Genomic DNA, 288,358 nt, shown 5'->3' on the forward strand with positions numbered 1-288,358 from the left:
GACCGCACGCTCTTTTAACTTGAACAAATATAAACTATCACTTTTCATTCAAAGTCTCAACCCTTTCTTGTCATTGTCAAGGGATGGAAAATCAACAGTTACAGAATGTAAGGCTCCCCTAGCCACCCTTGTCTTTAATTGCCTCAAACAAACACTCAAATAAGCATTTAATGGAAAGGCGGACTTTCCCATAGACAAACAACTCGATCGAATGAATGATAATGTTTGCTGATATGTTAAATCAACAAATTAATGCAATCAAATAAAGAATAATCGAGATTTATTAATGAATGAATGAATCTCAGTTAAGATAAGCAACACTAGTATACAATAGGGCAACATTTCCAATTTTCCAACACTGGTCTACAAGAGGGGAATATAAAATTTTCAACTTTAATATGGGAAGAAGTGGTTTTTTGGTATTATGAAATATATTTTATAACAAAATAATGATGATAGAATTTATTAAAAAAAAAAAAAAAAAATAATTACTTTTCCTTTACAAACTTTCCAACAACACAATAAAAAAATTTTTGGAAAATTTACAAGAATTTTATAAAAAATTTCCTTTATTAGAAATTTTTCTAAAAAAATTACTGCACAAGAAAATGTTGCGGAAAAGTACATTTGCGAAAATTGTTTAGAGAAAATAAATTAATTAAAATTATATTATAAAACAAGTACGTACGGCCGTAAGTACGGCCAGACCGAATCTTATGTACCCTCCTCCATGGATTGCGTAGAAATATCTACTACAGACTGACATCCACAATGGAATTACTTGGGTTGCGGTAACACTTGCCGATGGCAAGGTATCTTAAAATTTCTTAACACCGTCTTCTAAATTGTAAGTTAGTCCATACGGGGTATATATTAAACAAAAAAAGGCCGAATAGGTACATAATCCAGTTAGAGAAAATTTTCTGTAGAAATAAAATGTTGACAAAATTTTCTATAAAAATAAAATTTTGACAAAATTTTCTTTAGAAATAAAATTTTGACAAAATTTTCTATAGAAATAAAATTTTGACAAAATTTTCTATAGAAATAAAATTTTGACAAAATTTTCTACAGAAATAAAATTTTGACAAAATTTTCTACAGTAATAAAATTTTGACAAAATTTTCTATAGAACTAAAATTTTTACAAAATTTTCTATAGATATAACATTTTGATAAAATTTTCTATAGAATTAAAATTTTGACAAAATTTTCTATAGAAATAAAATTTTGACAAAAATTTCTATAGAAATAACATTTTGATAAAATTTTCTATAGAACTAAAATTTTGATAAAATTTTCTGTAGAAATAAAATTTTGACAAAATTTTCTATAGAAATAAAATTTTGACAAAATTTTCTATAGAACTAAAATTTTGACAAAATTTTCTATAGAAATAAATTTGACACAATTTTCTATAGAAATAAAATTTTGACAAAATTTTCTATGGAAATAAAAATTTTGACAAAATTTTCTATAGAAATAAAATTTTGATAAAATTTTATAAAATAATAAAATTATGACAAAATTTTATATAATAATAAAATTATGACATAATTTGCAATAGAAATAAATTGTTGGTAGGTTATTTTTGGCGATATGGACCAATTTGATTGGGGATTGGCTATAATAACCGGATCGGATGAAGTTTTCTTCTCTAAGAGACTCCGCAAGTCAAACCTGGGGATCGGTTTATATGGGGGCTATATATAATTATGGACCGATATGGACCAATTTTTGCATGTTCTCAAAACAAATTCTCATTGAGAATTTCAGGCAAAGTACGTTTTATAAGAAATTTTCTTATAAAGCCAACTTTTATAGACATTTTTTTGTAAAGCAAATTTTTATATAACATTTTGTTCTATTATTTATATATATTTTTCAGAAATTTTCTTGTGTGTGGGAATGGTCCAAACTACAATTCGATATGTGTTCTTTCCTTAAATGACAATTTTGGTTAAATTTTAGGTTAGAAGAAATTTTCTTAAAATATTTACTTCGAAATTTTCTAAAAAAAAAAAATGGCCAGTAAGGACCACAGCTAGTCAGTAGGGACCCCAAAGTTTAGATGTTGGAGATGTTGGTCAGTAAATAATTGATTGCCACCATTAAAAAATTAATCGAGTTTTTCAACTAAAATCAATTAAATTTTTTAATTGTACCAATTAAACAATTAATTGAAAGTTCCTAATAAATCAATTGATCTTTTAATCGTGTATATTTTTTATTTCTAAATAATTCTGTGATTGATACCGTAATTTTCGCAATTGAAGAAATTTCAACTAAAACATTACGAGTAATTGTATCAATTAATTTCGTGATTGAATCAAACAAACAATTTTTTTGTATATATGTACAGTAAGGCTTGTAGAGATTTGTATATGGCTTTTTTCTTTTATCTTAATAATATCAAATCTTTAATGTTCATGAAATTGTAATAATATATAGAAAATTTGTTTTAGAAGAAGTTAAAAAAAAAGGTTTCAAAGAAATTTTAAATGTATGTGACTTTACATGGATCTCTCTAGGAAAATTAGATTTGTATAAAATTTTCCAAAAAATTTTGATTTAAAAAATAGTTAATTTTTTCTATAAAAAACTGCTTTACAAGGAATTGTTTAAGGAAATTTCGGTTCCAACAATTTATTTAAGGAATTTACTATGACCCTTTATTTTGCAAGAAATTTTATATGAAAATTAATTTGGTAAGAAATTTTTTATTAAAAATCAACTTTGCCTACAATTTTCTAAGAGAATATGGTTTAAATAAATATCTTAAAATACTTTTTCAAAAAATTGTCTCAATAGAAAATGTCTGTAAAAAATTGCTTTACAAGACATTGTTTTCCAAAAATATTTAAGAAAATTTGCCTTAACAGAAAAATCTCAGAAACTTTAGTTTCATTAAATTGTAATAATATATAGAAAATTTGTTTTAGAAGAAGTTAAAAAAAAAGGTTTCAAAGAAATTTTAAATGTATGTGACTTTACATGGATCTCTCTAGGAAAATGGATTTGTATAAAATTTTCCAAAAAATTTTGATTTAAAAAATAGTTAATTTTTTCTATAAAAAACTGCTTTACAAGGAATTGTTTAAGAAAATTTCGGTTCCAACAATTTATTTAAGGAATTTACTATGACCCTTTATTTTGCAAGAAATTTTATATGAAAATTAATTTGGTAAGAAATTTTTTATTAAAAATTACTTTGCCTAAAATTTTCTAAGAGATATATGGTTTAAATAAATATCTTAAAATACTTTTTTCAAAAAAATGTCTCAATAGAAAATGTCTGTAAAAAATTGCTTTACAAGAAATTGTTTTCCAAAAATATTTAAGAAAATTGGCCTTAACAGAAAAGTCTAAGAAACTTTAGTTTTTCTAGTAAATATTATTTTTTAAAAAGATTGTGGTTTACAAGAAAGCCCTCCCATTTAACCACCATATAAAATATGAGAATTTTCTTTCTATTCAAAGCTTTTACAAACACTCATATTGTCTGGATATATATGTATGTGTGTGTGTTCTTCTTATTACTTGGTTGATCCGTTATTTAATATTGAACAAAGTGTCAGTTAATTTGACAACTTGAAATGTTGTCTAGTATATGGGTATTGGTTAAGACACTGAGAGACTCATATACGGCCAAGCTATGCTGTAATCATCACGGCCTTAGTAGCAGCATTTATCTGGTCTGGTAAAAGAATAATCGTTAGTGTTTGTAACATTGACCTTACCACAAAGCCTTCAGTTTAACATTATTGACACATTCCAGCCGAAAAAACAATACAACAACAAAAAAGAACAATGTTGTGTTTCCGCATTTCTAAAAGAAAACACTATTTTACTGGGCAAATGCTCACACCAGCACACACACACATCAATAGATTTTTCACACTACTCCCACAGAGTTTTGTTGATATATTGACCTTCTCTATCAATGAGCAAAACTACAAGGGAAGATGAGAGCATAGACAAAATGCCAACAACTTGCCACATTTTTTTTTCGAATGTGGCATATTCTCAGACCCTCTTCAAACTTTACTAACAGGGCAAGAGAAATGAATTGAGTGGGCAACTTATTGTGAATACAGCGGGCCTTTTAAAGGCATACAAAGAAATTGAGGTTTTTTACAAACATTGTACAATTGCAGAGAATGTATATTAAAATTATGTTTCGCCAGAAAAACTATGCATTGAAATTAACCTTTAATTACTGAGGTGAAATACATACAGTGGTGGTGGAAAATTTTAACCCTTTATGTTTTGGCAATTTTTTGTTTATACCCTCCACCATAGGATGGGAGGTATATTCAAAGACAATAAACTCTAGGAAGATAGGAAATTGGCTTGCGTCATACCAAATGTTGCATTTACCACGTTAGTTCCATACATGTTCGTAATTTTTTATTTGTTTTTCGTTTCCTTTTTTTTAAATGAAAAACTTAATTTTCTTAATGAAACAATGTTACATTTTAGGCAACAACAAAAAAATTACATTTTCCCCGTTATGGAAATTTATTTCGTGCACTTAATTTCTTTTTATTTGCATTTTAATGCTATGTCAATACTTGTCGTATACGCGTTTGGTTCGAGTATGAAACTAACACGGTAAATGGTTTGATCTCCTCAGTAGCCAATCTCCTATCTTCCTAGAGTTTATTGTCTTTGGGTATATTAACCTTGTCATTCCGTTTGTAACACATTGAAATATTTGCTGTAAGACCTCATAAAGTATATGTATATATTCTGGGTCGTGTTGAAATTCTGAGCCGATCTGAGTATGTCCGTCCGTCCGTCTGTTGAAATCACCCTAACTTCCTAACGAAACAAGCTATCGACTTGAAACTTGGCACAAGTAGTTGTTATTGATGAATGTCGGATGGTATTACAAATGGTCCATATCGGACCACTTTTACGTATAGCCCCCATATAAAGCGACGCTCAGATTCGGCATGCGGAGCCGCTTGGAGGAGCAAAATTCATCCGATCCGGTTGAAATTTGGTATATGGTGTTAGTACATGGTCTTTTTATTACCATGCACAAATTGGTCCACATCGGCCCATAATTATATATAGCCCCCATATAAACCGATCCCCAGATTTGGCTTGCGGAGCCTCTAAGAGAAGCAAATTTTATCCCTTTCGGCTGAAATTTGGTACATGGTGTTAGTATATGGTCTCTACTAAAAAAATTGGTCCACATCGGTACATAATTATATATCGCCGCCATATAAACGATCCGCAGATTTGGTTTGCGGACCCTCAAAGAGAAGCAATTTTATCCTGTTCGGCTGAAATTTGATACATGGTGTTAGTATATGGTATCTAATAACCATGCAAAAATTGGTGCACATCGGTCCATTTTTATATGTAGCCCCATATAAACCGATCCCCCGATTTGGTTTGCGGAGCCTCGTGGATGTGCAAAATTCATCCGATTCCGTTGAAATTTTGTACGTGGTGTTAGTAACTATATGGTCTCCTTCAACCATGTAGGAATTGGTCCATATCTGTCCATATTTATATGTAGCCCCCATATAAATCGATCCCCACATTTGCACTCCGGAGCCCCTTGGGAGATCAAAATTCATCCAATCCGGTCGAAATTTGGTACGTTGTATTAGTATATGATTTCTAATAACCATGCAAAAATTGGTCCATACCAGTCTTAATTATATATAACCCCCATTTAAACCGATCCCCCCAAAAATGATCTACCAAAACTTTATTTCTATAGAAAATTTTATTACTATAGAAAATTTTGTAAAAATTTTATTTCTATAGAAAATTTTGTGAAAATTTTATTTCTACATAAAATTTTGTCAAAATTTTATTGATATAAAAAATTTTGTCAAGATTTTATTTCTATAGAAAATTTTGTCAAAATTTTATTGCTATAGAAAATTTTGTCAAAATTTTATTAATATAAAAAATTTTGTCAAGATTTTATTTCTTTAGAAAATGTTGTCAAAATTTTATTACTATAGAAAATTTTGTCAAAATGTTACTAATATAAAAAATTTTGTCAAGATTTTATTGCTAAAGAAAATTTTGTGAAAATTTTATTTCTATAGAAAATTTTGTCAAAATTTTATTTCTACATAAAATTTTGTTAAAATTTTATTTCTATATAAAATTTTGTCAAAATTTTATTGATATAAAAAATTTTGTCAAGATTTTATTTCTATAGAAAATTTTGGCAAAATTTTATTGCTATAGAAAATTTTGTCAAACTTTTATTAATATAAAAAATTTTGTCAAGATTTTATTTCTATAGAAAATTTTGTCAAAATTTTATTACTATAGAAAATTTTGACAAAATTTTATTAATATAAAAAATTTTGTCAAGATTTTATTTCTATAGAAAATTTTGTCAAAATTTTATTGCTATAGAAAATTTTGTGAAAAGTTTATTTCTATAGAAAATATTGTGAAAATTTTATTTCTATAGAAATTGTGTCAAAATTTTATTTCTATAGAAAATTTTGGAAAAATTTTATTGCTATAGAAAATTTTGTCAACATTTTATTGATATAAAAATTTTTGTCAAGATTTTATTTCTATAGAAAATTTTGTCAAAATTTTATTAATATAAAAAATTTTGTCAAGATTTTATTTCTTTAGAAAATTTTGTCAAAATTTTATTACTATAGAAAATTTTGTCAAAATGTTATTAATATAAAAAATTTTGTCAAGATTTTATTTCTATAGAAAATTTTGTCAAAATTTGATTGCTATAGAAAATTTTGTCAAAATTTTATTTCTACATAAAATTTTGTTAAAATTTTATTTTTATATAAAATTTTGTCAAAATTTTATTGCTATAGAAAATTTTGTCAAACTTTTATTAATATAAAAAATTTTGTCAAGATTTTATTTCTATAGAAAATTTTGTCAAAATTTTACTAATATAAAAAATTTTGTCAAGATTTTATTTCTTTAGAAAATGTTGTCAAAATTTTATTTCTATAGAAAATTTTGTCAAAATTTTATTACTATAGAAAATTTTGTGAAAAGTTTATTTCTATAGAAAATATTGTGAAAATTTTATTTCTATAGAAATTTTGTCAAAATTTTATTTCTATAGAAAATTTTGGCAAAATTTTATTGCTATAGAAAATTTTGTCAACATTTTATTGATATAAAAATTTTTGTCAAGATTTTATTTCTATAGAAAATTTTGTCAAAATTTTATTGTTATAGAAAATTTTGTCAAAACTTTATTAATATAATAATTTTGTCAAAATTTTATTACTATAGAAAATTTTGTCAAAATTTTATTAATATAAAAAATTTTGTCAAGATTTTATTTCTATAGAAAATTTTGTCAAAATTTTATTGCTATAGAAAATTTTGTGAAAATTTTATTGATATAAAAAATTTTGTCAAGATTTTATTTCTATAGAAAATTTTGTCAAAATTTTATTACTATAAAAAATTTTGTCAAGATTTTATTTCTGTAGAAAATGTTGTCAAAATTTTATTGCTATAGAAAATTTTGCCAAAATTTTATTTCTATAGAAAACTTTGTCAAAATTTTATTTCTATAGAAAAATTTCTCAAAATTTTATTTCTATAGAAAATTTTGACAAAATTTTATTTCTATAGCAAACTTTGTCAAAATTTTATTGCTATAGAAAATTTTGTCAAAATTTTATTTCTATAGAAAATTTTGTCAAAATTTTATTTCTATAGAAAATTTTGTCAAAATTTTATTTCTATAGAAATATTTTGTCAAACTGAATTATATACGTATTTAATCGGTTTTTTGTTTGTTTAATATATAACAAGTATGGACTAACTTACAATTGAGAAGACGGTGTTAAGAAGTTTTAAAATTACTTGCCATCGGCAAGTGTTATCGACACCCAAGTAATTCGATTGTGGATGACAGTCTTTAGTACAAGTTTCTATGCAATCCATGGTGGAGGGTACATAATATTCGGCCTGGCCGAACTTACGGCCGTATATACTTGTTTTATTTATTTGCTTTTAATATGAGTTAAATAACGTTTTTTTTTTTAAATGCCTAAAGAAAAAAACTGCCTAAAGAAATTAAAAATATTTAACAAAAGAAGGTTTAATAAAAGTCAGTTGATTAAAAAACCAAAAGAGATTTACCTCCACGACAGTAGTTAAAGCTTAATGTCGCTATTTGTATGGTCATGGGCCAAATATTGGACCTAGCTGCAATATTGTCTAAGAAAAAAATTCAACTTTTGTGGCCGTTGGTTGCTTTAACTTGCTTTATCCACCATGGTATATATTGAAAAGGGTGTTTTTCCAGATAACTCCCCCTCTATGTGGGAATCCCTTTGCTATTGCCTTTGTTTTTTTGGCTGTTTTTTTTTGTTGATGTTTTTCATTTGCTGATATGTTTATGCCATTCACAAATTGGCCTAATTTGACTTTTGTAACGTCGTCAATGTCCTTTAATGTGCCGAATTTTATACGGAAGTATATCTCCATAGTCAGTATTGCCCCATTTTATATCAACCCCTCTCTCTCTCTCTTTCTCACACACTCACTGAATCTGAACGATTATGGTCGCTTGTTTTCTGTTAGAAGCAGTGATTGTTGATGCTATTGCTACCTTTAGTGGTGGTGTTAGTGATGGGGTTGTTGTTGTTGCTGTTGTCAGTCGATAAGTACGTTATTATTTCAAACTGTCATTGTGCGGATATAAACGTTTATCTGGTCTTTTGAAGTTGAATATGTAACCGACAGAGACATTGTTTCTGATTAGAGTGGGTGAAATAAAGAAACCGGGCAGAAGACGAATGAGAGAATGGGAATACAAAACTCTCTTCGGAAAATGAAAGAAATCCTCAAATAATTTGTATACGTAATTTATGCCGGCGCCTTATGTGACAACTACTTGACAGTTGTACTTGTCAAAATAAGACTGACAGGCAGGCAGGCGGGGTGAAGAAGCCTCTTAAAAGTAGCAAAAGGGAAGTTGGAGAAGTAATCCTGGATTTTTTTAATAAATATTTTTTTTCTTGCTTGCTGTTTTGATTGAAGCATATTTCTTGTTAGAAAACATTTAGCATATCAAATGTTTTGGAATAGATGAAGGAAGTTCGATTGACAGCAGAAATGTCTTTTTGGAGTAAGGTTAGATTATGCATTAAGGATTTTTACTTTAATGAGAAACAGAAAATATATTCGGTATGGAAATTTGGAGATTATACAGGGAAGGGGGGTCGTAAACTATATATAAACAATTTTTTAGTTCAATCACGAAATTATTTGAAATGTCTTCAATCACAGGAATGATAGTATCAATCACCGAAGTCAATTAATTGATCCAAATAAAAATTTATTGAACCAATTAAAAAAATTAATTGATATTATTAATTCTTGTGATTGATTTTTGTTTTAATTAACAAATTTGTTGAATCTATTAAAATTTTAATTAATATTCAATTAAAATTTTTATTGGAAATATTTTGGTGAACATTTGTCTGTGTATATAAGGACTAATATTTCAGGATACCAAAAAAATTTTTTGACCCAATATAAAAGATTAAGCAACTGAAATTTTTGGATATGCCACGTATCTTTGAAATTTAAGCCCCTCTGTTAAAGCCGTTTATCTTTAAAGTAAATCAATTCTCCCTTAAAATGAAGAAATACATTTTTTAATTAAAGAAATATGCCCATATGCAAAACAATTTATTGACAGTTTATCGAATGATTTTAACTTTACTTTTTTGTATATTATCCCACACCTTTAAATTAAGTGAAATATTGAATTCTTGGATTAAAAATAAAACATTTTCACAAATAGGCTATTACCTATTCTGAGCATTTGTGCAGGAATGGTTTAATGTTTCTTTGAAATTGTTTTTCATCGGAGAACTTTCTGTAACTGGTGCCTTTCGTACAAACGAATCAATTCCTGGGCTCCTTCCAGTCAAACTTTCTTTTGTGCATCAGCGAGTTCTTGCCCTTTTTGGAACTTCAATGACTTTAGCCAAGAAATCATATTTGTTTGTCTATACTCTCTTTAGTTCCTGAGGACATTTGCGATTTATTTTAACCCCACGGTCGATGAATACGAGTGGGATGCAACCAGAGGCCTATACGGCACACCCATACCATTACCATAAACAAAATTTTGTTATTGGTTATTTTGTGCAAGCGAACCAATTCCGGATCTCTTTCCAGTTTAATTTTTATTGGTATATTGGTGAGCTCTAAAGAAATAATATGTGGACAAAATTTTCTATAGAAATAAAATTTTGAAAAAATTTTCTATAGAAATAAAATTTTGACAAAAATTTCTATAGAAATAAAATTTTGACAAAATTGTCTATAGAAGTAAAATTTTGACAAAATTTTCTATAAAAATAAAATTTTCTATAGAAATAAAAGTATCACCAATTTTTCTACATAAATAAAATTTTGACAAAATTTTCTATACAAATAAAATTTTGACAATATTTTCTATAGAAATAAAATTTTTACAAAATTTTAACAAAATTTTCTATAGAAATAAAATTTTTACAAGCTTCTCTAAGTGGTTTCACTGCAACGTGGAACACCGTTCGGACTCGGCTATAACAAGGATGTCCCTTGGCATTGATCTTAACATGGAATCGGGCAGCACTCAGCGATAAAAGAGAAGTTCACAAATGTGGTATCACAACGGACTGAATAGTCTAAGTGAGCCTGATACGTCGGGCTGCCACCTAACCTAACCTAACCTTCTATAGAAAAAAAAATTTACAAAATTAACTATATAAATAAAATTTTTACAACATTTTCTATATAAATAAAATTTTGACAAAATTTTCTATAGAAATAAAATTTTGACAAAATTTTCTATAGAAACAACATTTTCTATAGAAATAAAATTCCCACCAAATTTTTTACAGAAAAAAAAAAATTTACAAAATTTTCCATACAAATAAAATTTTGAAAAAATTTTCTATAGTATTAAAATTTTGGCAAAACTTTTTATAGAAGTAAAATTTTGACAAAATTTTCTATAGAAGTAAAATTTTGACAAAATAAAATATTGAAACAAGTTTCAATAGAAATAAATTTTGGACAAAATTTTCTATAGGAAAAACATTTTGTCAAAATTTTCTATAGAAACAAAAATTTTACAAAATTTTCTATAGAAAAAAGTTTTGACAGTTTTTTCTATAGAAATAAAATTTTGACAAAACTTTCTATAGAAATAAAATTTTGACAAAATATTTTATAGGAATAAAATTTTATCAAAACTTTCTATAGAAATAAAATGTTGACAAAATATTTTAGAGAAAAAAATTTTATCAATATTTTCTATAGAAATACAATTTTGACAAAATTTTCTATGGAAATAAATTTGGAAAAAATTTTCTATAGGGAAAATATTTTGACAAAATTTTCCATAGAAACAAAATTTTGTCAAAATGTTCTATAGAAAAAAAGTTTTAACAATTTTTTTATAGAACTAAAATGTTGACAAAACATTTTATTTTTATTTATTTATTTACAAAATTAGACTTATAGTATAATATAAGAATAATATTACAATAGTAGCATTGGCTACAGAGGCCATCAGATAACAAAACATTTTATAGGAATAAAATTTTATCAAAATTTTCTATAGAAATAAGATTTTAACAACATTTTCTATAGAAACAAAATATTGACAAAATTTTCTGTACACATAAAATGTTTACAAAATTTTCTAAAATATAAAATTTTTACAAAATTTTCTATAGAAATAAAATTTTGACAACATTTGCTACAGAAATATAATTTTGACATAATTGTCTATAGAAACAAAATTTTGACAAATTTTGACTATGGAAATAAAATTTTGACAAAAATTTCTAGAGAAATAAAATTTTGACAAAATTTTCTATAGAAACAAAATGTTGACAAAATTTCTACAGAAATACAATTTTGACAAAATTTTCTATAGAAATAAAATTTACACAATATTTTTAATAGAAATAAAATTTTGACAAAATTTTCTCTAGAAATAAAATTTGAAAAAAAAAATTGTATATGGAAATAAAATTTTGTATAATAAGATTTTTGCTTTGGTAGTTTTGTTGTAAAATTTTCTCTTGATTTTGATAGATTATTTTTGGCTCGATTAAATACTAGACGACTCTAACGATAACCACTTGTAAGGCAATCACATTAACACGCTTGAATTCCATCGCGAATAACTTAATTTCTGAATACAATATCGCAAAACGCTTTTGTAATACTTGTAAACAATAAAATTAACTGTCACTGGAATAAATTTGTCAGCTGCCAGGCCAGCGTTTTAGGAATGATAGTAACCTAAAATTGGTAACACTACATATTAGCTACACTGTAGCCGATAATATCATAGTTCATTCACATTTTAATTTGCCTATTATTTCAACTTCAAATGATAAGAATTTAATATTTCTCCCTCTCCAGAATTCATTACAACACTCCCTCTGTCATTTAAATACCACAGATTTATCACACGCATATTCCATATAGAAAATTTAGGCATACTTTTTGTCATTTTAATACCAGCTGTTATCCATGAATCCTCTACAGGATGATGAAAAAAAACCAGCTCCAATGTAGTTAGCGTATTTTCCAAGGATAATGAAACAAATACAAAAGGTTAGGGGTTGTCTATCTATTAAGTTGATTTTTTCTCAAATTCACACCACATGTGGCAGAGAAAAAGTTTCATTCGTTAGATGAGGAAAAAATCACACACACACACACTTCTTGGAGTAAATAGGAAGAAGTCATCATCACTGCTGTCTGTGATAATGATGCATAATAATGATGGCTTAAGGCAGGAGTTTTGTTTTTTGTTTCCTCTTTGGTAAATTTTAAGCTCAAATACTTTCGACAGGGATTTAGTGAATGTGAAAACAAAAAACAAAAAGGTATTAACATATTTTGGTTTGGGAAGAAGGAAAAATATCAGATAAAAGGAAATAAATAAATCCGAAAAAGAAAACTAGGTCGGATTTATTAAAAATTTACGAAAAAATTTTAAAGAAAGTTAAGAGCAGACTTTTAAGGAAAAGGAAAATAGAAATATAATTTTAATATTGAAAGGGGATATTAAACAGTCTCAGAAACTAAGATAAGAGTAAAATTTATTTTATTATTTATTTATTTTTTAAACCCCCAATAACGTTTCATACATCCCCATTTATCATTTCTGTTGCTAAACTTCAAACTTGATAAGTAGCAAATATCCCATTTTTTTAGAGAAGCCAACAAATATTGTAAGAATAATATTTCCCTTCAAATACCAAGATAAACCCATCTTTGAATTTTATAGCACTTCAACTTTTCAACACTTTTTCTCCTATTATCCTTTTTTTGGCAACAGATAATCCTCTTATGCCAACTGCACTTGAGTAAATACAAGAGAGTATGAACCAAACACACATACACACACCCACACTCTATTACACCCTTTCGTGGAATGTATAAAGCCTTTGAGTGGTATGAGAACTCTCTAACTCCTTCTACTCTCCACACCAAATGCAGAGGTGCTGATTATTTGGATTTATTTATTTTTTTTTGCTTCTTTATAAATTCGTTTTATATTAAGGATAAATGATGATGTTAACTGAGGATGAGCTTGAAAATGACATTGTCGTCACATGTGATGTTGGTTGGTTTTTGAAGATGATGCCACTGATGATGTTTTTGTTGACATCGAAAAATGACTGCGAGAGTTTTGTTTACAACTCCTCCATAAATGTTTACATAGCAAAGAATTTTTCTCAATATGGATAGACATTCCTCCCACACACACACACACATCTACTCAAGCTCTCTAAAATTCATAATGTACACATGTTTTGGTAAAGTTATCCTTTTAGCACGACATAAGGAGAAATGCAAAAAAAACAGATGCAATATGCTTAAAATGATTGTCAATGGAAACGGAACAATTGGCTTCCATACACACACACACACTCATGAGCACTAAGTGGCAACATTGCATTTGACAGCATTTCCTTTTTGAAGTGATCTAACGCCAACAAATTTGTTGCACAAATATTTATCCACTTACATAATTTTCGTAAACCTAAGACTGTATAAAATATACCCAGCAAAAAAGTATAACCAAAGGAGCAATGAAAATGCAATATTTTGATAAGGAAGTGGTGCGAATTCGGCTCAGGAGCAATGAATTTTACATGGGCTTATCATAGGATACAGGTCAAATAATATGATTTTTTTTTTTTCAATTTTGTAGTTTAAGGTAAAAAAATGTCGGAAATAACATCAAATTTTAGAACAAGTTTAAATTTGTTCGAATTGGCTACCTTTGGCATGAATTATGGCAGCAAGAAAGTTGCTCTGCGGTATTTTGGCCCATTCGCGGTTTTTGACTGCGTTGAGAAGTTCGAATCTTTGATATTTTTAGTGCCAAGTATAGTCTCAAAATGCCTCAGGGATAAGGGCAAAGTATTGAAATCACTGCTGCCACTCGTGCCAAAAATAACATAACAATTTTGAAGAAAATTTTTACCAAAAATCTACCAAATTTAAAATGACTTGTACAAACATTCATTTGATTGGAAATGTGCAATATTTTAAACGATTTTAGCTTCCGCCAAAATGGTAAAGTTAGCATTTCTACAAAAAAGAAGAACTTTGCGGCTTTTTTAGTATGACCCTACACCAAAATTTAAAATTTTAAAGATATTGAATTTTTATTTTTTATTTTATTCGATTTTGTCAAAAAAAAAAAAATTCTATAGAAAATTCTGTCAGAATTTTATTTCCATAGAAAATGTTGTCAAAATTTTATTTCTATAGACAATTTAATTTCTATAGAAATTCTAATTTCTATAAAAAAAAATTGTCAAAATTTTATTTCTACAAAAAAATTTGTCAAAAATTTATTTCTATAAAAAATTTTGTCAACATTTTATTTCTATAGAAAATTTTGTAAAATTTTATTTCAATAGAATTCTTTGTAAAATTTTATTTCTATAGAAAATTTTGACAAAATTTTATTTCTATAGAAAATTGTGTAAAAAAATGTGGTTTTATAAAACATTTTGTTAATATTTTATTTATATAGAAAATTTTGTCAAAACTTCATTTCTATAGAAAATTTTGTAAAATTTTAGTTCAATAGAAATGTTTGTAAAATTTTATTTCTATAGAAAATTTTGTCAAAATTTTATTGCTATAGAAAATTTTGTCAACATTTTATTTCTATAAAATTTTTGGTAAAAATATTTTTTGGTAGAAAATTTTGTCACAATTTTATTTATATAGAAAAATTTTTAACAATTTTATTTTTAAAGAAAATTTTGTAACAATCAAAATTTTATTTCTATAAAAACGTCAAAATTTTATTTCTATAAAAACGTTTTACACAATTTTTATACCCTCCACCATAGGATGGGGGGTATATTAACTTTGCCATTCCGTTTGTAACACATCGAAATATTGCTCTACGACCCCATATATATTCTGGGTCGTGGTGAAATTCTGAGTCGATCTGAGCTGTCCCTCCGTCCGTCTGTTGAAATCATGCTAACTTCCGAACGAAACAAGCTATCGACATGAAACTTGGCACAAGTAGTTGTTATTGATGTAGGTCGGACGGAATTGCAAATGGGCTATATCGGTCCACTTTTACGTATAGCCCCCATATAAACGGACCCCCAAATTTGGTTTGCGGAGCCTCAAAGAGAAGCATATTTCATTCGATATGGCTAAAATTTTGTACATGATGTTGGTATATGGTCTCTAACACCCATGCAAAAATTGGTCCATATCGGTCAATAATTTTATATAGCCCCCATATAAACCGATCCCCAGATTTGGCTTGCGGAGCCTCAAAGAGAAGCAAATTTCATCCGATCCGGCTGAAATTTGGTACATGGTGTTAGTATATGGCCTCTAACAACCATGCAAAAATTGGTCCATATCGGTCCATAATTATATATAGCCCCCATATAAACCGATCCCCAGATTTGAACTCCGGAGCCTCTAAGAGAAGCAAATTTCATCCGATCCGGCTGAAATTTGGTACATGGTATTAGTATATAGTATCTAAGAACCATTCAAAAAATTGTACATGTCAGTCCATAGTTATATATAGCCCCCATATAAACCGATCCCCAGATTTGAACTCCGGAGCCTCTTTGACGAGCAAAATTCATCCGATCTGGTTGAAATTTGCAATGTGGTGTTAGTATATGGCCGCTAATGACCATGCCAAAATTGGTCCATATCGGTCTATAGTTATATATAACCGATCCCCAATCACACAAAAATTGGTCCATATCGGTTCATGGTTGCCACTCGAGCCAAAAATAATCTAGCAAAATTTTATTTCTATAGAAAATTTTGTCAAAATGTTATTCCTATAGAAAATTTTGTCAAATTTTGTTTCAATAGAAAATTTTGGCAAAATCTTATTTCTATAGAAAATGTGGTCAAAATTTTAATTCTATGGAGAATGTTGTCAACCTTTTAAATCTTTTGAAAATTCTGTAAACATTTTATTTCTATAGAATTTTTATTTTGTCAAAATTTTTTTCAAACTTAAATATATACGTATTTAATCGGCCATTTTAAGTTTAATATATACCACGTATGGACTACGTGGTATATATTACTGTATTAAGAAGTATTAAGATACCATGCCATCGGCAAGTGTTACCGCAACCCAAGTAATTCGATTGTGGATGGCAGTCTTCAGTAGAAGTTTCTACGCAATCCATGGTGGAGGGTACATAAGCATCGGTCTGGCCGAACTTGCGGCCGTATATACTTGTTATACATAGAAAATTTTGTAAAAATTGTATTCCTATAAAAATGCTTTTCACAATCCAAAAAAAAAAAAATTGTATAATTGTTCTTCTATAGAAAATTTTTTAAAATTGTTGTTTCTATGTTATTTCTATAGAAAATTTTGTCAAAATTTTATTGCTATAGAAAATTTTGTCAAAATTTTAGTAGAAAAATAAAAAAATTGTTCAAAATTTTATTTCTATAGAAAATTTTCTCAAAATTTTATTTCTATAGAAAATTTTCTCAATTTTTTTTTTCTATAGAAATATTTTTATTTCTATAGAAAATTTTCCCAAAATTTTAGTTGAATGGAAATTTTTTTAAAAATGTACTTCTATAGATAATTTTGTCAAAATTATAGTTCTACTGAATATTTTGTCAACATTTGATTTTTATAGAAAATTTTATTTCTATAGAAAATTTTATTAAAATTTTATTTCTATCGAAAATTTTCTCAAAATTTTATTTCTATCGAAAATTTTGTCAAAATTTTATTTCTATAGAAAATTTTGTAACAATTTAGAAAATTTTCTCAAAATTTTATTTCTATAGAAACATTTTTATTTCTATAAAAAATTTTCCCAAAATTTTAGTTGAATGGAAAATGATGTCAAAAATGTATTTCTATAGATAATTTTGTCAAAATTATAGTTGTACTGAATATTTTGTCAACATTTTGTTTTTTAGAAAATTTTGTTAAAATTTTATTTCTATAGAAAATGTTATTAAAATTTTATTTCTATTGAAAATTTTCTCAAAATTTTACTTCTATCTAAAATTTTGTCAACATTTTATTTCTATAGAAAATTCTGTCAAAATTTTACTTCTATGGAAAATTTTATCAAAATTTCTATAGACAAAATTTCTATAGAAAATTTTGTTAAATTTTCTGGCCAGTATTTCAGCAATCAAATCACTTAAGGTTTTTATACCCTGCTCCACACTGTGGAACAGGGTATTATAAGTTAGTGCATATGTTTGCAACACCCAGAAGGAGACGAGATAGACACATGGTGTCTTTGGCAAAAATGCTCAGGGTGGGTTCCTGAGTCGATATAGCGATGTCCGTCTGTCCGTGAACAAATTTTTGTAATCAAAGTCTAGGTCGCAGTTTTAGTCCAATCGACGTCAAATTTGGCACAAGTATGTGTTTTGGCTCAGAATAGATCCTTATTGAAATCGGTTCAGATTTAGATATAGCTCCCATATATATATTTCGCCCGATATGGACTTATATGGCCCCAGAAGCCAGAGTTTTACCCTAATTTGCTTAAAATTTTGCACAAGAAGAACAATTAGTACTATAGTCAAGTGTGCCAAATTTTATTGAAATCGGTTCAGATTTAGATATAGCTCCCATATATATCTTTCGCCCGATATGGACTAATATGGTCCTAAAAGCTAAACTTTTTACCCAATTTGGTTGAAATTTTGCACAGGGAGTAGATTTAGCATTCTAGCTATGCGTGCCAAATTTCATTGAAATCGGTTCAGATTTATATATAGCTCCCATATATAGCTTTCGCCCGATTTACACTCATATGACCACAGAGGCCAATTTTTTGCTCCGATTTAGTTGAAATTTTGCACAAGGAGTAGATTTAGCATTGTAGCTATGTATGCCAAATTTGGTTGAAATCGGTTCAGATTTAGATATAGCTCCCATATATATCTTTCGCCCGATATGCACTTATATGGACCCAGAAGACAGAGTTTTATCCCGATTAGCTTGAAATTTTGCACAAGGAGCACAATTGGTAGTATAGTCATGTGTGCCAAATTTGATTGAAATCGGTTCAGATTTAGATATAGCTTCCATATATATTTTTCGCCCGATATGGACTTATATGGCCCAGAAGCCTGAGTTTTGGCCCAGTTTGGTTGAAATTTTGCACAGGGAGTAGATTTAGCATTCTAGCTATGCGTGCCAAATTTGGTTGAAATCGGTTAAGATTTAGATATAGCTCCCATATATATGTTTTTCTGATTTCGACAAAAATGGTCAAAATACCAACATTTTCCTTGTAAAATAGCCACTGCTTAGTCGAAAAGTTGTAAAACTCACTCTAATTTTCCTAAACTTGTAATACATATATATCGAGCGATAAATCATAAATAAACTTTTGCGAAGTTTCCTTAAAATTGCTTCAGATTTAAATGTTTCCCATATTTTTTTTACTAAAATTGTGTTCCACCCTAGTGCATTAGCGAACTTAAATTTTGAGTCTATAGATTTTGTAGAAGTCTATCAAATTCTGTCCAAATCAAGTGATATTTGAATGTATGTATTTGGGGCGAACCTTTATATAGCACCCAACACATTTGACGGATGTGATATGGTATCGAAAATTTAGAACTACAAAGTGGTGCAGGGTATAATATAGTCGGTCCCGCCCGACTTTAGACTTTCCTTACTTGTTTGAGTTATATATTTCATTGGAAATGTTCCTTGAGAAATTAGCATAACTTTTTTTCAAACACTTGATTTTGTTTTTACATAAAAAAAAGTTGATTTCAAAATATACCTGAATACCTACCTATTCACTTGATGAAAACTGTAATCAACATAATTTTAAAAATTCCATCAAAATATTCTATTGCGTGTCAGATTGACATATGTTCGCAGCTGTCATCACTCTGACATATCAAAAATATATGCTTCACTTTTACCTATCCTTTCACCACTCACACGCTCAAATGAAGAAATGCATGTTTTTCGTTTTTAGAATGGTTATGTATTTACCCTAGACTAAATATTCTCGTGTCATAAATAATCATTTCGACATTTGATTTTTACAAAAGACTTATCAACAAAGACAACAACGCTGTGTTTATACACTAAAATGATTTGTATATATGTAGGTGGTGAAGGGGGGTGGGTAGAAATCAATGACACGGAAGATGCAATGGCCATGAAATGTTACAGAAACAAGAGCAAAATGGAATCTTAAAAGGAGCTCTTCGAAGTGATGTGATTGAAAGGAATCCTTTGGTATTAACTGACAGCTGTCAATAATCAATTTTTGAAGTGATACATACACAGGCATTTGGGAATGTGAATTTCGTCTGGATTGTATAATGATTGGTAATGTTAAAAAAAAAAACTACCAACGCTATATGTACATGAATATAAGTTTAAATTTAAATATATCACATCTAGATAATAGTATTTTCTAAAAATGATATTAAGATATTTCGAAAGTGCTCGTGGAAATATGTTTGACAATTAATTTGAGCAAATATTTGCCTAGCATGACTATACCCTTAGAAAATTTGATATATTTAAGCTAAAAATGATGTGTTTAAAAGTTGCTTTAAATTTTTTTAAATTTCAATTTGTAAGTTTCTCTTAAAGGAAATGTATTTTTCCTGTATTCTTTCAACCAAAACCCCCTAAGCCTCCGTACGCCAACATACTTCATATTACACCCAATCCTATTATATTCATGATCACCACATAACTATTGGCCATTAAGAACATACTTTGTTGTATATTTCATTTCGCTAAACATTGGACACATTCGCACACACACACATTCAAATACTAGCAAAAACATACGCATACAAATAGAAGACCAGTAGCATATCCTTTGCTAGGACAAACAAAAAAAAAAAAAAAAGAACACAAACTTAGACTAGAACAAGTCAAGCGAACAGGGAACTTACACTCATACTATTTATGATACAACAAAGGTGAAAATAATATGAACGTAATAAAAACATTGTGAAAATAAAATAAATGGAACAATGAAAACTGGAGACGGGGAAGAGATGAGAAAGAGGATGTATAAAAAGCACCAGTCAGCAAACAAATAAGCAATACGGGAAAGGCAAACATTCATTTAGGGATGGCAATGGGGGAAATTTCACGAGGAACAAGGAAATATCCAAAATATCCTAATTTTTTGGTATTTATTTATGTGAGACATAAAACGAACATTAAAATTTTTAATGATATTATCAAAATTTGATTTCTACAGAAAATTTGGTCAACATTTTACTTGTATAGAAAATTTTGTCAACATTTTACTTGTATAGAAAATTTTGTCAAAATTTTATTTCTATAGAAATTTTTGTCAGATTTTTATTTCTACAGAAAATTTTGTTAAAAGTTTATTTCTACAGAAAATTTTGTCAAAATTTTATATCTACAGAAAATTTTATCAAAATTTTATTTCCATAGGAAATTTTGTCACAATTTTATTTCTATAGAAAATTTTGTCAGAATTTTATCTTTATAGAATAATTTGTCAAAATTTTAGTTCTATAGAAAATTTTGGCACAAATTTATTTCTAGAGAAAATTTTGGCACAATTTTATTTATACAGAAAATTTTGTCAAAATTATATACCTATAGAAAATTTTGTCAGAGTTTTATTTCTATAGGAAATTGTGTCAGAATTGCTATAGAAAATTTTGTCACATTTTTATTTCAATGGAAAATTTTGTCCCAATTCTAATTCCATAAATATTTTTGTCAAAATTTTATTTCTATAGAAAATTTTGTTAAAATTTTATTTTTATAGAACAATTTTATTTGTATAGAACAATTTTATTTTTATAGAACAATTTGTCAAAATTTTAGTTCTATAGAAAATTATGTCCCAATTTTCTACAGAAAATTTTGCCACAATTTTATTTTTATAGAAAATTTTATCACAATTTTATTTATACCGAAAATTTTGCAAAATTTTATATCTATAGAAAATTTTGTCAGTTTTTTATTTTTATAGAAAATTGTGCCAGAATTGCTATAGAATTTTATTTCTATAAAAAATTTTGTCAGAATTTTATTTCGAAATTTTGATTTTATTCGATCTTTCTTTTATCCAATAGAAAATAATTAATCAAGCTTGAGATCGTATGTCAAGCTTGATTAATTATTTTCTATTAGAATTTTATTTCTATAGAACGTTTTGTCAAAATTTTAGTTCTATATAAAGTTATGTCACAATTTTATTTCTATAGAAAATTTTGTCATAATTCTATTTCCGTAAAAAATTTTGTCATAATTTTATTTCTATAGAAAATTTGTCAGAGTTTTATTTCTATAGAAAATATGTCAGAGTTTTATTTCTATAGAAAATTTTGTCAGAATTTCATTTCTATAAAAAATGTTGTCACATTTTTATTTCTGTAGAAAATTTTGTACGAATTCTATTTCCATAAAAAATTTTTTCAAAATTTTATTTCTATAGAAAAATTTTGTCAAAATTTTATTTTTATAGAACAATTTGTCAAAATTTTAGTTCTATAGAAAATTATGTCACAATTTTATTTCTATAGAAAATTTTGACACAATTTTATTGATACAGAAAATTTTGTCAAAATTTTATATCTAGAGAAAATTTTGTCAGAGTTTTATTTTTATAGAAAATTGTGTCCGAATTACTATAGAACATTTTGTCAGAATTTTATTTCTATAAAAAATGTTGTCACATTTTTATTTCTATAGGAAACTTTGTCCGAATTCTATCTCGATAAAAAATTTTGTCAAAATTTTATTTCTATAGAAACATTTTGACAAAAATTTATTTTTATACAACAATTTGTCAAAATTTTGGTTCTATAGAAAATTATGTCACAATTTTATTTCTATAGAAATTTTTGTCAGAATTTTATTTCTATAGAAAATTTGTCACAATTTTAATTATACAGAAAATTTTGTCAAAATTTTATATCTATAAAAAATGTTGTCAAAATTTTTTGTCAGAATTTTATTTCTATAAAAAATTTTGTCACATTTTTATTTCTATAGAAAATTTTGTCCGAATTATATTTCCATAAAAATTTTTGTCAAAATTTTATTTCTATAAAAAAATCAGAATTGCTATAGAAAATTTTGTCAAAATTTTATTTCTACAAAAAATTTTGTCAGAATTTTATTTCTGTACACAATTTTATTCCTTCAGAACACTTTGTCACAATTTTATTTCTATAGAAAATTTTGTTAAAATTTTATTCTTATAGAAAATTTTGCCTGAATTATATTTCTATAGAACACTTTGTCAGGATTTTATTTCTACAGAAATTTTTATTTCTACAGAAAATTGTGTCAGAATTTTATTTCTATAGAAAATCTTGTCAAAATTTTATATCTATAAAAAATTTAGTCAAAATTTTATTTCTATAGAAAATATTGTCAAAATTGTATTTCTATAGAAATATTTGTAAAAATTTTATTTCTATGGAAAATTTTGTTAAAATTTTATTTCTATAGAAAATTTTGTTAAATTTTTATTTCCATAGAAAATTTTGTCAAATTTTATTTCTATAGAAAATTTTGTCAGAATTTTATTTCTACTGAAAATTTTGTCAGAATTTTATTTCTATAGAAAATCTTGTCAAAATTTTTTTTCTATAGAAATATTTGTTAAAATTTTATTTCTATAGAAAATTTTGTCAAAATTTTATTTCTATAGAAATATTTGTTAAAATTTTATTTCTATAGAAAATTTTGTCAAAATTTTATTTCTACAGAAAATTTTGTCAAAATTTTATTTCTATAGAAAATTGTGTCAAAAATTTTGGGAGATTTCTACCAACTGCTAGTAATGCGAAGTCTATAAAACGAAGACATTTTTTATAACGTCACCCAGCCTTATATCTAGGGTCTAAAATATTAAAATAGGATAAAGATTTCATTTATCCAATTTTCATTCTCTTTTTGAGATGTCATAAGAAAGAATCTCATAAGAAACATACTCGTTCTGTAAAGGGAGTGTTGGAATTTCTCTTAATTATGGAAGATATATTGATCTCAGAGGAGTTCCGCTATATTTAAGAGACCATGGCAAATTTTAAATTTTCACAGAATCAACAGACATGAACCACATGAATTTTTAAAATTTTTATGTTTTTCTCCTTTCGTATAATTTTTATAAAAGACGACTATAGATCTCTACTAATGTCAACTTTTCAATACTTAGAAAATTTTGGATAAAACGACTTTTCCCTATATTTACTACGATTAAGTTTTAGTTTCTTTGCGGTTTTTATCCTCTAATTTATTATGTGATAAAAACCAATAATAAATGCTATCTTTGTAAGAAATTAGCTTACCCTCATAAATCAGATCATATGACTATTTTGTTCAAGCTTTCGGTCCGTCCGTCGGTTTATGTTATGAACATACTAACCAATGTCATTCAAATTAAGCATGAGGTCTCACCTGCAATTTAAGAAATGCTTTGTGGAAAACTGGGTGGCTTCTTTCTGCCTTTTTAGGGTTTTTTTATGCCTTTATAAAATTTCCATATACCACATCCCTAGGAGAGTATTTGAAAAAGCCTCCGTACGAACTTAGTTCCCTTTGTATCCTAGCTAGAAGTTGAAAAACCAAAACTCCTGCAGAACACATCATTTTCTGCAAACAAAAGCAATAAAATGGTGTAACAAACAAAAAACAAACACATACAAAAAAAAACTGGTCAAATAAAACAACAACCAAAAACCAAGAAAACAGCAGTTATTCCAGCCATAGTCCTAGACCTAAAGTCCATCCCATTATTGACCTTAGACAATGGAGTTGTGAAAGGTGGTCGGCAAATGTTGAACTATAGTGCCATCATGTGGACATGGGCTTATGTCTTGGTTATGTAACCAGACATGGTGATAGACAACAACAACGCCAACAACACTAGTTCCACAATTTGTGGACACCAAGGAAGACCAAACGAGAGCAATGCCCACCAGAGAAAATCGTCTCTTATTTATGCTATCATACACGCAAAGAAAAAAAACGTTTGGAAAACGTGTACCGAAAACGTTTTTCTTTTGTTAGAGTTTTTTGAATTGCTTCGAAAATTTTAAACTTTTATCACCAAAAAAATTCGTTTGTTACAAAATTTTTATTTTTTCAATAAAAAAAGTTATTTTTGAAATAACAACACAGTCCATTTCGTTTATATCAAACACTGTTCTTTTCTGACTTTAGGTCTTTAATAAGACACATTTTACAGTTCAAAATTTAATATAGTACAATGTAATGTTGAACATTTTTTCGGAATCTTCCGAATATATCTGGAATATATGTAAAAAAAAAACAAAAGCAAAAAAAAAAAACTTTGGCCGAAGCAGGGATCGAACCCACGACCCTTGGCATGAGAGTCGGACGTAGCTACCACTGCTCCACGGTGCCAAACTAAATGTTTGTTTCTGTTAAATAAACTTTGTTTATTCGGTTCGTGGGCGCCGCAAGCTATGCTATATAAATATAACTTATATGGATATTTATCTATTGATGACCATAACAGGTACATAGCTCAGTGGTTAGTGTGTTGGCTTACAATGTGCATGGTCCGCGGTTCGATTCTCCGTCCAGGCGAAAGGTAAAAAAAATTTTAAAAATTTATAAAATCGTATAATTTCTTCTACATTGTTGGTATTACAGGAAAAGGTGTTAAGAACTAAAAATCCTCGTGGATGTGAGAAAGATGTGAGGGACAATGCAATTAGCAAGAAAATAATGTTTTTGAGCTAGTCTTTATGAAATTGTTTTTACATCCTGGAAAAGAATAAACGTTTATCACAAAAAGTATATACTTTTCTTCCAAATACACTTCCTTACAGCGAAAAGCAAATGAGAAACGAACTTTGTTTGTCTAAAATTTCGTTTGGGAGGAAAGAATTATTTTTTTGCGTGTAGGCAATATTTTTTTTTAGTTCAAATGCTGTAGGAATAAGGCAAGGAACTGAAGTTAAATGAAGTCTGAAACACGGAGAAATGAAAGATGTGTTGGGAGGCAGAGACAAAGGTGTTACTGCTGGTTAGGCGGAAAGAAGGCCCACTATGATATGGCCGATTTTGAGAATGCAGAATAATTGATAACTAGCTTTATCAAGGTATGAAATGAATGAAAAAGTGCAAAATATATATTTGTGCAAATATCAGTCGAATGAGGAGCAAACCTTCTCTACGGTTTCCCATATAACTGAAAGTTATAAATAAAATGTCTCCAATTAAAACGTTTATCCAATTCGAACACTAGCACCTATTTAAAGAACATCCGGGAAACACAAATGCTTCCACCCATCTATACCAATAAATTTGATATTAGAATACTCTATATAGTAAATAATTAAATTTTTATTACAAATGTATCGCAAATAGTATTTCTGTTGGTAAATTTACGCAATATTAGTCAATTTATAAAAACGTCTATATTGAGTTTTTATAGAAAATTATATTAATCCAGTTTTTATTGAATTAAAGTCAATCGAAACTCCAACAAAAAAAAAAGAAATTCGCAATATTTTTCAGGACAAGAAGCGAAAACAATTTCGGCCAATTGTCGAAAATGTAAATGAAATCAAAGATATTTCATTTACATGAGGGTTAATTATAACCCTCATGGGCAAGGTTGCCATTCGAGCCAAAAGCAATCTACCAAACTTTGGAGAAAATAGTACCAAAATAGTACCTAGCAAAAAAATTGTTTAGTCAAAATGTAATTTTTATAGAAACTGTTGTCAAAATTTTATTTCTATAGAAAATTTTGATAAAAATTTATTTCTATAGAAAATTTTGCCAAAATTTTATTTCCATAGAAACTATTGTCAAAATTTTATTTCTATAGAAAATTTTCTCAAAATTTTATTTCTATAGAAAATTTTCTCAAAATTTTATTTCTATAGAAAATTTTGTCATATGTTATTTCAATAGAAAATTTTGTCAATATATTATTTCTATAGAAAATTTTGTAAAAATTTTATTTCTATAGAAAATTTTGCCAAATATTTATTTCCATAGAAACTTTTGCCAAATATTTATTTCCTTAGAAAATTGTGCCAACATTTTATTTGAATAGAAAATTTTGTTAAAATTTTATTTTAATATAAAAATTTGGCAAAATTTTATTTCTATAGAAAATTTTGTCAATATTATATTTCAATAAAGAATTTTGTCAATTTATTATTTCTATAGAAAATTTTGTCAAAATTTTATTTCTATAGAAAATTTTGTCAAAATTTTATTTCTGTAGAAAATTTTTTCAATAGTTTATTCCTATAGAAAATTTTTTCAATATTTTATATCTATAGAAAATTATGTCAAAATTTTATTTGCATAGAAAATTTTCTAAAAATGTTATGCCAATATAAAATTTTGTCAAAATATTATTTCTATAGAAAATTTCGTCAATATATTAATTCTACAAAAAATTTTGTCAAAATGTTCTTTTTTTTTCTTTTATATTTCTTATTTTATTTTGACATTGCGAGTACTACAAGGAATTTTATTTCTATAGAAAATTTTCTCAAAATTTTATTTCTATATAAAATTATGTCAAAATTTTATTTCTATAGAAAATTGTGTGAACAATTCATTTCTACAAAAAATTTTGTCAAAATTTTATTGCTATAGAAAATTTTGTGAAAATTTTATTTCTATAGAAAATTATGTCAAAATTTTATTTCTATAAAAAATTTTATCAATATTTTATTTCCATAGAAAATTTTGTCAAAATTTTGTTTCTGTACAACATTTTCTCAAAATTTTATGTCAATAAAATATGTCAAAAATGTGTCAAAATTTGATTTCTATAGAATATTTTATCAATATATTATTTCTATAGAAAATTTTCTCCAAATTTTATTTCTATAGAAACTGTTTTCAATAGTTTATTTCGAAAGAAATTCTTTTCAATATTTTATTTCTATAGAAAATCTTGTCAAAATTTTATTTCCATAGAAAATTTTGTTGAAATTTTATTTCTATAGAAAATTTTGTTAAAATTTTATTTCTATAGAAAATTTTCTCAAAATTTTCTTTCTATAGAAATTTTTCTCAAAATGTTATTGCTATAGAAAATTTTCTCAAAATTTTATTTTTATAGAAAATTTTGTCAAAATTTTATTTTTATAGAAAATTTTGTTAAAATTTTATTTCCATAGAAAATGTGGTTAAAATTTTATTTCATTAAAAATTTTTATCAAAATTTTATTCCTATATAAAATTTTGTCATTATTTTAGTTCTATATAAAATTTTGTCACAATTTTATTTCTATAGAAAATTTTCGCAAAATTTTATTTCTATAGAAAATTTTGTCAAAATTTTATTTCTATAGAAAAGTTTGCGAAACTTTTATTTCCATAGAAAATTTTGTCAAAATTTTATATCTATAGACAATTTTGTAAAAATTTTATTTCTATAGAAAATTTTATCGCTATGGAAAATTTTCTCAAAATTTTATTTTTATTGAAATTTTTTCAAAAATTGTATTTCTATAGAATTTTTTTTTTTTATATAGAAAAATTTGTCAAAATTTTATTTAAATAGAATATTTCTCAAATTTTTATTTCCATAGAAAATTTTGTTAAAATTTTATTTTTATAGAAATTATTGTTAAAATTTTATTTCAATAAAAAATGTTGTCAAAATTTTATTTCTGTAGAAAATGTTGTCAAAATTTTATTTCTATATTAAATATTGTCATTTTAGTTCTAAATAAAATGTTGTCAAAATCTTATTTCTATAGAAAATTTTCGCAAAATTTTATTTCTATAGAAAATTATGTCAAAATTTTTTCGCAAAATATATATATATATATATATATATATAGAAAATTTTGTCAAAATTTTATTTCTATAGAAAAGTTTGCGAAACTTTTATTTCCATAGAAAATTTTGTTAAAATTTTATTTCCATAGAAAATGTTCTCAAAATTTTATTTCTATAGAAAATTTACTCAAAATTTTATTTCTATAGAAAATTATGTCAAAATTTTTTGTCAATAGAAAATTTTCTCAAAATTTTATTCTATAAAAAATTATGTGAGCAATTCATTTATACTGAAAATTTTGTCAAAATTTTATTTCTATAGAAAATTTTGGCAAAGTTTTATTTCTATAGAAAAGTATATCAACATTTTATTTCTATAGAAAACTTTATCAAAATTTTATTTCTATAGAAAATTTTGTCTAAATTTTAATTCTATACAAATTTGTCAAAATTTATTCTACAGAATATTTTGTCAAAATTTGGCAATCTTGCCCATGGGAAAACTTTGTCAAAAGTTTATTTATATACAATATTCAAGGCATATTTAGGAATGTACTTTCAAGCTATCAGACGATTAAAATTTTTCATTTTTAAATCAATTTGGCTGACAATGAAAGTGACGTTTTTGTTTTTGTAACACTACACTCAAAAAAAAGTGAACTCTCTATTTAACTAAAGCCAATTTAACTTTATTTTAGTTCATGGAATTATTATGTTTAGAGAAAGTTTTCTTTACTCTAATAGTTTTTTGTGTACGTTAGTTAAATTAACTAAACCCGATGAAAAAAATACACTCCAATGAAGCATAAAGATGAACTAAATTCGTGTCTTCCACAAAATAGTTCAGAATATCTTTAAATTTGTAAATTTTACCAAAAATGCGTCCATCATGAACTTCGTATGTCACTAAAGACATTCTTGCAATTTTGAACTCCAAGTTTTTCCTTGAAACTACAAAATTTTCTTTAACAAGTGAAAAAACTTAGTTATGTCAAATAATTTTTCTTGAATTTGTAGAAAAATATATACTTATTTTTATCACATCGGCGTGATGCCAACGTTTGTAATACTGTTTAGTTAAAATTTTCTACAAATATTCAAAATTTTCTAAAATTAACAGAAAGTTTTCTTCCTGGTGGGTTCACTGTTTTTTCAGTGTAACACTAACTTACTAAATATGTCCTGACAATATTCAATTTCTATAGAAAATTTGTTAAGTACCTCTTAGTTGGAGAGGAATGGTTGGCAAAATCTACCAAGACATTGGGAGCCACCGTGGTGCAATGGTTAGCATGCCCGTCTTGCATTCACAAGGTGGTGGGTTCGATTCCTGCTTTGACCGAACATCAAAAAGTTTTTCAGCGGTGGATTATCCCACCTCAGTAATGCTGGTGACATTTCTGAGGGTTTCAAAGCTTCTCTAAGTGGTTTCACTGCAATGTGGAACGCCGTTCGGACCCGGCTATAAAAAGGAGGTCCCTTGTCATTGAGCTTAACATGGAATCGGGCAGCACTCAGTGATAAGAGAGAAGTTCACCAATGTGGTATTACAATGAACTGAATAGTCTAAGTAAGCTGCCACCTAACCTAAACTAACCTAACCTAACCTACCAAGACATCAAGAATTCTACCAATCTACCAAACAGTAAAACATCTACCTTTTTTGTAGACTTCTACCAACTGTGGCAACCGTGCTCATGCACCCAAATTCCATTAGCATCTAGGCTATATTCAGATTAGATTTTTCATGATCATATTGATCCAATTGAATTACAAAATACTGCTTCACTCAAGAAAATAATGACTAGATATTTTCTCAATTAAATCGCTTGCCTAATTGGAATACTAGCACCTATTTAATGCTACACTGCTATACTAAATGTATTACCTTGGTACTTAGTGGATGCTCCATTTGGCCAATAAACCTAGAATATATTCCCATAACTTTTCATTTCTAATAACCTGATTTTCTAAACAGTTTTCTTTTTCGAAATAAAGTCATCATTTTAAATTTAAAATATTTCCTCTTAAATTAAATTAGTCCCTCCCTTTAGCTTTCTCTTTTCAATGATTTGCTCTTTGTTTTGGCTTTTAACCAAAAGATGCATATCTTGGCAAAGACTTCTTTCTCTGTTGGTTCATTCATCTCTTTTTTTTATTGTTTGAGAATATTTGTGGTTGCGACAAATTTACGACTTCCGTTTTTCATTAAAGCATCAGGAAAGGAAAGATAGACAAGAAGGCTATAGGTGGCTATGAAATTCTCAAGTAACTTTGCCTTACTCCTGTATATTGGCAAGCAAAGGCTTTTTGGTGTATGTATATTAGTGAGGTGTAGGTGAATGGTGAGAGAAATTTCTCTTCTGATAGTTTTAAATATCAGCATATTACAAAGGGAGATGATATTACTCTCACAATTGTGAGACTCTTACTCTCCGCTTATTTCATTGTGAGAAACTCTAATTTCTCTTCTGATTTTTAAATATCAGCAATCACATACAAGTAAACAAAAGGAGATGAAATTACACACACAGTTGTGAAACTCTTACTGTCTGCTTATTTCATTGTGAGAAACTCAAATTTCTCTTCTGATTTTAAAAGGCAGCAATTACACCTTGTGCTTATTTCTTTGTGAGAAACTCCAATTTCTCTTCTGGTAGTAAATATCAGCTACGTGTATGTAATAAGTAAACAAAGGGAGATGGCAGATGCAAACACAGTTGCGAGTTTACTCTCCGCTAATTTCATTGCGAGAAACTCTAATTTCTCTTCTGATTTTTAAATATCAACAATCACACACAAGTAAACAAAGGGAGACGAGATTACTCTCACAATTGTGAGACTCTTACTCTCCGCTTTTTTCTTGTGAAAAACTCTAATTTCTCCTCTGATATTTAAATATCAGCAATTACATACAAGTACACAAAGAGAGATGAGCCTATTTCTTTGTGAAGAACTCTATCTCTGATTATTACTTGTGTGTCCTTAATCTCTGGTCTCTTAAAGATATAAAGAGGTAAGAAAAAAAATTCTCTTGTGATATTTCAGTATCAGAAATTATACACAAGTAAACAAAGAGAGATAATGAAATTTAAAAACCATACCCTAGAAATTGTTATTTTTTTGAATTCGATATAAATCGCAAGGATCGAATGGACGTGATTCACCCGTACCTATAGAATGCAAAGTCACTTTATCACCTCTACTTTACTGACTTAACACATCCAAGCGTATACGAAAACCGGCCATGGAAGGCACACACACACAAAGCGTAATAGATACACTTGCATTAGAATCCATATTCCTTGGCTGGATGATGACTATAGCATGCTCCTCCTGTATATGTGCGCTTTATTGCCTTCCTAGGCGCAGTGTCTCATAAAGTATACTTAGCATAGATCACATTACAAAAGTTCTGAGATATGAACGGAAAGAATATGTTGTGGCATAGCTGTGAATCCCGTCCCGAAAAATGAATGCCTTCAAGCATTTCGTGTGTGTCATAAGACCACCACCAGTCGTCTGTGTGACAGGAGTCTAAGCAGGGAAGTTAGACTTCCTGCTGGTGTTTCTATTGGTCTGACTTCCTAGCTTTGTTCGTTAAATTCGGATGACTTTGGATGGCTGTCTGCTAAATGTAATAATTGCCTTAAAACTGTAACGATTTGTCACGTGCTGTTGTTCCAAACGTTGCTCATGCTGCTGTTGCTGCTGCTGCAGCGAATGATGTTTCTTGTGAAACAATAGCAAAGCGGTCGACCATGGTAAAGACTCTAAGAGTTTCAGTGTCAAAATTGGTAGCAGCGTCAACGGTCTCTGATGTTATCATATTACTCTGAATAGCTGCTGGTGTTTGTTTTTTCTTTTCTTCTTCTTCTATGGTGGTAATGGAGGTGTCATTGTTCCAAAAACATTGGTCTATTGGTTGAATTTGTTGGTCTTCCCTTACGGTGAGGTGTCTATTCAAGGGAGTTTGTTGTTATATGCTGGAGATGCAGCTTATTTTTGTGTAACAAAATTTCTTCTTTCCACAAACTGTCGCTACGAATTTTACGTTTTATAGACGTGTATTTTCAAATAGAATTATTTTTTGATTGGTATATTGAGATGGGTCGACCACAAAAAGAAGGAAGGGAAAAAATTCTCCGATGTGAAATTTATATGAGTACAAAATCGAATTTCGATTTTGTTTGTAATTACATCGTTCGCGAGCCACCGTGGTGCAATGGTTAGCATGCCCGCCTTGCATACACAAGGTCGTGGGTTCGATTTCTGCTACGACCGAACACCAAAAAGTTTTTCAGCGGTGGATTATCCCGCCTCACTAATGCTGGTGACATTTCTGAGGGTTTCAAAGCTTCTCTAAGTAGATTCACTGGAATGTGGAACGCCGTTCGGACTAGGCTATAAAAAGGAGGTCCCTTGTCATTGAGCTTAACATGGAATCGTGATAAGAGAGAAGTTCACCACTGTTCAATTTTGTCAAAATTTTTTGCTATAGAAAATTTTGTCAAATTTTATATTTATAGGAAATTGTGTAAAAATTTTATTTCTGCAGAAAGTTTAATCAATTTTTTTTCTATAGACAATTTTGTTATAATTTGAATTCAAAAATTTGTTATAGAAAATGTTATTACTGTAGAAAATTTTGACAAAATTTTATTTCTATAAAAAATTTTGTCAAAATTTTATTTCTATAGACAATTTTGTCAAAATTAGACTTCAAAATTTTTTTCTCTAGAAAATTTGTATAATAAATTTTGTAAAAATTTTACTTCTGTAGAAAATTTTGTCAAAATTTTATTTCTATAGAAAATGTTGTCAAATTTTTGTTTCTATAGAACATTTTATCAAAATTTTATTTCTATAGAAACTTTTCTCATTTTTTTTATAAATATAAAATTTTGTTAAAACTTCATTTCTATAGAAGATTTTGTGAAAATTTTATTTCTATAGAAAAGTTTGTCAAAATTTTATATCTATATTAAATTTTGTCAAAATTTTATTTCTGTAGAAAATGTTGTCAAATTGTATTTCTTTAGAACATTTTGTCAAAATTTTTTCGACCATGGGTGGTGTTCACTTTTAAGAGGTTTTACAGTAGTTATGCCTTCCTTTTTCACGTTAAATCCGTTTAATTTGTAAAATGAAAATGTATCACTACTAAAAGGTTTTACTTGGTTGTGAAAAGGTTTCATTTGATAATAAAATGTTTGAAAAATTATTCATTTGATTTCTAAAAGTTTTCACTGACTTTGATGTAGTTTCACGAAAAAAGGTTTTATTCGTTTTATAAAAGGTTGCTTTTATAAAACAAATTGATAAAGGATCCATTTGATTTCTGAAAGGTTTATTTCTATAGAAAATTTTGGCAAAATTTTATTTCTATAGAAAATTTTGTGAAAATTTTATTTCTATAGAAAATTTTGTGAAAACTTTATTTCTATAGAAGATTTTGGGAATATTGTATTTCTATATAAAATTTTATCGAAATTTTATGTCCATAGAAAATTTTGTCAAAATTTTATCTCTATACAAAATTTTGTCAAAATTTTATTTCTATACAAAATTTTGTCAAAGTTTTAGTTCTTTACAAAATGTTGTCAAAATTTTATTTCTTTAGAAATTTTGATCAAAATGTTATTTCTATAGAAAATTTTGTCAAAATTTTATTTCTATAGAAAATTTTGTGAAAAATTTTTTCTATAGACAAATTTTGTCAAAATTTTATTACTATAGAATATTTTCTAAAAAAATTGTTTAAATAGAAAATTTTCTCAAAATTTTTTTTATAGAAAATTTTGTTAAAATTTTATTTCTATAGAATATTTTATCAAAATTTTATTTCCAAAAAAAATTTTGTCAAAGTTTTATTTGTACAGAAAATTTTGTCAAAATTTTATTTCTTTTGCAAATGTTGTCAATTTTTATTTCTTTAGCAAATGTTGTCAAATTTTTATTTCTATAGAAAATTTTGTCAAAGTTTTATTTCTTTAGAAATTTTTGTCAAAATTTTATTTCTATAGAAAATTTTGTCAAAATTTAATTTCTATAGAAAATTTTGTCAAAATTTAATTTCTATAGAAAATTTTGTCAAAATTTAATTTCTACAGAAAATTTTGCCAAATTTATTTCTATAGAAAATTGTTTTCAAAATTTTATTTCTATTGAAAATTTAGTCCAATTTTTATTTCTATAGAAAATTTTGTGAACATTTTTTTCTATAGACAAATTTGGTCAAAATTTTATTTCTATTGAAGATTTTGTTAAAATTTTATTTCTATTGAAGATTTTGTTAAAATTTTATTTCTATAGAAGATTTTGTCAAAATTTTATTCCTATAAAAAATTTTGTCAAAATTTTCTTCTATAGAAAAATTTTGTCAAACTTTTATTTTTATAGATAATATTGTCAAAATTTTATTTCTCCCGAAAATTTTGTAAAAATTATTTCTATATAAAATATTGTCAATTTTGTCAAAATTTTATTTCTTTAGCAAATGTTGTCAATTTTTATTTCTTTGGCAAATTTTGTCAAAATTCTATTTCTATAGAAAATTTTGTCAACATTTATTTCTATAAAAAAATTTGTGAAAAATTTTACTTCTATAGAAGATTTTGTCAAAATTTTATTTCCATAGAAAATTTTGTCAAAATTTTATTTCTTTACAAAATATAAATAATATAATATACTTATATATATTATTTTGTCAAAATTTTATTTCTATAGAAAATTTAGTCCAATTTTTATTTCTATAGAAAATTTTGTGAACATTTTTTTCTATAGACAAATTTGATCAAAATTTTATTTCTATTGAAGATTTTGTTAAAATTTTATTTCTATAGAAGATTTTGTCAAAATTTTATTACTATAAAAAATTTTGTCAAAATTTTCTTCTATAGAAAAATTTTGTGAAAAATTTTACTTCTATAGAAGATTTTGTCAAAATTTTATTTCTATAGAAAATTTTGTCAAAATTTTATTTCTTTACAAAATATAAATAATATAATATAATTATATATATATAATTTTGTTAAAATTTTATTTCTATAGAAAATTTTGTCAAAATTTAATTTCTATAGAAAATTTTGTCAAAATGTGATTTCTATAGAAAATTTTGTCAAAAATTTATTTCTATAGAAAATTTTGTCAAAATTTTATTTCTTTACAAAATGTTGTCAAATTTTTATTTCTTTAGAAATTTTTGTCAAAATTTTATTTCTATAGAAAATTTTGTCAAATTTTTATTTCTATAGAAAATTTTGTCAAAATTTAATTTCTATAGAAAATTTTGTCAAAATGTGATTTCTATAGAAAATTTTGTCAAAATTTTATTTCTATAGAAAATTTTGTCAAAATTGTATTTCTATAGAAAATTTTGCCAAATTTTTATTTCTTTAGAACATTTTTTCAAAATTTTATTTCTATAGAAAATTTTGTCAAGATTTTATTTCTTTAGAAAATTTTCCCAAAATTTTATTTGTATAGAAAATTTTGTCAACATGTTGTTTATAGAAAATTTTGTTAAAATTTTATTTCTATAGAATATTTTGTCAAAATTTTATTTCTATAGATAACTTTGTCAAAGTTTTATTTCTATAGGAAATTGTGTCAACATTTTATTTCTTTAGAAATGTTGTCAAGTTTTTATTTCTATAGAAAATTTTGTCAAAATTTTATTTCTATTAAAAAATTTGTGTGAACAATTTTACTTCTATAGAAGATTTTGTCAAAATTTTATTTCTATAGAAGATTTTGTCAAAATTTTATTTCTTTAGAAAATTTTATCAAAATTTTATTTCTTTAGAAATTTTTCAAAATTTTATTTCGTTAGAAATTTTTTTCAAAATTTTATTTCTTCGGAAAATTTTGTAAAAATATTATTTCTATATAAAGTATTGTCAACATTGTGTTTCTATAGAAAATTTTGTCAACATTTTATTTCTATAGAACATTTTGTTAAAGTTTTATTTCTTTAGAAAATTTTATCAAAATTTTAGTTCTATAGAAAATGTTGTCAAAATTTTTGCTATAGAAAATTTTGTAAACATTTTACTTCGATGGAAAATTTTATTTCTATAGAAAATTCTCTTCCCAATATATCGTCCCTCTCTGTGATACATTCTCTTATACCCAAGTACCTTCTTTTCATGTATCAAACTAGGTTTTACTTTCTTCAAGGCTTCAAAGGAATAACTTCAAAGACCTATTCACTCCTCCATCCATTGTTTCGCCAGCACTACAGGATGGGATGGCAACAAATTTCATTATATTCCCTCTGCATGGTAATACGGGTTTGGCCATGGCCAAAAGCTTTTGTCATTCTCTTTCATTTTGTGATAAGAATCTGGGTGTTTTGTGTTCTTTAAACGATTTTCCGTTTATTTTACCTACTATTCCCTGCTGTCACATATGTATATGCGTGGAAAAGAGTGGGATGTGGGAAAGGGGGAGTCATGATTCCAATAGAACGTATTGTCAAATAATTTCGGAAAGGCTAAACTGAAGAATTCTGGTTGCGTATCACTTGACATTGGTACTTATGCGAATTTGGCAAAATCAATGTCGAATATTACAACAACAGCAGCAACACGAAGAACATTGAAAAAATCCCTGCCTTCCCCTTTTGTTCCGTTTTGGCTTTTATTTCGGTATTGTGCGAGTACAAAGTGTTTCCAAGATTTATGGGCTTTTATTTTCACACATACGCCAAATGTTGAAGACATGCTCGCACACATTTTCCCAAGGACCATATGGATTTGGCGCTATCCTCATCGTCGAACTCATATACGTGTCTCATAATACACCGGCGGTGATATCCCAGTATCAAACGTCTTGAGTTTCACATATATGGGAAAACCTCTAGACCACGTAGTAATGTCGCAATAGTATTTCCTTCATCTTTTGCTTGACAAAAAAAATTCACAGTACTGGCATAAGCTTCAAAAGCATATGTTCGATATTTTTGTTGGTGATAAGTATCTTTGAATGTCTTTGGTTCCTTCTGTTCCCAATTATTTGTAACGTTCCTCTTTATATATTCCCGTGTTTTCGTTGTTGTTTTTTTTTTTTTTTTTTTGAATTCGTGTATGTCATTCATTTCTGTTTTTAGATGATGATGGTATTGTCCTTATGCACCATATTGTTCCGTGTAATTTCTTCTTATTAAGCTGTCACATGGTTTTGGTTTCCTTTCCCGAAATGCGTAGTCCCTGTTCCAGAAGACATGAAATTATCATGGCATTTCCTTGAGCACAGATGTGATGATGGCCCCATATTCTTCTTTATATATTTTCCTATGATATGGGTGGGGGGATATGTCTTGACATTTAACATGAATGGGCCATGATCTGTTTATCAAAGTTAATTGGTGGCAATGAATGGATATTATTGGAAAATTAAATGGGTCATGATATTGCGAAATTAATGGAATATATTTGGGCACTTAAGAATTGAAAGAAAAAAGGGGAAATGGGATGGATATGTGAGCTGCAACATTTTGTTTCCATTTGGGGATAATTTAAAACCATATTCAGCTATGCTGAATTAGCAATTTCCCTTATGAAACCTTATTCAGCCATGCTGAATTAGACTTTTTCTACCGCAAACCGTATTCAGCCATGCTGAATAAGAGTTTTTATATGGAAAACCGTATCCAGCCTTGCTGAATAAGAGTTTTCCTATGGAAAACCGTATTCAGCCATGCTGAATAAGAGTTTTCCTATGGAAAACCATATTCAGCCATGCTAACATAAAGTTTTCATATAGAATATACATAAATTAGAGTTTTCCTATAGAAAACCTTATTCAGCCATGCTGAATTAGAGTTTTCCGGTAGAAAACCTTAACAAGCCATGCTGAATTAGATTTTTTCTAAAGAAAAACATATTCAGCCGTGCTGAATTATAGTCTTCCTTGTTCAGCAATGCTGTATTAGAGTCTCCCTATAGAAATCTATATTCAGCCATGCTGAATTAGAGTTTTCTCATAGAAAACCCTATTCAGCCATACTAAAGTAGAGCTTTCCTATAGAAAACCTTATTCAGCCTTGCTGAATTAAAGTTTGGGCATTCCAAGAGAACTCAGCACCATTGCACTCAACTCGCGTCAACCACAAATGGCTTCAAAAGGAAGTCCTTGGCTTCATCTCAAAACGGTGCTTCACCGCGAATGAACCAAATATGGCAGAGCCACTATCATGCAGCGTGTTATGGTTTTGACGGCCGTTTGAACGCTAAATTCCAGAGAAGGAATATGATCACCTCCTAGAGCAATTTTTTGGACGGTAAACATGAGACTATACACTAACAAGGATGATTAAATTTATAAATTCAGCGTAACAAAATAGGGGTTTCTTTAGGAAAACTTTAATTTCGCATGGCTGAATAAGGGTTTCTTTAGAAAAACTGTAATTCAACCAGGCTGTATAAGGTTTTCTTTAGAAAAACTGTAATTTATCCAGGTTTTCTATAGGAAAGCTTCAATTCAGCTTGGCTGAATAGGATTTTCTATAGCAAAACTTTCTTTCTGCATGGCTGAATAAGGTTTTCTATAGGAAATCTTTAATTAAGCTTGGCTGAATGAATGTTTTCTATAGCAAACTTTAATTCCGCATGGTTGAATAAGGTTTGTTACAGGAAAACTTTAATTCCGCATGGCTGAATAAGGTTTTCTATAGGAAAACTTTCATTCAACATGGATAAATAAGATCAGCTTAGCTGAATAGGGTTTTCCATAGCAAAACATGAATTCGACACTGCTGAATAATGTTTTCTAGTGGGAAACTTTAATTTCGCATAGATACATAAGTTTTTGATATGAAAAATTTAACTCAGCTTGGCTGCATAGGGTTTTCTATAGCAAAACTTGAATTCTGCATGGCTGAATAAGGGAAATTTTAATTTCGCGTTGCTGAATAAGGGGTTCTTTAGAAAAACTGTTATTCAACCAGTCTCTACAAGGTTTTCTTTAGAAAAACTGTACTTTAGACAGGCTGTATAAGGTTTTCTACAGGAAATCTTCAATTCAGCTTGGCTGAATAGGATTTTCTATACCAAAACTTTCATTCTGCATGGCTGAATAAGGTTTTCTATAGGAAATCTTTAATTAAGCTTGGCTGAATTAATGTTTTCTATAGCAACCTTTAATTCCGCATGGTTGAATAAGGTTTGTTACAGGAAAACTTTAATTCCGCATGGCTGAATTAGGTTTTCTATAGAAAAACTTTAATTCGAATAAGGTCAGCTTGGCTGAATAGGGGTTTCCATGGCAAAACATGAATTCGGCACGGCTGAATAATGTTTTCTAGTGGAAAACTTTACTTTCGCATGGATACATAAGTTTTTTATATGAAAACTTTAGCTCAGCTTGACTGAATAGGGTTTTCTATAGCAAAACTTGAATTCTGCTTGGCTGAATAAGGTTTTCTATAGAAACACTCTAATTCAGCAAGGCTGAATAGAATTTTCTATAGCAAAATTATAATTCAGCCTGACTGAATAAGGTTTTATTTAGGAAAATTTTAATTCAGCATGGCTCCACATCTCCGATAACTGGCATTTGTTTTTAACACCCCCCAAAAAACGAATCCGCTTCAATTATTGAACAATCGTTTATTGTTTTCCATGTCTGTGATGATCGCAATACTGCCACACCAACGTAAGTTTAGACCATACAAATGGATTTGTATGGTTTGGGTCGTTTGATTTCAATGGATGGCCTTTTCATTTTTGGCATTTAATGCATCCCTGGAGGAAAACTTCAAACGATGGGGTTGCCAATTTGCCCATAAGTGGTGTCGCTCATTGTGTAAACATTGAGGGTACTTTTGGTGTGATTGTTACCATTTCCAATAAATAGCTGGGTATGGACTTCAGTTTTGCAGCTCTAACGCTAGATGATGTCATGACTTTGAACGTGATGCTGGAGAAGAGCTGCGTGAAGGGAGAGAGAGCTGAAGGTGGATTTTTGGGGAGTTTGGGGTGAACACACACACACACACACGCACCATAGCCCATAAATGTTTGTTTGATATTAATTTCATTTGGCAAAAATTGGTGCCGATTGTTTTCGATGAGACACTTACCAATCCTCGTTTGATGATGCTTTAGGTTATTTGGAAAATTACCATTCCGAAAATGTCTAACATAGCAACCAACAAGTGTTCCAATCAATGTTGGGACCAACGAAATCGCTTTAATGTCTTCGAATGTTCCTTTCAATGAGTTTGAATGGCAAACGATGGTCATTTTACCAAAAATATAACATTAAAAATTAATTTTAATGATTATAACTGTTAAAAGAAGTTGCATTGGGATTTTTCCGTTTGCAAGTAGAAGCCAATCAAGTTAGTAAAATGGCAACTAAATTAATATAATTTGCTAAGGGAAAGTCAAAAGAAATTTGTTATGGGATTTTTAAATGTAATATGATGATTAAGTCAATTTGTTGATTTGCCAAAATATGATTTATTTATAACCCAGCAAAAAACGCGTCGTCAAAAAAGTAGTGAAAATGTTCTTTTTGGATCCGGAAGTGGTACAAAATTGATGCAGAAGCGATGAATTTAACATGGACTTTTCATAGGGCGGATGTCAACCATTTCAGCAGCCGTTGCACTGCATTTGCATCACTTATTAAGGTGTGATCCGAATTCAGAGTTTTAAATGGGAATTAAGAAATTTTGTAATATTTTGACAAATAAATATTTTTTAAATTTTTTTTATGATTTTTATTGCATTCTAACGCTTGTCTGGAATGTTCGACATCAAATATGCTCAAAAATTCGCAATTTCTCCAGAATAGATTTAGCATTTTTTTTCGACAAAATTTAATTTAAATTGTGCCATTTTATTAATTCTTAATCTTCTTTTAACCTATTTGAAACAGAAAAAAAACAAATTCCCATTAAAATTATGAAAAACGTGAAATATAAACAAGTATATACGGCCGTACGTTCGGCCAGGCCGAATCTTATGTATCCTCCACCATGGATTGCATAGAAACTTCTTCGAAAGACTGTCATCCACAATCGAATTACTTGGGTTGTGGTATCTTAAAACTTCTTAACATCGTTTTCTAAATTGTGAGTTAGTCCATACGTGGTAGAGAGTCAGAATTTAAATATGCGGGTCGCTTATATGGGTGCTATATATACTGAAAAAAGCATGGTATTGATTCCGAGCCAAATAAGTGGATAATACAAGTAAGGATAAGACTTTCAAGACACAATTCTCTTTTAAATATGGGTTTTGTGTACTTGCTTCTAGGAAGCAAATTTTAATTTTTCGCTTTTTCAGATTTTTTTCTTCATATGCTATCAAAATCCTTTAAAAACGAATTAACGACAACTTTATTTTCAAAATTAGGAATCGACTTCTAGTAGAAATTATACTATGTTTCAAGTAAAAAACGTCTTTAAAATAAAGCGTTGAAAAACGTGTCCTATATTTGAACGATTTTTTGCTTTGTAGTCAAGATGCTAAACGACAACAAATTTGAAGACAATTTCATTAATTAAAGAATTTTTCTAAATTATTTAAGTTAAGTTGACCTTAGCCCAAACATTTTTTCTTTCATGTTATGATACCCATTTTCAAGTCAAATCACTTAATTATAAGGACAATACGACTTCATTGAAAAGTTGATCGACTTTTGGACAAGGAAAAAAACTTTATATTAGAGAAATGCGTCGTCTATGATAAGCAAAATTTGCATTCGTATTTTAAAGACATGAAATCTTTGACCTCAGGACAATATTTTTTTCAGTATAAAATTATGAACTTGATATAGACCAATTTTTGTGTGATTGAGGATCGATTTATCTGAGGGCTATATACAACTATAGACCGATATGGACCTAGTTAGGGATGGTTGTTAACGGCCACATACTAGCACAATGTACCAAATTTCAACTGACTCGGATGAAATTTGCTCCTCCAAGAAGCTCCAAAACCAAATCTCGGGATCGGTTTATATGGGGGCTCTATATGATTATGGACTGATATGGACCACTTTTGACATGGCTGTTAAATATCATATACTACCATCACGTACCAAATTTCAACCAGATCGGTTGAATTTTACTTCTCCAAAAGGCACCGGAGCTCAAATCTGGGGATCGGTTTATATGGGGACTATATATAATTATGGACTGATATGCATCAATTCCCGCATGGTTGTTGGATACCACATACTAACATCACGGATACCACATACTAACATCACGCATCAAATTTCAACCGAATCGGATGAATTTTGCTCTTCCAAGGGGCTCCGGAGGTCAAATCTGGGGTTCGGTTTTTATGGGGCCTATTAAAATTATTGACCGATTTCGACCAATTTTTGCATGGATGTTTGAGGCCACATAGTAATACCACGTAGCAAATTTCAACTGAATCAGATGAATTTTGGTCTTCCAAGAGGCTCCGGAGGTCAAATCTGGTGATCGGTTTATATGGGGGCTATATATAATTATGGACCGATGTAGACCAATTTTTGCATGGCCATTAGATACCATATACTAACACCATGTACCAAATTTCAGCCGGATCGGATGAAATTTGCTTCTCTTAGAGGCTCCGCAAGCCAAATCTGGGGATGGGTTTATATGGGGACTATATATAATTATGGACCGATGTGGACCAATTTTTGCATGGTTGTTAGAGACCATATACCAACACCATGTATGGGTTTATATGGGGGCTATATATAATTATGGACCGATGTGGATCAATTTTTGCATGGTTGTTAGAGACCATATACCAACACCATGTACCAAATTTCAGCCGGATCGGATGAAATTTGCTTCTCTTAGAGGCTCCGAAAGCCAAATCGGGGGATCGGTTTATATGGGGGCTATATATTATTATGGACCGATGTAGACCAATTTTTGCATGGTTGTTAGAGACCATATACTAACACCATGTACCAAATTTCAGCCGGATCGGATGAAATTTACTTTTCTTAGAAGGTCTGCAAGCCAAATTTGGAGGTCCGTTTATATGGGGGCTATACGTAAAAGTGGATTGATATGGCCCACTTGCAATACCATCCGGCCTACATCAATAACAACTACTTGTGCCAAGTTTCACGTCGATAGCTTGTTTTGTTCGGAAGTTAGCGTGATTTCAACAGACAGACGGACGGACATGTTCAGATCGACTCAGAATTTCACCACGACCCAGAATACGTATACTTTATGGGGTCTTAGATCAATATTTCGATGTGTTACAAACGGAATGACAAAGTTAATATACCCCCCATCCTATGGTGGACGGTATAAAAAATTTATTTCCTATTAAAATTATGAAAAAAGCGAGTTATAAAAAAATTGAATCAAATAAGCTCATTTTGGGAAGTACATTTAAAGTTGTGCCTTTAGAAGAACTTCCAAATTTGTTTGCTGGGAAATATGTTAGAAAAAACATTGATATAAGTTTTAATATGGAAAACATTATTCGGCGGGGATGAATCAAAGATTTCCTATAGAAAACCTTACTCAGACAGGTTGAATTAAATATCTCATGCAGAATAACTTATTCGCCCAGGTTGAATAAAAGTTTTCCTGCCGAAACCCTCATTAAGTCAGACTGAATTAAAGTTTTCCTATAGAAAGCCTTATTCAGCCAGGCTGAATAAAAGTTTTCGTAAAGAAAGCCTTATTCAGGCAGGCTGTCTCAAAGTTTTCCTACAGAAAACCTTATTCAGCTAGATAAAATTTCCGTTTTCTTATAGAAATCCCTATTCAGCTAGGCTGAATTAACGTTTTCCGTAGAAACCCTGAATTAAAGTTTTTCAATAGATATTTTTATGCAGCCGGGCTAAATTAAATTTTTATAAAAAAAATGTATGCAGCCTGGCTGAATTAAAGTTTTCTTATAGAAAACCTTATTCAGCTACGTTGAATTAGCGTTTTCCTGCAGAAGACCTTATTCAGCTACGCCTGATTAACGATTTCCTGTAGAAACCCTTATTCAGCCAGGCTGAATTAAGGTTTTCTTATAGAAACCCTTATTCATTCAAGCTATATGAAAGTTGTCCTATAATAAGCCTTATTCAACCACGCTGAATTAAAGTTTTTCTATAGAAAACCTGTTAAAGTTAGGCTGAATTAAAGTTTTCCTACAGAAAACCTGAAAACCTTATTCAGCTATTTTGAATTAAAGTTTTCTTATAGAAAACCTTATTCAGCTAGATTGAATTAAAGTTTTCTTATAGAAAACAATGTTTATTCAGCCTGAATTAAAGTTTTTCTATTGAAATCCTTATGCAGCCACGCTAAATTAAAGTTTTTCTATAGAAAACTTTACGCAGCCTGGCTGATTAATATGTTTCTATAGAAAATCTTTTAAAGTTAGGCTGAATTATAGTTCCCCTATAGAAAAATTTATTCAGGCAGGCTGAATTAAAATTTTCCTATAGAAAACCTTATTCAGCTAGGTTAAGCAAGCGTTTTCCTGTAGAATACCTTATTCAGCTAGGCTGAATTAACGTTTTCCTATAGAAAACCTTTGTCAGCCAGGTTGAATTAAAGTTTTCCTATTCAAGACCTTATTCAGCTCAGCTGAATTAAAGTTTTCCCACACAAAACCCTTATTTGGCTCAGCTGAATTAAATTTTTCCTATAGAAAACCTTAGTCGGGCAGTCTGAATTAAAGTTTTCCTATAGAAAACATTATTATGGCAGACCGAAATAAAGTATTCCTATAGAACTAATACAATACCTTATTCAGCTAAGCTATATGAACATTTTTCTATAGAAAACCTTATTCAGCCAGGCTGTATCATAGTTTTCCTACAGAATTTACCCTGCTGAATTAAAGTTTTCCTCTAGGAAACCTTATTCAGCTGGTTTTAAAAGTTTTCATATGGAAAATTATATTCAGCAGGGCTGAATCGAAGTTTTCTTATAGAACATCTGGCTGAATAAAGTTTTTATATATAAATTAATTTTTTTTTACTTATCTTTAATTCTGGAAAGAATTTTAACAAGACCCCACTTAAATGATTCCCCACTTTTGGTTGATTTATTGTTCTGGGCATATGAATTATTGCATTTTGTAGAGCAGTATATTTATTTTTATGCGCTTTCAATCATTGTGTATGCATCCCCAGCAGACGCATGCTTGTATCAAGTAATGGAATCCAAGGGTAATTTAACCAATACCATAGGGGTTATTATCTTAAGGCGGTGCCAAACTAAGTATTGAAATTGAATTCTCAGAAATCATAAAACGAAGGCTATTTAATAGAGTTACTCTAAAACATAAATCACTTTACAATGTAATTTTATTTTATTGTGAATTTTATAGCCAAAGTATTTAAGTTAATGTGGCAAAGGAGTTTTACTCCAAAATGCAATCCGCCTAGCAAACGAAAGATTTTCCATGTGTGCTTGCAAGTGCATTTAAGGGAGTGTAACTTAAACATCCCCATCCATGCCTTTAATCAACAGGAAATAGGCGTAGTTTTTGCAAACCCAAGCAGATATTCCAAGAGGAGGACGTTTAATTCATTTATTATCCTTGTTTTTTGACAAAAGTGTTTACAGGCAACTTTCATTAATGGTCCTCATCTCATCTCAGAAAAACTTTAAATAATAAAATCCTTATGGTTTCTAGGCCATTAACAGCCATCAATGACAAACTTCTCAATGACAAAGACTAGATGGAGTGGGGGGGGGGATGGTGTTAGTCTAAAGGCCCTAATAGACCTAACAGCCAGCTAACCAACCATACCACATCACTTTGCCCTATCTAAAACCAAGGCAATTCACTTTAACTATGACGGTAATCGAAATCATTGTCAAAGGGAAAGTTAAAGTGTCCTTCCTGCGTGAATATGGTTAGTGGCTGTGTTTTGCAGGCTTCGTGTGGAGACAGTAATAAAACTTTTCTAATGCGACACTCTTAAGTACTTTTAAAACATGGCAGAAAACATTTATTATCGCAATTCGTGCGGTTTGGAGATGTAGAGGAAGAACAGTGGAGTAAGGAAACAAAAACTTAAATTAAGCTTAAGCTGAATAAGGTTTTCTATAGCATAACTTTAATTCAGACGGCTGAATAAAGTTTTCTATAAAAAACTTTAATTTAGCTTTGCTGAATACTGCAAAACTTTAATTCAGACTGGTTGACGATACTTCAGCCTGGCTGAAGAAGGTTTTCTCTTGAATGACTTTAATTCAGCCTGGCTGAATACGGATTTCTATAGCAAACCGTGAATTCAGCCTGGTTGAATAGAGTTTTCTTTAGGAAAACTTTAGCTCAGCCTGGCTGAATAGGGTTTTCTATAGGAAAAGTTTAATTCAGCCAGACTGAATAGAGTTTTCTATAAGAAAACTTTAATTCAGCTTCGCTGAATGCTGAAAACTTTAATTCGGCCTTGTTGAATACTGAAAAACTTTACTTCAGGTCGGTTTTCTATAGGAAAAAAAAATTTTCTATAGAAAAACTTTAATACAGTCTGGCTGAATACGGGTTTCTATTGGAAAACGTGAATTCAGCCTGGCTGAATAGAGTTTTCTTTAGGAAAACTTTAGTTTAGCCTCGTTTAATTAGATTTTCTGTAGGAAAGCCTTAGTTCAGCCTGGCTGAATAAAGGTTTTTAAAGAAATCCTTTACTTCAGCGTGGCTGAATAATGTTTTCTATAGGAAAACTTTATTTCAGCCTGGCTGAATAAAGTTTTTTAAAGGAAGACTATATTTCAGACTGCATGAATAAGGTTTGCTATAGCCAAACTTTAATTCAGCCACAATGAATAGAGTTTTCTATAAGAAAACTTTAATTCAGCTTTGCTGAATACTGAAAACTTTAGTACGGCCATGCTTAATTCTGACAAAATTTCATTCAGACAGGTTTTCTATAGGAAAAAAAGTTTTTCTATAGAAAAAACTTTAATACAGTATGGCTGAATACGGGTTTCTATAGGAAAACTTGAATTCAGCCTGGCTGAATCGAGGTTTCTTTAGGAAAACTTTAGTTTAGCCTCGTTTAATTAGATTTTCTATAGGAAAGCCTTAGTTCAGCCTGGCTGAATAAGGGTTTTTAAAGAAATCCTTTACTTCAGCGTGGCTGAATAATGTTTTCAATAGGAAAACTTTATTTCAGCTTGGCTGAATAGGATTTTCTATAGGAAAAGTTTAATTTAGACAGACTGAATAGAGTTTTCTATAAGAAAACTTTAATTCAGCTTTGCTGAATACTGAAAACTTTAATTCGGCTTTGTTGAATACTGAAAAACTTTACTTCAGGCCGGAAAAAAAAGTTTTTCTATAGAAAAACTTTAATACAGTATGGCTGAATACGGATTTCTATAGCAAACCGTGAATTCAGCCTGGCTGAATAAGGTTTTATAAAGGAAAACTGTATTTCTGCCAGGCTAAATAGGGTTTTCTATAGGAAAACTTTAGCTCAGCCTGGCTGAATAAGGTTTTCTATAAGAAAACTTTAATTCAGCTTTGCTGAATACTGAAAACTTTAATTCGGCCTTGTTGAATACTGAAAAACTTTACTACAGGCCGGTTTTCTATAGGAAAAAAAAGTTTTTCTATAGAAAAACTTTAATACAGTCTGGCTGAATACGGGTTTCTATTGGAAAACGTGAATTCAGCCTGGCTGAATAGAGTTTTCTTTAGGAAAACTTTAGTTTAGCCTCGTTTAATTAGATTTTCTATAGGAAAGCCTTAGTTCAGCCTGGCTGAATAAGGGTTTTTAAAGAAATCCTTTACTTCAGCGTGGCTGAATAATGTTTTCTATAGGAAAACTTTATTTCAGCTTGGCTGAATAGGATTTTCTATAAAAAAACTTTAGTTCAACCTGGCTGAATAAGGTTTGCTATAGGTAAACTTCAATTCATACTAGCAGAATAGGGTTTTCTAGAGAACTTTAACTCAGCATGGCTGAATAGAATTTTCTATGGTTAAACTTTTAATTAGCCTGGACGAATAAAGATTTCTTTACTTCTGCCTTGCTGAATACTGTTTCCTATAGGAAAACTTTAAATCAGCCTGGCTGAATACGGGTTTCGATAGGAGAACATTAGTTCAGCCTGTCTAAATAAAATTTTCCAAGCGAAAATTTTAATTCAATATTGCTGAATACTATTTTCTATACGAAAACTTTACGTGAGTCTGGCTGAATAAAGTTTTCTATGGGAACACTTTATTTAACCATGAATGAATAAGGATTTCTAGAGGAAAACTTTATTTCAGCCTTGCTGTATAAGACTGTATGAGGTTTGCTTTAGGAAAACTTTAATTCATACTAGCTGAATAGGGTTTTCTAGAGTTTAACTTTATCCCAGCCTGGCTGAATAGAGGTTTCTTTACGAAAATAATTTAGACTGGCTGAATAAGGGTTTCTACAGAAAAACTTTAAAACAACAGAACTGAAATATAGGCAAATATTAGTTCGGCCCGCCTGAATAAAATGTTCTATGCAAAAACTTTAATTCATACTGGCTGAATAGGATTTTCTGAAGGAAAAATAATAAAGTTTTCTAAAGGAAAATTTTACCTAATGTAGTTTTTTTATGTGAACACTTTAACTCAGCCTTGCTAAGAAATGTTTTGTCTAAGAAATATTTAACTCAGCCTTTGTTGAATACTGTTTTCTATACGAAACCTTTAAGTGAATAAGGTTTTCTATAAGAAAATTTTAATACAGACTGGCTGAATAGGATTTTCTGAAGGAAATTTTTAAGTAATAAAGTTTTCTGAAGGAAATTTTAAAGTAATAAAGTTTTCTGAAGGGAAACTTTAACTCATGTAGTTTTTTTATGTGAACACTTTAACTCAGCCTTTCTAAAAAATGTTTTGTCTAAGAAATATTTAACTCCACCTGGATGAATAATGTTTTCCGTGAGAAAACTTTAATTTAGCGTTGTTGAATACCGGTTTCTATAGCTAAACTTTAATTCAGCCTTTTAGGAAAACTTTAGTTCAGTCTGGCTGAATAAGGTTTTCTATAGGAAAACTTTAGTTCAGTCTGGCTGAATAAGGTTTTCTACAGGAAAACATGAATTCATACTAGCTGAATAGGGTTTTCTAAAGGAGAACTTTAATTCAGCCTGGTTGAATAAGGTTTTTTCTACGAAAACTTTAATTCAGCTTGGCTGAAAAAAAGTTGTCTTTAGGAATATTTTGATTAATTAGATTTTCAAAAGAAAAATTTTTAGGAAAACTTTAGTTCAGCCTGCCTGAATAAGGTTTTCTATAGGAAAACATGAATTCATACTAGCTGAATAGGGTTTTCTAAAGGAGAACTTTAATTCAGCCTGGTTGAATAAGGTTTTTTCAACGAAAACTTTAATTCAGCTTGGCTGAAAAAAAGTTGTCTTTAGGAATATTTTGAATAATTAGATTTTCAAAAGAAAAAAGTTTTAATTCATGAATTTTTTCCAAAGGAAAACTTTTGGCAGAAAATTTTTTTCTATAACAAAATGTTAATTCATATTAGCTGAATAGGATATTCTACTGGATAACTTTAATTCAGCATTGCTGAATAGGATTTTATTTAGATACTGAATGAGGTTTTCTTTAAGACATATTTAATTCAGTTTTATCTTTTCTGAATAGGATTTACAAAACCTTCATCCTTTTTTTACCTTTACCTTAACTTACATAAAATGCTTCCCACTGTACATTACTGCTTTGAAGAAACTTTGCTAAAAATCACATTTACAGCGACCAGAAGTTAGAGAAAGGAAAAATCGAAGTTTTAAACTAAAAAATTAAAAGCAAATGCCGCTTGAGTCATTGCAGGCGGAATGGTCTATGAGGGGTTAACTCACTCAATAGCTGGGGATGAAATTAAGCCGCAGTTTCTAAGAGTACATGTGGCGACGTAGGTGGTGAATTGACGCACGACTAAAGAAGAGGCGTGTTTACCACATAAAATCCAAAGCGGAAATTAAACTTTGTTTTCCTGAGATTTTATGGCATCCTTTTACAATTTGTTAACACTATCATCACAAAAAGTGCAACATCAAGTTTTTATTACCACTTCGTTTGAATTGAGAGAGAGGTTGAAAGTAAAGTGCTTGAGCCCAAACAAAGTGAATCGTAAATAATTGATGGGCTCAACGAAAACCCCTTAATAAGAATACAGATGTTGGACTTCTCAAGGGATGAGAGGGGGAGTATTGTGAAGTAATCTTATTTTTATTGTAGATTCAATTTGAAAATGTGAATTACAAGCGAGTGTCATGGAACGAGAGTAAGGAATTATCTAAAAAAAATCTCAGTTAGTTTTTATTGTGAAAATTGAGAATTCTTGGCTCATAAACCCTACAGAGGGAGTCTCTCATATTAACTTATGGCTATGCACTCATATTCATATATACTCTCTTGGTATTTTTGATATTTCTGAGAGAACTAAAATAAAGAGTGATCAATTTTTTTTCTTTGTATTGGATAGATTTACTCTCCATGTACCTTAGGCTAATAACAGCACTCTCCTTTCACAACCTTCTCTACATACTTTTCCTATGAATTTCCGCTTAAAAATAACTTTTTTCAATTTATACCGGTTTTCATTAAAATTTACTACCCCATACGCGCGCACACACACAACCATTTAAATGGGGTTTCCAACTGTAAAAAAAAAACACTCTCTTGCATTTAGAATAATGTCTTTCCTCTGCTCTCAACATACACGTGTTGCATATTAGCTTCTTTGTTACCAATGACACTTTAGCACTTCGTTAGTCTGGGCCAAAGGAAATAAATCCTCTGCCCAAGGATATGGCATCAAGGATAATTGATACTTTTAGACCAAAGGAAAGTAAATAACCTTTTTTGTTGTTTCGAATGATTTCCGCTGCTTATATTATTTATTGGAATTTTATAATGTTGTTGTATTTTTAAGTGGTCACAATGTGCAAACATTTGAATTTGACTCTCAGTGAAGAACAAGTCATAGACGTGCGTGGAATTTTTTTCATATGAGCTATTATCCAAAGTCAAATTCACTATATCTTTGGGCTGCAAAACTAATTTTACATTAAGGGCGACATAAATCTGAGCTATATATTCCCTTCCCAAACAACGACCCTGGGCAAAATGTCTGGCATTGGTATTTGCGTGATTGAGTATAAAGTACAGGGTTTGTGGTATAGCGATATTTGCAACTAATACCAAAGATTAAAAACATCCCTTGGATTTTGGAATTGGAATCAAAGTTTAAAAGTTGGTCTGGGGTATTTTTTCACAGCTAAAGACAATAGTGAATTGGATGATATATTGATATCCATTTCCCCATGATTCATTTCGCTAAAAGCATTTAGAAGATTTCAATTCAATTTTAATCTCAATGGTAAGATATCCCCCTTTTATGGTTTTCAATAGGAAAACTTTAATTCAGCCTTGCTGAATAGAGTTTGCTATAGAAAATCTTTAATTCAACCTGGCTGAATAGAGTTTTCTAAAGGAAAACTTCAATTCAGCCTAGCTAAATAGAGTTTTCTATAGAAAAACTTTAATTCAACCTAGCTGAATAGAGTTTTCTAAAGGAAAACTTTAATTCAGCGAGACTAAATAGCCTGGCTGTATTAGATTTTACGATAAGAAACTTTAATTCAGCCAGGCTGAATACAGTTTTCTATAAGAAAACTTCAATTCAACCTAGCTGAATAGAGTTTCTAGAAGAAAACTTAAATTCAGCCTGGCTGAATACAGTTTTCTATTGGAAAACTTTAACTCAGACTGGCTGAATAGAGTTTCCCACAGAAAAAAACTTCAATTCAGCCTAGCTGAATAGAGTTTTCTATAGACAAACTTTAATTCATCCTTACTGAATGGAGTTTTCTGTAGGAAATCTTTAACTCAACCTGGCTGAATAGGGTTTTTTAAAGGAAAACTTTAATTCAGCGAGACTAAATAGAGAATTCAGCCTGGCTGTGTTAGATTTTTCTGTAGGAAAGCTTTACTTAAGTCTGATTGAATAGGTTTTTCCATAAGAAAACTTTAATTCCGCCAAGCTGAATGGAGTTTTCTACAAGAAAACTTCAATTCAACCTAGCTGATTAGAGTTTTCTAGAAGAAAACTTAAATCCATCCTGGCTGAATACAGTTTTCTATTTTAAAACTTTAATTCAGACTAGTTGAATAGAGTTTCCTACAGAAAAACTTTAATTCAGCATAGCTGAATAGAGTTTTCTATAGACATACTTTAATTCATCCTGGATGAACTGAGTTTTCTATAGGAAAACTTTAACTCAGCGAGACTAAATAGAGAATTCAGCCTTACTGTGTTAGAATTTTTATAGGAAAGCTTTACTTCAGTCTGACTGAATAGATTTTTCGATAAGAAAACTTTAATTCAGCTAGGCTGAATGGAGTTTTCTACAATAAAACTTCAATTCAACCTAGCTGAATAGAGTTTCTATAAGAAAACTTTAATTCAGCCTGGCTGAATACAGTTTTCTATTGGAAAACTTTAACTCAGACTGGCTGAATAAAGTTTCCTACAGAAAAAACTTCAATTCAGCCTAGCTGAATAGGGTTTTCTATAGACAAACTTTAATTCATCCTGACTGAATGGAGTTTTCTATAGGAAAACTTTAATTCAGCCTGGCTGAATGGAGTTTTCTGTAGGAAATCTTTAATTCAACCTGGCTGAATAGAGTTTTCTAAAGGAAAACTTTAATTCAGCGAGACTAATTATAGAATTCAACCTGGATGTGTTAGATTTTTTTATAGGAAATCTGTACTTCAGTCTGACTGAATAGATTTTTCCATAAGAAAACTTTAATTCAGCAAGGCTGAATGGAGTTTTCTATAAGAAAACTTCAATTCAACCTAGCTGAATAGTTTTCTAGAAGAAAACTTAAATTCAGCCTGGCTGAATACAGTTTTCTATTGGAAAACTTTAACTCAGACTGGCTGAATAGAGTTTCCTACAGAAAAACTTCAATTCAGCCTAGCTGAATAGAGTTTTCTATAGACAAACTTTAATTCATCCTGACTGAATGGAGTTTTCTATAGGAAAACTTTAATTCAGCCTGGCTGAATGGAGTTTTCTGTAGGAAATCTTTAATTCAACCTGGCTGAATAGAGCTTTCTACAGGCAAACTTTAATTCAGTGAGACTAAATATAGAATTCAGCCTGGCTGTGTTAGATTTTTTATAGGAAAGCTTTACTTCAGTCTGACTGAATAGATTTTTCGATAAGAAACTTTAATTCAGACAGGCTGAATGGAGTTTTCTACAAGAAAACTTCAATTCAACCTAGCTGAATATAGTTTTCTAGAAGAAAACTCAAATTCAGCCTGGCTGAATACAGTTTTCTATTGGAAAACTTTAGTTCAGACTAGTTGAATAGAGTTTCATACAGAAAAACTTTAATTCAGCATAGCTGAATAGAGTTTTCTATAGACAAACTTTAATTCATCCTGGCTGAAAAGAGTTTTCTATAGGTAAACTTTAGTTCAGCCTGGCTGAATAGGGTTTTCTATAAGAAAACTTCAATTCAACCAGGCTGAATGGAGTTTTTTACAAGAAAACTTCAATTCAACCTAGCTGAATAGAGTTTTCTAGAAGAAAACTTAAATTCAACCTAGCTGAATAGAGTTTTCTAGAAGAAAACTTAAATTCAGCCTGGCTGAATACAGTTTTCTATTGGAAAACTTTAATTCAGACTGGCTGAATAGAGTTTCATACAGAAAAACTTTAATTCAGCCTAGCTGAATAGAGTTTTCTATAGACAAACTATAATTCATACTGGCTGAATGGAGTATTCTATAGGAAATCTTCAATTCAGCCAGGCTGAATAGAGTTCTTTATAGGAAAACTTTAATTCAGCCTGGCTGAATATGGTTTTCTATAGGAAAACTTTAATTCACCCTTGATGAATAGAGTTTTCTATAGGAAAACTTTAATTCAGCCTTGCTGAATAGTTTTCTATAGGGAAACTTTAATTCAGCCAGGCTGAATAGTGTTTTCTACAAAGAAAACTTCAATTCAGCCTGGCTAAATAGTGTCGTTAAAAGTCAGCCAATGAAACGAATTCGTTAATACAACGATTTTTTTCGTTAATATAACGAATTTTCTGCAAATCAACGTAACGTTTCGTACTATTTACGAATATTTTCATTGTATTAATGAAAATGTTTCGTTATATCAATGAAAATTTTTCGTTGGCTGACTTTTAATGAAATTTTCTTTGTGTGTAGGAAAACTATAGTTCAGCCTGACTGAATAGAGTTCTCTACAGGAAAAAAAATCAGCCTTGCTGAAAAGAGTTTTCTATTGGAAAACGTTACTAATACCCGGATTAATAACTTTTACTTAGGGGATTATCAGCCTTGCTGAATAAGGCTTTCGTAAGGTAGCCTGTAGTTCAATATGGCTAATTATGGTTTCCTTCGGAAAATAATTTTTTCGGTGTGGAAAGTAATATTTTTTATATGGAAACTTTAATTATGTCTAGCTGAATATCTGTTTCTTAAGGGAAACTTTAATTCAACCTGGCTGCATAAGGGTTTCTACAAGAAAACGGACTGGAAAATAAGGGTTTCTATAGGAAAATGTTACTTATGCCTGGCTGAATAACTTTTTCTTAATAGAAACCTTAATTAAACCCGTAAGGAAATCGCTAATTCAAGATGGCTGAATAGGTTTTATCTACAGGAAAACATTAATCCAGCCTGGCTAAATAAAACCAAGGAGCAACTTGAGTCGGGATTGCCATCGTATTCAAAATGTAGACGTTTTCAAAGTTTGAACAATTTGACTAGTGATTAATCCCACCATGAGGCTTTTTTAAAAATTTAGAAAGAACCTATTCAATTAATGAAAAGTCGACTAGTCGACTAACTATAAAAAATCTGCACCACTTGATTGAAGGTCGAATTTTCGATATTATTTTTAAATATGGATTAGTCGATTGGTCAATATCAAACATCGATTAAAGCCAACCTCAAAATATAATTGATGGATTTGATTACATGGAACGTCGTTTCGTCGAATTTGTAGATTTTAATCGACTTTAATTTTGAACTTTACCTCGAACAGCCAGACGATTGTATCCATATAGTGAATCACACAGAGACAATTTATCTTAAAGAAGCCAAGTCCTATACCATCAGTTGAGAAAATGACGACAGTCAGGACAAGGAAAAATTTATATTCTTCACCACACTTCCCAACTCGCCACAGTCTAACTGGACGAAGGGAGCTAGTGGCTGCATGAACTTCGTTTGATCGAGCAAACAAAAATTATTCGAATTTTAGAGGAAAATATTCCGATAACATTGTAGTTATTTTCCAGTTATATGCATTTTATTGCTCAACTTAGATGAAATTTAAAAATTTAAAAATTGAGGAATTTTTCATACAAACTTTAGTAAATAATGAAATCAATCACATTTATTAGCAAATACTGAAAAAGTATCAATACCCTCCATTTTATTCATAAAATGATTCTCTTAATTGTGGTTGAACATAAATTCGTACATTTTAGTGATATCAGTCCCTTATTAAAAATGATTTGTTACATGTGACAAAAAGACGCAACAACTTACTTTAATCCACAAAATGAACCAGACTCATATTACAAACCCTTTTCAAAGACAATGGAATACACCATAGACTCCTATCGCCCCAACTCTCATTACAAGAAAACATTTTGAAATACGCATTAATGTCAGGGTTGCTTGAAGTATGTCTGACTCCCTCCCTCGCCCTATCTTTTCTCTCTGACAAAGTGTAATCCCTTCGAAAACAAACATCAACAAATCGATGTGATGTCACATAATTTCCGATTTCGATGTTATGTTCGACAAATGTTCTATGATGACATTTTATGTTTATTCACTGAAAGGTCATGTGTTTACACAGAAATAATGTCCTCCATCCCAAAATTAAGAGCAAGAAAGACAGATCATTCACCAAAAATATTCATTTGAAATCAACAATAAATTCAATTGCCAAAATACTCAAGGCAAATGAATCAAAGATAGGGATGGCATAGGAAAAGTTAAATTAGATTTTTTCAGTCAGTTAATTCAGTCTGAATTGACGATTTCCTCTAGCAAACTCCATTCAGCTAGGCTGAATTAAAGTTTTCCTGTAGAAAACTCTCCTCAGCCAACCTGAATTAGAGGTTTTCTGTAGAAAATGAAAGTTTTCCTATAAAAAAATATATTCAGCCAGTTTTCCTATGGAAAACCTTATTCAGCCATGCTGAATTAAAATTTTCCTATGGAAAACCTTATTCAGCCATGCTGAATTAAAGTTTGATATAGAAAACTCTGACTAAGCCTGGCTTTATTAAAGTTTTTCTATGAAAACCCTTATCCAGCCATGCTGAATTAAAGTTTTCCTATAGAAAACTCGGACTTAGCCTGGCGTAATTAAAGTTTGACTATGGAAAACCTTATTCAGCCATGCTGAATTAAAGTTTTCCTATAGAAAACTCTGACATAGCCTGGCTTTATTAAAGTTTCCTATGGAAAACCTTATTCAGCCATGCTGAATTAAAGTTTTCCTATAGAAAACCTTATTCAGCTATGCTGAATTAAAGTTTCCCTATAGAAAACCATATTCAGCCACGCTGAATTAAAGTTTTCCTATGGAAAACCTTATTCAACCATGGTGAATTAAAGTTTTCCTATAGAAAACTCGGACTTAGCCTGGCGTAATTAAAGTTTGCTATAGAAAACTCTGACATAGCCTGGCTTTATTAAAGTTTCTAATGGAAAACCTTATTCAGCCATGCTGAATTAAAGTTTTGTTAAGGAAAACCTTATTCAGGCATGCTGAATTAAAGTTTTCCTGTAGAAAACTCGGACTTAGCCTGGCATAATTAAAGTTTTGCTATGGAAAACCTTATTCAGCCATGCTGAATTAAAGTTTTCCTATAGAAAACTCTGACATAGCCTGGCTTTATTAAAGTTTCCTATGGAAAACCTTATGTAGCCATGCTGAATTAAAGTTTTCCTATAGAAACCCTTATTCAGCCATGCTGAATTAAAGTTTTCCTATAGAAAACCTTATTCGGCCATGCTGAATTAAAGCTTTACTATGGAAAACCTTATTCAGCCTTAAAGTTTTCCTATGGAAAACATTACTCAATCATGCTAAATTAAAGTTTTCGTATGGAAAAGATTATTCTGACATGCTGAATTAAAGTTTTTCTATGGAAAACCTTATTCAGCCATGCTGAATTAAAGATTTCCTATAGAAAACTCTGACATAGCCTGGCCTTATTAAAGTTTTCCTATGGAAAACCTTATTCAGCCATGCTGAATTACAGTTTTTCTATGGAAAACTTTATTCAGCCAAGCGGAATTAAAGTTTTCCTAAGGAAAACCTTATTCAGCCATGCTGAATTAAAGTTTTCCTATAGAAAACTCTGACATAGTCTGGCTTTATTAAAGTTTCCTATGGAAAACCTTATTCAGCCATGTTGAATTAAAGTTTTCCTATGGAAACCCTTATTCAGCCATGCTGAATTAAAGTTTTCCTTAGAGAAAACCTTATTCAACCATCAGGAAAGTTTTCTTATGGAAAAATTTAATTCATACCACCCTGAATTAAAATTTTCGTCTAGAAAACTCTATTCAGTCAGACCGATGTAAAGTTTTTCTATAGAAAGCTCTATTCAGCCAGGCTGATTTAAAGTTGTGTTATAGAAAACTCTGACTTAGCCTGGCTTAATTGAAGTTTTCCTAAGGAAGAATCTATTCAGCTATGATGATTTGAAAGTTTCCAATAGAAAACTCTGTTCAACAAGGCTGACTTAAAATTTTCCTATAGAAAACCTTATTGAAGTTTTCCTATAGAAACCCTTATTCAGCCATGCTGAATTAAAGATTTCCTATGGAAAACCTTATTCAGCCATGCTGAATTACAGTTTTTCTATGGAAAATTTTAGTCACTCATGCTGAAATAAAATTTTCCTATGAGAAAACCTTATTCAACCATCTATTCAACCAGGCTGATTTAAAGTTGTGGTATAGAAAACTCTGACTTGGCCTGGCTTAATTAAAGTTTTCTGTGATTATTTGAAGGTTTGCAATAGAAAACTCTGTTCAACAAGGCTGACTTAAATTTTTCCTATAGAAAATTCAATTTAGCCAGGCTGGATTAATTTTTTTCTATAGAAAATTCAATTTAGCCAGGCTGGATTAAAGTTTTCCTAATGAAAACTATATTCAGCTAGGCTTAATTTAAGTTTTTCTATAGAAAACTTTATTCAGCCAAGCTGAATTGAAATTTTTCTACAAAAAACTTTAAGTCAGCCAGCCTAAATGAAAGTTTTCTTGCCCCGAATGACAGCCCTGTCTGCTGTTATACCAACCACCCAATCAATTCGATTTTGAAATGACTTCAAAATAGACATACATTCGACGCCATAGTATTTAAGTTATGACATAAAACATCTGTCCTCTCATAAATTCCATGCAAATAGAACAAATCACAAATGCCTCCAAATATCTCTGGATGGGCAAACAAAGCAGTCTCCTCAATTCATGGCATTCAAAGATTATGAAGATTCCCCTTCATCACAAATGCATGTGGGGACCTAAAGAGGACTTGCGTGGAATTACTCTGCTGGAGCATTTGAAGATGCATTTTTGTTGGGAGAGGGAACTAATAATTTTTCAGATGCTTTTGAGTACCTTATTTACCTCATAACTTCATGTGTCTCATTGTATTAGCCTTGGAAATATTTTCGAATTCATATTTTTGGAAATTATTTACAAAAAATATAAATTGCAGAGGAAGGGGAGGGAAACTGAAGAGCAGGTTTTACTTGATATCCCCATATTTTGGTTTGTTTTTATTTTCGAATGGATTAAATTGTTATAATTTTTAATGCATCTTCCCCCCATCTCATATGTGAGGCACTTATGTTATCTGACATTTCTCTTCAGGTTTGTAAATAGACAGCGAATTGCTGTGGTGGTTGATTTTTTGGACTAAGTGGTATCTTTGGTGATGGGTATTGGGAGCCTTAATTCCTTTCTTCTGATTTGAGATATTCCAGCAATTCAAGCATTCTTCTGGGAAACACAAACATCTGTCTTGTACATGAGGCTTCTCTGTGGTTTCGACAACAAGGCGCACTGGATTAAGATTGTCAGTGATAGTAGGTGGTATTAAGGGAGCTTAAGGTAGAAAACTTCCACAGAAATTAGACTCCATAGATAATACAATGATTTCATTGATATCGAAATGTAATTGAAATTATCTCTGATTTTTTTTTTGTCATTTAAATTTGTATGATAAAAAATTCTCATATTTGTTTGGATATGCATTGGAAAAGTTTGTGACTATAGCACAACATTTCACGCACGAACGATATTGAAAAACAAAACACACATAAAATTCCCAAGGATTAAAATTGGAAAATAAATCAAATAAAGTTAAGAACATCTTAAGTCCAGAATATTTAAGGGTGAATATAATTTAATTCACCCTGAAATAGAGTTTTCTGTAGGAAAATTTTAATCCAGTCTGGCTGAGTTACAGTTTTCTATTGGAAAACTTAAAATCAGCCTGGCTCAATAGAGTTTTCTATAGGAAAACTTTAACTCAGCCCAGTTGAATATAGCTTTATATAGAAAAATTACAATTCAGCCTGCTTGAATAGAGTTTTCTATAAGAAAATTGGCTGAATAGAGTTTTCCATAATAAAAACTTAATTCAGCGTGGCTGAATATAGTTTCTATAAGAAAACTTTAATTCAGCCTGGCTGAATAGAGTTTTTTATAGGACAACTCCAATTTAGCCTGGCTGAATAGAGTTTTCTATAGGAAAACTTTTATTCAGCCTCGCTGAATAGTAAATAAATAAATAAATAAAACTTTAATTCAGCATGGCTGAATAGAGTTTTCTATAGGAAAACTTTTATTCAGCCTGGCTGAATAGTGTTTTCTATAGGAAAACTTTAATTCGGCACGGCTGAATAGAGTTTTCTATAGGAAAACTTTAATTCAGCACGGCTGAATAGAGTTTTCTATAGGAAAACTTTAATTCAGCCTGGCTGAATAGAGTTTTCTATAGGAAAACTTTAATTCAGCCTGGCTGAATAGAGTTTTCTATGGGAAAACTTTAATTCAGCCTGGCTGAATAGAGTTTTCTATAGGAAAACTTTAACTCAGCCTGGCTGAATAGAGTTTTCTATAGGAAAACTTTAATTCAGCCTGGCTGAATAGAGTTTTCTATAGGAAAACTTTAATTCAGCCTGGCTGAATAAAGTTTTCTATAGGAAACTCTATTCAGCCAGGAAAACTTTAATACAGCCTGGCTGAATAGAGTTTCCTATAATAAAACTTTAATTCAACCAGGCTGAATAGAGTTTTCTATAGGAAAATTTTAATACTGCATGGCTGAATATAATTTTCTATAGGAAAAAAAAAATTACAATTCAGCCTGCTTGAATAGAGTTTTCTATAAGAAAATTGGCTGAATAGAGTTTTCCATAATAAAAACTTAATCCAGCGTGGCTGAATATAGTTTCTATAAGAAAACTTTAATTCAGCCTGGCTGAATAGAGCTTTCTATAGGACAACTCCAATTTAGCCTGGCTGAATAGAGTTTTCTATAGGAAAGCTTTTATTCAGCATGGCTGAATAGAGTTTTCTATAAGAAAACTTTAATACAGCCTGGCTGAATAGAGTTTCCTATAATAAAACTTTAATTCAGCCTGGCTGAATAGATTTTTCGTTAGGAAAACTTTAGTTAAGCCTGGCTGAATAGAGTTTTCTATAGGAAAACTTTAAGCCAGCCTGGCTGAATAAAGTTTTCTATAGGAAACTCTATTCAGCCAGGCTGAATTTTCTATAGGAAAACTTTAATACAGCCTGGCTGAATAGAGTTTCCTATAATAAAACTTTAATTCAACCAGGCTGAATAGAGTTTTCTATAGGAAAATTTTAATACAGCATGGCGAATATAATTTTCTATAGGAAAACTTTAATTCAGCCTAGCTGAATAGAGTTTTCTATAGGAAAACTTTAATTCAGCCTGGCTGAATAGAGTTTTCTATAGGAAAACTTTAATTCAGCCTGGCTGAATAAAGTTTTCTATAGGAAACTCTATTCAGCCAGGAAAACTTTAATACAGCCTGGCTGAATAGAGTTTCCTATAATAAAACTTTAATTCAACCAGGCTGAATAGAGTTTTCTATAGGAAAATTTTAATACTGCATGGCTGAATATAATTTTCTATAGGAAAAAAAAATTACAATTCAGCCTGCTTGAATAGAGTTTTCTATAAGAAAATTGGCTGAATAGAGTTTTCCATAATAAAAACTTAATCCAGCGTGGCTGAATATAGTTTCTATAAGAAAACTTTAATTCAGCCTGGCTGAATAGAGTTTTCTATAGGACAACTCCAATTTAGCCTGGCTGAATAGAGTTTTCTATAGGAAAGCTTTTATTCAGCCTGGCTGAATAGAGTTTTCTATAGGAAAACTTTAATACAGCCTGGCTGAATTGAGTTTCCTATAATAAAACTTTAATTCAGCCTGGCTGAATAGATTTTTCGTTAGGAAAACTTTAGTTAAGCCTGGCTGAATAGAGTTTTCTATAGGAAAACTTTAAGTCAGCCTGGCTGAATAAAGTTTTCTATAGGAAACTCTATTCAGCCAGGCTGAATTTTCTATAGGAAAACTTTAATACAGCCTGGCTGAATAGAGTTTCCTATAATAAAACTTTAATTCAACCAGGCTGAATAGAGTTTTCTATATGAAAATTTTAATACAGCATGGCTGAATATAATTTTCTATAGGAAAACTTTAATTCAGCCTGGCTGAATAGATTTAGTTAAGCCTGGCTGAATAGAATTTTCTATAACAAACTTTAATTCAGCCAAGCTAAATAAAGTGTTCCATAATAAAATCTAATTCAACATTTTGGCAAAATTTTATTTCTATAGAAAATTTTGTCATTATTTGATTTCTATAGAAAATTTTGGCAAAATTTGATTTCTATAAAAAATTTTGTCACAATTTGATTTCTACAGAAAATTTTCTCAAAATTTTATTTCTATAGAAAATTTTGTCAAGATTTTATTTCTATGGAAAATTTAGTCAAAATTTTTTTCTATAGAAAATTTTGTCAAAATTTTATTTTTATAGAAAATTTTGTCAAAATTTCATTTTTATAGAAAATTTAGTCAAAATTTTATTTCTATAGAAAATTTTGTAATAATTTTTTTTACAGAAAATTTTGTCAAAATTTTATTTCTGTAAAAAATTTAGTCAACATTTTATTTCTGAAAAAAGAAAACTTTGTTAAAATTTTAGTTCATTAGAAAATTTTGTCCAAATTTTAGTTCTAAAGAAAATTTTGTCATAATTTTATTTCTATAGAAAATTTAGTCAAAATTTTATTTCTGCAGAAAACTTTGTTAAAATTTTAGTTCATTAGAAAATGTTGTCCAAATTTTCGTTCTATAGAAAAGTTTTGCAAAATTTTATTTTTTTAGAAAATTTTGTAATATTTTTTTTCTATAGAAAATTTTGTCAAAATTTTATTTCTATAGAAAACTTTGTGAAAATTTTAGTTCATTAGAAATGAACTTAATTCAACAAGGCTGAATAGAGTTTTCTATAACAACATATTAATTATACCAGGCTGAATATAGTTCTCTATAGAAAAGCTGCAATTCAGCCTGGCTGAGTAGAGTTTTCCATAAGAAAACTTTAATTCAGCCTGGCTGAATAAAGTTTTCCATAATAAAAACTTAACTCAGCAAGGGTGAATAGAGTTTTTTATAACAAAATATCAATTATACCAGGTTGAATATAGTTCTCTATAGAAAAGCTGCAATTCAGCCTGGCTGTATAGAGTCTTCCATAAGAAAACTTTAATTCAGCCTGGCTGAATAGAGTTTTTTATAAGAAAACTTTAATTCAGCCTGGCTGAATCGAGTCTTTTAGAAGAAAACTTTAATTAAGACTGGCTGAATAGAGTTTTCTATGGGGAAACTTTCATTCAGCTTGGCTGAATAGAATTTTCCATAGGAAAACTTTAATTCAGCCTGGCGGAATACAATTTCCTGTCGGAATAGTTTAATTCAGCCTTGATGAATATAGGTTTCTTACGTTTTAGTTTGTTAGAGATTTCTATAGGAAAACTTTAATTCAGCATGGCTGAATTAGAGTATCCTATAAGAAAACTTTAATGTTTTAGATTTTTGTATAGAGAAATTTTAATTCAGCCTGGCTGTATAGAGGTTTCTTGAATTTTGCCTGGTCAATTCGACATTAAAATTGTATTTCTATTTATTATTTCCAAACTCTTTGATCTCATCACCCAATAATTTTTGCCAATTAACACATAATGGTCTCTACATTATTGTGAACATAAAATGGTTAAAAAAAAAAAGAATTTTTTGTTGCAAGGGTCATTAAACATAATTATAATTTTCATAAAAATTGATGATATTTCTATGATTGAACAATGACAAATCCCCTGACTAATTGCTACAGATACACAAAGATTCCATAGAATTTCACCCATCGAGGGAGTGTAAAGGCAACGATGTTTTTCTATCGATGTATTGAAATGTGGCACGCAACAAAAATTTCAAGCAACATTGACAAAATAAGCCATTAACCAACGAAAAAAAAGGGGGCGAAAGATGAAAAAACGTCGAAAAGATATTCATTGAGGCCAACAACGAAATACAAGTACCTATCGCCCATAGGCTCATATTTTCTTTGACATCATTAACTTGTCCATAAGTTGACTGGTTTATGAAGGCGGTATTTGAAAGTCGCCCCCCGCCCCAATTCGATGATGGAATTGGATAAAAATCAAATCAACTAAACGAACTAAACCCTCCCAAATAATTGCATCGAAGGGTGAAAATTATGAAAAATCATTTGCAGCCGTTTTCTTTTTCGGGCTATGGAGACTTCCGTGTATTATGAAGAAGACTGGTGCCACATCAAATACCACCAACATGGATAGATGGTCTATGTCGATCTATGGCCCATTTATGAGCCCTGTTTTTCGTTTGGTAAATCATGTTGTCAACATACACTTTTCACACTTCATAGCTGAGAGGTTTTCTTGTTGGCTGGAGTCATTTTGGAGCAAAATGAATTTGCCGATGATGATGGCAGTGTTGACGATGATAAGGATGAGTAAATTCTTTTTGAGGGCAAAGAAAATCAAAAAATTTGAAAATCTTCAAGGAAAAAAATCCCTCTCCGAATAAATATGAAAATTGAAAAATTTTAATTAATAATTTTGACAGTTGCGAGAGAGATGACATGTAGCGGTAAGGGCGATGAGCAGTAATAATCTTGCGAAGGGAAAGAGATTTCAGAGAGATGTTATACGAGGAAAATCCATATGTCTATGAACATTAGGGTAGGTCTCTACCTATGTCAATTTCACTAAAATTTAATAGAAAATTTTGTCAAAATTTTATTTCTATAGAATATTTTGTCAAAATTTTATTTATATAGAAAATTTTGTCAAAATTGTATTTCTATAGAAATTTTGGTGAAAACTTTATTTCTATACAAAATTTTGTCAATATATTATTTCTATAGAGAATTTTGTAAAAAACTTTATTACTATAGAAAATTTTCTAAAAATTTTAATTCTATAGAAAATTTTGTCAAAATTTTATTTATATAGAAAATTTTGTCAACATTTTATTTGTATAGAAAATTTTTTCAAAATTGTATTTCTATATAAATTTTAGTGAAAACTTTATTTCTACAGAAAATTTTGTTGAAATTTTATTTATATAGAAAATTTTGTCAAAATTTTATTTCTATAGAAAATTTTGTCAAAATTTTATTTCTATAGAAAATTTTGTCTAAATTGTATTTCTATAGAAATTTTGGTGAAAACTTTATTTCTACAGAAAATACAGAAAATTTTCTCCAAATTTTTTCCTATAGAAAATTTTGTCATAATTTGTTTGCTATATAAAATGTTCTCAAAATTTAATTTTTATAGAAAATTTTATCAAAATTTTAGTGCTGTAGAAAATTTTCTCCATTTTCTCAATCTATAGAAAATTTTTTCAAAATTTTATTTCTATGAAAATTTTCTCAAAATTTTATTTCTATGAAAATTTTCTCAAAATTTTATTTCTATAGCAAATTTTGTTAACAATTTGTTTTGATAGAAAATTTTGTTAAAATTTTATTTCTATATAAAATTTTGTTAAAATTTTATTTGTATAGAAAATTTTGTCAAAATTTTATTTCTATAGAAATTTTGGTGAAAACTTTATTTCTGCAGAAAATTTTGTTAAAATTTTATTTATATAGAAATTTGTCTAAATATTTTATTTCTATAGAAAATTTTCTCAACATTTTTTTCCTATAAAAAATTTTGTCATAATTTGTTTGCTATATAAAATGTTCTCAAAATTTAATTTCTATAGAAAATTTTATTAAAATGTTATTTCTGTAGAAAATTTTCTCAATATTTAATTCAATAGAAAATTTTGTCAAAATTTTATTTCTAAGAAAATTTTCTCTAAATTTTATTTCTATAGCAAATTTTGCTAACAATTTATTTTGACAGAAAATTTTGTTAAAATTTTATTTGTATAGAAAATTTTGTCAAAATTGTATTTCTATAGAAATTTTGGTGAAAACTTTATTTCTACAAAAAATTTTGTTAAAATTTTATTTATACAGAAATTTTTCTAAATATTTTATTTCCATAGAAAAATTTCTCAAATTGTTTTCCTACAGAAAATTTTTTCATAATTTGTTTGCTATATAAAATGTTCTCAAAATTTAATTTCTATAGAAAATTTTATTTCTGTAGAAAATTTTCTCAATTTTCTCAATCTATAGAAAATTTTGTCAAAATTTTATTTCTATGAAAATTTTCTCAAAACTTTATTTCTATAGCAAATTTTGTTAACAATTAATTTTGATAGAAGATTTTGTTAAAATTTTATTTCTATCGATAATTTTGTTAAAATTTAATTTGTATAGAAAATTTTGTCAGAAGTGTATTTCTATAGAAATTTTGGTGAAAACTTTATTTCTACAGAAAATTTTGTTAAAATTTTATTTATATAGAAATTTTTCTAAATATTTTATTTCTCAACATTTTTTTCCTATAGAAAATTTTGTCATAATTTGGTTGCTATATAAAATGTTCTCAAAATTTAATTTCTATAGAAAATTTTATCAAAATTTTATTTCTGTAGAAAATTTTGTCAATATTTAATTCTATAGAAAATTTTGTCAAAATTGTATTTCTATGAAAATTTTCTCAAAATTTTATTTCTATAGCAAATTTTGTTAACAATTTATTTTGATAGAAAATTTTGTTAAAATTTTATTTCTATCGAAAATTTTGTTAACATTTTATTTGTATAGAAAATTTTGTCAAAATTGTATTTCTATAGAAATTTTGGTAAAAACTTTATTTCTACAGAAAATGTTGTTAAAATTTTATTTATAAAGAAATTTTTCTAAATATTTTATTCCAATAGAAAATTTTCTCAACATTTTTTCCCATAGAAAATTTTGTCATAATTTGTTTGCTATATAACATGTTCTCAAAATTTAATTTCTATAGAAAATTTTATCAAAATTTTATTTCTGTAGAAAATGTTCTCAATATTTAATTCTATAGAAAATTTTATTTCTATGAAAATTTTATTTCTATAGCAAATTTTGTTAACAATTTATTTTGATAGAAAATTTTGTTAAAATTTTATTTCTATAGAAAATTTTGTTAAAATTTTATTTCTTTAGAAAATTTTGTCTAATTTTTATTTATATTTTATTTATATTTTGTCAAAATTTTATTTCTACATAAAATTTTGTCGAAGTTTTATTTCTATAGAAATTTTCTCAAAATTTTATTTCTATAGGAATTTTTCTCAAAATTTTATTTCTATAGAAATTTTTCTCAAAATTTTATTTCTATTGAAAATTTTCTCAAAATTTTATTTCTATAGAATTTTGTCTCTAAATTTTATTTCTTGAGAAAATTTTTTCAAAATTTTATTTCTATGGAAAACTCTGTCAAAGTTTTATTTCTATTGAAACTTTTCTCAAAATTTTCTTTATATAAAAAACTTTGTCAAATTTTATTTCTATAGACATTTATTTCAAAATGTTATTTCTATTTATTTTGTCAAATTTTATTTCTATAGAAAATTTTGCTAATATTTTATTTCTATAGCAAATTTCATCAAAATTTTATTTCTAAAGAAAATTTTGTTAAAATTTTATTTTTATAGAAAATTTTGTCAAAATTTTATTTCTGTAAAACTTTTTATCAAAATTTTATTTCTATAGAAAATTTTGTCAATATTGAAGTATCTCTTAGTGGGTGAGAAATAATTAATTTCCATAGCCATTAACATTCCCATACATCCCAATGTACCTTCAATTGCTAGTAATTCCTCAAACACAAAGTACAAAGTACAAAAATCGCCTGACTTATGGTTCAAATGAAGTCTTTGAGAGTTATTTCTCATTCATTGTGGCGGTGAAGATGATGATGATGATGCTGTTGATGATGGTAGCACAAATAATACCATGCCAAATGGAAATGTAATATTTTGATGAATGTTCTTGGGTGGTGGTGATGATACTGCTCCTCCTGCTGGAATGGAAGAGCTCTAAAACTAAATGAAGCGCAGTGCCTTTTTTAACACTCATCGTAAAGATTTTTTTGTTTAAGTGGCAACTAGAGCCACGTAAATGAAGGCACTTCACTTACTGACTCATTCACTCGTCTGCAACTTCATCATTTTTGAGCACATATTCACTTAGAGTTGTATGCCCTCTTTTTGCTAGTTCCATGGGATTTTTACAAATCGTGTAATGATGACACTTCAATTCATTGAGTTTTCACGGTGTACAGGCATTTTTGAATATTCTACTGCATACAAAGGAGGGTATACAAGGTTTGGCATTTCATTTGTAACACATCGATATATTTTTTTGATCAACATGAAATTCTATGACGATCTAACTAACACATTTTCCTGCATTAGCTATGAGCGCCTGAAAATAGGCAACTATTTTATGTGGGATTAGCTAGAAGCAGCGTTGCCACAATGCATTTTTATTTTGGACCAACATTTTTCCAACATTAGACCAAAATTCGTACCAGTGGAACATTTTTCCAAATTAAATTAATATCATACAAAAATTTTTACTTTGATGTGAAATTTTTATTTCTATTCAACATTTTTATACCCTTCACCACTACTGTGGTACAGGGTATAATAAGTTTGTGCATTTGTATGTAACGCCAAGAAGGAAAAGTCTGAGACCCATCGTTTAGTATACCGATCGTCTTAGAATTAAATTCTGAGTCGATTTAGCGATGTCCGTCTGTCTGTCCGTCTGTCTGTATGTCTGTTGATGTATTTTTGTGTGCAAAGTACAGCTCGCAGTTTTAGTCCGATTGTCCTAAAATTTGGTACAGGGTCCTGTTTCGGCTCAAAGACGATCCCTATTGATTTTGGAAAAAATCGGTTCAGATTTAGATATAGCTGCCATATATATTTTTCACCGATCTGGTCATAATTGGCGTGTATATCAACCGATCTTCCACAAATTCCGTACATCCGAATATTTTATGACTCTCGAAAAACTTGCAAAATATCAGCCAAATCGGTTCAGATTTAGATATAGCTCCCATATATAGCTTTCGCCCGATTTACACTCATTTGCCCACAGAGGCCAATTTTTTGCTCCGATTTAGTTGAAATTTTGCACAGGGAGTAGAATTAGCATTGTAGCTATGCGTGTCAAATTTGGTTGAAATCGGTTCAGATTTAGATATAGCTCCCATATATAGCTTTCGCCCGATTTACACTCATATGACCACAGAGGCCAATTTTTTGCTCCGATTTAGTTGAAATTTTGCACAGGGAGTAGAATTAGCATTGAAGCTATGCGTGCCAAATTTGGTTGAAATCGGTTCACATTTAGATATATCTCCCATATATAGCTTTCGCCCGATTTACACTCATATGACCGTAGAGGCCAATTTTTAACTCCGATTTAGTTGAAATTTTACACAGGGAGTAGAATTAGCATTGTAGCTATGCGTGCCAAATTTGTTTGAAATCGGTTCAGATTTAGATATAGCTCCCATATATATGTTTTTCTGATTTCGACAAAAATGGTCAAAATACCAACATTTTCCTTGTAAAATCGCCACTGCTTAGTCGAAAAGTTGTAAAAATGACTCTAATTTTCCTGAACATCTAATGCATATATATCAAGCGATAAATCATAAATAAACTTTTGCGAAGTTTTCTTAAAATTGCTCCAGATTTAAATGTTTCCCATATTTTTTTACTAACATTGTGTTCCACCCTAGTGCATTAGCCGACTTAAATTTTGAGTCTATAGATTTTGTAGAAGTCTATCAAATTCTGTCCAGATCGAGTGATATTTAAATGTATGTATTTGGGACAAACCTTTATATATAGCCCCAACACATTTGACGGATGTGATATGGTATCGAAAATTTAGATCTACAAAGTGGTGCAGGGTATAATATAGTCGGCCCCGCCCGACTTTAGACTTTCCTTACTTGTTATTTCTCTGTATTTCCACAGAAAATGTTGCCAAAACTTGATTCCTATAGAAAATTTTTTCAATATTTTATTTCTATAGAAAATTTTCTCAAAGTGTTATTTCTATAGAAAAGTCAGTCAAAATTTTATGTCTATAGAAAATTTTGTAAAAATTTTATTTCTATAGAAAATTTTGTATAAATTTTATTTCTATACAAATAAAATTTTGTTAAAATTTTATTTGTATAGAAAATTTTGTCGAAATTGTATTTCTATAGAAATTTTGGTGAAAACTTTATTTCTACTGAAAATTTTGTTAACATTTTATTTATAGAGAAAATTTTCTAAATATTTTATTTCCATAGAAAAATTTCTCAAAATTTTTTCCTATAGAAAATTTTGTCATAATTTGTTTTCTATATAAAATGTTCTCAAAATTTAATTTCTATAGAAAATGTTATCAAAATTTTATTTCTGAACAAAATTGTCTCAATATTTAATTCTATAGAAAATTTTGTCAAAATATTATTTCTATGAAAATTTTCTCAAAATTTTATTTCTATAGAAAATATTATTTCTATAGCAAATTTAGTTAACAATTTATTTTGATAGAAAATTTTGTTAAAATTTTATTTCTATGGAAAATTTTGTTAAAATTTTATTTCTATAGAAAATTTTGTTAACATTTTATTTCTTTAGAAAATGTTGTCTAATTTTTATTTATATTTTGTCAAAAATTTATTTCTACATAAAATTTTGTCGAAGTTTTATTTCTATAGAAATTTTCCCAAAATTTTATTTCTATAGTAATTTTTCTCAAAATTTTATTTCTATAAATCATTTGATTTCTATGGAAAATGTTGTCAAAATTTTATTTCTATAGAAAATATTGTAATAATTTCATTTCAATAGAAAATTTTGTAATAATTTTATTTCTGTAGAAAATTTTCTCAAAAATTCATTTCTATAGCAATAGTTCTCAACAAAACTTTATTTCTATAGAAAATTCAGTCAAAATTTTATTTCTATAAAAAATTTTGTAATAATTTTATTTATTAAGAAAATTTTATCAAAATTTTATTTCAATAGAAATTTTGTCAAAATTGTATTTCTATAGAAATTTTGTCAAAATTTTATTTCTATAGAAAATTTTGTCCAAATTTTAGTTCTATAGAAAATTTTTTAACAATTTTATTTCTATAGAAATTTTTGTAATAATTTTATTTCTATAAAAAAATTTTCTCAAAATTTTATTTCTATAGCAAATGTTCTCAAAACTTTATTTCTATGGAAAATTCAGCCAAATTTTATTTCTATAAAAAATTTGTAATAATTTTATTTATTTAGAAAATTTTATCAAAGTTTTATCAAAATTTTATTTCTACAGAAAATTTTGTCCAAATTTTAGTTCTATAGAAATTTTAAAAATTTCCTAAAATAAATTTCATTTCTTTAGAAATTTTTGCCAAAATTTCATTTCTATTGAAAATTTAGCCAAACTTTTATTTCTATAGAAAATTTATTTCTATACAACATTTTGGGAAAATTTTATATCTATGGAAAATTTAGTCAACATTTTTTTCTATAGAAAATTTAGTCGAAATTTTATTTCTATAGAAAATTTAGTCAACATTTTATTTCTGTCGAAAACTTTGTTAAAATTTTTGTTCATTAGAAAATTTGTCCAAATTTTATTTCTGTAGAAAATTTTATCAAAATTTTATTTCTACAGAAAATTTTGTCAAGATTTTATTTCTATGGAAAATTTATCCAAAATTTTCTATGTTATAGAAATAAAATTTTGACAAAATTTTCTATAAAAATTACATTTTGACAAAATTTCATTTCTATAGAAAATTTAGTCGAAATTTTATTTCTATAGAAAATTTGGTCAAAATTTTATTTCTGTAGAAAACGTTGTTAAAATTTTAGTTTATTAGAAAATTTTGTCCAAATTTAAGTTCTATAGAAAATTTAGTCAAAATTTTATTTCTATAGAAAATTTAGTAAAAATTTTACTTCTGTAGAAAACTTTGTTAAAATTTTATTTCTGTAGAAAATTTTGTCAAAATTTTATTTTTATAGAAAATTTTGTCAAGATTTTATTTCTATGGAAAATTTAATCAAAATTTTCTATGTTATAGAAATAAAATTTTGACAAAATTTTATTTCTATAGAAAATTTAGTCGAAATTTTATTTCTATAGAAAATTTAGTCAAAATTTTATTTCTGTAGAAAGCGTTGTTAAAATTTTAGTTCATTAGAAAATTTTGTCCAAATTTAAGTTCTATAGAACATTTAGTCAAAATTTTATTTCTATAGAAAATTAAGTAAAAATTTTACTTCTGTAGAAAACTTTGTTAAAATTTTATTTCTGTAGAAAATTTTGTCAAAATTTTATTTCTATAGAAAATTTTGATAAAATTTTCTACAGAAATAAAATTTGGACAAATTTCCTAATGAACTAAAATTTTAACAACGTTTTCCACAGAAATAAAATTTTGACAAAATTTTCCATAGAAATAAAATTTTCACAAAATTTTCTATAGAAATAAAATTTTGATAAAATTTTCCACAGAAATACAATTTTGATAAAATTTTTCACAGAAATTGAATTTTGACAAAATTTTCTATAAAACTAAAATTTTAACAACGTTTTCTAAAGAAATAAAATTTTAACAAAATTTACTATAGAAAAAAATTTATTACAAAATTTTGACAAAATTTTCTATAAAAATAAAATTTTGTCAAGATTTTATTTCTATGGAAAATTTAGTCAAAATTTTCTATGTTATATTAATAAAATTTTGACAAAATTTTCTATAAAAATTAAATTTTGACAAAATTTTCTTTAGAATAAAATTTTGACTAATTTTTCCATAGAAATAAAATCTTGACAAAATTTTATTTTTATAGAAAATTTTGTCAAAATTTTATTTCCATAACATAGAAAATTTTGTAATAAATTTTTTTCTATAGTAAATTTTGTCAAAATTTTATTTCTTTAGAAAACGTTGTTAAAGTTTTAGTTTTATAGAAAATTTAGTCAAAACTCAAAATTTTAGTTGTGTAGAAAATTTTGTTAAAGTTTTAGTTCTTTAGAAAATGTTGTCCAAAATTTTATTTTTATAGAAAATTTTGTCAAAATTTTATTTATTTTTAAAAATGAATAATGTTTTGGACCAAAATGACAATCCTGGTTAGAAGTGAGCAAAGAGGAACTTCTTATCAATGAGAAATTCTTAAAAGTGGCAGAAAAAGTGCAATTTGCATAAAAAAGCTTAATAATATTTCAAATTCCAGGTCGTGGTGTAGGTGTATATAAGCTTCGTGGCTGCCCGACTAAAGGCTGGATTTACCTGTTTGCAAGTAATTTGAAATTCCTTTGCCATGATTCTCTTTGGCACTCAACTACTTTTGACTTGAACTCTATGAATGAAGGCAATTCAAGTTTAAAGTTGAAAACGCATCTGACTGCCCTGTTATACTTCAACGATAAGAAATTTGAATAAAACTCTAGCAAAAGAAAGTTCAACATTCATCGTATCGCTAAGAAGACAAATAAACTTTTTCCAGATTTTTCTTTTTGTTTTTTGTTAAAATATCTATGGTTGTATAGGCAAAACAAAATAAATACGTATGTGTGTGTGTGTGTGTGTGTTTGTGTATGGGTGGTATCTAATTAAGAAGAAATAAAAGTCCTTTAGGCGATGTTTAACTTTCGTTTCAAATGCCATTAAATTGTAATTGTACCCTGGAGTATTGGACATGTGCGTGGGCCTGTAAAGGTACTAAGGAGGAGTTGTAAGCAATGGAGTGTTATGTGGGGCCATGTCTCTCTCTCTCTCTCTCTCTCTTATGCTTTATCTGTTTTGTGGTAACACTAAATGATGATGTCAATCGTATGGGATGGAGGGGAATTTTTTTTTGTCCACCTGCTTTCTTCTTCATCGTTTTTAAATAAACAATTAGACACGTACCAAAAATAGATTTACCCAAATGTCAAATGTATAAGATTTGAAGTTTGTAGGAGTTGAAGAGAAATGAACAAGAATTTCAAGATTTGTTTTTCTCTTAAACCGTTGTAATTTGAGTACTTTTAACATCATAGAATGGTCAAAGGTCAAACATGAAATGGTGAAGAGAAAGTGGGAGAGAGAGATGGTACCACAAGAAATTATTATTTGTTACAATGTTTTGAGTACACTTGAGGGAATTTCGAGTTTTCCAATTAAAAGCATAGGAATATGAGCCATTTGTCGTTTAGTATGTGATCGGGAATGTGAGGTTTAGAGGCTGTCAGACGTGACTAGCAGGTGTATTTTTAGTTGAATCATTTGAAAAAGTTTATATTTGCTTCTTTACTGAATGGTACTTTATATGATACGATGTGATACTAAAAGAAAAGATCGGAGGTACTAAGTATGTAAGTCGAAATTAGTTGTATGGCTTTATGAAGCCAATGGAAAATGTCTCCCCGTAGGTATGGCCATAGGTTAGGACTGGAGGCTCCCCTTTCTTTTAGGCTCACTTAGACTATTCAGTCAATTGTGAATGCCCACAGGCCAAGGAATGTATAGACGTCACAAATCAATTCCATTCCATGAGAAGCAAAGTCTTGAGATGATCGTAAAATTGGTATTTTTTAGTACCAACCTTAGTCTCCAAAACAGCCAGGCGCAAAACTCCAATGGATTGACATCCAGAAATTTGGTGGCAATTTTGCGGTACAAATGGAGCAATGAACCTCCTTCTTAAGCATGCTGTTGCGATGGTCGAGGTAGTTGTCTGCCCAGGACATTTATTTTGACCCCACGGTCGATAAATACGAGCAGACAGCGACCATCGATCATTACGACGGTCTACACCATTATAATCGGCTGCACTTGAGTTCACTCTCTCTCAGCTAAGATCTCTCACTTTTAAACTGGGCAATTCAAGATGTCTATCCAAATTGTGGATATTCGCCTCACTTTTCAAGGCATCTCTTTGAGTATTCTACGGTTCAGAAGGTAAAACCTTCCTACCAGTTCAACGTTCTGCTGGTTGGAAGACCACCACATGTCAGCACTGACGAGTACGGCTGCCTAGAGAGAACAGGACGGTTCTATCTTATCTAAAATCCCGCATCTTCACTTCTGAACCCAACAAAATGTCTGCCCAAATTTTGCAATTTCGCCTCACTTCTCGAGACACCACTTTGCATATTCTGCGGTTTAGAAGGCAGTGGTTAGGTTAGGTTGTATGGCAGCCCGATATATCAGGCTCACTTGGACATCGATCATTACGACGACCCATTATAATCGGCTGCGTTCTGGTGACCACTCGAAGATGTAAATTTTAAGATTACCTTTTTGGCAAATAAAACCGGGTAATCATATATACTTGCATTCCCTTGAGGTTGTTGCAGTCCTTGGACAAGGTTAGGTTAGCTATAATGGTAGCCCGATATTTGTGATACCACGATGGTAAACATCTCTGCTGCCCGATTGTATGTTAAGCTTAAGGACAAGCGACTTCCTTTTTATAGCCGAGTCCGAACGGTATTCCACATTGCAGTGAAACCACTTAGAGAAGCTTTGAAACACTCAGAAATGTCACAAGCGATAATTCAACGCCGAAAAGCTTTTTGGTTTTGGTTGAACCCACGACCCTGTGTATGCAAGGCGGGCATACTAGTATTACACCACTGTGGCTCCCAGTCCTTGGACAAGGAGAAATTCTTTTTTTCGACGACGGTGTGTAGGACCAACTGCATGGGGGTCGTGGCCAGAGCATTCCCACATGAAACAACCCCAAGGTTCTTTGTGTGACGTGCCTAAAAACTTTACGAGTAGAAACAAAATCCAAAACCTATTGGCTGATAGCACTTGGGGGAAAGGTACGGAGAAGATTCAATGAAGCTTTGAGTCTCTTGATCACCCCCAATATCGCTTATGCGACTCCCATTTGGGCTTCCAGTACTAACAAAACCAAATGACTAATTCCACAAACGGTGCAAAATGCTTTACTGTGGACTGCCACTGGATGTCACTCTAGACATAAGGACAGCATAAGTCCAAAATGCATTAGATGAGGCATAGCTGCGACACCCTCACCCACAAGCACCTGATAAAAACCAGAGAGTTAAACCACCCAAACAATCCCACATCCAAACCCAAACGAGCCACGGTTCGTTTGGGTCTGGAAACGGTTCGATTTCAAAAAAGAACGGCATTCAGTTAATCATCCACCGTGGTGCAATGGTTAGCATGTCCGCCTTGCATACACAAGGTCGTGGGTTTGATTCCTGCTTCGACCGAACACCGAAAAGTTTTTCAGCGGTGGATTATCCCACCTCAGTAATGCTGGTGACATTTCTGAGGGTTTCAAAGCTTCTCTAAGTGGTTTCACTGCATTGAGGAACGCCGTTCGGACTCGGTTATAAAAAGGAGGTCCCTTGTCATTGAGCTTAACATGGAATCGGGCAGCACTCAGTGATAAGAGAGAAGTTCACCAATGTGGTATCACAAAGGACTGAATAGTCTAAGTGAGCCTGATACATCGGGCTGCCACCTATCCTAACCTAACCTAACCTAATCATCTGATCGGCGGTGACAGTGATGAAGGAACAAAGGCGGCATTGGAGGTCGCGTTCCAAATCCAGGTATTTGAACAGCAACCTCTCACTTTTGAACCCATCTCCAGGTAGTTACCTCTCACTTTTGAATCCATCTCCAGGTAGTTACCTCTCACTTCTGATGGCCGGCAGTTCAAGACGCTTGTCCAAATTGTGGACATTGGCCTCATTTCCCGAGGTATATCTTTGCATATTCTGCGGTTAAAAAGGCAATAACTTCGATTAGAGCAGCTGGGTGGAAGACAACCACCAGTCAGCGATCTTTGTCATCGCTACTTAGAGAGACGACGTCGATAAAATCTCTACTAAGATCTCACTCTCTCTCAGCTAAGATCTCTCACTTTTAAACCGGGCAATTCAAGATGTCTACCCAAATTATGGACATTCGCCTCACTTTTCAAGGCATCTCTTTGAGTATTCTACGGTTCAGAAGGTAAAAACTTCCTACTAGTTCTCCGTTCTGCTAGGTGGAAGACCATCACCTGTCAGCGATGACGAGTGACGGCTGCCTAGAGAGACCAGGAGGGTTCTATCTCATCTAAAATCCTGCATCTTCAGGTATTTGAGTTGAGTTACCGCTCACTTCTGAACCCAACAAAATGTCTGCCCAAATTTTGTAATTTTGCCTCACTTCTCAAAACACATCTTTGCATATTCTGCGATTCAGAAGGCAATACCTGCCTAGAGAGACCAGGTCACTTCTGAACCCGGCAAGATAACTACCCAAATTGTGGATATTCGCCTCACATTACGAGGCATCTCTTTGTCTATTCTGTGGTTCAGAAGGCACCGTCCATTCTATGGTGCTGGAAGGAAGACCACCACCTGCCAGCGATGACGGCTATCCAGAGGTATCAGGTTGGTGCTATCTCAGTTTAGATCCCGAATATCCGGGTATTTGAACAGTTACCTCTCACTTCTGAACTCGGCAAGATGTCTGACCATATTGTGAGAATTCACCTCACTTCTCAAGGCATCTCTTTGCGTATTCTACTATTCAGACGGTTAGGTTAGGTTAGGTGGCAGACCGATGTATCCGGCTCACTTAGACTATTCAGTCCATTGTGATACCATATTGGTGAACTTCTCTCTTATCACTGAGTGCTGCTCGATTCCATGTTAAGATCCATGACAAGGGACCTCCTTTTTATAGCCGAGTCCGAACGGCGTTCCAAATTGCACTGAAATCACTTAGAGAAGCTTTGAAACCCTCAGAAATGTCACCAGCATTACTGAGGTGGGATAATCCACCGTTGAAAAACTTTTTGGTGTTCGGTCGAAGCAGAAATCGAACCTACGACCTTGTGTATGCAAGGCGGGCATGCTAACCATTGCACCACGGTGGCTCCTAGACGGTTAAAACTTCTCACTAGTGCTGAACTGAAAGCAATGACGAGGGACGCCTACCTAGAGAGGTCAGGTCGGTATTATCTCAGCGAAGATTCGGCATTTCCACATATTTGAACAGTTACCTCTCCCTTCTGAATCCGGCAAGATGTCAGCCCAAATTGGAGACTTTCTCCTCACATTACTAGACATCTCTTTGCGTACTCTGCGGCTCAGAAGACAGAAACTTTCTACCATTACAACCTGTCAATGGTGACGAGAGATGGCTGCCTAGAGAAACCAGGGCGGTGCTATCTCAGCATAGGTGCGTCATCTCCAGGCATCCCACTTCTGAACTCGACAAATCAAGATGTCTGCCCGAAATGTGGACATCTCGTTACATATTCTACGGTTCAGAAGACAATATCTTCCTACCAGTGCAGCCAGGAGCCACCGTGGTGCAATGGTTAGCATGCCCGCCTTGCATACACAAGGTCGTGGGTTCGATTCCGACCGAACACCAAAAAGTTTTTCAGCGGTGGATTATCCCACCTCAGTAATGCTGTTGACATTTCTGAGTGTTTCAAAGCTTCTCTAAGTGGTTTCACTGCAATGTGGAACGCCGTTCGGACTCGGCGATAAAAAGGGAGGTCCGTTGTCATTGAGCTTAACATGGAATCGGGCAGCACTCAGTGTTAAGAGAGAAATTCACCAATGTGGTATCACAATGGACTGAATAGTCTAAGTGAGCCTGATACATCGGGCTGCCACCTAACCTAACCTACCAGTGCAGAGTGGTGCTAGGTGGAAGACCAACACCTGTCAGTCATGTGGACAAGCAGCTGCCTAGGGAGATGTGGTCACTTCTGAACCCGGCAAGATGTCTACCCAAATTGTGGATATTCGCTTCACATTACGAGTCATCTCTTTGTCTATTCTGTGGTTTAGAAGGCAATATCTTCCTACCCGTGCAGAGTGGTGCTGGTTGGAAGACCACCTCCTGTCAACGATGACGAGAGACGGCTGACTACAGAGATCATATCGATGCTATATCAGCTTAGATCCGGCATTTTCAGGTATTTGAACAGTTACCTCTCACTTTTGATCCCATATCTCCATGGACATTCGCCTCACTTCACGAGGCATCTTTTTGCGTATCCTGTGAGACTCTGGACTTATCCAGTTGAGGCAGCTCGCTTCCTCGAACTGAGTGTAGAAGTTTTAATATCTAATCCTTGTAATTTGTTTTATATTCTTTATCTTCCTTTCATACATCAATTCCCAAGGACTAAACAGCCAGAGATTTGTTTGCATTTTTGCCATAATTTTATACATGGACATAACCTTGCCCTTTATCGATGAAAGGTCAAACTCCTGATCCTTTATGTCCCACTTCTCCTGGCCTGAGCCTAAATGCAATTCTTGTCGTCAACATATGTGGTAATTTTATCATTTAATTGCCATAATAAAAATTCTTAAGGCCTCTTAGTCTCTTTGGCCAACAAAACTTCCTTAGAGAAAAGAAAATCCTCAAACTTTTTCTTCCACAAATTTTGGTTAATTACAATTTGGATCCTACTTTGATGGGTTTTCCCAATGACATTTTGCACAATGTAATATGCATTGATGAGCCTTACAAAACAACAAAATATGTGCCCGGAATATAGTCAGCACCCTCCAATTCATAATCTATTTGGTAATACACTCATGTCTTTGGTAAACTGGAAAAATATTTGTAATGACTTTTTGTTTTTCTTTTTGGAAATTCCCCATATCCCAAGAAAAGAATTTCGTTTCGATTTTGCCATATAACAAACGAACGATAGCTCAACATAAAATTTCATTTGCTTTGTGAGGCAGGCAGTCAGTAGCATAGGCTTTTGGATATTCATGGAGCAACGACGACGACGCTCTTTATTACATTTCTAATGCCAAAACACGTAATGGCCTTATATTAAATCAAATGTATTAACCTAATGAACCAAAAATGTTTCTTCATCTGTCTTGCTTTAGAGGTTTGATGACATATTTCCCAGGTTCTTTTGTATTATTACGAATATTCCATTGAATTGGCTTGACTTTGTAGGATTTGTTTGTAGGCGACGAAAAAAAAACTGTATTTTAGTAAAGCTCTAAGTTTGGAGGGGGTATCCCTAAAACACATAAGAGAAAATGTGTTATTCTCAATGGATGGGGTCCATAGTACACCTCTATCCATCCTGCTTGGAATCATTCATCCAGGCATTTGTACAATTGTGACAACAAAACAAATTATTTAATCCACTTAGGAAACTTTACAAATTGCACAGAAAAACACGACAAAAAGCCCAATGAGGAGCACCCAACAAAAAAAGCAAACTTTTTTGTCCCTCCAAAAAATGGAGCTGGAGTTCAAAGAAATTACATAAAACAAGAAATTCTAAGCACATTTTCATCAACTAAATGACTTTGCTCAATATCAGAGCTATACAGGAGATGAAATGAAAAAAAAAAAAAAATTAAATAAAAGAAAGAAAGAAAGAAACTGGCAACAGCAACGAAACGTAAATACCCTCCATAATTGATCTAGAGATTTTCATTAAAATAAAGAAAGGGCCACGATTGCCAATCGAGCTCACAATAATTTACCAAAATTTGGAGAAAAATTTACCAAAAAGCTACGAAACTATAGAATATTTTGTCAATTTTTATTTCCAGAGAAAATTTTGCCAAATTTTTATTTCTATAGAAAATATTGTAAAAATTTTGTTTCTTTAGAAAACTTTGTCAAAATTTTATTTCTATAGAAAATTTTGTCAAAATTTTATTTCTATAGAAAATTATTTCAAAAAGTTATTTCTTGAGAAAATTTTATTTCCATAGAAAATTTTGTCAAAAAATTTATTTCTATGAAATATTTTGTAAAAATTTTATTTCTATAGAAAATTTTGCCAAAAGTTTTTTTTATAAACATAAAATTTGGACAACATTTTCTATAGAAATAAAATGTTGACAAAATTTTTTATAGAAATTTTGGAAAGTTTTTCTTTAAAAACAAAATTTTAACAACTATAACTATATATATGGGAAAAATTTTGACATCATTTTCTAATAAAATAAAATTTTAACCAAATTTTTTTTATAGAAATAAAATTTTGATAAGAAATTACTATAAAAACAAATTTTTTACAAAATTATCTTTAAAAATAAAATTTTGATAAAACTAAAAAAATTTTGACATCATTTTCTAATAAAATAAAATTTTAACCAAATTTTTTTTATAGAAATAAAATTTTGATAAGAAATTACTATAAAAACAAATTTTTTACAAAATTATCTTTAAAAATAAAATTTTGACAACATTTTATTTCTTTAATAAACTCTGTCAAAATCTTATTTCTATAAAAATTTTTGTCAAAATTCTATTTCTGTAGAATATTAGTCAAAAAGTTATTTCTTGACAAAATTTTATTTCTATAGAAAATTTTGTCAAAATTTTATTTATATAGAAAATTACGTCAAAAGGTTTTTCTTGAGAAAATTTTATTTCTATAGAAAATTTTGTCGAAGTTTTATTCTAAAGATTTTTTTTCAACATTTTATTTCTATAGAAAATCTTGTCAAAATTTTAATTCTATAGAAAATTTTGTCAAAATTTTATTTCCATAGAAAATTTTGTCAAAATTTTATTTCCATAGAAAATTTTGTCAAAATTTTATTTCGTTAGCAAATTTTGTCAAAATTTTTATTTCTATAGAAAATTTTGTCAAAAATTTATTTTTATGAAAAATTTTGTAAAAATTTTATTTCCATAGCAAATTTTGTCAAGATTTTCTTTTTATAGAAAATTTTGTCAAAAGTTTTTTTTTAACACAAAATTTGGACAACATTTTCTATAGAAATACAATTTTTTTATAGAAAATATAGAATATAGAAATTTTGGAAAGTTTTTCTTTAAAAACAAAATTTTAACAACATTTTCAATAGAAACAAGATTTTGGGATTATTTTCTAATAAAATTAAATTTAAAAAAAAAATTTATAGAAAAAAATTTTTATCAGAAATGTTTATAACAACAAATTTTTGACAAAATTTTCTTTAAAAATAAAATTTTGATAAAATTAAATATAGAAATAAAATTTTGACAAAATGTTATTTCTTTAGAAAACTCTGTCAAAATTTCTATAAAAATTTTTGTCAAAATTCTATTTCTGTAGAAAATTGTGTCAAATTATTATGTCAACAAAAAAATTTATTTCTATAGAAAATTTTGTCAAAGTTTTATTCTATAGATTTTTTTTTTTAATTTTATTTCTATAGAAAATTTTGTTGAAATTTTATTTCTATAGAAAATTTTGTCAAAAGTTTATTTCAAAAGAAAATTTTGTCAAAATTGTATTTCTATAGAAAATTTTGTGATAATTATATTTTTATAGAAAAAATTGTTACAATTTTATTTCTATAGAAAATGCTGTCAAAATTTTATTTCCATAGAAAATTTTGTCAAACTTTTATTTTTTTAGCAAATTTTGTCAAAATTTTATTTCTATAGAAATGTTTATCAAAATTTTATTTCTATAGAAAATTTTGTCAAAAGTTTATTTCCATAGAAAATTTTGTCAAAATTTTTATTTCTATAGAAAATTTTGTCAAACATTTATATCTATGCAAAATTTTGTAAAAATAGAAATACTATAGAAAATTTTGTCAAAAATTTATTTCTATGAAAAATTTTGTAAAAATTTTATTTCTATAGAAAATTTTGTAAAGATTTTATTTTTATAGAATATTTTGTCAAAAGTTTTTTTATAAACATAATATTTGGACAACATTTTCTATAGAAATAAAATTTTGACAAAATCGTTTATAAAAAATATAGAAATTTTTTCTTTTAAAAAAAATTTTAACAACATTCTCTATAGAAACAAGATTTTGACATAATTTTCTAATAAAATGAAATTTTAACAAAATTTTTTATAGAAATAAAATTTTGATAAGAAATGTCTATAAAAACAAATTTTTGACAAAATTTTCTTTAAAAATAAAACTTTGATGAAATTAAATATAGAAATAAAATTTTGACAAAATTTTATTTCTTTAGAAAACTCTGTCAAAATTTCTAAAAAATTTGTTGTCAAAATTCTATCTCTGTAGAAAATTATGTCAAAAAGTTATTTCTTGAGAAAATTTTATTTCTATAGAAAATTTTGTCAAAATTTTATTTCTATAGAAAATTTTGTCAAAATTTTATTTATATAGAAAATTATGTCAAAAAGTTTTTTCTTGAGAAAATTTTAGTTCTATAGAAAATTTTGTCGAAGATTTATTCTAAAGATTTTTTTTCAAAATTTTATTTCTATAGAAAATTTTGTCAAAATTTTATTTCTATAAAAATGTTTATCAAATTTTTATTTCTATAGAAAAGTTTGTCAAAATTTTACTTCTATAGAAAATTTTGTCAAAAGTTTATTTCCATAGAAAATTTTGTAAAAATTTTTATTTCTATCGAAAATGTTGTCAAAAATTTATTTCTATGAAAAATATTGTAAAAATTTTATTTCTATAGAAGTTTTTGTCAAGATTTTATTTTTATAGAAAATTTTGTCAAATGTTTTTTTTTAAAAACATAAAATTTGGACAACATTTTATATAAAAATAAAATTTTGACAAAATCTTTTATAGAAAATATAGAAATTTTGGAAAGTTTTTCTTTAAAAACAAAAATTTAACAACATTCTCTATAGAAACAAGATTTTGACATAATTTTCTAAAAAAATAAAATTTTAACCAAATTTTTTATAGGAATAAAATTTTGATGAGAAATGTCTATAAAAACAAATTTTTGACAAAATTTTCTTTAAAAATAAAATTTTGATCAAATTAAATATAGAAATAAAATTTTGACAAAATTTTATTTCTTTAGAAAACTCTGTCAAAATTTTATTTCTATAAAAAATGTTTGTCAAAATTCTATTTCTGTAGAAAATTATGTCAAATAGTTATTTCTTGAGAAAATTTTATTTCTATAGAAAATTTTGTCAAAAGTTTATTTATATAGAAAATTATGTCAAAAAGTTTTTTCTTGAGAAAATTTTATTTCTATAGAAGTTTGTCGAAGTTTTATTCTAAAGATATTTTTCAAAATTTTATTTCTATAGAAAATTTTGTCAAAATTTTATTTCTATAGAAAATTTTGTCAAAATTTTATTTCTATAGAAATGTTTATCAAAATTTTATTTCTATAGAAAAGTTTGTCAATTTTTTTGTCTGCAGAAAATTTTGTGAACATTTTATTTCTATAGAAAAATTTGTCAAAATTTAAATTTTCTATAGAAAATTTTGTCAAAAATTTTATTTCTATAGAAAATTTTGTTACAATTTTATTTCTATAGAAAATTTTGTCAAAAGTTTTATTTTTTTATAAACATAAAATTTGGACAACATTTTCTATAGAAATAAAATTTTGACCAAACCTTTTATAAAAAATATAGAAATTTTGGAAAGTTTTTCTTTAAAAACAAAATTTTAACAACATTGATCTCAGCTTTAAAACACTAAACTACAAGAGTAGCTAAACCAATAGAGGAAAATAATGTTTGTCAAATTTATTTGGGCAAAGCCCTATAGACTGTGATGGTTGGATGGACGCCGTTTCAGAATTACCACAAATTGTATTTCTATAGAAAATGTTGTCCAAAGTTTATATATATAGAAATGTTGTTAAAATTTTATTTCTATAGAAAATTTGGTTAAAATTTTAATCTAAAGAAAATTTTATCAAAATTTCAGTACTATAGAAAATTGTGTTAAAATTTTGCTTCTATAGAAAATTTTGTCAAAATTTTATTTCTATAGAAAATTGTGTTAAAATTTTACTTCTATGTTGTCAATTTTTTTTCTATGTACTCTTCGGGTTTATTCTAGACATCCCATACCCGCTATATTTTGCCATCCCCACACATATATCTAATTCTCTTAAATTTTCTTTATTTGATGTAGGGTACTCTAAAACTACCATCCGTCCAGAACATCAGGTCAAATCCCTATGTCCATCAAAAACAACAAAAACTCTTGTTTGTTCGCTGTGAAAACAAAACAAAAAACATTGAATATGGTTACAATGATTCGCGTCTCATCAAAAAAATTGTTGAGGTAACCCATGTCAGATGCTACAGGATTTGGGCTAATAGGAAACAAAAAAAAGCGAACTACAGGAAGGGCAACCATGACAGTTATAACAAATCCAATATTGTCAAAGACAACGTATCCTGTGACGACATCATGTGAGTGGAGTATTTCAAAAAGCTATGTGTGTGTGCGAGTGTTTTGTATTCTGGGAGTCCAGGCAACAAATGCGATTTGTTTTTGTTATTAGGTTACAAAGTTTTTGGGGGATTAAAAGAACCTTACAGGAGGGCAACTACAAAAAAAGAATCTACCTGCAAAATCATTTGAAGCTACATTAGGTTAGGGGAGCCATTGTGGTTAGCATTCCCGCTTAGCATATCTTAGCATAACTGGAAAATCAACACCAGGAGCCCATAAGGAAGAATCGGATAGGGCATCCACGGTTTAAAAAGCGGGGCAACCACTTTCATCCTACTGACAACGTTGGGTATAAGGGATGCTTTTATTATCCTAAAGTGGGCAGATGTAGTTAAATATCGAAAAACTTAAGCAGAATATTGAAAGACTATCTTAAAGACCGAGTTTTGATGTACGACATTATGCAGGATCCAAGAAGAAGACTGAAGTAACTGCAGGTGTCACACAAGGCTCAACTCTGGGACCTGATCTCAAGAATGCAACATATCACTAAATACGGAAGATATCCATGCCTGACGATACATCCTTTGTTGACTACGCTACGGCAAGCCATGATACGTTTGCAATTAACCATTGTCAAGGACCGAACTGCTACTAACAAGACAGTAACTGCCTCTAGAGATGGAGATGCAGCACTAATAGAAAAAATGTCGTTTCAAAATCGTGAACGAACGGTAACAAAATGAAACGGAAACGTTCACAAAAATTAAAATGGAATGTTCACGGTTTCATCCACGGGTGTTCACGATTTCATGAACGACTTTCGTTTTTCTTTGGACATGAAAAGTCTTCAAATATTCGTTAGATGTTCTTCTGGTAACTCCGTCGGTAGTGCAATGTGCTTAGGCAAAAATCGAGTCACGGTAGCGGATTTGCTTTTAGAAATTCGTAACCATTACGTTTTCAGATCACGCTGGATGTGGTTTAGACAACGCATAGTGTCATTTTATCGTTGCTAGATTGACACCGTCTTTTCTCCTGTTTGACACCACGTGTGTGTTGATTCACTTTCATGTTCGTTTGGAAATGTGTACGCCGTTTATGACATTTTCTATGGGTTCAGTAATCCCATCAAATACATGGGACTAAGGTTGGACTCAAAACTAAAGAATTCTAACCAGAAAGAGTATGTAACGAAAAGAGCTTCTATGATGACGACGCGACCGAACAGGCAAGCATTGAAAGCCCACTTCCAAGCAGAAGAAGGATACTCATGGATATGAGCAAAACCATAATGTGAGACCTGGACGGCGACTCTACAGAAACGACCAAGAGCGTATAGGTTGATTTCAGTTCAGAGAACAGCAGCTCTGAAAATCACTTCATCATGTCGCACAGAATCAGAGCAACTCGCATTAGTAATAGCAGGAACGATTTCAATAGACCTTCAGGCAATTAAGCAAAAATTCGAGGAAATACAACAGGGCGCGAAAAATTTGATATCGGATATACAACAAGAGACTAGGGATAAATGGCTGGAACGAGACAAACATTCGCTCAGCATGGCTCTATCACCATAATTAGACGTTGGCAAATGACTTCCTATATAACTAAGATGATTTCAGACCACCGTGGCATCAGAAAGCATCCCTACCGCATCGGGAAATGCAGATCTGTTAACTGCAGTTATGGAGAGCATGAGGCCACATATGATGCCGAGCATACATTCTACAGATGGGCAAAAAGGCGAAGAGAAATTGAAGATGAAATTGATCATGTTTCTCCGGGGAATATAATCCACGAGGTTGTACAAAGTGAGAGAAACTCGGAGGCTGTAAACCGATTTGCCGAATGCGTTTTCCGTAAGAAAAAGTTTGAATAAGACGCGATGACATGAGAAATTGTACCTTCAGTCTAGACGCAGACTAAAAGGTAACGGTCGCGGACCATGTGGATGTCCACCTCGAAGTAATGCAAAACTGGATCCAAGGCGAAATTATACTCCCAAATGAAAAGGTCGCGAACCAAAGGGGTTCTACCTCCAAGTAATTCGAAATCGGTTCTTCATAGCAGTTCAGAGAAAAGCAGTTCTGAGAGTCACTTCGGCATTCTACGCAGTATCAGGCTAAGCCGCAATTGAAAGAGTAGGAACGGTTCCAATAGACCAGATCCAGATAATTGAGCAGGAAAATATATTCGGTAAACAACAACAAGGCGCCACAAACTTGATACTGGTCTCCAACCAGAGACCAGGAATAAATGACAAGAACGGTGTAGGAACTAGACAAAGAACTGATGAACTCACCTACTTCTAACCCACATACAATTACGACGAGAGAGAGAAGACATGGTGAAGTGACATACTTTAAAGGATGATAGGTCAAAATTTGGTCAATTTTGCATTTAAAAAACCTGAACACCCCTCATTTTGAAGGTGTGTGTGTGTAGAATGTTGCTCTTATTTTGATTTTGGAATTCACTCTTCAGTTGTCAAAATGCCGTCCAAGCAAGAAGAGCAGCGTATCAAAATTTTGCTCGCGCATCGCGAAAATCCGAGCTACTCGCACGCAAAGCTGGCAAAATCGCTAAAAGTTGCCAAATCAACCGTTACAAATGTAATTAAAGTGTTTGTCGACAGCCAGGAAGTCTGGATCGGGGGGAAATCGAAAACCGGCAGCCGCTGAGACGACAAAGAGAGTTGCCGGTAGTTTCAAGCGAAACCCTAACCTCTCTCTCCGAGATGCCGCAAATAAGCTGGGTGTATCGTCTACAATCGTGCATCGAGCCAAAAAACGAGCCGGACTATCGACTTACAAGAAGGTAGTGACTCCAAATCGGGATGATAAACAAAATACGACGGCCAAAGCGCGATCCCGGAGGCTGTACACGACGATGCTGACGAAGTTTGACTGCGTGGTAATGGACGACGAAACCCGGGACAGGAGTTTTATACGGCAAAAGGAAGGGGAAAGGTAGCAGATATTTTCAAGCACATAAAACTGTCAAAGTTCGCAAAGAAATATCTGGTTTGGCAAGCCATCTGTACCTGTGGCTTGAAAAGCAGCATTTTCATAGCTTCCGGGACTGTCAACCAAGAAATTTACGTGAAAGAGGGTTTGAATAAACGTCTGCTGCCTTTCCTGAAGAAACACGGTTGTTCCGTACTGTTTTGGCCGGATTTGGCATCTTGCCATTACGGTAAAAAGGCCATGGAGTGGTACGCCGCCAACAACGTGCAGGTGGTTCCCAAGGACAAGAACCCTGCCAACACGCCAGAGCTCCGCCCAATTGAGAAATACTGGGCTATTGTCAAGCGGAACCTAAAAAAGACCAAAAAAACTGCTAAGGACGAGCAGCAGTTCAAGGCAAACTGGCTTTCTGCGGCGAAGAAGGTGGACAAGGTGGCTGTACAAAATCTGATGGCAGGTGTCAAGCGTGAGGCCCGGCAATTCGGATTTGGAAAAGCGAAAGCCTAACTGAATATTTTTCCTGAATTTTATACTAATTGAACTTGAAAAAGAAATTTAATTTGATTTTTTAAATAAACGATTTCACCGATTTACACGCGTTTTCCCTTGAACAAATTTTGACCGTATCACCCTTTATAACTCAAATGCCCTCTGGTTACGAATACTTTCGAAAGTATCTGTACCGCAAGGGGAAATGCAGCTATGATAACTGCAGTTATGTAGAAGATGAGGCCACAGATGATGCCGAGCTTACATTCTGCAGACGGTGGGAAGAAAAGCGGAGAGAAGTTGAAAATAAAATTGGTCATGTCTCCCCGAGGAATATAATCTATGAGGTGGTAGGTACTGTAAGCGATTTTCCATGGATGGAAAAACTTCAACATGGATGCGACGATATGAGAAATTTAAGCTTCAGTCTGGACGCAGACTAAAAGGCGAATGTCGCGGACCATGTGGACGTTCACTTCGAGAGGAAATCGTAACCCAAGGGAAGAGGTCACGGAGAAAAGAGGTGGACCTCGAAGTAATGCGAAATCGGTTCTTCAGAGCACTTCAGCATTCCACAGTTTTAGGGAAAGCCGTATTTGTAACCGATTTCTTTAGATAAAGGCGGTGGGGAGAACGGCGGATATGGCTTATCGATGAAATTGGTCATGTCTTCCCAAGGAATACAATTCACGAGATGATCTAAAGTGAGTGGAACTGGGAGGCTGTAGGTGATTTGCCAAACACGCTCTATGCAAGAAAATGATTAACGTGGGTGCGACGACATGAGACGTTTAAGCTTCAATAAGGGCGCAGACTAAAAGGCGATGGTCACGGGCCCTGTGAAAGTCCACGAAATCGGTTCCGAGTTGGAATCATACCCTACGGGAAGAGTGTCTCTATCCTGTATCGTCAACTGTGATGGAGTCCGGCACACGTATGGACGACGCATTGTCAGGTACATTATAGCATTTTCCTAACCCTGTCCATCAAAAAAAAAAAATTACAATATGCCTGGGTGCAGCCAGACGGGCGGAATGTTTTCATACAACTTACTTGGTTTCGTGGCATGGGGACTTAACTACTGCTGAGTGACAATTTTCCTCTAGTGATTGGACGTTGAAATGTTCCGAGTAGTTTGTCTATAATCTGCCTTGGAACTTGGAGTGGATTCGAATATACTTTTTCGAATCCACTGTCCTTCCAAATATGTCAATCTCCTTATAGCCATTCAATCGAGTTGCCATCGGTTGTCACATTGGAAAAATTAATTTACTCCAATACCCCAGAGTAGTGATGTGATTAAAAAAAACAAAAACAGAATAAAAACTATGAAAGTTATATTTGTATCTTCATTGCCAAAGAAGGTCATCCTCCTCCCAGACAGATGGGAGGATGGGTAGTCGCATCTACCCAAATGACCACTAAAGTGCTGACATTGATTGTTATTATTCTTTGGGGAGCATTAGAAGCCACAATCAAAATGGGCAAATTGTATGTCATCGTTTCAAATCATTTGCATGAATCAGATGGTGGTCTATTCGACTCAAGCTGATTTCATCTGCGGCGGACAAATGAAAAATCAATCAAAGAAAAGATGATGATGATACCAAAATAAAATAGCCTCCTACCAATACAATGAAAACCTTGATTCGCCTTGGAAAAACAATAACAAATATTAGGGCATTGTGAAATGTTGTGTCTGTAACAATGTCTCCATTTGCCATAGACAAAACAAAAACTGATGACATTGAATGTCTGTCTGATTTTTGTTATTTCAAAATTTTTTTTCCAAGAGGTTTTTCTTTCCTTCCATGAAATGGATGTTGTTTTTCTGTTCAATTCAATTCATTGGTTATCTTTAGTTCTTGTGGTGGTGTGGTGTTTCAAAATGTCTGCAATAAATGATGGAAGACAGGACAAAAATTGGCCACATTTCTGCTGCATCATTCTCAATCAGGATATACCAATGTTGTATCAGTGGAGCCTTGCTTGTTTTTTGGTCTTCTTACTTCCGAATGAGGGACTTTCAAGTTGAATCATCGATTCATTCACTTATCCTTAGTCAGATCCGTGGTTTGATTTTTTATCTCCAGCCACTTTTCACATCCTTCATTCAATCATCCGGAAGACAATAAATTTTTTACGACTGTATTTCGTAGGTGGATTTTTTTTAAGTTTTATTTCCGTGTCACCTTTAAGTCAGAAATTGTTTGTGTTTACATTTGAGATGAAGTTGTAAATCAATGAATTGCATTTCTTGGTGAAAATTGATCCAACGAGGTGCTGTTAACTTGCAAGAAAGTTTTTTTTTTGCCCTCGAGAAGTAATTTATGTGTTTGGAGAGTCTAAATATGTCTTTCGAAAATAAAAAAAAAATAAAAACTGATATAATAGAAAAAGGAAAGAGAGAGAAAGTAGCAGCCCTTTAATTTAGAGTCTCCCCATGGAGATAGTCCATTTTATAATACTACACAAGCGAGAAAGATGGAAGTCCCGGGAGTACCGTTATCGCAGATCGAGCCGGCTGTTGGCGACATTTCAGAATCTCTCAATCTCTGGTTTGACCCCAGGGACCAAGAACAGTACAGCATATGACTTCATATACCCTTAGATTTCTTATCGTGAAAGAGAAGTCAACAGCAAGCCTTCGATTTCCTCAGATCGGAAAGCCTCGCCAAAAGCTAAAGTGTAACTGTACCACTTGGTCTGGCTACGAGAACGATGAAGTGCATTGGAGAGGATGGAGTCAATATCCTGGCCCACATATTCAGGACTCTTGAAACAGGCAACGCTAGGAAACTCTCATCGGTCAATTCCTTCGCCCTCTCGTTTGGATTGCAAACTCCCAGTCCACGCCCGTATAGCGAGTTTGTCGATGACCCACAGATTGCTAATCTTGCAAGAAAAGTCAATAGCCAGCCTGAACATTTTGTCAGATCGGAAAACTCCACCAACATCTAAAGTGTAACTGTGTCACATTATCTCGCTACGAGATTGCTGAAGCAAATCTGAGACTATCGAGTCAATTTCTAGGGCTCTAGAAATCCATCTGAAATTATTGTTCCAATGGAGACATTCAGAAAATAGGCAGACCTATAAAACTCTCATCGGTCAAGTAGTTTTCCGTGCTCTGCTGGGACTGTAAACTCCCAAGAACGAGAACCGTACAGCGAGTTTGTTGTTAATCACACCAGAGAAGTCAACAGCCAACCTTCCATTTCCTCAGATCGGAAAGACCCCCCCAAAAGCTGAATAGTACCGAAACCATATAGGCTCGCTACGACAGTGCTGAATAACATTTGAGTCAGATTCCGGGCCCACATCTTCTGGACTCTTGAAATCCATCTGAAATGGTTATTCCGATACTGACATTCTGAAAATAGGCACACCTATGGAACATCAGTAGTCTTCCTTTGGACTGAAAACTCCCAAAAAAATTAAATCTGTACATCGAGTTTGTCGATAACCTTCAGATTGCAAATCGTGCAAGAATAGTCAACACCCAGCCTTCCATTTCCTCAGATCGGAGGCCCCGCCAAGAGCTGAATGGTAACTGAACCATATGGTCTCGCTACGAGATTGCTCACGTACATTGGAGACATTTGAGTCAATATCCAGGTCCACATATCCCGGACTCTTGAAATACATCTTAAATTTGTGTTCCGATGCTGACAATGAGAACTGTTATCGTAGAAAAGTGATATCGTTCAATGAGCGCCTTCCGTGCTTTGTTGAAAACTCCCACAAAACGAGAACCGTACAGCGAATTTGTCTATCATCCTCAAATTGCTATTTATGCAAGAAAAGTCAACAGCCAGACTTCCAGCTGGTCCCGCCAAGAGCTGAATAGTAAATGAACCATATGGTCTCGCTACGAAGATTTGAGTCAAATTCCGGGCTCACATCTTCTGGATACTTCAAATACATCTGAAATGGTTATTTCCTGGCCCATATCTTCGGTACCTGAACTCATGGAATAGATCAGACATGGTTGTTCCAATACTGGACACTCAGAAAATAAACACACTTGGGAAACTCTTATGGGATAGTTACTCTTCTGTCCCAGGAACGAGGACTACAAGAAAAATTAGCAATAAAAGAGAGAGAGAGAGCACATCAAATGCAACTCACCAAGGAGATCGTCCATTTTGTTACACTAAAGAAGCGAGCAAGTACCTGTAGTAGTCTGATCTCTGATCCAGGAGAGATTCTGAAATGTCGCACATCATTTCAGAATCTCACCTGTTATTATTCTATGTGCAAGGACAGAACACTTGAATCATAAGTTCAAAGTGTACTTTACGAAGAAGCAATGCACCCTCATCGTCCGTCAACCTGACTAAACCCAATGGGGTATCGTGGGGGTTACCCTCAAAGAGAACTAAAGCCTGGAACTTTGAATATGGATGGAACAGTGAACCAATAATTCTGGCGGATTTGAAGAAGGCATATAAAGAGACAGGTCAGAAAGGCATGCCTTCCAGAGATGAACCAACATGTCCTGAGACATTACATTCTGGTGGTCGTCAGCTAGCACTCCATTCTGACGACAAAAATCAAGATTAATGGACGAAGCGTGGCCACTAACTTTACGTCAGCTGTCTTCCAAACCCAAAAGGTCTGACCTCTACCATTCTCTAGACAGAACCAAAAGACACATTCCGCTTCCTAGAACTAGATGTAGATACTTAGAACGAATTGGAACCAGAGTACTTAACCTGGTACCACGGGAGCTAGGAGCCCCTATTGGGTAAAACGTGGTTTATGTGGTTCAGCATCTATATCGTCTGGAGTTGCAAGTAATTAAACGATTCTCATTAACCATAAAACTGAAGGTGTATTGGATAGTCTCCGCACCTCATTATGCCATCAGTGCCAGCTATTAATTTGAATCAGAGTTCTTAATCTGGTACCACGGAAGTCAGAAGCACCTGGAAATGTTATGGTTAAACCTAGATCGCCAGGTGTGGAGTTGCAAGTAAACAACCGGTTTCCGATAATCACAAAACGGGAGGAGTATTTGGTGAGGTTAGGTATAATGGTGGCCCGATATTTCCATTGTGATACCTAAGCGGTGAACTTCTCTCTTATCACTGAGTTCCGTTTCTATGTTTGGGTCAAAGGAAAGGGACCTCGTTATTATAGCCGAGTTCGAACGCCTTCCACATTGCGGTGAAACCACTAAGAGAAGCTTTGGAACACTTAGAAATGTCACTAGCATTACTGAGAGAGGATAGTCCACCGCTAAAATTTTGTTTGGTGTTCGAAACTGGATTTGAACCCACGACCCTGTGTATGAAAGGCGAGCATGCTAACCATTGCACCACTGTGGCTCCCGGGAGGAGTATGTTCCTCATAAAGGGTGATAAATACGCCCAAAATGAGTGCAATCCAATTAGTATTGACGCACGCTTGTCCCTTTCCAAGGTGTCGACAGGTCCAGGAAAGTGAAATCCGTATTCCGTAGCGTATTCTCACATTGCCCTACCCACCCATGTGGAATCCAACTGATATAGGTGCACGCTGGCCTACGTACTGGTGAATTAACACGTCCCGAGATCTGATGTCCCGTTGGTGATGCGGGTGCGGTGTGTTGGGAACCTGGTAGACGCATTGACCGGACCCATCAGTCTCGGTCGCAGGGTTTACCCATTGCTGGCACTTATCTGCGTTATCAAAAATGAATATTATCAGCAAGAATATGGAGAATATGAGCAAGAATTAGAACAAATCTGGGGTAGTCGTATTTCAGTGCTTCTGCTCTCCAAGACCTTGTGCAAATTTGTTTTACCCTCTCACTTAATATTAAGCTTCAATTCGTTTTTTGTTCCATAGAGGATAGCAAATAGAAATTTGGAATTTAACCACGTTTCCTTTGTAGAAAATACAATTTTCCTGCAATTTCCACAAAAGGAGCAATCGAATTACACGAATCGCCCCTGCATTTTAATTCTTTTTAAGCATCAATTAAATGCAGCATTTTGTCATCCCTTTTGCATTGCACTCATATCATTGTGTATTCTCATAAAAAAAACAGCATTCAATTTAAAATTCACTTAACACATCTTTCGTTCCCGAAGAATTTAGGATGCTGTACATTTCCCATACATCTCCTCTAATTCTATTCATCAATTTTAGCGAAACGTTTTCTTCATTTTCTCCATGTCCAAGTCGTTGATGTGTCCATTGTCTTTAGTTCCTAGGAAGTCTATTCAAGAAGACAATAGAATCTCTCAAATGGAAATTTCCCTCCGCTTATTTTCATTGCTTACTAGGGCCATGAGTGGCATCTAATCTGTATGCATCAGCGAAGCTTAGAAACAAAATGCGGAGAACCTACTTCAAAGTCAAAAAAGGTAACAAAATGCTACCGCGGCTAACGAAATGTAGACAAAAGCAGCAGTGTAGGACCCCTAAATGGGTGAATGTGGCGAAAAAAAACAGGAAAAGGATTGGGCCACTGGTGTGTTCGTGATGTACAGCACTTAATTAACACTGCAAATTGGAGAAGGTCTTATCATCTGCTGCACTGTGTTCTGTGGCACATAGGGAGGAACTCTTTAGGATTTACTTTCACTAAACGAACGGAAGGATGTAACAAGCAGGGATGTCAAATCGTATAGAGGTTTAAAGCAATTATTCCAATATTTAGGCAGATTGAGTTAGCAGCAGAAAATATATAGTACTAGTGATACCTATTACGATGATTATCGAATAAGTTCGTAATAGGTATCAACGACTATGGTATTCATATTATTATTGATTTAAAGGGTGATACGGTCAAAATTTGGTCAAGGGAAAACGCGTGTAAATCGGTGAAATCGTTTATTTAAAAAATCAAATTAAATTTCTTTTTCAAGTTCAATTAGTATAAAATTCAGGAAAAATATTCAGTTAGGCTTTCGCTTTTCCAAATCCGAATTGCCGGGCCTCACGCTTGACACCTGCCATCAGATTTTGTACAGCCACCTTGTCCACCTTCTTCGCCGCAGAAAGCCAGTTTGCCTTGTACTGCTGCTCGTTCTTAGCAGTTTTTTTGGTCTTCTTTAGGTTCCGCTTGACAATAGCCCAGTATTTCTCAATTGGGTGGAGCTCTGGCGTGTTGGGAGGATTCTTGTCCTTGGAAAGCACCTGCACGTTGTTGGCGGCGTACCACTCCATGGCCTTTTTACCGTAATGGCAAGATGCCAAATCAGGCCAAAACAGTACGGAACAACCGTGTTTCTTCAGGAAAGGCAGCAGACGTTTATTCAAACACTCTTTCACGTAAATTTCTTGGTTGACAGTCCCGGAAGCTATGAAAATGCTGCTTTTCAAGCCACAGGTACAGATGGCTTGCCAAACCAGATATTTCTTTGCGAACTTTGACAGTTTTATGTGCTTGAAAATATCTACTACCTTTCCACTTCCTTTTGCCGTATAAAACTCCTGTCCCGGAAGCTGCTTGTAGTCGGCTTTGACGTAGGTTTCGTCGTCCATTACCACGCAGTCAAACTTCGTCAGCATCGTCGTGTACAGCCTCCGGGATCGCGCTTTGGCCGTCGTATTTTGTTTATCATCGCGATTTGGAGTCACTACCTTCTTGTAAGTCGATAGTCCGGCTCGTTTTTGGCTCGATACACGGTTGTAGACGATACACCCAGCTTATTTGCGGCATCTCGGAGAGAGAGTTTAGGGTTTCGCTTGAAACTACCGGCAACTCTCTTTGTCGTCTCAGCGGCTTCCGGTTTTCGATTTCCCCCCGATCCAGACTTCCTGGCTGTTGACAAACGTTCCCCAAACACTTTAATTACATTTGTAACGGTTGATTTGGCAACTTTTAGCGATTTTGCCAGCTATGCGTGCGAATAGCTCGATTTTCGCGATGCGCGAGCAAAATTTTGATACGCTGCTCTTCTTGCGTGGACGGCATTTTGACAACTGAAGAGTGAAAATCAAAATAGGAGCAACATTCTACACACACACACCTTCAAAATGAGTGGTGTTCAGGTTTTTAAATGCAAAATTGAAAGAAATACGTCAAGTTTATATTGACCAAATTTTGATCGTATCACCCTTTATTCCGATGATTATCGAATAAGTTCCTAATAGGTATCGACGACTATGGTATTAATATTATTATTGATTTATATGGAACGAAAGGAGGAAACGTATAGCTATAAAGTTTCTTAACCAATATGACGCCACACTCTTCTATTAAGATATCAATAACTTCGTCGTAATAGGTACGATGTGAATAGTTATCGCTTTATATTTATATAACGAAGGAAACACAAAACCACGATTTTCAATAATAGTCCCATATCTTCGGTTACAGCGATTATAGGTACCTATTACATTGATAATCGAAGAAGACCATAATAGGTATCTACGACGATGGTATTCATCTTATTGATGTAACTGGAAATGAAAGGAAGAAGCTGTAAAGTTTCTTAACCAGTATTACGCCGTACTGTTCCCTTAAGATGTCTTAACATTTCAAGCCCCCCACACTTGTATATTGAGAATGCTCCCATCATCAGATTCTCTCACTTTCTTTGAAGATGGAGCTCTACGGGGTTTGTTCTAAAAATAAAATCCCTGATTTTTATGTAAAAAATCTCCCTATACATTTTTTTAAATATTTTCAATGCTCATCCCTGTACCAGCAATAGCAGTTTTTGGAAAATGGATTTTGTTGCATGTAAGCGAAAAAAAATCTAATTAAACACCAATCTTCCCATCCACCAACTAAAAAGCCTCTCCCATCACTCTATTATTTCCTCGCAATGAGTCTACCATTTGCTATTTCTATTAACTTTACTCACCTGGCATAATAGGCTGCTGCTGCCATTGCTTGGGCAGTTTCAAGACGGACTTCAATCTTTTTGCCATGCCGATAGGGCAATTTGGCTGTGCCATCCTGTTCAAGTACGAGGACATCCTGAAATTCACCGGTATCCTCTTCAAAAACTATGGGTAGAGCTGAGGGTCTATTGTTGCGTCCATTATTATTTTGTACAGCTGAAGGGGGGACGGCAGGGGTGTTGCTTGTCCCAGAATTGGTGGGTAAAAGGCCAGCCTGTTGTAAGGTCTGCTCTACGGAAAGTTGTTGCATCAGTTCTTGGTCATGGTCCTCCAATGTTACAATATCTTCGGAAGTCGTAGTGTTATTGTTGCAATTGGATGAAACATTATGATTCGTGGTGGTGGCGGTGTTGGTATGCGGTGCCATGGGGGTATTTTCATCGTGAGCTCCCAAGGGATGTTCGCGCATTGCATTTCCTCCCATTTTGCAGAATTGTGATGGCGTTGATGATGCTGATGAGGAGCCTTGTTTTGGCAGGTTATTATTTAAATGTTGCACATTGCCTGCACCATTGACTGACGCTCCATTTTCCGCCAGAGGCTGCATCAGCTTATGTTGCTGCTGTTGCTGCTGCTGATGATGTTGGATTTTTTGTTCCCTTAACTGCTGATACAGCATGGATTTATGTTCTCCATCGGCTTTTGTCCTCTGCTGAGGATTGTAGCCGGCTGGTGTTGCTGTCATTTTTGCATTCGGTCCGTTGGGCGCCAGTAGCGGTGGAGGTGCAACATATGCCGGCGGCTGATTGTGCGTTAATTTGCTGGCATGTGCTGCGGCTTTCTTATCCAGTTCCTTGTCATGGCTAGACTTTTTGTGAGATTTATGCGTTCGGCCCGAGGTGCCACAGCCACCGTTGGTGGCCGATGCAACACCTCCTTGGCCAACACCATGACTGGCCATTAATTTCTTTTTGAGCAGACGTGAAGGTGGCAATGGAGGTGGTGCTGCTTGATTCCTTTCCGGAGGTGGTGGAGGCATAGGAGGCCGTTCTCTTATTGTCTCATAAACATGATTTAAGGGTGCTGGTGGTGGAGGTGGTTGGGATTCGATGAGAAAATGTTTTTTAGTGTCCACTGGCTCCACATAGGAATCGGAAAATTGAAAATGTTGCTGATAACTGGCGCCCGACGTGGGGGGTGCTATAATTTTATTGAAACTCTTTAGGGTAGACTTTTGAGACCAATTGGGAGCATTATTCGTTTGAGGCAAAGGGATTTGAGGTCTTCCCGAATTTCTTTGGTGTAGCAAAAATTGTTGTTGTTGTAGAAGCAATTGTTGTTGTTGCTGCTGCTGCTGGTCACTTTCTACAAATGTCGTATGGCTCAACAAGTTACGCTCGTAAATATCGTTCAATAGATTTGTGGCATTTTTCGAAATGTGATTGAATGTCGATACAGGTTGATGGTGTTGTTGTTGCTGTTGTTGTTGTTGCTGTAAATGTTGCATCTTTTGATGCTGGATTGGTATGCGACTCATTGCTTGGCTATTGAGGGAAGATTTCGTTTGTTGTGCATGTATATGTGGTTGCTGTTGCAATTGACCAGAATTTAGACCATGGTTTGGAGCCTGCATGAAATGCTGGTTGGTCTGATTTACAGCTGGCATTTGCTGATGTTGAATGTCATAGCTTAATACTCCTGATCCAACGCCAACACCGCCACCACCACCACCACCCACTACATGAAGCCCATTTGTCGTTGAACATCCTGCATTTGTGGCTTTGGACTTTGGCAAGTTGGCAATGTTTACAGTGTAGTAGGGTTGTTGCAATTGCATTGGTTGTTGTTGTTGTTTTTGCTGCTGTTGTTGTTGAAATTGCATTCTTCGTTGCTGTTGATATTGCTGATATGTCGGTCTCATGTTTCCTCCAACCCCATTCAGAGCGGTTGAATTCCCCTGTGTATGAACAATGGCTGCTGTAGTTCCGTTGTTTGTAGTTCCGGCATCATTACGTTTTAAGCCCGCATGTCGTGTTCGATGGACAGAGGCCTATAGAAAATTGAAGAGAATAACCAGACGAAACAAATATGTTAAATATTTTGTTAATTACAGCACATTTTTCAATCATCCATATTAGTGGTAGGGACGGGGGGATAAGGGTTGCAAAAAATCGATTTGTGTTTAAATTAAACTTTAACCTGAATCGAAAGTGGGTGAAAAGAGGAAACTACTATAAAAGATGGAAAATAGCTATGCAATGAAGATCATTGGATGTAGTGAAAGTTTTTATTTTTGCTTTAAATCCCAGAAAATGACGAACAGGATTCCTACTGTACCTATCTACCATGTAAGAGTTCCTACTGTTTCTATCTACTACATATTGGAATAAAAAGAAATTTATTTATTACAAGATTTACAATCATAATAAATTATGAAAATAAATATATAAAAAATTAGGTGCTAACAACAAAGGTTTTTGACATTTAAAAAGAAATTAATTTCTTAAAATTTTTGGAAAATTAAAAAAACAAAAACTAGAAACTAGATTCATACTGATCCTATCTATGTAAAAATTGCTACTCTACCCATCTACCATATATTGGGATTTATAAAAAATTTAATTTTTTTGGAACATTTTTGGAAAATTAAAAATACACGAAACTAGTTTCCTACTATACCTATCTGCTATGTAAGAATTCCTACTAAATCGATTATTTTCACATGTTGGGAAAAATAAAAAATAACTAGAAACTAGATTCCTACTGTACCTATCTACTATGTAAGAGTTGCCATTGTGCACATCTACCATATATTGGGACTTATAAAAAATTTAATTTTTTTGGAACATTTTTGGAAAATTAAAAATACACGAAACTAGTTTCCTACTATACCTATCTTCTATGTAAGAATCCCTACTGTTCCTGTCTACTACATATTAAATCTTATAAAAATAAATCAATTATTTTTACATTTTTGGAAAATTAAAAAAAGTATTAGAAACTAGATTCCTACTGTACCTATCTACTATATAAGAATACCTACTATATATTTGGACTTATAAAAATAAATCCATTATTTTTACATTTGTGGAAAATTATTTGTTTACAAATCCATAATGAAATCAATTATCCAATTAAATATGATTACCATACTAAAAAAACGAACTATGTCTCTTTCCCCCTCCCACAATAAAACATCACTAAAAATATGGCTGCATTCCAAACAAAAATCTAAAAACGTAACATTCATATGTTTCCAAAGTTTTTCACCTAATTTCCCCTGCCTCTAATTGCCAATGTCACGAGCATGGCAATATTTCCTTTTTCATTTCCATTTCAATTAGCATTAATCACTCAAAAATTTGAAAAATGCTTCCAGGCCCCAATTTGAAGAGACCGAAAAACTCTTGAAAATTCTACGAAATCCACTTAAACGACATTCACCAGGTTCTGTTTTCTGTTTTATTTGTGTCTACATTAATTGCCGATGACGAACGATGCTCTGGAAAATCACCAAAAGCCTTTCCCTTCAATGTCTTTATTTTAAATTGGTAACAAAGCGTAAATCTATAAATACACGAAGGAGGAAGAGTTTTTTTCAGTGGCTTCTTTTTAGATTTTCATTCATTTTATGATGAAGTGGATTGTGTGTCATAGTCATTGCTGTGACCAGTAAGGCATATGGAAATAAGCAGCGGGTTTCAAAAACACAAAAAAAAGTTTTATGACTTCCCATCTGTCTGTCACATGACATTTTCATGTTGCACTTGTCATAAAATTAGGCATTTACATACATGAAACAACGTTCTCCCTGGTGTTTATTGTGGCTACGTGTGTTCTTGTCTCAGTTACAAAATCAATAGAAAACCACGTTTTGTGTAAATTATTTTTGAAGGAAAAATTTTGGGAATATTTTATAGATTGAAACAATTTTCGACCATAGGAAAATTTTCGATCCGTGAGAGTGAGAGCTAATGAAATGCAACCATGTTTTCCACAGTTGTTAGAATTTTACCAAAAATAGTAGATTTTGCAAAACATTTCTCTCCAATATGGAAGTACTTCAATTATCTATATAAATAAAATTTTGACAAAATTTTTTATAAAAGTACAATTTTTGAGAAAATTTTATATGAAGTAAAATTTTGCTAAAATTTTCTGTAGAAATAAAATTTTAAGAAAATTTCCTATCGAAATAAATTTTTCTGAAAATTGTTTATAGAAATACAATTTTGGTAAAATTTTCTAGAGAAATAAAATTTTAAAAAATTTTGATAAAATTTTCTATAGAAATAAAATATAGAGAAAATTTACTATATAAATAAAAATTTGAGAAAATTTTCTATGAAGATAAATTCTTGAGAAATTTTCTATATAAATACAATTTTGAAAAAAATTTTCTATGGAAATAAAATTTTGACAGAAGAAATAAAATTTAAAAAAAATTTCTATAGAAATAAAAATTAAGGAAAACTATCTATAGAAATAAAAAATTTAGAAAATTTCCATAGAAATAAAATTTTGAGAAAATTTTCAAAGAAATAACACATTCAGAAGATTTTATATGAATTAAAAAAATTAAAAAAAAAATAAAAAATCTATAGAGATTAAAAGTTAAGAAATTTTCTATAGAAATAAAAATTTGAGAAAATTTTCTCTAGAAATACAATTTTGAGAAAATATTTCACAGAAATAACATTTTTAGAAGATTTTATACGAAGTAAACTTTTGAGAAAAATTTAAAAAATAACATTTTTCAAAGGTATAAAATTTTAAGATTTTTTTTTTTTTATATGTAGATGTAAAATTTTGAAAAAATTTCTCATAGAAATAATATCTTGAGAAATTTTGTAGAAATAAAACATTAAGAAAATTTACTGTCGAAATAAAATATTCTGAAAATTGTTTATAGAAATACAATTTTGTATCTAATTATACAATTATTTTTCGAGGTTTATGGACAGATATAGATTAAGGAACATGGTTAATAGAGCCATTGAAAAGAAAACGCCAGATACAAATCTATACACGCCTGGACTGTACATGTTTCGGTTCGGGCGAGTGAACCTTTCCACAGCCTTTAGTATAGATCTGGCTGGGAGATATAACTCAATTTTGGGCCCTTTATGCTAACTCCTTATGGAGAAAACATTTCGGAATTTTCCTCTTACATATTGAATCATCTTTTCTCCCACTGTACATCATCTTTTCATATAACTTACAATTTTGGTAAAATTTGTTAGAGAAATAAAAATGTGAGAAAATTTTATATAGAAATAAAATTTTGATCAAATTTTCTACAGAATTAAAATGTTGATAAAAATTTCCATAGAAATAACATTTGGACCAAATTTTCTATAAAAATATAATTTTGAGAAATATTTCTATAGAAATAAAATTTTGATAAAATTTTCTATAGAAATATAATATTGAGAAAATTTACTATATAAATAAAAATTTGAGAAAATTTTCTATGAAGATAAATTCCTGAGAAATTTTTTATATAAATAAAATTTTGAGAAAAATTTCTATAAAAATAAAATTTTGAAAAAAATTTCTATAGACAATTAAAGAAAACTATCTATAGAAATAAAAATTTGAGAAAATTTCCATGGAAATACAATTTTGAGAAAATTTTCGAAGAAATAAAATTTTCAGAAGATTTTATATGAATTAATAAAATTTAAAAAAATCTATAGAAATTAAAATTTAAGAAAAGTTTCTATAGAAATAAAAATTTGAGAAAATTTTCTCTAGAAATACAATTTTGAAAAAATTTTTCACAGAAATAAAATTTTTAGAAGATTTTATACAAAGTAAACTTTTGAGAAAAATTTTAAAAGAAATAAAAATTTTCGAAGGAAGCAAAATTTTGAGAAAAATTTTTATATGTAGATGTACAATTTTGAGAAAATTTTTCATAGAAATAATATTTTGAGAAATTTTGTTTATAGAAGTAAATTTTTTTATATTTTTATATGAAGTATTTTTTGAGAAAATTTTCTATAGAAATACAATTTTTTTGAAAAATTTTTTATAGAAATAAAATATTGAGAAAATGTTCTAAGAAATAAAATATTGAGAAAATATTGTAAAAAAATAAAATGTTGGGAAAATTTCAATAGAAATAAAATTTTATAGTAATTTCCTATAGAAATAAAATTTTGAGAACATTTGTTATAAATATAAAATTTTGAGAAAAACTGTTTAAAGATATAAAATTTTGAGAAATTTTTAATAGAAATAAAATATAAAGAATTTTTTTTTTATAAAAGTAAAATTTTGAGACAATTTTATATGAGTAAAATTTTGAGTTTAACTTATATAAAATAAAACTTTAAAAATATTTCCTATCGAAATTAAATTTTGAGAAAATTTTCTGTAGAAATAACATTTTGAAAAACATTTTTATAGATATAAAATATTGAGAAAAAAATTATAGAACTAACATTTTGAGAAATTTTTTATTGAAATAAAATTATGAGAAAATTTTATGCGAAGTGAAATTTTTACAAAAATTTCAATAGAAATAGAATTTTAAGAAATTGAAATATAGTTTTTTGAAAATTTTCTATAGAATTTTTTACCAACCAAATTTTCTAATAAAATAAAATTTTAACAAAATTTTCTATAAAAATATAATTTTGAGAACATAAACAAGAAATAAAATTTTGACAAAATTTCCTATAGAAATAACATTAAAAAAAATTCTATAGAAATACAATTGTGGAAAAAACTGTCTATAGAAATAAAATTTTTAGAAGATTTTCTATAGAAATAAAATTAAAAAAATCTATAGAAATACTATTGTGAAAAAAATTTTCTATAGAAATACAATTTTGACAAAATTTCTTATAGACATATAATTATGAGAAAATTTTCTATAGAAATAAAAAATTTACAAATACAATTGTGAAAAGTCTATTGAAATAAAATTTTTAGAAAATTTCCTATAGAATTAAAATTAAAAAAAAATCGTATCGAAATAAAATTTTGAGAACATTTGTTATAGATATAAAATTTTGAGAAAGTTTTAAATAGAAAAAAAACTTTTAAGAATTTTTTTATAAAAGTAAAATTTTGAGAATTACTTATATAAAATAAAACTTTAAAAACATTTTCTATCGAAATAAAATTTTGAGAAAAATTTCTGTAGAAATAACATATTGAAATTTTTATAGATATAAAATTTTGAGAAAAAATTTTATAGAAATAATATTTTGAGAAATTTTTTATTGAAGTAAAATTATGAGAAAATTTTATGCGAAGTAAAATTTTAACAAAACTTTCGATAGAAATAGAATTTAGTAAATTGAAATATAGTTTTTTGAAAATTGTCTATAGAATTTTTTTTATTTTCTATAAAAATATAAAAATATAATTTTGAGAACATAAACAAGAAATAAAATTTTGAGAAAATTTCATATAGAAATAAAATTAAATAAAAAAAATCTATAGAAATACAACTGTGAAAAAATTTTCTATAGAAATAAAATTTAAAAAAAAACCCTATCGAAGTAAAATCTTGAGAAATTTTTATATAGAAATAAAACTTTAAGAATATTTTGTATAGAAATAAAATTTTGAGAAAATTTTATATAGAAATAAAATTTTAAGAAAAGTTTCTATGGAAATAGAATTTAGACAAAATTTTCTACAAACAAAATTTTGAGAACATTTTCCCAAGAAATAAAATTAAAAAAAAAATTATAGAAATACAATTGTCAAAAAGTTTTCTATAGAAATACAATTTTTAAAAAATTTTCTATAGAAATAAAGTTTGAAAAAAAATCCTTTCGAAATAAAATTTTGAGAAATTTTTATATAGAAATAAAATTTTGAGAATATTTTGTATAGAAATAAAATTTTGAGAAAATTTTATATAGAAATAAAATTTTGAGAAAATTTTATATAGAAATAAAATTTTGAGAAAAGTTTCTATGGAAATAGAATTTAGAAAAAATTTACTACAAATAAATTAAATTATTTTACTACAAATAAATAATAATTTTGAGAAAATTTCCTATAGAAATAAAATTGAACAAAAACCAATTCTATAGAAAATACAAAAAAATATACAAACACAATTGTGAAAAATTTTTCTATAGAAATAAAATTTTTAGAAAATTTTCTATAGAAATAAAATTAAAAAAAAAAAAATCCTATCGAAATAAAATGTTGAGAAAATTTTATATAGAAATAAAATTTTGAGAAAAGTTTCTATGGAAATAGAATTTAGACACAATTTTCTATAGAAATAAAATTTTGAGGAAATTTCCTATAGAAATAAAATTTTGAGAAAATTTTCTATAGAGATAAAATATTGAAAAAAAATCTATAGAAAATGTTATAGAAATGCGATTTTGGGAAAATTTTCTATAGAAATAACCTTTTGATAATTTTATTTATAGAAGTAAAATATTGAGAAAATTTTCTATAGAAATAAAATTTTGACCAACCTTAGCTACAAAAATTATTCAAAACTTATGTTTAAGTTGAAAAATTATGATATGTAACTGAACTCTTAGAATGTTGTTATTAAATTATGGTGTAAAATGAATTTAGTCAAACAATACAAATAATAAAAAAACAAATTTCCTATAGAAATAAAATTTTGAGAACATTTTCAATAGAAATAACATTGAGAATATTTTCTATAGATATACAATTTTGAAGAAATGTTGGTAAAAAAGTGGCACTAAAGTATCAGTACTAAAAAATTGGCCACTGTAGTGGCAACTCCTAAAGTCCTTAGATCAAAAGTTTTGTCCACAGCCAAGAAAATAAATTCCCAGTTTGGAGAAAAAAAACCCCACTAATGGCAACAATTAATCTGCATCTTAATGCTAGCTCCTTGTAAGATGGTTCAAGTCTTTGCTAATGACTGGTGCAATACAAATAACAGGAGGGCTCATGTTAAATTTATAAAAATTTGGAAAAGTAGTAGTTGTCATTATAAGGCAAGTTTTTTATTCGAATAGGAACAGTTTTGTGAGTCAGTCTCACAACCATTTTTATAAAAATTTTCTAACTAACAACCTAAGAATATGTAGCACCCTGTCAGCTTTTGTAATGGCTTGGTGGATGTGTATTTCAGGAAATATTAATAGCATACTACGATAGTTGACTCGAAAACGTATTTAAATTAGATTTTCGTAAAATCTAAATCGTATTTGTAAACAAAAGAGACATTGTAAAATAAACTAATATGGGTTCCATATTATACGATATCTATTTGATATACTTACAAATACCGCTGGCGTCGTTATTGATGATTGTGATGAATCGCCATCACTGTGCCTGTAGAAAAAAATAAAAAAAAATTGAGAACAGTTTGTAAAAGGAAATTCGAAGTATTTTCGAATATACAATAAAGTAGTCTCTAATTTAGCATTTAGTAACACTTATAGCACCCTGTGTTTGTCATGTTCCACAGATACTGTATAGATGGCAGTCGCGTGTAGCATTGTCATAAACCGTTTTGTAAATAAATGACATAGCAAAGACTTGTACCAAAGCGTGTTGCCACTTTGGTACAAATGGGAAAAATTGGGATTACAGTTTGCTAAGGTTAGGATTACAGTTTGTTAAGGTTTCGCCTATCAGGCAGCGACCCGTTATAGCAGATATCAGGAGTGATATCTGGCGCCTCGAGAACACTAGCATATCTAGTGTGCGGTTTAAGTTTAAATGGGGCCATATTTGCTTGGTGTCGTTACAACCCTTGCAATTCTCCCATCGAACATTTGCCATCATAACAGACTTCTCACGCAGTAAGAGCTTGCAGGTAGCCAGAGGCATACCAACAGATTCTAGTTCCCCTGGAATATGTAAGGTAGTTCCTAGCCTTGCTAGCTCATCTGCTTCGCAGTTCCCCGCTATGTTCCTATGGCCAGGCACCCATATTAGGTGAATATTGTGCTGCTCAGCCATCTCATTGAGAGACTTGTGGCAGTCGATGGCCGTTTTCGAGTTGAGGAACACAGAGTCCAAGGATTTTATTGCAGGTTAACTGTCTGAGTATATATTAATGCCAATATTGCTTGGAGCATTACTTCTCAGCCAATTCACCATTATTGCTAATATTTCAGCATGAAAAACACTACAGTGATCAGGTAATCTTTTCGCTATTCGAAGTTTCAGATCTATAGAATATACTCCGAAACCCACTTGGTCATCCAATTTGGAGCCATCAGTGTAGAAATCTATATATCTTTTATTCCCCGGGGTCCGTGTACACCACGCCTCACTGTTGGGAATTAGAGTCTCAAACTTTTTGTCGAAAAGTGGTCTCGCCAAAGTGTAATCCACTTTTCCATCTGGCATTATTTTGAGGGCCGAACTGTGACCGTAACTCCGACCACAGCGACCTACAGTTCAACCGTTGACAAATTGGCCTGAACTACAAACACTTATATATCGGTCTATGGTCCATTAATAAGACTTTTTCCTGCTGCTCAACTACTTTAACTTTCGTCCACAGCTCAATTACTAAGACAGAAATTTCCCACTGATAATTAATCCTACCGTTCACCTGAAATATTTGCTTAAAGTTGAACTACTGAGAAATCTGTTGACACTTTAAGCACGTCAGTCTGAAGTGTAATAACTGATACTTAGATCTTCAGATGGTTCTACCTAATCCTCAGTGGCTTAGAGTTCAACTGTTAAAAATTCTATTGAAGTTCAAACACTGGGAAATCGGCCTAAAATTCAATAACTTAAAATCTGGTCTGCTGTTCATCCATTGAGGCCTCGATCTGAGCTTCAATTATTCGAACATAGGTTCTCCATTAGTTCAACCATGTGAAATTTGTCGTCAGTTGTAGCTTTGAAACTTCGGTCTGTTTTTCTGTGGACCACCATCGCAATGAGTACGGCTCGATTTCAAATCCAAACATGTTTCTCGATCTGTTTTTCTCCTATTGATATTTCGGTCTCCACTTAAAACAATGTGACTTTGATCTTAATTAGTCTAGTTACCGAAAATGAAACCTGCAGTTCATATGTTGAGAAATAGACATGAAATTCAATCACCGAGAAATCAGCCTAGCTACCAGCATTGAGACATTGGTCTGCTGTTCAACCACTACGACTTCCGTCTACAGTTCAATCACTAAGACATAGATCTTCCGTTGGTTCAACTGCTGGGAATCAGATCTTCCCTTCACCTGTTGAAATATTTGCTATAAGTTCAACTACTGAGGAATCTGTTGACCCTTCAAGCACTGAAACTTCAGTCTGCAGTTTAACAACTGATATGTTAGGTTAGGTTAGGTGGCAACCCGTTGTATCAGGCTCACTTAGACTATTCAGTCCATTGTGATACCACATTGGTGAACTTCTCTCTTATCACTGAGTGCTGCCCGATTCCATGTTAAGCTCAATGACAAGGGACCTCCTTTTTATAGCCGAGTCCGAACGGCGTTCCACATTGCAGTGAAACCACTTAGAGAAGCTTTGAAACCCTCAGAAATGTCACCAGCATTACTGAGGTGGGATAATCCACCGCTGAAAAATTTTTTGGTGTTCGGTCGAAGCAGGAATCGAACCCACGACCTTGTGTATGCAAGGCGGGCATGCTAACCATTGCACCACGGTGGCTCCCAACTGATACTTAGATCTTCCGATGATTCAATCCAATATTGAGTGGCCTACAGTTCAACCGTTGACAAATTGGCTTGAAGCACAAACGCTGAGCGATCGGTCTAGGGTTCAACATTAAGACTTTGGTCTGTTCAACCACTTTAACTTCCGTCTACAGTTCAGTTACTCCTATTGCTTCATACACTGAGAATTAGTCCTACCTATCTGTTGCAATATTTATTAAAGTTAAACTACTGAGAAATCTGTGACACTTTAATCACTGAAACTTCTACAGCAGGCCACTGAGCATTAGGTAGAACCATCGGAAGATCTAAATATCAGTGGTTATACTTAGATCTTCCTGATTCCCAGTGGCCTACAGTTCATCTGTTAAAAAATTGACTTGATGTCCAAATAAATCGAACCCTGAGAAATTGGTCGTCAGTTGAAGCAATTAAGCTTCGGTTTGGTTTTCCGTGGACCCTCATCCTAGTGAGTATTATCCGATTCTTCATTTAGCTCAATAAGGGGTTTGTCAGAAAACTCTAAATCTGTTAAAGCCGTATAACAGTTAGGAAGATATTGCGGTTCTAAGGTTCAGAAGGTCCGAAGCGTGAGTATGAAGTTCTTGGAATTTGTATTTAAATCTAAGAGTTTGTCTCAAGATTCAAGAGAGTCTTAATTGAGTGCTAAGTCCAGAAGTCTTTAAGGGATGAATAACATTTCACTGGTCTGGTATTTAAGTAGGAACAATTACTTACCTGTTATTATCCTCCAAGGATTCCAATTTTTGTTGCTGTAGAGATGATTTTCCAGCTCCACTTCTACGATTTGCTCTTTGAGAGCGATTCGATTTTGAACGTTTTAACATATTTCGTTGTCTTCGGGTTCCTTATTAGTTCAAGGTTTGTTGAAAAAAATTTCGCAATTTTTTCGAAAGAAAAAAAATCAGTGATTTTGTATTTACACCACCAATGTTATCTCTCGTTTCGGTGTCTTTAGTTGCGACACAATCGTTGTTTGCTTTGGTTACTTGGCAGTTACATATTCATCAACCTTTGTCCGGGAATGTTGTACTCCTCCATTGCATCGAAATAGTGATGAGTGACATCGATAATGATGGAAGAATGTTGTAATAATGTTTTTGTTACTGCTGCTGCTCTTGCTTCTTCTTTCGATGATAATGATGAGGACAATGTTCTTTTGATTTCGAGGTAACATTTGAACATGAAACTAGCAGTTATCTGCAAAGATATGTTGTGTAGGGTGGGGGGAGAAGAACATAAAACAAACATGAAAATTTTCATTAAAAATTGAAAGCTAGAATACACAAAAAAAATCAAATGTTCATTATTCTCTCCTTAGATTGAAGTCGGAGATATGTTAATGAAAAAAAAACAATTAGGCTAGACGAGAAATGTTGAAGTTGTCTGTTACTTTGGTGATTTATTCTTTCTTCAAATGTGACCTTTGGGGTTAATGAATAAAATTCATATACGGCTGATTAGTAGGGTCAGGTTTGCGGAGTTCTCTAGCTCTGCTTACTTTGAATTTAAAATTAAATTTTTTTGGGAAGAAAAAAAAAGAATTATTGTACTCAACAAAAAGTCGAACTTGCGACTTCTGTTTACTTTAGGGATCATACGCGTAAATCCCCGTTTTGTCAGCTATCACGATGTCATAGCACCACAATCGTATTTTTGGAGAATTTCTTTCGAACCTTTTTTCGAGCTATTGACCAAAAAGCGAGGATTCAACGCGAACAAATGATCATCCAATATTGAATGCATGCTGGACCCTCTAATGCCTAGGGTTGTCTCAATCTCACGATAGGTCACATGACGATCTTGCAATCTCAGTTGGCGCACAGCATCAAGGGTTTTCTGAACCTTTACGAACTTCATCTGGGAGTGAATTACGAAGTCGGTTGAATTCACCATACCATCGATAAACATGAAGCTTCATCACCAAAACTTGAATTCATTTAATCGATGCACTGTTGTTCAGTTAGTTCACGTCGAAAATTTGAAAAAATAATCTCTCGTATGTCAAAAAGGTTCTGAGTACATATAACCTCAAAAATGTCAAGCTTTATGATAGAGCTGTCATTTGGCAGATTCAGTCAGTACGAATCTTAAATACCAATCATTATGGATGGAACTGTAATAATTTCCTTTGAAAACCCCACATCGTAACGGGTATCTTGTTTGATTTCTAGAGGAGTTTTAAACTTTTCGTCTAAGCGTGCAAGCGAAACGGATGAAATAACGCACTTTATACGATTTGAGATCTAACTACTGTAGAGTTTTACCCCCATTACTTGAAAAAGCACTAGAAGTAAAACCGGAAAATTTTGCTTCCAGTTTCGGGCAATTTTGCGGTATTTTGGGTCAATTCCTTGACGATTTTTCAATATTTTATTTCAAAAGAAAATTTTGTCAACATTTTATTTCTATAGAAAATTTAAATTTAAGGAAAGTCTAAAGTCGAGCGGGCCGACTATATTATACCCTGCACCACTTTGTAGATCTAAATTTTCGATACTACATCACATCCGTCAAATGTGTTGGGTGCTATATATAAAGGTTTGTCCCCAATGCATACATTTAAATATCACTCGATTTGGACAGAATTTGATAGACTCTTACAAAATCTATAGACTCCAAATTTAAGTTGGCTAATGCACTAGGGTGGAACACAATTTTAGTAAAAAAATATGAGAAACATTTAAATCTGAAGCAATTTTAAGGAAACTTCGCAAAAGTTTATTTATGATTTATCGCTCGATATATATGTATTAGAAGTTTACGAAAATTAGAGTCATTTTTACAACTTTTCGACTAAGCAGTGGCGATTTAACAAGGAAAATGTTGGTATTTTGACCATTTTTGTCGAAATCAGAAAAACATATATATGGGAGATATATCTAAATCTGAACCGATTTCAATCAAATTTGACACACATGACTATATTACTAATTGTACTCCTAGTGCAAATTTTCAACCAAATTGGGCCAAAACTCTGGCTTCTGGGTCCATATAAGTGCATATCGGGCGAAAGATATATACGGGAGCTATATCTAAATCTGAACCGATTTCAATCAAATTTTGCGCACTTGACTATACTACTAATTGTACTCCTTGTGCAAAATTTCAACCAAATTCGGGCAAAAATCTGGCTTCTGGGGCCATATAGGTCCATATCGGGCGAAAGATATATATGGGAGCTATATCTAAATCTGAACCGATTTCAATCAAAATTAACACACTTGACTATACGACTAAGTGTTATGTTTGTACAAAATTTCAAGCAAATCGGTATAAAACTCTGGCTGCTGGGTCCATATTAGTGCATATCGGGCGAAAGATATATATGGGAGCTATATCTAAATCTGAACCGATTTCTTCCAAAATCAATAGGGTTCTATTCTGACCCAAATTAGGAATATGTGCCAAATTTGAAGGCGATTGGACTTAAATTGCGACCTAGACTTTGACCACAAAAATGTGTTCACAGACAGACGGACATGGTTGTATCGACTCAGGGACCCACCCTGAGCATTATTGCCAAAGACACCATGTGTCTATCTCGTCTCCTTCTGGGTGTTACAAACATATGCACTAACTTATAATACCCTGTTCCACAGTGTGGCGCAGGGTATAAATATGGGAAACATTTAAATCTGAAGCAATTTTAAGGAAACTTCGCAAAAGTTTATTTATGATTTATCGCTTTTCGACTAAGCAGTGGCGATTTTACAAGGAAAATGTTGGTATTTTGACCATTTTTGTCGAAATCAGAAAAACATATATGTGGGAACTATATCTAACTCTAAACCGATTTCAGCCAAATTTGGCACGCATAGCTACAATGCTAATTCTACTCCCTGTGCAAAATTTCAACTAAATCGGAGTATAAACTTGAACTCTGTGGTCATATGAGTGTAAATCGGGCGAAAGCTATATATGGGAGCTATATATAAATCTCAAACGATTTCAATCAAATTTGGCACGCATAGCTACAATGCTAAATCTACTCCCAGTGCAAAATTTCAACCAAATTGGGCCAAAACTCTGGCTATTAGAACCATATTAGTCCATATCGGGCGAAAGATATATATGGAAGCTATCTAAATCTGAACCGATTTCAATCAAATTTTGCAAACTTAACTTTACTACTAATTGTACTCCTAGTGCAAAATTTCAAACAAATTGGGCCAAAACTTTGGCTATTAGAACCATATTAGTCCATATCGGGCGAAAGATATATATGGGAGCTATATCTAAATCTGAACCGATTTCAATCAAATTTTGCACACTTAACTGCACTACTAATTGTACTCCTAGTGCAAAATTTTCAACAAATTGGGTCAAAACTCTGGCTTCTAGGACCATATTAGTCCATATCGGGCGAAAGATATATATTAGAGCTATATGTAAATCTGAATCGATTTCAACCAAATTTGGCACGCATAGCTATAATACTAAATCTACTCCCTGTGCAAAATTTCAACCAATTTGGGCCAAAACTCTGGCTTTTAGGACCATATTAGTCCATATCGGACGAAAGATAGATATGGGAGCTATATCTAAATCTGAACCGATTTCAATCAAATTTTGCACACATGACTATACGACTAAGTGTTATGTTTGTACAAAATTTCAAGCAAATCGGTATAAAACTCTGGCTGCTTCCAAAATCAATAGAGTTCCATTCTGACCCAAATTAGGAACATGTGCCAAATTTGAAGGCGATTGGTCTTAAATTGCGACCTAGACTTTGATCACAAAAATGTGTTCACAGACAGACGGACGGACGGACATGGTTATATCGACTCAGGGACCCACCCTGAGCATTATTGCCAAAGACACCCTGTGTCTATCTCGTCTCCTTCTGGGTGTTGCAAACATATGCACTAACTTATAATACCCTGTTCCACAGTGTGGCGCAGGGTATAAAAAATTTATTTCTGTTGAAAGTTTTGTAAAAATTTTATTTCTATAGAAAATTTTATCAAAATTTCATTTCTATAGAAAATTTTATCAAAATTTCATTTCTATAGAAAATTTTGTCAAAATTTTATTTCTATAGAAAATTTCGTAAAATTTTTTTTTATAAAAAATTTTATAAAAATTTTATTTCTGTAGAAAGGTTTGAATAAATTTTATTTCTGTAGACAATTCCGTCAATATTTTATTTCTTTGAAAATTTTTTAAAATTTTTTTTCTAAAGAAAATTTTATTTCTAAAGAAAACTTTATCTAAATTTTATTTCTGTAGAAAATTTTATTTTTATAGAAAATTTTGTAAAAATTTCATTTCTATAGAACATTTTGTCAAAATTTTATTTCTGTTGAAAATATTGTCAAAATTTTATTTCTATAGAAAATTTTGTCAAAATTTTATTTCTATAGAAAATTTTGTCAAAACTTTATTTCTATAGAAAATTTTGTCAAAATTTTATTTTTATAGAAAATTTTATTTCTAAAGAAAACTTTACTTTTTCTATAGAAAATTTTGTCAAAATTTTATTTCTATAGAAAATTTCGTCAATTTTTTTTTATAAAAAAAATTATCAAAATTTTATTTCTGTAGAAAGTTTTGTAAAAATTTTATTTCTATAGCAAATTTTATCAAAATTTCATTACTATAGAAAATTTTGTCAAAATTTTATTTCTATAGAAAATTTCGTCAACATTTTTTTATAAAAAAGTTTATAAAAATTTTATTTCTGTAGAAAGTTTTGTAAAAATTTTATTTCTGTAGACAATTTCGTCAATATTTTATTTCAAAAGAGAATTTTGTCAAAATTTTATTTCGTTGAAATTTTTCTCAAATTTTTTTTCTAAAGAAAATTTTATTTCTAAAGAAAACTTTATCTAAATTTTATTTCTGTAGAAAATTTTATCAAAATTTTATTTCTATAGAAAATTTCGTCAACATTTTTTTTTTTTTTATAAAAAATTGTATAAAAATTTTATTTCTGTAGAAAGTTTTGTAAAAATTTTATTTCTGTAGACAATTTTGTCACTATTTTATTTCAAAAGAAAATTTTGTCAAAATTTTATTTCTTTGAACATTTTTTAAAAATTTTTTTTTAAAGAAAATTTTATTTCTAAAGAAAACTTTATCTAAATTTTATTTCTATAGAAAATTTTATCAAAATTTTATTTCTATAAAAAATTTTGTCAAAGTTTTTTTTCTATAGAGAATTTTGTCAAAATTTTATTTCCATAGAAAATTTTGTCAAAATTTTATTTCTATAGAAAATTTTATCAAAATTTTATTTATGTAGAAATTTTGGTCAATATTTTATTTCAAAAGAAAATTTTGTTAAAATTTTATTTCTATAGAAAAATTTGTCAAATTTTTCTATAGACATTTTTGTCAAAATTTTATTTCTATAGAAAATTTTGTCAAAATTTTATTTCTATAGGAACTTTTGTTAAAATTTTATTTCTATAGAAAATTTGTGAAGTACCTCTTAATTGGAGATGAATATTTGCAAAATCTACCAAAACAGAAACAATTCTACCAATCCAATAAAAAATCTAACATTTTTCGTAAATTTCTACCAACTGTGGCAACCGTGGTTGTAACACTATTTTTCGTCGCAACTCTATTATTACGTATTTGGGACGCAATGCAACACTGCTAGTATCACGGCATTTAATGGTTTACAGCAACATTTAAAGCATCAGACTATCACATTTGATTTCCATCACGAATGCCTTTATTTCTGAATGCAATACATCAAAATGATTCTATAAGCTTGTAAACAATGAACTAACTCTGGAATAAATCTGTCAGCTGTCAGAGAACCGGTTTAGAAATTATAGCAACCTGAAGTTAGTCACAATATATATGAGCAACCCTGTATGATATTAAAATTCTTATAACTGCTAGATATAATATTATCATAATGTTTGAAAAATAAAATTTAATATTTTCGCATAAGAGATTTAATCTATTTTATCGCTATATAAATTTAATCATTAAAAATTGTTAAATAGTAAACCGACTAAAAAACTTAATTGTTTTTCGATTGCGCCCCTCTCTCTCTCTTAAAACTTCTCTCGAGAGAAACTGGAATTAATTTATCACAATTTTATGGCACACGTTCTTTATTTATTCCCCATGATAACGATGATATTTTTTTCCAGGGGATACTTGCACCCATTTGAGCTCACATCATCTAGTCGCTCTTATTCCTCACGCAATGCAATTTTTCATGAATATGCGTTGTTGTTTTTGTACTCAAACTCTTCTTCTTCTTTCGATTACTGTCATACTTGGCTATTACACCTGCAGCATGGGTTGTGTTTGTTTTTTGTTTTTTTTTTTTTTGTTCTCTTGCTAGGGGATTATGTTTGCTAGCTCTCAGATGCCCTTTTGCAGCATCTCCAGTACTCCATGTGGTATCAGATCCCCAATCTTTTTATAGCACCATGGTTCCATCAACAATTGTTATCAATTTAAATCTAAAATTGTCTGTGTATTATAACCATTTCACAAGTAGTAAAAATGAAATGTTTGAATACCATACCTACGATGGAGATGCCTGTAATGGATATCTGTATATGGTGGAGAATAGAGAGTGGGAGAATGATGTTAGCTACATAGATGAGAGGTTAAAGTCTATGTTTACACCATTACCTACTCCCATCACTCCCAGTAACCATTTGGAGCCATCACTCTTTTTTTGTGGGTGGGGGGGGTGGTTGGGTGTAGGGTGAAAATAGAAGAGTTGTCATTTATTTTATGGGGCTCACACATTATCCGGCGTCATCAGCTCAAAATGAATTGTTTGCAAACATTCTCATGAAATGATGAACATTCACTCAATTGCAAGCCGCACAGTGGGGAAGAACAAGAAAAACGTTTGAAAACTATTTCAAATTGATACTGAATGAAAAAGCGAAGAATTACAATTTAAAACACAATTAATTCACTTTTAAATTTAGGTTTTGCGTCAAGCTGCTATAAAGGCCTTGGGCAATGCACACATAAGGTCTAAGGTAGTCAAGCGCTCCCGTAGAGAGTTTAGGTGTTTCAAAGCTTCGCAATTGAATATTTGCAAATTTGAAAAAAAAATATAAAAAGCATTTCAATGTCTATTAGGTCATCATGTCAGGTAATCGATACAAACTGAGAACAATTGGAAATTCGTTATCAACGCATTATCGGAGACTTCCATCCACTGTTCGGTGCTCTCCACTATGGCCATTTAGAACAATATGCATATGCAGGACTATCATCATACATCATAGCTCATGAAAAAGGTTGTGGTGGGGGTGGGGGTGGGTGCTGAATAAGGGTGGAAGTTAACTATAATGTGCTAAATAAGGGGGAGGGTTCACAAGTCTTGTGTGAGTGATAAAATAAAAGTTGCCAACTACGAAAATAGCAGTCATTTGTGAAATCCCTCACCTTCACTCATCCTCATGCCCAGACGAGGCATCACCATCATTCATTTATTTGCAGCTATTACGTGTTTATGCCCTACAAAAAAAAAAAAAAAACAAATACAAAAGCAAAGAAAACAAATTCAGGGCTCAAAATAAAAATCCTGCACCTGATTTCAAACAATCCATGGGGATGGATTACCATCATCAACACAACATTACATCCTGCCTCCCTATTAATTATTAGCTTTAGCCATAGTGCCACCTACTCTGTCAGCAGAAAACGAAAACATCTAAAACGCCCAAGTATCTATCCACCTAGGGGTACTTAAATTTAATTTTAAAATTTTAGTGCTTGCATGTTTAAGTAATTCCGAGAATGAGCCCCAAGAAGCTTCTGACATCATAAATGAGTGACGACATAGCGATGCCAATTTGAGAATTCCCAGTGTTATTTTTGGCATTAGGAACATAAAGCAAAGTTGATGTCTTATTATGGGATCTGAGATATTTTCTTTTTACTTTTTTTTAATGGCATCGCTCCTTCTTGCCTTCGTTCATACATATAAATAATGACAAGCATTTGACATAGGATGATATATCTGTGATGGAGCATCTCCTACTTTCCTACTCCGATTTTAAGAAATTTTCATTGGCCTCAACTGCTGCCAATTGCACTGGGAACTTTTGTCATTTTTAATAAAGAAAAACAAAAAACTCAACAACATTTCTATTACTTCCTCAAAATCCTTCAAATACTGAGATGAAACTAGTAGAATTAAGCTGAAGGTAGGAGTGAGGGTCGCTCCTAGATTACAATCATCTGGCAAATCCTTCTTCCAAAATATTATGAAAACAAAAATCTACACATGAGCTTTATTAAATCGTGTATGGAGTTAGTTTATGAAAAATTCCCTATGTGAATTTCTCATGTGGGAATTTGGGGGAGTATGATAATTTTGGGAAAGGTTTTTAATAAGATATTATCTAAAAGTTAAGATTCTTCAGAATGAGCTATAAATATTGATCCCCAGAAGGCAACATTGTCTATAGATATAAAATTTTGACAAAATTTTCTATAGAAATAAATATTTGAACATTTTGTAGAGAAATAAAATTTCGACAACATTTTCTATAGAAATAAAATTTTGACCAAAAATTTTAATAAAATTTTCTATAGAAACAAAATTTTGACAAAATTTTGTAGAAAAATAAAATTTCGACAAAATTTTCTATATAAATAAAATTTTGACAAAAATTTTCCATAGAAATAAAATTTTGATAAAATTTTCTATAGAAATAAAATTTTGACAAAATTTTGTAGAGAAATAAAATTTCGACAAAATTATCTATAGAAATAAAATTTTGACGAAAATTTCACATAGAAATAAAATTTTGATGAAATTATCTATAGAAATAAAAGTTTGACAACATTTTCTATAGAAAATAAGTTCACAGAAAGACGGAAGGACGGACAGACGAACATGACTAGATCGACTCAAAGATGATAGAGTTTGCAAAATATTCCTCTTCAACTAAGAAGTTCTTAAATGGGTATAGGAATACAAATTTCCTATAGAAATAAAATGTTGACAAAATTTTCTATTAAAATAAAATGTTGACAAAATTTTTTATAGAAATAAAATTTTGACAACATTTTTGGAAGGTGAAAAAATATTTGGAAGGTTCTTTGTAACAGAAGAATAACTTACCAACATGGTCTAATAATTGAGATCAGTAGATCGTCCAATAAAGGGAACTGATGAGGATGTGGAAATCCGAAACAGCTGTCTTCCCAACCATTTTGGACAACATTTTCACGTTTCCATACACCATAAAAATAACCAGTAATGATAGGCTAATAAATAATGCCATTATATCATTACATGTACTACGGTACACTATGTGTACTTCGTACAGACAATCGGTCTAAATGCGCGTCAAAGATGATAAATGCATTTAGAAATAAAATTTTGACAAAATTTTCTATTAAAATAAAATTTTGACAAAATTTTCTATCAAAATAAAATTTTGACAAAATTTTCTATTAAAATAAAATTTTGACAAAATTTTCTATTAAAATAAAATTTTGACAAAATTTTCTATAGAAATCAAATTGTGACAAAATTTTCTATAGAAATAACATTTTGAAAAAAATGTTTATCAAACTAAAAATATAAAACAATTTTCTATAGAAATAAAATTTTGACAAAATTTTTTATAGACATAAAAATTGGAAAACCATTTCTATCAAAATAAAATTTTTGAAAAAAAAAAGAATTTTGCATAGAAATAAAAATTTTACTAAGTTGACAACATTTTCTTCAGAAATAAAATTTTGACAAAATTTTCATCAGAAATAAAATTTTTAGCAAAATTTTCTATAGAAATAAAGTTTTGGCAAAATTTTTTATAAAATTAAAATTTTCTATAGAAATAAAATTTTGCAAATTTTTTTATAGAAATAAAATTCTTATAAAATTTTCTGCAGAAATAATTTTTTTACAAAATTTTCTGTAGAAATACAATTTTGACAAAATGTTCTATAGAAATAAAATTTTGAAAACAACATTTTTCTATAAAAATAAAATTGTGACAAAATTTTCCTTGGAAATAATTTTTTGCCAAAATTTTCTATAGAAATAAATTTTTGACAAAATTTTCTAAAGAAATAAATTTTTGACAAAATTTTCTACAGAAATAAAATTTGGACAAAATTGTCTATAGAAATGGAATTTTGACAAAATTTTCTTTATAAATAAAATTTTGACAAATTTTTCTATAGAAATAAAATTTTGACAAAATTTTCTATAGAAATAAAATTCTGACAAAATTTTCTATAGAATTGAAATTTTGACAAAATGTTCTAAGAAATAAAATTTTGAACAACATTTTCTATAAAAATAAAATTGTGACAAAATTTTCCTTTGAAATAAGTTTTTGCCAAAATTTTCTATAGAAATAAATTTTTGACAAAATTTTCTATAGAAATAAATTTTTGAAAAATTTTCTATAGAAATAAAATTTGGACAAAATTTTCTTTAAAAATGGAATTTTGGCAAAATTTTCTTTATAAATAAAATTTTGACAAATTTTTCTATAGAAATAAAATTTTGACAAAATTTTCTATAGAAATAAAATTCTGACAAAATTTTCTATAGAATTGAAATTTTGAAAAAAATTTTTATCAAAATTAAACTATGACAAAATTTTCTAGAGAAATAAAAATTTTCCAAAATTTTCTATAGATTGGAATATTGGGAAAATTTTTCTATCAAAATAAAAATATGAGAAAATTTTCTATAGAAATAAAATTTTGACAAAATTTTTTAGTGAAATAAAATGTTGACAACATTTTCTACAGACATAAAAATTGGAAAAAATTTTCTATCAAAATAAATATTTTGAAAAAAAATTCTATAGAAATATAATTTGAATAAGAATTTTGTATAGAAATAAATTGACAACATTTTCTACAGAAATAAAATTTTGACAAAATTTTCTATAGAAATAAAATTTTTAGCAAAATTTTCTATAGTAATAGAATTTTGACAAAATTTTCTATAAAATTAAAATTTTCTATAGAAATAAAATATTGCAAAATTTTTTATAGAAATAAAATTCTTATAAAATTTTCTGCAGAAATAATTTTTTTACAAAATTTTCTAGAAATACAATTTTGACAAAATTTTCTATAGAAATAAATTTTTGACAAAATTTTCTATAGAAATAAATTTTTGACAAAAGTTTCTATAGAAATGGAATTTTGAAAAAATTTTCTTTATAAGTAAAATGTTGACAACATTTTCTATAGACATAAAAATTTTGAAAAAAATTCTATAGAAATAAAATTTTGACATAAAAAATCTATACAAAGAAAATTTTGGCTAAATTTTCTATAGAAATAAAAATTTTGAAAAAAAATTCTATCAAAATAAAAATATGACAAAATTTTCTAAAGAAATAAAATTTTGAAAAAAACTTTTTATAGAAATAAAACTTTCTATAGAAATAAAATTTTGACAAAATTTTCTATAGAAATAAAATCTGGACACACTTTGCTATAGAAATAAAAAATAAAATTTTGGCAAAATTTTCTATAGAAATAAAAATTTTGAAAAAATTTCTATCAAAATAAAAATATGACAAAATTTTCTAAAGAAATAAAATTCTGAAAAAATTATATATAAAAATAAAATTTTGGCAAAATTTTCTATAGAAATAAAATGTTGACAATTTTTTCTATAAACATAAAATTTTGACATTTGACATTTCGACAAAATTTTCTACAGAAATAAAATTTCGACTAAATTTTCTATATAATAAAATTTTGACAAAACTCTCTATAGGAAAAAAATTGTACAAAATTTTCTATAGAAATGAAATTTTGACAAAATTTTCTATATAAATAAAATTTTGAACAAAATTTGCTACAGAAATAACGTTTTGACCAAAATTTTCTATCAAAATAAAAATATGACAAAATTTTTAAAGATATAAATTTTTTTTTTATAGAAATAAAATTTTGAAAAAATTTTCTATAGAAATAAAATTTTGGCAAATTTTCTATAGGAATAAAATTTTCCATAGAAATACAATTTTGTCAAATGTTCCATAGACATAACATTTCGACAAAATTTTCTATAGAAATAAAATTTCGACTAAATTTTCTATATAATAAAATTTTACAAAATTTTCTATAGGAAAAAATTTTTACAAAATTTTTTATAGAAATGAAAATTTGACAAAATTTTCCATAGAAATAAAAATAAAAAAAATGTTGGCAAAATTTTCTATAGAAATAAAAATTTTGAAAAAAAAATTCTATCAAAATAAAAATATGACAAAATTTTCTAAAGAACTAAAATTTTGAAAAAAAAAATTATATAGAAATAAAATTTTGACAAAATTTTTCATAGAAATAAAATTTTGACAAATGTTCCATAGACATAACATTTCGACAAAATTTTTGTATAGAAATAAAATTTCGACTAAATGTTCTATGTAATAAAATTTTGAAAAAAATTTCTATAGAAATAAAATTTTGACAGATTTTTCTATAAACATATAATTTTGACAAAATTTTCTATAGAGATAAAATTTTGACAAATGTTCCATAGACATAACCTTTCGACAAAATTTTCTATAGAAATAAAATTTCGACTAAATTTTCTTTATAATAAAATTTTGAAAAAATTTTCTATAGGAAAAAATTTGTACAAAATTTTCTATAGGAAAAAATTTGTACAAAATTTTCTATAGAAATAAAATTTGGAACTAAGTTTTCTATAGAAATAAAATTGTGAACAAAATTTTCTATAGAAATAAAATTTTGACAAAATTTTTTTATAGAAATAAAATGTTCATAAAATTTTCTAAGAAATAAAATTTTGACGAAATTTTCTATAGAAATAAAATTTTAACAAAATTGTCTATAGAAATAAAATTTTGTTTCCCTTCATTTTTAAAGCTATCCAGTAATTTCTCTTAAACAAATACTGCAATTCAACTTTCATATTTGGAAGAAATGGAGCATAAAAGCTATGGGGGTCATATCATAGATTTGTGAAATAAATACATGTTCTAGGACATCTGAGCTTTACAACTAGCAAAATAAAAAAATAAGACATTTTAAGAGTTGACATTTTAGCTTGGCATATTTGTTGCTCGTGTTTATCCTTTTTCCATTTGAGTTGGTAAAAACAAAAGTATTCACCATTCATATGAGTTTTTTCTTACTTTGTTTTCTAATTTTTTTGTTCTCATATCCTCTCAAATGAGGTGTGATAAGGATCTATAGTTGTTTTGCAAGGCATGGCATGGTTGGAATATAAACAAAAAAGAAATTGTTTGTAGTTGTGACAAATGCAAATATGATAAGGACAAACATATTGTCCAAAGGGCCATAGAGAGAGGGAGAGAGGTTGAAGTTTAGGACAAATCCATTTCATGAATATCAAAAATATTTCTTATTTTCCTTTACATTTTAGGATATTTTTATTAGAGTACAACCGAACACAAGTGCCTCTGTATAGAAAGTCAAGTTTGTTTTTATGGAATACCCTGGAGCCTTTGAAGTTAGCTTATCCTTTAAACATGGTATTTATGGCCTTATGCTGGGGGGTTAAAATGGTTCTTAATATATTTTTGTTTTTTTTTTCGCATTTTTATGAAACCCATTCACGTTTGCAATACCATAGCAAAAACATTTAAGTGTTAATTATGGCTTGTTCGTTGGGTTTTTTGTTTTCTATATTTCTGGTAAAAGTGAGACCGATAATTTATTCTAAGCAAGCAACCAGCCTGTAAGCCATCAAACCATATAACAATGGCCATAACCATAGACCATGGGCCATTAGATACTCTTAATATTACTGTGATTTGGCGGCATAAATGAAAAAGTTATTAATTGTAAAGCTGCACTCTACTCAACTATCACACAAAACAACGCAACAAATCCCCCTAAGGGGATTTCGTCTGTTTTTCTTTTTTTTTCAAAACTCTAAGGCTTTGAGTTGCTGGTGGGGGGATTTTCCTGGAGAATAAATTTGTTCGCTTGACTACTTTAAAGTGATAGATATTACAGTACATCGTGTTGTTGGTTAACACATTTCAATTAGTAAGTCCGTTTAACCCAGTTATGAAAAGCGTGAGATAGAATTCAGTGCCAAAAGGCAAAAACTGTCTATGCTACCAAAGCCATTAGTAAGAGATATGGATTTCCTTTGATGGTGGATGGATTACATTGGGGTTATATATGAAGCCATGAGTTTTATTATCTAAAGTGATTTATAATTGAAATGTAGTATTTTTGCTAATACTATTAATTTCATTTATAGAAACCCATAAATTTATCTATTAAATTAATTTTGAATAAATTAAGAATAGTGCTTAGGTGGAAAGGAAATTCGAAACCAAGTAGGTGTATTGGAATAATTTGCATTTATAACAAGTATAAACGGCCGTAAGTTCGGCCAGGCCGAATCTTATGTACCCTCCACCATGGATTTCGTAGAAACTTCTACGAAAGACTGTTATACACAATCGAATTACTTGGGTTGTGGTATCTTAAATCATTTTCTAAATTGTGAGTTAGTCCACACGTAGTATATATTAGACAAAATGTATGTAAGTCAACAAATAATTACGAATCGATATGGACTTTTGCACGGTACGTAGGGAGCCAGAATTGAATTATGGGTGTCGCTTATATGGGGGCTATATACAATTATGAACTTGGTATGGACCAATTCTTGTGTGATTGGCGATCGATTTATCTGAGGGCTATATATAACTATAGACCGATATGGACCTAGTTAGGCATGGTTGTTAACGGCCATATACTAGCACAATGTACCAAATTTCAACTGACTCGGATGAAATTTGCTCATCCAAGAGGTTCCAAAACCAAATCTCGGGATCGGTTTATATGGGGGTTATATATGATTATGGACTGATATGGACCACTTTTGGCATGGATGTTAAATATCATATAGTAAAACCGCGTACCTTCTCCAAAAGGCACCGGAGGTCAAATCTGGGGATCGGTTTATATGGGGGCTATATATAATTATGGACTGATATGAACCAATTCATGCATGGTTGTTGGATACCATATACTAACATCACGTACCAAATTTCAACCGAATCGGATGAATTTTGCTCTTCCAAGGGGCTCCGGAGGTCAAATCTGGGGATCGGTTTATATGGGGGCTATATATAATTATTGACCGATTTCGACCAATTTTTGCATGGATGTTTAAGGCCATATACTAACACCATGTACCAATTTTTAGCCGGATCGGATGAAATTTGCTTCTCTTAGAGGATCCGAAAGCCAAATCGGGGGATCGGTTTATATGGGGGCTATATATAATTATGGACCGATGTGGACCAATTTTTGCATGGATGTTAAAGACCATATACTAACACTATGTACCAATTTTCAGCCGGATCGGATGACATTTGCTTCTCTTAGAGGCTCCGAAAGCCAAATCGGGGGATCGGTTTATATGGGGGCTATAAATAATTATGGACCGATGTGGACCAATTTTTGCATGGTTGTTAGAGACCATATACTAACACCATGTACCAAATTTCAGCCGGATCGGATGAAATTTGCTTCTCTTAGAGGGTATGCAAGCCAAATTTGGGGGTACGTTTATATGGGGGCTATACGTAAAAGTGGACCGATATGGCCCATTTGCAATACCATCCGACCTACATCAATAACAACTACTTGTGCCAAGTTTCAAGTCGATAGCTTGTTTCGTTCGGAAGTTAGCGTGATTTCAACAGACGGACAGACGGACGGACATGCTCAGATCGACTCAGAATTTCACTACGACCCAGAATATATATAGTTTGTGGGGTCTTAGAGCAATATTTAGATGTATTACAAACGGAATGACAAAGCTAATATACCCCTCATCCTATGGTGGAGGGTATAAAAATTAAGTACTAGTTTAAAACCCGGAGCCGACTATACAACCAAAAAAAAAGTTTACTTGAATTCAAAGATTCTGAACTTCCTTCATTTAAAGATTTTAATTTTTTAATTTTTCCAAACATTTTCTATAGAAATAAAATAAATTTTTCTATAGAAATAAAATTTTGACACAAATTTCTATAGAAATAAAATTTTGACATAAATTTCTATAGAAATAAAATTTGTACAAAATTTTCTATAGAAATAAAATCCTGACAACATTTTTTTTTTTCAAATAAAATGTTGAAAACATTTTGTATAGAAATAACATTAGGTCGATAGCCTCTAGTTGCTAGTGCCCGTATAAATAAGTTTATTGTAATTTGTAGTTATAATAAATTAAATAATAAATAAATAAATAATAAGAAATAACATTTTGACAACATTTTTTTTAGAAATAAAATTTCAACAGAATTTTCTATAGGAAAAACTTTGATGTAGATTTCTATCGAAATAAAATTTGGTAACAATTTTCTATAGAAATAAAATTTTGCAACAATTTTCTATAGAAATAAAATTTTGACAAAGTTTTCTATAAAAATAAAATTTTGACAAAGTTTTCTATAAAAATAAAATGTTGACAAAATTTTCTAAAGAAACAAAATGACGAAAAAATTTTCTATAAAAATAAAAGTTTTCAAAAAAATTTAAAATTTTGTTGAAATTTTACACAAATTTTGTATATTTATATTTTGAAATAAAATTTTGCAAAAATATTCCATAGAGATAAAATTTTGCAAAAATTTTTCTAAAGAAATAAAATTTTGACAAAATTTTTATAGAAATAAATTTTTGAGACAATTTTCCATAGAAATAAGTGTTGTAAACAAAGTGTTACTGAAATTTTCTATAAAGGTGGGTATTAAGTTCGAGTTTAGCCGCTAAAATCGACATTTTTTCACGATTACTTTTCCTTAATAATCCATTTTAAGGAATACAAACTTTGTGAAAATTTGCTTTGGGCTATTCCCCATCAAGTTATAATGAAATCTGCAACAAATATACATAATTTTATGCCTTTTTTACAGATTTTGTTTACACTTTAGTGAAAATACGACGATTTTAGCGGCTAAACTCGAACTTAATACCCACCTTAAAAAAAATGTTTTGCAAAATTTTTTTACAAAAATAAAATTTTGCAAACTCTTTTTACAAAAATGAAATTTTGCAAAATTTTTTTTAAAAAATAAAAATTTTGAAAAAATTTTTCTGTTAAACAAAAATTTTGACAACATATTCTACGGTTAGGTAAGGTATAATGGCAGACCTATATATCAGGCATACTTAGACTATTCTGTCCATTATGATACCACAGTGCTGAAATTCTCTCTTATCACTGAGTGCTGCCCAATTTTATGTTTTGCTCAATGAGAAGGCTCCTCCATTTTAAGGCGAGTCCGACCGACGTTCCACATTACGATGAAACCACTTAGAGATGCTTTGTAACACGTCACGTAAAAAAGTCACCAGTATTACTGAGAGGGGAAAATCCATCGCTGAAAAACTTTTTCGAGTTCGATCGATATTGGAGTTGAAGCTACGAACCTACGAACGCTAGGCGGGCATGCTCACCATTGCAACACGGTGGCTCCCAAAATTTTCTATAGAAATAACATTTTAACAAAATTTTCTATAGAAATAAAATTTGGGCAAAATTTTCTATAGAAATAAAATTTTGGCAAAAATTTTCTTTAAAAATAAAATTTTAAAAATGTTCCATATAAATAAAATTTTGTAAATTTTTTTTTATAAAAATAAAATTTTGAGACATTTTCTATAGAAATAAAATTTGAACAAAATTTTCTATAGAAATAAAAATTTGACAACATTTTCTATAGAAGTAACATTTTGGCAAAAATTTTCTATAGACATAAAATGTTGGCAAAAATTTTCTTTAAAAATAAAATTTTGCAAAAATGTTCCATACAAATAAAATTTTGTAATTTTTTTTTTTTTTAAATAAAATTTTGAGACATTTTCTATAGAAATAAAATTTGAACAAAATTTTCTATAGAAGTAAAAAGTTGACAAAATTTTCTATAGAAGTAAAATTTTGGCAAAAATTTTCTTTAAAAATAAAATTTTGCAAAAATGTTCCATACAAAAAAATTTTGTAAATTTTTTTTATAAAAATAAAATTTTGAGACATATTTATGTAAAATTGAAATTTTGAGAATATTTTCTGTAGAATAAAACTTTGAGAAAATCTTCTGTAGAATTAAAGTTTGCAAAAAATTTTTAATGAAATAAAACTTTGCAAAAGTTTTTTATAGAAATAAAATGTTGACAACATTTTTTACAGAAATAAAATTTTGTTGAAATTTTATGTAAAACTAAAAGATTGCCACAATTTCTTAGATAGATTAAATTTTGTTAAAATTTCTATAAAAATAAAATTTTGCAAACATTGACGTTAGAAATAAAAGTTTGCCAAAATATTCAATAGAAATGCAATTTAAAACATTTTCTATAGAAATAAAATATTGCTCAAATTATCAATGGAAAAAATGTTTGCAAAAAATTACATAAAATTTTACAAAAAATTTTTTAAAAAATGTGGTAAAAATTATATTTAGAAATGAAATCTTGATTAAATTTTCTATAGAAATAAGAATTTGACTTAATTTTCTATAAATATAAGATTTTGAAAAATTTTATTTTTTTAGAATTAACGTTTTAACAAAATTTTCTATGGAAATAATATTTTAACATTTCTATAATAATAATATTTTGAGAAGATTTTCAATTGAAATAAAATTTTGATAAAATTTTCTATAGAAATAAAATTTAGACAATATTTTGTTTAAAAATAAAATGCCGACAAAATTTTCTATAGAAATAAAAGTTTGACAAAATCTTCTATAGTGATAAAATTAAAAAAAAAATTAAAGAAATAAAATTTCGACATAATTTTTTATAGAAATAAAATTTTGACAAAAATTTTCTATAGAAATAAAATTTTGACAAAATTTTTTATACAATTAAAATTTTCCGAAAATTTTCTATAGAAATAATATTTTGAGAATTTTTTTTATAAAATGAACGTTTTGACAAAATGCGAAACTATTCAATAGAAATACAAATAAATAGTATTCAATAGAAATAGAAATAAAATATTGCTCAAATTATCAATAGAAAAAAATTTGCAAAAAATTACATAAAATTTTGCAAAATCTTTCTATAAAAATAAAATGTGGAAAAAATGAAATATCGCAAAAATCGTTAGAAATAAAATTATGCAATTTTTTTTTAAATTTTGCATAAATTTTCTATAGTAATTTAATATTGCAAAAATTGTCTTTAGAAATACAATTTAGAAAAATTTTTTATAGGACTAAAATTTTGCAAAAATTTTTATAAAAATAAAAAGTTGTAAAAATTATTTTTAGAAATAAAATCTTGTTTAAATTTTCTAGAGAAATACAATTTTGACTATATTTTCGATAGACAGAAAATTAAAAAAAAAATATTTTTTTATTGCTGAAAATTTGCAAATAATAATAAGTTACAAGGATATTTCTGAGTCGTGTCTCATCCATGGTTTTGCTCAGCGGTCGGTCCATCTGTCCACCACAAATAAATGCATATCGTAGTACCAAATATCGCCGGTATACGTACGTTATAACTGAACATTGTTCGTGTTCTATAATTTCTTTATTTATCGATAATGCCTTATTACGGTCGTTCTTGAGGATTAAAAAGTATAACTTTAGTATAAATTTAGCCTTCCTTCAATCTTAATTCTTGAAGTCCAATGTACAAAATCTTTATCTTATTTAGATCAATTGATACAAAAATCATTTCAGACTGGGATTACGTTACATCTTCTATAAATTATATAAAATTACTGACAAATCTCTGTATATCATGTATAGGAAACCACCATTTACTTCCTTCCTTCTTCCCCCTATGCCCGTACTTAAAGCAAAATTAATAAGGATTTCCAAGTAATGCTCATTAAGTTTAAACCTCATGTAATGCGATTGAATTGCACAAAGAAAAAAATTTTCATTTTCATGATTATTGCAGCAATTTAAAAGAAAATCTTTCAACTTTTTTCGATTAAATGCTGCAAAGATCTTAATATCTAAAGCTAAGCAACATTGTATACATTAGAGATTTCAAATGAAATCTCCCGCTAGTTCTTTTATAGTTACTTGAGCTTTAAGTTATATCCTGGGTAGATTTTTTTTCGTCGTCTATCATTTTGATGCATGTGTGTGTGTGAATGGGTGGGTGTATTTGAGCGTTTGGTAAAGTCCTTTGTTTCGCATAAAAATTGAAATGAAAGTTTTCAATTTTTTTTTCGTTTTGCGTTTTTTCTTTACTTTTCCTGGTCCTTAGAAAGCGGATGTTCTCCGTGATGCAACAAAGCATCTGAAATTTTACTTTTTCTTACCAATTTCATCACTGGTAGCTGGCTCTCTCAATTTCCCATTCTTTTGGGTGAGAAAAAATGGGAAAGAAAAAAAAAAACATACCTAGAAGTTGGAAAATATATGAAAACAGAATTCCTGCTGTGCATAAGAACAACCAGCGGGTAGCACCAACATAGACAAGTCCCACAACAATAGTCACCAACAATGACAATGTCCATTAAGATGCATTAGCCTGGATGAAATGTTGCACAATGGGAGGGATTTGTACAATTTTTTTAATGTAAAAAAAAATTAAACAGTAAAAACGACGTGAACCAACATCACAATGACAAACTTGCAAAATTTGACATAAAATAAAATATCAATAGTAATAAAGTTTTGATAAGATTTTCTATAGAAATAAAATTCTGAAAAATATTTATATGGATATAAAATTTTGTTTAAATATTCTATCGAAATAAAATTGTGTTCAAATTTTCTATGACAGCCCTACGGGAAATTGGTGCAAATTGCCACCGACGGACCTCTCACAGGTGCTACTACTAAAATGTCCCAGAACGTGTCCTAAGGGACCAGTCCAAGACGTGTCCTAAAGTGTAAATTTACCCCGTCAATGACAAACCCATGTTAAAGTATTCATACGTCTTGACCAGAACTAGGAGTGGTCCATGCACACCAGGTACTAGTCCTGTACCAGCCCTGTGGTTGATCCATTTCCCGTAGGAAGTGAAATGTAATCTCAAACTTAGAGTTTTTTAGAAAATTTTTAGAAATCAAATGTTGTGAACATTTTCTATTGAAATACAATTTTGACAAAATTTTCTATAGAAATAAAAGGTTAACAAAATTTTCTATAGAAATAAAATTTTGACAAAATTTTCTATAGAAAAAAATTTTGAGAAAATTTTTTATAGAACTAAAATTTTGGCAAAATTTTCTATAGAAATAAAATTTTAACAATATTTTCTACGGAGGTACAATTTTGACAAAATTTCCCATAGAAATAAAATTTTGAAAAATGTTTTAATAAAATAAAATTTTGACTAATTTTTCTATAAAAATCAAATTTTGACAAAATTTTCTATAGAAATGAAATATTGACTAATTTTTCTATAAAAATCAAATTTTGACAAAAATTTCTATAGAAATGAAAATTTGACTAAAATTTCTATAGAAATGAAATTTTGACAAAAATTTCTATAGAAATGAAATTTTGACTAAAATTTCTATAGAAATGAAATTTTGACTAAAATTTCTATAGAAATGAAATTTTGACTAAAATTTGTATTGAAATGAAAATTTGACTAAAATTTCTATAGAAATGAAATTTTGACAAAAATTTCTATAGAAATGAAATTTTGACTAAAATTTCTATAGAAATGCAATTTTGACTAAAATTTCTATAGAAATGAAATTTTGACTAAAATTTCTATAGAAATGAAATTTTGACCAAAATTTCTATAGAAATGCAATTTAGACAAAATTTTCTATAGAAATAACATTTTGATAAAATTTTCTACAGAACTACAGTTTTGACAAAATTTTCTATAGAAACAAAATTTTGACAAAATTTTCTATAGAAATAAAATTTTGACAAAATTTTCTATAGAAATAAAATTTTGATAAAATTTTCTATAGAAATAAAATTTTGACAAAATTTTCTATAGAAATAAAATTTTGCAAAATTTTGTATAGAAATAAAATTTTGACAAAATTTTCTATAGAAATAAAATTTTGACAAAATTTTCTATAGAAATACAATTTTGACAAAAATCAAATGTTGCGAACATTTTCTATAGAAAAAACTGTTGAGAAAATTTTCTATAGAACTAAAATTTTGGCAAAATTTTCTATAGAAATAAAACTTTGACAAAATTTCCTACAGAAATAAAATTTTGACAAAATTTCATATAACCATAAAATTTTGACAAAATTTTATATAAGCATAAAATTTTAACAATATTTTCTATGGAGGTACAATTTTGACAAAATTTCCCATACAAATAAAATTTTGAAAAATTTTGTAATAAAATAAAATTTTGACTAATTTTTCTATAAAAATAAAATTTAAAAAAAATTTCTATAGAAATGAAATTTTGACTAAAATTTCTATAGAAATGAAGTTTTGACTAAAATTTCTATAGAAATGAAATTTTGACTACAATTTCTATAGAAATAAAATTTTGGCAAAATTTTCTATAGAAATAAAATTTTGACAAAATTTTCTACAGAAATAAGATTTTGACAGAATTTCATATAACCATAAAATTTTGTCAAAATTTTATATAACCATAAAATTTTAACAACATTTTTTACAGAAATAAAATTTTGACAAAATTTCATACAACCATAAAACTTTGACAAAATTTTATATAAACATAAATTTTTCACAAAATTTTTTATGGAGGTACAATTTTGACAAAATTTCCCATAGAAATACAATTTTGACTAATTTTTCTATAAAAATCAAATTTTGACAAAAATTTCCATAGAAATTAAATTTTGACTAAAATTTCTATAGAAATGAAATTTTGACTAAAATTTATATAGATATGAAATCTTGACTTAAATTTCTATAGAAATGAAATTTAGATAACATTTTCTATAGAAATGAAATTTAGACAAAATTTTCTATAGAAATAACATTTTGATAAAATTTTCTACAGAATTACAGTTTTGACAAAATGTTCTATATAGAAATACAATTTTGACAAAATTTTCTATAGATATAAAATTTTGACAAAATTTTCTATAGAAATAAAATTTTGACAAAATTTTCTGTAGAAATAAAATTTTGACAAAAATTTTTAAAAATCAAATGTTGCGAACATTTTCTATAGAAAAAAATTTCGAGAAAATTTTCTATAGAAATAAAATTTTGGCAAAATTTTATATAGAAATAAAACTTTGACAAAATTTCCTACAGAAATAAAATTTTGACAAAATTTCATATAACCATAAAATTTTGACAAAATTTTATATAAACAAAAACTTTTAACAAAATTTTCTATGGAGGTACAATTTTGACAAAATTTCCCATAGAAATAAAATTTAGAAAAATTTGTAATAAAATAAAATTTTGACTTATTTTTCTATAAAAATAAAATTTTGACAGAAATTTCTATAGAAATGATATTTTGACTAAAATTTGTATGGAAATGAAATTTTGACTAAAATTTCTATAGAAATGAAATTTAGACAAAATTTTCTATTGAAATAAAATTTTGATAAAATTTTCTACAGAATTACAATTTCGATAAAATTTTCTATATAGAAATACAATTTTGATAAAATTTTCTATAGATATAAAATTTTGACCAAATTTTCTATAGAAATAAAATTTTGACAAAAAATTCTATATAAATGATATTTTCACTAAAATTTCTATGGAAATGAAATTTTGACTAAAATTTCTATAGAAATGAAATTTAGGCAAAATTTTCTATTGATATAAAATTTTGATAAAATTTGCTACAGAATTACAATTTTGATAAAATTTTCTATATAGAAATACAATTTTGATAAAATTTTCTATAGATATAAAATTTTGACCAAATTTTCTATAGAAATAAAATTTCGACAAAAAATTCTATAGAAATAAAATTTTGACAAAAAATTGTCTATAGATATAAAATTTTGACAAAAAAAAATTTTTTGAGAAATTTTCTATAGAACTAAAATTTTGGCAAAATTTTCTATAGAAATAAAATGTTGCCAAAAATTTATATAAACATAAAATTTAGCAAAATTTTCTATGGAGGTACAATTTTGACAAAATTTCCCATAGAAATAAAATTTTGAAAAATTTTGTAATAACATAAAATTTTGACTAATTTTTCTATAAAAATAAAATTTTGACAAAAATTTCTATAGAAATGAAATTTTCACTAAAATTGAAATGAAATTTAGACAATATTTTCTACAAAATTACAATTTTGACAAAATTTTCTATAAAAGTAAAATTTTGACAAAATTTTCTATATAGAAATACAATTTTGACAAAATTTTCTATAGAAATAAAATTTTGACAAAATTTTCTATAGAAATAAAATTTTTACAAAATTTTCTATAGAAATAAAATTTTTACAAAATTTTCTATAGAAATAAAATTTTGACAAAATTTTCTATAGAAATAAAATTTTGACAAAAAGTTCTATAGAAATAAAATTTTGACAAAAAGTTCTATAGGAATAAAATTTTGACAAAAATTTTTCTATAAAAATAAAATTTTGACAGCATTTTCTATAGAAATAAAATGTTTCTGTTAAAAGAATGTTGACCTTAAAAATTAAATTTTGACAAAATTTTCTATAGAAATAAAATTTTGACAAAAAGTTCTATATAAATAAAATTTTGACAAAATATTCTATAGAAATAAAATTTTTACAAAATTTTCTATAGAAATAAAATTTTGTTAAAAATTTTCTATAGAAATAAAATGTTTCTATTAAAAAATGTTGACCTTAGAAATTAAATTTTTACAAAATATTCTATAGAAATACAATTTCCCAGAATGTTTCCTTAAACAAATATAAATGTGATCCCATTGTACAAAGATCCTGTCATCTTACTTCCTCTCAATATTCGCGAACCGTGGAGACGAAGTGCAAGGGGAAAAATTCCTTTGTTTCATTTCTTTGGTTTGGTTATCCTTGATGGGGCCACTACTCTGACTTAATTCAGATCCTGCTGCTTCAGTTATTGTCCTGGTATCATTGTCAAGACTCATTGGTAGTATCTTTGTATATGAGTGTGTGCGTATTTTAGTGAATCTTAAGTAGATCCCTCAAAATGTCTCCTAATATATGTGTGTGTGTATGCGTGTAAGTGTGCAAGGGAGAGATGCTCTAGGCGAACTAAATAAACGTTAAACTGCCTAAAACGGATGTTAAGTGGGAGGTTACTTAATCCTCAACTACCAACGACATTTAACAAAGCGTCCAAAAGTCCACTTTCCCCAAATCCCCAAGAACGAAGTGAAAACTAATGATGATAATCATGACAATGAGGCTCGAACAATGCCAGATATATGTCAGCTTAGGCAAGTGGGGAACAAAGATAATGTGAAGCTACAGGGAAAACCCCAACAATGGTGGTTGGCCAATAGTCATGTCCTGTCGCTGGCAGGACAATATTGTTGCTAATGTTCTAGCATCAAAGTAATCATAATTCTTGGATCCTTTCAAAATTATACAGGACCCAGGGACTCAAATGAATATGTAAGTTATAATAAATGCTACATTTTGTGAGTTCGTTGTTTTTTTTTTCAATTCTAGCGACCTTGAGTTGCAAATTTAATAAAGAGAGACAAATGGGAAGAAGAAAAACATAACGAGAATATTTCTATTCATGATTTGTGTTGCAAGCAAGAAAATGTCCGTAAAATGATTTTTACGTTAGGACTAATGTATTCTAGGGCACAGTAGAAAAAAAGTTAATTATGCATTAAATGAAAGTTATTTTTGTATTCTAACAATTTTCGTTTACTTTTTCTTCGCCATTACACAATACTGTGTAATTTTCATTAAATGCTTTTAATGGAAATCTTTCCGGAACGAGAAAGTCAATAAACGGCATGAAGAATGGAAATAGGCCAGCCGAAGAATTTCGGTAATATCGATAAGGTAATGGATAGAGTTAATTAACAAAATTATTGCAGAACTTTGAAAAAAAACTTTCTATAGAAATAAAACTTAGCAAAAATTTTCTTGAAAATAAAATTTTCTCTAGAAAAAAAATTTCGACAAAATTTTCTCTAGAAAAAATTTCGGCAAAATTTTCCATAGGATTATGATTTTTACAATATTTTCTATAGAAATAAAATTTTGGAAAAATATAGAAAAAAAGTTTGCAAAATTTTTTAAAATGCTTTTCAAAGCAATACATTTTTTTAATAAAATATTACAAACATTTTCTATTTAAAAAATTATAATAAAATGTTGAAAAGTTTTGTATGGAAATGAAATTTTGACAAAATTTTGTATATAAATAAAATTTTGTAACTACTGTATATAGAAATATTTTTTTAAAAGATATCGCTGGAAAAAAATGTTGATAGAAGTTTTCATAGAAATAAGATTGTGGCAAACATTTCTGTGGAAATGAAACTTTGAAAACATCTTCTACAGAAATAAAATTTTGATACACTTTTACATAAAAAAAATTGTGCAATAAATTTGACAAGATTTTTTAGAAAAATAAAATTTTGTAAAAAAAAAATTATAGAAATCAATTTTTGGCAAAATTTCCTAAAGGAATAAAATTTTGACAACATTTTCGATAAACATAAAATTTGGGCAAAATGTTTGATATAAATTAAATTTTAAGGCATTTTTTTATAGAAATAAAAGTTTGAAAAAAATAATTATTATGACAACATTTTCTATAGAAATACAATTTTGGAAAAATATAGAAGAAAAAGTTTACAAAATTTTTTAATATGTTATTTTTAGAAATATTTTTTTTTTTAATAAAATTTTACAAAAATTTTCTATGAAAAATTTCGTATAGAAATGAGATTTTGTATAGAAATAAAATTTTGTAACTACTGTATATAGAAATATTTTTTTTTTAATGTTGATAAAATTTTCCATAGAAATAAGATTTTGACAAACATTTCGTGAAAAAAAAACTTTGACAACATTTTGTACAGAAATAAAATTTTGATAAACTTTTATATAAATAAACTTGTGCAACAAATTTGACAAGATTTTTTAGAAAAATAAAATTTTGTAGAAAAAATTATAGAAAACAATTTTTGGCAAAATTTTCTATAGGAATAAAATTTTGACAACATTTTCTATAAAAATAAAAATTTGGAAAAATGTTCTATATAAATTAAATTTTAAAGCATTTTTTATAGAAATAAAAGTTTGAAAAAAATTAATTATTATGACAACATTTTCTATAGAAATACAATTTTGGAAAAATATAGAAGCAAAAGTTTGCAAAATTTGTTAATATGTTATTTTAAGAAATATTGTTTTTTTTTAAATAAAATTTTACAAACATTTTCTATGAAAAATTTTGTATAAAAATGAAATTTTGACAAAATTTTGTATAGGAATAAAATTTTGTAACTACTGCATATAGAAATATGTTTTTTTATTTATTTATCACAAGATTTACAATAATAATAAATTATGAAAATAAATATAACAAAAAAATAATTAGGTGCTAACAACAAAGGTTTTCGACCTAATGTTTTTTTATAGAAATTAAAGTTTGCAAAATTTAGTTATTATGACATTTTCTGCGCAACATTTTCTATAGAAATAAAATTTTGGAAAAATATAGAAGCAAAAGTTTGCAAAATTTTTCAAAATGTTATTTTGAGAAATATTTTTTTTTTGTGATAAAATTTTATAAAAATTTTCTATAGAAGGTTAGGTTAGTTTAAATAGTTTGCAAAAACTCTCACAATGTTTTTTATAGCAGTAATTAATAATAAAATTAAAAATAAAATTTAAAAAAAAAAATTTCTATAGAGATAAAATTACGACAAAACTATGAATAAAAATAAAAATTTTTAAATACTGTTTATAGAAATAATTGATTTTAAAAATATTTTTAGAAAAACTGTTGATAAAATTTCTCATAGAAATCAGATTTTGACAAGCATTTCTGTGAAATGAAACTATTGGCAACATTTTCTGTAGAAATAAAATTTTGGAAAAAATTTTGATATTCTTAATAGAAATAAAATGGAAATATAATAATACAAATATAATAGAAATAAAATTTTGCAAAAAAAAAAATAGAAAAAATATTTTCCAAAAATTTTCTAAATTTTCTATAGAAATAAAATTTTGACAAAATTGTCTCTAGAAATAAAATTTTATTTCTTAATAGAAATAAAATTTTGCAAAAACATATATTTAAAAAACAATATTTTGCAAAAATTTTCTATTGAAATAAAATTTTACAAAAATTGTGTATATAAACAAGTGTTGCCAGTATTTTTCTGGCTCTTGTCCCCAAATTATGAATATATATATATATATATATATATATATATATATATATATATATATATATATATATATATATATATATATATATATATATATATATATATATATATATATATATATATATATATATATATATATATATATATATATATATATATATATATATATAATTTTTTTTTTTAAATAAAGCAAAAAGCTCTGCTGTAGAAAATCAGTAATAATAATCCAGCAAAACATTTTTGAGAAAATTTTCTATATAATGTTGACAAAATGTTCTATATAGAAATATAATTTTAACAATATTTTCTATATAGAAATACAATTTTGATAAAATTTTCTGTAGAAATAAAATTTTGACAAAATTTTCTGTCAAAATAAATGTTGACAAAATTGTCTGTAAAAATAGAAATTTTACAAAATTTTCTATAAAATTAAAATTTTGGCAAACTTTTCTATAGACAAAAATTTACAAAATATACAAAATAAAATAGAAATATATATAGAAATACAATTTTAATAAAATTTTCTATAGAAATAAAATTTTGACAAAAATTTCTGTCAAAATAAAATAAAAATAAACTTTTGATAAAATTGTCTGTAAAAATAGAAATTTGACAAAATTTTCTATAAAATTAAAATTTTGACAAAATTTTCTATGTAGAAATACAATTTGGATAAAATTTTCTATAGAAATAAAATTTTGACAAAATTTTCTGTCAAAATAAATGTTGACAAAATTGTCTGTAAAAATAGAAATTTGACAAAATTTTCTATAAAATTAAAATTTTGGCAAAATTTTCTATAGACAAAAATTTACAAAATTACAAAATAAAATAGAAATATATAAAGAAATACATTTTTGATAAAATTTTCTATAGAAATAAAATGTTGAAAAAATTTTCTGTCAAAATAAAATGTTGACAAAATTGTCTATTAAAATAAAATTTTGACAAAATTGTCTGTAAAAATAGAAATTTGACAAAATTTTCTATAAAATTAAAATTTTGACAAAATTTTCTATAGACAAAAATTTACAAAATAAAATAGAAATATATTAATAGAAATATAATAGAAATAAAATTTTGCAAAAAAAAATAGAAAAAATATTTTCCAAAAATTTTCTAAATTTTCTGTAAAAATAAAATTTTGACAAAATTGTCTCTAGAAATAAAATTTTATTTCTTAATAGAAATAAAATTTAGCAAAAACAAATATTTTAAAAACAATATTTTGCAAAAATTTTCTATAGAAATAACATTTTACAAAAATTGTGTATAGAAACCAGTGTTGCCAGTATTTTTCTGGCTCTTGTCCCCAAATTATGAAGTTTTCGTTCCCAAAAATCCCTAATTTAAATATAAATTCCTCACGAAAATCCCCAATACATTTTTGACATTTTTTTTTAATAAAGCAAAAAGCTCTGCTGTAGAAAATCAGTAATAATAATCCAGCAAGCTTCAATAAGATCAAGATTTCGAACGACAACACCAAGAGACTGGTGATCGTCTTCCAAATGCCAGAGATATGAAAGTGGGAGTTAGGAGTTGTATTTATGAATGAATGAAGAAAAAAATTTTTGAGAAAATTTTCTATATAAAACAAGTAAGGAAAGTCTAAAGTCGGGCGGGGCCGACTATATTATACCCTTCACCCCTATGTAGGCCAAAATTTGTGTTACCATCTCAACGACTTCACATTTGCTGGAAGCTATATAAAGGAGACAATTTTTTTACTTCTACAAAATCTCTAGGACTAAAATTTAAATCGGCTAACGCTATCCAGTTAATTGGAGGAAACTTCCATTGAAAATGGGTCTAAAATGTGTAACAGTCTATTTTGACTAAATTTGACATGTATAGTTAGAATAGTAATTCTGCTATCTATGCGAAATTTCACGTAAATGGGAGTATAACTTTGGCCCCCCTGGTCATATGAGTGCAAATCGGACGGAAGATATATATGGGAGCCATATCTAAATCTGAACCGATTTCAACCAAATTTGGCACAATTACCGATACTACTAAACGTACTCCTTGTGCGAAATTTAAAGCAAATCACGGCAAAACCCTGGATTTTGAGGCCATATAAGTTCAAATCGGACGAAAGATATATATGGGAGCTATATCTAAATATGAATCGATTTTTACCATATTTGGCACATACAATAGCATCGTTAAAAGTACCGCTTGTGCAAAATTTGAAGTAAGTCAGGACAAAACTCTGGCTTTTGAGACCATATAAGTCCAAATCGGGCGAAAGATATATATGTGAGCTATATCTAAATCTGGACCGATTTTAACAAAATTTGACACACTTAACGATACTATTAAACGTACCCCTTGTGCAAAATTTGGAGCAAATCACGGCAAAACTCTGGCTTTTGTGGCCATATAAGTTCAAATCGGACGAAAGATATATATGGGAGCTATATCTAAATTTGAACCGATTTCAATCAAATTTACCAAGCGTTGGTAGAATGTCAATTCTACCCTCTGTGTAAAATTTCACGAAGATCGGTAGTAAAATTTGGTCTATGTGATCATATGAGTCTAAATCGGACGAAAGATATATATGGGAGCTATATCTAAATCTGAATCGATTTGGCTGATATTTTGCAAGATTTTCGAGATTCGTAAAATATTTGGATGTGCGGTATTTCACGAAAATCGGTTGATAAACACGCTAACTATGACCAAATCGGGGATAAATATATATGGCAGCTAAAGGGTGATTTGTTAAGAGCTTGATAACTTTTTAAAAAAAAAAACGCATAAAATTTGCAAAATCTCATCGGTTCTTTATTTGAAACGTTAGATTGGTCCATGACATTTACTTTTTGAAGATAATTTCATTTAAATGTTGACCGCGGCTGCGTCTTAGGTGGTCCATTCGGAAAGTCCAATTTTGGGCAACTTTTTCGAGCATTTCGGCCGGAATAGCCCGAATTTCTTCGGAAATGTTGTCTTCCAAAGCTGGAATAGTTGCTGGCTTATTTCTGTAGACTTTAGACTTGACGTAGCCCCACAAAAAATAGTCTAAAGGCGTCAAATCGCATGATCTTGGTGGCCAACTTACCGGTCCATTTCTTGAGATGAATTGTTCTCCGAAGTTTTCCCTCAAAATGGCCATAGAATCGCGAGCTGTGTGGCATGTAGCGCCATCTTGTTGAAACCACATGTCAACCAAGTTCAGTTCTTCCATTTTTGGCAATAAAAAGTTTGTTAGCATCGAACGATAGCGATCGCCATTCACCGTAACGTTGCGTCCAACAGCATCTTTGAAAAAATACGGTCCAATGATTCCACCAGCGTACAAACCACACCAAACAGTGCATTTTTCGGGATGCATGGGCAGTTCTTGAACGGCTTCTGGTTGCTCTTCACTCCAAATGCGGCAATTTTGCTTATTTACGTAGCCATTCAACCAGAAATGAGCCTCATCGCTGAACAAAATTTGTCGATAAAAAAGCGGATTTTCTGCCAACTTTTCTAGGGCCCATTCACTGAAAATTCGACGTTGTGGCAGATCGTTCGGCTATTCATGATGAAATGTCAAAGCATACTGAGCATCTTTCTCTTTGACACCATGTCTGAAATCCCACGTGATCTGTCAAATACTAATGCATGAAAATCCTAACCTCAAAAGAATCACCCTTTATATCTAAATCTGAACCGATTTTTTCCAAAACCAATAGCGATTGTCTCTGCCCCAAGAAACGGCTCTATGCCAAATTTGAGGACGATCGGACTTAAATTTCGAGCTGTACTTTGTGCACAAAATTACATATACAGACAGACGGACAGACAGACAGACGGGCGTCGTTAAATCGACTCAGAATTTAATTTTCTTTGCGTTACATACAAATGCCCAAACTTATTATACCCTGTACCACAGTAGTGGTGAAGGGTATAAAAATGTTGACAAAATGTTCTATATAGAAATAAAATTGTGACAAAATTGTTTATATAGAAATACAAGTTTGATAAAATTTTGACAAAATTGTCTATTAAAATAAAATTTTGACAAAATTGTCTGTAAAAATAAAATTTTGATAAAATTTTCTATAAACAAAAATTTACAAAATTTTCTATATAGAAATAAAATTTTGACAAAACTTTCTATACAAAACATTTACGAAATTTTCTATAAAAATAAAAATAAAATTTTAAAAAATTATTTTGTTCAAAAAGATTAAACCGATTTCTCGAAAAAATCCCCACAAAATTCCCCAAATTTATGGAAATTTCCCCAGCAAATCCCCAAACCCCCAACTCAAAAATTTCGTCCCCATTCACGAAAAAAATCTCCAATACTGGCAACACTGATAGAAACAAACACGCAGAGAAGGAATATGATCACCTCAAACATGTTTAAGGGCAAAATGTTATTTTTGTATGGTGACCATGTAACATGTTTGTTACCAAAATGTTATTTTCTCGTCAAATATAACCTGCTTGCCGAAATCAGATACATGATTTCCGATAAAATAACATGGCTGCGAAAACCATGTTACATGGTCACCACCCAAAAATAACATTTTGCTCTTAAAACATGTTTGAGGTGATCATATTCCTTCTCTGGGTGCAGTTTTCAAAATTGATTCACATTTTGTCAATAATTCCTAAGAAAATGATATCGTTCGTCATCTCAAAATATGGATTCTCTTCTTCTTATAACCCTAGGTAGGCCTTCTTGTACTTTCCTTTGCTATTATTGTTTCCTTGGAAATGAATCTTTAATGACTACTTCGCCATAATGTAAACAGTAGTTGTCTGGAGTAACTCCGGTATCTCTTAGTCGTTGGTTAGTCGTTAAAGATTAATTGTTAATTTACGCTGATAAAAGCCTCAGGTAAAGAGCTAAAGGAAATGGAAATTAATGATTTGTTTGTCAGCCAAAAAGAGAGTGGAGAGAATGTGAGTGTAATGCTTGGCTACAGCATGGTAAATCAAAATGCGGGTGGGAGAAACAAATGGAAGAAAACAGAGAGTAGCCTCTATCTCCCCCTCTCTGAAGTAATAAAATTCTCAAACACCGCAATTTGCCGAAATGTCCATGGGCCTCATCAACAGCCCAAATGAAAATGAGGCGTAAAGGTTATCTGTAATTAGGGTTAAATTGTATTGTCAACACCAACAATATGTTTTTGGACTCGCCATTTATTGCTGTTGCTGTTGTTTTTTTTTTGCTCTCCTTATTTTATATAAATTGTTTCGTGAGCTATGACTTGGGTTAATGGGGGGGAAAATAAAGATATCTCCAGATAATTGGTTTTTGCACTCAGCATCAAATTTACACAGCCTTCTACAACAAAGGATTGATGATTTGAGCACCATTAGTTTTTCTCCTAGATTTTTGGATCATGCTGTTTTTCTAATTCGTCTCCAGTTGTGCGATAGGGGCATTTACTTCTTTATTAACGCATTTAATTGTTGTTGTTCGTTTTTTTTTTTTTAATACAACAAAAAAGTTTCGTTTTGTATTTCTCATCTAATGATGCTGACAATGAATCTGTATGGTTGACTGACTGGCTAGGGCATCTCATGCTCAGATAAATGATGGTTTTATGATTAATGATAATTTTCCTTGTTGTTTATGTCAAATACCAAAAAAATATGACAAAAAAGGATTTGGGGTATGTTGAAAATGTTTGCTGATGGTATTTTTTTTAATGAAAAAGAAAATCACCAGGATATCTAGAAAGAAAGCTGTGGAGATTTTTAAAATTTTTGGTAGGCAATTTTCTATAGAATTTCGAGGACAAAGAAATTCGTCTATATGAAATAAACAGGGTATATTTCAGGGGGTAGAGATGTCTAACCAGTCTTTTTTCAAATTTCCAAAAACCAAATAATCCTCTTCCATCACCAATGGACCATGGTAACTTCACTTCACGCGGTGAGCTCATAGAGCTTAAGCTGAAGACCTGTACATCGCTGTAGTGAGGACCTAAATTTTTTTGCCCCCAAATCGACAGCGACCCTATTTAATAGGTGAACCAAGCGTTCTACATCCATGACCAGAGCCACTCTCTGTTGAATCTGGGTATACCAAAAACGAGGTGTGACCAATCGCTCAGAGTGATGCAGTTCCGCCATAAGACAGAAACATTTTTCACAAGTGTTTCAAACGGTACACTATCAAGTAATTTAAAAAAAACCCAATCTCATGTAATAAACGAATGCTATCCATAAAAGCAAAATTTTTTATGAAAAATTGCCTCTTTCACAAAATCCACATAATCGATTTTTCTCTCCAAAACAAAGTAGACTCAAATCGATCTACAACACAGGTGATCTAATTCTGTTCCAGTGAACTAAATTACATGGGAATAGCAAAACCACTTCTTTGGCCAATTTGTAGCACAAGTCTTATGCGAGTTAACCATTATACAGCAGCAGGTCTCTAAGACAGGTTTAATTGATGATGAAAATGATTGCTGGCTTTGGAGGAACCTCTTTAATGCCAAAGAAGGAACTTTTGTAATTTGTAGCATTTTTTGTGCGATGAATCTAAAATCTTAACAAATGGTTTTCTTTCTTCTCCTTAATTTCATTTCATTGGTTGGATTTTTCCTATTATGGAAGACGATGGCGAGTTTAGCAAATTTTTATACTGTTATGGATTAGGGACTTGAAGAACAATATCTGTTAAAATTTTCAAGCAAACAAAAAAAAAATTGTAATATAAGCAAAATATTATTTTTGTACGAAAATGAAAATTTTATATTTTTTATTAACAGAAAATTTTGTTAAAATGTTATTTCTATAGAAATTTTTTCAAAATTTTATTTATACAGAGAATTTTGTCAAAATTTTGTTTCTGTAGAAAATAGTCTTTTCTACAGAAAATGTGAAAATATTATTTCTGTAAAAAATTTTGTCAAAATTTTATTTTTTATATAGAAAAATTTGCCAAAATGTATTTCTAAAGAAAATTTTGTCAAATTTTATTTCTATGGAAAATTTTGTCAAAATTTCATTTCTATAGAAAATTTTGTCAAAATTTTATTTCCATAGATAAATTTGTCAACATTTTATTTCTACAGAAAATTTTGTCAAAATTTTATTTCTATAGAAAATTTTGTCAACAATTTATTTCTATAGAAAATTTTGTCAACAATTTATTTCTATAGAAAAATTATGTCAAAACTTTATTTCTATAGAAAATTTTGTCAACATTTTATTTCTACAGAAAATTTTGTCAAAATTATGTTTCTATACAAAATTTTGTTTCTATAGAAAATTGGCTTTTCTGCAGGAAATGTCAAAATATTATTTCTGTAGAAAATTTTGTCAAAATTTTATTTCTAAAGAAAATTTTGCCAAAAATTTATTTCTATAGAAAATTTTGTCAAATTTTTTTTCCATAGAAAAATTTGTCGACATTTTATTTCTACAGAAAATTTTGTGAAAATTTTTGTTTCTATAGAAATTTTTGTCAACAATTTATTTCTATAGAAAATTTTATTTCTGTAGACATTTTAGTCACAATTTATTTCTATATTAAATTTTGTCAACATTTTATATCTATAAAAAACTTTGTCAATATTGTATTTATATGGAAAATTTTGTCAAATATTTTATTTATATAGAACATTGTGCCAATATGGTATTTTTATAGAAAATTTTGTCAACATTTTATTTCTGTAGAAAAATTTCCTAAAATTTTCTTTCTATACAAAATGTTGTCAAAATTTTATTACTATATAAAATTTTCTTTACCTTTTATTCCTATAGAAAATTTAGTCAACATTTTACTTCTACAGAACATTTTTTCAAAATTTTATTTCTATAGAAAATTTTGTTACATTTTGTTCTCTAGAAAATTTTGTCAATATTTTATTTCTATCGAAAATTTTGTCAAAATTTTATTTCTATAGAAAACTTTGTCAAAATTTTATTGCTATAGAAAATGTTGTAAAATTTTTGTTTCTTTAGAAAATTGTGTCAAAATTTTATTAGTATAGACAATTTTCTTTACATTTTATTCCTATAGCAAATCTAGTTGAAAATTGTGTCAACTTTTTATTTATATAGAATATTTTCTCAAAATTTTATTTCTGTGACATTTTAGTCACAATATATTTCTATACTAAAATTTGTCAATATTTTATTTCTATAGCAAATATTGTCAACATTTTATTTCTATAGAAAATTTTGTCAACATTTTATTTCTATAGACAATTTTGTCAATATTTTATTTCTATAGAAAATTTTGTAAAAATTTTGTTTCTATAGAAAATTGTGTCAAAATTTTATTAAATAGAATATTTTCTCAAAATTTTATTTCTGTAGACATTTTAGTCACATTCTATTTCTATAGAAAATTTTGTAAACATTTTATTTCTATAGAAAATTTTGTGGAATATTTTATTTATATAGAAAATTTTCTTAAAATTTAATTTATATTTAAAATTGGCAAAATTTTAAATAGAAATAAAATTTTAAGAAAATATGGTATTTTTATAGAAAACATTGTCAACATTTTATTTCTATAGAAAATTTTCTTAAAATTTTATTTCTATAGAAAATTTTCTTAAAATTTTATTTCTATAGAAAATTTTCTTAAAATTTTATTTCTATAGAAAATTTTATCAAGATTGTACTTCTACAGAAAATTTTATCCAAATTTTATTTCTATAGAATTTTTTTCAAAATTTCATTTATAAAGAAAATTTTGTCAAAATTTTATTTCAATAGAAAATTTTGTCAAAATTTTATTTCAATAGAAAATTTTGTCAAAATTTTATTTCATTGCATGTTTGTACGAATTTATTTCGGCATAAGCCGGTTATCATGTAAAACCTTTTTTCGGAAGGTTCAAGTGTGGTTTATTGTTGGGTTTAGTGAGCTGCCTGAATTTATTCTGATAATTGGTTGATAGTTTTGCTGCAAGTATATGATGCTGATGAGGAATTTGGTAGTTCCGAAACCTGCGTTCATCCAACCATCTTGCAGTCTATAGGGCTTTGCCCAAATAAATTTAACAAACATTATTTTCCTCTGTTACACTTCCCAGCAAAAAAAGTGTCGCCAAAAAAGTAATGAAAATGTTCTTTTTGGGTCCGGAAGTGGTGCAAAATTGACCCAGAAGCGATGAATTTAACATGGACTTGTCATAGGTTGGAAGTTCTCTATTTCAACAGCCGTTGCACTGAATTTGCAACACTTCTTTAGGTGTGATCCGAATTCAATGTTTTGGATGTAAATTAGAAAATTCTGTGATATTTTGTCAAATAAATAATTTTTATAATTTTTAATGGATTCTAGCACTTGACAGAAACGTTTGACCTCAAATATTTTCAAAAATGCACAATTTTTTCAGATTGGATTTAGCATTTTTTTCCGACAAAATTTAAATGATTTGTACCATTTTATGAATTCTTATTCTTACTCTGTTTTTAACCTATTTGAAACAAAAAAGTTAAAATTACCCATTAAAAGTATGAAAAAACCAAGTTATAAAAATTTGAATTAAAATAACTTCCTGGGTAGTTAAAATAAAGAACATCATTGGGAGTGCATCTTCTGGAAGTGCTTTTAAAGTTGTGCGTTTGGAAGAACTTCCAAATTTTTTTGCTGGGTTGTAGTTTAGTCAATGCATGGTTTTAAGCTGAAATCAAAAAAAAACAACAATGATTGAAGAAAAAAAACCAACAATAACAAAACGAATGAAAAAAATATTATTTCTACAAATAAATTTTATTCCTATATTATTTATTATTTAATTATTATTTATTTATCACAAGATTTACAATCATATTAATTATGAAAATAAATATAAAAAATTAGGTGCTAACAACAAAGGTTTTTGACCTACTATAGAAAATTTTGACAACATTTTATTTCCATATGAAAATTTGTCATAATTTTATTTCTATAGGAAATTTTGTCAAAATGTTATTTCTATAAAAACCTTTTTCAAAATATTATTTTTATAGAAAATGTTTTCAACATTTTATTTCTACTGAAAATTTTGTCAAAATGTTATTTCTACAGAAAATTTTGTGAAAATTCTATTTCTCTAGAAAATGTTATCAATATTTTATTTCTATAGAAAATTTTGTTAAACTTTTTTCTATAGAAAATTTTGTTAAACTTTTTTCTCTAGAAAATTTTGTCAATATTTTATTTCTATAGAAAGTTTTGTCAAAATGTTATTTTTTTACTAAATTTTGTCTCTATAGAAAATTTTTTCGATTTTTTTTTCTATACAAATTTTTTTCAAAATTTTTTTTCTTTAGAAAATTTTGTCAAAATTTTATTTCTATAGACAATTTTGTCAAAATTTTATTTCTAAAGAAAATTTGGGAAAATTGTTATTTCTATAGAAAATGGTGTCAACATTTTATTTCTATAGTAAATTTTGTCCAAATTTTATTTCTATAAACAATTTTGTATAAATTTTATTTCTATTGCAAACTTGGTCGCAATTTTATTTCTATAGAAAACGTTGTCAAAATTAAAGGAAAATTTTTCTGAATTTTTTCCTATACAAAATTTTGTCAAATTTTTCTTGCGTTAGAAAATTTTGTCAAAATTTTATTTCTTTTAAAGATTTTATACAAATTTTATTTTTTATACAAAATTTTGTCAACATTTTTTTTCTTTAGAAAATTTTGTAAAAATTTTATTTCTATAGACAATTTTGTCAAAATTTTATTTCTAAAGAAAATTTGGGAAAATTATTATTTCTATCCAGCAAAAAAGCGTCGCCAAAAAAGTAATGAAAATGTTCTTTTTGTATCCGGAAGTGGTGCAAAATTGGCGTAGAAGCAATGAATTTAACATAGGACGGAGGTCCTCCATTGCAACAGACGGTGCACTGAATTTGCATCACTTCTTTAGGTGTGATCCGAATTCAATGTTTTGGATGTAAATTAAAAAACTCTGTGATATTTTGCTAATAAATATTTTTTATAATTTTTATGGGATTCTAACGCTTATTGGAAACGTTTGACCTCAAATATTTTCAAAAATTCACAATTTTTTCAGGTTGGATTTAGCATTTTTTTTGACAAAATTTAAATAATTTTTACCATTTCATGAATTCTTAAACTGTTTTTAACCAATTTGAAACAAAAAAGTTAAAATTACTCATTAAAAATATGAGAAAAGTATGTAATAAAAAATTTAACGAAAAGAACATCCTGTGTAGTTAAAATAAAGAAAATCATTGTGAGTACATCTTCTGGAAGTGCTTTTAAAGTTGTGACTTTGGAAGAACTTCCAAATTTTTTTTGCTGGGTATAGAAAATGTTGTCAATATTTTATTTCTATCGAAAATTTTGTCAAAATTTTATTCTATAAATAATTTGGTCTAAATTTTATTTCTATTGCAAATTTGGTCGAAATTTTATTTCTATAGAAAATTTTGTCAAAATTAAAAGAAAATGTTCCTGAATTTTTTTTTTGTCTATACAAAATTTTGTCAAATTTTTTTTCGTTTGAAAATTTTGTAAAAATTTTATTTCTATAGAAGATTTTATACAAATTTTATTTTTTATAGAAAATTTTGTCAAAATTTTATTCTATAGAAAATTTTGTCAAAATTTTATTTCTATAGAAATTTTTGTCAAAATTTTATTTCTCTAGAAAATTTTGTCAAATTTGTTTTTCTTTAGAAAATTTTGTCAGAATTTTATTTCTGTACAAAATTTTGTCAATTTTTTTTCTTTAGAAAATTTTGTTCAAAATTTTATTTCTATAGAAAATTATGTCAAAATTTTATTTCTGAAGATCATTTTGTCAAAATTTTATTTCTATAGAAAATTTTGTCAAAATTGTATATCTATAGAAGATTTTATAAAAATTATATTCTTCTAGAAAATTTTTTCAAAATTATATTTCTATGGAAAATTTTGTCAAAATTTTATTTTTTCAGTTACCCTAAAGTGAATTTCTCCGAGTGTATAAAATTCTCTTTGGGGGATTTAAGCATTTCTGTATAAGCCCAGCAATTATCATTAAAATCATAAACATGTACAAAATTTTGTCAATTTTTTTTTTCTTTAGAAAACTTTGTCAAAATTTTATTTCTATAGAAAATTTTGTCAAAATTTTATTTCTGTAGAACATTTTGTCAAAATTTTATTTATATAGAAATTTTTTTCAAAATGTTTTTTCTATAGAAAATTTTGTCAAAATTTTATTTCTGAAGAAAATTTTGTCAAAATTTTATTTCTATAGAAAATTTTGTCAAAATTTTATTTCTATAGAAAATTTTGTCAAAATTTTATTTCTATAGAAAATTTTGTCAAAATTTTATTTCTGAAGAAAATTTTGTCAAAATTTTATTTCTATCGAAAAATTTGTCAAAATTTTATTTCTATCGAAAAATTTGTCAAAATTTTATTTCTATAGAAGATTTTATATAAATTTTATTTTTTATAGAAAATTTTGTCAAAATTTATTTCTATAGAAAATTTTGTCAAAATTTTATTTCTGAAAAAAATTTGTCAAAATTTTATTTCTATAGAAATTTTTGTCAAAATTTTATTTCTATTGCAAATTTGGTCGCAATTTTATTTCTATAGAAAATTTTGTCAAACTTAAGAGAAAATTTTCCTGATTTTTATTTATATAGAAAATTTTGTCTAAATTTTATTTCTATAGAAGATTTTATACAAATTTTATTTCTATAGAAAATTTTGTCAAAATTTTATTTCTATAGAAAATTTTATCAAAATTTTATTTCTATAGAAAATTTTGTCAAAATTTTATTTCTATAGAAAATTTTGTCAAAATTTTATTTCTATAGAAAATTTTGTCAAAATTTTATTTCTATGGAAAATTTTGTCAAAATTTTATTTCTGTACAAAATTTTGTCAAAATTTTTTTTCTTTAGAAAATTTTGTCAAAATGTTATTGCTATAGAAAATTGTGTCAAAATTTTATTTCTATAGAAAATTTTGTCAAAGTTTTATTTCTATAAAATTTTTGTCAAAATTTTATTTCTATAGAAAATTTTGTCAAAATTTTATTTCTATACAAAATTTTGTCAATTTTTTTTTTCTTTAGAAAATTGTGTCAAAATTTGATTTCTTTAGAAAATTGTGTCAACATTTTATTTCTATAGAAAATTTTGTCAAAATTTTATTTCTATAAAATTTTTGTCAAAATTTTATTTCTATAGAAAATTTTGTCAAAATTTTATTTCTATGGAAAATTTTGTCAAAATTTTATTTCTATAGAAAATTTTGTCAACATTTTATTTCTATAGAAAATTTTGTCAAAATTTTATTTCTATAGAAAATTTTTTCTAAATTTTTTTTCTTTAGAAAATTTTTTCAAAATTTTATTTCTGTACAAAATTTTGTCAAAATTTTTTTTATTTAGAAAATTTTGTCAAAATGTTATTGCTATAGAAAATTATGTCGAAATTTTATTTCTGAAGAAAATTTTGTCAAAATTTTATTTCTATAGAAAATTTTGTCAAAATTGTATATCTATAGAAGATTTTATTATAATTATATTCTTATAGAAAATTTTGTCAAAATTATATTTCTATGGAAAATGTTGTCAAAATTTTATTTTTTTTTCAGTCACCCTGAAATGAATTTCTCCGAGTGTATAAAATTATCTTTGGGGGATTTAAGCATTTCTGTATAAGCCCAGCAATTATCATTAAAATCATAAACATGATGCTATTTCCACATTGCTTAGCTGTTGTTATGACGTTGAGAAGAGTGAGTTGAATAGCTGATGTCAGTTGGTTGCTTGCTGCTTTGCTACACAACATTCACAAAATTAGTAGATGCAGCCAGCCAGTAGTTGAATAGCCAAACAAGATCACTTGAAATTGTGGCAAAAAAAATGTGTTATGCTTTACCATTTCTTGATTGCTCTTAACACCAAAATGTGAAAAAAAAATATAAAAATTCTTGAAGTTGCAACAAGCATGCAACCAGCCATCAGCTAAGCATTCATAATTTGTACGAGCAATGTTAATAACAGATGTCGAGTTGCCTATGCAATTGTGGCCTGTAGAAGTGGTGCAATTTAGACCTAAATCACGACATGTGATTTTACACACATATTTTTGTTATTATTATTTTTTCTCTAAAAACTGGGCGATTCCAAAATCTATGTGATGAAATTTTTAAACCTTATGAATGTGGAAATTTCTTTACAACATAATTTGGGGATTATAAAGCATTCTAGTTTTCAAAGAATAACCATGTTTTTCATCAAGTTAGAGCTTATGTCCAATTGGGAAATTGCAAAATCTTTGCTTTCCTTCATTACCTTTGGAGCAGTTGTTCATAAGCTTCCCACACATTAAACTCCCGGAAATAATTTTTCCCAAAATCGCCTTGGTAAACATTTTACAGAATGACCCAAAAAAACACATTTTGCGAAAATCGGCGCTAACTTCCAACAAGCATGTCCCTCTTAAAAAAGATTTGTGAAATAAGTTAAGGTTTAATTACCTCCAAACATGCTTATCATTCATGTAACACATTTTCACATATGTGCCCTGTATGTCCGCCACATAGATGAATGGGCCAGCATACCAGGATAGACATGGACAAAATGCATGCATGTGCTCCAGTGCAACAAATTCCACTCCAACGCCAACAATTGTTATACTGCCAACATATAACGACATCATCATCAAGCATCTGAGGAGAACCTACCTAGACCATCCAACTAAAATGGCAATAACCGGCAGGTGTTTGGTTGGTCAAATGCAAAAAAAAAAAATTGTCGTTCAGATTGGCGTTCTAGCAGAGTTTTTGTTTTTTGCCGAAGGTAATTTTTTCTCATCTACATTTTTATTGCAAATTTGCTACGCTTAGCATGTTGCCATTTAATAAATCTTTCATCAACATTAAAACGCAACAACAACAACGACAACGACGACATCATCAACAAGCAACAATCTACAAAATGTTGTTAATTTGTCTACAACATCAAGCAATTGGCGGTTTTGGTTAGGGATTGCAATGGGAAACTTTTTGTTGCGGGACTTTTACATTAAAAAAAATCGAAATTGGCCAAAGACGAATTTTCGACTTCTTACAAATATGAAACTGATAGTTTTGAAAAATCTGAACACAAATAATCGACATTTGATACTGCTCTCAAAATTTGTGCCTTAAATTGAAAGAAAAAAATTTTTGAAGCAAAGATTATAAACTGTATTTAAAATAAAATTTCATTATTTTAAAGAAACTTGCTCTTAATATTTTGTAAATTTCGTATCCTAAAATTTAGGTTGCGTAATCTTTAATATCACGTAAATATTTTTTTCAGTGTGACCAATGAATTTTAAGTATAAATATAAACGACTTTTAAGTACAACGACGAAACATCGGAAGGAGTTTATGAGGTGGATAGTTTGTGATCAATGATATAAATACCTGCATGGTTCTTAGAGACCATATACTAACACTACGTACTAAATTTCAATCAGATTGGATGAATTTTGCTTCTCCAAAAGGCACCGATCTGGGGATCGGTTTATATGGGGGCTATATATAATTATGGACCGATATGGACCAATTCCTGCATGGTTATTAAAGACCATATACCAACATCACGTACTAAATTTTAGCCGAATCGGAGGAATTTTGCTCTTTCAAGGGACTCCGGAGGTCCAATCTGGGGATCGGTTTATATGGGGGCTATATATAATTATGGACCGAATTCAACCAATTTTTGCATGGGTGTTTGAGCCCATATATTAGCACCACGTACCAAATTTCAACTGAATCAGATGAATTTTGCTCTTCCAAGAGGCTCCGGAGATCAAATCTGGGGATAGGTTTTTATGGGGGCTATATATAATTATGGCCCGATGTGGACCAATTTTTGCGTGGTTATTAAATACCATATACTTACACCATGTACTAAATTTCAGCCGGATCGGATGATATTTGCTTCTCTTTGAGGATCCGCAAGCCAAATCTGGGGATCGGTTTATATGGGGGCTATATACAATTATGGACCGATGTGGACCAATTTTTGCATTGTCAGTACACGGTTGAAAAAGACTGTTTTTCATATGTTTGGCTATAAACATTATATGTTTGGAACACAAATTTTTAAACACAATATTTTTGAGTGCAAGCATATAATGTTCATAAACTAGCATAACATGTTTGGGACATATATGTTAATATGTTAGAACATATTATGTTTGGGACATAAAATGTTTGTAAATATAATATGCTTGAGTGCAAACATATATTAATTTAGAAATAGCCTATACACATATATGTGTTTAGTAGCTTGGAGCGCTATTTAACAGGGAGCGATATTGAATTAAGTTGGTGGTTATTGCTTGTTATTACAAAATTAACATTTTATTTTTCCTTTGGCAATTGATCAGCTACTTCTTTGATCCTTACAAACTGTGTGGTCCGCTGTTCGAATCCCCGTCCGGCAAAAGGTAAAATTAAAATAAAATAAAAAATCATAAAATTGAATAATTTCTTCTACAATGTTTGTATTACAGAAAAAGGTGCTAAGAACTAAAAAATCTCGTGGAAGTGAGAAAGATGTCGGGGAATATACAATTGGTCAGAAACAAAATTTTGAGCTTTCAGGTCGAAAACCTATGTTGTTAGCACCTATATTACCTGTTTATTTTCATAATTCATTATGATTGTAAATATATAAATAAATAAATAAAATTTTGAGCACAATATTGTTTGGGAGATTTTTTTTTAAGCATATAATATTTTTGGGTGCAAAATGCTTCCAAACATATTATATGGTCACATAATAACATATTGTTTTTTGGAAGACAACATTATTGAATTTGGATGCAAAAATACGAAATGTTTGGAACTTAGACTACCCAAACATATATTGTTTAGACCAATATGCTTTCAAACATATTATATATTGGAAGAGATCAAACATATAAATGTTTGGGCAATACCCAAAAATGTATATGCTTGAAGCAAAATATGTTTGGGAGTATATGTTACAGAAGCGATTTTTTGTGAGGGTGTAGAGACCATATACTAAATTTCAGCCGGATCGGATGATATTTGCCTCTCTTTGAGGATCCGCAAGCCAAATCTGAGGGTCCGTTTATATGGGGGCTATACGTAAAAGTGGACCGATATGGCCATTTTATAATACCATCCGACCTACATCAATAACAACTACTTGTGCCAAGTTTCAAGTCGATAGCTTGTTTCGTTCGGAAGTTAGCGTGATTTCAACAGACGGACGGACGGACGGACCGACGGACATGCTCAGATCGACTCTGAATTTCACCACGACCCAGAATATATATATACTTTATAGGGTCTTAGAGCAATATTTCGATGTATTACAAAGGGAATGACAAAATTAATATACCCCCATCCTATGGTGGAGGGTATTAAAACAACAAAACGAAATGGAATGGTCTGTACTCAATTTTTGTTGTCGTTACAAGTCGATTAATCGATTCGGCCGAATTAAAAAAGAAATAAAAGTCGAACATTTTCGACTCTTCTTGATAAAAAAGTAGATTAGGCGAAAGGTACAATTTCTATTTTTATACCCTGCGCCACACTGTGGAAGAGGGTATTATAAGTTAGTGCATATGTTTGTAACACCCAGAAGGAGACGAGATAGACACATGGTGTCTTTGGCAATAATGCTCAGTGTGGGTCCCTGAGTCGATATAACCATGTCCGTCTGTCCGTCCGTCCGCCCGTTTGTCTGTGAACACATTTTTGTGATCAAAGTCTAGGTCGCAATTTAAGTCCAATCGCCTTCGAATTTGGAACATGTTCCTAATTTGGGTCAGAATAGAACCCTATTGATTTTGGAAGAAATCGATTCAGATTTAGATATAGCTCCCATATATATTTTTCGCCCGATATGGACTGATATGGTCCTACAAGCCAGAGTTTTGGCCCAATTTAGTTAAAATGTTGCACAAAGAGTAGATTTAGCATTGTAGCTATGCATGCCAAATTTGGTTGAAATCGATTCAGATTTAGATATAGCTCCCATATATATCTTTCGCCCGATATGCACTAATATGGACGCAGCAGCCAGAGTTTTATACCGATTTACTTGAAATTTTGTACAAACATAACACTTACCCGTATAGTCAAGTGTGCAAAATTTGATTGAAATAGGTTCAGATTTAAATATAGCTCCCATATATATCTTTCGCCCGATATGGACTAATATGGTCCTACAAGCCAGAGTTTTGGCCCAATTTGGTTAAAATGTTGCACAGAGAGTAGATTTAGCATTGTAGCTATGCATGCCAAATTTGGTTGAAATCGATTCAGATTTAGATATAGCTCCCATATATATCTTTCGCCCGATATGCACTTATATGGACCCAGAAGCCAGAGTTTTATTCCGATTAGCTTGAAATTTTGCACAAGGAGTACAATTGGTAGTATAGTCATGTGTGCCAAATTTGATTGAAATCGGTTCAGATTTAGATATAGCTTCCATATATATGTTTTTCTGATTTCGACAAAAATGGTCAAAATACCAACATTTTCCTTGTTAAATCGCCACTGCTTAGTCGAAAAATTGTAAAAATGACTATAATTTTCGTAAACTTCTAATACATATATATCGATCGATAAATCATAAATAAACTTTTGCGAAGTTTCCTTAAAATTGCTTCAGATTTAAATGTTTCCCATATTTTTTTACTAAAATTGTGTTCCACCCTAGTGCATTAGCCAACTTAAATTGTGAGTCTATAGATTTTGTAAAAGTCTACCAAATTCTTCCAGATCGAGTGATATTTAAATGTATGTATTTGGGACAAACCTTTATATATAGCCCCAAACACATTTGACGGATGTGATATGGTATCGAAAATTTAGATCTACAAAGTGGTGCAGGGTATAATATAGTCGGCCCCGCCCGACTTTAGACTTTCCTTACTGGTTTTTACTAAAATTGTGTTCCACCCTAGTGCATTAGCCAACTTAAATTGTGAGTCTATAGATTTTGTAAAAGTCTATCAAATTCTGTCCACATCGAGTGATATTTAAATGTATGTATTTGGAACAAACCTTTATATATAGCACCCAACACATTTGACGGATGTGATTATGGTATCGAAAATTTAGATCTACAAAGTGGTGCAGGGTATAATATAGTCGGCCCCGCCCGATTTAGACTTTCCTTACTTGTTTATCCCTAGTACACGGACGAAAAAGACTGCTTTCCATATGTTTGGGTGTAATAATTATATGTGTGCAACCCAAAATGTTTAACACAATATTTTTAAGTGCAAACATATAATGTTCACAAATTAGCATAACATGTTTGGAACATATATGTTAATATGTTAGAACATATTATGTTTGAGACATAAAATGTTTGTAAAAAGAATAAGTTTAGATGCAAACATATGTTAATTTAGAAATAGTTTATAGGCTATTTTATATATATGTGTTTAGAAAGAGAGACCTAGAGAGTAAGCTATAAGTAAAATAATGGAAATTGGCGCCTTAAAAATACAAACAATATTTTGTTTGGACCAATCCCGAAAATATATATGTTTCAAGCAAAATGTATTTGGGATATATGTTACAGAAGCGATTTTTTTTGTTGAGGGTGTACGCAAAATTTCCAAATTTGGAAAACTCTTTTGTTTACCTTTCAGTGTTGAAAAAAATCGACTTTCGACATTTACGATTTACGAAAAGTCAACGTTACCATTGACTTTGAGTGGACTTTTAGAATTTTTCGTTAAAAATTCGATTATCACAATTAAGTGACGATTGTGTGCTAACATTAAAATGTGATTAGTCGAATTTGACTTGATCACAAAAAGTCGACTTTTCAACTTTTTGGACATATTTGACATATCAAACGAGAATTCCATTTTCTTCTTTTATATCCCTAAAATATGACTCCCATTAAATGGCTAACTGCCACGGAAACCGATACATTGCTAGTGTTTCTATATGTGACGATCATTGACCCAATAATTTTCAATGATGATGACATGGGATTTCATCAAGCCTCATCAGGCTTTAGTTTAGAAAATATTGGATCAATTACTAAAGAAACACCGACAAGGCAATGGATAGTTTGTTAACGAAATACAAAAAAAAAAACAAATTGGATATCATCATTAAAAGGCAAACATTTCAGTGAGCCATTTAATTGAAAGTGCCAACACATAAAGACAAACCCTTCAATTGTATCATCCGGCACCACATCCCCCTTGGTTTTCAAGCTCCTTTTCCCTGTATATGAACACATTCTGTTTCTGTCTGGCGTTCTTGTGTTTTCATTGAAATTCAAACTGCTACTCATATTGTGAAGCTTGACATGATCGTTTTCTGTCTGAATTCTCAACATTTGTTGTCAATTAACAATGCCAAATGAAAACACTTAGAGGGCCAGTCCAGTTAGAGTTGTAACTCATATCACAAAAGGCTTCTTTGGAAAATTCTTCCTAAGACATCCGTAAATATTTATTTATTTATTTATTTACACTTTTCCCCCTCTTCTTTTTTGTCATTGTCTACCATTCTAAAGTCCCTCACGTCGTTAACCCTTTTTGTATGGCGAGGGGATATTTAATATCGTTGTGTTTTTGGAAAACAACCATAGAAAGGTCTTTCAACAACTTACTGCGCATGCGTGCCAAGCATAAGGAATTGATTTTATGCTATGCGCAGGCGTATTGAAATAATTCTCCTTGTCTTGCCAAACAATTCCGTTTACACACATACGAGTGTGTTTGTGTAATTTATGTGGACAACTAAGAAATGGACGGACACATCGTTGGCAACATGTCTATGGACTACAAATAATTCTTGACATTTTGTCTTATTGTTATTATTAAGTCACGCCTAAATCATTATTGAAATTATATGTCTTATATCGTTTTTGAAGATGATGGGATAATGATATGTGTGACACAGTGGGGGAAAGATTTAAACGAAATAAGTGAAAAATCATAAAAAAAAGTCCAGGCAAATATTTTATCAAATATTTTTGCAGTAGCATTTTATCAATATCTGGAAAACCACTCCTATCGTGATTTTATGTAACCAATATGAGCTAAAAATGTTTATTGGTTTGAGAACTATGACAAAATATTTTTTTAAATTTCTGTCAAATATGTGCCCAGTGTCACCGCACCGTAAGTCTTTCAATAAGGTGACATGAGAAGAGTTTAGCTTATTTTCTTTTAAATTAAATTAATTTTTTTTATATAAAACCAGACAAAGTTTTACCCAAAATTCTCCCACTGTGCAACGCCTTAAAAGAATCATCACATGTGAAATCTTACCATCTTCTTCACATGTAATCGTGTATTGATACCTTTGACCCATTGTAATAGGACCTCCCAAACCTAAGTAAAATCATATGTTCCTTAATGCCTTCCAGTCTAATAATGATCACATCTGTTGCTGTATCCCAGTACCAAACGCAGTCGAAGATAATTGACAAGTCATGGCTTGTTAGAAAATCTTGAACAAATTTATTAGGGGTGTTTAAAGATCAACCATGTAATACCATACTTGTCCCATTGTCTACAGATTTTCCGTTGAAATAATAAAAACAGAGAAAGTACATGAGACCTGCATTTTTGTCGAAATTATCTATCTATAGAAAATTTTGTCAAAATTTTATTTTTTTGGAAAATTTTATTAAAATTTTATTGCTGTAGAAAATTTTCTCAAAATTTTATTTCTATAGAAACTTTTCTCAAAATTTTATTTCTATCGAAAATTTTGTCAATATTTTATTTCTGTAGAGAATTTTGTCAAAATTTTATTTCTACAGCAAAATGTCTCAAAATTTTATTTCATTAGAAATTTTTGTCAATTTTTTTTTTGTATAGAAAATTTTGTCAAAATTTTATTTCTAAACAAAATTTGGTCAAAATTTTATTTCTACGGAAAATTTTGCCAAATTGTATTTCTATAGAAATTATTTCTATGAAAAATTTTATTTCTGTAGAAAATTTTGTCAAAATTTTATGTATATAACAAAACATGTTGCCAAAATTTTATTTCTATAGAAAATTTTATTTTCATACGAAATTTTGCCCAAATTTTATTTCTATAGAAAATTTTGTCAAAATTTTATTTCTGTAAAAAATTTTTTTCAAAATTTTATTTCTCTACAACATTTTGTCTAAATTTTATTTCTACAGAAAATTTTGTCAAAATTTAATTTTTATAGAAAATTTTGCCAACATTTTATTTCTATCGAACAATTTGTCAAAATTTCATTTCCACAGACAATTCAGTCAAAATTTTTTTTCTATAGAAAATTTTGTCAAAATTTTATTTCTATAGAAAATTTTGCCGAAATTTGTTTTCTATAGAAAAATTAATCAAAATTTTATTTCTATAGAAGATGTTGTCAAAATTTTATTTCTATAGAAAATTTTGCCAAAATTCTATTTGTATAGAAATATTTGTCACAGTTTTATTCCTCAAGATCATTTTTTCAAATATTTTACTTCTATAGAAAATGTTATCAAAATTTAATTTTTGTAGAAAATTTTATGAAAATTCTATTTCTATTTATAAGAAATGTTGTCAAATCTTATTTCTATACGAAATTTTAACACAGTCTTATTTCTATAGAAAATTTTGACAAAATTTTATTTTTATAGAAAATTTTGTAAAAATTTTATTTCTATAGCAAATTTTATCAAGACTTTATTTCTATAGAAAATTTTATCAAAATTTGTATTCTATAGACAGTTTTGCAAAAATTTGTTTCAATGGGAAATTTTGTAAAAATGTCATTTCCATGAAAAATTTTAAAAATATTTTATTTCTATAGAAAATTTTCTCAAAATGTTATTTTTGTAGAAGTTTTTTTTCAAAATTTTTGTTCTATTAAAAATCTTTTCAAAATTTTGTCAATATTTTATTTCTATAGAAAATGTTGTTAACAATTTATTTCTACAGCAAATTGTCTCAAAATTTTATTTCTTTAGAAATTTTTATAAAATTTTTATTTCTATAGAAAATTTTGTAAAAATATTATTTCTAAACAAAATTTGGTCAAAATTTTATTTCTACGGAAAATTTTGCCAAATTGTATTTCTATAGAAAATTTTGGCAAAATTTTATTTCTATAGGAAATTTTGTCAAAATTGTATTTCTATAGAAAATAAATTTTTCTAATAAAAAAAGTTAAATTTAGCGTTAGTTTAACTAAGGAATTTTTTTCCGTGTGTTATTCCTATTATTATAGTTATGATTTCAGCCCAACACAATGCATTGGATTAACTACAATAGTAGCATTATCAACAGAGGTAAAGTATGTTTGTCAATTTTTTTGGGGCAAAGCCACTTAGACAGAAAATTTGTCAAAGTTTTATTTCTATAGAAAATTTTCTCAAAATTTTATTTCTGTAGAAAATTTTATCAAAATTTTATTTCTATAGTAAATTTTCTCAAAATTTTATTTCTATAGAAAATTTTCTCTAAATTTTATTTCTGTAGAAAATTTTGTCAAAATTTTATTTCTACAGAAAATTTTGTCACAATTTTATTTCTACAGAAAATTTTTGTCAAATGTTTAGTTCTATAGAAAATTTTGTCAAAATTTTATTTCTTTAGAAAATCTTGTCAAATTTTTATTTCTATGAAAAATTTTATTTCTAAACAAAATTTGGCCAAAATTTAATTTCTTTAGAAATTTTTGTCAAATTTTTATTTCTATAGAAAATTTTGATAAAATTTTATTTCTAAACAAATTTTGGTCAAAATTTTATTTCTACGAAAAATTTTGGCAAAATGTTATTTCTATAGGAAATTTTGTAAAAAATTTAATTCTATAGGAAATTTTGTGAAAATTGTATTTTTATAGAAAATTTTCTCAAAATTTTATTTCTACAGAATATGTTGTTAAAGTTTTATTTCTCAAACATGTATTTCTAAAGAAACTTTTCTCTAACTTTTATTTCTATCAAAATTTTGTCAAAATTTTATTTCTTTAGAAATTTTTGTCAAATTTTTACTTCTATAGAAAATTTTGTCAAAATTTTATTTCTAAACAAAATTTAGTCAAAATTTTATTTCTACGGAAAATTTTGCCAAATTGAATTTCTATAGAAAATTTTGGCAAAATGTAATTGCTATAGGAAATTTTGTAAAAATGTTATTTCTATAGGAAATTTTGTCAAAATTTTATTTCTATAGAAAATTTTCTCAAAATTTTATTTCTATTGAAAATTTTGTCAAAATTTTATTTTTATCGAAAATTTTGTTAAAATTTTATTTCAGTAGAAAATTTTGTCAAAATTTTATTTCTATAGAAAATTTTCTCAAAATTGTATTTCTACAGAACATTTTCAAAAAAAGTTATTGCTTTGAAAATTTTTTTTTATTATTTTTATGGTTTGTCAAAATATTATTTCATAGGAATTTTAGTCAAAATAATATTTAAAATTTTGTCAAAATTTTATTTCTGTAGAAAATTTTGCCAAATTGTTTTTTGTTTTATTATTTTCTATTATAGTTTTGATTTCAGCCCAACACAATGCATTGACTACAATAGTAGCAGTATCAACAGAGGAAAATTATGGTTGTCAAATTTATTGGGGCAAAGCCACTTAGACAGAAAATTTGTCAAAGTTTTATTTCTATAGAAAAATTTGTAAAAATGTTATTTCTTTAGAAGATTTGTAATCTTATTTCTATAGAAAATTTTGTCAACATTTCTATAGAAAATTTTCTCAAAATTTTATTTCTGTAGAAAATTTTGTCAACATTTCTATAGAAATTTTTTTCAAAATTTTGTTTCTATAGAAAATTTTGTCAAAATTTAATTTCTATAGAAAATTTTGTCAAATGTTATCTCTATATAAAATTTTGCCAACATTTTATTTCAATAGATGATGCTGTCAAAATCTTATTTCTATGCGAAATTTTAACATCTTGTTTCTATATATAAAATTTTGTCAAAATTCCTATAGAAAATTTTATCAAAATTTGTATTTATAGAAAATTTTGCAAAAATTTGTTTTGGTAGGAAATTTTGTAAAAATTTTATTTCTACAGAAAATTTTGTCAAAATTTTATTTTCATAGAAAATTTTCTCAAAAAATAATTTCTATGGAAAATTTTGTCAAAATTTTATTTCTATGGAAAATTTTGTCAAAATTTTATTTCTGTGGAAAATTGTGTCACAAATAATGCTATGTAGAAAATATTGTCAACCTTTTATTTCCCTAAAAAATTTCGTCAAGATTTTATTTCTACAGAAAATTTTGTCAAAATTTTATTTTCATAGAAAATTTTCTCAAAAATTAATTTCTATGGAAAATTTTGTCAAAATTGTATTTCTATAGAAAATTGTGTCACAAATAATGCTATGTAGAAAATATTGTTAAAATTTTATTTCCTTAGAAAATTTCGTCAAAATTTTATTTCTACAGAAAATTTTGTCAAAACTTTATTTTCATAGAAAATTTTCTCAAAAATTAATTTCTATGGAAAATTTTGCCAAAATTTTATTTCTATAGAAAATGTTATCAAAATTTGTATTCTATAGAAAGTTTTGCAAAAATTTGTTTTGATAGGAAATTTTGTAAAACTTGTATTTATATAGAAAATTTTGTCAACATTTTATTTCTATAGGGAATTTTGTCAAGGTAGCAAATTCGAACAAATCTAAACTTATTCTAAAATTTGTGTTATTGTCGACATTTTTGCTTTTTAACCCACCCTGTGTGTACTTGTTTATTATTTTTGTTGTCTGATAGGATTTTTGATATTTCACTCACATTAACTAAGAGTAAAGTAAAGAAACGAACACATCGTTTGCAATATGATATATTTAATCCTTCTTATTTTTTTTTTTTTTTGTTTGCAGAAAATCCCTTTAAAAATGACAGTTTATTATGATTTGATCCCTGGGAAGTTTAAATCCTATAACACAACTACAAAATATTTCTTATCTTTCAATATGTTCTCTTGCGCTCTCTCTCACTCTCGCTCTCCATTTACCATACTCAGAGCAATACATTAAATCAAATACTAACAGAAAGGTAACCCACCACCTTTTGTGAACAAACTGGCATTCCTTAAAGGATTATGAAGACAATTCTAAACCCAACGAATATCTTCATTCTTAAGAAATGCATTAGATTTTGAACAAAAGAATGAAAAGATTTCCGTCCACTTTCTTTTTAACCCCTGATAATTACGTTGTTCAATGTGCGTTACCCTTATTTTAATCTCTTTAAAGCTTATAAATGTGAGCGGGGCAGGGGGGAGTTGATAATATTGGCACAAGAAGTCTTCCAGCAAGTCGTTTTCAATCAAAACATACCACATGAAAGCAACGTATAGAGGGCTTTAGTACATGTAGCCCATTCCAAAAATTGTCAACATCTTTTTGCACCCCATAAAAGATTAAAATTTGTTTTATAAAAAGATTTTCTCTGTTCACAAGTGACAATGAAACAATGAGCAATGAAAACGAAAACAAAACGAAAATTAATTTCAATACCAACAAGAAGGATCCCTTCCCTTAACCCACCCGTATAATCTAAAATATGTTAGCCCCTGAGCGTAGTATCATCTGGTGGATTTTGTTTTTTTTTTTACAAATGAAACAGGTTCACAAATGAAATGAAAATAACGACAAGAGACACAATGAAGACCAAAAAGGCAATAACTTTTCCCCCAGTTTTAAGCATCACTAAAGACAAGAATGTCAGATGTGTGTCTTCTTGAAGTCATTCCGAATGTACCACCTCCCTCCGCTGTAACTAGAGTCTGTCAATGAATGAAATCCCCTTAAAAACAAAAAGAAAAACAACCCAACCCGAGTGAGAGAGACACGCTCCATAAAATAAACGCAATGAGTTACTTCGGCAAGCTTATAAATGACACCTTGAAGTGACAATTGAGAGCATGTTTGTGCGCCTTGTATATGGCCATAATGTCAAGCTTATTTTCGTGTTAGTTACGCATCAATTGATTTAAATATTACCAAACTCATACATTCATACCAATGAAGGAGGCATATTTTTACCATTTGCATAGCCAGTGTGGCACAGTGGCTAAAGGAGTGTGCAATGATTCACGGTTTGTAAATAAAATATTTTTGCCTTGAATCAGGCATTTAATTGATTCTATTAATTTTTAATTTGAATGGCTGCTAATATGAAAATTAATAACTGGGAAAAATACCATCAACATTTATATAAGAAAAAAATTCAATCAAATTTTTAATTGATTATAATAAATTTTTATTGAAAGAATAAAAAAATCATTTGAATTAATAATTTCTCTAATTTATAAATTCAATTATTCCCATGTTTGAAGCAATTCGAATTAAACGCTAGCATATACAGCAGTACGTTCGGCCGGGTCGAATCTCAAATACCCTCCACCATGAATCAAATGTCATAGCCCCTTGTCCGGTTACTTTGAAATATATAGCAGTACAGGTGGATTTTATAAAACATATTACATCAAGAATGATGCTTCAAATGTCCCGCTTCCCGAAGATAAAATCTTTAGAAATAGAATTGATACTACATACTAATTTATTTCTAACGAAAATTTTGTCAATATTTTATTTCTATAGAAAATTTTTATTCATAATTTTATTTCTATAGAAATCTTAGTTTCAAAATAATATAAAAATGTTTTGTTTTTATAGAAAATTTTTTCAAAATTTTATTTCTATAGAAAATTTTGTGAAAATTTTATTTCCAAAGAAAACTTTGTCAAAATTTTATTTCTAAAGAAAACTTTGTCAAAATTTTATTTCTATAGAAAATTTTGTCAAAATTTATTTCCATAGAAAATTTCCTCAAAATTTTATTTCTATAAAAATTTTTGTCAAAATTTTATTTCTATAGAAAAATTGCAAAAATTTTATTTCTATAGAAAATATTGTCAAATTTCATTTCCATATGAAATTTTGTCAAAATTTTATTTCTATACAAAATTTTCTCAACATTTATTTCGATAGAAAATTTTATCCAAATTTTATTTCTTTAGAAAATTTTGTCAAAATTTTATTCCTATAGAAAATTTTGTCAAAATTTTATTCCTATAGAAAATTTTGTCAAAATTTTATTTCTAAAGAAAACTTTATCAAAATTTTATTTCTAAAGAAAACTTTGTCAATATTTTATTTCTATAGAAAATTTTGTCAAAATTTATTTTTATAGAAAATTTTGTTAAAATTTCATTTCTATAGAAAATTTTGTCAAATTTTATTTCTACAGAAAATTTTGTCAAAATTTTATTTCTATAGAAAATTTTTTCAAAATTTTATTTCTATAGAAAAAATTGTCAAAATTTTATTTCTATAGAAAAAATGGTTAAAATTTTATTTCTATAGAAAAACTTGTCAAATAATAAATTTGATACTACATTCTAATTTATTTCTAACGAAAATTTTGTCAAGATTTTATTTCTATAGAAAATTTTGTCATAATTTTATTTTTATAGAAAATTTTGTCAAAATTTTATTTCTAAAGAAAACTTTGTCAAAATTTTATTCCACAGAAAATTTTGTTTAAAATTATTTCTATGGAAAATTTTGTCAAAATTTTATTTCAATAAAAAATGTTGTCAAAGTTTTATATCTAAAGAAAATTTTGTCAAAATTTTATTTCTATAGAAAATTTTGCCAAAATTTATTTCTATAGAAAATTTTGTCAAAATTTTATTTCTATAGAAAATTGTCAAAGTTGTATTTCTATAGAAAATTGTGTCAAAATTTATTTCTATACAAAGTTTTGTCAAAATTTTACTTCTATAAAAAATTTTGTCAAAATTTTATTTCCATACGAAATTTGTTTCAAATTTCATTTCCATACGAATTTTTTTTTCCGTAGAAAATGTTGTCAAAATTTTATTTCAATAGAAATTTTGTAAAAATTTTATTATACCCTCCACCATAGGATGGGGATATATTAACTTTGTCATTCCGTTTGTAACACATCGAAACATTGCTCTAAGACCCCATAAAGTATATATATTCTGGGTCGTGGTGAAATTCTGAGTCGATCTGAGCATGTCCGTTCGTCCGTCCGTCTGTTGAAATCACGCTAACTTCCGAACGAAACAAGCTATCGACTTGAAACTTGGCACAAGTAGTTGTTATTGATGTAGGTCGGATGGTATTGCAAATGGGCCATAGCGGTCCACTTTTACGTATAGCCCCCATATAAACGGACCCCCAAATTTGGCTTGCGATTGCTCTAAGAGAAGCAAATTTCATCCGATGCGGCTGAAATTTGGTACATGGTGTTAGTATATGGTCTCTACTAACCATGCAGAAATTGGTCAATATCGGTCCATAATTATATATTGCCCCCATATAAACCGATCCCCCGATTTGGCTTGAGGAGCCTCTAAGAGCACCAAATTTCATCCGATCCGGCTGAAATTTGGTACATGGTATTAGTATATGGTCTCTAACTACCGTGCAAAAATTGGTCCACATCGGTCCATAATTATATATAGCCCACATATAAACCGATCCCCCGATTTGACTTGCGGAGCCTCTAAGAGAACCAAATTTCATCCGATCCGGCTGAAATTTGGTACATGGTAGTGGTATATGTTCTGTAATGACCATGCAAAAATTGGTCCACATCGGTCCATAATTATATATAGCCCCCATATAAACCGATCCCAAGATTTGACTTCCGGAGCCTCATAGAGGAGCAAAATTCATCCGATCCGGTTGAAATTTGGTACGTGGTGTTAGTATATGGTCTCTAACAACCATACAAGAATTGGTCCATATCGGTCCATAATTATATATAGTCCCCATATAAATCGATCCCCAGATTTGTCCTCCGGAGCCTCTTGGAGGAGCAAAATTCATCCGATCCGGTTGAAATTTGGAACATGGTGTTAGAATGTGGTCTCTAACAAACACGCAAGAATTGGTCCATTTCGGTTCATAATTATATATAGCCCCTATATAAACCGATCCCCAGATTTGATCTCCGGAGCCCCTTGGAGGAGCAAAATTCATCCGATCCGGTTGAAATTTGCAACGTGGTTTTAGTATAAGGCCGCTAATAGCCATGCCAAAATTGGTCTATATCGGTCTATAGTTATATATAGCCGATCCCCAATCACACAAAAATTGTTCAATATCGGTTCATAATCATGGTTGCCACTCGAGCCAAAAATAATCTACCAAAATTTTATTTTTATAGAAAACATTGTCAAAATGTTATTCCTCAAAAAAATTTTGTCAAAATTTTATTTCTATAGAAAATTTTGTCAAAATTTTACTTCTACAGAAAATTTTTTCCAAATTTTATTTCTATAGAAAATTTTGTCAAAATTTTATTTCTATAGAAAATTTTTTCCAAATTTTATTTCTTTAGAAAATTTTTTACAAATTTTACTTCTATAGAAAATGTTGTCAACATTTTATTTTGTCAAAATTTTATTTCTATAGAAACTTTGAAGTTAATTATATACGTATTTAATCGGCCTTTTTTCGTTTAATATATACCACGTATGGACTATGTGGTATATATTATGGTGTTAGGAAGTTTTAAGATACCTTGCCATCGGCAAGTGTTACCGCAACCCAAGTAATTCGATTGTGAATGACAGTCTTCAGTAGAAGTTTCTACGCAATCCATGGTGGAGGGTACATAAGCTTCGGGCTGGGCGAACTTACGGCCGTATATACTTGTTTTTATAGAAAATTTTGTCAAAATTTTATTTCCATACGAAATTTTGTCAAATTCCATTCCATATGAAATGTTGTCAAAATTTTATGTCTATAGAAAAATTTTGTCAAAAAATTTTAAAATTTTATTTCCATACGAAATTTTGTCAAAATTTTATTTTTTTTTAGAAATTTTATTTCTATAGAAAATTTTGTCAAAATTTTATTTCTATGAAAATTTTGTCAAAATTTTATTTCTAAGGAAAACTTTGTCAAAATTTTATTTCTATAGAAAATTTTGACAAATTTTTTTTCTGTATAATAGCCGACTATCATAAACCTTTTTTCGGAAGGTTCAAGTGTGGTTCACTTTGGGTTTAGTGAACTACCAGAATTTATTCTGGCAATTAGTTGATATTAGAAGATGCTGATGAGGACTGTGGTAGTTCCGATACGTTCGTCCATCCAACCATCTTGCAGTCTATAGGGCGCTGCCCAAATAAATTTGACAAACATTATTTTCCTCTGTTGGTTAAGATACACTTGTAGTTTAGTCAATGCATGGTTTTAAGCTGAAATCAAAAACAACAATATAGCAAATTTTTTAGAAAAATGATTCCTATTGTTGTATTTCTATAGAATTGTATCAAAATTGTATTTCTATAGCATTACAGGTGGATTTTAAAAAAACATACTACATCAAAAAGACCGCTTCAAATGATACGCTTCCCAAAGTTAAATTTAAAGTTTCTACATATTGAGACTACACAACAAAAATTCTGATTCAATCACAAAAATGATATTATCAATCACAGTTTTAATTGGAAATAAAAAAAAAATATTTGATTTCATTAGAAAATTTCAATTAATTTTTTAATTGATTCAATTAGAAATTTAATTGATGTTGATTGCAAAACTCATTTTACTAACTGACTTTGTGTTTTTATTTTGATTAAAAATTAATTGTATCACTTAATTTTTTAATTCGAAATTAAATAAAATCAATAGATTTTTTTAGCTAAAGTGTTACCTGTGTCAATTGATTTTTTAATTAAACATTTTCTATTATTGATTTAATTGTTTTTAGTTTCTACTATGACTTAGCCAATAGTTGAAATAAAATGTATTTTTTTATTTCATAATAATACCTCTTGAGGTCACTGTTCCAATTCAATTCTTTACAACCAATTTACATATATTCACACACGCACATACACATACACTCATCCATGTGTAATTCACAAATTTTACCATTAAAAGGAAATTTCAAATTTTACACATAATTGAAGATTCTGAATGGAATAAATGAAATAAGTTATTGTAATTTTTTCTCTCCCATACCGACAAACGGAAACACAGACATGCCAGAAATTTGCATAAATTACTTTTGGAACACCATCCAGATCCATGTGTGAAATATGCTAAGAAGGCGAAGGAAGGGTATAGGGCATATAGTAGTGCTCTAAAGAACCATAAAATATGTGAATGAAGAAAGAACGAATATTTGTAATTGGGATTGGTTGCAGTGATTATTTTAAAATTTATTTGACAATGATAATTTTTTCTCGTAGGAAGGATGGAAAATTTTGAAAATGTATATAGAATTTTGTAAGTAAGTGGGAAAAAATTAACCCATTAATTTATTCAATAACATATTTTTTATATTTTTTTTTTATAAAATATTGAAGTGATTTATTTTTCAAGTCTTTATTTAAATTTAAATAATTCTATTATAACTTACCTATTTACCACTAGTTAATAATGGTCATCTATTTAGGAATTTTTAATCATTGTGTCCTGAAATGAGAAAAATTATAAAACCATTATTAATTATGAAGATTTTCTTGAATGCGATATGTAAAAGAAATTATTACATTGCTAACTTGGTATATACTGCTGTCTCCGATCTTAGAATTTAAATAAAACAACAAAATTCATATTGTTTTTTGTATTACGCCCAGAAATGAATATATAGTTTTCTCAAAATTTTATTTCTATAGAAAATTTTATCAAAATTTCACATCCATAAAAAAGCTTTGCAAAATTTTATTTCCATAGAAAATTTTCTCAAACTTTTATTTCTATAAAAAAATTTTCTCACAATTTTAATTCCATAAAAATTTTTTCTTAACATTTTATTTTTATATAAAATTGTCTCAAAATTTCATTTCTATAGGAAATTTTGTAACAATTTAATTTTATTTCTATATATATTTTCAAAATTTCATTGCTATAATTTTTGCAAAATTTTATTTTTTCTATAAAAAGTTTACAAAATGTATGTCTATAGGAAATTTTTGTATAATTTTATTTCTATAGAAAATATTTGCAAGAAAAAATTCATTTCTATAGGAAACTTTGGCAATATTTAATTTCTATATGAAATTTTGTCAAAATTTCATTTATAAGGAAATTTTGTCAAAATTTAATTTCTATAGAAAATTTTAACAAAAATTTAATTCTAAAGAAAACTTTACCAAAATTTTATTTCTATAGAAAATTCTAACAAAATGTTAATACTACAGAAAATTTCAACAAAATTTTATTTCTATAGAAAATTTTGTCAAAACGAATTTAATTTCTGGAAATTTTTTATAAATTTAATTTCTATTTTATAGAAAATTGTAAGAACATTTTAAAACTTAATTTCTATAGAAAATTATAATAAAATTTTATTTCCACAGAAACTTTTCTCTTTAATTTTGCAGAATTTTATTTTTATAGAAACTTTTTGGAAAATTTTACTTCTATAGAAAACTTTCTCAAATTTTTACCTCCATAGAAAATTCTGGTAGAATTTTCTTTCTATAGGAAATGTTGTCAAAATTTAAATTCTATAAATTTTGGCAATTTTTTTTTTTCGATTGGAAATTTTTTCAAAATTTCATTTCCATAGGAAATTTTTGTCAACATTTTATATCTATATATTTTTTATATATATTTTTTTTTAATTTAATTTCAATAGCAAATTTTGCCAAAATTTAATTTTTTGTCAAATTTTCATTTCTCTTGGAAATTTTGCAAAATTTTTTATGGAAATAAAATTTTGGAAAAAATAAATTCTGTAGAAATAAAATTTTGGAAACAAATTCTAATTTTGTAAAATTTTGTCAAAATTTTATTTCTGTATATAATTTTTTCACAATTTTATTTTCATAGAATTTTTATTTATATTTTTTTTAAATTTAATTTTAATAGAAAAGTTTGCCAAAATTTCATTTTTTCAAATTTTCATTTCTATTGGAAATTTTGCAAAATTTTTATGGAAATAAAATTTTGGAAAAAATAAATTCTGTAGAATAAAAATTTTCCAAACAAATTCTAATTTTGTAAAATTTCAGTTCTATAGGAATTTGTGCAAAATTTTATTTCTATAGAGTTTGTTTCCAAAATTTTATTTCTATAGATTTTTTGTGCAAAAATTTATTTCCATACGAAATTTTACTTTAATAGAAAATTTTGTCAAAATTTTATTTCTGTATATAATTTTTTCACAATTTTATTTTCATAGAATTTTTATTTATATTTTTTTTTAATTTAATTTTAATAGAAAATTTTGCCAAAATTTAATTTTTTTTCAAATTTTCATTTCTCTTGGAAATTTTGCAAAATTTTTATGGAAATAAAATTTTAGAAAAAATAAATTCTGTAGAAATAAAATTTTGCCAACAAATTTAATTTTATAAAATTTCAGTTCTATAGGGAATTTGTGCAAAATTTTATTTCTATAGAGTTTGTTTCCAAAATTTTATTTCTCTAGATTTTTTGTGCAAAAATTTATTTCCATACAAAATTTTACTTTAATAGAAAAATTTGTCAACATTTTATTTCTGTATATAATTTTTTCACAATTTTATTTTTTATAGAAGTTTTGCAAAATTCCTTAGAGAGTGTGTCGAAAATGGTCCGTATAGGTCCCCCATATAGACCGATCTCCCGATTTTACTTCTTGGGCTTGAAGAATTCGTAGTTTTTACCCAATTTGTCTGAGGACCTTTAAGACCCTCAAAAATCTGTATCGCATTTATTTTTACCGATTTCACTTCTTGAGGGTATAGAAGGCGCACTGATCATAAAAATTGCTTGAAACTGAAAGTAAAATTTCCAGATTTTAGAATCTTAAAATTTATCTTCGGGAAGCTTAGTGGTTGAACTGATCTGCTTGGGAGAATATCTGTCATCAAATCCCCTGAAATTCTATATAAAGGGTGATACGGTAAAAATTTGGTCAAGGGAAAACGCGTGTAAATCGGTGAACTCGTTTATTTAAAAAATCAAATTAAATTTATTTTTCAAGTTCAATTAGTATAAAATTCAGGAAAAATATTCAGTTAGGCTTTCGCTTTTCCAAATCCGAATTGCCGGGCCTCACGCTTGACACCTGCCATCAGATTTTGTACAGCCACCTTGTCCACCTTCTTCGCCGCAGAAAGCCAGTTTGCCTTGAACTTCTGCTCGTCCTTAGCATTTTTTTTTGGTCTTCTTTAGGTTCCGCTTGACAATAGCCCAGTATTTCTCAATTGGGCGGAGCTTTGGCGTGTTGGGAGGGTTCTTGTCCTTGGGAACCACCTGCACGTTGTTGGCGGCGTACCACTCCATGGCCTTTTTACCGTAATGGCAAGATGCCAAATCCGGCCAAAACAGTACGGAACAATCGTGTTTCTTCAGGAAAGGCAGCAGACGTTTATTCAAACCCTCTTTCACGTAAATTTCTTGGTTGACAGTCCCGGAAGCTATGAAAATGCTGCTTTTCAAGCCACAGGTACAGATGGCTTGCCAAACCAGATATTTCTTTGCGAACTTTGACAGTTTTAAGTGCTTGAAAATATCTGCTACCTTTCCCCTTCCTTTTGCCGTATAAAACTCCTGTCCCGGAAGCTGCTTGTAGTCGGCTTTGACGTAGGTTTCGTCGTCCATTACCACGCAGTCAAACTTCGTCAGCATCGTCGTGTACAGCCTCCGGGATCGCGCTTTGGCCGTCGTATTTTGTTTATCATCGCGATTTGAAGTCACTACCTTCTTGTAAGTCGATAGTCCGGCTCGTTTTTTGGCTCGATGCACGGTTGTAGACGATACACCCAGCTTATTTGCGGCATCTCGGGGAGAGAGGTTAGGGTTTCGCTTGAAACCATCGGCAACTCTCTTTGTCGTCTCAGCGGCTTCCGGTTTTCGATTTCCCTCCGATCCAGACTTCCTGGCTGTCAACAAACGTTCCCCAAACACTTTAATTACATTTGAAACGGTTGATTTGGCAACTTTTAGCGATTTTGCCAGCTTTGCGTGCGAGTAGCTCGGATTTTCGCGATGCGCGAGCAAAATTTTGATACGCTGCTCTTCTTGCTTGGACGGCATTTTGACAACTGAAGAGTGAATTCCAAAATCAAAATAGGAGCAACATTCTACACACACACACACCTTGAAAATGAGGGGTGTTCAGGTTTTTTAAATGCAAAATTGAAAGAAATACGTCAAGTTTATATTGACCAAATTTTGACCGTATCACCCTTTATTATCAAGTAACCCTCTACGACAAAGAGTTTTCAAAGTAAACTAAAGGGTGATTTGTTAAGAGCTTGATAACTTTTTTTTTTAAAAAAACGCATAAAATTTGCAAAATCTCATCGGTTCTTTATTTGAAACGTTAGATTGGTCCATGACATTTACTTTTTGAAGATAATTTCATTTAAATGTTGACCGCGGCTGCGTCTTAGGTGGTCCATTCGGAAAGTCCAATTTTGGGCAACTTTTTCGAGCATTTCGGCCGGAATAGCCCGAATTTCTTCGGAAATGTTGTCTTCCAAAGCTGGAATAGTTGCTGGCTTATTTCTGTAGACTTTAGACTTGACGTAGCCCCACAAAAAATAGTCTAAAGGCGTCAAATCGCATGATCTTGGTGGCCAACTTACCGGTCCATTTCTTGAGATGAATTGTTCTCCGAAGTTTTCCCTCAAAATGGCCATAGAATCGCGAGCTGTGTGGCATGTAGCGCCATCTTGTTGAAACCACATGTCAACCAAGTTCAGTTCTTCCATTTTTGGCAACAAAAAGTTTGTTAGCATCGAACGATAGCGATCGCCATTCACCGTAACGTTGCGTCCAACAGCATCTTTGAAAAAATACGGTCCAATGATTCCACCAGCGTACAAACCACACCAAACAGTGCATTTTTCGGGATGCATGGGCAGTTCTTGAACGGCTTCTGGTTGCTCTTCACTCCAAATGCGGCAATTTTGCTTATTTACGTAGCCATTCAACCAGAAATGAGCCTCATCGCTGAACAAAATTTGTCGATAAAAAAGCGGATTTTCTGCCAACTTTTCTAGGGCCCATTCACTGAAAATTCGACGTTGTGGCAGATCGTAAGTCTATTCATGATGAAATGTCAAAGCATACTGAGCATCTTTCTCTTTGACACCATGTCTGAAATCCCACGTGATCTGTCAAATACTAATGCATGAAAATCCTAACCTCAAAAGAATCACCCTTTATTATATTTGATTCATGGTGGTGGGTATTTAAGATTCGGCCTGACCGAACTTACTTCTGTATGTACTTGTTTTCATATGAGATTTTTCTTTATTTTATTTATTTTTTAATAGAACATTTCAATCTACCTTTAACTACATCTTCAATGGTATGGGAATTTCTTGTTGCCCATAACGCAAATCTCCATGCCTAAGAAAACAATCAGGATTTCACTTTAGAAATTCTTAAGCCTTTAACCAACCACGCAGACATTTTCATATAAAATTTTTATTGCAAAAGTTTGACTGACCCAAGCCTTAGGTTGAAGTGTTGGCCAGTAACAATACCGGACACCCACTACCGCATTATTTGCCGGTTACTGCTTCAGCTTTTAGTTCAACCGCCACAACTCTCTTGGGCAAGAACAATATTTATTTGCTGTAGATTCCCCTTTTGTTAAAGGGATTTTAGCAGAGTGTCTAGCAAAACGAAGCAAAATGGAATAAAGGGTTCTTTCTGGAGGACTGACTGGCTAGTTCAGTGGCTTCCACCAAACCTTTATCTAAAAACGCCATTGACAAAGACCCTGGAAACAAACCATAGAGGGATGGATGAATTCTGAACAAATTAAAAGTTCGTTTTATGTTTGCATTGCTGCTCCTCGTGCTACTGGTTTTTGTTCATCTTGGCCACACAAACCATAAAAAAGTGGCATTGAAAACATTGTTGCCAACAATATTTCACGTTTAATTTCACGTTAACAATCGGAAAGGTACTGCAACCAACAACAAAAAAAAAAAAACATGAATGTGAATAAAGAAACCAAATAGCAAACCCCTAAAAAACCAAATCCATAGTCTAAATGGAAAACCAAAGAGTGATAAACACAGTGGGATGAATTGCTATCCGTGGTTAAGCAAATTTATATAATCGCCTAGGGACTATGACTATGACGGAGGCAAAAACTTATTTCTTCTGTGTATCCCACTGTCGCCATTGTTAAAAAATGCATTGAAATTGAAAAAAAAGCTTCAAAAAATTACCAAAGCATTTGTAGTAGAAAAAAAACTAAACTCACATTCAAGACCTATGTCTGATGTCTGGCTTAAGTTTTGTTGTGATTACAATGGCAGATGGAGCAGTATTCAGGACGAATAAAACGAAACGAAGTACATTTTTCATTTCACTTGCGTGTAAATATAGACATTTTTGCAATAGGATTCTAGTATTCGATTTGGATTTGTTTGACAGAATATGTGGTGCATCACATTCCAATTTCCCAAATAGAGCGAATCGATCTATTGTCCTCTATGTATACAACACAGCCAAAGGGATTGTTATTCTATTGGTATTCCAATACCTTTATCGTCGCCTAATCCCTCGCTGCATATTCTTGCACATTCATTCAATCATCTAACAAAAAATTGTCAAGCATCATGGTCCTTCGTTTACTTTTGTCTCAGCAATTGGAAAATTGAAAAAACGGTGGATTTAACCCCAATCCGTTAGCTGTATGGTTGTTTTTTTTTTTTTGCCGATTCCTATGAAGCGCTAGAATGAAAAAGTTTGTTTAACACGTTCTATGCCAATATTCCTTGTTTAATTCCTATGAGTTTGTTTTTTTTGTTTTCGATGATTCTTCCTTTAAGTACTGAGCTCTTTCGTTTTGCATCAATTAATTGCTGACACTTTGTCTGACATATCCCTTTCACCCCCATTTACAATTTGTCGTAGATATTCGTATTTCCTCCTACACATCGAACTTCCATATCCTCTAGATCCATGCAAAAATTCTGTTTACGTGTCAAAAGTTTTGTTAGCACAAAAAAAAAATGGAAGTTTTGCTAACATCACCTCCTGGCAGATGTCCTTAAAATTTTGTATCTTTAAGTTAAAGTTCTTATTCCAAGGATGTTAGACGATATTGTTTATGGACATTATGGAGCAAAAGTTTTACAATGCCAAGTTTTGGACGATTTTGCTAAGTTGACTTAATGAATTTTTAAGGATTAAACGAGTAAAAGGATAACATTTAATCAGGAAGTAAACCGAAATAAATGAAAATTCATCTTACTTAGTTTAGAAAGGCCAAAGGAAGTTAAACTGAGTAAGGAAATTAGATGCACAGATGGACACAAAAACGGTTTGGAGAAAATGTATTAGTTTTCCGAAAAAAAGAAACACTAATAAGTTGTTATAGTCATGGCCGTAGTCACTGCCACTGTCCTCGCCATGTTCGTTTATCTTCGTATTTATTTTTTTGTAAGGAAAACGCTCCTGGCTGAATGCAGTGCTTCCAGCCAAGTGTTAACCCGGTGTTGTTCCTCCCAACTACCCAAAAATACAGTTCACACATACTAAGGGAATTGGTGTCCACCTACTCAATTTTGGGGAGCCACCGCGGTGAAATGGTTAGCATGACCGCCTTGCATACATAGGGTCGTGGGCTCAACCCCAGTTTCGACCGAACACTAAAAAGTTTTTCAGCGGTGGATTATGTTCAGCTTCCGTGCATGTTTCCTACCACTGAGGCCTGGTGTGGTAGGTTAGGTTAGGTTAGGTTAGGTTAGGTTATGTGGCAGCCCGATGTATCAGGCTCACTTAGACTACTCAGTCCATTGTGATACCACAGTGGTGAACATCTCTCTTATCACTGAGTGCTGCCCGATTCCATGTTAAGCTCAATGACAAGGGACCTCCTTTTTATAGCCGAGTCCGAACGGCGTTCCACCTTGTAGTGAGACCACTTAGAGAAGTTTTGAAACCCTCAGAAATGTCACCAGCATTACTGAGGTGGGATAATCCACCGCTGAAAAACTTTTTGGTGTTCGGTCGTAGCAGGAATCGAACCCACGACCTTGTGTATGCAAGGCGGGCATGCTAACCATTGCACCACGGTGGCTCCGTTAGGGCTCGGCTATAAACAATAGGTCCCTTGTCATTGAGCTAAACATAGAATCGGGCAGCACTCAGTAGACTGATAGTCTAAGTGAGCCTGGAATATCGGACTACCACTATACCTATCCTAACCCTACGGGAAATTGGTGCAAATTGCCACTGACGGACCTATCACAGGACTGGTACCGGTGATCCAGTTTGTCGCAGTTTTTAAATAGTGATAATTTACTGATTTCCATACTCGCTTAATATAAAAATCTTATCGGATCTACACATTTATTGAAGTAAAGGGTGATACGGTCAAAATTTGGTCAATATAGACTTGACGTATTTCTTTTAATTTTGCATTTAAAAAACCTGAACACCCCTCATTTTGAAGGAGTGTGTGTGTGTAGAATGTTGCTCCTATTTTGATTTTGGAATTCACTCTTCAGTTGTCAAAATGCCGTCCAAGCAAGAAGAGCAGCGTATCAAAATTTTGCTCGCGCATTGCGAAAATCCGAGCTACTCGTACGCAAAGCTAAAAGTTGCCAAATCAACCGTTACAAATGTAATTAAAGTGTTTGGGGAACGCTTGTCGACAGCCAGGAAGTCTGGATCGGGGGGGAAATCGAAAACCGGAAGCCGCTGAGACGACAAAGAGAGTTGCCGGTAGTTTCAAGCGAAACCCTACCCTCTCTCTCCGAGATGCCGCAAATAAGCTGGGTGTATCGTCTACAACCGTGTATCGAGCCAAAAAACGAGCCGGACTATCGACTTACAAGAAGGTAGTGACTCCAAATCGCGATGATAAACAAAATACGACGGCCAAAGCGCGATCCCGGAGGCTGTACACGACGATGCTGACGAAGTTTGACTGCGTGGTAATGGACGACGAAACCTACGTCAAAGCCGACTACAAGCAGCTTCCGGGACAGGAGTTTTATACGGCAAAAGGAAGGGGAAAGGTAGCAGATATTTTCAAGCACATAAAACTGTCAAAGTTCGCAAAGAAATATCTGGTTTGGCAAGCCATCTCTACCTGTGGCTTGAAAAGCAGCATTTTCATAGCTTCCGGGACTGTCAACCAAGAAATTTACGTGAAAGAGTGTTTGAATAAACGTCAGCTGCCTTTCCTGAAGAAACACGGTTGTTCCGTACTGTTTTGGCCGGATTTGGCATCTTGCCATTACGGTAAAAAGGCCATGGAGTGGTACGCCGCCAACAACGTGCAGGTGGTTCCCAAGGACAAGAACCCTCCCAACACGCCAAAGCTCCGCCCAATTGAGAAATACTGCACACAAAAAAAATTTTTTCTGATTCAATCACGAAATTAATTGATCCAATTAATTTTTTAATTGAAATGTCTTCAATCACGAAAATGATAGTATCAATCACAGTTTTAATTGGGCATAGAAAAAAATCTTGATTAAAAAATTAATTGATTTCATTACCAAATTTCAATTAATTTTTTAATTGATTCAATTAAAAATTTAATTGATGTTGATTGCAAAACTCAATTAATTTCTTAAAAAAAGGTAAATATTTTCAATTACCTTTTGAATTGGCTTAGAATTTTTATTTGGATTAACAATTGATTGTTTGAAAAAAAAAATTAATTAAAAATTAAAAAAAAAATGTTAATCCCTTTTTTAACTGACTTAGTCTTCCGAATATGATTAAAAGTTTATTGTATCAATTAACTGTTTAATTAAAAATTTTAAAATTTTCAATCATTGACTTAATTAACTTAATGTTTCTATCTTGATTAAAAAGTTAATTGTACCAATTAATTTATTAATTGAAAAAAATTTCAACTTCAATTAACTTTTTAATTGGAAATATTTTGGTGATATTTTTTTCTGTGTGGGCTATTGTCAAGCGGAACCTAAAGAAGACCAAAAAAACTGCTAAGGACGAGCAGCAGTTCAAGGCAAACTGGCTTTCTGCGGCGAAGAAGGTGGACAAGGTGGCTGTACAAAATCTGATGGCAGGTGTCAAGCGTGAGGGCCGGCAATTCGTATTTGGAAAAGCGAAAGCCTAACTGATTCGGATAACCAAATTGAAACAGATTTCTTAGAGTTTGTCCGAGACTGGTTCATAAGGACCTGTCTATGAAGTGCTACTACTAAAATGCCCCAGGATGAGTCTGTAGGAACGAGTCCAAGTCGTGTACTAAAGTGCAAATTTACCCCGTCAATGACAAACCCATATTAAAGTGACCGGTCCCTTCCATACGTCTTGACCAGAACTAGAACTGGTCCATGCACACCAGGAACTTGCCCTGGACCAGTCCTGTGTTTGATCCATTTCCCGTAGGGAACCTACTCAACAGCTTCGTTCACAATCCCCCAGTACCCCAATATGAAGTTGTCTGACCCATACGGTGTAGATACTTTCGAAAGTAGCCGTGTTCAAAGTGCATCTGAGTTATGTAGTATGTCACTTTCCCATGTCTTCTTTCGCCTCATAACTGTATGTCGCTTACAAGTCGGTGTGTCCATTGGCCGTTTGTCTCTTTCCTCTATGGTTCCTGTCATTTATCTTAGGCCTCTTGTTGGATGTTGGGTATCAAGTTTGTTGCGTCTTGTTGTTTGGTCTCGAATACTTTTTTCCAATCAATTGCTTGGAGGTCTATTGGGATCATTCCTGCCACTACTAACGCGGTTTCTCCTCATAATGTGCGGTATACTGGAGCAATTTTCAAAGCTGCTGATCTCTGTACCTGAAGTAGCTTGTTAGCAATAGTTCGTCTCTGAAGGGTCGTCGCCTAGATCTCGTATCCGTAGAGGAGTATGCTGTTAATCTTTTCCATGAGTATCTCACTTTGAAGCTCTCCCATTTATTCTTGCTATCTTCTCCGTAGACGATAGAGCTTTAGCAGTTGCGATCCTAAAATGCTTCCTCATAAGCAATTTGCTATCTCAGAAGACTCCCAACTATTAAAGGTCCTTTATTCTTGCTGGCTTCGTAATATTCGATAGAGCGTTACTAGTTGTAAGCCTAAAATTCTCATTCATAGTCAATGTGCTGTCCAAGTAGACTCCCCGATATTTGGGGTATACTGTGCGGTATGCTGAAGTGATTCTCAGAGCTTCTGTTCTCTGTACTGAAAGTAATTTGTTCGCTCTAGTTTGTCTCTGTAGGGTTGACGACCAGATCTCACATATAGAGAGCAGTATACTCACATCCATGAGTATCCTCCTTTGAATGGAAGAGAGCCTCCTAAGTTAGGTTAGTTGGCAGCCCGATGTATCAGGCTCACTTAGACTAATCAGTCCATTGTGACACCACAGTGGTGAACTTCTCTCTTATCACTGAGTGCTGCTCGATTCCATGTTAAGCTCAATGACAAGGGACCTCCTTTTTATAGCCTCCTAGACTCCTTTCTTGGTGACAATTTCACGTCCTTGAGGTCTTAGCTTAAGGTATTCGAATAATGTAGGAAATTTCTGATTTTCTGTAGGAAATTTCTGATTTTCAGTAGGAAGTTTCAAACCCTTCATATCTGTAGAAATTTTTGTCTAAATTTTATTTCCATTTTGTTTAAACATAGTCGTGCTATCATCAATCTTCATTTCACTCTCACTTATAAAGCCAACAAAATCAAAAGATTCTCAATAGATGTGCAAAATTTAAAAAAAAAAAAAAATACTTACATTACTGAATATGCTGCGTATAATTAAAATTAATTACATAAAAAAACGCTTCTATATACAGGCTCCAGTGAGCTGTATTCATTTATATGAATCATCCATTACATTCAGAGGAACTACAAAAAAAAAAAAAAAAGATTTCTCACATATCAACCAGAACAACCATAAAACAGTCTTCACTATGTTTTAGAGGCTGGAGGCAAAAAGCAAAAAACAAAAACCAGCAACGCTTCCAATGAAAATCATTTGCTGAAATAACGAAATATAAAACTTCTATTCTCGATTGCTGTGAATAAGTGAATTTTGACGAAAAGGAAGACCGCCTTACCATCTGTTTGAGTTCCATCCCAAATAGAGCAACCAACTCTGGAATAGCATTTCGCAAAATAGAAAAGCCTAAGACCACCCATATGCTTGGTGTTGCTACGTACCCACAATTCGATACTCATCTTTTGGCCCACTACATATCATCTATCCATGCATAATCGTAAATGAGGGTAATGAGAATAATGATGATGATGACGATGATACTCGGGAATCATAAATCAGGTCGCCCATACAAAAATGAGATATGCTTGTGGATTTTCAATTGCTTAGGGAAATTCTAAAGAAGACATCTAATGAGGCTAGAAATGATTTTTTGAGTTATTAGCCGAATGATTTTTAATTCAAATATGGCTTTGAAGTCTGAAATTGATATATGATATTCTTTAGAATCGATAATAGGATTTTCAATGCAGTACATAAATGCACAATGCTCTGTGGGCTTTGGAAAAGATTTTATAAAGCCAACAGTATAAATTTGTCTCAAATTTAAGATTTAATTCACAACTATTTTGTACGCTGTTACAAACAAAGGCATTCATATGTTACGACCTTCGACAGGTCTTCTATAAGCCCTTATTTGGTAAGTTTTTTTTATTAAATTTTCTTTTGAAATAATCTTCTGACAAAATTTTCTATAGAAATAAAGTTTTGACAAAATTTTCTATAGAAATAAAATTTTGACAAAATTTTCTACAAAAATAGCATTTTGACAAAATTTTCTATAGTAATTAAATTATGACAAAAATTCTATAGAAACAAAACTGTGACCAAATTTTCTATAGATATAAAATTTTGCATAAATTTTCTATATAAATAGAATTTTGACAAAATTGTGTATAGAAAAAAATCAGTGACCAAATTTTCTATAGAAATAAAAATTTGACTAAATGTTAATTGGAAGGCAAAAATGTTTCTACTATTTTTCTTTTTTTGGACATTTTGGATTGTTTGAAGCTCATTCTTTGCAATATAAGAAAGCTTTACAAATATTGTCTAATAATTGAAATGAGTAGATCGTCCAATAAAGGGAACTGATGAGGATGTGGAAATCCGAAACAGCTGTCCTCCCAACCATTTTTGACAACATTTTTGCTCTTCCATAACATCATAAAAAAATGAGTAATGATAGGCTCATATATATGAACCATAATATCATTAAATGTACTAGAGTACAATAATGTACTTCGTACAACAACAGTCTCGCATGCGCGCATCATAGCTGATCAATGCATTTTGAAACAAACAGACTGAATAAAAACAAAAACAAATTTTCTATAGATACAAAATTATGAGAAGATTTTCCATATAAATAAAGTGTTGACACAATTTTCTATAAGAACAAATTTTTGACAACAAAAATTCTATAAAAAAAAATTTCTATAGAAATAAAATTTTGACAAAATTTTGAGAAAATTTTTTATAGAAATAAAAATTTGATGAAATTTTCTACAGCAACAAAAATTTTATCAAATTTTCTATAGAAATAAAATTTTGACAAAATTTTCTTTAAAAATAAAATGTTGACTAAATTTGCTATAGAAAAAATTTTTACAACATTTTCTATAGAAAAAAATTACAACATTTTCCATACAACCAAAATTTTCACAAAATTGTCTACAGAAATAAAATTTTGACAAATTTTTCAATAGAAATGAAATGTTTACCAAATTGTCCATAAAAATAAAATTTTAACAAAATTTTCTATACAAAAAAAATTTCAACAAAATTTTCTATAGAAATAAGAATTTTCTATAAAAAATAAATTGTTGACAAAATTTTCTATAGAAATAAAATTTTGACAAAATTTTCTATAAAAATAAAATTTTGAAAAAATTTTCCGTAAAAATAAAATTTTGACAAAATTTTCCGTAAAAATAAAATTTTGACAAAATTTTCCGTAAAAATTTGCAATAGAAATAAAATGTTCCCAAATTTTCTATAGAAATAAAATTTTGACAAAATTTTCTGTAGAAGTAAATTTTTGACACAATTTTCTTCAGAAATAAAATTTTGACAAAATTTTCTATAGAAATGAATTTTTTGAAAAATTTCCTAAAGAAATTAAATTTTTAGAAAATTTTCTAAAGAAATTAAATTTTGACATAATATTATGGAGAAATAAAATGTTGACAAAATTTTCCATAGAAACAAAATTTTCTATACAAATAAAATTTCAACAAAATTTTCTATAAAAATAAAATTTTGAAAAAATTTTCCGTAAAAATAAAATTTTGAAAAAATTTTCCGTAAAAATTTGCAATAGAAATAAAATGTTCCCAAATTTTCTATAGAAATACAATTTTTACAAAATTTTCTGTAGAAGTAAAATTTTGACACAATTTTCTTCAGAAATAAAATTTTGACAAAATTTTCTATAGAAATGAATTTTTTGAAAAATTTCCTAAAGAAATTAAATTTTTAGAAAATTTTCTAAAGAAATTAAATTTTGACATAATTTTATTGAGAAATAAAATTTTGACAAAATTTTCTATAGAAGTAACACTTTGACAAACTTTTCCATAGAAACAAAATATATTCAAGATTTCCTAATGGAATCAAATTTTGACAAAATTTGCTATAGAAAAAAAGTTTGACAAAATTTTCTAATGTAAAAAAAAAAATACAACATTTTCTATACACACAAAATGTTGACAAAATTTTCTACAGAAATAAAATTTTGACAAACTTTTCAATAGAAATAAAATTTTTACCAAATTTTTATAGAAATGAAATTTTAACAAAATTAACAAAATTTGACAAAATTTTCTATAGAAATAAAATTTTGACAAAATTTTCTATAAAAATAAAATTTTGCCAAAATTTTCCGTATTGACAATATTTTCCGTAAAAATTTGCAATAGAAATAAAATGTTCCCAAATTTTCTATAGAAATAAAATGTTCCCAAATTTTCTACAGAAATTAAATTTTGACATAATTTTATGGAGAAATAAAATGTTGACAAAATTTTCTATAGAAATAAAATTTTGACAAACTTTTCCATAGAAACAAAATCTATACAAGATTTCCTAATGGAATAAAATTTTGACAAAACTTGCTATAGAAAAAAAAGTTTGACAAAATTTTCTAATGAAAACAAATTTTTACAACATTTTCTAATGTTGACAAAATTTTCTACAGAAATAAAATTTTGACAAACTTTTCAATAGAAATAAAATTATTACCAAATTTTCTATAGAAATAAAATTTTAACAAAATTTTCCATAGAAATAAAATTTTAACAACATTTTCTACACAAATAAAATTTTAACAAAATTTGTTATAGAAATAAAATTTTCTATAGAAATAAAATTTTGACAATCTTTTCTATAGAAATAAAATCTTCTAAAATTTTGAGAACATTTCCTAAATACGAGGGCGGTTCGGAAACTTCTTAGAAATAAAATGTTGACAAAATTTTCTATAGAAATAAAATTTTGACAAAATTTTCTATAAAAATAAAATTTTGTCAAAATTTTCCGTAACAACAAACTATTGACAATATTTTCCGTAAAAATTTGCAACAGAAATAAAATATTCCCAAATTTTCTATAGAAGTAAAATGTTCCCAAATTTTCTATAGAAATAAAATTTTGACAAAATTTTCTATAGAAATAAAATGTTGACACAATTTTCTTCAGAAATAAAATTTTGACAAACTTTTCTATAGAAAAAAAATCTATACAAGATTTCCTAACGGAATAAAATTTTGACAAAATTTGCTATAGAAAAAGTTTGAATACATTTTTTAATGAAAAAAAGTTTTTACAACATTTTCCACACACACAAAATTTTGACAAAATTTTCTACAGAAATATAATTTTGACAATTTTTTTAATAGAAATAAAATTTTTACCAAATTTTCTATAGAAATAAAATTTTAACAAAATTTTCCATATAAATAAAACTTTAACAAAATGATCTATACAAATAAAATTTTAACAAAATTTACTATGGAAATAAAATTTTCTATAGAAATAAAATTTTGACAAAATTTTCTATAGAAATAAAATCTTCTAAAATTTTGAGAACATTTCCTAAATACGAGGGCGGATCGGAAACTTCTTAGAAATAAAATTTTAACAAAATTTTCTATACAAAAAAAAATCTCAACAAAATCTTCTATAGAAATACATTTTTGACAAAATTTTCTATAAAAATAAAATTTTGACAACATTTTCCGTAAAAATTGGCAATAGAAATAAAATGTTCCCAAATTTTCTATAGAAATAAAATGTTGCCAAATTTTCTGTAGAAATAAAATTTTGACAAAATTTTCTATAGAAACAAAATTTTGACAAAATTTTCTATAGAAATAAAATGTTCCCAAATTTTCTATAGAAATAAAATTTTGACAAAATTTTCTATAGAAATAAATTTTTTGGAACATTTCCTAAAGAAATCCAATTTTTAGAAAATTTTCTAAAGAAATGCAATTTTTAGTAAATTTTCTATAGAAATAAAAATTTAACAAACTTTTCTGAAAAATCAAATTTTGAAATTTTATAAAATTTTCAACAGAAATCAAATTTTCTTTTTAAGTTTTATTTAGCCAATTGGACCTAAATTCATTGATGTAAAGAAGAAAACTTTTTTACATTTTTATCCCAACGTTTCAAATTACGAGTATCTATAAAATACAATTTTGAGAAAATTTCCTGTAAAATAAAATTTTGAGGAAATTTTCTATAGAAATAAAATTATGAGAAAATTTTCTATAGAAATAAAATTATGAGAAAATTTTCTATAGAAATAAAATTTTGAAAAAATTTTCTATAGAAATAAAATTTTGACAAAAAACTCTATTGAAATGAAATTTTGAAAAATTTTTCTATTGACATAAAAATTTGAGTAGATTTTTTAGTGAGAGAAAATTTTACAAAAATTTTCAAAGAAATAAAATTTTACCAAGGTTAGGTTAGGTGGCAGCCCGATATATCAGACTCACTTAGACTATTCAGTCTATTGTGATACCACATTGGTGAGTGCTGCCCGATTCCATGTTAAGCTCAATGACAAGGGACCTCCTTTTTATAGCCGAGTCCGAACGGCGTTCCACATTCCAGTGAAACCACTTAGAGAAGCTTTGAAACCCTCAGAAATGTCACCAGCATTACTGAGGTGGGATAATCCACCGCTGAAAAACTTTTTGGTGTTCGGTCGAAGCAGGAATCGAACCCACGACCTTGTGTATGCAAAATGTTAACAAAATTTTCTATAGAAATAAAATTTTAACAAAATTTTCCATAAAAATTGTTAAGAGAAATAAAATTGTCTATTCAAATAACATGTGTATAAAAGTTTGTAAAAAACTTTGACAAAATTTTCTATAAAATCTATAAAATGCTAATAAAACATTTCTATAGAAATAAATTTTGACAAAGTTTACTATAGAAATACAATTTGGACAACATTTTCTATTAAAATAAAATTTTTGGAAAATTGCCTAAAGAAATAAAAAAATTGCCTAAAGAAATGAAAATTTTCTCTAGAAATAAAATTTTGAGAAAATTTTCTCTAGAAATAAAATTTTGACAAAAATTTTCTATAGAGATAAAATTTTGACAAATATTTTTATTTATGCATATCGCCATACTTTATAAACTCTTCGTTTGATACAAATGATTTTCAATTAATGTTCCAATTCAAAACATATCAATCAAAATCAATAAATCACTCAAATACTTCCTGCAAAATGCGCTTCTTGTGATCAATCAAAATAATCAATAAAGTCAATGAACAATGTGGGGGAAAATTGAGGCCTACATCAATGAAATTGGGATCAGAAAAGAAAAAGCATCGCACTCAAGAAGTCTCATATTTTATGCATATAAATGAATTGAATGACTTTGTCAACTGTATTCCTTTGTGATGGTGTCACAATAGAGTGTGCTGCATCAGCCATAAAGAAAGCACCACAAAGCGACCAAAGATTTCCAGACTCTACTATGGATCATTGGTCGTTGATTTATGGCATATGAAAAGTATACGAAATAATTCAAGTCAGTTTATAATATGGGCCATGCAACATTGGCAATCTTTGTTATTCAAGATTTTACACTGAAAGAAAAAAATTAATAAATTTATCAGATATTATCTGCACTTAAACCAGCCACAATCAGTTTTGCTTTCAGTGTCAATTTCCTGCAAGAATTCTGGTTTCTTTCAGGTTTTGTTTCGTTATAATTTTAATTGAAGCGTATAAAACCATGTAAAAGATTTAGTAGCCAATTTTCTTCACTCCCATTTTGATTGAATAAATACGCGTAAAATATAGGCTGTTTTTGTTGGGCATTTTGTGATCTCCACTGCAGTGAAGCGTATAAGGCAACACCATTGAACATGATCATGATACCACTTTGGGCTCCCTGCGTATGTGTGTGCGTGTGATCAGTGTCATTATCTTGCCTCTGATGGCCACTTTGTGGACAACTTTGTCATGTGAAACTATTGGGGCGGCACTGAAGGCGCCTGCATATTTTTCTCTTTCCGTTAAATTATCAAATAAATTATTAGGCATTTATTTAAACTTAATTGCAAAGATTTATGGCGGCTTTTACTGGAGAACTTTATAGATATAAGTGTTGGGGAATTTACGGAAAAGGTCTTAGATAATTGTCAACAGCTAAAATGATATCAAGAGAGAATGCAATTTGATTTAGATATCTGCAGATCGGTTGAATATACGATTGGGGAAATTCTATGATTTAAAATTGGAGGTTTGGATCGTCAAGTCATAGTCACGTCATAGTCAAGTCATAGTCAAGTCATAGTCAAGTCATAGTCAAGTCATAGTCAAGTCATAGTCAAGTCATAGTCAAGTCATAGTCAAGTCATAGTCAAGTCATAGTCAAGTCATAGTCAAGTCATAGTCAAGTCATAGTCAAGTCATAGTCAAGTCATAGTCAAGTCATAGTCAAGTCATAGTCAAGTCATAGTCAAGTCATAGTCAAGTCATAGTCAAGTCATAGTCAAGTCATAGTCAAGTCATAGTCAAGTCATAGTCAAGTCATAGTCAAGTCATAGTCAAGTCATAGTCAAGTCATAGTCAAGTCATAGTCAAGTCATAGTCAAGTCATAGTCAAGTCATAGTCAAGTCATAGTCAAGTCATAGTCAAGTCATAGTCAAGTCATAGTCAAGTCATAGTCAAGTCATAGTCAAGTCATAGTCAAGTCATAGTCAAGTCATAGTCAAGTCATAGTCAAGTCATAGTCAAGTCATAGTCAAGTCATAGTCAAGTCATAGTCAAGTCATAGTCAAGTCAAAGTCAAGTCATAGTCAAGTCATAGTCAAGTCATAGTCAAGTCATAGTCAAGTCATAGTCAAGTCATAGTCAAGTCATAGTCAAGTCATAGTCAAGTCATAGTCAAGTCATAGTCAAGTCATAGTCAAGTCATAGTCAAGTCATAGTCAAGTCATAGTCAAGTCATAGTCAAGTCATAGTCAAGTCATAGTCAAGTCATAGTCAAGTCATAGTCAAGTCATAGTCAAGTCATAGTCAAGTCATAGTCAAGTCATAGTCAAGTCATAGTCAAGTCATAGTCAAGTCATGTCAAGTCATAGTCAAGTCATAGTCAAGTCATAGCCAAGTCATAGTCAAGTCATAGTGAAGTCATAGTGAAGTCATAGTGAAGTCATAGTGAAGTCATAGTCAAGTCATAGTGAAGTCATAGTCATAGTCATAGTCATAGTCATAGTCATAGTCATAGTCATAGTCATAGTCATAGTCATAGTCATAGTCATAGTCATAGTCATAGTCATAGTCATAGTCATAGTCATAGTCATAGTCATAGTCATAGTCATAGTCATAGTCATAGTCATAGTCATAGTCATAGTCATAGTCATAGTCATAGTCATAGTCATAGTCATAGTCATAGTCATAGTCATAGTCATAGTCATAGTCATAGTCATAGTCATAGTCATAGTCATAGTCATAGTCATAGTCATAGTCATAGTCATAGTCATAGTCATAGTCATAGTCATAGTCATAGTCATAGTCATAGTCATAGTCATAGTCATAGTCATAGTCATAGTCATAGTCATAGTCATAGTCATAGTCATAGTCATAGTCATAGTCATAGTCATAGTCATAGTCATAGTCATAGTCATAGTCATAGTCATAGTCATAGTCATAGTCATAGTCATAGTCATAGTCATAGTCATAGTCATAGTCATAGTCATAGTCATAGTCATAGTCATAGTCATAGTCATAGTCATAGTCATAGTCATAGTCATAGTCATAGTCATAGTCATAGTCATAGTCATAGTCATAGTCATAGTCATAGTCATAGTCATAGTCATAGTCATAGTCATAGTCATAGTCATAGTCATAGTCATAGTCATAGTCATAGTCATAGTCATAGTCATAGTCATAGTCATAGTCATAGTCATAGTCATAGTCATAGTCATAGTCATAGTCATAGTCATAGTCATAGTCATAGTCATAGTCATAGTCATAGTCATAGTCATAGTCATAGTCAAGTCATAGTCATAGTCAAGTCATAGTCAAAATAGAAATAAAATTTTGACAAAATTTTGTCAAAAATTTTTATGGAAATAAAAGGTTGATAAAAATTTTCTATAGAAGAAAAATGTTTATAGAAATAAAATTCTGACAAAATTTCATCAAAATTTTCTATAGAAATAAATTGTTGACAAAATTTTCTATTGAAATAAACTTCTGATAACATTTTACATAGTAATACAATTTTGACAACATTTTCTGTAGAAATAAAATTTTGACAAAATTTTTTATAAAAATAAAATTATTTTTTATAGAAACAAAAGAAGTCTATTGGCGTAAAATTTTGAAATATTTTTTTTATAGGAATAAAATGTTGACAAAAATTTTCTATAGAAATAAAATTTTGACAAAATTTAGAAATATAGAAATAAAATTTTACCAAATTTTCTAGAGAAATAAAATTTTACCAAATTTTCTATAGAAATAAAATTTTGACATAATTTTCTATAGGGATAAAATATTGAGAAAATTTTCTATAGGAATAAAATTTTGTCACAATTTTCTATAGAAATAAATTTCTGTCAACATTTTCTATGGCAATAAACTTTTAAAAAAAAGTTTTCTATAGAAATAAAATTTTTTTTCAAAATTTTCCATAGAATTTTTGTTTTGTAGTTTTGTTGTTTGGTAAAATTTCTCCAAAATTTGGTAGTTTATTTTTGGCTCGAGTGGCAACCGTGATTGCCACCCTAATAGCCAAAATGTTTGTCATACTCATATTCATTAGTATAGTGATACCCATACTCATGTGTATAATTATACTTATATTCACACTCATTATTATATAATTATAGTCATACTTATGAGTACCACACTCAGTCATGTTGTTTGTATACTCATGTCCATATTGTCTTACTCCTTCTCTATAGCGAATATCATCCCAGGTAGCCATTTTATCCATCACAGATTTCATAATTTTCCTAGACTTATTTTCCGCATCCAAAAAAAAAAATCGATTTTCAATCGAAAATTACAAATAGGAGATTTGGGAATCTCGATAAGACAACATCTCTAAATGAACTCGTAATTAATAACTTCTTGAGAATTTATGTTCTCTCTCTCTCGCTTTGTAGAAATTCTGCCTTTAAATAGGTGACACGTTTGCCATGCTACAAACTTTTGTTATGGAAGCCAGAAAGGTCATTGTCTCATTACGCTGACAATTATTTGCTATTACTCTCGCTGGGATCCTTGGAAGTGGTTAAGGACATTCTTCTACCAGCAGCATCTAGAGGACAAGCTCCTCTTGTTGTTTCGTTTTCTATTGTGCAAGAAAAAAATCCAATTCTTAAAATATACTCTCAACATAGACTTCTAGTATTTGTCATGGGCCTACAATTTTTCTTTGCCCTCCCAGGAGGCAGATGATGGCAAGTAGTGAATCCAATGGGGGGGATATTATGAAAACGAGTTCATTCATATTTTCCATGGCATGATATATAAATCAAACCATTGCCCTGTATCCCCTGTATTCCGCCAACCGACTCGATGAAAGGATGCATCATTTTAGCACTCGGTGTGCCTATAAAAAAGAAAAATACTGGAATACTGGCATAGAGCCTCCACCAGCCATTTGAGTTATGTTTGACGTCAGTTTGTGTTTTCAAGTAGACTGGAATGTTTTAACAAGTGTTGCAAGAACGTTAAGTGAAATAAATGAATGAATAAAGCAATGAAAGGCCCAACTGAAATGGAATCAAGAGAAAAAAAGAGTCCTTGCAAGGATGACGATTTGAAGCCTTGGGAAGCAGTAAATTTCAAAGTCTTCAGTGAAAGGATGAGAGTTGTCCTAAGAGTTGTGTATATATATATGTGTGTGTGTGTGTGGGAGGAAGGACAATGCCTAGCAGCATTCCTTTACCCTCATGTCTTCCTTTTATTTCCTTTTTTGTCCCGAACAGATGTCTCTGTGTGCCTAACGTGTCAATTGTCTTTATTTATAGAGAATACAACAAAAAACACATACAACACAATGAATTTCTTCTCAGGGTTTCCTTTCCCCACCCCCTACTCATGTTACCGGGTGATGATATTCTTTACAGAGACAATTTCCTACTACCATGGCTCACTACTGGTAGCCAAAAAATATTCCCACCTTTTGTGTTGGGAAGAATTAATTCCTAGAACATCGTTCATCTTCCACATTTTCAAGGGTAATTTGTCGTAATGTTTACAATGGTGAAATATCCTTGGTTGAGTCCCTTGCACCCCTTACACTTTGTCCTGTCAGCATTAAATTAAATTTGCCCATAGTTAATTCTCTAAAGATTGAACATTTCATCGTTATAAAAAGTCAATAACTCCCACTTGCATGGTTCATTAAATCTACTAAAATATTATCAGAGTGTGCAATACTTATTGACAGAATGGAGTTAGTGATGTGGAAAAAATATTCACAAAAAATTCCACAACGAGAATTCATTTCTATCGAAAATTTGCAAAAAATTATATTTCTATAGAAATTTTTTGCAAAATTTTATTTCTGTAGAAAATTTTGTGAAAATTTTATTTCTATAGAAAATTTTGTTAAAATTTTATTTCTATAGAAAATTTTGTTAAAATTTTATTTCTATAGAAATTTTTTGCAAAATTTTATTTCTATAGAGAATTTCACCAAAATTTTATTTCTATAGAAATTTTTTGCAAAATTTTATTTCTATAGAGAATTTTACCAAAATTTTATTTCTATAGAAAATTAATCCAAAACTTTATTTCTATAGAGGATTTTTTCCAAAATTTCACTTCTATAGAAAATTTTGTCAAAATTTTATTTCTACAGAAAATTTTGTCAAAATGTTATTTCTACAGAAAAATTTTCCAAAAATTTATTTCTATAGAGAATTTTGGCATAATTATATTTCTATAGAAAATTTTGTCACAATTTTACTTGTATAGGAAATTTTGTCAACATTTTATTTCTACAGAGAATTTGGTCAACATTTTATTTCTATAGAAATTTTGTTTCAATAGAAAATTTTTGCAACGTTTTATTTTTATAAATTCTATAGAATTTTTTTGCAAACGTTTATTTCTATAGAAAATTGTTGCAAAACTTTATTTATATGAAAAATTTTGACAAAATTTTGTTTCTATAGAAAATTTCTGCAAAATTTTATTTCTGTAGAAAATTTTGTCAAAATTTTATTTCTATAGAAAATTTTTGCAAAATTTTATTTCTATAGAAAATTTTGTCAAAATTTTATTTGTGTAGGAAATTTTGTCAAAATTTTATTTCTATAGAAAATTTTGTCAAAATTTTATTTCTATAGAAAATTTTGTCAACATTTTATTTCTATAGAAAATTTTGTCAAAATTTTATTTCTATAGAAAATTTTGTCAAAATTTTATTTCTATAGAAAATTTTGTCAACATTTTATTTCTATAGAAAATTTTGTCAAAATTTTATTTTTATAGAAAAATTTTTGTCAAAATTTTATTTCTTTAGAAAAATTTTCTAAAACTTTATTTCTATAGAAAATTTTGTCAAAATTTTATTTCTATAGAAAATTTTGTCAAAATTTTATTTCTATAGAAAATTTTGTCAAAATTTTATTTCTATAGAAAATTTTGTCAAAATTTTATTTCTATAGAAAATTTTGTCAACATTTTATTTCTATAGAAAATTTTGTCAAAATTTTATTTCTTTAGAAATTTTTTGTCAAAATTTTATTTCTTTAGAAAAATTTTCTAAAACTTTATTTCTATAGATAATTTTGTCAAAATTTTATTTCTATAGAAAATTTTGTCAAAATTTTATTTCTATAGAAAATTTTGTCAAAATTTTATTTCTATAGAAAAATTTTTGTCAAAACTTTATTTCTATAGAAAAATTGTCTAAAACTTTATTTCTATAGAGAATTTTGTCAAAATTTTATTTGTGTAGGAAATTTTGTCAAAATGTTATTTCTATCAAAAATTGTAGCAAAATTTTATTTATATGGAAAATTTTGACAAAATTTTATTTCTATAGAAAATTTTGTCAAAATTTTATTTCTATAGAAAATTTTGTCAAAATTTTATTTCTATAGAAAAATTTTTGTCAAAATTTTATTTCTATAGAAAAATTTTCTATAACTTTATTTCTATAGAGAATTTTGTCAAAATTTTATTTGTGTAGGAAATTTTGTCAAAATTTTATTTCTATAGAAAACTGTAGCAAAATTTTATTTATACGGAAAATTTTAACAAAATTTTATTTCTATAGAAAACTTTGTCAAAATTTTATTTCTATAGAAAATTTTGACAAAATTTTATTTCTATAGAAAACTTTGTCAAAATTTTATTTCTATAGAAAATTTTGTCAAAATTTTATTTCTATAGAAAATTTTGTCAAAATTTCACTTCTATAGAAATATTTTCCAAAACTTTATTTCTATAGAGAATTTTGGCAAAATTATATTTCTGTAGAAAATTTTGTCAAAATTTTATTTGTATAAGAAATTTTGATTTGATTTCTACGGACAATTTGGTCAAAATTTTATTTCTATAGAAATTTTGTCAATATTTTATTTCAATAAAAAATTTTTGCAACATTTTATTTTTATGGAATATTTTTGCAAACTTTTATATCTATAAAAATTTTTTGCAAAAGTTTATTTCTTTAGAAAATTGTTGCATAATTTTATTTATATTTATATTTATATTAATAAAATTTTGACAAAATTTTCTATAGAAACAAAATTTTGTCAAAATTTTATTTCTATAGAAAATTTTGTCAAAATTTTATTTCTATAGAAAATTTTGTCAAAATTTTATTTCTATAGAAAATTTTGTCAAAATTTTATTTCTATAGAAAATTGTGTCAAAACTTTATTTCTATAGAAAACTTTGTCAAAATTTTATTTCTATAAAAAATTTTGTCAAAATTTCATTTCTATGGAAAAATTGTCCAAAACTTTATTTCTGTAGAAAATTTTGTCAAAATTTTATTTCTATAGAAAATTTTTGCAAAATTTTATTTCTGTAGAAAATTTTATTTCTATAGAAAATTTTGTCAAAATTTTATTTGTGTAGGAAATTTTGTCAAAATTTTTTTCTATAGAAAATTTGTCCAAATTTTATTTCAATAGAAAATTTTTGCAACATTTTAGTTTTTAACTTTAATTTTGTCAAAATTTTATTTCTATAGAAATTTTGTCAAAATTTTATTTCCATAGGAAATTTTTGAAAAATTTTATTTTTATAGAACATTTAGCAAAATTTTATTTCTGTAGAAAATTTTTGCAAAATTTTATTTCTATAGATATTTTTTGGAAAAGTTTATTTCTATGGAAAATTTTTGCAAAATTTTATTTCTATAGAAAATTTTATTTCTATAGAAATTTTTGTCACAATTTTATTTCCATAGAAAATTTTGTCAACATTTTATTTTTATAGCATTTTTTTGCAATTTTTTTCTATAGAAAATTTTTGCAAAATTTTATTTCTATACAAAATTTTGTTAAAATTTTATTTATATAGAAAAGTTTTGCAAAATTTTATTTCTATAGAAAATTTTATTAAAATTTATTTTACAACTTTATTTCACAATTTTATTTCCATAGAAAATTTTGTCAACATTTCATTTTTATAGACATTTTTTTCTATACAAAATTTTTGCAAAATTTTATTTTTATATAAAATTTTTTCCAAATTTTATTTCTATAGAAAATTTTGTCAAAATTTGGTGTTTTAATGCCTTATCACAAGTCTTGGCATTCTCTCATAAGCAGCGTTCCCGTTGAAAATTTCTACAAATTGCACACAATTTCTAACATCAACAATTTACGAATTAAATTAATTTTATAAGTTTTTCTATGAAAATATGAAACCACGTTTTGCTTTTTTCAAATTAAATCTAAATAAACCAACAATCATGAGTTCATGGGTGAACACAGTTTACCTACTACAGAAAATTTTCTTTGCATAATTTTAGGCGCCTTAATTGTACGCATTATAGCAAATTGTTTGACTAAGGAAAAAGTTCCCAAAATTAAAGTATCGGAGGCACTAGTTCGGTTTTATGTTAATGCATCGATGATATCCAGATTTTAAAGTGATCCGTGATCAAAATTTACCAAAATTATTTCATTAAAAAAGGAATTAATTAAAAAGTGGCATCAAAACGTTGAATGTATGGAAATTAGTGACACAAAAATGTCAACGCTTAAAACGGGCATAAATTTGGCACATCGGTAACATCACAATGGACTGAATAGTCTAAGTGAGCCTGAATCTTAATCGGGCTGCCACTTTAACCTAACCTAACACTGCTCCCAGGTACCTATGAGAGGCATATAGCCAGAGCAAATTGCTAACTCTAGATGTTATATGGGGAACAAGGATGAACAAAGTTTCTATTTAAAGACCTCAGAACCCGGAAGAAGGCGAAGAAGGCGAAGACTACGCCATCGGTCTCCAAGGAAGCCGAATTTGCAGATCATATGTGTAAATCATTTCCAATATCCAGTTGTTTGGCCGCCAGATTTTCGGCTTTAGGTTTTATTGTACCAGACAGTTCGGTTAGGGATTCAGGGGATATTTTTTTTTTTTTTGTTAGTTCGGAAAAAAATTATTATTCCTTATTTGCAGATGGCATAAATACAATTTTCTCGAAACCGAATGTCAATATCCGATTCCACATCCTTTACTCTATTATTTATATCCGGTTATACCATTCTTATACCCATAGAAATGCCACAAGTCCCAAAAACATTTTACCAAACATGATTTATTACATTTCTCCCCTCAATACGATAGGGAAGATCTCTAAATGGACAAACACCCACTCGTTTTGTGTAAAATTTATAGGATGAAAGTCGTAACCTTTCTAATGAGATATAACCCAGTAATGATTTCGAGCAAAAGTGTTGCAAACGAAAGAAAACTATTTTCACGTAAAGCGAATGGGGGGAGTGTAAATTTAAGCATTGTGTGCATTTGTTGTCAGAGTTAATTTAAAATGGGAACAAATAAATTTTAAAACGTAACTCAACCATAAAATAAGGGTTGCTCTAATGAAGGGATATAGCAATTGCGGGGTGAGAAATGTCAGGCTCATGCTCATTAGGGCCATATGCATTGAAAGAAGTTTTTTTTCTGAAAAACTAAATTTTAAACATGCATATTTTTTACGTTAAAAATAATTCTTTATAGACGGAGAAGAAATATGATAATTTCAAACATTTTTCAAGAACAAAATGTTATTTTTCAATGGGAAAAATTCGAATTTTTGTTGCAAAAAATTTGTTTTCTCGCTAAACATAGGCATGCATGCCCTAATCAGCTACATAATTTCCTAGAAAATAATCGGTTGCTACAAACATATTATGGAAGTATGTTTGAGGTGATCGTATTCCTTCTCTAGGTGTAAATGCCAATAAAAAAAGTTTAGTGACAATGGTTGAATCGCTTATCGTAATTTAGAAGTCACTTAGTCGAATTTGAAGATATGAAAGTCGAATTTGAAGATAAGAAGAAGATTTTTTTTTTTTGCAAAAAATCGATTAATTATCAATTTGGAGTCCATTAATTCTCAATTAGAGATTGCAATCGAAAAGAAAAAGTTGACTTTTCGATTATTTTAAAATTTGAATAAGCCGACTTTTCAATTTTTTAAAAAGTTCTCTATTCGACCTTTGGATTTTTTCTAATTTGGGAAAAGTCGACCTTCCAAAAATTTGGTTTCCCAAACACGGTTGCCCCCCCGTGCCAAAAATAATCTACCAAAATTTGAAGAAAATTTTACCAAAAATCTACCAAATTTAAAAATTTTAATTCTGAAGTTTTTGTAAAAATAAAAAATATTTTTTCTTCGCGAGAAATTTTTTGGATGTAGGATATTTAGTTGCACTGTAAATGTGCCGAATTTTAAATGTTTTTTTTCCCAAGAAAGTTGCTACTTCTACAAAAATGGAGTACTTACTCACAATGGACTGTTGATAGTGTGACCTAACAGTAAAATTAAAATATTTGAAGATCTTGAAATTATAGAAAATTTTGACAAAATTTTATTTATATAGACAAATTTTTCAAAATTTTATTTCTATATTTTAGTGACCTAACACAAAAATTAAACTTTTTTGAAGATATTAGTTAAGGGAAATTTTTTCTGAAGGAAAGTTTATTTCTATAGATTTTTGTTTTTAATTGTATTTCTATAGAAAATTTTGAAAAAAATTTATTTCTAAAGAAAATTTTGTCAAAATTTTATTTCTAAGGAAAATTTTGTCACCATTTTATTTCTATAGAAAATTTGGTCAACCTTTTATTTCTATAGAAAATTTTGTCAACATTTTATTTCTTTAGAAAATTTTATTAAAATTTTATTTCCATAGAAAATTTTGTCAAAAGCTTATTTCTATATAAAAATTTTTCCAAAATTTTATTTCCATAATAAAATGTGTCAACAATTTATTTCCATAGAAAAATTTGCCAACATTTTATTTCTATAGATAATTTTGTCAAAATTTTAATTTTTATACAAAATGTTGTCAAAATTTTATTGTTATAGAAAATTTTGTCAAAATGTTACTCCATAGAAAAGTTTGTCAAAATTTTATTCCTATACAAAATTTTATTTTTATAGAAAATTTGGTCACAATTCTATTTTTATAGAAAATTTTGTCAAAATTTTATTTTGATGGAAAATTTAGTCAAAATTTTATTTCTATAGAAAATTTTTGTCAAAAATTTTATTTCTATGGAAACTTTGTCAAAATTTTATTTATATAGAAAATTTTGTAAAAATTGTATTTCTATAGAAAATGTTGTCAAAATTTTAGTTCTATAGAAAATTTTGACAAACTTTAAATTTTTATAAAAAATTTTGTAAAAATTTAATTTTTCTATAGGCAATTTTTAAAAACTTTGGTTCTATAGAAAATTTTGTTAAAATTTTATTTCCATAAGGGAAATTATTTCTGTTATTTCTAAAGGAAAGTTTTCCATAGAAAGTTTTGTCAAAAGCTTATTTCTATAGAAATTTTTTTCCAAAATTTTATTTCCATAATAAAATTTTTCAAAAACTTATTTCCATAGAAAATTTTGTCAACATTTTATTTCTATAGATAATTTTGTCAAAATTTTAATTTTTATACAAAATGTTGTCAAAATTTTGCAAAAATTTTATTTCTATAGAAAATTTAGTCAAAATTTAATTTCTATAGTAAATTTTGTCCAAATTTTATTTCTATAGAAAATTTTGTCAAAATTTTATTTCCGTAAAAAATTTTGTCAAAATTGTATTGCTAAAGAAAATTTCGTCAAAATTTTATTGCTAGAGAAGATTTTGTCAAAATTTTGTTTCTATAGAAAATGTTGTCAAAACTTTACTTTATTTTGTCAAAATTTTATTGCTATATAAAAATTTGTCAAAATTTTATTTCTATAGAAAATTTTGTCACAATTTTTTTTATAGGAAATTTTGTCAAAATTGTATTTATATAGAAAATTTTGTAAACATTATATTTCTATAGAAAATGTTGTCAAAATTTTAGTTCTATAGAAAATTTTGACAAACTTTAAATTTTTATAAAAAAATTTTGTAAAAAGTTAATTTTCCTATAGACAATTTGGTAAAAACTTTGGTTCTATAGAAAATGTTGTCAAAATTTTATTTCCATAAGGGAAATTATTTCTGTTATTTCCAAAGGAAAGTCTATTTCTATAGAAAATTTTTTAAACTTGTATTCCTATAGAAAATTTTGTAAAAATTTTATTTCTATAGAACATTTTGTCAAAATTTTACTTAAGAAAATTTTGTCAACATTTTATTTCTATAGAAAATTTGGTCAACCTTTTATTTCCATAGAAAATTTTGTGAACATTTTATTTTTATAGAAAATTTTGTCAACATTTTATTTCTATGGAAAATTTTGTCAAAATTTTATTTCTATAGAAAATTTTTGTCAAAAATTTTATTTCTATGGAAACTTTGTCAAAATTTTATTTCTATAGAAAATTTGGTCAACCTTTTATTTCTATAGAAAATTTTGTCAACATTTTATTTCTTTAGAAAATTTTGTTAAAATTTTATTTCCATAGAAAATTTTGTCAAAAGCTTATTTCTATAAAAAAAAATTCCAAAATGTTTTTTCCATAATAAAATTTGTCAACAATTTATTTCCATAGAAAAATTTGTCAACATTTTATTTCTATAGATAATTTTGTCAAAATTTTAATTTTTATACAAATGTTGTCAAAATTTTGTCAAAATTTTATTGCTATTGAAAATTTTGTCAAAATTTTACTTGAATAGAAAAATTTTATTCCTATACAAAATATTGTCAAAATTTTATTTTTATAGAAAATTTTGTCACAATTTTGTTTTTATAGAAAATTTTGTCAAAAATTTTATTTCTATAGGAAACTTTGTCAAATTTTTATTTATATAGAAAATTTTTTAAAAATTTATTTCTATAGAAAATGTTGTCAAAATTTTAGTTCTATAGAAAATTTTGACAAACTTTAAGTTTTTATAAAAAATTTTGTAAAAATTTAATTTTTCTATAATCAATTTTGTAAAAACTTTTGTTCTATAAAAAATTTTGTTAAAATATTATTTCTACGAGGGAAATTATTTCTAAATGAAAGCTTATTTCTATAGAATTTTTTTAATTGTATTTCTATAGAAAATTTTGTCAACATTTTATTTCTAAGGAAAATTTTGTCAACATTTTTTTCCTATAAAAATTTTGTCAATATTTTATTTCTTTAGAAAATTTTGTTAAAATTTTATTTCCATAGAAAGTTTTGTCAAAAGCTTATTTCTGTAGAATTTTTTTCCAAAATTTTATTTCCATAATAATATTTGTCAACAATTTATTTCCATAGAAAATTTTGTCAACATTTTATTTCTATAGATAATTTTGTCAAAATTTTAATTTTTATACAAAATGTTGTCAAAATTTTATTGCTAAAGAAAATTTCGTCAAAATTTTATTGCTATAGAAGATTTTGTCAAAATTTTGTTTCTATAGAAATTTTTTTCAAAATTTTATTGCTATACAAAAATTTGTCAAAGTTTTATTTCTATAGAAAATTTTGTCACAATTTTATTTTTATAGAAAATTTTGTCAAAATTTTATTTCTATAGAAAATTTTTGTCAAAAATTTTATTTCTATAGGAAATTTTGTCAAAATTTTATTTATATAGAAAATTTTGTACAAATTTTATTTCTATAGAAAATGTTGTCAAAATTTTAGTTCTATAGAAAATTTTGACAAACTTTAAATTTTTATAAAAAATTTTGTAAAAATTTAATTTTTCTATAGACAATTTTGTAAAAATTTTAGTTCTATAGAAAATGTTGTCAAAATTTTATTTCCATAGAAAATTTAGTCAAAATTTTATTTCCATAGAAAATTTTGTCAAAAGCTTATTTCTATAGAAAATTTTTTACAAAATTTTATTTCCATGATAAAATTTGTCAACGGTTTATTTGCATAGAAAATTTTGTTTCTATAGCAAATTTTGTCAAAATTTTATTTCTATAGAAAATATTGTCAAAATTTTATTTCCATAGAACATTTTTTAAAAATTTTATTTTTATAGAAATTGTGTCAAAATATTAATTTTGTTTCAATAGAAAATTTTGAAAAAAATTTATTTTTATACATAAAAAATTTTGTAAAAATTTAATTTTTCTATAGACAATTTTGTAAAAATTTTAGTTCTATAGAAAACGTTGTCAAAATTTTATTTCGATAGAAAATTTTGTCAATTTTTTTTCCATAGAAAATTTGGCAAAACTTCATTTATATAGAAAACGGAAGTACCTCTGGAGAGGAATATTTTGGTAAACATATTGTAGGATTAAGGCCTTCTTTGTAGGCCCTTTTTTTACATCCCGTGGAATTTCTTTCTCGATGCATATATTTCGTCTCCGTCTAGCAGGACCACAAATGTTGCAGCGTACACACAACGTGTTCGTTTCAAGTCAATTGTCCTTACAACATTGTTCGCGAGGGCAATGTCGCATTAAAGGGTGTTGCTAAAATGATGCTTAAAGTGCTTAAAGTGTTCGAGTTATTTCAAACATTGTAAGGAAAAGTGATGATGAGGACAATGGTGATTATAGTGTTCACTTTTCTAAATGTGGTAGAGATCCTGGATGATTTTCGAAATCATATTAGGTAATCAGTATTCTCAAGAGTGTACGCGGAAAAGGACTATAAAATAAAAAGCGAGGGTGGGGGGAAAGTTCTGAAGAATCACATATAAGGGTAGAATAAATTGTGTAATGCATCATCAAAGGTAGTTAAGATAAATTGTGCACAATTTTTATTGCGAGTAGTTAAATGGTTGAATTGTTTCGTTTCGATATACTTTTAACTACTTCAAATACTTTTTTTTAATATAAACAGGAAGTCAGTTAAGAGAATGTTCAGAGAGAATATTGTATTGCTTATCTTAGAGGTAAATATGTAAGAGAGGAATCTTCTAGGAAATCTACTCTAAAAAAATTTAACTTGATTCCCAAGGTTTTGACCTCACCTTAAGGATTCTACCCAAAAATGCCATTAGTGTTTTAACCCTTTCACTAGCGAAAAATACCTAATGTTAAAAACTTTAATTTTTCCTCGTTTTTAATTCTACTAACAGCATAAAGAAAAACTATTGTAATTTTGAGAACCTCAAAGAGTGAGAAAAAATACAAAAAATAATCCGGAAAAATATCGGCCATAGTTCTTGTATTAATTTCCATTTACCAGAGACATACAGTAGAAAAGTTGCTTTAAAATTTCGTAGTTTTCGTTTATTGTTAAAGAAATTTATAAAAATTAAATTTAATGCTTACCAATAAGGGAAATATTTGTTACTTATTTAGACTAAAGTCTCTATTTTAAAATAACATCGAGAAATAAATCGAAACTTATTAGGGAAATAGAGTTTGTTGCCGTTTTCCAATGCCCTCCTAAATGGACATCGGTAGTCAAAGGGTTAAGAACATTAAATGTTTGAGCTTACAATAATATTTTTTCAGTGTAAAACTAAACAAAAATTTTTTGTCCTCTAAGTAAAAACAATATTACGTACAATATTACTTTCGTAATATGTATTATAAATATTTTACGAAAATCCTATAATAGTGAGTTCAGTAACATCTTCATCCATAAAAAGAAAAAGAAAACAGTTGCTATAATGCTAACGTCATTTTTAGCTGTTTTTTTTTAATAAATGATCGTTTTATTTAATACACGTAGCAAGTTTATGACATTCTGCTGCCATTCAGGAATTTCCATAGTCATTTCATTTTGTCCTTGGAGTGTCATAATTTTCAAATACTCAAACTCCCTCTTTCTCTCGCTCTTACTTCAAGGACCCTCAATGACTTGTGGTAAATGCTTATTTTTCTATCATGATTACTACAAACCCACGTTTTGTTCTAGGAAAGCAAACAAAAAAACCAAAAAGCTAATAAAGATTCTTTCAAAATTTCACAGCACGTAGAGATTTATCACCGCAATGCTACTATGGAACAAATAATGAATTTAACAGATTTACAAGTTGACAACAACAACATTAACAATAACAATGAAAGTTTAAGCATTCTCATCATCAGCAGCCGGTGATTATCGTGATGACAAAACCATAATCGAAAAAACAACAACAACGCCTGAGAAATTCCTAAGAAAATATTGAGGCTATGTGAGAGTGAAATATTAATAAAGTCATTTTAATAAAAACAAAAAAATAGGAAATATTAACTATTAAAAATATTAATAATAAGATATATTAAAATTAAAATAAAATAAAATAAAATAAAATAAAATAAAATAAAATTAAATTAAAATAAAATTAAATTAAATAAATAAAATTACATTATTTTGCTGATGACCTCTGTAGCCAATGCAATTTTTCTTCTGCTATTATTTTTTTTTTATTATACGATAAATCTAATCTTGTAAATAAATAAATAATTAATTTAATAAACATAAACATATTTTTTTAACATAAAACAGAAGTTTTATTACATTTTAATTTTATGTTATTTTATTATATTCTACTTTATTTATTATTATTAATTTTTTATTAAAATTCATAAAATTGTTATTTTTTCAAAACATAGACTTCAAGCGCATTTTATTATTTATTATTTTCCCTACAATAAAAATATAAAATAGAAGATTTTTTTTTTACATTTTTATTTTATTTATTTATGTTTATATTTTTATTCTATTTTATGTTATTTTATTTCACTATTTTTTCCACAACATTTTTTTTTTTCTTTTTTCAAAACATGGATTTAGTCTATATCTCCAAAAATATTCATATTCATATCTCAAGCATTCAAAATTGAATCTCATAGAAATTCCTTCCTTAAATTCGCATAGCTAAGGCATGTAAAATAATTCTTCGCTAGAGCAAAGTTTAAATATATTTCAAAACCTTGGCAACGATGATGAATTATGATGTTCTATGTGGTTTCCATTTCTTTGCCTTAGTTGCTAGAAGCAAAAAAAAAAACAAACATACGAGGAACCAACAAAGGACATTGTTAGTGTGACAGGCAACATCGCCTCCATGTTAGATTTTTCTATGGGGAACCAACAGCTTCTGATTGTTGGAAATAGGAAGCAATGAACAAACACTCTGTAAACAAAATGCACCAGGATATTTGGTTTTATTCCAACAGCTTGATTGTAACCATAAATTCAAGGAATGCATGTAATAGCAAGGATGGATGGATGCCTGCCCGCCTGTCTGCTTGCTGGGCGATTCAATTTTGTAATGAATGTGATGGTGCTCTATGTGGGATGTGTAATTCTGTGACACTTAAACGTGTCCTGACCTTTGTATTTTCTTCCATTGAGATGAAGATGAAAAGGATTATTTATTTAGAGATTTTGTGATAAAGTAATTGAAACTAAATGATTTTGTTAGATATTTTAAATGGGAAAATCTTGCCACTCAAACCAGAAACAATCTACCAAAATCTGGAGAGAAATCTACCAAACAAAAAAAAATTCTATAGAAAATTTTGCCAAAATTTTATTTCTATAGAAAATTTTGCCAAAATTTTATTTCTATATAAAATTTTGTCAAAATTTTATTTCTATAGAAAATGTTGTCAAAATTTTATTTCTATAGAAGAATTTGTAAAAATTTTATTTCTATAGAAAATTTTGTTAAAAATTTATTTCTATAGAAAATTTTATCAAGTATTTATTTCTATTTATTTTTATAGAAAATTTTGTCAAGTTTTTTATTTCTATCCAAAATTTTGCCAAAATTTTATTTCTATAGAAAATTTTGCCAAAATTTTATTTCTACAGAAAATTTTGCCAAAATTTTGTTTCTATGGAAAACTTTGTCAAATTTTTATATCTATGGAAAATTTTATTAAAATTTTATTTCCATAGAAAATTTTGTCAAAATTTTATTTCTGTTGACAATTTTGTCGAAATTTTATTTTTATAGAAGGTTTTGTCAGCATTTTATTTCTATAGAAAATGTTATCAAAATTTTAGTTCTATAGAGAATTTTGTCAAAATTTAACTTTTTATAAAAAATTTTGTAAAACTTTAATTTGTATAGAAAATTTTGTCGACATTTTATTTTTATAGCAAATTTTGTCAAAATTTTATTTTTATAGAAAATGTTGTCAAAAGTTTATTGAGAAATTTTATTTTATAGAAAATTTTGCCAAAATTTTATTTCTATAGAAAATGTTGTCAAAATTTATTTCTATAGAAAATTTTGCCAAAATTTTACTTCTGCAGAAAATTTTGCCAAAATTTTATTTCCATAGAAAATTTTGTCAAAATTTTATTTCTGTTGACAATTTTGTCGAAATTTTATTTATATAGAAAATTTTGTCAAAATTTTATTTCTATAGAAAATGTTATCAACATTTTAGTTCTATAGAAAATTTTGTCAAAATTTACATTTTATAAAAAATTTTGTAAAACTTTAATTTGTATAGAAAATTTGGTCTACATTTTATTTTTATAGCAAATTTTGTCAACATTTTATTTTTATACAAAATGTTGTCAAAATTTTATTTCGAAATTTTATTTCTATAGAAAATTTTGTCAATATTTATTTCTATAGAAAATTTTGCCAAAATTTTATTTCTATAGCAAATTTTGCCAAAATTTTATTTCTGCAGAAAAATTTGCCAAAAAGATTTTTTATAGAAAATTTTGCAAAGTATTTATTTCTATAGAAAATTTTGTCCAAACTTTATTTCTACAGAAAATTTTGTCAAAATTTTTTTTATTAGAAAATTTTATTCCTGTTGTTTTTTTATTTCAGCTTAAAACCAGAGGAAAAGAATGTTTGTCAAATTTATTTGGGCAAAGCCCTATAGACTGCAAGATGGTTGGATGGACGCACGTTTCGGAATTACAATCAACCAATTATCAGAATAAATTCGGCCAGTTCATTAAACCCAACAATGAACCACACTTGAACCTTCCGAAAAAAGGTTTTGTATGATAGCCGGCTTATGCCGAAATATAGATTCCTATAGAAAATTATGTCGAAAATTTATTTCTATAGAAAATTATTTATACATTTCATTTCTGCAGAAAATTTTGTCTTTAGAAATAGAATTTTGTGAAAATTTTATTTCTATAGAACATTTTTTGAAAATTTCATCTCTATAGAAAATTTTGTGAAATTTTTATTTCTATATAAAATTTTGTCAACACTTCATTTATATGGAAATTTGTCAAAATTTTATTTCTAAAGAAAATTTTGTCAAAAATTTATTTCTATAAAAAATTTTGTTAAAAATTTTGCAAAACTGTATTTCTTTAGAAAATTTTACCAAAATTTTATTTCTACAGAAAATTTTGTCAAAATTTTTTTTTCATTAGAAAATTTTATTCCTATAGAAAATTAGGTCGAAATATTATTTCTATAGACAATTTTTGTCAAAATGTTATATTTATAAAAAGTTTTGATAGAAAATGATGTCCAAATTTTATTCTATAGAAAATTTTGCCAATTTTTTTTTCAATAGTAAATTTTGCTACAAATTTATTTCTATAGAAAATTTTATCGTGTATTTATTTCCATAGAAAATTTTGCGAAAAGTTTATTTCTACAGAAAATGTTGCCAATATTTCTATAAAAACTGTTGTCGAACTTTTATTGCTTTAGAAAATTTTATTTCTATAGAAAATTTTGCCAAAATTTTATTTCTATAGAAAATTGTTTCAAAATTTTATTTCTATAGAAAAAAATAGAAAATTTTATAAAAATTGTATTTCTTTAGAAAATTTTACCAAATTTTTATTTCATTGTTGTTGTTTTTTGATTTCAACTTAGAACTATGCATTTATTTAAATTTTTTCAATCAAATTGATTTGGAAAAAGCTCTATAGACTGTAAGATGGTTGGATGGACGCACGTTTCGGAATTACCACATTCCTCATCTTACAGCAAAACTATCAACCAATTATCAGAATAAATTCATGCAGTTCACAAAACCCAAAAGTAAACAACACTTGAACCTTCCGAAAAAAGGTTTTACATGATAGCCGGCTTATGCCGAAATAAATTCGTACAAACATATCTCTTTTCATTTGCCACCGTCAAATCATCGTGCTTCCTCTTTTTTTCATTCGTTTCGTTTTGTTATTGTTGGTTTTTTTCTTTTTTTATTTCTATAGAAAATTTTGCCAAAATTGTATTTCTTTAGAAAATTTTGCCGAAAATTTTATTTCTATAGAAAATTTTCTCCAAATTTTATTTCTGCAGAAAATTTTTTCAAAATTTTATTTCTTAAGAAAATTTTATGAAATTTTTTTTTCTAAGTTATTTCTATAGAAAATTTTGTCAAGTATTTATTTCTATAGAAAATTTTGCCAAAATTTTATTTCTATGGAAAATTTTGCCAAAATTTTATTTCTGCAGAAAATTTTCCCAAAATTTTTTTCTATAGAAAATTTTGTCAAAAAATTTTTTTATAGAAAATTTTGCAAAGTATTTATTTTTATAGAAGATTTTTTTCAAAATTTTATTTCTACAGAAAATTTTGTCAAAATTTTTCTTCATTAGAAAATTTTATTCCTATAGAAAATTGAGTCGAAATTTTATTTCTATAGAAAATTTTGTCAAAACGTTATTTCTATAGAAAATTTTGCCAAAATAATATTTCTATAGAAAATTTTACAATAATTTTATTTCTATAGAAAATTTTGTAATTTTTCTTCTATAGAAAATGTTTTCCAAATTTTAGTTTTATAGAAATTTTTGCCAAAATTTTATTGCTATAGAAAATTTTGTTAAAATTTTATTATTATAGAAAATTTTGTTAAAATTTTATTTCTGTAGAAAATTTTCTCCAAATTTTATTTCTTTAGAAAATATTATGAATTTTTTTAGAAAAATTTGTTAAATTTTTTTTTATAGAAAATTTTTCGAATTATTTATTTCTATAGAAAATTTTGTCAAAATTTTATTTCTATAGAAAATTTTTTCAAAATTTTTTTTCTTTAGGAAATGTCATGAAAATTTTATTTCTATAGAAAATTTTGTCGAAAGTTTATTTCTATAGAAAATTTTGCCACAATTTTATTTCTATAGAAAATGTTGTCCAAATTTTATTTTATAGAAAATTTTTCCAAAAATTTATTTCTTTAGAAAATTTTGCTAAAAATTTTATTTCTATAGAAAATTTTCTCCAAATTTTATTTCTGTAGAAAATTTTCTCCAAATTTTATTTCTTTAGAAAATTTTATGAATTTTTTTAGAAAAATTTGTTAAATTTTTTTTATAGAAAATTTTTCGAAGCATTTATTTCTATAGAAAATTTTGTCAAAATTTTATTTCTATAGAAAATTTTTTCAAAATTTTATTTCTTTAGGAAATGTCATAAAAATTTTATTTCTATAGAAAATTTTGTCGAAAGTTTATTTCTATAGAAAATTTTGCCACAATTTTATTTCTATAGAAAATGTTGTCCAAATTTTATTTTATAGAAAATTTTGCCAAAAATTTATTTCTTTAGAAAATTTTGCTAAAAATTTTATTTCTATAGAAAATTTTCTCCAAATTTTATTTCTGTAGAAAATTTTCTCCAAATTTTATTTCTTTAGAAAATTTTATGAATTTTTTTTATAGAAAATTTTGTTATTTTTTTTTTTAGAAAATTTTGTCAAAATTTTATTTCTACAGAAAATTTTGTCAAATTTTTTTTCATTAGAAAATTTTATTCCTATAGAAAATTTTATCGAAATTTTATTTCTATAGGAAATTTTTAGAGAAATATTTTGCAAAATCTACCAAAACATCAAGAATTCTACCAAACCGTAAAAAATCTACAATTTTTGGTAGAATTCTACCAAATGTGGTAACCATGATTGTAACCCTTTTGCTCAATTCATAATGAGTTGTCATTTAGAAGAGGACGATAGGGGGAAGGCTAGATGTAATGGTGTTGCTGTGATTTTTAATGTCACCTGAAAGGCACTTGAGACTTTTACCTTTTCTCTTCAATGTTTTTGTGATGGGGTTTAAAATTATTTCAATTCTATAACATCCTCTCTAAGATAGGCAATGCCAGGTATAGGAGAGAACAGAGAGTGATACAGGGCTGACCACTTCAATTATAAAAACTCTAACAGGAACAACGACGACAACATCTATATAACCTTAGCACTTGTCTTTGTGGCCCTAGAACATCTTGCTCTCACCACAATCAATAAAGTTCTACTTGCACTACAATGCAGGTGTAGTGGTGTAAGTGCGCGCGTGTGTCTTTGGTATTTCCTTGGTATAACTTGTCAAGATTTTTTTGCTTTTTCCTTATTGTGATGCTTGGCCTAAAGGGAATCCTCCGTTTGGCATCCTTTATTTTAAGTATGTACATTACGTATGCTCGATGTGGAAGTTTATGGCTCGTTTTGTGTGTAACTTTCACTTGGAAGCCTTGGTCCTTGCCACAGCACTTGCCGTGTTGGAAATCCAAAACTTTGCCACTGAAGTTTACTTGAATTCTCAAGAGTTTTCTCGTAGATTTTTTGGTTTCCTTTTGCCCAAGCATTTTTGTGTGAGTTGAGAAATTGTGTAGCATCTCTCCATCTTCTTGAGCATCTGTCTTGGTAGTCTATGCATAATTGAAGAAGTTCACTTTTCCCAAGAAATGACAACGACACGGATATTTGTAGCACACGAAACCACAACATGCATGAGCTCTGATGCTGATGACTGGATGGAGTATGAAAAAATTTCTAACGGAAAAATGAAAATATTTTCAAGTAGTTTTTTTTTGTATTTTGCTTTAAGGAAAAACAAATACTTAAAATGTTCTAAATTTTCTTTGAAATCATTAAAAACATTTATGTTTAGTTTTGTGGTAAAGATTTTTTCGTTGTTGTTGTTTTTTGTTTTATTCAAGGAAACTTTTGTGGAAAGAAACCGAAAAAAATAAAAGTCGATTAGCAACAGGCCCTTAAGCAAAAAATTTTTACTTTGCATTTGAAAAATGGGAGAGAGCACAGTGATGTCCCATTCAAAATGTAACAAAATTTAATCATATTCAACTAATCTTCTAAAATTCTTTAAAATATTTTATTTTTAGAAAAATATAGATTTTTTTAAATTTATTATTTATTAATATTTGTTTAATTTGTGTAATTTAATTTAAATAAACTAAATAAAATTGCATTAAAATCTTTTACGAAATTAATTGTTCCAACTAATTTTTAATTGAAATGTCTTCAATCACAGAAATGATAGTATAAATTAAAAAATTAATTGATCCAATTAAAATATTTATTTATACTATATACCCTCCACCATAGGATGGGGGGTATATTAACTTTGTTATTCCGTTTGTAACATATCGAAATATTGCTCTAAGACCCCATAAAGTATATATATAGTCTGGGTCGTGGTGAAATTCTGAGTCGATCTAAGCATGTCCGTCCGTCCGTCTATTGAAATCACGCTAACTCCCGAACGAAACAAGCTATCGACTTGAAACTTGGCACACGTACCCAGCAAAAAAAGAGCTTCCAAATAAGTAATTTAGATCCCCAATCTGTGATCCGGAAGTAGTGCAAACTTGGATCATCTCCAATGAATTTTACATGGGAAGTACTCCCTTTTTGGATCCTTTACATTGCTTTAGAAGTTGTGCCCTGGAAGTTTATTTGAATGAAGAAATTTAAAAAGCGACAACAATTTTTTTTCAACCAATTTCACTTTTTTTTCATCCATATGTTTTATTACACAATTATTTTCCTATTATCTAATTTTTACAATTTGAAAAACTTTTTCGCTCCAACCAGGGGTTGAACCTGGGTTTGCTGGCACCATAACAGAACGCCTTAGCACACTCAGCCACACACGCCATGGAACATAAAGCGTCGAAAGGTCAATTCAAATGTTTGTGATGTGATCGTAATACGACACCAAGGAATAACATTCTAATTGCTTCTCGAGATGTTCTTTATTAGTATGAACGAAAAAATAAGAAACGCAGGTTCAAATCTCACCAGCGGCAATTTTTTTATCAAATATTTTTCTAAAAAAAAATATTTTTTTATGTCATGTATCGTTTTAGTTTTATATTTTCGGCATATATTGTCATATAAATATATTTTTTTCCATTAAAAATCAACAAAAAGAATTAAAAATTCTCGTAATTTGCAAAATCTTCTCAAAAGAACTTGCATGAAAGCGAAAAAGTCAAACGGCACAGGTTCAAATCCCAGCGGGGATGAAATTAATTTTTATTATTTTTTTTTACTTTTTTATTAATTTTCTATTTTTGTTTATTTATTATTAGTTTTCTATTTTTTTGTAAAATTTAATTGTCAAAAATTTGCACTTAAAATAGCTTGATTGCGTTATTTCTAATACTTGTCCACACGGACTGCATCGGAAGTAGAAAAAAATCATTGGGGGATCCCAAGATGCGCTTTAGAAGAAATGTTTGTGCAATTGTCCAAAAAGACTGCATCGGAAGTAGAAAAAAATCATTGGGGGATCTCAAGATGCGCTTTAGAAGAAATGTTTGTGCAATTGTCCAAAAGGATTGCATCGGAAGTTGAAAAAACTCAATGGGGGATTCTGGGATGGGCTTTAAAAGAAATGTTTGTGGAACAAGTTTCAATTTTTTTTTGCTGGGTAGTTGTTATTGATGTAGGTCGGATGGTATAGCAAATGGGCCATATCGGCACACTTTTACGTATAGCCCCCATATAAACGGATTCCCAGATTTGGCTTGCGGAGCTTCTAAGAGTAGAATATTTCATCCGATCTGGTTGAAATTTGGTATGTGTAACAACCATGCAAAAATTGGTCCACATCGGTCCATAATTATATTATGGTCTCTAACAACTATGCAAAAATTGGCCCACATCCGTCAAAAATTATATATAGCCCCCATATAAACCGATCCCCAGATTTAGCTTGCGGAGCCTCAAAGTGTAGCCAATTTTATCCGATCCGGCTGGAATTTGGTACATGGTTTTAGTATATTGTCTCTAATAACCAAGCAAAAATTGGTCCATATCGGTCCATAATTATATATAGCCCCCATATAAACCGATCCATAGATTTAACTTGCGGAGGCTCTAAGAGTAACCAGTTTCATCCAATCCGGCTGGAATTTGGAACATGGTGTTAGTATAGGGTCTTTAATAACCAAGCAAAAATTGGTCCATATCGGTCCATAATTGTATATAGCCCCCATATAAACCGACCCCAGATTTAGCTTGCGGAGCCTCCAAGACTAACCAATTTCATCCGATCCGGCTGGAATTTAGTACATGGTGTTAGTATATGATCTCTAACAACCATGCAAAAATTGGTCCATATCGGTCAATAATTATATATAGCCCCCATATTTATAAACAGATCCTCTAAGAGAAACAAATTTCATCCCATCCGTGGTGCAATGGTTAGCATGCCCGCCTGACATACACAAGGTCGTGGGTTCGATTCCTGCTACGACCGAACACCAAAAAGTTTTTCAGCGGTGTATTATCCCATCTCAGTGTTGCTGGTGACATTTCTGAGAGTTTCAAAGCTTCTCTAAATGGTTTCACTGGAATGTGGAACGCCGTTCGGACTCGGCTATAAAAAGGAGGTCCTTTGTCAGTGAACTTAACATGGAATCGGGCAGCACTCAGTGATAAGGGAGAAGTTCACCACTGTGGTATCACAATGGACTGGAGAGTATAAGTGAGCCTGATACATCGGGCTGCCACATAACCTAACCTAAACTAACCATCCCATCCGTCTGAAATTTGGTACATGGTGTTAGTATAGGGTCTCTAATAACCAAGCAAAAATTGGTCCATATCGGTCTATAATTATATATAGCCCCCATATAAACCGATACCAGAGCCCCTTGGAGGAGCAAATTTCATCCGATTCAGTTGAAGTTTTGTGTAACTATATGGACACTAACAACCATGCAAAAATTTGCCAATATCTGTCCACAATTATATATAGCCGCCATATAAACTGATCTCTACATCTGACCTCCGAAGCCTTTTGGAGAAGCAAATTTCATTCGATCCGGTTGAAACTTGATACGCGGTGTTAGTATATGGTCTTTAACATCCATGCCAAACTAGGTCCATATCGGTCTATAGTTATATATAGCCCTCAGATAAATCGATTTTCAATCACACAAAAATTGGTCCATATCGGTTCATAATTGTATATAGCCCCCATGTAAAGCGACCCCCATATTTCAATTCTGGCTCTCTAATTACCGCTCAAAAGTCCATATCGGTTCGTAATTATTTGTAGGCTTACTTATATACCTTTTGTGTCCAATATATATCAAGTATGGACTAACTTATTAATTAATTTAGAAGACGATGTTAAGAAGTTTTAAGATACCACAACCCAAGTAATTCGATTGTGGATGACAGTCTTTCGTAGAAGTTTCTACGCAATCCATGGTGGAGGGTAAATAAGATTCCGCCTGGCCGAACTGACTTTAATTGGAAAGCTTTTGTGTGCACAAAGAAAAAAATTCTGCTTCAATCGCAAAATTTTTGTGTGTGTGCATAGAATGGTGATTGGGGTATAATAATACTATCATTCTCATTCAAAACGAAATAACGAATTGCGATTAAATTATCGTAATGGGGTACGGAAATTTGCATTAGCATGGAATAAATCGTATAGCTAGGCTTGTGCAGATTGGTATTTGCCACTTCCTTGTTAAGAACTTGATACTCTATCAATTCATTTCATCTTCTTGTCCAATGAGCTCGTATAGAAATTTTAATAATATGTAGAAAATCTAAGACCTGCCGATGTCCTTCTGTCTGTGATAATCACATCACAAATTTTAATAAGGAAGCTATTTCAATTAAAAATTCATTTGGTTCAAAAAATTTTTAAATTTAAACAAAAATCAATCAAAAAAATTTATAGTATCAATTAAATTTTTAATTGGATCAATTATTTTTTAATTGGCGTTGGCGATTCATACACAGGAAAAACTTTTTTTATATTCAATCACGAAGTTAATTGATCTAATTAATTTTACCAGAAATGATAGTATCAATCACCAACATCAATTAAAAAATGTATTGATCCAATTACAAATTTAATTGATATTGCACAAATTTTGATGTTTTTTCTTTTGTGTGTACTATCATTTCTGTGATTGAAGAAATGTCAATTAAAATTAATTGGATCAATTAATTTCGTGATTGAAAACAAGTAATATTATTTTGATGGTGGGTATTTAAAATTCGGCCTGACCGAACTTACGGCTCTATATATAAAACTTTTATAATTATTTTTGTTTTTTTTTTTTTCAAATTTAATTTTAATTGAATTTCCTTCCATCCACTGTACACATCATCGCTTTTCCATCTGCATCACCAAAATTTTGCTAATTTCTAATGTATGCTCATTCCGAAGGCACCTTACCCATGCCTAGCATGGCCATTTGTTCCATTTTGCCATTGGCAAGCAAATTTTGAATAGAACCAAAACAACCATGCTCATTTTTTGTGCAGCTTCCACACCTAAATACCTCAGCAGGAATCTCAGATGCTCGTAAAATCAGTGAACACACATTCATCTTCAAGTGGTGAATTTGTTGTGCTTTTGCTTCAAGTGAAGTCCTACTTTTTCCCTCCCATTAGAAAATTTCTTGAGTATTTAAAAAATCTTTCTCTTCTTCTTCTTCTTGCATATATGATGGCACACGAGGTATGTGTGTGTCCAGAGACTTCCCCAGTGTATTTGTTTTTTTTTTTTTTTTGTGTTCTTCATTTCCTCCCCAGAGAGGGAGTACATAAAGAACCAGCCTAAAATAATAAAGTCTGGCAAAGAAAAATAAACATCAAAGAATTTGAAAAAAAGCATAGCCAATATTTTAGCTAACTGAAAAACAACATAGACAAGGTTTTAGGGGTTGGGGGGAAACCTGGCAATAGTAAAACTTAAACGAAAAATTCATTATCTTGTGGTTGGCCAAAACCCAACCGCTTCCCAGCCAACTAAGCAGTTCAACTGCACAAATAGCCTGCAGCATATGGAACCTCACATATAGACATCTCCCACTCCTCGCCAAATATTTTCCTGCTGCATGCTGTACGTCTGCAGTGTTCACATTGTAAACTATTCATATGACCATGTAAACGCCTTTATATTGTCTGGATTTTTTGTTGATTGTCTCTCGATTTTGTTTTACAAATTTAGCTGCTGCCACATCCATGATCACGACCAAATGGCCAATGCTACAATGAGGTTGTGCGACAAATGGTTGGAGATTTAATTTTATGATGTGATCTCGGCGTTACTAGGTGTTATATCAAATGGATTTAGTGGCCAGTCTGAAAAAGGTGTGAATGCGATGGAGAGTCGACTAAGATGGGAGAAATAAGATTATGGGAATATGAATACATTTTACTATAAGAAAACTTTAATTCGGCCTGGCTGAATAGAGTTTTCTAGAGGAAAACTTTCATTGAGCCTTGTTGAATAGAGTTTCCTATACGAAACCTTCAATTCAGCCTGGCTGAATAGAGTTTTCTATATGAAAACTTTAACTCAGCTTAGCTGAATAGAGTTTTCTAAACGAAAAATTAAATTCAGCCTGGCTGAATAGAGTTTTCTAGAGAAAACTTTAACCTAACCTAGCTGAATAGAGTTTTATGTAGGAAACCTTCAATTCAGCCTGGCTGAATAGAGTTTTCTATAGGAAACCTTCAATTCAGCCTGCCTGAATAGAGTTTTCTATATGAAAACTTTAACTCAGCCTAGCTGAATAGAGTTTTCTAGGGAAAAAAATTTAATTCAGCCTGCCTGAATAGAGTTTTCTAGAGAAAAATTTAACTCAGCTTAGCTGAATTGAGTTTTCTATAGGAAACCTTCAATTCAGCCTGGCTGAATAGAGTTTTCTAGAGCAAAACTTTACTTCAGTCTGGCTGAATGGAGTTTTTTAGAGGAAAACCTTTAATTCAGCCTTGTTGATTAGAGTTTTTTAGAGGAAAACTTTAATTTAGCCTTGCTGAATAGAGTTTTCTAGTCGAAAACTTCAATTCAGGCTAGCTGAATAAAGTTTTCTAGAGGAAAACTTTAATTCAGCCAGGCTGAATAGAGTTTTCTAGTGGAAAACTTTAATTCAGCCTTGTTGAATAGAGTTTTTAATGGAAAACTTTAATTCAGCCTGGCTGAATAGCGTTTTCTAGAGGAAAACTTTAATTAAGCCTGGATGAATAGAGTTTTCTAGAGGAAAACTTTAATTCAGCCTGGCTAAATAGAGTTTTCAAGGGGAAAACTTTCATTGAGCCCAACTGAATAGAGCTTTCATTAGGAAAACTTTAATTCAGCATGGGAGCCACAGTGGTCCAATGGTTAGCATGCCCGCCTTGCATACACAAGGTCGTGAGTTCGATTCCTGCTTCGACCGAACACCAAAATGTTTTTCAGCGGTGGATTATCTAACCTCAGTAATGCTGGTGACATTTCTGAGGGTTTCAAAGCTTCTCTAAGTGGTTTCACTGCAATGTGGAACGCCGTTCGGACTCGGCTATAAAACGGAGGTCCCTTGTCATTGAGCTTAACATGGAATCGGGCAGCACTCAGTGATAAGAGAGAAGTCCACCAATGTGGTATCACAATGGACTGAATAGTCTAAGTGAGCCTGATACTAATTCAGCATCGCTGAAAGAGTTTTCTAGAGGAAAACTTTAATTCAGCCTGGCTGAATAGAGTTTTCTATAGGAAAACTTTAATTCAGCCTGGCTGAATAGAGTTTTCTAGAGGAAAGCTTTAATTCAGCCTGGCAGAATAGAGTTTTCAATGGGAAAACTTTAATTCAGCCTAGCTGAATAGAGTTTTCCAGAGGAAAATTTTAATTCAGCCTGGCTGAATAGAGTTTTCTAGTGGAAAACTTTAATTCAACCTGGCTGAATAGAGTTTTCTAGGTAACTTTAATTCAACTTGGCTTAATAGAGATTTCTAGATGAAAACTTTAATTCAGCTTAGCTGAATAGAGTTTTTCAGAGGAAAACTTTAATTCAGCCTGGCTGAATAAAGTTTTCTAGAGGAAAACTTTAATTCAGCCTGGCTTAATAGAGTTTTCTAGAAGAAAACTTTAATTCAGCCTGGCTGAATAGAGTTTTCTAGAGGAAAACTTTAACTCAGCATGGCTGAATACAGTTTTCTAGAGGAAAACTTTAATTCTGCCTGGCTGAATAGAGTTTTCTAGAGGAAAACTTTAATTCTGCCTGGCTGAATAGAGTTTCCTAGAGGACAACTTTAATTCAGCCTGGCTGAATAGTTTTCTAGTCGAAAACTTTAATTCAGCCTGGCTGAATAGAGTTTTCTAGTGGAAAACTTTAATTCAGCCTTGTTGAATAGAGTTTTCTATAGGAAACCTTCAATTCAACCTGGCTGAATAGAGTTTTCTATATGAAAACTTTAACTCAGCCTAGCTGAATAGAGTTTTCTATAGGAAACCTTCAATTCAGCCTGGCTGAATAGAGTTTTCTAGAAGAAAACTTTAATTCAGCCTGGCTGAATAGAGTTTTCTAGAAGAAAACTTTAATTCAGCCTGGCTGAATAGAGTTTTCTAGTGGTAAACTTTAATTCAGCCTGGTTGAATAGAGTTTTCTAGTGGAAAAACTTTAATTCTGCCTGGCTGAATAGAGTTTTCTAGAGGAAAACTTTAATTCAGCCTGGCTGAATAGAGTTTTCTAGAGGAAAACGTTAATTCAGCCTGGTTGAATAGAGTTTTCAAGGGTGAAAATTTTATTGAGACCGGCTGAATAGAGCTTTCAATAGGAAAACTTTAATTCAGCCTCGCTGAATAGTGTTTTCTAGAGGAAAACTTTAATTCATCCTGGCTGAATAGAACCTTTATATTTATGGATTGATAATTTCCCCAATTTACGCCCTTAAAAGGCCTCAAAATTTGAAAACCCTCTTCACAAAAAGGCCATAGAGATTGCCTCTAATACACATTTGATTCTCCCACAAACGACTAAACCTCCCCAATCACCCTTTTTGCTGAGCATTACATGTGTTGTTACAACTAACAAAAAAAAAAAAAACTTTGTAAACAATTTGCAATCATTAACTTGGAATGGTTGGAAGACTGACTAAAGCCATGTGGTTGCTTTTGGTCTACCAGCATGGTCCAATGTTGCAGCCACTGGATGCTGGTTGGATGGTGGCTTGGTTGGAATATCCAACAGTGCCGACAAGCAGCATTAATAATTATTAAACATTGCATTTTATCAGCATAAATCTTTTAACTGTGGTTGGCTTATGTTGTGTTTTTATGTTCTCCTTTATTTCGGTGATCTTTGATTAACATACAATTAATTTTTCTATTGTTTTCGTGAGTCGAAAAAAAAACGAAACATATTTTTTTTTTTTGGGGGTAAAACATTAACATTTTTCTTCCATACCTTTTAGGAGGGATTGAGATGTTTGTAAGACAATTGATTCGATTAATGATTGCTATTGGGAATACAGATCAGTTAGCTTCAGGGTTTTTTTTTTGTTTTTTTCTCTTGGGTTTTTTGTTATAATGGAAAAACTTAAATCATTAGATTTAGGTAAGATCTCATTTGAATGAAAATTACCCTATGAGTTATGATCTGTGGAAATAATTTTGTGAATCTATATTTGATGGTTGAGGATGGTTGGGTGAATGTTACGCATCTATCTAATGGTCAAGATATGGAGATAAATGTTTGCCATCTATTTCTTAATGAAAGACAATGTGGTCTATTAATTTTACATAAGCAAATGATTGAGGACTAATATTTGGAGGAAAAATTTTGAAGCCTTATCAATAATAAAGATTCCAACAATTTTAAAGAAAAAAATATAACACTCACGTTTAGTTGATGTTTCGAGCAAACTTCGCGAAAATCTGTAATAACAAAAATAAGGAAAAAATATTAGTAACGTCATTGCTTATTTATTAGCAGCAAAAAGAAAAAGTACAATAAGAGTGAGTTAAACAACAAAATCCAGAAAACGCTCACAATCACGGTTGCCACATTTGGTAGAGTTCTATCACAAATGATAGATTTTTTACTGGTTGTTTGATAGGTAGAATTCTTATCTCCTCCTAAGAGATACATGAAAAATAGAAATAAACTTTTTACAAAAGTTTCTATAGAAATAAAATTTAGAGCAAATTTTCTATAGAAATAAAATTTTGAGCAAATTTTCTATAGAAATAAAATTTTGAAAAAAAAAATTCTATAGGAATAAAATTTTGACTAAACTTTCTAAAGAAATAAATTTTGACAAAGTTTTCTACAGAAATAAAATTTTGACAAAATTTTCTATATAAATAAAATTTTGACAAAATTTTTCCTAGAAATAAAATTTTGACAAAATTTTCAATAGAAATAAAATTTTGATAAAATTTTCAATAGAAATAATATTTTGATAAAAGTCTCTATAGAAATAAAATTTTGACAATATTTTCTATAGAAATAAAATTTTGAAATAATTTTCTCTTAAAATAAAGTTTTGACAAATTTTTCTATATAAATAAAATTTTGTAAAAATTTTTTTTAGAAATAAAATTTTGACAAAATTTATTTTATTTCTTTAGAAATATAATTTTGACAACATATTCTATACAAATAAAATTTTAACAAAATTTTCTATAGAAATAAAATTTTGACACAATTTTCTACAAAAATAAAATTTTCTATAGAAATAAAATTTTGTCACAATTTTCTATAGAAATAAAATCTTTGTCACAATTTTCTATTCAAATAAAATTTTGACAAAATTTTCTATAGAAATAAAATTTTGTCAAAATTTTCTATACAAATAAAATTTTGACAACATTTTCTGTAGAAATAAAATTTTGAGAATATTTTCCAATCAAATAAAATTTTGACAAAATTTTCTATAGAAATAAAATGTTGTCACAATTTTCTATTCAAATAAAATTTTGACAAGATTTTCTATTCAAAAAAATTTTGATAAAATTTTCTGTAGAAATAAAATTTTGACAAAATTTTCTGTAGAAATAAAATTTTGACAAAATTTTCTATGGAAATAAAATTTTGTCACAATTTTCTATTCAAATAAAATTTGACAAAATTTTCTATAGAAATAAAATAAAGACAAAATTTTCTATAAAAAATAAAATTTTGACAAAATTTTCTATACAAATAAAATTTTGTATACAAATAAAATTTTGACAAAATTTTGTATATTTTGTCAAAATTTTCTTTAGAAATAAAATTTTGACAAAATTTTCGATACAAATAAAAGTTTGATAAAATTTTCTATAGAAATAAAATTTTTACACAATTTTCTATAAAAATAAAATTTTGACAAAATTTTTTCTACAGAAATAAAATTATGAGAATATTTTCCATTCAAATAAAATTTTGACAAAATTTTCTATAGAAATAAAATGTTGTCACAATTTTCTATTCAAATAAAATTTTGACAAAATTTTCTATTCAAAAAAAAATTTGATAAAATTTTCTGTAGAAATAAAATTTTGACAAAATTTTCTGTAGAAATAAAGTTTTGACTAAATTTTCTATATAAATAAAATTTTGACAAAATTTTCTATTCAAATAAAATTTTACAAAATTTTCTACAGAAATAAAATAAAGACAAAATTTTCTATTAAAAATAAAATTTTGACAAAATTTTCTATACAAAAAAAATTTTGACAAAATTTTGTATACAAATAAAATTTTGACAAAATTTTGTATATTTTGTCAAAATTTTCTTTAGAAATAAAATTTTGACAAAATTTTCGATACAAATAAAATTTTGATAAAATTTTCTATAGAAATAAAATTTTGACACAATTTTCTATAAAAATAAAATTTTGACAAAATTTTCTATAGAAATAAAATTTTGTCACAATTTTCTATAGAAATAAAATTTTGTCACAATTTTCTATAAAAATAAAATTTTGACGAAATTTTTTCTATAGAATAAAGTTTTGAGAATATTTTCCATTCAACTAAAATTTTGACAAAATTTTCTATAGAAATAAAATGTTGTCACAATTTTCTATTCAAATAAAATTTTGACAAAATTTTCTATTCAAAAAAAAATTTTTTTAAAAAATTTTCTGTAGAAATAAAATTTTGACAAAATTTTCTGTAGAAATAAAATTTTGACTAAATTTTCTATATAAATAAAATTTTGTCACAATTTTCTATTCAAATAAAATTTTGACAAAATTTTCTATAGAAATAAAATTTCGACAAAATTTTCTGTAGAAATAAAATTTTGACAAAATTTTCTATACAAATAAAATTTTGACAAAATTTTGTATACACATAAAATTTTGACAAAATTTTGTATACAAATAAAATTTTGACAAAATTTTGTATATAAATACATTTTTGACAAAATTTTTTATAGAAATAAAATTTTGACAAAATTTTCTGTAGAAATAAAATTTTGACAAAATTTTCTTTAGAAATAAAATTTTGACAAAATGTTCGATACAAATAAAATTTTGATAAAATATTCTATAGAAATAAAATTTTGACACAATTTTCTATAAAAATAAAATTTTGACAAAATTTTCTATAGAAATAAAATTTTGTCACAATTTTCTATAGAAATACAATTTTGTCACAATTTTCTATAAAAATAAAATTTTGACAAAATTTTCTATAAAATAAAATCATGACAAAATTTTGTATAGAAATAAAATTTTGACAAAATTTTGTATAGAAATACATTTTTGACAAAATTTTTTATAAAAATGAAATTTTGACAAAGTTTTGACAAAATTTTCTATAGAAATAAAATTTTGTCAAAATTTTCTGTAGAAATAAAGTTTTGACAAAATTTTCTATATAAATAAAGTTTTGATAAAATTTTCTATAGAAATAAAATTTTGACACAATTTGCTATAAAAATAAAATTTTGACAAAATTTTCTATAGAAATAAAATTTTGTCACCATTTTCTATAAAAATAAAATATTGACAAAATTTTCTATAGAAATAAAATTTTGACAAAATTTTATATAGAAATAAAATTTCGACAAAATTTTCTATAGAAATAAAATTTTGACAAAATTTTCTATAGAAATAAAATTTTGACAAAATTTTCTATAGAAATAAAATTTTGACAAAATGTACTATAGAAATAAAATGTTGAAAAAAATTTTTTATATAAGTAAAATGTTGACAAAATTTCATATAGAAATAAAATGTTGACACAATTTTCTGTTGATGACAAATTTTTCTATACAAATAAAATTTTGACAAAATGTCTAAAGCAATAAATTTTGACAAAATTTTCTATAGAAATAAATATTTGACCAAATTTTCTATAAAAATAAAATTTTGACAAAGTTTTAATTAGAAATAAAATTTTGACAATTTTTTTTATAAAATTTTAGACAAAATGTTCATACTATCAAAGTCCATTGTGGATATGTTTTCCTTTTTGTAGTAGGCGGGCTCTGAATTTTCCCTTGTTGTTTCTTATTCTTTCTTATTTATAGGATATTTGGACACCCAAATGAATTGTCGCACTTAGGAGTGAATATAAGCTTCTAAAATAATATAAACTAATATTATATACAATTTGCTGACAATCCCCTTGTTAAAAATATTTCTCCACCCCATATTTGGCTATAGGAAATATTGGAAAAATCTAAATTTTCTTTAAACAAAAATCTTTTCAATTCAAAAATTCTGCTAAATATCAATCAAAAAATTGTTAAAAGGCATGCCAATCAAATTCAGCCAATCACAATAAACAAATTCCATAAAAACTGCTACATTTTCAAAGAATTAGTAGTAATCCATCTATGTTCCCAATGTATGTACAATAAATACCCTGTGTTTTTGTATTCTCGGGAGGAAGCTTTAGCCCACACTCATTTCCCGTTGTATATCTTCGATGGTGTTACCATTTCAACGTTAAGATTATTTGTAATCCATCATGAGATTAAAGTTGAGGAAAAATCACAACAAAAAGCCCACCAAGCGAACAAACGCAAGGAATCAAAGGAAAACACCAACGCATGCCATACCCAAGCTGATAATGATGATAAATTTTATTGCTACTGTTCGAATGCATTCGATTTGCAGCAGAAGGGAAAATTTACACTTGTCAACAGATTTATTTTTAGGAATGAAAAAAGAAAAACAAAGTGCAGAAACCAAATTGAATAGGGTGGTCCATTTATGATTTGTCAAAATTTTATGTCTATAGAGAATGGTGTCAAAATGCACTACCTATAGACAAATTTTGTTAAAATTTTATTTCCATAGAAAATTTTGTTAACATTTTAATTGTGTAAAATTGTTTGCAAAATTGCATTCCTTATAAAAATTTTTCAAAATTTTATTTCTATAGAAAATTTTGTCAAAATTTTATTTCTATAGAAAATTTTGTCACAGTTTTATTTCTATAGAAAATTTTTTCATAAATTAATCCCTAGAGAAAATGTTTGGAAAATGTAATTCCATCATCATTGTTTCGATTTCAGCTCAAAACCTTGTGTTGATTAAACTACAAACAAACTATCCATTTTAAGAACAAATTCGGGTGATTGACTAAATAGAAGAATTGCACTTGAACCTCCCGAAAGAGGGGATTTTGAAAGTCGATTTTGCACAAACATATCAATTTTTATTTTATTTTAATATTTTTAAAAATATTATTTCTATTGAAAAATTTTCTAAATTTTTATCAACATAAAATTATGTTAAAATTTTATTTCTATAGAAAATTTTGACAAAAATTTTTATTCTATAGAAAATTTTGTCAAAATTCTATTTCTTATAAAATGTTTGCTAAGTTTTATTTGTATACAAAATTTCTGCAAAATTTTCTCAAAACTTTATTTATATGGAATTTCTTTCAATTTTATTGCTATAATTTTTTCCAAATTTTACTTCTATAGAAAATTGATAATAGATATTCCTTTAAAAAATTTGCATGAAAGTATTGCTTTTTTATTTATTTTCGTCTATAGAAAATTTCGTCATAATTTTATTTCTACCTGTCAAAATTTTATTTTTATACAATATTTGTGAAAATTTTATTTCTATAGAAAATTTTGTCAATTTTTTTTTTACAGAAAATTTTGTTAAAATTTTATTTCTTTAGTACATTTTTGCAAAATGGTATTTCTATAGAAAATGTTTGCAAAATTTTGTAAAATTTTATTTTTATAGAAAAATGTTAAAAAAACAGAAAATTTTCTCAAAATTTTATAGAAAATTTTGTCAAAAGTTTAATTCTATGGAAAATGTTCTCAATATTTTATTTCTATTATTATTCCATAGAAAATTCTTGCAAAAATTTATTTCTATAGAAACTTTGTCAATATTTTTTTCTATAGAAAATGTTGGATTTTTTTTCTATAGAAAATTTTGGCTAATTTTGTTTTCTATAGAAAACTTTGTCAAAATTTTATTTCTATAGTAAATTTGTGCACAATTTTGTTTTTCTATACAAAGTTTGCACAAAATTTTATTTTTATAGAAAATGTTTGCATAATTTTGTTTTATAGAAAAATTTTATAAAATTTTATTTTTATAGAAAAATGTTATTTTCATAGAAATTTTTTCAAATATTTAATTCTATAGAAAATGTTTTTAAATTTTGATCTCTATAGAAAATTTTGCAAAAAATATGCCTTTTTAAAATTTTCTCAAATTTTTATTTCTATAGATATTTTTTGTAAAACTGTATTTCTATCGAAAAAATAATGTCGAACATTTTTTTATAGAAAATTTGTGCAAAATTTTATTTCAATAGAAAATATTAAATTTTTTAGATATATAAAAAAATTTTGTCAGAATTTTATTTCCACAGAATTTTTTTTTTTTCAAAATTTGAATTCTATAGAAAATTTTATTTTATAGATATTTTTGTCAAAATTTATTTCTATAGAAAATAGAAAAATGTCTCAACATTTTATAGAAAATTTTGACAATAGTTTAATTTAATGGAAAATATTCTCAATATTTTATTTCTAATTTTATTCCATAGAAAATTCTTGCAAAAATTTATTTCTATAGAAAATTTTGTCAAAAATTTTTTTTCTATAGAAAATGTTGGAATTTTTTTTTTCTATAGAAAATATTAGATATTTTTTTTCTATAGAAAACTTTGTCAAAATTTTATTTCTATAGTAAATTTGTGCACAATTTTTTTTTTTCTATAAAAAGTTTGTACACAATTTTATTTTTATAGAAAATGTTTGCATAATTTTATTTTATAGAAAAATTTTATAAAATTTTATTTTTATAGAAAAATTTTATAAAATATTATTTTTTATAGAAATTTTTTTCAAAATTTTAATTCTATAGAAAATGTTTTTAAATTTTGATTTCTATTGAAAATTTTGCAAAAAATATGTCTTTTTAAAATTTTCTAAAATTTTTATTTCTATAGATATTTTTTGTAAAACTATATTTCTACCGAAAAAATAATGTCGAAATTTTTTTTATAGAAAATTTGTGCAAAATTTTATTTCAATAGAAAATATTAAATTTTTTAGATCTATAAAAAAATTTTGTAAGAATTTTATTTCCACAGATTTTTTTTTTTCAAAATTTGAATTCTGTAGAAAATTTTATTTTATAGATAATTTTTTCAAAATTTATTTCTATAGATATTTTTGTCCAAATTGTATGTATCTCTATAGAAAATAGAAAAATTTCTCAAAATTTTATAGAAAATTTTGTCAATAGTTTAATTTAATGGAAAATATTCTCAATATTTCAATTCTAATTTTATTCCAAAGAAAATTCTTGCAAAAATTTATTTCTATGGAAATTTTGTCAAAATTTTTTTCTATAGAAAATGTTGGAATTTTTTTTCTATAGAAAATTTTGGCTAATTTGTTTTTCTATAGAAAACTTTGTCAAAATTTTATTTCTATAGTAAATTTGTGCACAATTATTTTTTTTCTACACAAAGTTTGTACACAATTTTATTTTTATAGAAAATGTTTGCATATTTTTATTTTTATAGAAAAATTTTATAAAATTTTATTTTTATAGAAACATTTTATAAAATATTATTTTTTATAGAATTTTTTTTCAAAATTTTAATTCTATAGAAAATTTTTTTAGAATTTGATTTCTATAGTAAATTTTGCAAAAAAATATGTCTTTTTAAAATGTTCTCAAATTTTTATTTCTATAGATATATTTTGTAAAATTGTATTTCTACCGAAAAAATAATGTCGAAATTTTTTCTATAGAAAATTTTTGCAAAATTTTATTTCAATAGAAAATATTTTCAAAGTTTTAAAACAAAAATAAAAATTTTGTCAGAATTTTATTTCCACAGAACATTTTTTCAAAATTTTATTTCCATAGAAAATTTTTTTTTATACATAATTTGTTCCAAATTTATTTCTATTGATATTTTTGTCAAAATTTTATCTCTGTAGAAAATCTTTCAAAATTTTACATCTATAGAAAATGTTGTTAAAACTTTTTTCAAAATTTTATTTCTATAAAAGAAGAAGACAATATTAGACCATTCAATTCAATACAATTCGAAGTAGCTAATGACCTGTTTTGATATCTTTTACCAAAACTTACCGTAGGCCATAAAGTTAATGGTAAACTTGTGCTTGTCCAACTTGCAAATCTTCTAGATAATGTAGGCATAAAAATTATTCGAATTTCCATCATCATGAGAGGAAAAACTTAGCGGAGTGAGTAAGGAAAACTGGAATGAATAGACCTCATTGTCTGGGCCTTTAAAACCACAAAAATCAAGGCAACCATTCATTCAGTGAATCATACTCTGAAGTTTGGGCAAAAAAAAATCAACAACCGACATTACCACCACCACTATTATCGATGAATTAAAACCAAACCAAGGTATCATGGTTAAAGAGGGTATTTTGCCTTATTTTGTTGGTTGACTGGAAAAGTTTCTTTAACTCCGTGCCGTTCGCCCGCCTTTTGCCAGAGATATTGGATTACATGACAGAATGTTGAATGTTCCAGTGATAGGACAAAAACTAAAAGTTACAGAGAATGTTGAGTCAGTGGCTGATACTGATGAGGATGCTGATATTGTGATGAGATTTTGCGTGTCTGTCAGTCTGTTAATCCAAAGGCAAAGAATAAAGTATCGATTACATGTAGATAGGTAATGGAGGCAGTTGTAGAGTCATGTCCCATATCAAAAGCCATTTCACCACTTTCCCAGCCATTAGCAGTATTTTAAAGTTGGGCAAATTGTTAAGGGTACATAAAGTATCTAGAGGAATAATAGTCATTAGATACTTTTAAGTTGGCCACCAATTTGTACATTGATGTTATGTTAGCTCCCAAAAACATCGAGAACAAAACTCGAACACTCGAAGCAAATCCAGGAAGCTAGTGCTGGTAATTTGATGTTTGTTAAATTAATTAGAGTGCGTGCCACTGGCATTGAATGCCACCTTTTACAAGGCTGTCTTTGACATGCATTCATGTACGATTGCTGTGATCATCAGCCTTGTTAGCATGTCGAGTTTGGAGATAGATTTTTGTGTACATTTCTCTCGTCTCTGTAATCCCTTCACGAAAGATTGACGTTAAACAGTTCCCAAAATTCTATCCCTATTGAAAGACACCTAATGTGTTGCATCATTTGGTTACACATGCAACGCCAAAGAAAATAGGGATTCCGAAACGAAATAAAATCATCGACTGAAAATAATATAATCAATTAAAATCACAGTATTATTGACAATGTTATATCGCATAGGACAACATTTTCTACAGAAATTAAATTTTGGCAAAATTTTCTATACGAATAAAAAAGTTTTGTCAAAAATACAATTTTGACAAAATTTTCTATAGAAATCAAATTTTGAGAAAATTTTCTATGTAAATAAAAGTTTGAGGAAATTTTCTATAGAAATAAAACTTTTACATTTTCTATAGTAATAATATTTTTACAAACATTTTTTATAGAAATAAAATTTTTACATAATTTTCATTGGAAATAAAGATTGAATAAAATATTCTATAGAAATAAAATTTTGAAAAAAAAAATCTAAAGAACTTAAATTTTGAGAAAATTTTTTATAGAAATAACATTTTGAGAAAATTTTCAATAGAAATAAAATTTTTCAACAATTTTCTATAAAAATTAAAATTTTGCAAACATTTTCTGTGAAAATAAAATTTTTGCAAAAATTTTCTATAGAAACAAAATTTTTACAAAATTTTCTATAGACATAATATTGTGATAAAATTTTTTATAGAAATAAAAATTTGGCAAAATTTTCTATAGCAAAAAAATTTTGACAAAATTTTCTATAGAAATACAATTTTGACGAAATTTTCTATGGAAATAAAATTTTGACTTCTTTTTTCTATGGAAAAAAAGTTTAGGCAAATTTTCTATAGCAATAAAATTTTGACAAAGTTTTCTATAGAAATAAAATTTTGACAAAATTTCGTATGGAAATAAAATTTCGACAACATTTCCTAGAAATGAAATTAAAAAAAAAATATATAGAAATAAAATGTTTACAAAATTTTCTAGAGAAACAAAATTTTTTATAAAAATAAAATTTTGCAAACGTTTTCTGTGAAAATAAAATTTTTGCAAAAATTTTCTATAGAAACAAAATTTTTACAACATTTTCTATAGACATAATATTTTGATAAAATTTTTTATAGAAATAAAAATTTGGTAAATTTTCTATAGAAATAAAATTTTTACATTTTGTAAAAAATTTTCTAAAGAAATAAAATTTTTACAAAATTTTCTATAGAAATAAAATTTTTACAAAATTTTCTATAGAAATAAAATTTTTATCAAATTTTCTATAAAAAAAAAAGTTTAGGAAAATTTTCTATAGCAATAAAATTTTTACAAAATTTCCTAGAAATGAAATTTTGACATTTCCTAGAAATAAAATTAAAAAAAAAAATAAAATTTTTACAAAATTTTCTATAGCAATGAAATTTTTACAAAATTTTCCATAGAAATAAAATTTTTAAAAAGTTTTCTATAGAAATGAAATTTTTACAAAATTTTCTATAGAAATAAAATTTTTACAAAATTTTTTATAGAAATGACATTTAAAATTTTTTTTTTATCGAAATACAATTTTGACAAAATTTTCTATAAAAATAAAATTTTGACAAAATTTTCTATAGAAATACAATTTTGACAAAATTTTCTATAGAAATACAATTTTAACAAGATTTTCTATAGGAATAAAATTTTGTATAGAAATAAAAATTTGACAAATGTTTCTATAGACATAAATTTTTGACAAAATTTTCTATAGAAATAAAATTTTGGCAAAATTTTCTATAGAATTAAAATTTTGACAAAATTTTCTATAGAAATCAAATTTTGATAATAATTTCTAAAATATCCAATTGTGACAAAGTTTTCTATAAAAACCAAAATTTGAAAAAAATTGCAATAGAAATATAATTTAAAAAAAATGCTATAGAAATCAAATTTCGACAAATTATAATAAACTAAAGGAAAAAATTTTAATTATGACAAAGTTTTTTTATAGAAATTACATATTAACAAAAACAAAATTTTCTATGGAAATAAAATTTTGAGAAAATTTTTACAAATTTTGCAATGGAAATACAATTTTGTGTTTGTTTGTCTATAAATATAAAATTTTGACAAAAGTTTCAATAGAAATGAAATTTTAAATCTTCAGAAGAAAATTTCTTAAAAATGTTGTCTAGAAAAAAAGTTTTGACATAATTTTCTATAGAAAACAAATTCTGAAAAAATTTGCTATAGAAATAAATGTTGACAAAATTTCCTATAGAATTTGACAAAATTTTGACAAAATTTTCTATCTAAAATAAAATTTTGAAAAAATTTTCTATAGAATTAAAATTTTGACAACATTTTTTATTGATATAAAATTTTTACGAAATTTTCTGTAGAAATAAAATTTGAACAACATTTTTTATAGAAATGAATTTTTTACCATTTTTTTATAGAAATAAAATTTTTACAATTTGTTTTTTATAGAAATAATATTTTGACAAAATTTTCTATAGATATATATTATTTTGACATATTTCTATGGAAATAAAATTTTGCGAAAATTTTCTGTAGAAGTAAAGTTTGGATAAAAGGTCTATTGAACTAAAATTTTGACAAAATTTACTATAGAAGTAAAATGTTGACAAATTTATCAATATATGTAAATTTTTGACAAAATTTTCTATATAAATCAAATTCTGAGAATAAAGTTCTGACTAAATTTTTTACAGAAGTAAAATTTTGACAACATTTTCTATAGAAATAAAATTTTGACAAAATTTTCTATAGAAAAAAAATTTTGACAAAATTTTCTATAGATATAACATTTTGACAAAATTTTCTATAGAAATAAAATTTTGACAAAATTTTCTATAGAAATAAAATTTTGACAAAATTTTCTATAGAAATAAAATTTTGACAAAATTTTCTATAGAAATAAAATTTTGACAAAATTTTCTATAGAAATAAAATTTAGACAACATTTTCTATAGAAATAACATTTTGACAAAATTTGCTATAGAAATAAAATTTTGACAATATTTTCTAAAAAAATAAAATTTAGACAACATTTTCTACAGAAATAACATTTTGACGAAATTTTCTATAGAAATACAATTTTGACAAAATTTTCTATAGAAATAAAATTTTGACAAAATTTTCTATACAAATAAAATTTTCGAGAAAATTTTATATAAAAGAAAATTAAAAAAAAACTTAATATTGTTCCGTTAATGTTTTGAACGACATCCCTAATGAGCTCCCGCAACTAAAAATCCCTTTTTGTTTTTCATTGGCAAGGTAAATAATTGAAATGTTTACATGATGCCTTTCATTTAATGTTAGAATTTTCCTTTGTAAAAATTGTTTGTGTTATTTTAGGAGATTTACGCTTTTATTTCTGTCTGACTGTTTTGTTTTATTATATGAATTTTGTTGGTAATTTTTCGAAACATCAAACAACAGAACTACAAGCAGGCGACCATCGTCATTAGCAGTCATTTTAATAGAAAAAAAAGACAGACATCAATCTATTCGTTTTTGTATTACAACCAAACAAAGAAATAGGGAATATCACGAGTGAGCAGTGACTTGGTAATTCATCTAACATTTAACAAATTTTACGTTACATGTGTACGTGTGCCGTACACATTTCTCCATCGTTTCATGTGTCTGTCGGCGTTTTTGATTGTAAATAAGAAAGGCTGAATGGCGAAATTTACATCTGAATAAATGCCGCAATGACTGAATATGCATTTGATATGATGCAACTTAATTTGATGCAGTGGTGAAATAAAATTTTTTTATGGTTGTATACAGATTTAAAAAAAATTAATAATCAGACACTTTAATACAAAACAAAGTTCCTACTGTACCTTTCTACTACATCAAAAAATAGAAACTATGCGATTAAGAAATTATTAATTATTAAAATTTTCATAAAATTTAACGAATTCAACCGCTTAATATAGAGAGTACATTATTTTCCCTCAACCAATTACCATGTCTTATTCCTTTTCTCATGAAATTGTTGTGTTTGAAATTTTGAGCATCAGTGTTGAAATGATTGCCGTGATTTTTAAAATCTTATTTAATTACATTTTCTTTCATACGCTACTACTACACAATCAAGTGAATAGTTTCTGTGCATTTTATTCAGCGTATGGCTCGAGTAGATTTAATTATCACCAGCAATATCGTTTTAATAAACTAAAGCAATTGCTGCAGCTACAGACATGGAAGTACCACAGCTAGATTGAGAGCTCATTTAAAGGAGGATATTGGTACAATTAGGGCCCTATATAAAGTAAGAACCAGATTTTATAAAGATATAAAAATTGTTCCAATAATTCCTATAAAAACTAAAATTTAAAAAAAAAATATTCACAATAGAATAGAGAATTTTCGCAAAATTTATTTCTATAGAAAGCTATGAAAACGTTATTCAAATTTGATTTCTATAGAAAATCAAGAGGAAATTTTAATTTATATAACATTTGTCGAAATATTTTGTATATAAATTTTTTTTTTAAATTTTATTTCTATAGAAAATTTTCTCAAAATTTTATTTCTATAGAAAATTTTCTCAAATTCGTATTTCTATAGAAAATTTTCTGCAAATTTTATTTCTATAGAAAACTTCTTCAAACCATTATTTCAATAGAGAAATTTGCCAAAACTTCATTTCTATAGAAAATTTTGTCAAAATTGGCACAATGGATAAAACTGCACTAAAATCAATAATTTGGTTTTGGCAAAGCAAAATTGTAATGTTTTTGTAAATTTATTTAAACAAAGTAGACTATAAAAAAACCTTTTTTCCTTTTTTTTACAAACACCTCATTTTGGGTTTAGTGAATTATCCGAATTCATTCTGATAATTAGTTGATGGTTGTTTGCAACAATCTTGCAGTCAAAGGGCTTTGCCCAAATAAATTTGCAAGCACACTTTTTCTCTGTTGGTTAAACCAAACTCATAATAATGATAGAAAATATTCTCAAATTTGTATTACTATATAAAACTTTGTCAAAATTGTTGTTTCTATAGAAAATTTTGTAAATTTTTGGCAACACTTTTTTTTCTATAGAAAGTTTTCTCATAAATTTATTTCTATAAAATATTTTGTCAAATTTTTATTTCTACAGAAAATTTTGTCAAAATTTTATTTATTTTATTTCCATAGAAATTTTTCTCAAAATTTTATTTCTATAGAAAATTTTGTAAACCTTTTGTTTCGATAAAAATTGTGACAAAATTCTATTTTTATAGAACATTTTGTCACAATTTTATTTCTATACAAAATTTTGTGGAAATTTTATTTCTATAGAAAATCTTGTGAAAATTTTATTTCTATAGAAAATTTTGTCAAAATTTTATTTCTATATTAAATTTTGTCAAAAATTTATTTCTATAGAAAATTTTTGACAAAATTATATTTCCATAGAAAATTTTGTCAAAATTTCATTTCTAGGAAATGTTGTCGAAATTTTATTTCCATACGAAATTTTGTCAAAATTTTATTTCTATAGAAAATTTTGTTAAAAATTTATTTCTATAGAAAATTTTGTCAAAATTTTATTTCTATAGCAAATTTTGTCAAAATTTTATTTCTATAGAAAATTTTGTCAAAATTTCATTAGTATAGAAAATTTTGTCAAAAAGATTTTGTATTTGTAAAATTTTTTGTTAAAACTTTATTCCTGTGAAAGATTTTGCAAACATTTTATTTATATAGAAAATTTTCTCAAATTTTTATTGCTATTTTGTCCAAATTTTCTTTCCATAGAAAAGTTTGTGAAAATTTCATTCCTGTACAAAGTTTGTCATATTTTATTTCTATAGACAATTTTGGTAAAATTTTATTTCTATAGAAAATTTTTTCAAAAGTTTATTTATATAGAAACATTTGCCAAATTTTGATTTCTATAGAAAATTTTTGACAAAATTATATTTCAGTAGAAAATTTTGTCATCGTTTTATTTCTATAGAAAATTTTGTCAAATATTTATTTCAATAGAAAATTTTGTCAAAATTGTATTCCTATAGAAAATTTTCCCAAATTTCATTTTTAGGAAATGTTGTCGAAATTTTATTTTCATACGATTTAAAATTTTTATTTCTATAGAAAATTTTGTCAACATTTTACTCATATAGAAAATTGTGTCAAAATTTTATTTCTATAGAAAATTTTGTCAAATATTTATTCCTATAGAAAATTTTGCCAAAATTTCATTTCTAGGATATGTTGTTGAGATTTTATTTCCATACGAAATTTTCGTCAAAATTTTTTTTCTATAGAGAATTTTGCCAAAATTATATTTCTATAGCAAATTTTGTCAAAATTTTATTTCCATTACAAAGTTTGTAAAAATTTCATTTCTGTACAAAACTTTGTCATATATTATTTCTATAGAAAATTTTATCAAAATTTTATTTCTATAAAAACTTTTGTCAAATTTTTATTTCTATAGAAAATTTTTGACAAAATTATATTTCCATAGAAAATTTTGTCAAAATTTAATTTCTATAGAAAATTTTGTCAAATATTTATTTCTATAGAAAATTTTATCAAAATTTCATTTCTAGGAAATGTTGTCGAACTTTTATTTTCATACGATTTAAAATTTTCAAAATTTTATTTCTATAGAAAATTTTGTCAAAATTTTATTTCTATAGAAACATTTGTCAAATTTTTATTTTTATAGAAAATTTTGTCAACATTTGATACCAATAGAAAATTGTGTCAAAATTTTATTCGTATATAAAATTTTGACAAAAAATTTTGTATTTTTGCAAATTTTTGTTAAAATTTTATTTCTGTGAAAGATTTTGCCATATTACATATGGCAACATATTATTTGTATAGAAAATTTTCTCAAATTTTTATTGCTATAGAAAATGTTGTCAAAATTTTATTTCCATAGAAAAGTTTGTGAAAATTTCATTTCTGTACAAAATGTTGTCATATTTTATTTCTATAGAAAATTTTGTTAAAATTTTATTTCTATAGAAAATTTAGTCAAAATTTTATTTCTACAGAAAATTTTTGACAAAATTATATTTCCATAGAAAATTTTGTCAAAATTTAATTTCTATAGAAAATTTTGTCAAAATTTAATTTCTATAGAAAATTTTGTCAAATATTTATTTCTATAGAAAATTTTGTCAAAATTTCATTTCTAGGAAATGTTGTCGAAATTTTATTTTCATACGATTTAAAAATTTTAAAATTTTTTTTTATAGAAAATTTTGTCAAAATTTTATTTCTATAGAAAATTATGTGAAAATTTTATTTTTATAGAAAATTTTGTCAAAATTTTATTTCTATAGAAAATTTTTTCAAAATTTTATTTCTATAAAAAATTTCGTCAAAGATTAATTTCTTTAGAAACATTTGTCAAATTTTTATTTCTATAGAAAATTTTTGACACAACTTTATTGCTATAGAAAATTTTGTCAACATTTTATACCTATAGAAAATTGTGTCAAAATTTTACTAGTATAGCAAATTTTGTCAAAAAGATTTGGTATTTTTGCAAATTTTTGTTAAAATTTTATTTCTGTGAAAGATTTTGCCATATTACATATGGCAACATATTATTTGTATAGAAAATTTTTTCAAATTTTTATTGCTATAGAAAGTGTTGTCAAAATTTTATTTCCATAGAAAAGTTTCTGAAAATTTCATTTCTGTACAAAATGTTGTCATATTTTTTTCTATAGAAAATTCTGTCAACATTTATTCCTATAGAAAATTTTGTCAAAATTTTATTTATTTTATTTCCATAGAAATTTTTTTCAAAATTTTATTTCTATGGAAAATTTTGTAAAAATTTTATTTCTATAAAAATTGTGTCAAAATTCTATATTTATAGAAAATTGTGACAAATAGAAAATTTCGTCAAAATTTTATTTCTATAGGAAATTTTGTAAAAAATTTATTTTAATAAAAAAATTTGTCAAAATTTTATTTCTATAGGAAATTTTGTCAAAATTTTATTTCTATAAAAATGTTTGTCAAAATTTTATTTCTATAGGAAATTTGTCAAAATTTTATTTCTATAGAAAATTTTGTCAACATTTTATTCTTATAAAAAATTTTATCAAAATTTTATTAGTATATAAAATTTTGTCAAAACGATTTTGTATTTTTAATTTTTTTTTAATTTTATTTCTGTGAAAGATTTTGCAAACATTTTATTTGTATAGAAAATTTTCTCAAATTTTTATTGCTATAGAAAATGTTGTCAAAATTTTATTTCCATAGAAAAGTTTGTTAAAATTTCATTTCTGTACAAAATGTTGTCATATTTTATTTCTATAGAAAATTTTTTCAACATTTTATTCCTATAGAAGATTTTGTCAAAATTTTATTTCCGTAGAAAATTTTGTCAAAATTTTATTTCCGTAGAAAATTTTGTCAAAATTTTATTTATTTTATTTCCATAGAAATTTTTCTCAAAATTTTATTTCCATAGAAAATTTTGTAAAAATTTTATTTCTATAAAAATTGTGTCAAAATTCTATTTTTATAGAAAATTTTGACAAATAGAAAATTTTGTCAACATTTTATTTCTATAGGAAATTTTTGCAAAACTTTATTTCTATAGGAAATTTTGTCAAAATTTTATTTCTATAAAAAATTTTGTCAAAATTTTATTTCTATAGAAAATGTTGTAAAATTTTATTTCTACAGAAAATTTTGTCAAAATTTTATTCCTAAAGAAAACATTGTCAATATCTTATTTCTATAGAAAATTTTGTCAACATTTTATTTCTCTAGAAAATTTGATTTATTTTATTTCCTTAGAAATTTTTCTCAAAATTTTATTTCTATAGAAAATTTTGTAAAAATTTTATTTCTATAAAAATTGTGTCAAAATTCTATTTTTATAGAAAATTTTCACAAATAGACAATTTTGTCAAAATTTTATTTCTATAGGAAATTTTATCAAAATTTTATTTCTATAGAAAATTTTATCAACATTTTAATTCAATAGAAAATTTTTTCAAAATTTTATTTCCATAGAAAATTTTGTCAACGTTTTATTCTTATAAAAAATTTTATCAAAATTTTATTTCTATTGGAAATTTTGTAAAAATTGTATATTATAGAAAATTTTTTAAAATTTCATTTCTATAAAGAATTTTGTATAAATTTTATTTCTATGGAAAATTTTGTAAAAATTTTATTTCTATAGAAAAATTTGGAAAAAATTTTATTTCTATAAAAAATTTTGTATAATTTTTTTTCTGTGGAAAATTTTGTAAAAATTTTATTTCTATAGAAATTTTTGTAAAAATTTTGTTTCTATAAAAAATTTTGTAAAAATTTAATTTCGAGGATATGTTGTCGAATTTTTATTTCCATACGAAATTTTGTCAAAATTTTAGTTCTAGAAAATGCTGTCAAAATTTTATAAAAAATTGTATAAAAAATTTTGTCAAAATTTTATTTCTATAAAAATGTTGTCAAAATTTTATTTCTATAAAAAATTTTGTCAAAATTTTATTTCTATAAAAAATGTTGTCAACATTTTATTTCTAATGAATGTTTTCTGAAAATTTCATTTCTATGGAAAATTTTGTCAAAATTTTATGTCTAATGAATGTTTTCTAAAAATTTCATTTCTATGGAAAATCTTGTCATATTTAAAATGCTTAATGCTTAGAACATTTGTAAAAATTAAAATTTTTCAGAAAATTTTCTAAAAATTTTATAGAAAATTTTTAAAAATTTTGCCAAAATTGTTTCTATAAAAATTATGTAAAAAACTTTGTATAGAAACAAAATATCGACAATATTTTCCTAATAAACAATTTTTAACAGTTTCTCTAAAAAAGGCCTAAAATTTGAGGCCTTTGAATGTGAGAAGCCTTGAAAATATTATCAACCATTTGAGCTGTATTTGCAGCAATTACTCTGTGTAAGTGCACACTTGCACATTCATGGGAGGTTTTTCGTCTATCATGACTATCATGATGTTTGATGCTGGTTTTCTGACAGAGCCCTGGTATATGGCTGCATATGTGCTTGACTAAGACTAAAGTAATTGGAACTGAAAATAAAATAGCAACAAAACATTTGAATATCATAGTTGGGGGAAATATAACCAAAATTCAAGGTTGTACAAATAGTGTAACATGATCATAAAATCCTGAGCTCAACTTAATTCCCCAGGTTCATATGAGGGTTTAATTATTTGTCATTAGTCTCGAATTTTGTATTTGCCCTAAGATATTTAGCCCCTATAATTTGCCATCTATCATGCGTTTATGGCCAATGGGTTACCTTCCTCTAAGTCTATTTCTAAATTGCAGTTGAAGTAAAGTTTAGTTGGATTTGAAGTGCACTTTGTTTTGTTGTTATTATCCTAAGTTTTGTGATGTATCATGGGCAAGTGAATGAATGTTCCAACCAAACGACCAGACAACAAGAATTTGTTCAATTGTATGTTTGTTAATTGTTTCGTTAAACTGCATTGCCAAGATTTATTATCGAATTAATTTTTTTCCATTGCAACTTGGCGAGTCAAGAGTATGGCAGATTTAAATTTGGTTTGCTAGTTTTTTTAGGTTTTTTTGCTGGAGTATAGATTTCAAAAGATTTTGAAATCGAGTTGGAATTTATTTTGTAGCGAACAACTTGATGTGTTTATTTGAAGCGGTTATACTGAAACAAAAATATTGGCCTAATATGAAAAATTAAGCAACAAAAATTTTGGGACATGTCATTTACACAATATTAAGGAAAAATTTATTTAAAATAAAAAATATTTAAAATAAAAACACAATTTTTCCTTTAAAAATGTTTTTCTTAAAATTTAAGAGATTTAAAAAAGTGTGTCTTTGAAGTAAAGCAAATTTTTCTTAAAGTAAATAAATTTATTTTTGATTTATTTATTGAATCTTAAGATTGATAAGAAGCTAGTAGTAAAAATTTTCAATTTTATTTGCTTTGATTTAAAATTTTTCCCAGATACACTTGAAAATTGTTCAATTATCTTCCATCTTTAATTATGGAGACCTTTTGCCTAGGAATGTGCCCCCATAAATACTCAACTCATCCCCCTTGATCATTAAGCATTCACGATAGCAAATAACCCACACGATATTAAAATTAAATTAGTCAATTTAATTTGTTTGGACATTTTTATGGTCTAGAATAAAATTCCAAAATAAAACAAGTATATACGGCCGTAAGTTCGGCCAGGCCGAAGCTTATGTACCCTCCATCATGGATTGCGTAGAAACTTCTTCTAAACACTGCCATCTAATTACATAATTTGCGGTAACGCTTGCCGATGGCAAGGTATCTTAAAACCTCCTAACACCATCTTATAAATTGTATGTAAGTCCATACGTGGTATATATTAAATCAAAAAAGATCGATCCAATACGTTTATAATTCAGTTTGATAAAGTAGACATAAAATTTTGACAAAATTTTCTACAGAAATAAAATTTTAACAAAATTTTCTATAGAAATAAAATTTTCACAAAATTTTCTATAGACATAAAAATTTTGACAAAATATTCTATAGAAAGAAAATTTTGACAACAATTTCTACAGAAATAAAATTTTAACAAAATGTTCTATAGAAATAAACTTTTGACAAAATTTTCTATAGAAATAAGATCTTGGTAGATTATTTGTGGCTCGAGTGGCAACCATGATTATGAACCGAATAAAATTTGAACAAAATTTTCTATAGAAATAAAATTTTGACAAAATTTTCTATAGAAATAAAAATTTGAAAATGATGAAAATTTTATTATGAACCGAATAAAATTTTAACAAAATTTTCTCTAGAAATAACATTTTGACAAAATTTTCTATAGAAATAAAATTTTGACAAATTTTTCTATAGAAATAAAATTTTGGAAGATTATTTTTGGCTCTAGTGGCAACCATGATTATGAACCGATATGGGCCAATTTTTGTGTGATTGGACCAATTTTGGTATGGTTGTTAGCGACCCTATACTAACACCACGTTCCTAATTTGAACCGGATCGGATGAATTTTGCTCCTCCAAGAGGTTCCGGAGGTCAAATCTGGAGAACGTTTTATATGGGGGCTCTATATATATTATTGACCGATATGGACCAATTCTGGCACGGTTGTTAAAGATCATATACTAACACCATGTTCCAAATTACAACCGGCTTGGATGAAATTTGCTTCTCTTGGAGACTTCGCAAGCCAAATCTGGGGATCGGTTTATATGGCGGCTATATATAATTATGAACCGATGTGGACCAATTTTTGCATGGTTGTTAGAGACCATATACCAACATCATGTACCAAATTTCAGCCGGATCGGATGAAATTTTCTTCTCTTTGAGGCTCCACAAGCCAAATCTGGGGATCGGTTTATATGGGGGCTATATATAGTTATGGACCGATGTGGACCAATTTTTGCATGGTTGTTAGAGACTATATGCCAACACCATGTACTAAATTTCAGCCGGATCGGATGAAATTTTCTTTTCTTTTAGGCTCCGCAAGCCAAATCTGGGGATCGGTTTATATGGGGGCTATATATAATTATGAACCGATGTGGACCAATTTTTGCATGGTTGTTAGAGACCATATACTAACACCATGTACCAAATTTCAGCCGGATCGGTTGAAATTTGCTTCTGTTTTAGGCTCCGCAAGCCAAATCTGGGGATCGGTTTATATGGGGGCTATATATAATTATGGACCGATGTGGACCAATTTTTGCATGGTTGTTAGAGACCATATACCAACACCATGTACCAAATTTCAGCCGGATCGGATGAAATATGCTTCTGTTAGAGGCTCCACAAGCCAAATCTGAGGGTCCCTTTATATGGGGGCTATACGTAAAAGTGGACCGATATGGCCCATTTTCAATACCATCCGACCTACATCGATAACAACTACTTATGCCAAGTTTCAAGTCGATAGCTTGTTTCGTTCGGAAGTTAGCGTGATTTCAACAGACGGACGGACGGACGGACGGACGGTCCAGAGAATGAAGCCGACCAATTTTTGTCGGCGGCGGCGGACACTAAATTTTTGCCTCCGGCGGCGGCGGCTTGACGGCTGAGCCGATATAAATTTGTTCACTCGGCGGCGGACAATTATCCATTATAAAATCAATTTGAAGTTGATCGAATGGTAATGAGATTAGTTGTACAACCTATCTTACAAACAAATTTACTTTTCGTTCAAATTTTCTGAGCTACATTTTTGCTAAATTATTATAGCAGCTTAAATATGAATGGTTGTGTTCAAAATTTTGGAAAAAATACGACAATTATATATAATTTTTTCTGATTTAAATCGACATTTTGGATTAATTGGCGGCTAAATTTGAGTCGAGATGAGTCGACATATTCGGCGGCGGCGTCGACTGGCAAAAAATGGTCGGCGGCGACTGAAATCGGCGGCGCGACTCGGCGGCTTCATTCTCTGGGACGGTCATGCTTAGATCGACTCAGAATTTCACCACGACCCAGAATATATATACTTTATGGGGTCTTAGAGCAATATTTCGATGTGTTACAAACGGAATGACAAAGTTAATATACCCCCATCCTATGATGGAGGGTATAAAAATAAAATAAAAAATCAAAACAAACAAATGCCCAAGATCATTAAAAGCGACAAAATATTATGATCGTTTCTTACAATTAATTATGGAATGTTCACGGTGAGTTAGTCGTGTCGTTATATGGGAGACCCTTGCACAAGGGTTTCTTACATCTTACAGAGTCATTAAAATTACAAGCAAACTTTATAAGCATTTCGATTAAAAAACTAAATTTTATCAGATACATAATATTACCACGAATCATAAAAAATTACAATAAAATTAAATACTGAATATTCATGAATTCCGATTAAACAAATTAAAAGACGACAATCACAATTTTTAGTAGCTATTTTACACCATCACACTGGATTTATTCAAGAAATAAAAAAAAAAATACTAAACCAGAACGAAATACTTGGTCTTGGTTTTATAACAACAAACATCACAACAAAGTGACAACAAATTAGCTGCAAATCAACAGCAACAATAACAACGATATTTCAGACATGAAATATGCTTATAAAAAAAAAACTTATCAAGACCATAAAACCAACTCCATTGCACTGAAACCTCAAGCTCAACAAATTTTTATGATTTTTTTTTTTTAACGTTTGCCACTAAACAACTAAATATCAACGCGTGATGCATGGCACTTGCTGTTGCTTCTCTTTATATGAATCAATATGTTGCAACGAGCTAAGGAAATGGATATAACATATTGCACAGTGGGAGACAATTCGTGATAATTTTATACCCTGCACCACACTGTGGAACAGGGTATTATAAGTTAGTGCATATGTTTGCAATACCCAGAAGGAGACGAGATAGACACATGGTGTCTTTGGCAAAAATGCTCAGGGCTGTGGGCTCCTGAGTCGATATAGCCATTAGAGGTGTGCACGTGACACGAAATTGTCGTGACTCACGAAAATTTTCGTGACTCACGCGTGAGTCGTGAGTCACGCTCATGGCAACGGCGTGAGTGTGCGTGAGCGTGATTAGCAAACCAAAATGTCGTGCGTGAGCGTGAGTCACGAAAATATTATCTTCGTGAGTGTGCGTGAGTAAAGATTTACGCTCACGAAAATAATCCTGCTCACCAACCTAAAACGCGTAAGAGTTAAATTCATTTACAATTTTAGTGACACCTGGGATGTTAAGAGTGTAACAACGCTCTCGATTTTAATAATGCTCATGTTTTCAGACGCGTCGCTAAGGTAAATTACTCAAAAAATTGTTCGTGAGTCACGACATTTTTCGTGAGTCACGATATTTTTCGTGAGTCACGGTATTTTTCGTGGGTCACGACATTTTCGTGCGTGAGTGTGCGTGAGTACAAATTTTCTTTTCGTGAGTGTGCGTGAGCGTGAGTCCTACCAAACAATATCGTGCGTGAGTGTGCGTGAGTAAGATTTTTCCGTCGTGAGTGTGCGTGAGCGTGAGTAAAATATTACTCACGTGCACACCTCTAATAGCCATGTCCGTGAACACATTTTTGTAATCAAAGTCTAGGTCGCAGTTTTAGCCCAATCGACTTCAAATTTGGCACAAGTATGTGTTTTTGGCTCAGAATAGAACCCTATTGATTTTGGAAGAAGTCGGTTCAGATTTCGATATAGCTCCCATAAATATATTTCGCCCGATATGGACTTATATGGCCCCAGAAGCCAGAGTTTTACCCTTATTTGCTTAAAATTTTGCACAAGAAGAACAATTAGTACTATAGTCAAGTGTGCCAAATTTTATTGAAATCGGTTCAGATTTAGATATAGCTCCCATATATATCTTTCGCCCGATATGGACTAATACGGTTCCAGAAGCCAGATTTTTACCCCAATTTGATTGAAATTTTGAATTAGGAGTGCAATTACTAGTGTACTCAAGTGTGCCAAATTTTATTGAAATCGGTTCAGATTTTGATATAGCTCTCATATATATCGTTCGCCCGATTTACACTCATATGACCACAGTGGCCAATCGTTTACTCCTATTTAATTGAAATTTTGCACAGGGAGTAGAATTAGCATTGTTGCTAAGCGTGCCAAATTTGGTTGAAATCGGTTCAGATTTAGATATATCTCCCATATATATGATTTTCTGATTTCGACAAAAATTGTCAAAATACCAACATTTTAGTTGTACAATCGCCACTGCTTAGTCGAAAAGTTGTAAAAATGACTCTAATTTTCCTAAACTTCTAATACATATATATCGAGCGATAAATCATAAATAAATGTTTGCGAAGTTTCCTTAAAATTACTTCAGATTTTAATGTTTCCCATATTTTTTTACTAACATTGAGTTCCACCCTAGTGCATTAGCCGACTTAAATTTTGAGTCTATAGATTTTGTAGAAGTTTATCAAATTCTGTCCAGATCGAGTAATATTGTATGTATTTGGGACAAACCTTTATATATAGCCCCCAACACATTGGACGCATGTGATATGGTATCGAAAATTTAGATCTACAAAGTGGTGCAGGGTATAATATAGTCGGCCCGCCCGACTTTAGACTTTCCTTACTTGTTTTTTCTTTTATTGCTATAAATAAAATTTTGACAAAATTTTCCATAGAAATACAATTTTATCATATATTTCTATAGCATTTTGTTTTTTTGACAGAATTCTCTATAGAATCAATTGCTTGACAAAATTTCCTAAAGAAATAAAATTTTAAGAACATTTTTTATAGAAAAAAATTTTAAAAAAATTGTATATAAATAAAATTTTGAGAAAATTTCCTATAGAAAAAAATTTTTAGAAAGTTTTCTATAGGAATACAATTTTGCAAAAATTTCCCCTAGAACTAAAATTTTGAGAGAATTTTCTATAGACAAAATTTGACAAAATGTTCTATGGAAAAAAATTTTGACAAATTTTTATATAGAAATAAAAATTTTCTATATAAATAAATGTTTGACAAAATGTTCTATGGAAATACAATTTTGACGAAATTTTCTCTATAGAAAAAAAAATTTAAAAAAATGTTCTATATTAATAACATTTTGAGAAAATTTCCTATAGAAAAAAAATTGTTTAAAGTTTTCTATAGGATTACAATTTTTGTTTTTTTTTTTTTTTTGTTTTTTGTTTTGTTATTGTTGGTTTTGTTCTTTAAGCATTGTTGTTGTTTTTGATTTCAGCTTAAAACCATACATTGACTAAACTACAAGTGTAGCTTAACCAACAGAGGAATAGAATGTTTGTCAAATTTATTTGGACAAAGCCCTATAGACTGCAAGATGGACGCACGTTTCGGAATTACTACATTCCTCATCAGCATCCTCTACTTGCTGCAAAACTATCAATCAGTTATCAGAATAAATTCAGGCAGTTCATTGAACCCAACAATGAACCACACTTGAACCTTCCGAAAAAAGGTTTTAAGTGATAGCCGGCTTTTGCCGAAATAAATTCGTACAAGCATATCTCTTTTCCTTTGCCACCGTCAAATCATTGATTTGAGTGCAGTTGACTGGGTTTATTTTGAGCGTGCAATTTTGCAAAAATTTTCCCTAAAGGTGAGTATTAAGTTCGAGTTTAGCCGCTAATTTTCACTAAGGTGAAAACTACAACAGTAAAAAAAGTCATAAAATTATACATATTTGTTGAAGATATCATTATAACTTGATGGGGAATATCCCAAAGTAAATTTGCACAAAGTTTGTATTCATTAAAATGGATTATTAAAGAAAAGTAATCGTGAAAAAATGACGATTTTAGCGGCTAAACTCGAACTTAATACCCACCTTAAAACTAAAATTTTGAATAGAAAAAATTTTGAGAAAATGTTCTATAGAAAACAAGTATATACGGCCGTAAGTTCGGCCAGGCCGAAGCTTATGTACCCTCCACCATGGATTGCGTAGAAACTTCTACTGAAGACCGTCATCCACAATCGAATTACTTGGGTTGCGGTAACACTTGCCGATGGCAAGGTATCTTAAAACTTTCTAACACGGTAATGTGTACCACATAGTCCATACGTGGTATATATTAAACTAAAAAAGCCGATTAAATACGTATATAATTAAGTTTAAAGTTTCTATAGAAATAAAATTTCGACAAAATAAAATTTTGAAAACATTTTCTATAGAAGTAAAATTTGGAAAAAAAAATTTTCTATAGAAATAAAATTTGGATAAAATTTTCTATAGAATAAAATTCTGAAAAAATTTTCTATAGAAATAAAATGTTGCCAAAATGTTCTATAGAAATAAGATTTTGTCAAAATTTTCTATAGAAATAAAATTTTGGTAGATTATTTTTGGCTCGAGTGGCAACCATGATTATGAACCGATAAGGACCAATTTTTGTGTGATTGGGGATCGCCTATATATAACTATAGACCGAAAATCTGGGGATCGATTTATATGGGGGCTATATATAATTATGGACCGATGTGAACCAATTTTTTGCATGGTTGTTAGAGACAATATGCTAACACCATGTACCAAATTTCAGCCGGATCGGATGAAATTTGGTTCTCTTAGAGGCTCCGCAAGCCAAATCGGTGGATCGGTTTATATGGGGGCTACATTTAATTATGGACCAATGTGGACCAATATTTGCATGGTTGTTAGAGACCATATACTAACACCATGTACCAAATTTCAGCCGGATCGGATGAAATTTGCTTCTTTTAGAGCAATCGCAAGCCAAATTTGGGGGCTATACGTAAAAGTGGACCGATACGGACCAATTTTTGCATGTTTGTTAGAGACCATATACTAACACCATGTACCAAATTTCAGCAGGATCGGATGAAATTTGCTTCTCTTAGAGGTTCCGCAAGCCAAATCGGGGGATCGGTTTATATGGGGGCTACATTTAATTATGGACCAATGTGGACCAATATTTGCATGGTTGTTAAAGACCATATACTAACACCATGTACCAAATTTCAGCCGGATCGGATGAAATTTGCTTCTTTTAGAGCAATCGCAAGCCAAATTTGGGGGTCCGTTTATATGGCGGCTATACGTAAAAGTGGACCGATATGGACCAATTTTTTCATTTTTGTTAGAGACCATATACTAACACCATGTACCAAATTTCAGCCAGATCGGATGAAATTTGCTTCTCTTAGAGCAATCGCAAACCAAATTTGGGGGTCCGTTTATATGGGGGCTATACGTAAAAGTGGACCGATATGGCCCATTTTCAATACCATCCGACCTACATCAATAACAACTACTTGTGCCAAGTTTCAAGTCGATAGCTTGTTTCGTTCGGAGATTAGCGTGATTTCAACAGACGGACGGACGGACGGACATGCTCAGATCGACTCAGAATTTCACCACGACCCAGAATATATATACTTTATGGGGTCTTAGAGCAATATTTCGATGTGTTACAAACGGAATGACAAAGTTAATATACCCCCATCCTATGGTGGAAGGTATAAAAAATTTTGACAAATTTTTGTATATAACTAAAAATTTGACAAAATTTTCTATATAAATAAACTTTTAACAAAATCTTCTATGGAAATACAATTTTGACAAAATTTTCTAAAAAAAATAGAATTTTGACTATGCAACTAAAATGTTGACAAATTTTTCTATACAAATAACATTTTGTCGAAATTTTCTATGCAAATAAAATGTTGACACAATTTTCTATGGAAATAAAATTGTGACCAAATGTTCTATGCAAATAAAATTGTCGTAAAATTTTCTATGCAAATAAAATTTTGATATAGAAAAAATTTAGAGAAACTATTCTGTAGAAAAAAATTTTGACGAATTTTTATATTGAACTAAAAATTTGCCTAAATTTTCAAATAAAATATTGACACAATTTTCTATGGAAATAAAATTGTGACAAAATGTTCTATGTAAATAAAATTGTGGTAAAATTTTCTATGCAAATAAAATTTTGAATAGAAAAAATTTTGAGTAAATGTTCTATAGAAAAAAATTTTGAAAAATTTTTATATAGAACTAAAAATTTGACAAAATTTTCTATATAACTAAACTTTTAACAAAATCTTCAATGGAAATACAATTTTGACAAAATTTTCTAAAGAAATAGAATTTTGACAATGCAACTAAAATTTTGACAAATTTTTCTATACAAATAAAATTTTGACGAAATTTTCTATGCAAATAAAATGTTGACACAATTTTCTATGGAAATAAAATTGTGACAAAATGTTCTATACAAATAAAATTGTGGTAAAATTTTCTATGCAAATAAAATTTTGACATAGAAAACATTTGGAGAAAATGTTCTGTAGAAAAAATTTTGCAAAATTTTTATATTGAACCAAAAATTTGCCAAAATTTTCTATATAAATAAACTTTTGCCAAAATTTTCTATATAAATAAACTTTTGACAAAATTTTCTATGCAAATAAAATGTTGACACAATTTTCTATGGAAATAAAATTGTGACAAAATGTTCTATGTAAATAAAATTGTGGTAAAATTTTCTATGCAAATAAAATTTTGAATAGAAAAAATTTTGAGTAAATGTTCTATAGAAAAAAATTTTGAAAAATTTTTATATAGAACTAAAAATTTGACAAAATTTTCTATATAACTAAACTTTTAACAAAATCTTCAATGGAAATACAATTTTGACAAAATTTTCTAAAGAAATAGAATTTTGACTATGCAACTAAAATTTTGACAAATTTTTCTATACAAATAAAATTTTGACGAAATTTTCTATGCAAATAAAATGTTTTATACAAATAAAATTATGTCAAAATTTTTTATGCAAATAAAATGTTGACACAATTTTCTATAGAAATTAAATGTTGATACAGTTTTCTATGGAAATACAATTTTGACAAAATTTTCTAAAGATATAGAATTTTGACAATGCAACTAAAATTTTGACAAATTTTTCTATACAAATAAAATTTTGACGAAATTTTCTATGCAAATACGATGTTTTATACAAATAAAATTATAACAAAATTTTCTATGCAAATAAAATGTTGACACAATTTTCTATGCAAATAAAATGTTGACACAATTTTCTATGGAAATAAAATTATGGTAAAATTTTCTATGCAAAAAAATTATGGTAAAATTTTCTATGCAAATAAAATTTTGACACAATTTTCTGTGCAAATAAAATTTTGAAAAAAATTTCTATAGAAATAAAATATTCATAAAATTTTCTACGCATGTAAAATTTTAACAAAATTTTCTATAAAATTTTAACAAAATTTTCTATAAAATTTTAACAAAATTTTCTATAAAATTAAATTTGGACAAAATTTTCTATAAAAATAAAATTTTTACAAAATGTTCTATAGAAATAAAATTAAAAAAAACCTATAAATATTATTAAGTTTATTGCTGAAACTGCTTCAAACAAAGGAGTTTATATATCACCTCAAACGAACTTCTTGTAAAGTGAAAACTAAGTTCACCTCATGAAGAACATGTTTGCAACTTACAATTTTTGTTTGCTGGATACCTCATCAGTTCATTTGATGGGAGAAATAATTTTCCTATTTAATTTGCCATTTTTCTTCTACAGTCCCCCATTGAAAGAATGTTGCTTGATGTGGCTTTCAACGAAGAAAAAAAATGTCATTCATCGTTATCGTTAACAACGTTCGACATTATCGTCATATTGTATGTGAATGATAAATAAAAAATTTATATTTTACAAAAAACCGAAGAAAAAAAACACAACAGCTCTGAATATCTTCCGGCTAATAAAAATTCCCTAAACAACAACAGCTACTACTAAAACACATTGGGAGTTTCTTGATGCTTTGGGTAGTTGTAGAGCCAATGTAGGAAAAATCGTAAAAATATGTTTTTCGTTATTACCCATTCACCATTAAATGAAAACACAACGTCTCAGTCTCAGTTGTTGTTGTTGTGGCAGCAGCAGCAGCAGGGCTCTAATAATTCTTTATGACTATGTACACTGGGCTGTGTCTTTCGGATCCCTTCTCCACACACACACACACACACCACATAACTCAACTCAAGGTAGAATCATGAAGAATTACTTCTTTCTTTCTTCCTAAAGACTTTGCACTTGCGTACATATGCTGTGAATGAGTACCCCAATAGCCCTTCCTCTTCGTCTGCTGATAACATTGATGTTCTCTTGATGTATTTCTTTTCTAGCTTCATGGCTAGTGGAAATAAACCATTTCAACACCTATAAAAATGCTATATAAAAATGTTTGTGTTTGGAGAAGCAAGCTGGTTTTTTTGGGTTGGGGGGAGGGGTTGTAACGTTTCGCTTAGTTTCATGTAAACTAAACATTAAGGAGCTACAATTGTGCCGCTAGATTTAGATTTACTCGAATATCGTAAATGGAAATTAGCTTCCTTTTGGGGCATATGGGACCTAGCTGCTAATTTTATGGTTAATTCACCAGCCCAAAATCTAACCAAAAGGTAGTTCTGGAAATCTTGGTAATATGATCCAGCTTTAGAGAAGAGGACAAGATGATTTGTATTGGGTGAGGAAAATATATCTACACATACGAATAGAATCTATGTGGTCCTTTATTTGCTGAATACGTGCTGGGAAAATTAAGACGGGTTTACCAGAAGAAAATCGAAAACAATCATATGGAGGTTATACCGAATAGTGGTGTATGGCAAGTGCTACTACTATGCCAAAAAAGGGTATTTTTTCTGTGAAATTACTTCTAGTATGCTCTGGGGATATGAAATTATTGTACCTGAAAATCACATTAACTATTTACCAGCCTTCTACAATAGTAATCTAAGCAGTATACAACTGGAGTACTTTTGAGAAGTTTAATCTGAAAATAGAAGAAAAGAAATATTTTGGTTATATAAATAAAATTTCATACTCACAATAACTAACATGCAGTTTTAACAATATCTATGCACAATCATTTTAATTGAAAAAGAAAAACTAAATTTAAAAATAAAATTTTCCCAATTTTCCCCAAAATGACTTCCGACACGAGCCCCAACATTGGGAAAGTGTGAATATTTACGTTCAACGCCAATTACAACGACAATGGCGGCACAGTGAAAGGAACATGTTTTATGACCCTTGTCTGACACACTTTTTCACTGTTGCCTGGTTCACATAAAATTCCATATGTCGTAGCATTTCGTTGTGGTGTCGCCTTAGACACACATATGTCCCAAAGATGTTAATGAAGACTACAGAAATAGATTTTCCTCCAATTTCGGTTTTAAAGGAATTGTGGATTTTTAACTTCGTTCACAATGGTGCTAGTATCTCGAAAAAATATTTTCACATATACCATATGTGAGAATGTGACCGTTTAAAATTTAAATTTATAATTAAAAAAGAATTATAATCAATTGTTATAATTTAAAAATAATGAAAATGAATTCCAAATGTCAATCATTCTAAATATCAATCATATAAGAAAAAAAATTTATTTCTATTGAAAATTTTTATCAAAATTTTATTCCTATAGAAATGTTTGTCAATATTTTATTTCTATAGAAATTTTTGTCACAATTTCATTTCTATAAAAAATTTTGTCAAAAAATTTTATTCCTATAGAAAATTTGTCAAAAAATTTTATTCCTATAGAAAATTTAGTCAAAATTTTATTTCTATAGAAAATTTTCTTTTCTAGAGGAAATTTTTTATAAAAATTTTATTTGTAACGGAAATTTTTTTCCAAATTTGTATTTCTTTAGAAAATTCGGTCAAAATTTTATTTCTATGGAAAAATTTTTTAAAATTTTATTGCTATGAAAATTTTGTAAGTTTTTTTATGTAGAAAATTTTTTTCAAAATAGTATTTCTATAGATAATTTTATCAAAATTGTATTTGTGAGGAAAATTTTTTTTATTTCTATAAAAAAATTTGTTAAAATTGTATTTCTATAAAATTTTCTTAAATTTTATTTTTATAGGAAATTTTGTCAAATTTTATTTCTATAAAAATTTTGTCAACAATTTTGTTTCTGTAGAAAATTTTTGCAAAATTTTATTTCTATGGACAATTTTTCCAAAATATTATTTCTATAGAAATTTTTTGCAAAATGATTATTCCTATTTATACAAAATTTTGTAAACATTTTATTTGTATAGAAAATTGTGTCTTAATTTTATTTCTAGAGGAAATTTGGTCAAAATTTGATTTCTATAGAAACTTTTATCAAATATTTATTTATGTTACATAGAAAATGTTGGAGAAACAAAAGTCATTTCTATAGAAAATTTGTAAAATTTTCTTTCTATAGAAAATGTTGTCAAAATTTTATTTCAGTAGAAAAGTTTGTTAATTTTTTTTTTCGTTACAAAATTTTTCCAAATTGTTTTTTTTTTATAGAAAATTTTGTCAAAATATTATTTCTATATAAAATTTTGTCAAAGTTTTCCTTCTATAGAAAATTTGGTCAAAATTTTCCTTCTATAGAAAATTTGGTAAAATTTTTCCTTCTATAGAAAATTTGGTCAAAATTTTATTTCTGTAGAAAATTTTGTCAAAATTTTATTTCTATAGAAAATTTTGTCATAATTTTATTTGTATAGAAGATATTCTCAAAATTTTATTTCTATGGAAAATTTTTTTAAAATTGTATTGCTATGAAAATTTTGTTATTTTTTTTATGTAGAAAATTTTATAGATATTTTTTATCAAAATTGTATTTGTGAGGAAAATTTTTTTTTATTTCTATAAAAAAATTGTTAAAATTGTATTTCTATAAAATTTTTTTAAATTTTATTTTTATAGGAAATTTTGTCAAATTTTATTTCTATAAAAATTTTGTCAAAAAATTTTATTTCTATAGAAAATTTTGTCAAAATTTTATTTCTATAGAAAATTTTGTCATAATTTTATTTGTAAAGAAGATATTCTCAAAATTTTATTTCTATGGAAAAATTTTTTAAAATTGTATTGCTATGAAAATTTTGTATTTCTATACATTTTTTTTTAAATTTTATTTTTATAGGAAATTTTGTCAAATTTTATTTCTATAAAAATTTTGTCAACAATTTTGTTTCTATAGAAAATTTTTGCAAAATTTTAGTTCTATGGACAATTTTTCCAAAATTTTATTTCTATGGAAAATTTTTGCAAAATGATTATTCCTATTTATACAAAATTTTGTAAACATTTTATTTGTATAGAAAATTTTGTATTAAATTTATTTCTAGAGGGAATTTGGTCAAAATTTGATTTCTATAGGAACTTTTGTCAAATATTTATTTATGTTATATAGAAAATGTTGGAGAAACAAAAGTCATTTCTATAGAAAATTTGTAAAATTTTTTTTCTATAGAAAATGTTGTCAAAATTTTATTTCAGTAGAAAAGTTTGTTAAAATTTTTTTTTCGTTACAAAATTTTTCCAAATTGTTTGTTTTTTATAGAAAATTTTGTCAAAATATTATTTCTATATAAAATTTCGTCAAAGTTTTCCTTCTATAGAAAATTTGGTCAAAATTTTCCTTCAATAGAAAATTTGGTAAAATTTTTCCTTCTATAGAAAATTTGGTCAAAACTTTATTTCTGTAGAAAATTTTGTCAAAATTTTATTTCTATAGAAAATTTTGTCATAATTTTATTTGTATAGAAGATATTCTCAAAATTTTATTTCTATGGAAAAATTTTTTAAAATTGTATTGCTATGAAAATTTTGTTATTTTTTTATGTAGAAAATTTTATAGATATTTTTTATCAAAATTGTATTTGTGACGAAAATTTTGTCAAAATTTTATTTCTATAAAAATATTTGTTAAAATTGTATTTATATATATATTTTTTTTTAATTTTACTTTTATAGGAAATTTTGTCAAATTTTATTTCTTTAAAAAATTTGTCAAAAATGTTGTTTCTATAGAAAATTTTTGCAAAATTTTATTTCTATGGACAATTTTTCCAAATTTTTATTTCTATAGAAAATTTTTGCAAAATTTTATTTCTATAGAAATTTTTTGCAAAATTTTATTTCTATAGAAAATTTTTGCAAAATTTTATTTATATAGAAAAATGTGTTAAAATGTTATTGCTGTAGAACATTTTGTCAAAATTTTATTTCTATAGAAAATTTTTTCAAAAATGTATTTTTGAAAAAATGTATTAGAAAATTTTGGCAAGTTTGTTAAAAATTTTAATCCTATAAAAAATTTTGTCAAATTTTTATTTCTTTAGAAAATTTTATCAAAATATTATTTCTATAGAAAATTTTCTTTTCTAGAAGAAATTTTTATAACAATTTTATTTCTAATGAACATTTTTTCCAAATTTGTAATTCTATAGAAAATTTGGTCAAAATTTTATTTCTATGAAAAAATTTGTTAAAATTTTATTGATATTGAAAGTTTTTTTTTTAAATTTTATTTATGTAGAAAATTTTGTCACAACAGTATTTCTATAGAAAGTTTTGTCAAAATTTTATTTCTGTAGAAAAAATTGTTAAAATTTTATTTCTATACATTTTTTTTATTAATTTTATTTTTATAGGAAATTTTGTTAAATTTTATTTCTATAAAAACTTTGTCAAAAATTTTATTGTTTTAGAAAATTTTTGCAAAATTGTGTTAAATTGTTATTGCTATAGAAAATTTTGTCAAAGTTATATTGGTATAGAAAATTTAATTTCTCTAGGAAATTTTGTCAAAATTTTATATCTACAGAAAATTTTGGCAAAATTTTATTTCTATAGAAATGTTTGTCAACATTTTATTTCTATAAAAAATTTTATCAAAAATTGTATTCCTACAGAAAATTTTGTCAAAATTTTATTTTTATTGAAAATTTAGTCAAAATTTTATTTCTATAAAAAATGTTTCTTTCTGGAGGAAATTTTTATAAAAATTTTATTTCTAACGAAAATTTTTTCCAAATTTGTATTTCTATAGAAAATTTTGTCAAAATTTTATTTCTATGGAAAAATTTTTTAAAATGTTATTGAAAATTTTGTTAAAATTTTATTTATGTAGAAAATTTTGTCAAAATAGTATTTCTATAGATAATTTTATCAAAATTGTATTTGTGAGGAAAATTTTGTCAAAATTTTATTTCTATAAAAAAATTTGTTAAAATTGTATTTCTATAATTTTTTTTTGATTTTATTTTTATAGTAAATTTTGTCAAATTTTATTTCTATAAAAATTTTGTCAAAAATTTTGTTTCTATAGAAAATTTTTGCAAAAATTTTATTTCTATAGAAAATTTTTCCAAAATTTTATTTCTATAGAAAATTTTTGCAACATTTTATTTCTATAGAAAATTTTCGCAAAATTTTAGTTCTATAGGAAATTTTTGCATAATTTTATTTATATAGAAAATGTGTTCAAATGTTATTGCTATAGAAAATTTTGTCAAAATTTTATTTCTATAGGAGGAGGAAACCCTAGATACCAAAACATGGAAGGATACACACAGTATTCAGCACATTTAATTGTAGTTCTAGAATCTAGACCCCAAATCGGAGGGCCGGTTTATAAGGGGGCTATATCAAAAACTGTATCGATACTCAATATATTCGTCACACCCCTTTATGGTCCTAGAATACCTCTAGATTTCCAATTTCAGGCAAATTAGGTAAAAACTACGGATTATAGAAGCCCAAGAAGTAAAATCGGGAGATCGGCCTATATGGGGGCTATATCAAATCATGGTCCGATAATCACCATTTTCGGCACACCCCTTCATGGTCCTAGAATACCTCTAGATTTCCAATTTCAGACAAATTAGGTAAAAACTACGGAATCTAGAAGCCCAAGAAATAAAATCGGGAGATCGGTCTATGTAGGGGCTACATCAAAACATGGACCGGTACTGACCATTTTCGGTACACGTCTTTAGGGTCCCAGAGTACCTCTAGATTTCCAATTTCAGGTAAATTGGATTAAAACTACGGATTATAGAAACCCAAGAAGAGATCGGTCTATATGGGGGCTATAGCAAAACATGGACCGATAATCACCATTTTCGACATACCTCTTTATGGTTCCAGAATACCTTTAGATTTCCAATTTCAGGCAAATCGGATAGAAAATACACTTTCTAGACGCCCAAAAAGCAAAATCGGGAAATCGGTCCATATAGGCGCTATACCAAAACATAGACCAATAGGCACCATTTTCGGTACACTTTTTGATGGTCCTAAAATACCTCGAGATTTCCAATTTCAGGCAAATTGGATAAAAACTACAGTTTTTATAAGCCCAAGATCCCAAATCGGGAGGTCGGTTTATATGGGGACTATATCAAAACTTGGACCGATATAGCCCATCTTCGAACTTGACCAGCCTGCAAACAAAAGACGAATCAGTGCCAAATTTCGGGACGATAGAGCCATTATTGAAGGCTGTAGCGTGATTGCAACAGACACACAGACGGACATGCTTATATCGTCTTAGAATTTCTCCCTGATCAAGAATATATATACTTTATATAATCGGAAATCGATATTTCGATGTCCTACAAACGGAATGACAAATTTATTATACCCCCGTCACCATTATACACCCATAGAAAAAATCATGAACGGCGTGGTCATTTTGAAACGATCCGTTCATGAAAGTTAATCAACACACATGTGTTGTCAAACTGAGAACAGATGGGGACAATCTGACAACGTAAAAATGACACCATAAGTTTTCAAAACAACAACCAGCGTTCATGATCTGAAAACGTAATGGTTACGAATTTATAAACAAAAAAAATTAAAAAAAAAGATTTCCCCTACCGTGACTCGAACCTGTGTTGCCTGCACGATACACGTTAACAGTCGCCTTAGCACATTGCACCAACGGCGGAGTTGACATAACAACGTCTAACGATTATTTTAAGACATTTCATGACCAAAGAAAAACGAATGGCGTTCATGAAATCGTGAACGCCCGTGGACGAAATCGTGAACATTCCGTTTTGATTTTTTGTGAACGTTTCCGTTTCATTTTGACAACGTCCGTTCACGATTGTGAAACGCAATTTTTTCTATTAGTGTATGGTGGTGGGTATAACAAAAAGAAACTTTGCCTAATTTCATTTATAAACAAAGTTCTGTGAGATTAAATGTTGTAAATTTTCTGTACTCAAATGAGTACAATGGCAGGGAATGGGTTAAATTTTCCCAGAGAGTAGTTTAAATTTTTTTCTGTTTAAATGTAATGAAATTATTCAAAATTTCAATTTTCAATATTTGCAAACACTTTGGAATTGTGAAATTTCTTCAAAAATTAACCATCCATCACCATTAAAAATCAATTAAATATCCACAAAACTTTCATGAACTATTTTGCTTTTATTTCTTAAAAGGGCACATGGGTTTGGGTTTCAAAAAATTTTCTGTTTTTTTTTTGTAAACCATACAATTGCTTAATTAAAAGCCTATAGAAAATCAACATCAGAAATTTTACCACATTGTAGTCAAAGACAGGAAGAAATATTTGAATGAAATTCAAATCAAAGTGAAATGAATGAAATGAGTCTGAGGTAGTGTGGTTTGGTTTCGTGTGTGGTATGGTGTGGGCAAGATAGCCGTCTGGCAAGTTGACTAACAGACTGGAATGGATGGATTTGGTTGTCTTTGCACTATGAATTGAAGAAATCAATTAAATAAATACCATCTCGGCCAAGACATTAATGGGGGCAAGCGGAAAATCAGGGCTGGAAATTTCCTTCCCTCCTAACACATTTAGTAGATTTCTAAATGGGTAAACTGATCTCTTTTAAGGATTTAATGGGACCTTTAGTAGTAAAATAAATAGACTAAGCTGCAAATTGCTATGAAAAACGGTGCTTTGCTATACAAGATAAAGCTTTAGTTTTTTTTATTCCATTCATAGTCATTTTTATTTAAACATGAAAATGGGAAGCATATCACAATAAACTGCTCTCTCTACCCTTTTTGTGAACACCCTAAAAAAGAAAGAACTTTTGTCTCAAATTGCTTTTCAAAAGATTTAGGGCAACTGCAATAAAACTGTCATAAAGTGAGAATGTCATTTTTATTTAAAAATGGCACATTCACGTTTTGTTTGTTTTTTTTTTCACTTTGTAAAATTAATATTTAATTTATTTAATAATTCATTTTTGTTTTATATATCAAATTTTGTTACTTATGTAAACATATGAAATATTCTGACAAGATTTATGATATACTTTGTGAGACAAACTTTTCTTTTATTTTTTCTACTCCAAAAAAAAAATCCAAATAGTCCTTTTTTGGTTTTAAAAACAATTGTCTTAAGTTTCTGCTGTCAAGTCTTTGTCCCATGTTTAAATAAAAAATGCAAAACCTCTATCTGTTCTTTATTTTCTCTCTCTCGCGTTCACTTTGGATATTTTCCTAGCGGATTTCTTTTTTGCATTTTCAACCATGTCCTGCTTGTGCTATGTCTTTTTGAATGTTGTCAGTTTTTTTTTTTTTTCATTTTTCTTCCTGAGCTTTTTGTTGTTCTTGGTGCTTGTCTTGGTCCTTTGATCACACATGGATATGCATGCAAATCCTTTTTGCAAATAAACATTCCTACATTTATATAGAAACGAAGAAGATTTTTCACTTTTCTTTCTTTAAACGACATCATATGTTTGTTGTTACTCTAGTGGTCTTTTTCATCCTTTAATACTTTAACATTTTTTTTCGAGATATGTGGTCCAAAGGAAACACTAGTAGACATAAATATGAAAATCTGAAAATAATCATACATAATTTAGCCATAAAAAACTAGAACTTTCTATAGAAATAAAACTTTGACAAAATTTTCCATGGAAATAAAATTTGAACAAAATTTTCTATAGGAATAAAATTTAGACATAATTTTCTATAGAAATAAAATTTGTACAACATTTTCTATATAAATAAAATTTTGATACAATTTTCCATAGAAATAAAATTTTGACAAAATTTTCCATAGAAACAAAATTTTTGTTGTTTTTGATTTCAGCGTAAAACCATGCATTGACTAAACTGCAAGTGTAGCTTAACCAACCGAGGAAAAGTATGCTTGTCAAATTTATTTCGGCAAAGTCCTATAGACTGTATATATAGACTTCCAGCAAAACTATCAACCAATTATCAGAATAACTTCGGGTAATTTGACAAAATTTTCCATAGAAATAAAATTTTGACAAAATTTTCTATAGAAATAAAATTTTGACAAAATGTTCTATAGCAATAAATATTAGTCAAAATTTTGTATAGAAATAAAATTTTGACAAAATATTCTATGGAAATACAATTTTGACAAAATTTTCTATAGAACTAAAATTTTGACAAAATTTTCTATAAAGATAATGTTTTGCCGCAACTTTTCTATAGAAACAAAATCTTGAAAAAATTTTGTATAGAGATAATCTTTTGACAGAATTGTCATGGAAATAAAATTTTGACTAAATTTTCTATAAAAATAAAATTTTGACAAAATTTTCTATGGAAATACAATTTTGACAAAATTTTCTATAGAAATAAAATTTTAAATAAAATAATAAAATAACATTTTGACTAAATTTTCTATAGAAATAAAATTTGGACAAAATTATATATAGATATAAAATTTTGACAAAATTTTCTATAGAAATAAAATTTGGACAAAATTATCTATAGAAACAAAATGTTGACAAAATTTTCCATAGAAATAAAATTTTGACAAAATTTTCTATAGAAATAATTTTGACAAAATGTTCTATAGCAATAAATATTAGTCAAAATTTTGTATAGAAATAAAATTTTGACAAGATATTCTATGGAAATATAATTTTGACAAAATTTTCTATAGAACTAAAATTTTGACAAAATTTTCTATAAAGATAATGTTTGGCCGCAACTTTTCTATAGAAACAAAATCTTGAAAAAATTTTGTATAGAGATAATCTTTTGACAGAATTTTCATGGAAATAAAATTTTGACTAAATTTTCTATAGAAATAAAATTTTGACAAAATTTTCTATAGAAATAAAATTTGGACAAAATTATCTATAGAAATAAAATATTGGCAAAATTTTCTATAGAAATAAAATTTGGACAAAATTATCTATAGAAATAAAATGTTGACAAAATTTTCTATAGAAATAAAATTTGGACAAAATTATCTATAGAAATAAAATTTTGACAAAATTTCCTATAAAAATAAAATTTGGACAATATTATCTATTGAAATAAAATTTTGACAAAATTTTCTATGGAAATACAATTTTGACAAAATTTTCTATAGAAATAAAATTTTTAATAAAATAATAAAATAAAATGTTGACTAAATTTTTTATAGAAATAAAATTTGGACAAAATTATATATATAAATAAAATTTTGACAAAATTTTCTAAAGAAATAAAATTTTGACAAAATTTTCTACAGAAATAAAATTTTGACAAATTTTTCTATAGAAATCAAATTTTGACAAAATTTTCTATAGAAATAAAATTATCACAAAATTTTCTATAGAAATAAAATTTTCACAAAATTTTCTATAGAAATAATATTTGGACAAAATTATCTATAGAAATAAAATTTTGACAAAGTTTTGTATGGAAATACAATTTTGACAAAATTTTCTATAGAAATAAAATTTTGACAAAATTTTCTAAGGAATCAAATTTTAACAAAATTTTCTAAAGAAATAAAATTTTGACAAAACTTTCTATAGAAATACAATTTTGTCAAAATTTATATAGGAATCAAATATTGACAAAATTTTCTATAGAAATAAAATTTTCACAAAATTTTCTATAGAAAAAACATTGGCCGACTATATTATACCCTTCACCCCTATGTAGGCCAAAATTTGTGCTACTAGTTCAACTACTTCACATTTGCTGGATGCTATATAAAGAAGACAATTTTTTTACTACTACAAAATCTCTAGAATTAAAATTTAAATCGGCTAACGCTATCCAGTTATTTGGAGGAATCTTCCATTGAAAATGGGTCTAAAATGTGTAACAGTCTACCGTATTTCCCCAACTCTGGTGTACGTATATATGGGAGCTATATATAATCTGAACCGATTTTGACATCTATAGTTAGAATAATAATTCTGCTATCTATGCGGAATTTAACGCAAATGGGAGTATAACTTTGGCCCCCCTGGTCATATGAGTGCAAATCGGACGGAAGATATATATGGGAGCCATATCTAAATCTGAACCGATTTCAACCAAATTTGGCACATTTACCGGTACTACTAAACGTACTCCTTGTGCGAAATTTGAAGCAAATCACGGCAAAACCCTGGATTTTGAGGCCATATAAGTTCAAATCGGACGAAAGATATATATGGGAGCTATATCTAAATCTGAATCGATTTTGACCATATTTGGCACATACAATAGTATCGTTAAAAGTACCGCTTGTGCAAAATTTGAAGTAAGTCAGGGCAAAACTCTGGCTTTTGAGACCCTATAAGTCCAAATCGGGCGAAAGATATATATGTGAGCTATATCTAAATCTGAACCGATTTTAACAAAATTTGATACACTTAACAATACTATTAAACGTACTCCTTGTGCAAAATTTGAAGCAAATCACGGCAAAACTCTGGCTTTTGTGGCCATATAAGTTCAAATCGGACGAAAGATATATATGGGAGCTATATCTAAATTTGAACCGATTTCAATCAAATTTACCAAGCATTGGTAGAATGTCAATTCTACCCTCTGTGCAAAATTTCACGAAGATCGGTAGTAAACTTTGGCCTCTGTGGTCTTATGAGTCTAAATCGGACGAAAGATATATATGGGAGCTATATCTAAATCTGAACCGATTTGGCTGATATTTCGCAAGATTTTCGAGATTCATAAAATATTTGGATGTACGATATTTCAAGAAAATCGGTCGATAAACACGCTAACTATGACCAAATCGGGGATAAATATATATGGCAGCTATATCTAAATCTGAACCGATTTTTTCCAAAACCAATAGCGATTGTCTCTGTCCCAAGAAACGGCCCTATGCCAAATTTGAGGATGATCGGACTTAAATTGCGAGCTGTACTTTGTGCACAAAATTACATATACAGACAGACGGACGGACAGACAGACAGACAGACGGACATCGCTAAATCAACTCAGAATTTAATTCTAAGCCGATCGGTATACTAAAAGATGGGTCTACGACCCATTATCTATAGAAATAAAATATTGGCAAAATTTTCTATAGAAATAAAATTTGGACAAAATTATCTATAGAAATAAAATGTTGACAAAATTTTCTATAGAAATAAAATTTGGACAAAATTATCTATAGAAATAAAATTTTGACAAAATTTCCTATAAAAATAAAATTTGGACAATATTATCTATTGAAATAAAATTTTGACAAAATTTTCTATGGAAATACAATTTTGACAAAATTTTCTATAGAAATAAAATTTTTAATAAAATAATAAAATAAAATGTTGACTAAATTTTTTATAGAAATAAAATTTGGACAAAATTATATATATAAATAAAATTTTGACAAAATTTTCTAAAGAAATAAAATTTTGACAAAATTTTCTACAGAAATAAAATTTTGACAAATTTTTCTATAGAAATCAAATTTTGACAAAATTTTCTATAGAAATAAAATTATCACAAAATTTTCTATAGAAATAAAATTTTCACAAAATTTTCTATAGAAATAATATTTGGACAAAATTATCTATAGAAATAAAATTTTGACAAAGTTTTGTATGGAAATACAATTTTGACAAAATTTTCTATAGAAATAAAATTTTGACAAAATTTTCTAAGGAATCAAATTTTAACAAAATTTTCTAAAGAAATAAAATTTTGACAAAACTTTCTATAGAAATACAATTTTGTCAAAATTTATATAGGAATCAAATATTGACAAAATTTTCTATAGAAATAAAATTTTCACAAAATTTTCTATAGAAAAAACATTGGCCGACTATATTATACCCTTCACCCCTATGTAGGCCAAAATTTGTGCTACTAGTTCAACTACTTCACATTTGCTGGATGCTATATAAAGAAGACAATTTTTTTACTACTACAAAATCTCTAGAATTAAAATTTAAATCGGCTAACGCTATCCAGTTATTTGGAGGAATCTTCCATTGAAAATGGGTCTAAAATGTGTAACAGTCTACCGTATTTCCCCAACTCTGGTGTACGTATATATGGGAGCTATATACAATCTGAACCGATTTTGACATCTATAGTTAGAATAATAATTCTGCTATCTATGCGGAATTTAACGCAAATGGGAGTATAACTTTGGCCCCCCTGGTCATATGAGTGCAAATCGGACGGAAGATATATATGGGAGCCATATCTAAATCTGAACCGATTTCAACCAAATTTGGCACATTTACCGGTACTACTAAACGTACTCCTTGTGCGAAATTTGAAGCAAATCACGGCAAAACCCTGGATTTTGAGGCCATATAAGTTCAAATCGGACGAAAGATATATATGGGAGCTATATCTAAATCTGAATCGATTTTGACCATATTTGGCGCATACAATAGTATCGTTAAAAGTACCGCTTGTGCAAAATTTGAAGTAAGTCAGGGCAAAACTCTGGCTTTTGAGACCCTATAAGTCCAAATCGGGCGAAAGATATATATGTGAGCTATATCTAAATCTGAACCGATTTTAACAAAATTTGACACACTTAACAATACTATTAAACGTACTCCTTGTGCAAAATTTGAAGCAAATCACGGCAAAACTCTGGCTTTTGTGGCCATATAAGTTCAAATCGGACGAAAGATATATATGGGAGCTATATCTAAATTTGAACCGATTTCAATCAAATTTACCAAGCATTGGTAGAATGTCAATTCTACCCTCTGTGCAAAATTTCACGAAGATCGGTAGTAAACTTTGGCCTCTGTGGTCTTATGAGTCTAAATCGGACGAAAGATATATATGGGAGCTATATCTAAATCTGAACCGATTTGGCTGATATTTCGCAAGATTTTCGAGATTCATAAAATATTTGGATGTACGATATTTCAAGAAAATCGGTCGATAAACACGCTAACTATGACCAAATCGGGGATAAATATATATGGCAGCTATATCTAAATCTGAACCGATTTTTTCCAAAACCAATAGCGATTGTCTCTATCCCAAGAAACGGCCCTATGCCAAATTTGAGGATGATCGGACTTAAATTGCGAGCTGTACTTTGTGCACAAAATTACATATACAGACAGACGGACGGACAGACAGACAGACAGACGGACATCGCTAAATCAACTCAGAATTTAATTCTAAGCCGATCGGTATACTAAAAGATGGGTCTACGACCACTATTTCTTGGCGTTACATACAAATGCACAAACTTATTATACCCTGTACCACAGTAGTGGTGAAGGGTATAATGAAACTATGACAAAATTTTCTATAGAAATAAAATTTTTAAAAAATTTTCTATAGAAATAGAATTTTGAGAAAATTTTCTATAAAAATAAAATTTTGAAAATAAAATTCTATAGAAATAAAATGTTGACAACATTTTCTATGGAAATAAAGTTTGGCAGTTTCTTGACCTGCAGATCTTCGATTTATGTTGCAAATTAAAATTTGCAATCTAGTGTTCCCTCTATGAATTTTTGTCTAAAGATAAAAATCTTATTAAACTATTCTTTATCATGTTCGTGTGTCATAGTCTGAGATTGCAATAAAAAAAGTTGAGTGTGTAAAGTTTTACTTAGCGTTGTAAAAATTTCTAGAATGTTTGAAATGAAAACTTATTTCTTCTTCAACTATCTATTCACAATCCCCCTCCATACAATATAATGTCATCTTAAGGAAAATATTATTGTATTGCATATTTATGCAAAATTGTAAGAGGAAAACTACAGGATATAAAGAAGGTATATAGAAAAGAGAGAGAGCGCCATAACATATTTATATTGCACTATCATAAAATTCGAAATATGAACTTTTAAAGATATTAGACTTAACAATATTGTCGAGGGGCTAAAGATTTCATGTCCTTACAATTCCAATTCCATATGAGAGAAATGCTCCAAATATGATAAGAAAAATTCACATTCGTATTATAAAGACATGAAATCAGGCCTCACGACAACATCTTTTTAAGTATACTTAACAAAAAGAGCACATCCGATTTGCCACCAGAAATCAAGCCACTCAACGGTAATATTGAAGCCCTGAGCAGACAAACATTTCGGCCTCAGACCACTCAGAATGCGTCAACCAAGAATGACTTAAAAAGGAGGATTCCTGCTTCATTTCTACCACAGAGACTACCAAAATCTCCGCAACTCAATCCATTGTACTTTTGAGCTTGGGGCATTTTGTTAGGTAAGATAGCGCTCCGATGGGGATGGGAGAGTTCGGACAAGCTGAATCAGATGTACCCTCAATTATGGATTGCGTACAAAATTCAACTAAAGACTGAATTTCAAGTGTACCGGATGAAAATTGCTTTTACTTTCACAGCTGCCACTCGAGTTAAAAACAGTCTACTAAAATTTGGCGAAAATATTACCAACAAGGTAACAAACAAAAAATTTTATTTTTTTCAATAGATTTTTTTTTTCAAAATTTTATTTTTATAGAAAATTGTGTCAAAATTTTATTTCTATAGAAATTTCGGATCGGTTGAAAATTGCTACAAAGGCTCCTGAATTCAAATCTGGGTCCCATGTAGCCCATTTGCAACACCATCACAGCTGCCACTCGAGCCAAAACCAATCTACTAAAATTTGGTGAAAATGTTAACAAAAAGATAACAAACACAAAATTTTATTTTTTTTTTTCATAGAATTTTTTTTTCACAATGTTATTTGTATATAAATCTTGGTCAAAATTTTTTTTCGATACAAAAATTGGTTACAATTTTATATCTATAGGGATATTTTGTCAAACTTTGATTTCTATCACAGATTTTATTAAAAATTTATTTCTAGAGAAAAATTGGTCAAAATGTTGTCTCTATAGAAAAATTGGCTAATAAATTATTTCTAGAGAAAAAATTAGGTTCTGGAGAAAAATTATTTCTGTAGAAAAATTAGTCAACATTTTGTTTCCATCGAAAATTTTGTCAAAATTTTATTTATATAGAGAATTGTTCCAAATTTTATTTATATAGAAAATTGTTTCACAGTTTCCAAATTTCCATAAAAAAATTGGTTAACATTTTATATCTATGGAAAATTTTGTAAAAATTTAATATCTATAGAAAATTTTGTCAAAATTTGTTTTCAATAGAAAATTTCGTCAAAATTTTATTTTTGTAGAAGATCTTGTTCAAAAATTTTATTTATATTGTGCCAAAATTTTATTTCTATAGAAAATTTTGTTAAAAATAATATTTCTAAAGACAAACTCTGTCATCATTTAATCTTATAGAATATTTTGTCACCATTTTATTTCTATAGCAAATTTTGTCAATTTTTTTTTGTAGCAAAATTTGGTCCAAATTTTATTTCTATACAAAGTTTTGCCAAAATTTTATTTCCATAGAAAATTTTGTCAAAATTTCATTTCCATAGAAAATTTTGTCAAGATTTTATTTCTATCGAGAAAAATTGCTCCAAATTTTATTTCTAAAGAAAGTTTTGTCAAAATTTTATTTCTATAGACCATTTTGCCAAATTTTATTTATAAAGAAAATTTTGTCAAAATTCTAGGAAAATTTGGTCCAAATTTTAATTCCGTAGACCATTTTGTCAAAATTTTTATTATATAGAAAATTTTGTCAAAATTTCCAAATTTCCATAAAAAATTGGTTAATATTTTATTTCTATGGAAAATTTTGTAGAAATTTCATATCTATAGAAAATTTTGTCAAAAATATTTTCAATAGAATATTTCGCTAAAATTTTATTTCTATAGAAAATTTTGTCAAAATTTTATCCCAATTTTTTATTTTAATTGAAAATTTTGTCAAAATGTTATTTCTATAGAAAATTTTGTCAAGATTTTTTTTTTTTGTTAGCAAAATTTGGTCCTAGTTTTGTTTCTATAGAAAGTTTTGCCAAAATTTTATTTCCATAGATATTTTGTCAAAATTTCATTTCAATAGAAAATTTTGTAAAAATTTGATTTCTATCGAAAAAAATTGGTTCAAACTTTATTTCTATAGAAAGTTTTGTCACAATTTTATTTATATAGACCATTTTGTCAAAATTTTATTCATAAAGGAAATTTTGTCAAAATTTCGGATCGAATGAAAATTGCTACAAAAAGCTCCTGAATTCAAATCTGGGCCCCATATAGCCCATTTGCAATACCATAACAGCTGCCACTCGAGCCAAAAACAATATACTAAAATTTGGTGAAAATGTTACCAAAAAGGTAACAAACAAAAAAAATTTTTTTCCATAGATTTTTTTTTTCCAAAATGTTATTTCTATAGAAATCTTGCTCAAAATTTTTTTTCTATACAAAAATTGGTTACAATTTGATTTCTATAGGGAAATTTTGTCAAAATTTGATTTCTATCACAGATTTTGTTAAAAATGTATTTCTAGAGAAAAATTGGTCAAAATTTTGTCTCTATAGAAAAATTGGCTAAAAATTAATTTCTAAAGAAAAAATTAGGTTCAAGAGAAAAATTAGTGAATTTTTTATTTCTGTAGAAAAATTAGTCAACATTTTGTTTTTATCGAAAATTTTGTCAAAATTTTATTTATATAGAAAATTGTTTCTAAATTTTATTTATATAGAAAAATTCCAAATTTCCATAAAAAATTGGTTAACATTTTCTTTCTATGGAAAATATTGTAAAAATTTTATATCTATAGAAAATTTTGTCAAAATTTTATTTTTATAGAAGATTTTGTCAAAAATTTTACTTATACATCAAATTGTGCCAACATTTTATTTCTATAGAAAATTGTGCCAAAATTTTATTTCCATAGAAAATTTTGTTAAAAATAATATTTCTATAGACAAACTTTGTCATCATTTTAATCTCATAGAATATTTTGTCAACATTTTATTTCTATAGAAAATTTTGTCAAAATTTTATTTTTGTAGCAAAAATTGGTCCAATTTTTTGTGTTTCTATCGAGAAAAATTGCTCCAAATTTTATTTCTAAAGAAAGTTTTGTCAAAAGTTTATTTCTATAGACCATTTTGCCAAATTTTATTTATAAAGAAAATTTTGTCAAAATTCTAGGAAAATTTGGTCCAAATTTTATTTCTAATTATACAAATTTTATTTCTATAGACCATTTTGTCAAAATTTTTATTATATAGAAAATTTTGTCAAAATTTCCATAAAAAATTGGTTAACATTTTATTTCTATGGAAACTTTTGTAAAAATTTCATATCTATAGAAAATTTTGTCAAATTGTTTTTCAATAGAATATTTCGCCAAAATTTTATTTCTATTGACAATTTTGTTAAAAATAATATTTCTATAGACAAATTGTGTCATCATTTTATTTCTATAGAAAATTTTGTCAAAATTTTATCCCAATTTTTTATTTTGATTGAAAATTTTGTCAAAATGTTATTTCTATAGAAAATTTTGTGAACATTTTATTTCTATGAAAATTTGTTAAGATTTTATTTCTATAGAAAATTTTGTCAAAATTTTATTTTTGTAGCAAAATTTGGTCCAAATTTTATATCTATAGAAAGTTTTGCCAAAATTTTATTGCAATAGAAAATGTTGTCAAAATTTTATTTCTATAGCAACTTTCTAGCAAAATTTGGTCCAAATTTTATTTCTATAGACCATTTTGTTAAAACTTTATTTAAATAGAAAAGTTTGTCAAAATTTCATTTCCATAGAAAATGTTGACAAGATTTTATTTCTATAGAAAATTTTGGCAAAATTTTACTTCTATCGAAAATTATGCCAAAATTTTTTTTGCTATCGCAAAAATGGCTCCAAATTTTATTTCTATAGAAAATTTTGTCAAAATTTTATTTCTATAGACCATTTTGTCAAAATTTTATTTCTTTAGAAAATTTTGTCAAAATTTTATTTCTATAGAAAATTTTGTCAATCGAACGTACTTGAGTAGGCTGTACTGGAATTTACAACCGAACAAAAATTTTCTTTTTTTGGTGGTAAGGTGTAAATGATGTGACATATTTGTTTTTCAATCCACTATCAATTAAAAAACCCCTTTGTATAGTTTATTTTGACGCTCACTGTATATATAGATAATATATAATTGGGATCCCTATGGCATAAATTTTCGAATAATCCTATCTTTCATATAGAATTTCATTTTCTTTTGTTCCCAGCATGAACCCAATAAAATGGGGATTAATAATTTCAAAATTCAAATAAATGTTGCTACAATTTCTATTGGCCACATATCTTAATCGACTCCCTGCAAAACAAGTAAGATTCCAATAAAAATTCCTTTCAATTTTTTTTTAACAGACAATAAGGGGATTTATTTTGATCTATGTTCAAACATATTATTAGGAAAATAATCCATAACATTTCAGGCTAAAGATTAGATATCCACTTTCGAAAGGCTTAGGCTATGGTTTCTCGACAGCAGAACCTGTTCCTTTGTTACGGAGTCATAAAAACCAAAAATGAAAAAAAAAAATTCAATGGGATAATGCCTCCTATATTGAGGCCACAACAAAACACCTTGTCATTAGAAAAGACCAAATAGATTTTGTGGTGACAAACTAACAAATTAGAGAATTGGGGTTCCCCTTCATTTAAATCATCAAAATTGTAGTAATTAATTTTAATCCCCCATTCCCTCGCGCATGAAGCTCGTTATAGTGCCACACACACGCACTCGTGGCAGCCACACGGTTAAAAGGAGCCAAGAAAAAAACTCTATAACAAAATAAGGCTATTTTTCTTAACAGTGCATAGAATGATTTTCCAGTTTTTTCCGCCTCTTCTAAATCGAAATACATTAATGACCACTTTGGAGGAGATAAATGTCAAAACATAATTCATAAAATTCAAAACATACACATACACACCCTCGGACCTAATAGACCTACATACTTCTAATACCTTTAGCCCCTTAAACGATTCTATATGAAATTGTATATTTGAAAAAAACATATAACCCAAACGCATCGACATGCAGACATCTTTACCGTAATCGAACCACTTGAAATTGTGAAGCATTCCATCCCATTACCTACCGCCGCTCTTAAGATAAGTGTCAAATAGAATATTAATTTACATTTTATTGGTCCCATGGAGAAAGACAAAACAGACTGCAGGCCACAGACATTATATATGTGGATTTAAGAGATGGGGATTTTTAGACCCAAATGAAAGACAATATTCTAATTTGAATTTTATATTTTTCTGATTTTTTTTATTTGTTGTCTCATAACTCACAACAATTTCCTATGTGTGCTATGAAATGTTTCCATATTTTTTGGGGTGGATTCCTTTTTTCGTTTTGGGAAAAGTTAAGTTTTACCCAAAACATGCCACCATTTAATCATCTTAAGTGGTTTTCTTTCTAGTTAAACTAAAAGCCAGTGAGACCAACTAATTTTCACACTTTTACAGGTAGCGAAATTTAAATAGGAACAGTATCACTAAGGTTGTGGAAGAGTTCCTCTCCAACTAAGGGTACTTCAACTTTCTACAGAAATAAAATGATGACAAAAATTTTCTATAGGAATAAAATTTTGACAAAATTTCCTATAGAAATAAAATTTTGACAAAATTTTCTATAGAAATAAAATTTTGACAAAATTTCCTATAGAAATAAAATTTTGACTAAATTTTCTATAGAAATAAAATTTTGACAAAATTTTCTATAGACATAAAATTTTGACAAAATTTTCTATAGCAAAAAATTGTGACAAATTTTTCTATAGAAATAAAATTTTTACAGCATTTTCTATTGAAATAAAATTTGGACAAAATTTTCTATAGAAATACAATTTTGACAAAAGATTTTAAAGAAATAATTTTTTTAACAAAACTTTCTGCAGAAATAAAATTTTGACAATATTTTCTTTAGATATACAAGTTAGACAAAATTTTCTATCGATATGGAATTTTGACTAAAATATTCTATAGAAATAATATTTTTAACAAAATTTTCTATAGAAGTAATATTTTTAACACAATTTTCTATAAAAAATTTTGACAAAATTTTCTATAGAAATACAATTTTTAACACAATTTTCTATAGAAATAAAATTTTGACAAAACTTTTGACAAACTTTTAAATAGAAATACAAGTTTACTCAAATTTTCTATTGAAATAAAACTTTTACAAAATTTTCTATAAAAATAAAATTTGGGTACAATTTTCCAACAATTTTTGACAAAATTATCTATAGAAATAAAATTTTGACAAAATTTGCTATAGAAATAAAATTTTTAACAACATTTTCTATAGAAATAAAATCCAAAAAAAAAACTATTGCAATAAAATTTTTGCAAAATTTTATATAGAAATAAAATTGTTAACAAAATTTGCTATTGAAATAAAATGTTTGGCAAAATTTTCTAAAGAAATAAAATTTTTGGCAAAATTTTCTAAAGAAATAAAATCTTGAGAAAATTTTCTATAGAAATAAAATTTTTGTACAATTTTCCATACAAATAAAATTGTGACAAAATTTTCTATTGAAATAAAATTTTTGGCAAAATTTTCTATAAAAATAAAATTTTGGTACAAATTTCCATGCAAACAAAATTGTGACAAAATTTTCTATCGAAATAAAATTTTTGGCAAAATTTCCTATAGAAACAAAATGTTGACAAAATTTTCTTTAGAAATAAAATGTTGACAAAATTATCTATAGAAATAAAATTTTGACAAAATTTTCTAAAAAATTTTAACAAAATTTTCTATAAAAATAAAATTTTGCAAAAATTTTGACAAAAGTTTTTATAGAACTAAGATTTTTAAGAAATTTTTCTAGAGAAATAAAATTTTGACAAAATTTTCTATTGAAAAAAAATTTGACAAAATTTTCTATTGAAATAAAATTTGAGAAATTTTTCTATGGAAAAAAATCTTGATGAAATTTTCTATAGAAATAAAATTTTGACAAAATTTTCTATGGAAATAAAATTTTTAACAAAATTTTCTATAGAAATAAAATTTTAACAAAATTTTCCATTGAAATAAAATGTTTGGCAAAATCTTCCATTGAAATAAAATGTTTGGCAAAATTTTCTATAGAAATAAAATTTTGGTACAATTTTCCATCCAAATAAAATTGTTACAAAATTTTCTATTGAAATAAAATTTTTGGCAAAATTTTTTGTAAAAAAAATTGGTACAATTTGCTAACAAATAAAATTGTGACAAAATTTTCTATAGAAATAAAATGTTGACAAAATTTTCTATAGAAATAAAATTTTGACAAAACTTTCTATAGAAAAAAATTTTGACAAAATTTTCTATAAAAATAACATTTTTCATAAATTTGCTATAGAAATAACCTTTTGACGAAAGTTTTTATAGAAATAAGATTTTTACGAAATTTTGCCACAGATTCTCTATTGACAAAATTCTCTATTGATATTCAATTTTGACCAAAAGTTGTATTGAAATAAAATTTTGATAAAATTTTCTACATAAATAAAATTTTGACAAAATTTTCTATTGAAATAAAATTTGAGAAATTTTTCTATGGCAAAAAAATTTTTGACAAAATTTTCTATAGAAATGAAATGTTTACAAAATTTTCTTTATAAATAAAATTTTGGTACAATTTTTAATGCAAATAAAATTGTGTGAAAAATTTTTCTATAGAAATAAAATTTTGACAAAATTTTCGATAGGAATAAAATGTTGACAAAATTTTCTATAGAAATAAATTTTTGACAAAATGTTCCATAAAAATAAAATTTTGCAAAATTTTTCTATATAAATAAAATTTTGACGAAAGTTTTTATAGAAATAAGATTTTTACGAAATTTTGCCACAGAAATAAAATTTTGACAAAATTCTTTATTGATATACAATTTTGACCAAATTTTGTATAGAAATAACATTTTAACAAAATTGTCGATAGAAATAAAACGTTGACAAAAATTTTGTATTGAAATAAAATTTTGACAAAATTTTCTATATAAATAAAATTTTGATAAATTTTTCTATTGAAATAAAATTGGAGAAATTTTTTTACGGAAAAAAATTTTGACAAAGTTTTCTATAGAAATAAAATTTTTACAAAATTTTCTTTAAAAATAAAATTTTTACAAAATTTTCTTTAAAAATAAAATTTTTACAAAATTTTCTTTAAAAATAAAATTGTTAGGAAATTTTCTATAGAAATTAAATTTTGACAAAATTATCTATAGAAACAATATTTAAAAAAAAAATTCTATAAAAATAAAATTTTAACAAAATTTTCTATTGAAATAAAATTTTGACAAAATTTTCTATAGAAATAAAATGTTGACAAAATTTTCTATAGTAATAAAATTTTGACAAAATTTTCTATAGAAATAAAATTTTGACAAAATTTTCTATAGAAATAAAATTTTGATAAAACTTTCTATAGAAAAAAATTTTGACAAAATTTTCTATTAAAATAAAATTTTGCAAAAATTTTCTATAGAAATAAAATTTTGACGAAAGTTTTTGTAGAAATAAGAAATAAGAAATTTTTCTACAGAAATAAAATTTTGACAAAATTTTCTATTGCTATACAATTTTGACCAAATTTTGTATAGCAATAAAATTTTGACAAAATTGTCGATAGAAATAAAATGTTGACAAAAATTTTGACAAAATTTTCTATATAAATAAAATTTTGACAAAATTATCTATTGAAATAAAATTTGAGAAATTTTTTATGGAAAAAAATTTTGACAAAATTTTCTATAGAAATAAAATTTTTACAAAATTTTCTTTAAAAATAAAATTTTGGTACAATTTTCCATGCAAATAAAATTGTGAGAAATTTTTCTATAGAAATAAAATTTTGACCAAATTATCTATAGAAATAATATTTAAAAAAAAAATCTATAAAAATAAAATTTTAACAAAATTTTCTATTGAAATAAAATTTTGACAAAATTTTCTATAAAAATAAAATTTTGACAAAATTTTCTATAAAAATAAAATTTTGACAAAAATTTCTAAAAAAAAAATTTTGACAAAATTTTATATAAAATTATATTATTTATATTATTATATTATATTATTTTATATAAAATAAAATTTTGCAAAAATTTTCTATAGAAATAAAATTTTGACGAAAGTTTTTATAGAAATAAGTTTTTGAAGAAATTTTTCTACAGAAATAAAATTTTGATAAAATTTTCTATTGATATACAATTTTGACAAAATTTTGTATAGAAATAAAATTTTAACAAAATTGTTGATAGAAATAAAATGTTGACAAAAATTTTGTATTGAAATAAAATTTTGATAAAATTTTCTATTGAAATAAAATTTGAGAAATTTTTCTATGGAAAAAAAATTTGACAACATTTTCTATAGAAATTAAATTTTTACAAAATTTTATTTAAAAGCAAAATGTTGGTACAATTTTCCATACAAATAAAATTGTGACAAAATTTTCTATAGAAATAAAATTTTGACAAAATTTTTACAGAAACAAAATTTTGGCAAAATTTTCTATAGAAATAAAATTGTGACAGAATTGTCTATAGATACAGAATTTTGAGAAAATTTTCTATAGAAATAAAATATTGACAAAATTTTCAATAGAAATAAATCTTTAACAAAATTTTCTATTAAAATAAAATTTTTGGCAAAATTTTTTATAGAATTAAAATGTTGAGGAAATTTTCTATAGAAATAAAATTTTAACAAAATTTTCTATAGAAATAAAATTTTGACAAAAGTTTCTATAGAAATAAAATTTTGGCAAACGCTTGACTTACCCCAAAAGTAGACCTATACGATTTGCCCTCACTGTATATATCTCTTCCACACTACTATGCATGCTTCCATGCAAGTATTCGATTGTATGCACTTAATGGTATTTAAGATATTTCAATCTAATGAATTTATTACCATTTTACCATCACTATCATCTCTATAACAGATGAGGATTTTACTAAAGTTGCTAGAAGAGTGCTCGCTGGTGCTGCTGAATGGCTCGTTGCTCTGATAGTGGGATGGGAAACAAGTGCGTTTTAGATAGACCCGAGTCTATATAGAGAGACTCCAGACTCCAAAACTCTTTGGCATAAAGGTGGCGTCAAATATTTGTTTAGTTTAGAGTTGGTTGTCTGTCTGTCTGTCTGATGCATGGCTTTTCCCCTCTCCAGTGGATTCATAATTTGGCGGCAAGCCACAGCAAAAGTTTGGTAAGAAGAACCCAATGGAAAACATGGATCCATTAAGTTCAGCATATTACCAATAACGAAGGAAACAAAAGAAAAAGTGATTTGTCTCAAGGTAGAAAATCATTTTGTCAATTTGTGAATAGTGATGGTGTTAGAGGGGCACTGAAGGCTCTGCCATAGGAAGCTTGGTAAAGTTGTCTCGATATCGATGTAAATAACGACAATGATGAAGGTACTTGGCTTTGATGGTATAAAGTTGGTGTTAATGGCATGGCGTCAGAGATTTGTTTGCAATTATGTTAATTTTTGAATTCGTAATGAAGTTGAATGAAATAGTGGCATGAAGTAGAGGGGGGGGGGGGGTATTTGACATAAGTAATACAAAGGCCAAGGCAGAAGACTTCATTCCACTCCATCCATCCATCTATCCTTCCATATTAAGGAAGAATTATATTCAAGTTGACTTCAACTCAAGTCAATTTCATTCAATTGTATTTTTCAGTTGTTCTCCAACATTATTGGTTTGTATTGAATTGCAAAACGAAGTAATAAATTTTAAATTAAATTGTAAAAATGAAATGGGAAAAAAATATACGAAGATGTAGAAGGTGGGGCATTTTACAATACTTTGCACCTCATCCTCGCCATCCCCATCCGTTATTCATCCATCCTTTGCCACAAAGTGAATTTTATGTTATCGCTCCAAGGCCTCATGGATTTCTTTCTTTTGTATAGAATTTTTCGTATAATTTGTGGTAAAATTTAATTATATTTTTTTGCCTCCTCCATCTTGGTTAAGAATTTCAGTTTTTTTTTTTTTTGGTTTTGTAAATGTCAGGAGAGTTGGGTCATTGGGAATCATTATTTTGGTATCCGTTAACATTTTTTTATTTTATTTTGTGTTTTTTTTTCTCCTTTTGGTCTTTAAAATATTTATGTTCCCTTCTTCTTCTTCGAGAAGTGTATGACTGGTTGGTTCTTTCGTCCTTCGATAAAAACCCAAAAAAGGCGTTAAATTGCGTTTAATGTGTTACCCCGGGACGGGGGTATTGAATAAAGTATGTTCTTCAGAAAAGACTATTTTTTTCCTTAGGAACAGTGGGGGTAAAATTAATTTTAACTTATTCGTGATTACACCGACAAAAAATAATTTCAATTAATTTTATTGAAAACGAAATGAATAAAAAAATAACTTTTCTATCAAATTAAAAAATTAAGTCATTTAAAATATAATGTTATTTTATTTTATTTTATTTTATTTTATTTTATTTTATTTTATTTTATTTTATTTTTATAATTTAATTGACATTTAAATTAAAATTGATTATTTTCTGTTAATAATATAATTTTGTTTGGAACTCAATAATACATGTACAGATTAGTCCAACAATTTTTTATTTTAAGCTCTTATTGAATTTGAGAAAAAAAAATCAATGAATATATGAATTGATTCAACTAATTTTTTAATCAAAACAAAATTCAATAATGTTATCCTCGTATGTGGAACGCCGTTCGGACTCAGCTATAAAAAGGAGGTCCCTTGTCATTGAGCTTAACATGGAATCGGACAGCACTCAGTGATAAGAGAGAAGTTCACCAATGTGGTATCACAATGGACTGAATAGTCTAAGTGAGCCTGATACATCGGGCTGCCACCTAACCTAACCTAACCTAACCTAACATAACCTATCCTCGTTTGTAGTAGATAGTGACTGTAGTAGTCTAGGGTACAATATATAGTAGATAGGAACAGTAGGAATATAGTACAGTGAATACTCTCAATAGTGGACATCCACAGTCGGAAAAGGGGACTTCAATTTAAACAAATCAATGTAAGTTCTTCGGTTTGGTGTTCTCCCTCTTTGATGTTTTATTTATTTACCTTAATAGGCATATAGTAGACCAACTATACCTGGTGGCTGATACACTGAAAAAGTTTTTTTCTTGTCCAAAAGCCGATAAACTTTTCAATGAAGTCGTATTGTCATTATAATTTAGTGATTTCACTTAAAAATGGGTATCATAACACGAAAGAAAAAATGTTTGGACTAAGGTCCACTTGACTTTAATAATTCAGAAAAATTCTTTAAATTTAATGACATTGTCTTTAAATTTGTTGTTTTTTTTTGCACTTTGACTACAAAGCAAAAAATCGTTCGAAGATAGGACATGTTTTCCTAAACTGTACTTTAAAAACGTTTTCTACTTGAAACATAGCATAATTTCTACTGGAAGTCGAGTCTTAATTTGGAAAATAAAGTTGTCGTTAACTCGTTTTTAGGGGACTTTGATAGCATATGAAGAAACCAAACTGAAAAAGCGAAAAACTAAAATTTGCTTCCTAGAAGCAAGTACAAAAAAACCAAATTTAAAAGGTAATTGTGTCTTCAAAGTATCCTTCCTTGTATTCTCCGCTTCTTTGGCTCGGAATCAATACCAAAATTGCTAAAGCAAAGACAAAATCTTTGGAACCGGGCATGCTTTTTTTTAGTGTACGTACGTAATACACGAAAGAAACTTTTGTCGAAATTTATCTATAGAAAATTCTCTTAAAATCTTATCCCTATAGAAAATTTTGCTAAAATTTTATTTCTGTAGAAAATTCTCTTAAAATCTTCTTTTTTTAGAGAAAATGTTGTCAAAATTTTATTTCTATAGAAAATTTTGTCAAGAAAATAGAAAATTATCTCAACATTTTATTTTTATAGAAAAATATTTCAACATTTAATTTCTATAGAAAATTTTCTCAAAATTTTATTTCTATAGAAAATTTTGTCAAGATTTTAATTCTATAGAAAATTTTGTCAAAATTTTATTTCTATAGAAAATGTTGTCTAAATTATATTTCTATTTAAAATGTTATCAAAATGTTTATTCGATAGAAAATTTTGTCAAGATTTTAATTCTATAGAAAATTTTGTCAAAATATTATTTCTATAGAAAATGTTGTCAAAATTATATTTCTATTGAAAATGTTGCCAAAATTTTAATTCTATAGAAAATTTTGTCAAGATTTTAATTTTATAGAAAATTTTATCAACATTTTATTTCTATAGAAAACTTTGCCAAAATTTTATTTCTATAGAAAATTTTGCCAAAATTTTATTTCTATAGAAAATTTGGTCAAAATTTAGTTTTTACAGAAAATTTGGTCAAAATTTTATTTCTATAGGAAATTTTGTCAAAATTGTATTTCCTTGGAAATTTAGTCAATTTTGTATTTTGCTAGAAAATTTTGTCAAAATTTTATTTTTTGGAAATTTTCAAAAGAAAAATATAACTTTTGAAAATTTAGTCAACATTTTATTTTTATAGCAAATATTATCAAAAGTTTATTTCTATAGAAAATTGTATTGTTTCTATGAAAATGTTGTCAAACTTTTATTTCTATAGAAAATGTTAGCAAAATTATATATCTACAAGAATTTTGGCAAAATTTTATTTCTACAGAAAATTTTTAAAAGATTTTATTTCTATAGCAAATATTGTCAAACTTTTATTTCTATAGTACAGTTTTTCGAAATTATTTTTACAGAAAATTTAAACAAACTTTTATTACTAAACATTTTTTTCAAAATTTTTTTCTATAAAAAATTTCGTCAAATTTTATTTATATAAAATATTTTGTCAAAATTTTAATTCCAAAGAAAATTTTGTCAACATTTTATTTCTATAGAAAATTTTGTCAAAATTTTATTTTTTTATAGAAGATTTTGTCACAATTTTATTTTTATAGAAAATTTTGTCAAAATTATATTTCTATGGAAACGTATGTCAAAATTTTGTGTCTATAGAAAAATTTGTCAAAATTTTATTTCCATAGAAAAATTTCTCAAATTTTTATTTCTATAGAAAATTTTGTCAAAATTTTATTTCCATAGAAAATTTTGTCTAAATTTATTCCTATAAAATATTTTGTCTAAATTTATTCCTATAAAATATTTTGTCAAAATTTTAATTCCAAAGAAAATTTTGTCAACATTTTATTTCTATAGAAAATTTTGTCAAAATATTATTTTTATAGAAAATTTTGTCAAAATGTTATTTCTATAGAAAATTTTGTCAAAATTTTAATTCTATAGAAAATTTTGTCAAAATTTTATTTTTATAGAAAATTTTGTCACAATTTTATTTTATAGAAAATTTTGTCACAATTTTATTTTTATAGAAAATTTTGTCAAAATTATATTTCTATGGAAACGTATGTCAAAATTTTATTTCCATAGAAAAATTTCTCAAATTTTTATTTCTATAGAAAATTTTATTTCTATAGAAAATTTTGTCAAAATTTTAATTCTATAGAAAATTTTGTCAAAATTTTAATTCTATAGAAAATTTTGTCAGAATTTTATTTTTACAGAAAATTTTGTCAAAATTATATTTCTATGGAAACGTATGTCAAAATTTTTCTTCTATAGAAAAATTTGCCAAAATTTTATTTCCATAGAAAAATTCTCAAGAAAATTTTGCCAACATTTTATTTCTATAGAAAATTTTGTCAAAATATTATTTCTATAGAAAATTTTGTCAAAATTTTATTTCTATAGAAAATTTTGCCAAAATTTTATTTCTATGGATAAATTTTGTCAAAAATTAGTTTCTACAGAAAATTTTGTCACAATTTTATTTCAATAGAAAGTTTTGTCAAAATTTTATTTCAATAGAAAATTTTGTCACAATTTTATTTCTATAGAAAATTTTGTCAAGATTTTAATTCTATACAAAATTTTGTCATGATTTTTATTCTATAGAAAATTCTGTCAGGATTTAATTCTATAGAAAATTTTGTCAAAATTTTATTTCTATAGAAAATTTTGCCAAAATTTTATTTCTATGGATAAATTTGTCAAAATTTTATTTCTATAGAAAATTTTGTCAAAATTTTTTTTCTATAGAAAATTTTGCAAGATTTGAATTCTATAGAAAATTCTGTCAAGATTTAATTCTATAGAAAATTTTGTCAAAATTTTAATTCTATAGAAAATTTTGTCAAAAATTTGTTTCTATGGATAAATTTTGTCAAAAATTAGTTTCTACAGAAAATTTGGTCAAAATTGTATTTCCATAGAAATTTAGTCAATTTTGTAGTTTGGTAGAAAACTTTGTCAACATTTTTTGGAAATTTTCCAAAAAAAATATATCCTTTGAAAATTTAGTCAACATTTTATTTTTATAGCAAATATTATGAAAAGTTTATTTCTATGGAAAATTTTATTGTTTCTATGAAAATGTTGTCAAAATTTTATTTCTATAGAAAATTTTAGCAATATTTTATATTTACAAGAATTTTGGCAAATTTTTATGTCTACAGAAAATTTTTTCAAAATTTTATTTCTATAGAAAATGTTGTCAAACTTTTATTTCTATAGAACAGTTTTTCGAAATTATTTTTATAGAAAATTTAAACAAAATTTTATTACTATAAAAAATTTTTTCAACCATTTTTTCTATAGATTTCATCATGTTTAATTTCTATAAAATATTTTGTCAAAATTTTAATTCAAAAGAAAATTTGGTCAACATTTTATTTCAATAGAAAATTTTATTTTCGTAGGAAAATTTTGTCAAAATTTTATTTCTATAGAAAATTGTATTGTTTCTATGAAAATGTTGTCAAACTTTTATTTCTATAGAAAATGTTAGCAAAATTATATATCTACAAGAATTTTGGCAAAATTTTATTTCTACAGAAAATTTTTAAAAGATTTTATTTCTATAGCAAATATTGTCAAACTTTTATTTCTATAGTACAGTTTTTCGAAATTATTTTTACAGAAAATTTAAACAAACTTTTATTACTAAACATTTTTTTCAAAATTTTTTTCTATAAAAAATTTCGTCAAATTTTATTTATATAAAATATTTTGTCAAAATTTTAATTCCAAAGAAAATTTTGTCAACATTTTATTTCTATAGAAAATTTTGTCAAAATTTTATTTTTTTATAGAAGATTTTGTCACAATTTTATTTTTATAGAAAATTTTGTCAAAATTATATTTCTATGGAAACGTATGTCAAAATTTTGTGTCTATAGAAAAATTTGTCAAAATTTTATTTCCATAGAAAAATTTCTCAAATTTTTATTTCTATAGAAAATTTTGTCAAAATTTTATTTCCATAGAAAATTTTGTCTAAATTTATTCCTATAAAATATTTTGTCTAAATTTATTCCTATAAAATATTTTGTCAAAATTTTAATTCCAAAGAAAATTTTGTCAACATTTTATTTCTATAGAAAATTTTGTCAAAATATTATTTTTATAGAAAATTTTGTCAAAATGTTATTTCTATAGAAAATTTTGTCAAAATTTTAATTCTATAGAAAATTTTGTCAAAATTTTATTTTTATAGAAAATTTTGTCACAATTTTATTTTATAGAAAATTTTGTCACAATTTTATTTTTATAGAAAATTTTGTCAAAATTATATTTCTATGGAAACGTATGTCAAAATTTTATTTCCATAGAAAAATTTCTCAAATTTTTATTTCTATAGAAAATTTTATTTCTATAGAAAATTTTGTCAAAATTTTAATTCTATAGAAAATTTTGTCAAAATTTTAATTCTATAGAAAATTTTGTCAGAATTTTATTTTTACAGAAAATTTTGTCAAAATTATATTTCTATGGAAACGTATGTCAAAATTTTTCTTCTATAGAAAAATTTGCCAAAATTTTATTTCCATAGAAAAATTCTCAAGAAAATTTTGCCAACATTTTATTTCTATAGAAAATTTTGTCAAAATATTATTTCTATAGAAAATTTTGTCAAAATTTTATTTCTATAGAAAATTTTGCCAAAATTTTATTTCTATGGATAAATTTTGTCAAAAATTAGTTTCTACAGAAAATTTTGTCACAATTTTATTTCAATAGAAAGTTTTGTCAAAATTTTATTTCAATAGAAAATTTTGTCACAATTTTATTTCTATAGAAAATTTTGTCAAGATTTTAATTCTATACAAAATTTTGTCATGATTTTTATTCTATAGAAAATTCTGTCAGGATTTAATTCTATAGAAAATTTTGTCAAAATTTTATTTCTATAGAAAATTTTGCCAAAATTTTATTTCTATGGATAAATTTGTCAAAATTTTATTTCTATAGAAAATTTTGTCAAAATTTTTTTTCTATAGAAAATTTTGCAAGATTTGAATTCTATAGAAAATTCTGTCAAGATTTAATTCTATAGAAAATTTTGTCAAAATTTTAATTCTATAGAAAATTTTGTCAAAAATTTGTTTCTATGGATAAATTTTGTCAAAAATTAGTTTCTACAGAAAATTTGGTCAAAATTGTATTTCCATAGAAATTTAGTCAATTTTGTAGTTTGGTAGAAAACTTTGTCAACATTTTTTGGAAATTTTCCAAAAAAAATATATCCTTTGAAAATTTAGTCAACATTTTATTTTTATAGCAAATATTATGAAAAGTTTATTTCTATGGAAAATTTTATTGTTTCTATGAAAATGTTGTCAAAATTTTATTTCTATAGAAAATTTTAGCAATATTTTATATTTACAAGAATTTTGGCAAATTTTTATGTCTACAGAAAATTTTTTCAAAATTTTATTTCTATAGAAAATGTTGTCAAACTTTTATTTCTATAGAACAGTTTTTCGAAATTATTTTTATAGAAAATTTAAACAAAATTTTATTACTATAAAAAATTTTTTCAACCATTTTTTCTATAGATTTCATCATGTTTAATTTCTATAAAATATTTTGTCAAAATTTTAATTCAAAAGAAAATTTGGTCAACATTTTATTTCAATAGAAAATTTTATTTTCGTAGGAAAATTTTGTCAAAATTTTATTTCTATAGAAAATTTTGTCAAAATATTATTTCTATAGAAAATTTTGTCAAAATATTATTTCTATAGAAAATTTTGTCAAAATGTTATGATCATAGGAACATTTTGTGAGCGTGTAAACAATAACATGAACTGTTACTGGAATATATGCGTCAGCTGTCAATCGAGACGTTTAGAGAAGCTAGCAACCTAAAGTTGGCTGCAATACATATCAGTCATCCTGTTTTTATATTGGACCTAAGATTCCAATGCCAATGTAGAAGGTCCATGAGCTGCAGACCGCCCGAACTTAGTGTTCTTTTATTTGTTTTTTTCGCACCACTGTTTCTTGTAAATTACTTTTCTTTCGATTACATCGATTTCTATACCGAACTGTGGTATGTCCAAATGTTTATTAAGCACGCGAAATTATGTTAATGATGCCCCCTTTTTACATGTTGTTGTTATTGTAATTCTTGGATCCTTTTTTGTTCCCGGCCACTTTTCAATTCTGATGATTTCAACAAACAATCGACAAGAATGTTGTCGATTGTTGAAAGAATTTTCAAAAGAGAACCCAGTAATATAAGAAGCAAAAAACAAATAACCATCACGAAGCTTGCCTTTTAAAGTGTATTTAAATACCAATGAACAATAGTTCTTTGCTGCTGGCTAAACGACAAAGCAAATATTACTCCCTAAATGGGGGAGGGGAGGCCATAGGGAAAGAGGCGGTACGATTGCTTCAAAGCCAATGAGCACACATGAATGTTGGCCCTACCAATTTCCCGGTTCTTGTCAATTTAAGATTTTTTTTCTTTTGCGTAATACTAAATGGTATTTTGCTATATATTAAAGTTGTGGTTCCTTAGTTGTTGTTGTTGTTGTTATTGCAGTACTTGAGTGTTTGTGAACGATATCGAGCGATGTGTTGTCGTCGCCCATACCAATTTTGCAATTCTCAACCGTGAAATCGAGAGTATGGGGAATTGCATTGGCAGTCGATTGCAATGGGGAGTTGTAGAAATTTGCAATGCGTTTGAGTGCGTTTAGTGCCATGGAACATGCACAATCCAGAGGTTTATGGCTGGAATTTATGGCTGATGATGGAGTTCAAATAAGGGAAGTCGATGGAGGATTGGTTTAAGAAGAGTTGGAAAAATGTTTGTTAAAGAAATTACACCCAGATAAGCAATATGATAACCTCAAACATGTTTCAAGAGCAAAATGTTATTTTTGGATAGTGACCATGTAACATGTTCACCGCAACCATGTTATTTTCTCAGAAAGCATGTTATGTTTGGCGAGAAGATAACATGGATCGGTGATAACAGTGATGAGGGATTAGATGCGACATTAAAAAAAGCAGTGTATACGAAAACAGTTCAGAAGGCGATCTCTTCCATTGTACTGGGAGGAAAATCAGTACCTTCCAACGACGATGAGAGACGACCACCTAGAGAAAGCAGAATGGTATTATCTCAGCTACGATCTGGTATCTGCAGGAACCTAAAAAGCTACCGCTTACTTCTGAACCAAACAATTCAAGATAAATGACGGAATTGTGGATATTCACATCACGAGGCATCCTTCATGTGTTCCGCGAACCCAACCTTACTCGGGATTCATCCAGTAGAGACACCTCTCTTTTCTAAACTGGTTGTCTATGCTCACTATGTCAAACTCAATGTTATTGTTTTGTCTTTTCCTTTCATCCCTTATTTGTAAATGCGTACAAATCTTAGGGTTAACCACAATACGAGCGTCTGCTTGAGTTCTGAGCTTCGTTCATGGCGACTTATTTTAGTGCGCTCCTTTATATCTCCTCGCCTTTTCCCTTCAGCGGAGCATTAGTATTCTTGGGATTGCTTACCTTCATCTGCGAGGAATCTTTTGGGAATCGATTCTAACATCTAACATTCCATGGCGGGCGCTATTTTCTCAGTTTACAAACGAGATCTATCGAGTACCTCTTAAAGCGCGTCCATGCTCAGTTTGCCAGTGGCGTGTTTGTTCTGCAGGACATTGCGGTGGAGTGGTCCCACTCTTCAGAAATCCTCAGTTTCCAAATGAACTGTCTGGCTTACTTCTGCTAGGTCTCCTCTTGGGGCTTTAGTGGCGTCAGATTCTACTGATATTCGTGGAGTTTCCATAGCAGAGATTTTAGCTCTGTTGTATAGGCCTTTAGTTTTATTTTTAATTTCTTTATCTTAGTTTTCATTCTAACTTTAATTTAACTCTTGGAAGTCATTAAGATCATTAAAAACAAAGAAATCTCCTATATGGCATCCCTAATAGACCATCAAAAGGCCCACAAATAAAGGCACATCATCATCGGCTACCCATCAGGAGGCAGCACATAAATTAGTGTACAATCAATTAGTGCATTTCAATAACAATAACATCAACTTCCAGCACCCTCTCCTCCCCCACACACACACACACAAATCAATAGCCGAGTCTACGACATTGAATGAAAAGTGGTGAACTAAAAAATGGATGGCATGGATTGCTCACAAAATTAAGACAGCTCTCGTGGAACCTGTGAATTGTTATAGAAAAACTTCACACTACCATGCCTTCGTACAGCCTAAAGGCTTCCTTCCTGCCACTACATTTTGATGCATCATTATTTTCTCCACCCACTTAATGTAGGGCATCTCTTTTTTCTGAGGCTCTCACAGCTACTGGTTATTGCTACTGTCCGCTTTAGGCCTTTTTATTTCACTACTGATTTAGTCTAAAATGCCCTGTAGGCCAGACTGTGTATGCCATGCAAATATTCCATATAAATCCACATGGACTATGGACAAAGAGGAAACCCGAGCTCCCATTTCCATATCATCAAGTCTATGAATTTGAGATCGAATGAATTTTGAATGTTTGACCAAACAATCTGGGATATTATGTGTGTGTGTGTGGATAGGGGATTTCCATTTGCTGTGGCTATGATGTTGGTTCTTTCCTCTTTGAACTTAGGACGTGTATGGATCCCAAGATAGATAGCCAGCCTGCTAGCCTTATTTGATAGAATTGCACATAATTTTCACAACGAACTATGAAAATGACCATTTGACTAGACTGTCAGCAGCAGCTAAGTATGCCACTCGTTAGCTTCACCATCCACTCTCCTCTCCGCTCCGCTCCTATGTTGTTAGTTGGTTGTGAATGTTAAGAAGTTCATGAATTTGAAATCTCTGTTCGGGTCTGCCACAAAATGAACTGGAAATCTAGAAATTTATGGAGCAAAAGCTTTTTCGGAGTCATTAAAAGGTTCACCCGTAATGATTTTAGGTTAGGTTAGGTTAGGTGGCAGCCCGATGTATCAGGCTCACTTAGACTATTCAGTCCATTGTGATACCACATTGGTGAACTTCTCTCTTATCACTGAGTGCTGCCCGATTCCATGTTAAGCTCAATGACAAGGGACCTCCTTTTTATCGCCGAGTCCGAACGGCGTTCCACATTGCAGTGAAACCACTTTGAGAAGTTTTGAAACCCTCAGAAATGTCACCAGCATTACTGAGGTGGGATAATCCACCGCTGAAAAACTTTTTGGTGTTCGGTCGAAGCAGGAATCGAACCCACGACCTTGTGTATGCAAGGCGGGCATGCTAACCATTGCACCACGGTGGTGATTTTGGTTAATGGGATATTTAAGCGTATTTTGGGGCAATGGATTTTGAGTGGCATTGAAGTAGGTTTGTCTATAAGCTGGAGTGTATCTGAGTTCAGTGTTGGAAGATTCGTGAGAGAAAGGAAAACGCAGGAAGTTCTCATGTATATGATAAGTAAAGGAGAATTTCTATCGTATCAATGAGTGCATGGTAATTTTATTTTTTATCTCAGTGTGAAGGAATTTCCTAAATGTATTACAAAAACTGGCAGTAACTAGTAAAAGGTGTCAAACTTTCATGCAAAGGAAAAAATATATTGATCAAATTTGGCTTAATTTTAAGAGCACCTTCCTATCATTTCGCAAAACATTAGTCTCTGCAATGAACGTATCATTGCAAGTAAAAAAAGGTTTTCACAAATCATGACATAAACCTCTCAACAAAAGTAAAATTTGTAAAATGTTATATATGGTCGGTACTACTCTAAGTAGTTGAGACGTGGATTATCAAAAATACTGATGAGAAGAATCCTTCGAAATATGGGAGTACTGAATATTGCTTGGACATATCATGTAATAAAGTTTTAAGGAAGTGTTAAGAACAATGGGGTTCAATAGCCAATTACTACGAAATATTAATTCTCGGAAAATTGCGTACTTGGGACATCTCATGAGAAATGACAAACTCATAAATGGCAAAATAGAAGGACAACGAGGAAGAGGAAGGAGAGAACTAAACTGGCTGAAAAACATCCAAGAATGGAGAGGCTACCGGGTTGAATGAACATTTAGTTATATAGAAAATTTTTTAATTATTTTTTAGCAAAATTTTTAAAAATTTTATTTCTATAGAAAATGTTGTCCAAATTTTATATCTATAGAAAATTTTGTGAAAATTTTATATATAACATATTCCAAAATTTTGTTAAAATTTTATTTCTATAGAAAATTTTGTCAAGACTTGATTTCTATAAGAAATTTAGTCATTATTTTAGTTCTATAGAAAATTTTTTTACAATTTTATTTCAATATAATTTTTTTACAATTTTATTTCAATATAAAATTTTGTCACAATTTTTTGCTATAGGAAATGTTGTGTTATTTCTATAGAGAATTTTGTCAAAATGTTATTTCTATAGAAAATTAAGGCAAAATTTATTTCTATAGAAAATATTGTCAATACTTTATTTTTATACAAAATTTTATTAAAGCTTTATTGAAATGGAATTTTTTTTCAAAAGTTTATTTTTTTAGCAAATTTTGTCAAAATTTTATTTCTATAGAAAATGTTTTCAAAATTTTATCAAAATTTTATTTCTATAGAAAATTTTTTTAAAATTTTATTTCTATAGAAAATTTTCCTTATATCGAGAATTTTGTAAAAATTTTATTTCTATAAAAATTATTGCAAAAAAATTATTTCTATACAACATTTGCTTACAATTTTATTTCTATAGAAAATTCTGTCAATATTTAATTTTTTAGAAAATTTGTCAACATTTTATTTCTATAGAAAATTTTGTCAAAAATTTATGTCTTTAGAAAATTTTATCAAAATTTTATTTCTATAGAAAATTTTGTCAAAATGTTATTTCTATAGAAAATTTAGGCAAAATTTATTTCTATAGAAAATGTTTCGATAGAAAATTTTATCAAAATTTTATTTCTATAGAAAATTTTGTCAAAATTTTATTTCTATAGAAAATGTTGTTAAAATTTTATTGTCAAAAAAAATTTGTCCAAATTTTATTTCTATAGAAAATTTTCTCAAAATTTTATTTCTATAGAAAATTTTGTTAAAATTTTATTTTCAAGGAAAATTTTGTCAAAATTTTATTTCTATAGCAAATTTCAACCAAATTTTATTTCTATAGAAAATGTCAACAAAATTTTATTTCTACAGAAAATTTCAAAAAA

The 288,358-nt window shown here is 28.2% G+C and overlaps 1 protein-coding gene across 1 annotated transcript; it reads right to left on the reverse strand.

The window, feature by feature from the left end:
* Window positions 1-96,534: 96,534 nt before the first annotated feature.
* LOC142225272 (uncharacterized) lies at window positions 96,535-110,022 on the reverse strand. The gene is made up of 5 exons (XM_075295046.1): window positions 109,568-110,022; window positions 106,469-106,520; window positions 97,241-99,270; window positions 96,771-96,833; window positions 96,535-96,679 (listed from the first exon to the last, which is right to left on the reverse strand). Exons 1-5 carry the CDS (start codon window positions 109,675-109,677, stop codon window positions 96,535-96,537), a joined length of 2,400 nt encoding a protein of 799 aa, XP_075151161.1. The 5' UTR covers window positions 109,678-110,022.
* Between the last annotated feature and the right edge of the window lie 178,336 nt (window positions 110,023-288,358).

Source organism: Haematobia irritans, chromosome 2 (genome assembly GCF_050003625.1).
Source record: "Haematobia irritans isolate KBUSLIRL chromosome 2, ASM5000362v1, whole genome shotgun sequence".
Lineage (NCBI taxonomy): Eukaryota > Metazoa > Arthropoda > Insecta > Diptera > Muscidae > Haematobia > Haematobia irritans.

Coding starts and splice junctions, on each gene's coding strand:
- LOC142225272 (XM_075295046.1), bottom strand. CDS start 109,677: ATGTTAAAACGTTCAAAATCGAATCGCTCTCAAAGAGCAAATCGTAGA. Junction 106,521..109,567: donor TCCTTGGAGGATAATAACAG/GTAAGTAATTGT, acceptor TTTTTTCTACAG/GCACAGTGATGGCGATTCAT. Junction 96,680..96,770: donor GGTCTTCTTCGATTATCAAT/GTAATAGGTACC, acceptor ATAAATATAAAG/CGATAACTATTCACATCGTA.